General features: G+C 47.1%; 3 protein-coding genes across 4 annotated transcripts; all 3 read right to left on the bottom strand.

Annotated features, from left to right (window-relative positions):
* Positions 1-47,728: 47,728 nt before the first annotated feature.
* Positions 47,729-93,097, bottom strand: zw10 (zw10 kinetochore protein). Of its 2 annotated transcripts, none has more exons than XM_072486501.1 (16): positions 92,922-93,097; positions 82,716-82,850; positions 80,328-80,429; positions 79,157-79,234; positions 78,166-78,337; positions 71,187-71,336; positions 69,219-69,410; positions 66,359-66,522; positions 65,049-65,231; positions 62,320-62,558; positions 60,281-60,352; positions 57,632-57,801; positions 55,279-55,409; positions 51,096-51,227; positions 49,252-49,454; positions 47,729-47,920 (listed from the first exon to the last, which is right to left on the bottom strand). In XM_072486501.1, the coding sequence occupies exons 1-16, from the start codon at positions 93,024-93,026 to the stop codon at positions 47,800-47,802; spliced, it is 2,349 nt and encodes a 782-aa protein (XP_072342602.1). In that variant the 5' UTR covers positions 93,027-93,097; the 3' UTR covers positions 47,729-47,799. The 2 variants fall into 2 exon arrangements, with proteins under 2 accessions (XP_072342602.1, XP_072342603.1); XM_072486502.1 differs by having other exon boundaries at positions 92,928-93,084.
* Positions 93,098-100,111: 7,014 nt separating this feature from the next.
* LOC140398165 (G protein-activated inward rectifier potassium channel 4-like) lies at positions 100,112-113,548 on the bottom strand. Its single transcript, XM_072486503.1, has 4 exons — positions 112,901-113,548; positions 109,615-109,843; positions 105,399-106,662; positions 100,112-102,222 (listed from the first exon to the last, which is right to left on the bottom strand). The coding sequence occupies exons 2-4, from the start codon at positions 109,828-109,830 to the stop codon at positions 101,903-101,905; spliced, it is 1,800 nt and encodes a 599-aa protein (XP_072342604.1). The 5' UTR covers positions 109,831-109,843; positions 112,901-113,548; the 3' UTR covers positions 100,112-101,902.
* Positions 113,549-116,754: 3,206 nt separating this feature from the next.
* Positions 116,755-183,061, bottom strand: gig2o (grass carp reovirus (GCRV)-induced gene 2o). Its single transcript, XM_072487747.1, has 7 exons — positions 182,846-183,061; positions 177,602-178,282; positions 160,573-160,646; positions 158,541-159,196; positions 135,849-136,314; positions 118,577-118,579; positions 116,755-117,877 (listed from the first exon to the last, which is right to left on the bottom strand). Exons 2-7 carry the CDS (start codon positions 178,240-178,242, stop codon positions 117,438-117,440), a joined length of 2,280 nt encoding a protein of 759 aa, XP_072343848.1. The 5' UTR covers positions 178,243-178,282; positions 182,846-183,061; the 3' UTR covers positions 116,755-117,437.
* Between the last annotated feature and the right edge of the window lie 23,130 nt (positions 183,062-206,191).

Below are 206,191 nucleotides of genomic sequence, written 5' to 3' on the forward strand. Positions count from 1 at the left end.
AGAATATAAAGAACACCAAAGAATAACAAAGAGTAATAAGAAGGGATAAAATTAGAGTATGAGGGAAAGCTAGCTGGAAATATAAAGACAGATAGAAAGAGTTTCTGGAGATACTTAAAAAAGAAAAGAGTTAACAAAGCTTTGTTCCTACAGAAAGTGAGTCTGGGAAGTTAATAATGGAAATTAAAGAGATAGCAGGAGTTGAACAGAGGTTTTGCATCGGTCTTCACTATTGAGTAGACAAGTAACATCCCAGAAATAGCTATAAATCAGGAATAGAAGGGAGGGAGGAACTCATGAAAATCACCAGGGAAGTGGTCCTTTGCAAACTGTTGGAGCTACGGGCTAACAAATCCTCAGGTCCTGCTGAACTTCGTTCGAAGGACGCGGCTAGTGAAATAGTTGATGCGTCGGTTTTAATTTCCCAAAGTTCCCTGGATTGGAGGAAAGTGTCATTAGATTGCAAAAATAGCAAATGTAACAATTCTATTCAAAAAAGGAAGGAGACAGAAACAGGAAACTACTGGTCAGTTAGCTTAACATCTGTCATTCGGAAAATTGTCCTATTGAAGGTCCCCCTGTTTCTGGCTGTGGCGGACCTCATAAGTGTTCACCAATCTTATTCTCTTTGTATTCCGATAGTGGCTTTACAGTCACTGAGAAAACTTCAAGGCAATCAGACAGATTCAACATGGTTTTGTGAAGGGCGAATCATGTTTAACCAATTTACTGGAGTTCTTTGAGGGAATCACATGTGCTATGGACAAAGGGGAACCGGTGGATGTATTGTAGAAACTAAAAGGTTATGGTGCAGGGGTAATATATTGGCATGGATAGATGATTGGCTAGCAAACAGGAAATGGAGGGTAGGCATAATTGGTCTTTTTCCAGTTAGCAAGGTGTAATGTGTATTGTGCCACCAGGATCAGTGTTGGGGCCTCAACATTTTACAGTTTATATAAATGGCTTGGACAAAGGGACTGAAGGTATGGTTGCTAAATTTGTGATGGTACAAGGAAAGTAAGTTGTGAAGAGGACATAAGGAAGCTACAAAGGGACCAAAATATATCCTAAGTGAGTTGGCAAAGATCAGTCAAATGGAGTATAATGTGAGCAAATGTGAAATTATCCATTTTGGCACGAAGAATAAAAAAGAAGCATATTTTCTAAATGGTGAGAGATTGCAGAGCTCTGAGATGCAGAGGGATCAGGGTGTCTTAGGGCATGAATCAAAAAGGGCTAGTATTCAGGTACAGCAAGTGATGAGGAAAGCTACTAGGATGTTATCATTTATTGCGAGGGGGAATGGAAATGAAAAAGTAGGGAGATTGTGCTTCAGTTGTACAGGAGACTGGTAAAACCACATCTAGATTACTGTGTTCAGTATTAGGCTCCTTAATTAAGGAAGCACGTAGATGCATTAAAAAGAGTTCAGAGGAGGTTGACTAAACCAGTATCTGAAATGGGTGGGTTATCTTATGAGGAAAGGTTGGGCAGGCTAGGCTTGTACTCACTGGAGTTTAGAAGAGTAAGAGACGACTTGATTGAAACATATAAGATTCTGAGGGGACTTAATAATGTCAATATGAAGAGGATGTTTCCCCTTGTGGGAGAATCTAGCACGAGAGGCCACTTTTTAAAAATAAGGGGACTCCCATTTAAGACCGAGATGAGAGGGAATTTATTCCTCTCAGAGGGTGGTGAATCTCTGCACCTCTCTTCTTCAAAAGGCAGAGGAAGCAGAGTCTTTGAATGTTTTTAAGGCAGAAGTATATAGATTCTTGATGAACAAAGGGAGTGAAAGGTTACCAGGGTAGGTGCAAGGTTACAGTCAGATCAACCATGATCGTATTGAATGGCGGAGCAGGTTTGAAGGGCCAAGCGGCCTATACCTGCTCCTAAGTCGTATGTTCATAATTGAAATCCATTAAAAGTGGCTGCGGCAGATGTGGACTTTGGGGTCTCGAAGGTAGAAAAATAACCAGTATGGCAGGAAGGACATGAGCAGACTTTGCCTTATCAAAATATTTCTATTTCTCAGGGCAGCACGGTGATGCAGTGGTTAGCACAGCTGCCTCATGGCACCGAGGTCCCAGGGGCTGCTTTAGCACACTGGGCTAAATAGCTGGCTTTTAAAGCAGACCAAGGCAGGCCAGCAGCACGGTTTAATTCCCGTACCGGCCTCCCCGAACAGGCGCCGGAATGTGGCGACTCGGGGCTTTTCACAGTAACCTCATTGAAGCCTACTTGCGACAATAATCCATTTTAATTTCATTTCAGGTTCGATCCCGGCCTTGGGTCACTGTCCGTGTGGAGCTTGCACATTCTCCCCGTGTTTGCGTGGGTTTCGCCCCCACAACCCAAAGATGTGCAGCGTAGGTGGATTGGCCACGCTAATTTGCCACTTAATTGGAAAAAGAAATTGGGTAGTCTGAATTTATTTTTTAAAAATAAAACAAAATCACAGCTAATCTTCTACCTCAAGCCCACTTTGCTGCCCTATCCCCTTATCGGTTGACTCGCTTCGTGTCCAAGAATCTATCACTCTCAGCCTTGATTGTACATAACTGCTGAGCACCCACAGCTCTCTGGAGCAGAGAATTTCAAAGAGTGAAGGAATGTCTCCTCGTCTCAATCCTAAATGACCAATTCAAGCCCTGACTCATCCCATAGAGTGAAAAATTACACTTTTCATTTCTCCTGCCTTGCCAATTCTACAGAACAACTCTGACATGGTTTGAGTCCTGTGGGACCCAGTTGTAAGTGCCTATTTTGGAATTCCTTTTGAGTTTTACCTGTCAATGATAGTCCTTTTCCGAACTAAGAAACCCTTTTTACTAGCTCAATGAATCATCCCAACAGGTTCAATTGCTATTCTAAGTGAAATCAGCTCGGGGAGCATTTGAGGCATTTCAATTCACGTTAAAATTCCCAGACGAAGGAGACAAAAAGCCCACAAATTGTTAGCCAGTGGTGAAGGAGCAGGTGCAGCCTCATTTCTTACACACTTATAAGTTTTTATTTACAGAGATATACATTGCAAACGTACACCTCCAAACACAACAACCACTGTTTCAGACAACATTGAACCCTCAGTTAATGCCCTTCACCTGAATTTATTTAAACACCCAATTAGTATTAGTATCCAATTGAGATGCCCAGTGGGAAATTCATGTGTGTTGACGTGGGATCATACTTGGATGGCACATGGCGGTGATGTTTAACAGCCTGCCAATCCGCACTGTTCAGGCTTGCTTGTGAGGAATAGCCATTATCCAGCAGAGGATGGACACTCGTGCCGGACTGCAAGAGCGGGAAAAGGAAAAAGAGGCAACTAAATTGTTGAAATTACCATGTGAACCTTTGGGCAAGTAAATAGAACCAGGAATCCTAGGGATTAAATAACAGGCGGCAGCTATTTAACTCATCTCCTCCTTTCCAGCCACTCAGCCCATCTAGCCTGTGCTGACCATTCAGCACTACTTGTCTGTGCTAGCTCTTCAGCAAGAACTATTTATTACAGTTTCACACAGTGTCTCCTGTCAATGCAAGATGGCTGTGCAGGATGGTTGCAAATGCTTTTGGGGGAGGGGGGGGGGGGGGGGTGGGGGGGGGAGATTCTGGTGGTTGAGATGCAGAGGAAATAGAAGACTCCTGATCCACCCAGTGACGGCCGCAATTTCATTCGCAGCTCCAGGTTTTGTTGCCCCACAGCAGCAAGCGCATTTAGGCATCAACAGTGCAGGCAGATGATGGGAGTACATAGAACATACAGTGCAGAAGGAGGCCATTAAGCCCATCTCACCTGCACCGACCCACTTAAACCCTCACTTACACCCTATCCCCGCAACCCGATAACTCCTCTGAACAAGTACAGGGTTAATTACCTTCCCTTCCACACCACTGATATATGCTGCTACAACGAGGTGGTTTACTGGAGGAAAGGTGCCTTCTCCAAAAGAATGGGGAAAATGGCAAGAAAACATGTCAAGGAAATCAAAGGCGATAAAGAAAACTGTGGGACCGCTGAGAGATTCAGCTGCCAGTGCTGCGCTATTTGTAATTCCAGGGCCAGTGATCGCTGGCCAGCTGCCCTCTATAAATATGGTGGCTGTGTATACAGCTGCCCATTGCACAGCATTGGCAGAAAATGGTCAGAATTTTAATTCCCTGGACTCCCCCAGCATCCCCATATGCTTTGTGACTATCGTCTCAAAAGCACTCGGGGATTAGATAGCCTCTCAGGTTTCTCCATTCCAGTGAATAGGCCCAGTTTTCAACTTTATTGTAACCAATTATCAGTTTGGCTCATTTGATTGCACTCTGAGGAGGAACTGGATTCAAGGATGCTATTTGTGCGACATTGTCGGAAGCGGCATCTGTCAAATGAACTATTATGCCAAGGTCTGAAAGCTGGCAAAATATCCCATCATGACAGAGGTATAGAATATAAAAGTAAGGATATAATGTTGGAATTGTATAAAACACTGGTGAGGCCGCAACTGGAGTATTGTGTGCAGTTCTGGTCACATTACAGGAAGAACGCTATTGCTCTGGAGAGAGTGCAGAGGAGGTTTACAAGAATGTTACCAGGGCTGGAAAAGTGTGGCTATGGGGAGAGATTGAAGAGGTTGGGGTTATTTTCCTTGGAACAAAGAAGGCTGAGGGGTGAGGTAATTGAGGTGTACAAACATATGAGGGGAAGTGGTAGAGTGGACAGGTTTAAAATTGTTTCCCTGGCGGAGAATTCTAGAACCAGGGGAGATAAATTCAAGATGGGTGGCAGAAAGTTTAGAGGGGGCATAAGGAAGAACCTTTTTTACACAGAGGGTGGTGGGAGCCTGGAATTCGCTGCCCGAGTTGGTGGTGGAGGCAGAGACCCTAAACTCTTTTTAAAACTACCTGGATCTGCACCTTACGTGCTGTAAGAAACAGGGCGATGCAGAAAAGTGGGATTTGAAAGGGCACCTGGCTGTCATCGGGCTGGCATGGGCAAGTTGGGCCAAATGGCCTCTTCGTGCGCTGTTCAAATTACTCCATTGTCAATACAGGTTAACTAATTACTGTAGCTATGGTTTGCTGTATTTCGCTGTATGTAAATTGACTGTTATGTTTGCCGAGGCTACAATAATTGTACCACCGAGTAATTCGTTGGATGTGAAGCATTTTGTGACACCCTGAAGATACAATATCTAATTGAAAATTCGCTCTTTAATGTTTAACAACCTCGTGATGGGCAATATGGTTACATTCAAAAATTTTGTCACTGTCGTTCGGAGACAATGGGCGGGATACTCCAGTTGCCGGCAGCGAAATCGTGTTCGGCGATCAGCCGGACAATCCCCGTCTGCGCGGATATCGGGGGGCGGCGCCACTTTTGCGATTCTCCGCACCCTCAAAAACAGCTTACTCGAAGAGTACGCCCAACGCCGACAGGACGGCCTCAGGGCGTCTCACCTGAGGCCCTCCCGAAGCTCCGCCCCGATGGGCCGAGTTCCCGATTCATGGACCACATATCGTCTTTTTTTTTTCGTGAACCCGGCGTGACGGTTTCAGACTGAGTCCAGAGCAGCCACGGTTGGGGAGGAACTGTTCCGCGGGCAGGGGGCCTTCGTTGGGGACTGGGGAACTGGTGGGGTGGGGGGGGGGGGGGTGATCCGCGGGTGGCGAGGCTCGTTACAGGGGCGTTTTTTGGCAGGCCAGGCCCGCATGCGGCCGCCGTCATGTTGTACGCCGCAGTCGCTGCAGGCTGCCGCGGTGCGCATGCACAGCCACGGACGCGGCAACTCTCTGGCCGTATCCGCAGCTAAAGCCAGGAGCTTTACACCATGCGGCTGCTAGCTCCCCACCGGGCGGAGGATCAGTGCAGCTTGTGCGCCGTTATTTCTGGCGTAAAACGCCACTGTTCCCACACCGGCATCAGCACTTAATCTGCAAATTGCAGAATCCAGCCCAAGGTTCTTTTGATCAAAACTGAATGCAACGCCATTGCCTCCTCTTTCATCGCGACTAATATTTATGAGATGGTGTGGAGACTAGAGATGCAAATTCAAAGGCAACAGGAGGTAACACAGACAGGGTGATTTGTTACATAGGCATTGCTAACTAGGAAAAGGCACAGGTGGAAACATAAGATTACAGCCCAGCCCTCATTGTTAGTCGTCAGTAGCCTTAACTTGTATCGTGGATTATTCAAAATCAGAGTTTAAAGGCTGATGCCAGATTTTCAAGCGGTAGTCGCTGATACCTCAGGGGAAAAAAAACTCTGGCTGTGTGAAATTCAATTATAAAGTACCCTGTGGTGCAAATAGAAGTTAGCAGAGTCACTTAGCATCTGACCATCCATGGTTGTGAAAAGGGTCAAAATGTAACTCTGAGGCACATATATCATCATCGATTAAATTTCCTCCCTAAGCAGAAAAGGCCCAGTAAAGACTGCTTGAAAACATTGCCATGACGAGTCAGGATACAGGAGGGAGATAGAGAACCTAGTGGAGTGGTGCAGCGTCAACAATCTATCCCTCAATAAAGAGCTGGTCATTGACTTCAGGAAGCAAAGTACTGTACACACCCCTGTCAGCATCAACGGGGCCGAGGTGGAGATGGTTAGCAGTTTCATATTCCTAGGGGTGCACATCTCCAAAAATCTGTCCTGGTCCACCCACGTCGATGCTACCGCCAAGAAATCACAACAGCGCCTATACTTCCTCAGGAAACTAAGGAAATTCGGCATGTCCACATTAACTCTTGCCAACTTTTACAGATTCACCATAGAAAGCATCCTATCTGGCTGCATCACAGCCTGGTATGGCAACTGCTCGGCCCAAGATCGCAAGAAACTTCAGAGAGTCGTGAACACTGCCCAGTCCATCACACGAACCTGCCTCCCATCCATTGACTCCATCTACACCTCTCGCTTCCTGAGGAAAGCGGGCAGCAGAATCAAAGACCCCTGCCACATGGCTTACTCACTCCTCCAACTTCTGCCATCGGGCAGGAGATACAAAAGTCTGCGAACATGCACAAACAGACTCAAAAACAGCTTTTTCCCCACTGCCAGACTCCTAAATGACCCTCTTATGGACTGACCTCATTAACACTACACCCTGTATGCTTCACCTGATGCCGGTGTTTATGTAGTTACATTGTGTACCTTGTGTTGCCCTATTATGTATTTTCATTCATTTCCTTTTCTTCTCATGTACTTAATGATCTGTTGAGCTGCTCGCAGAAAATACTTTTCACTGTACCTCGGTACACGTGACAATAAACAAAATCCAATCTATAACTGCAAAGCATTTAATTATTTGTAAATTAATTGGGTTCCACTATTAACCCTTAGGTGGTTGAAGGTAATCTCGGTTACGAAAGCACATACAGACAATGGCAAACAGAAAGAAATCCTTCCAGCCCATCCAACCCATCCCTCTCAATTCTGAGGCCTTGTGTATCACACTATATTATTTATATATGGTGGTCGAAACTTATCCAGGAGCTAACTATGATCTGAATAATACTCTGCAACACATACCTCTTGAAGGGGGTAGCTGTAATCTCCACTCCAGCTAGAAGCAGTCCAACATTCACTAGAGGGAATGCACCGAGTTGACCTTGGTGCTGCACTGGGCATATTGTTCAAGAATTCAACAAAGAGTTTGTACTCCAAAAATGTGAAACCCAAAGCATGAAATGCAGGTTATTATAATTATGGTTCTCTGGTTGTTGGTATAAATTACGCACAATAAACCATTTGGCATCAGAGCAAATTTGATATTTAAAATACAGAATATAATAATGAACCATGCCTAGAGTTATTAAAATGGAATCAATTTGCTGAATTTACATTTAGGACCCATAAATAATGTACTCTATAAAAGGTTTACACAGATTAGTGGTTTTAAGTTTCTGTAATAGTACTGTGTATTGGAGTATAACGTACAGAGCTTTAGAATGAGATCTGGGGCGGGATTCTTCCGTAATCGGCGGGGCAGGCAACTCCGGCGGGACGGAGTGGTGTGAGCCACTCCGGCGTCAGGCCGCCCCAAAGGTGCAGAATCCTCCGCACCTTCAGGGGCTAGGCCCGCCCTGGAGTGGTTTGCGCTGCGCCGGCCGGCGGGAAAGGGGCTTGGCGCCATGGCAACCGGCGCCGAAGGGCCTCCGCTGGCCGGCGTGTGTTGGCGCATGCGCGGGAGCGCCAGCGTGTGCTGGCGTCATCCCCGTGCATGCGCAGAGGGCTTCGCTTCCGCACCGGGAATGGCGGACCAGTACAGCCTCCGGTGCGGAAGGATAGAGTGCCCCCACGGCACAGGCCCGCCCGCGGATCGGTGGGCCCCGATCGTGGGCCAGGCCACCGTGGGGGCACCTCCTGGGGCTAGATATCTCCACGCCCCCCCCAAGAACCCCGGAGGCCGCCCACGCCGCCAGGTCCCACCAGTAAGGACCTACTCCAATTAACGCAGGCGGGACTGGCAAAAGACGGGCGGAACTTCGGCTCATCGCGGGCCGGTGAATTCTGGCAGCCCCGGGGCCCATTGAGTCGTGCCGGACCCCGCCATTCTCCAGGGCGGGCAGCGCAACTCATGCCTGGCCGAATTTTGGGGGGCCGGAGAATTTGCAGGACGGCGGGGCCGGGATTCATGTCGACCCCCGGCAATTCGCCGACCCGGCGGGGGATCGGAGAATCCTGCCCCTGGTATCAGTCTGGATTGGATTTGTTTATTGTCACTTGTACTGAGGTACAGTGAAAAGTATTTTTCTGCGAGCAGCTCAACAGATCATTAAGTACATGGGAAGAAAAGGGAAGAAAAGAAAATACATAATAGGGCAACACAAGGTATTCAATGTAACTACATAAGCACCGGCATCGGATGAAGCATACAGGGTGTAGTGTTAATGAGGTCAGTCCATAAGAGGGTCATTTAGGAGTCTGGTAACAGCGGGGAAGAAGCTGTCTTTGAGTCTGTTTGTGCGTGTTCGCAGACTTCTGTATCTCCTACCCAATGGCAGAAGTTGGAAGAGTGAGTAACCCGGGTGGGAGGGGTCTTTGATTGTGCTGCCCGCTTTCCCCAGGCAGCGGGAGGTGTAGATGGACTCAATGGATGGGAGGCAGGTTCGTGTGATGGACTGGGCGGTGTTCACGACTCTGACGTTTCTTGCGGTCCTGGGCCGAGAGGTTGCCATACCAGGCTGTGATGCAACCAGATAGGATGCCTTTGCTGCCATTGGAAGATACTCGTAGGGTAAAAACCCGAGAGGCTGGTAGTTCTCTTCTGTTAAGCAAGTTTTGTCAACGAAGAGCAGCACGGTGGTGCCTCACGGTCCCGAGGTCCCAGGTTCGATCCCGGCTCTGGGTCACTGTCCGTGTGGAGTTTGCACATTCTCCCCGTATTAGCATGGGTTTCGCCCCCACAACACAAAGATGTGCAGGGTAGGTGGATTGGCCACGCCAAATTGCCCCTTAATTGGAAAAATGAATTGGGTACTCTAAATGTATTAAAGAAGACAAAAAAAAAGTTTTGTCAACGAGTTTCAAAGTGAAGCACCAAAGGGCAGGGAGCAGGTCTCCCAACTGAAGTTGAGAGAGCAACAGACAGAGAGTAAAATATTCCTCCAAAGGAAGAAGATCCAGATGGAATAAAGGTTATAATGGTAAAACCATGCCTTTAGAAGTTGTAATGTTTTAGGGCATAAATTCCAATAAAGAATTTCAGTGATGGTTGGGTTCCTTTAGTACCCTGGTTTGATTATAGCACTGGCTAAACATGTCAGCGACAAAATCACAAATTAACAATATGAAATACCCCACAGAAAATACAACAGTTTCTGCAAAATAAAAGCCAATGAGCTGCCAGCAATATTGAGTGTTTGCAGTGCGAAATTAAAAGTGAAACACATTCACTTACTTTGGCTGACAAGAAGAAACTAATATGGTTTCAAGATTAATGAGCACTTAATTTGAACATTAACCCAAGGGCCCATCTGACTATTTTGCTGCACATTGCTATGTGCCAATAATTCCATAACGCCATTCAGAGAACACAGGGTTTTCCTTGTTTCCTGATAAGCTGTTATCTCTGGACCAACACCTCAACAGAACAAATTATTTGTTATTCAACTCAATGCTTTTGCAGGCTGGTGTGTTCCCTACACAATGGCAATTGTTCTAGCTCAAAGTAATTCAATGAAACCCCAGAAGTCAGACTGAAAGATGTGATTAATAGGAATATATAAATGCAAATCTTCATTTCTTTTATCATAGTTTCGTCATTTATTTTGTCACATAAATCACGTAGAAACATTGAAAATCGGAGCAGAAGAAGGCCACTCGGCCCTTCGAGCCTGTTCACCATTCATTATAATTCTGGCTGATCATCCAACTCAATAGAATCATAGAGACCCTACAGTGCAGAATGAGGCCATTCGGCCCATTTGGTTTGCACTGACCCTTTTGAATGAGCTACCCATTTACACTCCCCCATCCACCCCAGCCTATCCCCGTAACCCAATAGCCTAAACTGCACATCAAGGGGCAATTTAGCATGGCCAATCCACCTAAACCGCACATCTTTGGACTGTGGCAGGAAACCCGTGCAGACACAGGAGAATGTGCAAACTCCACGCAGACAGTGACCTAAGGCGGGAATTGAGCCTGGGTCCCTGGCACTGTGAGGCAGCAGTGCTAACCAGCATGTCACCATGCCGCCCTGAGTAGCCTGATCCCGCCTCCCCCCCCCCCTCTGCCCCCCCCCCCCCCCCCGACCCCCCCCCCCCAATATCCTTTGATTCTCTTTGCCCCAAGTGATATGTCTCCCTGCTTCTTAGAAACATACAGACCGGAATTCTCCAATGGTTGGGATTCTCTTTTCCCGCTGACAACGCAACTCCGCCCGTGGGTTTCGGGGTGCCGTGGGGTGGCTACAATGGCAAATCTCATTGACAAGCAGTGGGGGGATAGAATCCTGCCTCAGTGCCCTTCCCTCAACTGCTTTCCGTGGTCACAAATTCCACAGGCTCACCACTTTCTGGGTGAAGAAATTTCTCCTCATCTCCGTCCTAAATGGTCTACCCCGTATCCTCAGACTGTGACCCCTTGTCCAGGACACCCCTTTCATCCAGGTGGAAGCCAGTTTTAAATCCCACCATGTCAAAGTGGAAATCTAACGATGACTATGACACGATTTTCATTAAACCCACTTTTTCCCTTTAGGGACGCAAATCTGCCTTCTTGACATGTCTTACATGCGACTCCAGATCCACAGTAATGTGGTTGACTCTTAACTGCTCCCTGAAATGGTCTAGTACGAGACTCGGTTGTGTCAGACTGTTACAAACAAGAATGAAACTGGATGGACCACCCAGCATCAACCTGAGATATTTGCTACAATCTTCCGGTGGAAGTGCCGAGTAGATGGTCCATCTGCTCCAGAGACCCCAGCATCACAGGGGCTGTTCTTCAGCCAACTCACTCCACACGATATCAAGAAAATACTGGAGGCAACTGGATGCTGCAAAGGCTTTGGGCCCTGACAAAATACAGTGCTGAAGACTTGCGCAGAACATGCCACACCACAGGCCAAGCCGTTCCAGTACAAGATGGAGTTTTATTATAGGGAATCCGAGTGATTACTCCTCCATGTTTGCGTAGCAAAGTCCTTGACCAACTGCATGAGAGACATCCTGGTGTGCTGAGGATGAAGGAGCTGGCATGAAGTTATTTTTTGTGGCCAGGACACACCCACAAGTGAGGACACCATGTTATGGGTCTCTGAGGTTCCTCCTCTTCAGGATCTCCCACGTCCCCTGATAGGCCCCTCCTTCCAGGACCCCCACCTATCAACACCCCAACTTCTCAGAGGCCCCTACTTACCTGTCCTGCATCCCCCCCACTTTTCATACCCCCCCTCCTCCCTACATTCATAGGCATGGCTCTCTTTAAGCCCAACCCTTGGCAGTGCCACCCTGGCACCCAGGCACCCTTTCACTGCCACCCAATCACCCTGGAGGTGCTCCTGCCAGCTTGGCAGTGTCAGGGTGGCAGAGGCAAGGTGCCAGCTGGGCAGTACCAAGGTGCCTGTGTTCCAGGGAGGAGGGCCAGGGGGCCACGCTGCACTATCCCTGGCCACTGAGACCCCCCCGCCCCCGGGGTGCCATTCTGCCTGGTCCATGTGTGGACCAGTATTGAACGGCGCCTGGCTGCGGTCTCTTTGGGAGGCTGGAAGATCCCGAGAGGCTGATGGTTAGCATTGCTGTCTCATGGCGCCAAGGTCCCAGGTTCGATCCCGGCTCTGGGTCACTGTCCATGTGGAGTTTGCACATTCTCCCCGTGTTTGCGTGGGTTTCGCCCCCACAACCCAAAGATGTGCAGTGTAGGTGGATTGGCTACACTAAATTGCCCCTTAATTGGAAAAAATGAATTGGGTACTCTAAATTTATTTCTTTTTTAAAATAAAAAAAAAGAATACCATTAACACATCACAGGATAGGAAGGATGAAGGAAAAGGAGAGAAAATTTAGTTGTTACTGCTCAGCTGGTTGATAGTCACAGGAAATACAGTGCAGAAGAGCCCATCGAGTCTGCACCAACACATGAAAAACACTTGACCTACCTACCTACTCCCAGATGCCAGCTACAGAGCGCAAATGAAAATCTGATGAAGTACTCACCTAATCGCAACTTCAAATCATTAGGTTGTAAATTCATGCTGCACTCCAGCACATAAGCTTGGCAACAATTTGCGTGTTGCAATGTGCTCTGTTGGAGGTGCTGTTATTTGGACAGACGATAAACCAAGGTTCTGCAAACGTATTGGGGTGGATGAGAAAGATCCTGTGGTTCTAAGTGAAGAAGAACAAGAGAATTCAAGCCAGGAATTAATTTTTTCAGTAGGAAAATAAAGAGGTGGTGATTCAGTAATAGCAGTGGTTTTTTTTGGAGCAACTTCTGACAGAGCCTACTAGGGAACAGGCAATTCTGGATTTGGTGATGTGTAATGGGCTGACTTGATTAGAGAACTTAAGGTGAAGGAACCCTTAGGGGCAGTGACCACAATATGATAGAATTTACCCTGCAGTTTGAGAAGGAGAAGCTGGAATCAGAATAAAGGTTTTACAATTTAGTTTACAAGGGTAACTACAAAGACATGAGGGAGGAGCTGGCCAGAGTTGATTGGAAGGGGAGCTGAGCAGGGAAGACAGTGGAACAGCAATGGCAGGGGTTTTGGGGGGTTATTCAGGAGGCACAACAGAAATTCATCCCAAGGAGGAGGAAACATGCTAAGGGGAGGGCAAGGCATCCATGGCTGACAAGGGAAGTCAAGGACAGCATAAAAGCAAAGGAAAAATCAGACAATGTGGCGAGGATTAGTGGGAAACCAGAGGATTGGGAAGCCTTTAAAAGTGAGCAGAGAACAACTAAAAAAGCAATAAGGGGAGAAGATGAAATATGAGTTTAAGCTAGCTAGTCATACAAAAGAAGATTGCAAGAGTGTTTTTCAATATATAAAAGGTAAGAGAGAGGCAAAAATGGACATTAGACCACTGGAAAATGAGGCTGGAGAAGTAGTAATAGGGAACAAAGAAACGTCAGTGGAACTAAATAGGTACTTTGCATCAGTCTCCACAATGGAAGACATCAGTGGCATATCTGAACTTCACGAGAGGCAGGGGGCAGAGGTGAGTGTAGCGGCCATCACTAAAGAGAAGGTGCTGGTGAAATTGACAGGTCTGAGGGTGGATAAATCACCCGGACTGGATGGACTACACCCCAGGGTTCTAGATGAGGAGATTGTGAAGACATTGGTGATGATCTATCAGGAATCACTGGAGACAAAGAGGGTCCCAGAGGATTGGAAAATGGCTAATGTAACACCCCTGTTTAAGGAGGAGGCGACAGGAAATTATAGGCTGGTTAGCCTGAATTCGATTGTTGGTAAGATTTTACAGTCTATTATTAAGAATGAGATTGCGGAGTACTTAGAAGTGCATGGTAAAATAGGGCTGAGTCAGCACGGCTTCGTCAAGGGAAGGTCATGCCTGACAAATCTGATAGAATTCTTTGAGGAGGTAACGAGGAAGTTAGACAAAAGAGAACCAGTGGACGTGAACTTTTTAAACAACTTACAGAGAACCCCTCATGTCTCAGAATATTTTACACTGTTTTGAATAATTGGAGGTGTAGACTCAGAAAGAAGTCATTAATTTTGGATGTGGGAGGGTGGGGGGCAGATAAAAGATCCAATTGTAAAGGAAAACTTGAAAAGGCTTCGAAAAGGCAGGCAAAGAATTACCCAGGCAGAATGTTTGTTGTGGAGAACTCCAGTGAATGAATGTTCATCCATTAATGTGGCTCAGCAGTGATCCAGCCGAAGCGGAAGTATGTTGGACATATGACTGAACAAAATGACACAAATAACATGATGGGAAGATCATTGATGCAATTGGAATTAAGCTCACAAATCTTGGAAGTTAAGCCATGAGACTTCTGCCATAATAGAAACTTTCAAGTATTCACTAACAAGGTTACCACATTGTAAAATTGGGATCTATTTAAAAATTGCAACTTATTTCAATCTTAGCCTTTGTGGCTGACTATTCTGGTTATAACTGACTCCCATCCCTGTGTTACATGTAACATAAAAATAACTAGAATATATTACGTTAGCATAAAAATTTAGAGAATAAGAATAGGCCATCCAGCCCACCCATTCCTGATTTCAACTAGTGAATTCCCTCCCACGCCACCTATTTTAAGAGACATTAACGTCTGTGCATCGACTCCTCTGAAAAATTAAATTAGCATTATTTATATCTATAATATGCAATCCACCTTCTCAAGATCATCTCTGAAATATTCCAAAACTACACAAACTATTTCATAAAACAGCCACCACTCAGAAGACTGCATTTCGTCTTTTTCAGTGGACAGATAGATCTGTTGAGTCAGTCAAAATCATCTCCCAGCAATAAAAGCACACAAAGCAAATACTCTTGCAGTAAATTAGCCTCCTTGTCATTTACTGAAAACTTCATCACTTTGGCTTTGAAAAGCCCTTTTCTCTCAGTATTGAAGGAGTCCAAAAACTTTCTCAAATCAATCGGTGTTTATATGTAAATGACAATTCGCTAGGTCCTGCACCCACTCAACAATTAAGAGTGGGTATTTTTCACCTCGATAACCTATCATTTGAACTTTTGACTTTCTCCTTCTTTATGGGCAGGGTGATCAACTCTGGGCGGTAAATATAAGGGACAGTTTGGCAATTTATCATGGGGAGTTGTTGATGATGAGACCATGGGGAGCGGGGGTGCAGTAGGGGTGAGGAGTGGAGGGAACTAATGCGACCATAGCTGTAGGGCAGTGGAGTTCAACATTTGGCCGGGAGCCACATGCGCCCCATCTGGGTTTTGAGTACAGCCCACAAGACATTTTGTTGACCGGTGCCCATTAGCAGGGATGCCACATTCCGCTAATTTCGATCCACGTAGTTTTTCTCCTGCCGGTATGACTGAAGTGATTCACACGTAAAGCAAGGATAAGTGAAGTGAGGTGTGCACTGATTGCTCTACAGCACTGACTGTGAGAGCCATGCGCTCCCTCTGCGTCCAAATGTAAATATTTATTTTGTCTTTACCATTTGAATTTGCTGAGAGTTCTATGAATACATAAATGATTAGGTGTTTTCTGTAACTCGTTATGAAATATTTGGCACATAATAATCTCATTCATGGAGTCCTTTCAAACTTGCGGCCCAATGAGATGAAGGGGGGTTCCACCAATGTGACCCACTCACCCGCCTAGGTTGCCCCTCGTTGGAGGAGGGGGTTGTGGGCTCTGGGGTGGAAGAGGGAGGAGCTAAGAGAAAGGAAGGAAAGGCACCTGATGGACAGGCCCACACACAAACTGTCAACGTGCTGCATGAGCAGACACACGAGCAGACACACGAGCAGACACACAAGCAGACACACGAGCAGACACACGAGCAGACACACGAGTAGACACACGAGCAGACACAAGCAGACACATGAGCAGACACGAGCAGACACACGAGCAGACACACGAGCAGACACGGGTAGACACACGAGCAGACACACAAGCAGACACACGAGCAGACATGAGTAGACACACGGGCAGACACACGAGCAGACACACGAGCAGACACACGAGCAGACACACGGGCAGACACACGAGCAGACACACGAGCAGACACGAGCAGACACACGAGTAAACACACGAGCAGACACACGCGCAGACACGAGTAAACACACGGGCAGACACACGAGCAGACAAACGAGCAGACACACGAGCAGACACACGAGCAGACACACGAGCAGGCACACAAGCAGACACACGAGCAGACAAACGAGCAGACACACGAGCAGACACACGAGCAGACACACGAGCAGACACACGAGCAGACACACGAGCAGACACGAGCAGACACACGAGCAGGCACACAAGCAGACACACGAGCAGACACATGAGCAGACACGAGAAGACACACGAGCAGACACACAAGCAGACACACGAGCAGACACACGAGCAGACACATGAGCAGACACGAGCAAACACACGAGCAGACACACGAGCAGACACACGAGCAGACACAAGCAGACACACGAGCAGCCACAAGGGGCTGGATTCTCCGTTTCAGGGACTATGTTCTCACGCAGTCCTAAAAACTGTGGCCGTTCACGACAGAAAAACTGGCGTGAAAGGGACACATATTCATAGCTCTGCAGGGGGCTAGGAGTGACCTGTCGGGGAGCTCACCGTGCAAATGCATGGTGGCGGCCTCCAGCGGCCGCGCCAATGGCCACAGGTACGGGGGTACACGCGGTGCACCGTACTATCAGAGTACGGCACTTTTCGGGGCCCGGAGAATCGGGGAACCGCCGCTGGTCCCGATTTCATGCGCGGAAATGGATTCCCCTCCCCGGCGCCACCCGCCATTCCGCCGTCGGGCTGCGGAGAATCCGGCCCACGGTCTGCAAAAACAGAGGAAATCCAAGAGAAAATATACCCTGGGTAGGCCAGCCCCAAGTCATGGGATAAAAAGGCAAATGCAATAAGGTGCTTTCTGCTGAGAGAGAAGCACTTTACAGCTTTTGACGTGGCCATGAGCTGCCAATTGTAGCTAGATCTTTGTAAACATTGCGGTTAGTTTCACAGCAGGGTACTCAAAGCGTGAAGGGAAATGAAATTAAACAATCTGTTTGGAAGCTGTCAATCACAGCCTAGTACAGACAACTTCTCATTGGTATGAATAAAAGCCTTGCGGAGCAAAGACCTGAGAGGGTCTAAAAACTGGAGATGCGATTTTCACTTCCTAGGAATTCATAGTTGCTGCTTTCTCTGCCTGAGGCAACAGGTGTAGGGTGCAGGTGAGTTTTAATGCAGTGATTTTTTTTCACTGTCTCTATCTGGACGGCTCTCTGGCTTCCAGACAGGGGTATCTGTTATGGGGGGGGGGGGCAAATCTCTCTTATGGGGTCTCTGTTATTGGGGCATCTCTGTTATTAAGATCTCTTTTATGAGGATCTCTGGTCGGGGTCTCTGGTATGAGTGTCTTTGCTTGGGGTCTCTGGTGGGGGTTCTCTGGTTCAGATTTCTGGAATGGGTGTCTCCATTGGGGTCTCTGATATGGGGTCTCTGGTGGTGGTCTCTGGTGGGGCTCTCTGGAATGGGTGTCTCCATTGAGGTCTTTGATATGGGGTCTCTGGTGGGGGTCTCTGGTGGGGCTCTCTGGAATGGGTGTCTCCGGTGGGGCTCTCTGGAATGGGTGTCTCCATTGGGGTCTCTGATATGGGGTCTCTGGTGGGGGTCTCTGGTGGGGCTCTCTGGAATGGGTGTCTCCGGTGGGGCTCTCTGGAATGGGTGTCTCCATTGGGGTCTCTGATGTGGGGTCTCTGGTGGGGGTCGCTGTTGGGGGTCTCTAGAATGGGTGTCTCCATTGGGGTCTTTGATATGGGGTCTCTGGTGGGGTCTCTGGTGGAGGGTCTCTGGTGGGGGTCTCTGGAATGGGTGTCTCCATTGGGGTCTCTGATATGGGATCTCTGGTGGGGTCTCTGGTGGAAGGTCTCTGGTGGGGGTCTCTGGAATGGGTGTCTCCATTGGGGTCTCTGATATGGGGTTTTTGGTGGGGTCTCTGGTGGAGGGTCTCTGGTGGGGTCTCTGGAATGGGTGTCTCCATTGGGGTCTCTGATATGGGGTCTCTGGTGGGGTCTCTGGTGGAGGGTCTCTGGTGGGTGTCTCTGGAATGGGTGTCTCCATTGGGGTCTCTGATATGGAGTCTCTGGTGGGGTCTCTGGTGGAGGGTCTCTGGTGGGGGTCTCTGTAATGGGTGATTCCATTGGGGTCTCTGACATGGGGTCTCTGGTGGGGGGGGCTTTGATGAGATGTCTGTTGTGGGATGTAGTGGGAGGTCTGGTGGGTGAGGTGTGGTGGGGAGGTTTGATGTGGGTGGGGTGGGCAGGATTTGCATTGTGGAGGGAGGGAAGCCCTCCGATGGACTTTGTGGGCACCAACCTAAAAGAGTTACCCCTTGGCCCACTACACCTGGGCCATGCTGACAAATACCTGCACCAATCCACACCCACATGAATCCTAGCCCAGAGAACCAGAGAGTTACGGAGGCATGGAGAATCTGGTGTCCAGCTCGTTACTCGGATGCAACTGGGTGCATTCTCCCACTGGTGCAGGGTGTGAACCTCGATACTGCCACCAGCGGGGGAGCAAAGCATAAGAAATGATCACCGCCTGGCGCCTATTTTATTTTGACGACCCTGGATTCTCCGCCCAATCGCGGATCTCTCGGGCAGCGGTGAATCCAGCCCATCACCTCAAATCCTGTTTGTGGGAGATTACTGCACTTAATTTGAAATCTATGTTTGCTGTGCTTGCTTGTGAACTACTTTGTGATGACCTGCGGATGTGAAGGGCACTATGTCAATGCAAGTTCTTCCTTTCTAAGTGGCGCATTCAAATGCTCAAATGCTTTGGATTGCGTAGTGTTGAACAGAACATACGTTCAGTGATCCATTTTAATATGAGTGAATGCCAGCGTTTAACTAAAAAGTTCACCTGAGGAAGGAGCAGCGCTCCGAAAGCTAGTGACATCGAAACAAACCTGTTGGACTTTAACCTGGTGTTGTAAGACTTCTTACTGTGCTCACCCCAGTCCAACGCCGGCATCTCCACATCATAACTAAAAATGGTTTTAGAAAGCCTCATTCGAGGTTTCTTTTTGGAATCTAACAGCAACCCTTATTCAGCTTTTTGTGACAGAGGTGCATTAGAATGTCAAACCACTACACCATTAATGTTTAATTATAGAGTGCCATCCATCACACCCAAACAGTATCCATTATCCAGCATGACCTGTTTCCCTTCTCTATCACTATTGAAAAGTTTGCTGCAACAAACTCCTTAATGCACCCCATTAATCATTCGCGGCAGAGTAAACTCCTGGCAAGTTTAAAGATCGAACTGAACTACAAGGTGGAGAATCTCAAAGTACTTCATTAAAACTGAGTTACGTTCTGCTCCCACAATCACGCACAAGGTCACTCCTGCGTCAAACATTCCCTTAAAGCTCTTTTAATTCTCCTGACGATAACCTAAGAAAAGACTGGCTCTGAACAAATTTTGTCCTCGTTCCAACTGTTTCCAAATTGAAAGGAGCAATTTCAGCCACATAACTGGGAGAATAAAGAAATGCTCATATCAGCTCCCAGCTTTAATATCACAACCAAAGCCTGTCTCTTCCCATTTGTTTAAGCAACAGGTATGGCTCAGGGGCTGGACACTGACCTTTGACCTCTGACACCTGGGTTAAATCAAATCATGCAGAACAAACCTGCCACTAATTTAGCATTAAAATGTTCAAAATCACTTCAAAGTAGCAGCTCGTCTCCGATTGGTACATTGTTGGGGCAGAACAATGTGATCCACAATTGGCAATCACCTGGTTCCATTGTTATCCATCCAGTGGTAGCCAAACAATCGACTGCAGTGGCCTTTCTTCTTGCTCCCATACTGGTGTCCTCCCAATGATCTATTCTTGGTTTCCCCCTTCTATTTTTCACCAACGTGCTGCCCTCATCCAATGCCCAGTTTCACACGTACGCCGATGACATCTGTGTTGTTTTTATGATGCAGCATAACCAACGTCATTGCTTTGAACTCCTATTTTACGCATAGCAAATTTTTATAACGTGAACACACAACTGCAAGGCATCTGCAGCCTTGTTGCAAACTTCTCTAACATGTGCTACCTGACCTTCGACCTCCAGGTGACCCCATGTAGTACAGAGTGTACCGTATTGTATCTAATACTGGAGTCCACAACCACAATCAACTAGGATGATGAAATTAGCTCCAGCTCGCCCCTCCTGACTCCTCCAGAGTCTCAAAATCATCAGACTGCTTCGTACCAGCTGAGCAGAAATTTGCTTTAATTAAATATTGGGAGGAGCAGAACCATTGGGTGGGATTTTCCCGCCCCACCTTCCCCGCGACTAGAAATTCCTACTAAATAGCAACAGACCTTTCAATGGTCCATCACACTTTCTGACCCGCCTGTGACAGCTCCTTGACAGGCAGCACCGGACGTTTTACCCCATTGTCTTGGGCCCCATCGCAATAGACATGGGCGACACGTTAGCACAGTGGTTAGCACTGTTGCTTCAAAGCCCCAGGGTCCCAGGTTCGATTCCCGGCTTGGGTCACTGTCTGTGCGGAGTCTGCACGCTCTCCCCGTGTCTGCGTGGGTTTCCTCCGGGCGCTCCGGTTTCCTCCCACAAGTCCCAAAAGACGTGCTGTTAGATAATTTGGACATTCTGAATTCTCCCTCAGTGTACACGAACAGGCGCCGGAATGTGGCGACCAGGGGCTTTTTACAGTAACTTCATTGCAGTGTTGATGTCAGCCTACTTGTGACAATAAAGATTATTAAATTAATAGTGAACAACTCCTTCCTTAATATCCCTTTATGCAGCTTGAGGTCAAGGTGTGTTTCACTTCGTGTCAAGTTCCCTGGGATGTTTCTACTATGTTGAAACCACCACATAAAAGCAATTTGTTGTTATTGTCCAAATTCTTAAATTGTCATAGGCGCTGTTTGAGGTCACAATCTCTGGGTTATGAGGCCAGAAAATTAACCACCACTCTAATCGTTTCCACTCTCCACTTTACCCGAAAGTATGTGAGCCTGACACAAAGGTGCCTGAAAAGGAATTGGAAATTTCCCGCCACCATTATCCCTTACCCTCACGCAAAGAAATTATTCAGACTACAAAACAAACTCAACAAAAGAGCAATGAATGTTTGAGAAAAAGATTGCCTGTAAAATAGAAAACAGTCTTTTGAAACGTGAAGATGGCTTTCTCTTGTCTGAACTCACGCATCAAAAGGTCCCTTAAAGCTCTTTAAGCAGAAATTAATTTAAGCCTAATGAATTAATTCTACCCACAGGCATCTTCTTAGATGCTTGAAACTCTGATTAATACAAGAGACCAAACAGGAACAGTTATATAAAGTGTAAAGGAGGCTGAGAAGCAATAATGATAATCTTTATTATTGTCTCAAGTAGGCTACCATTAACACCGCAATGAAGTTACTGTGAAAAGCTCCGAGTTGCCACACTCCGGCACCTGTTCGGATACACGGAGGGAGAATTCAGAATGTCCGATTCACCTAACAGCACATCTTTTGGGACTTGTGGGAGGAAACCGGAGCACCCGGAGGAAACCCACGCAGACACGGGCAAAACATGCAGCCTCCACACAGACAGTGACCCAAGCCGGGAATCGAACCTGGTGCTGTGAAGCAACAGTGCTAACCACTGTGCTATTGTGCTCAATCCAGACATGTGTTGAAACAACTTGTATTTATATGGAAACATCAATGCTGTAAAATGGCCCAAGACACTTCAGACAATTGTGATCACAATTTGATACCAAGTGACATTGAGATATAAGGTGGCCATGAGCTTGCTCAAGGAGATTGGCAGCTAAACATTCCAGGATTTAGATGTTTCAGGCGGGATAGAGGGGGATGTAAAAGGGGTTGAGGAGTTGCGCTACTGGTTAGGGAGAATATCACAGCTGTACTGCGGGAGGACACCTCAGAGGGCAGCAAGGCTATATGGGTAGAGATCAGGAATAGGAAGGGTGCAGTCACAATGTTGGGGGTTTACTACAGGCCACCCAACAGCCAGCGGGAGATAGAGGAGCAGATAGGTAGACAGATTTTGGAAAGGAGTAAAAGCAACAGGGTTGTTGTGATGGGAGACTTTAACTTCCCCAATATTGACTGGGTCTCACTCAGTGCTAGGGGCTTGGACGGGGCAGAGTTTGTAAGGAGCATCCAGGAGGGATTCTTAAAACAATATGTAGATATTCCAACTAGGGAAGGGGCTGTACTGGACCTGGTATTGGGGAATGAGCCCCGCCAGGTGGTAGAAATTTCAGTCGGGGAGCATTTCGGGAACAGAGACCACAATTCAGTAAGTTTTAAAGTGCTGGTGGACAAGGATAAGAGTGGTCCTTGGGTGAATGTGCTAAATTGGGGGAAGGCTAATTACAACAATATTAGGTGGGAACTGAAGAACATAGATTGGAGGCGGATGTTTGAGGGTAAATCAACATCTGACATGTGGGAGGCTTTCAAATGTCAGTTGAAAGGAATTCAGAACCGGCATGTTCCTGTGAGGAAGAAGGATAAATATGGCAAATTTTGCGATCCTTGGCTAACGAGAGATATTGTAGGCCTTCGTCAAAAAGAAAAAGGAGGCATTTGTCAGGGCTAGAAGGCTGGGAACAGACGAAGCCTGTGCGGAATATAAGGAAAGTAGGAAGGAACTTAAGCAAGGAGTCAGGAGGGCTAAAAGGGGTCACGAAAAGTCATTGGCAAAGAGGGTTAAGGAAAATCCCAAGGCTTTTTACACGTACATAAAAAGCAAGAGGGTAGCCAGGGAAAGGGTTGGCCCACTGAAGGACAGGGGAAGGAATCTATGTGTGGAGCCAGAGGAAATGGGTGAAGTACTAAATGAATACTTTGCATCAATATTCACTAAAGAGAAGGAATTGGTGGATGTTGAGTCTGGTGAAGGGTGTGTAGATAGCTTGGGTCACATTGAGATGCAAAAAGACGAGGTGTTGGGCGTTTTGAAAATATTAAAGTGGATGAGTCCCCAGGGCCTGATGGGATCTACCCCAGAATACTGAAGGAGGCAAGAGGGGAAATTGCTGAGACCTTGACAGAAATCTTTGGATCCTCACTGTCTTCAAGTGATGTCCCGGAGGACTGGAGAATAGCCAATGTTGTTCCCTTGTTTAAGAAGGGTAGCAAGGATAATCCAGGGAACTACAGGCCGGTGAGCCTTACGTCAGTGGTAGGGAAATTACTGGAGAGAATTCTTCGAGACAGGATCAACTCCCATTTGGAAGCAAGTGGTCGTATTAGCGAGAGGCAGCACGGTTTTGTGAAGGGGAGATCGTGTCTCACTAACTTGATAGAGTTTTACGAAGAGGTCACAAAGATGATTGATGCATATATGGCAGTGGATGTTGTCTATATGGATTTCAGTAAGGCCTTTACAAGGTCCCTCATGGCAGACTGGTACAAAAGGTGAAGTCACACGGGATCAGAAGTGTGCTGGCAAGATGGATACAGAACTGGCTAGGTCATAGAAGGCAGAGAGTAGCAATGGAAGGGTGCTTTTCTGATTGGAGGGCTGTTACAAGTGGTGTTCCGCAGGGATCAGTGCTGGGACCTTTGCTGTTCGTAGTATATATAAATGATTTGGAGGAAAATGTAACTAGTCTGATTAGTAAGTTTGCGGACAACACAAAGGTTGGTGGAATTGCGGATAGCGATGAGGACTGTCAGAGGATACAGCAGGATTTAGATCGTTTGGAGACTTGGGCAGCGAGATGGCAGATGGAGTTTAATCCGGACAAATGTGAAGTAATGCATTTTGGAAAGTCTAATACAGGTAGGGAATATACAGTGAATGGTAGAACCCTCAAGAGTATTGACAGTCAGAGAGATCTTTGTATACAGGTCCACAGGTCACTGAAAGGGGCAACACAGGTGGGGAAGGTAGTCAAGAAGGCATACGGCATGCTTGCCTTCATTGGCCGGGGCATTGAGTATAAAAATTGGCAAGTCATGTTGCAGCTGTATAGAACCTTAGTTAGGCCACACTTGGAGTATAGTGTTCAATTCTGGTCGCCACACTGCCAGAAGAATGTGGAGGCTTTAGAGAGGGTGCAGAAGAGATTTACCAGGATGTTGCCTGGTATGGAGGGCATTAGCTATGAGGAGAGGTTGAATAAACTTGGTTTGTTGGTTTGTTCTCACTGAAAGGAAGGAGGTTGAGGGGCGACTTGATAGAGGTCTACAAAATTATGAGGGGCATAGACAGAGTGGATACTCAGAGGCTTTTCCCCAGGGTAGAGGGGTCAATTACCAGGGGCCATAGGTTTAAGGTGCAAGGGACAAGGTTCGGAGGAGATGTACGAGGCAAGTCTTTTACACAGAGGGTAGTGGGTGCCTGGAACCCGCTGCCGGAGGAGGTGGTGGAAGCAGGGACGATAGTGACGTTTAAGGGGCATCTTGACAAATACATGAATAGAATGGGAATAGAGGGATACAGACCCCGGAAGTGTAGAAGATTTTAGTTCAGATGGGCAGCATGGTCGGCGCAGGCTTGGAGGGCCGAAGGGCCTGTTCCTGTGCTGTACTTTTTGTTGTTCTTTGTCTTTGTTCTTTGTTTGTTCTTTGAGATAGATTTTAAGGAGCATGAAGAGAGACAGAGAGGCAGGAAGGTTCACGAAGGGGCACCCAGAGCTTAGGGCCTCAGCAGCTGAAGCATGGCCACCAAAAGTGCAGCAAATAAAGTGGGATCAATAAAAATTGGGGGCGGCACGGTGGCACAGTGGTTAGCATTGCTGCCTCTCAGCTCCAGGGTCCCAGGTTCAATTCCGGCCTTGGGTCACTGGCTGTGTGGAGTTTGGACTTTCTCCCCGGGTCCGCATGGGTTTCCTACGGGTGCTCCGGTTTCCTCCCACAGTCCAAAGATATGCAGATTAGGTGGATTGGCTATGCTAAATTGTCCCTTGGTGTCCAAAAGGTTAGGTGGGGTTACTGGGTTACGGGGATTGGGTGGGAGGCATGGGCTTAAGTAGGGTGCTCTTTCCAAGGGCTGGTGCAGACTCGATGGGCCGAATGGCCTTCTTCTGCACTATAAGTTCTATGATTCAAGAGAACACATTTGACTCATGCTAGGTCTTGCATCTTGCACCTTCTCAAGTTATACGGCTGCTTTCCTTGAACAAATTGATTCAAGTTGTGCATATTGGGAGTGTCAGACATTGCTCAGGAAGTAAGAGAAAGGTTAGAGGAGCGAATGCACAAAGGAGCAAGCCTTAAGCTTTTTGAAAGAAGGCAGAGAGGATTTCCGAAGTGTGTTTTGGGGAGCAGGGATCTGGCAGCTGAGAGCAGAGTTAAGAGAGTTTAGATTTGAGGTTTGGAAATGCTGTGTATGCATTAGACTGGAGTTGAAAGCAATTGGGTAAAAAAGGACTAGAGATAAAGTCGTAAGAAATAGGACCACTGTTGGGCCATTCAGCCCCTCAAGCCTGCTCCGCCATTCAATACAATCGCTGATTGCGGCCTCAACTCCACTGTGCTGCTCCCCCCATGAACCTTGTTGATCAGAAACCTGTCACATTCAGCCCAAATATATTAAAATTCCAATGAATATCGGCCTAGCCTGCTCAATCTTTCCTCACAAGAAAACCCCTTCATATCAGGAATCTGCCGGGTAGGTGATAGAAGTACAATAGCAGGGACGTGGTGGAGTTGACAAGAATTTGAAAATCCTTGGGCCAGATGGAGGGTGTATGCAGTTGGACAAGGACAGACGTGACGGAGGCTCTGTGCAAGGTAGGACACGTCCACAGAGTTCGAGATGAATTTGAATTTGTTGTGGAAAAACTGAACCATGAGGCGATCAAGCTGTAGCTCATGATTTCTGTAACGGAAAGAAGGATGGGGCACATGATTCTTCAGAGCTCCATACCAGTATATTAGAACATAGAACAAGAGCATTACAGCGCAGTACAGGCCCTTCGGCCCTCGATGTTGCGCCAACCTGTGAAACCACTCTAAAGCCCTATTCCGTTATCGTCCAATGATCATTTGAATGCCCTTAGTGTTGGCGAGTCTACTACTGTTGCAGGCAGGGCATTCCACGCCCTTACTACTCTCTGAGTAAAGAACCTACCTCTGACATCTGTCTTATTTCTATCGCCCCTCAATTTAAAGCTATGTCCCCTCGTGCTAGACACCACCATCCGAGGGAAAGGGCTCTCACTGTCCACCCGATACAATCCTCTGATCATCTTGTATGCCTCAATTAAGTCACCTCTTAATCTTCTTCTCTCTAATGAAAACAGCCTCAAGTCCCTCAGCCTTTCCTCATAAGATCTTCCCTCCATACCAGGCAACATTCTGGTAAATCTCCTCTGCACCCTTTCCAATGCTTCCACATCCTTCCTATAATGCGGCGACCAGAATTGCACGCAATACTCCAAATGCGGCCGCACCAGAGTTTTGTACAGCTGCAACATGACCTCATGGCTCCGAAACCCAATCTCTCTACCAATAAAAGCTAACACACCGTACGCCTTCTTAACAACCCTCTCAACCTGGGTGGCAACTTCAGGGATCTATGTACATGGACTCCGAGATCTCTCTGCTCATCCACACTGCCAAGAATCTTACCATTAGCCCAGTACTCTGTCTTCCTGTTATTCCTTCCAAAATGAATCACCTCACACTTTTCTGCATTAAACTCCATTTGCCACCTCTCAGCCCAGCGCTGCAGCTTATCTATGTCCCTCTGTAACTTGTAACATCCTTCCGTACTGTCCACAACTCCACCGACTTTAGTGTCATCTGCAAATTTACTCACCCATCCTTCTACGCCCTCCTTCAGGTCATTTATAAAAATGACAAACAGCAGTGGCCCCAAAACAGATTGCTGTGGTACACCACTAGTAACTGGACTCCAGGCTGAACATCTCCCATCAACCACCACCCTTTGTCTTCTTCCAGCTAGCCAATTTCTGATACAAACTGCTAAATCACCCTGAATCCCATGCCTCCGTATTTTCTGCAGTAGCCTACCGTGGGGAACCTTATCAAACGCTTTACTGAAATCCATATACACCACATCAACTGCTTTACCCTCATCCACCTGTTTGGTCACCTTCTCAAAGAACTCAATAGGGTTTGTGAGGCACGACCTACCCTTTACAAAACCATGTTGACTATCTCTAATCAAATTATTCCTTTCCAAATGATTATACATCCTATCTCTTATAAATCTTTCCAAGATTTTGCCCACAACAGAAGTAAAGCTCACTGGTCTATAGTTACCGGGGTTGTCTCTACTCCCCTTCTTGAACAAGGGGACAACATTTGCTAGCCTCCAGTCTTCTGGCACTATTCCTGTAGACAAAGATGACTTAAAGATCAAAGCCAAAGGCTCAGCAATCTCCTCCCTAGCTTCCCAGAGAATCCTAGGATAAATCCCATCCGGCCCAGGGGACTTATCTATTTTCACACTTTCCAGAATTGCTAACACCTCCTCCTTATGAACCTCAAGCCCTTCTAGTCTAGTAGCCTGAATCTCAGTATTCTCCTCGACTACATTGTCTTTTCCCTGTGTGAATACTGACGAAAAATATTCATTTAGCACCTCTCCTATCTCCTCGGACTCCACGCACAACTTCCCACTTCTGTCCTTGACTGGCCCTACTCTTACCCTAGTCATTCATTTATTCCTGACTTATCTATAGAAAGCTTTAGGGTTATCCTTGATCTTAACTGCCAAAGACTTCTCATGTCCCCTCCTGGCTATTCTTAGCTCTCTCTTTAGGTCCTTCCTAGCTAACTTGTAACTCTCGAGCGCCCTAACTGAACCTTCATGTCTCATCTTTACATAAGCCTCCTTCTTCCTCTTGACAAGTGTTTTGACTGCTTTAGTAAACCACGGTTCCCTTGCTCGACCACTTCCTCCCTGCCTGACAGGTACATACTTATCAAGGACACGCAGTAGCTGTTCCTTGAACAAGCTCCACATTTCCATTGTGCCCATCCCCTGCAGTTTTCCTCTCCATCCGATGTATCCTAAGTCTTGCCTCATCGCATCATAATTGCCTTTCCCCCAGATATAACTCTTGCCCTGCGCTATATACCTATCCCTTTCCATCACTAAAGTAAACGTAATCGAATTGTGGTCACTATCACCAAAGTGCTCACCTACCTCCAAATCTAACACCTGTCCTGATACATTACCCAGTACCAAATCCAATATGGCCTTGCCTCTCGTTGGCCTATCTACATACTGTGTCAGGAAACCCTCCTGCACACATTGGACAAAAACGGACCCATCTAAAGTACTCGAGCTATAGCGTTTCCAGTCAATATTTGGAAAGTTAAAGTCCCCCATAACAACGACCCTGTTGCTTTCGCTCCTATCCAGAATCATCTTTGCAATCCTTTCCTCTACATCTCTTGAACTTTTCGGAGGCCTATAGAAAACCCCTAACAGGGTGACTTCTCCTTTCCTGTTTCTAACCTCAGTTCATACCACCTCAGTAGACGAGTCCTCATCAAACGTCCTGTCTGCCACCGTAATACTGTCCTTGACTAACAATGCCACCCCTCCCCCTCTTTTACCACCTTCCCTGTGCTTACTGAAATATCTAAAGCCCGGCACCTGCAACAACCATTCCTGTCCCTGCTCTATCCACGTCTCCGAAATGGCCACAACATCGAAGTCCCAGGTACTAACCCATGCCGCAAGTTCACCTACCTTATTCCGGATGCTCCTGGCATTGAAGAAGACACACTTTATTATGGGTGATCGATCGGATCTGAGGTATGAAATTCAGTTCAGGATTGAGCTGGCCATGAGGTTTAATTGCCCTGATAGATCTCATGGGCCATTGCAACGGCTCCTGTAAGTTTATCATATGAATTGAACAAAGTCAGGGTTTCATTTCACATCGGGATACACAGCATGGTAGAACGCAAATGCACTGTGTGGCTGAAACATATTTAAACTTTCAAGGCCATCAAACTCGTTGAGTGCAAAGCTGGTCAATTTGCAAAATTAAAATGTGCGACAATCTTACATAGAATCTGTAGAATCTATGCCAGTGTTTATATACCACACAAGCCTCCTGCTACTCTTCAGCTTCATCAAACCCTATCAGTTTAACTGCCCATTCCTTTCTCCCTCCTGTGTTTATCTAACTTCCCCTTAAATCCATGTCCGTTACCAAGTTCTCCAAGGTCCACATTCTCCCCATTCTCTGAGGAAAGAGGTTTCTCACAAATTCCTTATTGGATTTATTAGTAACTATCTTATATTTATGGCCCTGGTGTTGGACTTCCCAAAAACTGGAAACATTTTCCCCATGTCTACCCTATCAAACCCTTTCATAATTTTAAGGACCTCTTAATTTTAAGGTCATCCCTCAGCAGTTTCCTTTCCCCAGCCTGTTCAGTCTTTCCTGAGAGGATGAACCTGTCAGTTCACTAATCACTATTCACTATTTTTATAGCTTCTTTGGTGCCTTACGAGGTGTGGAGTATGGAAGTATGCACAGTACTCAGGTTGGTGTTGAAACCTGACGCCAAAGCTCTTGTTTTGTCTAACAGTTGTGCTATTCCAAGCATTTTCACCTGGAATTGGAAATCCTTATTTCAGACATAATACCCATTAACTACTGCTAATCGCAACTGTTCTGAAAATATTGAAGGGCCAGTGCTACATTCAGAGTGGGAAATCCTGCTTAGAGGGGCATCTGGACTTATAATTGTAGCCCATAGTTCTTTCAAGCACTGCTTCCTCATTGGGGGAGGGTTGTCGAATTACTCAGGAGGATAGAAATGGCTGTGCCAGTAACGGTGGATGAACTCTTAGTGCATTTCCATAACATTTCTCTTTCAACCAAATTAATATCATTTAAAAACAAACTAGTCAGGGCTTGTGTGACTTTTCCATCTCATTGAACTCTAGCAAAACTCTCAAATTGCAAGACTCACATTTGTATAGCAGGTGTTTCACACAGAATTATAAGAAATAAAAGCAGTGGCAGCCGTGTGCACCATCTACAAGATGCACTGCAGCCACTCACCAAAACTCCTTTAGCAAGACCATCAAACCCACGACCTCCAGCACCTAGAACTCTGGGTTAGAGAATTTCGAAGATTCACAACTCTTAAGTGTGGGGAAGTTGCTGCTCATCTCAGTCCTAACCCTTTATCTTCAAACCTTTAGTTCTAGACTCTCCAGCCAGGTGACACAGCAGCAATGCTCAGTGAATCCTTTAAAGAAGTTTATGAAATTTAGTGTGGTCACTTCTTATCGCTCTAAACTCCAGAGAATATAGGCACATTCTACTCAATCCCTCCACACAGGACAGCCATTACGCCCCAGGAATTACCCCAGGAAACTCTTTTGTACCCCCTTTAAGGCAAGTATACTCTTCAATAGGGAAGGAGACCAAAGCTATACACATCTCTGCATGTAAGGTATCACCAAAGCTCTATGTAATTGTGACATATAGGGACTGATCTTGAATTTTGGTGTCTGTAGCTCAGCACGCTTTGGCTTTCCACCAGCTCCAATTCCAGCCTCCACTTACGTTAGCCTAGCACCGTCACCCCATTCTCTCAGCTAATACCTCCTGCCTTCCATTCCATCACAGACTCTTCCTTTGATTTACCATCCTGCCCTCTCCTGCCCTCCCGTTTTTCCCTGCCTTTACACTTGTTTAAAAAAGTTGATACGTTTATTATTGTCAAAAGCAGGCTTACATTAACACTGCAATGAAATTACTGTGAAAACCCCTCGTCGCCACACTCCGGCGCTTTTCGGGTACACACAGGGAGAATTCAGAATGTCCAAATCACCTAACAACACGTCTTTCAGGACTTCTGGGAGGAAACCGGAGCACCCGGAGGAAACCCACGCAGATACGGGAGAACGTGCAGACTCCGCACAGACAGTGACCCAAGCCGGGAATCAAACCCAGGAGCCCGGAGCTGTGAAGCAACAGTGTTAACCATTGTGCTACCGTGCCGCCCAGTTCTGATGATAGGTCCCTCCGCAGACCTGCTGAGTATTCATTTCAGGTTTCAGGCATCCCGAGTGTTTTGCTTTTGTTTTTGCTGATCCAGCGTTGCGTTTATTTCAGAAATGTTGTGGGGATGATCGTTCTCCTCAAATGAGTTAAATTGTACCAAAGGCTGTTTAGCTGAATATTTACCATTCTGCTCGTTTATATTATTTATTTTGCTGAATTGCACGATTAGCATTTGCTTTGTGCCCATTTGTCAGCAGAATTCATTTAATTTACGGAAATCTGCGGATCTATAAACTGCCAGTTTTCAGAAAATCAAATCACAACAAATTGTAAAATGCTTTCAACGACTTCAGCAAAAGACCTCAGTGTTCCGGTGAGGTTGGCAATGATCCTCACTATGGTATCAATGTCTGAGAAATCCTGCGTGATCACAGCCAGCACATGCCCTGGAGCACACTGATTACAGGCACAGACTGTCGAAGGAGCGACTGAACAGTCTAACTGGCCCAAGCAGTGCACAAGGAGAAAATATCTTATTGATGTAATATGGGGAGGGTTCCACCTTCAGGTTGAAGCTGTCGCTGCAGCCCGCAATGCTGCCTAACAGAATCCCTGATTGTAATTCTCCGGATATGGTGGATGGGGAAGCAGAGGTGCCTGGACCTTCGGAGCATCTTTCACAAGGTAGCACACGGGAGATCAATGGAGGTTAAGAGGTATAAAAAGAAGCATAGATTTAAAACAATTGTGCAAGGACTAAAGGGGAGATGAGGGGTGATCATTTCAGCCAGAGGGCGGTGAGGGTCCGGAGGTCACTGTCTGATAGAGCGGCAGAAGCAGAAAACCTCACCGCATTTAAGAAATTGATTTTCCCTTGAGGCAACATAAGCTACAGGACTAAGAGCTGGAAGGTGGCATTAGACGGGTAGCTCTTTCTCAGCTGGCGAGGATGTGATGGAACGTATCGCCTCCTCCTCTCCCATGTACCTTTCTGTATCTAGAATTTTTTTTAATATAAATTTAAAGTGCCCAATTCTTTTTCTTCCAATTAAGGGAAGAATTAGGTGGCCAATCCACCTCTCCTGCACATCTTTGGGTTCTGGGGGTGAGACCCATGTAGACACGGGAAGAACGTGCAACCTCCACATGGACAGTGACCCGGGGCATGATCGAACCCAGGTCCTCAGTGCCATGAGGCAGCAGGGCTAACCACTGCGCCACACTTCTGTATCCAGAATTATGGAAAATGTAGCAAATACGGGTTCGAAGGGAGGAAATTGTCAGTGGGAGTTAAGGGCAATTTCTTTTAGAGTGCCTAGAAGTGGGTGGTGGTAGTTCCTTGAAGGGTTTTACTTTAGGGTCCTTTCTGTTCACTACATCTTCTTCCTTCTTCAGGGACCATGCCCTAAGAGAGCATTGGTGACCACAGACTTCCATTTGCTTGTTCCATGATTATGCTTAGCAAGATACTGCAGTAATTTGGCATCACCATCTCCAGTCTCGCTGACCAGGAAACTCTCTCTTTCTTATTGCCTCCCCCTCAGACTTCGCCAACAGCGAGGGTTCAATTTCCGTACTGGCTGAAGTTATCCATTATGACCCTGCCTTCTCAACCTTGCCCCCCACCCACTGAGGTGTGGTGACCCTCGGGTTAAATCACCACCAGTCAGCTCTCTCTCAAAAAGGGGAGAACAGCTTATGGTCCTCCGGGATTGGCGACATTTACATTTATTGGAAGGATATATGGCTAATAATCAACCTAATGGACATGTTATGAATGCAGCTTCCAGGATCATTAGGTCCTGAAGTGTGACTTGAACCCCCAGCTCCTAGCCCAGCGGTAGAGACACTACCCACTGTGCCACAAGACCTCCCAATTGTTCACTATGTGTCTCAACTGATTTGCATATTCGGACAGAGGTAGAGGCATCCACACAGTAGGCAATTTGGCATTTTGGTAAGATTATGGCTGATCTGACGGTGACCTTAACTCAACTTTGACCATCTGAAAGACACAAAGATAAATCACATTTGAAATAGAATGACACCAACTTTCAAACACAAGAAGATACCGTTCTGCCCAGGTGCTCTGTTTCTGCTCACGTCCCTCCAGTTTTTTTTTTAAGTTAGAGATTTCAGAAGGATATTTGTGTAAAACAAAAAGCTGCTTTCTCTCCCTACCTTCACCAAGGACGTTAAGGCAAGAAGAGCATCCAGGGTGCTCTGGGTCGCTCCGCACCCTGCCCAGGCTGAAGCAAATTCAGAAAGACATCTTGATTAATGACTGGACGAGGAACAAAGTCAGATGTCATAAAATGTCTGTCATTACCTGGTGTCTATGCTGGTAAGTCAATAATGCATGAAAGGACAGAAGAGGAAGAGCGTATTTCCCCTGATCATAACAAGGACCTTTAATGTGAAAGATGATGGGTCAACGACAGAATCAGTCAGTATAACCTTGTATCTAATTACAAAGCAGCTCCTGTATCTTTCGCTGGTGCAATACTTAATTAAGTTAGGTATTATTGATCTGATTGTACTGCGTAACTCAAATATTCTCCCCCAGATATCCCTTCATCTGACTATGATTTGTTTTTTTTTCTGTCTGTTTTCTTCTGCTGCTTTTTATGAAATATTGAGGGAAGCAGAATAATGATGAGCTCCTATATTTCACTGCGTTGGGCCACCCACACACAAAGGATAATTGCTCATCAGACTGGCAGGGTTACCATTCTCCCGGGAGTGCAAACCACTAAAGCCATGTACTAATACTGTCAATAATTTTCAGATTGAGGAGAATATTTGTTCATTCAGATAACCTGAACCCAGCAAGACTTAGAGAGGAAGGCAAAACAGTCCAACTGAAATCGCTGATGTAATGTACATACATCCTGTCATGATATTCAGGTGAACATCACAGCACATACATACACACATAATGATGGACAGATCAACGGACCAATCAACACACACAACACGACAGCCAATCACGGACAAGAGCATACACAGTACAAAGCAGGGAACACGACACTTCCTGGGCACTCGAGCAGGAGAGAGCTCAGGGCACAGGCCTCATTGCCAGCCACTCAGAGGTTCACCATGTGCTGAATACCAGAGTTTACTATGTTTATAGTTCAATGAAATAAAACTGCGTTGTACCATACGCAACCGTGTTGGTTCGTCTGTGTGTCAGAGTACCCAACACTTCACATCCCTGGACCCAAGTTTCAGGAGGAACTGCGATTGTGCAGTTTGGATTGTTAAGTGGCTCTGGATAAACTGTAGATACTGCAAATATCTAAATGTTTTGCATTACAGAATGTAGGGCGGGATTCGCCGTCCCCTGATGTCAATTTCATTATCAACGATCGGCCGGAGAATCCCTTCTGATGCCGAAATCGGGCGCGGCGCCTGTTTGACGCCGGTTTTGTATCCTCCACCCCCTCCGAAATGGCGTCATCGCGTCGTGCGGCGAATGCCATTGGGACGGCGTTAGCGCGTCACCTGGAGGCCCTCCCCCGATGCTCCGCCCCCAATGGGCCGAGTTCCCGACTGCATGGTTGACATGTGGTCTCAGTGGTCAGGAAGCCGGCGTGGCGACTGCGGACTGTGTCCAGCGCCGTCACAGTCGGGCAGGAGCCGTGCTGCCAGCAGTTTTACTCAGCGCGGCTGCCAGCCCCATACCGGTCGCAGGATCGGCACCGATTTCTCTGGCGTAAAACACCACAGATCCTCCGCACTTAGTCTCAAAAACGGTGAACCAGCCCATAATATTTCTTCCATAATAGGTAGGGAGCAAGAGTAACTGGACACTGAGACAGTGGACACATCAATTGACTTCAGAAGATTGAGGTCATCCATCAAAGACTTGCTCAGGTCACACAGCATTCACTTCCACAATCTCAAACAATTTTCAATGTAGCATCGTCACGGTGGCAGGAAGCCTGAATTACAGCAGAGCCTCCAAACCCCCAACAAAAACTGCTGCAAAGTCACTTCTGTAAAGCAGGATTATTTCCAAACAAAATGCAGTGAGTGGAGGATAGTTGCATGACATAAATTATGTATGAAAACAATCCCAGTCACTTTCAACGGTATAATCAGTAAGTTGGCACAAAAATTGGTGGTGTGGTAAGTAGCGAGGAGGAAAGCCAGATCAAAGGACAATATAGATAGACCGGTCAGCTGGGCAGAATGATGGCAAATGGAATTTAACCCAGAAAATGTGAGGTGATATATTTTTGGAGGACTAGCCAGGCAAGGGAATACACAATGAATTGTAGGACACAAGGAAGTGCAGAGGACCAGAGGATACACTGAAGGAACTCACCAAAGCTCCTTAGGCAGCACCTTCAAATCCATGACCACTACCATCTAGAAGGACAAGGGCAACTGATATATGGAAACACTACCACCTGGAAGTTCCCCTCCAAGGCACTCACCATCCTGACTTGGAAGTAAATCACCGTTCCTTCATTGTCGCTGGGTCAAAATCTGGGAACTCCCTCCCTAATAGCACAGTGGGTGTACCTACACCATATGGACCACAGCGGTTCAAGAAGGCAGGTAGATAAGCTGGTTAAGAAGGCATACGGGAAGGCCAGTAGAAAGCTTGCGCAGCAACTAAGGAAGAGGGAAGCGGCTAGGGAAATAGGATGGGGAAGGTAATCTAGTGGGTGATCCAGCAGGGCTGAACAGGGTCTTTAGGGACTTTTATAGGAAGCTGCACACTTCGGAACCACCCGGGAGACCGGGGGGGATGAGGCGATTCCTGGACGGACTGACCTTCCCAAGAGTGGGGAGGGGGTTGGTGGACGGACTGGGGGCCCTGGTCAGGATTGAAGAGGAATTGGGGGGGCCTAAAGGTCATGCAGTCGGTTAAAGCCCCGGGACCGGACAGGTACCCGGTGGAGTTTTACAAAACCTTTGCCGAGATAGTGGGGCCGGTGCTGGTCAGGGTCTTTAACAAGGCAAGAGACAGAGGGAGTTTACCCCCGATGATGTCGCAGGCCACCAACTCGCTCATTCTGAAACGGGATAAGGACCCGGAGGCCTGTGGGTCATACCGGCCGATCTCTTTAATCAACGCAGACGCCAAGTTACTGGCCAAAATTTTGGCGACCAGAATTGAGGCCTGTGTACCAGATGTAATTGCGGAGGACCAAACCGGGTTTGTAAAGGGGAGGCAACTGGTGGCTAACCTAAGAAGGCTGCTCAGCGTGATTATGATGCCCCGGAGAGTAGGGAGGTAGAGATAGTGGTAGCCATGGATGCTGAAAAGGCTTTTGACCGGGTCAAGTGCGATTATCTGTGGGAGGTACTAGGACAGTTCAGGTTCGGGGCGGGGTTCATCGACTGGGTTAGGCTATTGTATCAGGCCCCGGAGGCGAGTGTAAGGATGAACAGGACGACATCAGACTACTTTAGACTGCACCGTGGGACAAGACAGGGCTGTCCTCTCTCCCCACTGCTGTTTGCGCTGGCCATAGAGCCGCTGGCAATTGCACTGAGAGCTTCTAGGGGCTGGTGCGGGGGGGGAGTGGAACATAGAGTCTCGTTATACGCAGACGATCTGCTGTTATATGTATCGGACCCAATGGTGGGGATGGACGGTATTATGGCAACCCTGAGGGAATTTGGCCGGTTCTCCGGATACAAACTGAACATGGCTAAGAGTGAGTTGTTTGTAATTCAGGCGAAGGGGCAGGAGAGTCGGCTGAAGGGGTTGCCGTTCAGGCTAATGGGGGAGTGTTTCCGATATTTGGGGATTCAGGTGGCACGGGACTGGGGCAGGTTGCATAAGTTCAACCTGTCCCGACTGGTGGAACGAGTGAGGGAGGAGGTCCGGAGGTGGGATGCGTTCCCGCTGTCATTGGCGGGGAGGGTGCAGACTGTTAAGATGACGATTCTCCCGCGGTTCTTGTTGTTTTTTCAGTGTCTCTCCACCTTTATCCCGCAGTCCTTCTTTAAGAGGCTGAATAAAATTATTCTGGGATTTGCAGGGAAGTCCCCATGGGTGAAGAGGGTGATGCTTGAAAGAAAGAGGGGAAGGGGGGCTGGCGTTGCCGAACTTCAGCAACTATTACTGGGCGGCCAACATAGCGATGATAAGAAAATGGATGGTGGGTGCAGAGTCAGTTTGGGAGCGGATGGAGGCTGCTTCGTGCAGGGGCACTAGCTTAGCAGCCCTGGTCACGGCGCCTCTGACGCTTTCGCCGGCACGGTACTCCACCAGCCCGATAGTGGTGGCGGCTCTTTGGATCTGGGGCCAGTGGAGGAGGCATGTAGGGGAGGTAAGAGCATCGGTGTGGACCCCAATCTGCGGCAACCACCGATTTGCCCCGGGGAACATGGACGGGGGGTATCGACTGTGGAGGAGGGCGGGGATTGTGAGGATGGGGGATCTGATCCTGGAAGGGGGCTTTCCGAGCATGAGGGCGCTGGAGGAGAAGTTTGGGCTGGCAAGAGGGAACGACTTTAGATACTTGCAGGTGCGGGATTTTGTACGCAGACTGGTGTCGTCCTTCCCACGTCTCCCGCCGAAGGGGAGGCAGGTCAGGGTAGTTTCTAGGGGAGAGGTGGCAGAGGGTAGAGTTTCAGACGTCTACAAGGAACTAATGGGAGCTGAGGATACACAGACCGAGGACCTGAAGCTTAAGTCGGAGGAGGAGCTCGGGGGGGGGGGAGATGGAGGATGGTATCTGGGCGGAAGCCCTGAGCAGAGTAAACACAACCGCAACATGCGCCAGGCTCAGCCTGATCCAGTTTAAGATCGTGCACCGGGCCCACAAGGCAGTGGCCCGGATGAGCAGATTCTTCGGGCTGGAGGACAAGTGTGCCAGATGTGCCGGGGGGCCGGCTAACCATGTACACACATTCTGGTTGTGCCCTAAACTCAGGGGGTATTGGTAGGGATTCGCGGATGTCATGTCCCGGGTATTGAAAACTGGGGTGGTAATGAATCCGGAGGTGGCAATCTTTGGAGTTTCGGAGGGCCCGGGAATCCAGGAAGAGAGGCTGGCCGACATTCTGGCCTTTGCTTCCCTAGTAGCCCGGCGACGAATACTGTTAGCATGGAGGGACTCAAAGCCCCCGAGGGCTGAGGTATGGCTATCAGACATGCCGAGCTTTCTTGTCCTAGAGAAAGTCAAGTTCGCCTTGAGAGGTTCGCTGCTAGGGTTTGCCTAAGCTGCTAATTGGATTAGAATAGACCAGTGCTTGAAGGCCAGCACAGACTCAATGGACCGAAGGGCCTCTTTTTGTGCTGTAAAACCCAATGACTCTATGACTAATTTCCTGAGGAATTCCCAATCATCTTATGGTCTTATCTTCATTCTGGCAATAATTTGTGGTCTCAATATATTATATATTGTTATGCTTTGTAAAATTATTTTCTGGGAGTTTAAATATGTGGAGCGGGATTCTCCAGTCGGCGACTCTGAAAGCGCATTCGGCGATCGGCCGGAGAATCCCCGTTTGCGCTGAATCCCCCTCAAAAACGGCATCCAGCACTGCCACAGTCGGGGGGCGGGGGGGGCGGGGGGGGGGGGGGGGGGGGGGGGGTGCATGGGAGGCTTTGGTGGGGGCTGGGTGCACTGGTGGTGGGGTCCGGGAATAGCATGCCTGGTCAAAGGGGGACAGTTTTTGGCAGGCCAGAACTGCGCGCAGCCAGCGTCATGTTGTACGGCGCGGCTGCTGCAGGCCGCCACCGTGCGCAGCCGCGGACCCTGACATTCTCCGGCCGTATCCGCCGGTAAAGCTGGGGCTTTATGCTGCTTGCCTGCTGGCCCCCCCCCCCCCCCCCCCCCCCAGAAGGAAGATCGGAGCAGCTTTTACGCCGTTTTCTGGGCGTAAAGCGGCGCTTTTCCCACGCCGGCGTCAGCACTTAGTCTCCAAATCGCAGAAAAAAGCCGGTGGTGACTGTAAACAATGTCAATGATTGTGGGTTGCCATTTAATTTGATTGTAACTTTTTCCCCTGTGTTTCCTTGAATTTTACTGATGTTTGAACTGAAGCTTTTGGGTTAAAAATCAAAACTGATTTTGCAGGTTTATAGCTACATAGACATGTCTGACATGAGAAAGAATGCCCGGGATGAATGGGGAATAAATCAATTTTGTAACACTAAGAGTATTCAGTCATTTCAAGGACAAATTTTAAAATGTTGACATGTTGTGAGTATTGTATTAAATGCGTACGGTTCACAATTTTAATGACTGATTACAGATGTTTAATTTAATATCAACCTTTGTGCTTTTCTCCTGAACTCCTACTTAGGCCTCAGGTCTAGTCATCAAACATATAGTGACAAGATTAGATGAGGCCTTTAATGGACATTTAATAATGTATTCATTGGGTGCTGCGAAAAAAGCACTTTGCCAAATGACCCTTAATGGAATTTCTTCAAGGTTCCTTTATCTGAAGCCCTGCCAAAAGTATCTTAAATATACTCTGATTTACATCAAAAACTGCAGCAGAAACTTTTGCACCGGACTTCAGAAATTTAAATTGTGATTGTTAACATATCCACTTCAGTCATGAGTCACCCCATAATTGTTCCACATTAAAAGAACCTAGATGATGACTCAATTGTATGTCATCTTACTTTTGGTTCAAATACTCCTCAACATACTTTTATTTCCTGGGTTAATTATGTGAAAAGAAATTCTCTCAGTGGAGAGTGATTGTCCTTGTAACTTCTCCCATCACCAGAAAGGAATATTCTTGAGAATGTTGCAGAAAGCTCCTGAGGGAAAGTAGATCCCATCATTTAATTTATTTTCTGCATCCGTGCCTTGGCAGGCGGAAGAAAATGGAGACTGCAAGAGCACTGTTATAGAAGTTTAACGTAAAACTATGTGACTTTTTCATTGTAACTACTAGAATGTTGGAAACTGTTGTTTTGGATTTAATTTGAAAGTCACGACCAAGGAAACATATATGGTTCTTTGAAATTTTTAAGGACTCAGTCTATGTCAGTCACACCAATAAATTGTGCTGATACGCGAACCTGCCCAGAATAATTAGTTTTTCATCAAAAATGCAATTGGCTATTTTTAATTTATGTCATTCAAACTATCTGATAATTCTCTCTTTTTTTTAAATGCAAAATCTAATCAAACTACCTGTTGGGGATGATTTATTTGACTTTTATGAAGACTTCCCAAGTTGTCAGAAAGTCTTAAAACGTTCAACGGTGAATTAATCTTTGCCTGCCGTATGGCAGCGGCTTAATACAAGCGCCATTCTGAAACTGCAGCACTCCATGAATCAAAATTAGATGAACCATCAGTTTATTTTCCCCTCAGGTTGTACATGATACGTTCATACAAGAAATAGGTTCAGGACGAGGCCATTTGGCCCTTCAAGCCTGTTCTGACATGCAATATGATCAGAGTGAGGAAGGACAGCTGGTCAGGCCTCCAAGGGTAATCCCGATTGTTATTCAAGGAATGTTATGGGAACCTGGGGCGGGACTCTCCACTCCCGCGCCGGTTGGGAGAATCGCCTGGGCCGCCAAAATTTCCCAGGACGCCGGTCCGACGCCCTCCCGCGATTCTCCCAAGCGGCGGGAACGGCCCCGTCGCGTTCCGCAGGCCGCAGCCCAGAGAATCGCCGGAGACACCCAAAATGGCGATTCTCCGGCACCCCCGCTATTCTCAGGCCCGGATGGGCCGAGCGGCGTCGGGCCGTCCTCTCTGAAGGAGGACCTCCTTCCTTCCGCGGCCCCGCAAGATCCGTCCGCCATCTTCTTGCGGGGTGGACTCAGAGAGGACGGCAACCGCGCATGCGCGGGTGACGCCAGTTATGCGGCACCAGCCGCGTCATCTATGCGGCGACGCCTTTACGCGGCGACAAGGCCTGGCGCGTGTAAATGACGCGGCCCCGCTCCTACCCATTGTCGGTGCCTGAATCGGTCGGGATAGGGGCCGTTTCGCGCCGTCGTGAACCTCGACGGCGTTCACGACGGCGTGGGCACTTCGGCGCTGGAGTGGAGAATCCCGCCCGGTCAGTTTGGCCAAGCAGCAAGATACTTTGTAAGTGTAACATCAGTTTAATGTCACATAAATAAGTTAGTTCCAGTCTTTGATAGAAGACATTGTCATAGCATTTAGCTACCTCCCAATTACTCCCAGAGTTTTTTCCACACCCACTACCAAATCTGGAAAACTTTTCCAGGCAACAATTGTCTCACTGGGCGCGATTCTCGTAAATGGATGGCGTGAAACGGGGGCGGGGACAACCGATTCAGGCCCCCACAGGGGGCCAGCACTGCGCTGGAGCGGGTCACGCATGTTGCATCGGGCAACAGAGAATTCAAGCCATACAAGGAGCGGCCTTGATAATAATAATATTATTAATAACCTTTTATTGTCACAAATATGAAGTTATTATTGGGTTTTATTATGATTTCTGGAGAGTAGATAATTAGAGACATGGGGCGGAATTCTCTGTTGCCCGATGCAGAATTTGGAACGGCGATCCTGGGAGAATGGTTCCCGATGCCAAAATTGTGGCGGACGCCGGTTTAGCGCCAAGTCGCGATACTCAGCCACCTCCAAATCAGCATCATCTAAAAGTGTGCCGCGCGCAACCGCAACCCCGTTTAAATATCGTTATCGGGCCCACCCACGATGCTCCGCCTCCGAGGGCATGGGCCACGTGTGGTCTCAGCAGTCATGAGCCTGGCATGGCGGCTGCAGAGAGCGGGTGAGGGCATGCAGACGGTGTCCAGCACCGCCATACTCCACCGAGAGCTGTGCCGCTGGCAGGGGGGCTTCTGTCAAGGCTGGGGGAGTAGTGGGGGGTGGCCAGGAGGTTGGCTGTGGGGTAGGGGTGGACAGGTATGCAGCCCAGCACAAAACAGCACCATCTTTTCTGGCGCGAGCGGTGCATGTGTGGGGGGTGCAGGCGTACGCGCGGCTGCAGCTTGTCATCCCTGCATATGTCCAGCACAGATTTGGCGATTCTCCCACCATTTTTCACGCATTCCATGGGTGTTTCACGTGCCGCCAGTTCTAGCCTCTCACCAGTAGCGGAATCGGTGCGGGTGTGGCACCAATTTGTCCATCGTGAAACACCACGGATTCTCCGTTGGCGCCAGCACTTAGACATAGGAATGGAGAATTCAGCACATTGTGTTTAAACGTAAGCAAGTAGGCCATGGGAGTTGAGTGGATTGGGGATGATGTAATTAATGGGAGGAGCCAGGGCTGTAGCAGGCAATTAGTTTTGAGTGAGTTTAGTTTTGGCAGTGAGCTGAACAGCAGCTTCTGCAAAAGGTTGTCAGGGTTAGCAGTAATCTGACATAGACAAAGGTCTGCAGGCTGTTTCCTGGAAGGATCTCTCCCTCTCTCTCTTCAAGCAGTCTTTTAAAAGAAACTTTATTCAAGTGTACAGCAGGTAACCCTGTGTTTGCTAACTGTATTTAAAAGTGATTTTTGACCCGAGATGGGTTTTGCTTGGTTGGAGATAAAGGAGGTATAAATTAGAAATTAAAGCGTTTCATTTTGTTGTTAAGCATTGCTTAACTGATAACTGTAAGCTATATATCTGTGATGTTAAGGTACTTTAATGCTGTGTTAATAATAAAGTTATTTTAATATATCATATCCCTATTTGCATGGAATCACTCCTGGAGCGAAGTATCCTTTCCTCACCGCTTTACAAATTTAAAAAAGTATTGAGATTACAGCAGAACAGTGACTACACTTCAAAAGTACTTCAACAATTGTAGTGTTTTGGGATGCTTTGAGGTCAAGAAACATGGCATATAAATGCAATTTATTCTTAAACATTGGCATATACATCCAAGAATCCTGAAAAGCGATGTTATTCTCTTAAAAAAGAACTGTGCCAGTTATATTATAGGGTAGCTGTATATTAACTGCAGCAAACTTGCAATTTGCAAGCTCAGCTGAGCTGGCAATCGATACGTGAACCCTACATTAAAGGTGAAGAAACCTGAAAGACAAGAGCAATAATTAAAAGAAAACTCCTACTTTTAACAAGGTCAAAAGCTTCCCCATATCACCCAGGAGAGACCATTTATTAAAGATCTTCCATCTGTAGTCAGCATTCTCCACTGACTGACTGCCAGTGGTTTGAAGTAGTCAAATAGACATTGATTGAGAGCCATCCCTCAAGGAGTAATTATTCCACATACAGATCAAAATCAGAACAGGTACAAAAATCATTTACGTCACAGAATTTATAGAATGTACAGTGCAGAAGGAGGCCATTTAGCCCACCTAGTCTGCACTGGCCCTTGGAAAGAGCACCTTACCTAAGCCCACACCCCCGTTACCCAGTAACTCCACCCAACCCAACCTTTTTGGACAAAGGGCAATTTATCATGGCCAATCCACCTAACCTGCACATTTTTGGGTTATGGGAGGGAACCGGAGCACCCGGAGAAACCCATGCAGAATGGGGGAGAAAGTGTAAACTCCGCCTACAGTGACCCAAGCCGGGAATCGAACCTGGGACATGGAGCAACTGTGCTAAACATTGTGCTACCGTGCCCCCCGGTTATTTCCTCATTCCGATTCTTCTCTCTCGTAATTCCTACTAGATCTCGCTCAATTTTTATTTTGATAGGACTTGCAAAATACTTTGGGAATCTCCAATCCAATCTGAGGCTGGACTGAGTCTCCAGTGTCCTTGTGCAAATGTAGCCGACAGTCCCTTGCATTTTTACTGTCGCACTGGAACCTTTCAGTTTGTGTCAACTCTAAAGCCAGGTGCACAAGCATACACCTCAAACAGCCACTTCTTCACTTTATAAACAGCAGCATGGCCAGGCTGGTTTAGCTCATCGGCTGGACAACTGGTTTGTGATGCAGAGTGAAACCAACAGTGTGGGTTCAATTCCTGTATCAGCTAAGTTTATTCTGAGGTTCTACCTTCTCAACCTTGCCCTCACCTGAGGTATGATGATCCACCACCAGTCAGCTCTCCCCCTCAAAGGGGAAAGCAGCCTATAGTCATCTGGGATTATGGTGACATTATTTTAGCAGCATGAGATTCCCACTGCTGACCCATCATTCATTCATTCACTTGTCCAAATCAGTCATGCATGTAATCCTAATTACTAATTTAGTTCTGAATCACCCAACAGCATTTGCTATCCTGTCTCTAGCTCTGAGGCTGAATTCAACTATGTCCTAAGGCAGATTTTGGTGCATAAAAATAATTTATTTTTCTTTATTCATTCATGGACTACCGGAGTCACTAGCAGTGTCAAGATTTGTTCCCCATTCCGAATTGCCATTGAACGGAGTGGCTTGTGAGACCATTTCAGGGGGCACTTAAGACCCCATTGCTGTGGGTCTGGAGTCACATGCAAGTCAGGCCAGGTGGGACATTAGTGAACCAGGTGGGTTTTTACAATGGCCAGCAATGCTTTTGTGGTCACCCCGAGATTAATTTACAATTCCAGATTACTACTTAAATCTAAATTCCACCCACTGTCATGGTGGGCTTTGAATCCTTGCCCCCAGAACATTTGGCAAGGTTTCTGGATTACTAGCCCAGTGACATTACCACGACACCACTCTCTTCCCACACGTGGAGACTGCGGTTAAGACAACCCAGTGCTAAGGAGATAGTTTTCATGCCTAGTCGCTCCTACCGTCATTCAGTCTTGGGTCAATAGGCTAAACTAAACCAAGACCGGCAAGGTAAAGTTGCGGTAGTCCCAGAGGACCATCAGCTTTAGGGGGAAGAGCTGACTGGTTGTGGTTTAACCTTAGGATCACACCTCAGGCGACGAGCAAGGGTGAGAGGGCAGGCCTTCATGAATAACAAAATATCTCATTAATAGATGCCCGTTCTTCTTAAAATTATTGGCACGTCCTCACAAGCTTCAGGCCACAACGGACATTAAAATCTGTCTGGATTGATGAAACTCAAATATCCTTATTACATTTTTTTTCATTAGGGTTTCAACAGCTTCCATGCTCATTAACTGTGTTCTCGTCAAACATATGTCTGATTAAAACATTGCTGCTATTTGAATAGTGTCTTCCGGTATTTACATTCTGCTGTGCCACCAAAGCCAATGAACAGACAGTTCTGGCATTTACCATGGCAACTCTTGGGAGAGAAGATGGCACATCTAACAAGCTGTCTAATGCAGAGCTTCACCATAGCTTTACCAAGTGAAGTTACATTTAGCATTTGAACTACCGCATACAAAAATATACTAGTAGAGCATCAGAGGCAAAATTAAGCGAATGGAACTGTGAGCTGACCATTGGAATTAGAGTAGTTTCCCAGTGCGTACGGGACGAGTAAACCAGAGACCCAGAGTAATGCTCTGGGGACCCAGGTTCGAATCCCACCACTACAGATGGTGAAATTTGAATTCAATTAAAGTCTAATGATGATCATGAATCGATTGCCGTAAAAATCTATTTGGTTCATTAATGTCCTTTCGGGAAGGGAATCTGTCATCCTTACCTGGTCTGGCCAAATGTGACTCCAGATCCACAGCAATGTGGTTGACTCTTAACTGCCCCAAGGGCAATAGGGACGGGCACATACAGCTGTCTTCAATCCACTCTCGACTTTCCATCAGCTTTCCACTCTCTGAATGTATCAACCTATTCCACTCAACACTTTTCAGCTTCAATGTTGTACCCAGCTGAGGCTCGAGCCTGGATAGGAAGTATTTGATCTCACAATTTGTGATGTCCATCTGTATTTATCAATGAAGAGGGAAAATAAAAATCCTGCATATGGGATTGACGTTTCTGCTACCTTGCAGAACACTTAAATAGTTCAGTGATGGAAGAATGTGGTGTCACAAATCTCATAAAAAGGCTTGGCTTATTTTACATCTCCACCACTTTCTCCCAGTGTCTGCGTGGGTTTTCTCCAGGCGCACCGGTTTCCTCCCACTGTCCAAAGATGTGCAGGTTAGGTGGATTGGCCGTGCTAAATTGCTCCTTAAGTGTCCAAAAGGTTAGGTGGTGTTACTGGCATAGGGTGGGGGAGTGGGCTTAAGTAGAGTGCTCTTTCCAAGGACCGGTGCAGACTCGATGGGCTGAATGACCTGTACAGTAAATTTTACGATTCTATCTTCTGCCCTCCTTCTGCACTGTAAATTCTATGATACTATGATTTTCAGAGGTCCTAGAATTCACTCCCATGCTCAATTAGAACACTTTAAAGCAAAGGTTCGGTCCTAAACAGATGGGATGAAAGCCATCCTCTCTGACGGACGTAACAAGGGGCTGGATTTAACGCTGTTGCTCGTGAACCATAACCGTCCAGAGCCTGTCCTTAATTGGCTGCATCCTCGCAACTAACATAGAAATGGGAATGTCACAGGCAGAGAAAGCAAACTGCCTTTGTCAGAAAACGCAAGAAGGGTTGGGTAGCAGTCAAGAACCAAATGTTAAGACCCACCAAAGCCCATGTTTTGATTGCTGCTCATTCCAAAGCAGTAATTTAACCAAGCCAAAAAAAAATGTCAAGCTCAGTTGTCTTTTCAATGGACAATATCCAGCAACACAATTCACAAATCTTAAATACAGAAATTAGTAGCCAGGGTTAAGCAGCAGCTATTTAAGTCATGACGGTTGATCCAAAATGTATCAGGATCAGTGATAAGAACAGAAAATGTTGGAAATACTGAGCAGGTCAGGCAGCAGAGTTGCTGGCCTGTGACTTTTCGTTGCAGTACATTGACCTGAAACATTAAGTGTGTTTTTCTCTCTCTCAAGAGTATTTCCAGCACGGTTCCTATTTCAGATTTCCAGCCTCTGAATGGGTTGCCTTTGTAACAGGAACATGACCTGCTTGAGTGGAAATAATTACCTTCTCCCTAACACACAGTATTTTCTCCAGAGCTCATAGGTGCAGTTTCCAGAGAAGGCATGATTTTTACAGTGATTTTAAACGCAATTAAATCCCTTAAAACAAATGCGGTTAGTCCTAATCAAATAAATAGATGAAAAATATTTCTTATTAAGCAACCTGATTCTCCCTTCAGAGATCATTATTGTTCAATAGCCCATCATTGACTGGTCACATTTTCCTGTCACAAGTCGCTGTATTTTGACAGCCAACATAGGTTCGAAGAGGGCAAAAGACAGAATCATAGAATTTACAGTGGAGGCCATTCAGCCCATCGAGTCTGCACCGGCCCTTGGAAAAAGCACACCACTTAAGCCCACGCCTCCACCCTATCCCCATAACCCCACCTAACCTTTCGGTCACTAAGGGGCAATTTAGCACGGCCATTCCACCTAACCTGCACATCTCTGGACTGGGAGGAAACCGGAACACCCAGAGGAAACCCATGCAGACACGGGGAGAACGTGCAGACTCCGCACAGCCAGTGACCCAAGCCGAAAATCTGGGACCTTGGCGCTGTGAAGCAACAGTGCTAACCACTGTGCTACCGTGCCACCCATAGCTCCATCTGTCACATCTACATGGGGTAGAATTTGAAAAGCAACTAAGCAGGCAACAGCTGACGGAACAAGCTGGTTTCTTGAACATATTGCTGCAATATTCTACAGGTGAAGAAACATTGAGAAAACAAAAAAGATAGTGTTTACAAGGTAAATATACATTTATTAACATTTAATTCATTGAATACATAGAAAACCAGAACCATATTTATTTAATTTTAGACAGGGCTGCCGCTCTTCGCTCTGTGTTCTGGAATAAAGCTCGGATTAGGCTCTTTGCCTCAATTGGTGAGAATTCTTCTGCGAGGGGTCCCTTTCCATCAGTCCATCTAAACAGATGTAAAAACAGAGTGAAATCAAAAACAGGTCTAAGGTTCTAAACATCCTATTCATTTACAGTGACACGGGCATTTAAGGATACACTCATCAATTTGGGTTTCGGCAAAAATTCCAAATCAATATTTTGTGCATTTGGCAGCGGAGGGCGAAAATCAGATTTTTGGTGGGGTGTTGATGGTGTGGGGGGGTGCGATGGGCTTATAGGATTCGTTGTCTCGCAACATAGTTGTCTGCCGAAACAAGAGCCCAGTCTTTAATCCTTGGAACATGATGCTAAACCAAGGTCTCATCTAGATGTTCAGGTGTGGATGCCAATTCCCCTGGCTTCAAGGGGGAACCATTGCTCATGACCATAGATTGGCCTGGTCATTTATTTCATTGCCGCTTGCTGATTCGGAACGGGATCTGTGTTTTGCACATCAATCATCACAGCTCCAACTACTGTGGGGTGCTTTGGGAAGTTTTGGCGACTTGATAAATACAGTACATAAATGCCAGCATTGCCCATTATTCTCTTATCCAGCATCTGCAAATACGTTTGGGGTGACAAGAACTTTGTTTAACATGGAACACAATAATTACCCATTGACATTGATCCTTGACACACAGGCCAACACTGGCATCCAAGACATAGTTGATCCAAAGACACATTGCTCATGGTACCTCAGCTGACAGATGATGAGATCAAATATTCCAAAATTTAGAGATCTCCGGGAATAATAAAGAACTTGCCCAACAGATTTTTAATATATGTTCAATTCATACCCTTTCCCCAGCCTGCATTCTTCTCCAAAAACAACTCACACCGAAGTTGGCAGTTGTTTCCATAAATCAGTTCTATTGTTTTATGCTTGCCTAGGTGGGCTGAATATTTAAATTTGTGCACCATGGCATGGCAGTGTGCGAAGGAAGCATCAAGTCCCGCTAAATGCCAGGGCATGGGAAAACTAGTTCCATTTTCCATTTAACTCAGTGGGCTCCACCAAGCCAACAAGATGATGTGCAGAGGCTGCCATATTCCAGGAAAAGGAGAGCCTGAAAGAGTGAGGGGAAGGTGGGGAGGCAGAGAGCCAGACACACTGGTACAGGGCATGCCCAACCTCCACACCAGATATTCGAACCAAGTTGACTTTAAGAAATAACAATGTGGTAAAAACAACAAATAATTGCTTACGCGCAACCTACTGCTACAGTAGACAATTCCAACAGAATATTATTTTGAAGAAAAAACCTTGACGCAGCTATTTAAGTACTGTAATACACAGTATTGCAAAAAGCAGAAATGATCTATTTATGAGTCATTTATAATCCAGGAATGTACCTGTCCACCAGTTCCTGCAGACTCGCCTGAAGCACTATCATTAGCTCCTTGAATTTCAACCATTTTGGCACATACACTGGAATTTCTTCTTGATACTTTTTGTTTCTGCTTTCTTCAGGTAGTGGTTGAAAGATCTGCGGCCCTTCCTCGAGTACAGTTTTACACAATGAATAGAGGCAATCTGCACTTTCCGAGGAGATATCCTGCAAAATGCAGAGTTGAATGATTCTTAAAACTAATACAATTCAACACAAACTTGATACAGCATCCATAAGCAGAGCCCTCAATAAGACATAGACGACTCTACTGTACAAGCTGAGTAATAGTCTCACTGCCACAGGAGGGGAGTCACTGGGCTCTTGGTTCTGTGGTGAATAAAACTTTAACAAGCCACAATTATTACTCTGACTTTCCTCTATTCCCACTTCCCAGCTCCTGTTAAATATAATATTTAACATATAGAAAGATTGAAAAAAATCAAAGGTGGACACCACACTTCATTAAAGTTTTAATTTTTCAAATGCCCCAATACAACGAATAATGTGATTGGAAGTTGGTGGATTTTGATTCCACTCTAGCACATACGGTGACATTTCAGCATAATACACGGGTTTACCAAGCTTCTAACTAGTCATCTTGCTCTGGTTAATGTTGAAGATTGCATCGTAACTGTTTAAAATCAAACAGGAAGATGTCCTGGTGCCGTGGCCGACTTACAATCTGTGGTATTATGAACATTTAACATCTGCATGGGATTTTCAGCATAAAAACAGGCCACTTAACCTATCTGGTCTATGCCAGTGCTCCACCAGCTTTCTCCCACACTTTATCTCGATTAAACCAGCATCTGCTTTCCTCCCTCACGTGATTATCTAGCTTTTTCTTCAAAGCAGCTATACTCTTTGTCTCAACTACTCGACGTGGTAGCACATTCCACATTCTAACCACTTTTTGGGTAAAGAAGTTTCTTCCTATTATGAATTAATATTTAAATATTAATTCAAGGATTTATGAATTAGTATTTAAATTAACAGCACGCAATTTGCGACCCTGCATGCGGACTTTGTTTCTACTTTTCCACGGTACCAACCCTTTTCATAATTTTAGACATCACTATTAAGTTTCCCCCCCCCCCCCCCTCTCAGCTTTTTCAAGGAGAGAACTCCAGCCTGTTCAGTCTTTTCCAATAGTTAGACCCGCACAGTGCTGGTATCATTCTTGTCCATCCTTTTTACACCTTCCCCAGTGCTTCTGTATCTTAAGACCAGAACCGTGCATGATACTCAGAAGTCTCGTGTTGCATGCACAACTTAAAAAAGACAGGAGGGCAAGGACCTTAATTTCAATACAGGAGGAAATAAGAAAGGGGAGTACAGGATATCAGTTCATGAAAAAAATTGACGAATGGAATGTCACTTTTATATAACAGCAGGGTATTGTACACAAGTCTCATTTAAAAAGATTTTCGAAAACCTACAAAATTATGAACAGCCAAAATAAAATTAAACACTTCTTTTGACGCCTCGTTCATTACTCCAGGAAGCCGCATTACTCATCAATAATAACATTTGAATTCTCCATTTTGCACCCTCCGTACAAAACATACTGTTACACAAAACTTCACTGAAGCCAAACATAATGAAAATAAAAACTTAATTTCCATCCAACTTCACCATCCATCTCCCCCCCTGGCATATTCATGTCTAGTACTGAACTTCAAATACAGCTGATCTGTGCGAATGAACAAGAACCTTTCATCGTCCTGATGATGAAACAACAGAATTCCACTCCTGGGGACGTTATAGCCCTTGTTCAAAAGATTATTTAATTTTATTCCAAATTACCTCTAGTGCTGTGACTTTGTTCACAATCTCTGTGACTGCTGTGTTAAGCAAAGTGCCCATGGCTTTGCAATATATATGAACTGGAAGCACATCTTGCCAAACTTTGCCCAACCTCTTTAACTGATGAATCACCTGCAAAAGAGAAACCAGGGAAAAAAAAGCAACCTTTTAGATAAACTCAGCTGATGACTAGAATAGGGCAATTTTAATACATCACTGGGTGAGATCGATACCACAAGCTTCCCAATACTGCAACAGGATCTCCCATCAAACCTGTATGGAAGATTGCAGAACTGAGAGTGGAAAACAGTCAGGCAACGGGGTACTCGAACTCCGCAACCTGCTCCCTCAAATACCAGACAATACCATGGCCAAGTTATCAACGGGATCCATTTTTCAATTAGATTTGTAACGATTTTAATGGGAATCAGTGAGGCTTCAACAGCAAAGGGTTTGCATGAAACTGATCTGAAGATAAAAGTCATGATTAAATTGTGAGCTGGCTACTAATAAACTATCAAGTTGCTAATTAGAATACATGTATAGCACAGTTGAGGGAGGCAGGTTGGCACAGTGGTTAGCACGGCTGCCTCATAGCGCCAGGGACCCAGGTTCAATTCCGACCTTGGGCGACTGTCTGTGTGGAGTTTGCATGTTCTCCCCGTGTCTGCATGGGTTTCCTCCGGGTGCTCCGGTTTCCTCCCACAGTTCAAAGATGTACGGGTTAGATGGATTGGCCATGTTAAATTCCCCCTTAGTGTCCAGGGATGCATAGGTTAGGTTGCAGGGATCGGGTGGGGGAATGGGACGAATAGCCTCCTTCTGCATTGTAGGGATTCTCGAATAGGATCCTGGTCTTGGGGTTTTGCTTGTCAATGGTGTTTGTTTAAACTAAAGACGCAATAACATCATCAATTGCACAGCAACAGATTAATATCAAAACATTAATGATCATACATGGAAGAGCAAAGGCTGCAACTATGGATAATAAATGTAACTTCTGGCTAACAATTAAAAATAGGACCGAGTCATACTAACTTATGTTTATGTCACAGGGTGCTGACGACAATGATCAGAATTAGACTGCTCAATTTGACAACGAGGTGCTCAAAATAAAGTTTAAATGTTACACAATGTTCCAAGTGATGTTTGCTGAAAAACTTGCCTGTAACTTCCACGGAGGGGCAATCAGCGGCGGACTGCCACTCCATAGCAACTGAAATCCACAGCACCTGTCTCGCCACTTTGCTGACTCAGGCCAGGGGAGGCTGAACAGCGAAGCAGCTCAGGGGCTTGAGCAGCGAAGTGTAAAAGGAGCAGAGTGAAGGAGGACACACTTCCTTTATATGGCACCAGCTGCTGTAAAACAGGTGAGTTTTAAGGGTCCAATGAAAGGGAGAAGGTTAAGTTTCAACGGAAAGCGAATGGAATGTTGGGGTGGGGATTCACATATATCGGCCGTGGGGGAGGTTGGGTTGGCCTGGCGTCGGGTCAGGTCTACACATGACTGGTGTGAGCTTATGTCCAGGCACTTTTGGGGGGGGGGGGAAGAGAGAGAAAGAGAGACAGAGTGGTTGTGGGAGCGGTACCCTGCGGACACGAGGCATGTGCCATGCGTGGCTTGGTCTTGGAGACAGTTACTCTGAAATTAGAAGTGCTTTTTTCCTTCCAACTCCCTCAGAGTAACTATGAGGGTAAAACTGGCAGAATCATCTGAAGTTAAGTGATTTAAATCACTGTGCCTGATGGTTCCCAGCCCAGTGTAATTGTTCAGATAAATAATAATAATAATCTCTTATTGTCACATTCCGGCACCTGTTCGGGTAAGCTGGTACGGGAATTGAACCCGCGCTGCTGGCCTTATTCTGCATTACAAACCAGCAGTCTAGCCCAATGAGCTAAAATGCACACTTCTGGATAATTGCCGGGTGCACCCTTATGTAGGAACTTCCAAGAGGGATTCCCCAGTACATCATTGGGGTATCCCCTCAAACCCTACGCTGGGAAGCCAAGACGTTATGGCCCAATATAAATTTTGTAGTCGGACAAGGATTGTGCCTAAAATCAGCAAAATCGTCTTCTGAAGACAGAGAAATATTAAGCTACTTTCAAGCACTCACTCCATTCATTAAAATGTAACATTCTACAACCTTTAAACAAGATATTGAAATATCTGAATCAGTAATCACCAAGAGTTGTCAATGGATAAATAGGAATATCTAAACAGATTCCTGCCCAACATCACACAAAGTACTGAGGTGCAATCTGAATCTCTTGTCTGGAAACATGTTTAATACAACACGAACAGGAAACACGGAAACCACACCGATCAGTGTGAAAGGACAGGTCACGTTTCAAGTTTCAGTTTAATATTTTATTTAGATTCTGATAAATGTGCCTCGTATTTTCTCGCAGTTCAACATTACTTTTCTCGTGAATGGCTACAGGCCATCACATGGCCTAGATACATTAACGGTGTTCAAAAGGCATCTTGCCAAATACACGGATAGGATGGGTATAGAGGGATATGGCACAAGGAAGTGCTGAGGGTTTTGGCCAAGGTTGGTATCATGACCGGTACAGGCTTGGAGGGCCGAAGGGCCTGTTCCTGTGCTGAATTGTTCTTTGTCCTTTGTTCAGATCAATAGTACAATTCAGTCAAATCATCAGTATAATGGGATATAACTAATAGTAGATGGTCTATCATACATGCATACTATGTCCTAAAACACAAGGCAACAAGTTTGAAAACAGCTAGCCTGTCTCTTCTTTCAGACACTGGCAAATCTCCTGCGTGTGTCGATAGCATTTCGAGCACACCAGCCTAACTTGCCAATGCTTTTCAATGTGCTTCATTCATGTCACCTCTCGCCCATCTTCACATAACCCAATTAGTATACCCCCCTATTCCTTCATTTTTATTATTTTATGATTTCTGGGGAGTACATTGTGTTAAACACAAGTAATCAAGTCATTGGATTTGAATGGGATAAGGATGATGCAATTAATGAGTTGAGCCAGGGGCTGAAGCAATCAGGTTTTGAGTCAGTCGGTTTAGATTTGGCTGTGAACAGAACAGCTTTTGGAAAAAAAGATGTCAATTTCAAGAGTGGTTTGACACAGACAAGAACCTGCAGGCTGTTTCCTGAAGGATCTCTCTCTCTCGCTCTCTCCCCATGCCATCTCTATAACAGCAAGTATTCCTGTGATTGCTAACTGCATTTAAAAACGTTTTTTGACCGTGATGGGTTTTGCTTGATTGGAGATAGAGAAGATAGCAGTTAGGTGTTAAGAAAGTGTTTCATTTTGTTGTTAAGCATTATTTAACTGGTAATAAGAACTAGTAGCAGGAGTAGGCCATCTGGTCCCTCGAGCCTGCTCCGCCATTCAATGAGATCATGGCTGATCTTTTTTGGACTCAGCTCCACTTTCCGGCCCGAACACCATTACCCTTAATCCCTTTATTCTTCAAAAAACTATCTTTATCTTAAAAACATTTAATGAAGGAGCCTCAACTGCTTCACTGGGCAAGGAATTCCATAGATTCACAACCCTTTGGATGCAGAAGTTCCTCCTAAGCTCAGTCCTAAATCTACTTCCCCTTATTTTGAGGCTATGCCCCCTAGTTCTGCTTTCACCTGCCAGTGGAAACAACCTGCTTGCATCTGTCCTATCTATTCTCTTCAGAATTTTATACGTTTCTATGAGATCGCCCGCATCCTTCTAAATTCCAACAAGTACAGTCCCAGTCTACTCAACCTCTCACTATATTTTCTGCGCTGTTAAAGTTAGTTTAATAGTGGTGTTAATAATGTTTGTTTTAATATGGCATATCGCTATTGATTGTGGAGTCACCTTTCCTCGCAGCTTTACAAATAAAAAATAAATTGGGGTTTCTGTCCGGTATTCCAGCAAAGGTTGGGGTTTGGTCCAGGATCGCAATACTCAATCATGCTCAGCCTCTCCCGATGGTCATTAACCTCTCAAATCTGATATGATTCTTGTAAAACTTTAATCGTACATTCTCCAGTCCTTGTATTCTTGAGATCATAACGATGCGCAACACCATACAAAACGGTTCATTTTTATTTCAGATCTTAGGCATTTACCATTATAATTTTTCTTGCCGTAGTAAATTCTCCAATGCCTCTGCAAACATGAAAGAACGTGAAAGTACACCAACCTGCCGGACAGCTTTGCTTGCTGCCGAGTAGTTATCCACATCATCCAGGCTTGAAAGATTTCTTGCAGTCGACAACCTTTCCAACAACTCATCCCTCTGGGCGCGCAATTGTGCTAAGAAACACTCCGTCCCTGGCAATGTGAAATGCAATGCCGTTTAAAAATAAGGATTTTTTACAAAGGCTCATTCGTTGCAATGATCGACTTCAAACTCCAAAGACACCCAATCCATCACAACCCCACCCCCCGCCCCCCCAACAACAAATTGATTTTGACTTCACTTCAGCCACATTTACTATTTAAGGTGACACCTGCTTTTGAAGAACGAGTAAATTAAAATCTATTCATCCAGTACACAATTTGTTTTGTAATTTTTAAAAGCAAGATTCACGTTTGGATCTTTGGACAAGAATAATGAAAGTACAATTACATATCAAAAGTGATGGAATACAGTGACCTACATGGAACAGTATTTAAAATATGATCATTTAAAATACAATATTCTTTCGCTATCGATTCCTCTCCCATTTCTCCAGTCAAATGCTTCCACTCCACCGCTACATAGACAGGGTGACTAATTTGTTCCAACGCCTTCAATGAAAAGTGAAATACATCCAGGTTTCTGGCCTCAATGCATTTGTTGGCTGATGCACCCAATTCCGCACCCAATTCCCAAATGCAAGGTAAGGACACTTTCCAGAGATGGATCAAAAATGTTCAAAAACTAGAGGTGCTTTTATCCACCTGTTATGTTTTTAAAAAGTTAATCATGGGATGTGGACATCGCTGGCAGGGCCAGCATTTATTGTCCATACCTAACTACCTTTTCAACTGAGTGGCTTGCTCAGCCACTTCAGAGGGCATTCCGGAGTCAATGACATTGCTATGGTTCTGGAGCCACATGGAGGCCAGACCAGGTAAGGACAGCAGAATCCCTTCCCGAAAGGACATGAGTGAACCTGATGCGTTTTTACGACAATTGACAAAGTTTTCATGGTCATCATCAGACATCTAATTTCAGATTTTCTTTTACGGAATTCAAATTTGCTTGCTGGGATTCGAACCCAGGTCCCCAGAGCATTACCTGGGGTCACTGGAATACTAGTTAGTCTTCGGCATTCAGAATAATGGAGTCCTGAGAGCCCCGGGCTCGAAAGAAAGAACTTGCACTTTTAACACTCTGTCAGGGGTTCATCAAACAAACAAAACATCTAGCTTCTGCGCAGAATGATCAATGACAAAGGGTCACCTGGGCTCGAAACGTTAGCTCTTTTCTCTCCCTACAGATGCTGCCAGACCTGCTGAGATTTTCCAGCATTTTCTCTTTGGTTTCAGATTCCAGAATCCGCAGTAATTTCAGATTCCAGCATCCGCAGTAATTTGCTTTGGAGCAATGAATTTGGTTTGGCGGTTTTCAAGGTAGAAACGTGAGCCAGAACTCAAAAGGCAAGAATATTGTCATTCCTACTCCTAACACTGCTGCTGGGTCAAGCTGACAGTCAAATTCAAATGTGAAACTTTGCAGTTTCACGTAATGGATAGGAGGGAAGGGGTGAATGAATGAATAAGAACAGATCATCCACAACTTAAATCAGCAATGTCTGAACTTCAACATCATAAGATGTTGACGATTCAAGTTACATTCAACATCAAACATTTGTACAACAGGCAATGAAATGTTTTCACAAGTTGTAAAAGTTAGAAAAGATACATCCAACTGGGAAACTGTCCAAATGTTGCTTAAAAGGCCTTCACCTCATATTTACCGGCATACTAACAAGGCTGCCAGCAATTTTACATTAACAGCTCGACGGACTTAGTTAAGATCCCGTGATCACACTAATCAAGCAGGTTAAGAAGATTAGATTGGTGCCACAGAATCACCTATTGCTAAGATGCAATCAGTTCTCACAGATGTCTTCAGTTTGAAATACTTACCAATCTTTCAAGCAGTTTAGATCCCAAAGTCCCTGCCACAGAGTGGCGGAATGAATGTTCACAACCACTAAGGGACTCTCAGAGTTAGTGTCAATTTTCACTTTGGAATATTCCCAGAAGCAAAACAAGAAATGTCACCATCAATAATGTCACAAGAACGGCCCTCAATATTAAGATTAGTAAAGTTCTTATTCTTTAGAGGAACAAGACAACTGTTCAATTTCATCCAAACATATCACAGCAACAAATCTGATTCACTGCTGTTGCAATTAAAGGACAGATGTCTGAAATCAGCTCCAACTCCACTTTTTAAGTAAGGAATAAATGGGTCATAACTGTTGTGTTAGAAAATGCTTCGGAAATCCCAGACCATTACAGGGACTCAATGATTAGTGTAGTAAAATCCAGTTACACACCTAAACGTCTAAAACTCGGCACAAAGTCCACAAAGGTGGCAGCTCCATTACACAAAGGACTTGGGAGACTACACTGGAACTGGTGTCCCAGGGTGATCAGATGGTGGGCAATGTACATGCAGTTGTTGTGGTGAATGGCAGCCAGCTGGGGCAACTTCTGCAGGGTGTCTCTGAATAAGGAAAAGAGAACAGATTTAGAATTGCTCTGTGGATGAATCGACCAAAAGTAACTAAATGACAACCGGAACAGTCTTGACGTTCAAGAACCAGTGACCAGAAAGCTATTTTCATGAAGAAACAGTCTGATGGACAAAAAGACCTCAGGTTTCGTTAGTGTTTGCACTGACACTTCCAACAGCAGCAATAAGCAGGATCCGATTCAGAGTAGCAATCTTTTCACAATAAAATTGTGCCATGCTGAATTGTTGGAGGGCAGTAACTTAGAAAATGGTTGTGGGTAGCACTGTTGCTTCACAGCTCCAGGGTCCCAGGTTCGATTCCTGGCTTGGGTCACTGTCTGTGCGGAGTCTGCACGTTCTCCCTATGTCTGCGTGGGTTTGCTCCGGTTTCCTCCCATAAGTCTCGAAAGACGCGCGGTTAAGTAATTTGGACATTCTGAATTCTCCCTCAGTGTACCCGAACAGGCGCCGGAACGCAGCGACTAGGGGCTTTTCACAGTAACTTCATTGCAGTGTTAATGTAAGTCTACTTGCGACAATAAAGATTATTCTTGTTATTAATCGTCCTGAGAAAGGAAGGATCTTCACTGCTACAGCAGTCAAATGAGGTAGGACCTTTTTTAAAATTCTTACGTGGGACTTGAACATCTCTGGCTGCATTGGCATTTATACTGCCCCATCCCTAATTACCCGTGAAGATGGTGGTGATGCAAATTTGCTGGGAACATTTCCCCACCACTTCTTGGATTTAACATTTCTCATGTTGAGATAGACAGCATAAGACTCACATATACAGAAGTGAGATAAACCACAAGGGACAAAGGAACAGAAAAATACACTGATAATTTTTCTTTTTCATCCATTACTTTATCATAGTTACAAAGCCAAAGCTCAGAATGTGGACAGGGGCGAACCCCTAATCCAGCTCCTTGCCTGCTCCAAAAAACAATTCAAACTGAATCCAATTCATGGTCTCCACAAGAGACATACCAGATCCAGGCATTACACCTGATCCCACGCTCATCTTAGCCAAAAGGCCGAGAAGCGATTCACTGATAAATTGAATGTATGTAGGGGTGAGAGGATTCTCGTGTGCAGCATAAACATTAGCATGCCTCTGTGCTGCAAGTTTTTCACATATCTAACAATAGCTATTTATAAACTTAATGAAGAGTCCCAAGATGTTTCCCAGTTGCATTATAAAACAAACTATGACACTGAGCCACATATGGAGTATTAGGTCAGATTACCAAAAGGCTTGGTCAAAAGAGGGGCGTCTTTCAGGAGGAAAGTGAGCTGGAGAGTTGTAGGAAAGGAATTCCAGACGTTGGGTCCCAGACTGTTGAAGGCATGACCCCCATCGTGCAGGAATTATAACTGGGAATGCACAAGGGATCAGAATTGGAGGAATGCAGATATCCCAGAGGGGGTTGGAGGAGATTTCAAAGATCAGAGAGGGGCAAGGGCCGGGAGGGATCTGAAAACAAGGGAGAGAATTTTAAAATCAAGATGCTGCTCGACTGGGAGTGGATGTAGTCACGTAATTCAGAATGGGCCACTCATCCTTCTATCTACAGATTCAAAAGACGACAAGATGATCTCAGTTAAGCTTTGAGCCCAAAGACCAACAGATGACCAAAAATTTCGAACATGGTTAGATCTGAATCCTGCATTTGTAAATCTAAATTACAAAAGTTGAATTACTAACCCATGCAGTCTGTGAAGGAATTATAAAACTGATCTGCACTCAGAACTGCAAGGAAAAACAATTAGCCTGCACAACAAAGTCAGGCAGTTGGCTCACGTGGGAAAATCTCTGGCAAACCTTTCAATTCGGAAAGTACATTGTTTGATATAATATCAACATTTAAGCTTGTATGAAATGATTGTGCAATTTAAACAATGGCCAACAGGTCATTTAAAATAAAATTGTTCAACGGACAAAGTGATTCATCTTAATGCAGTAGCTTTCATACGGCAATATCAGGCACAGAGCTGGTATTCCATCTCTGTGCCACCAGATATAATCACCCATTAGGTTGAGGTTAAATCAAACCTGTACAAATGATACTTTTCCATAAACTCAACAAACAACTTTCTTCATCAAGCTTTCCTATTAACTTATTATATACACCCAAAGGTGTGCACAGCGAGGAATGAAAATACAAACACATATTTAAGCTGTTAAAACAAAATAATGGGGATCAGAGGATTTTCATTCAAGCACATGTCAATTTATGCCTGTATTAGGGACTGGGCAGCTCACCACACCAAATTGACTAAATACAGGGCAGTATGGTCGGCACGGGCTTGGAGGGCCGAAGGGCCTGTTCCTGTGCTGTACATTTCTTTGTTCTTTGTTCTTACACCATTAATCAGCAATATAGTCACGACACTTTTTGCAGCAAATATAGTAACTTAGTTATAAACTCAATTTTGCAAAGGAATTTAAAAGTTATGAAATGCTCACCTGTGATAAGTAGGTACCACATCATAGAACAAGTGGAACATGTTTCTAACTGTATAGAACAGCTGAACAGCGCTGAAAAACAAAACGTACACGGTTAACCACAAACCAGGGATAGTGGAGAGAGAAACCATGTAAACCATTGGATCAATGCCCTCACGAGAACTGGGAAAGATTAGAGATTAAGTGAAGGATGAGGGGGGGCGTGGGTGAGGAGGTGGGGAACAGGTTGGGCAACAAGAACATTTGGGAGGGAGAGGCTAAATTACAAAAAGGTCATCGGTGCAGGGCCGAAGTGAGTGATAACCGGGACAATGACAGAAGCATGCACCCGAAGCAAGAGAGGCGGAAAGAGAAGAGAGGAAAAACCTAAACCAGGAAAGGCAAAGAGAACAAAATGGTGGCAGAGGTTACAATCTAAAATTGTTGTTCAGTGTCCAGTTGAGAAAGTTGTAAAGTACCCAGTCAAATGATGACGTTTTAAGCTTGCGTGAACTTCATTGGAACGCTGCAGGTGGTCAAGGAGAGAGAGGTCAGTGAATGAGAGCAAGGTGAAGAATTAACATGGCATGCGGCTAGAAGCTTGGGGGTCACGTTTGCAGATTGAACAGAGATGCTGATCAAAGTGGTCACCTGATCTGCGTTAAGCCCCCCCCCCCCCAAACGAGATGACATCACGAGCAGGAAACACAGTATACCTCAGTAATTCCCCTGAAAGGAACGTTTGGCGCTTTGGATGGTGAGAATGGAAGAGTTAAAAAGGACAGGTGTTGTATCACCAGTATTGTTTGCATGGGAAGGTGTCATTGAAAGGGGGAGATATGTTCGGTGGTAACATAACACTGGAGGCCTCAATGAACAGGTCAGCTTTATCAGAAAAGCTGCTGAAATGCAGATTCAAACTAAACAGCTCCCGTTTGGTTAAACCTGCAACTTTGTCCAAGAGGCGATCTTTCACTGCAAATCACTGTACCTAAAGAACTGAAACTTAGCACCACCTAGTGGCCACAATATGCAGTACCGAGGACACCAGTTCTCAAACAATCTCAGAAAACCTCTCAATAGGTCTTTCTGTACCGACAACTCAAAAACAGTTTCCCTCTTTGAAAAAAAACAAGATATTATTATCAGCAATATTAGCAATGAGTGTATTCCATACAGCAGGTTCTGTCTATGATTTGAAGCAGACATTAAACCTAATTTGTATTAATGTCACCACTAAACTAGCAGAGTTCAATATTCAAGCATGCGCACATTACCATCAACAGGAATCTCCAGGGAAAACCCTTCAATAAACAAATCTAGATTAATTTATAATGCACAAATATTTACAGGCTTCTTCTGCATGTCTTTACGAGGTGTCGTTCTTATTTGAAAGTCTGGCAATCATTCTGGAATGTAAAGATCACTCACAGGCAACCCAAGCATACAAATCCTCGCTATATGCAAGATATTGGGTCACTGTCTGCGCGGAGTCTGCACGTTCTCCGTATCTGCGTGGGTTTCCTCCGGTTTCCTCCCACAAGTCCCAAAAGACGTGCTTGTTAGGTGAATTGGACATTCTGAATTCTCCCTCTGTGTACCCGACCAGGCGTCGGAGTGTGGCGACTAGGGGATTTTCACAGTAACTTCATTGCAGTGTTAATGTAAGCCTCCTTGTGACAATGAAGATTATTATTATTAAATGCACTAACGACTATTGCCCCACGTGGAATGCGAGGCATGAACAACCATCTGTAAAACAGCTTTCAGGTTAAGGTTAAAGCTCAATACTTAGGTAGAGAAAAACAATTCTACTCTACATTAAACACTGCCCATAAAGATCCACGATTGTGCAATGTGTTAGTCTAATTTTCTGGATGCTGATGAGGCAGTTGTGCAGTTCCAGCATTTTCTGTTTTATTTTGGATTTACAGAACTTATATTTTTATCTACACTGGCCCTGGGAATGGGCAATATTGCCAAAGAAGCAGAGACCTCTGTTCATCCCCAAGAGCAAACACCTCTTACAGTTTAGTAACTGAATGCACAGAATTACTTGCCATTCGGGCGTGGCGCTGGTGGCTTCAGAGAGCGTCTGGTAGGCTAGTTCCACCAGTTTCTGGACGGATTCGCTGATACGGCAGGTGGGAACACAGAGAGTCCGATGACCGAGTTGTCTCCCATTCCCCAGGCTTACCATGCTGCTCGGAGCAATGGCAGACGTCTTTGCCGTTTTTGCTCTGCTGACCAGCCCCAGACTGGGTAACTTTGGTATGGCCACCTTAGAATCTGGTGTAATCTGAAGATTAAAAAACAGCTAGTGTACTTTGATCTAGAGCAAACAACTCATGCTGAAGTATTTGCACTGAATTTAAAGTTAGGATTACATATAAAATGAAAATGCTAACAATCAAAAATTTGATTTTTAAATCCACATATTCCTCTATTCCTGGCCCCAACCTCCCTTTGAATCTATTTCTGCTATTTTCTTCAGGGACAGTCTTCTGAATGTTAGGTTAGAGCACCCCCTAATGTATTGAAGGGTGCTCTGCATGAATGAAAATCCAAAAATTACTGATTGAGACGGCATAGTGAATCTTCCAGGCTCGCATTACCGTCAAGGCTGGCATGTTAAATTTGGCACTAATGATATTTAACATTATCCATTTAAAATAATGACTGATATTTCAGTGAAGTGTTACCGGTGGGAAGGCCTGCGCAATGTTCCGCAATGCCGACTCGAATTGTCAAAAAATGTCAAACCGTGCAAATATAAAGTGTGCAGTGAAAAAAAAAGAAGCAAAATGGGTTCTAGAGTCTGAAACGAGAACAGGTGATGCTGGAAAAACTCTGGCACCCCTGGCAGCACCCGTTAAGAGGCGAAAGCACAGGTAACGTTTCGAGCCCTTTTGGATTTTCGTCAGAACTGTGAGATATTAAAGAATGGTTGTGAGAGATTGCAACAAAACGTAGCAACTTTAAGAACAAAAGGGAGAGGTGGCTCGGCGTGGGAGGGGGGCAGGTTGCACCGAAGCAATACACGTATGGGACATTTTTTTTTAAAGGGGGTTTTAAGATGGAGGAGAAAGGTCATAATCTAAAGCTTCCAAACTCAACTTTGAGTCCCGAGGGCTGCAAAGTGCCCGAATATAAAGTGTCCCCTTCAAGCTTAGGCTGTGGAGAGTTATGAGAAATTAGACAAAGTAGTTGCGGGAAGAATGAAATAAATGAAGAGTTTCACAATTGAAATGCAGTGGTGGTTTTCCCGCAATAGCAGTGTTATCAAAACTAAATAAATTTAGGGACCATATGGAAGAAAATATAGTGCCCACTGAAGAGATTTAAGCAAGAGTTTTTCGAGGAGGTCACTAAGATGATTGATGCAGGTAGGGCAGTAGATGTTGTCTATATGGACTTCAGTAAGGCCTTTGACAAGGTCCCTCATGGTAGACTAGTACAAAAGGTGAAGTCACACGGGATCAGGGGTGAACTGGCAAGGTGGATACAGAACTGGCTAGGGCATAGAAGGCAGAGGGTAGCAATGGAGGGATGCTTTTCTCATTGGAGGGCTGTGACCAGTGGTGTTCCACAGGGATCAGTGCTGGGACCTTTGCTCTTTGTAGTATCTATAAATGATTTGGAGGAAAATGTAACTGGTCTGATTAGTAAGTTTGCAGACGACACAAAGGTTGGTGGAATTGCGGATAGCGATGAGGACTGTCTGAGGATACAGCAGGATTTAGATTGTCTGGAGACTTGGGCGGAGAGATGGCAGATGGAGTTTAATCCGGACAAATGTGAGGTAATGCATTTTGGAAGGGCTAATGCAGGTAGGGAATATACAGTGAATGGTAGAACCCTCAAGAGTATTGAAAGTCAAAGAGATCTAGGAGTACAGGTCCACAGGTCATTGAAAGGGGCAACACAGGTGGAGAAGGTAGTCAAGAAGGCATACGGCATGCTTGCCTTCATTGGCCGGGGCATTGAGTATAAGAATTGGCAAGTCATGTTGCAGCTGTATAGAACCTTAGTTAGGCCACACTTGGAGTATAGTGTTCAATTCTGGTCGCCACACTACCAGAAGGATGTGGAGGCTTTAGAGAGGGTGCAGAAGAGATTTACCAGAATGTTGCCTGGTATGGAGGGCATAAGCTATGAGGAGCGATTGAATAAACTCGGTTTGTTCTCACTGGAACGAAGGAGGTTGAGGGGCGACCTGATAGAGGTATACAAAATTATGAGGGGCATAGACAGAGTGGATAGTCAGAGGCTTTTCCCCAGGGTAGAGGGGTCAATTACTAGGGGGCATAGGTTTAAGGTGAGAGGGGCAAAGTTTAGAGTAGATGTACGAGGCAAGTTTTTTACGCAGAGGGTAGTGGGTACCTGGAACTCACTACCGGAGGAGGTAGTGGAAGCAGGGACGATAGGGACATTTAAGGGGCATCTTGACAAATATATGAATAGGATGGGAATAGAAGGATACGGACCCAGGAAGTGTAGAAGATTGTAGTTTAGTCGGGCAGTATGGTCGGCACGGGCTTGGAGGGCCGAAGGGCCTGTTCCTGTGCTGTACATTTCTTTGTTCTTTTGTTCTAAGACCAGTATTTCTTGCAGGTCGGGATATTAGCTGCATTCTGTTGATAATGCTCCAACACTCTACTGTTATTTATAATTATGTTAAAACAAAACTGCAAAGGACTCAAGATATGGTCAAACCGTTCCCCAATTCACCTCCCCTGCAAATCAGTATAATATGACTGCTCGGGGCTATGCACACTACTTAATTCACCTTCACAGTGTTGTGGATCTCAGATGTCATCAGGTTTCTGGCATTGACTATCACATCTTGACACTTCTTACTGGCAAAGTGAACATTTACATTCCTCGCATATTTTAACAAGTCTGTGGAATGATCCTGCAAAAATTGCATCTCTTTAAGCTTCTTCTCAAACTTGTCGGTTTCTTTTATCACCTGGAGGGGGCAGAAAAACAAGTCAATGCCCAGAAAAAGCAACAAACCAGGATGTCTGAACTGGATAGCAATATTCTGCTCTCATTTATGTCCCTCAAAACTCAACTCCAGAGGCTTCTCGGGTGTCTATAACCACTGAAGCTGCAATAAGGTTTTTTTTTTCAAATGACAGCAAAGCCCATCGGGTCAGGTGTTCGGTGTAAACTAATCCTCCATGGAATAGCCTGGCTGGTTCCACAGTATGTCCGTCTGGAAATGAAGGCACTAGATTTGACTTCTCCCCAAAGCCCGTCTCAACGTACTTTAGTAGCGATCTGCGGTCACAGGAACGGGGGCTCCTGCTCATTGGAAAAATGAACTCAAATTAATTTGAGAAAGGATCTGCTAGTGCTCAACAGTCCAAGGCTAAGATGAGGGCCCTCTCCTTTGGGGAAAGTGAGGGAATATAAAATCTTCCATCTGCAATGTTGGGAGAAGGGCATTGTTTCCATTCAGACACAGGGAAGCACCTTTAATAATTTGCTTTGGTGTGAAGAAAGAGATGCAGAATACACCCTGAATTGTATGAAGTATTTGCACTTTTGATATTAGCTCGGAGCATCAGTATTTACATGCCGGACTGACCATTTTCAACGTTCATGATTTTTATAGTTAAGAATTCAATCAATGAGCCTATATTTTAGTTAATTGCCCATGGTCAAGTTTGTAGGCAAACTTTCTTCCAAATATACAAGATGGTGGCAAACAGGACACAGGAACTCGCTCCAGTAATCCACTTCGGGACCAGAGTCTTCAACTAGTGCGAGGTTGGCAAGCAAAATTGATTGGAAATTCTTGCATCGGCATTTCTCAATAATAGCTGAAAAACGTGGCCAAACCTCGAGACAACTGGATGTGAGGCTTGTGGCTAGAAAGCGAACATTCTATGAAACACTTTACATAATATGCATACAAAAATAATTTCTTCAACGAGCATGTTAGCTCCCCCAAAATTCATCAACTTTTTGTAGACCAGCAAATCCTTACAGTACAAGGTTTTCAAAACTGTTATGCAAACGTTTTCACGAAGCAGGCCCCCAAGAGTGGCCTGCTTCCCCAAGATCAAATTAGCTTTGTGCTTTTCTTACCTCTTCATACTGATCCAACTGGCTGCTGTTTGCTGGTATAGAATATACTAAACAGTTCTTGATGATAACTTCTGATAAATCCTCCCAGATCATATCTCCCAGCATCTCTGCCAGGATTACATCCTGCTTCATATTACAAATCACAGAATCCCACTGAGACACGCCTAGTACAAACATGAAAGGAAAGACAGTCAATATTCTACACATCCAATTGTACGTTCTATATTTGAATTATGCTATCGGACTAATTTCACAGAATGACATATCATGCGTTGCAGTGCTGGAGAAAGAGGGTGTCCCAGAGGCTTCAGGGGCAGAATCTAATTGGTTGGAGCCAAGATTTAGATCTACTGTACTGTATGCAGAACAATACTTTTCACTGTACCGCGTACACGTGACAATAATTCTAAAGCTGAAGGATCACAAAGGGTGCAATTACATTGCCCAGTGTAGTCTAATAAATATCACCCACCAGTGGGAAAGATGGAGAGGAACAAATCTGCAGGGAAATTACAGAGGCGCAAATATTATAGAGCAGTTATAATGGGGGATAGGCTGGAATAGTGCAACGGGCAGAGAGGGGTAAGAATTCTTACAGCGTGTTTTGGAGAATTTTCTACAGCACTGTCCAGTCCAACAAGAAAGCAAGCACTGCTAGATCTCATTCTTGGAAATGAGGTGGGCCAAGTAGACCAAGTGCCGGTGGGGGAAACAGTTAGGAGACAGTGATCGTTGTATCGTAAGGTTTCGGATGAGGGTTGAAAAGAACAATAGGCAATCCAGCGTAAGAATGAAATTGGCTCTCCCCCAACTAATCAATGGGGTAAGGACGGAGCGGGGCCAGATAGACTGGAACCAAAGGCTGCGGAGAAAAACTGTTGCAGAACAATGGGCTACCTTTAAAGAAGAAATAGTTCAGACACAATCAAGGTATATTCTCTCAAAAGGGAAAGATAGAGCAACACATCCAAAGTTCCCTCGATGAACAAGGAGATCGAAATTAAAACATAGAAGTATGCTTATGGCAGATGTCAGGTAGAGAATACAATGGAGAACCAAGAGGGATACAAAAGGTCCAGAAGAGAGGTGAGGAAGCAAATAAGAGAAGCGAAAAGGGATGAGAAAAGGCTGACAGCCAATATAAAGATGAATCCCAAAGCGTTTTCTAGGCACATAAATAGCAAAAGGGTGGTAAGAGGGTAATTCGGGCTGATTAGAGGGCAAAAGGCAGATGGAGGCAGGGGGCCTGGCTGAGGTGTTAAATGAATACTTGCATCTGTCTTTACCAAAGAAGCAGATGCTACCCAGCACATGGTGACAGAAGAAGAAACTCGGTTATAAAAAGGTTCAAAATTGATACGGTGGTGGTATTGGATAAAAGGTCGGTACTTAAAGTGACATGTCACCAGGACCAGATGAGGTGAATCCAAGGATATTGAAGAGAGTGAAGTGTGGAAATTGCAGCTGCACGGTCTTCACCAGGCTCAGGGGAAGGGTTAGAGGCTGGGAGAATTGCAAACACCACATCTTTTGATCAAAAAAGGTTATAAATCCAGCAATTAGGGAAACTTCTAGTAATAATTATTTGGGGGAAGAATTAATAGACAAATGCAAAAGTGTGGGTTGATTAGGAAGAGCCAGTGCAGATTTCATAAGGGAAGATTATGTTTAACAAACTTGCATGAGTTTTTTGAAGAGGTAAGAGAAAGGGTCGAGTAAGGATAACACTGTTGATGTGGCACACATGGACTTCCAAACGGTATTCCAAACAGTGCCACACAACAGACTTGTGAGAAAAGTTATAGTTCATGGAATACAAGGGAAAGTATCAACATGGATAAAAAATTAGCTGAGTAATAGGAAACAGAGAGTAATGTTTAGTGGAAAATTTTCGGGCTGGAGGAAGGTTTGCAGTGGTGTTCCCCAGGGGTTGTTATTGGGATTCTTGTTTTTCCTGATATATCTTAATGATCTAGATCATGGTGTGCAGGGCACAATTTCAAAGTTTGCGAGTGATACTAAACATGGAAGCTAAATTGTGATGAGAAAATGTGGAACTTCAAAGGACAGACAAGTTGGTGGAGTGAGGAGTGGGCAGATAAATTTTGATATGGAGAAGTGTGAGGTGATTCATTTTGGCAGGAAGAACATGGAGAGACAATATAAAATAAGGGGTATAACACTGAAGGGTGTGCAGGACAGGTGGAAAGAGCAGTTATATAGTATCCAGCTTTATTAATAGGGGCACAGAATGCAATAGCAAGGAGGTTATGCTGAACTTGTGTACGATGCTAGTTAGACCTAAGCTGGAATACTGTGTACAGTTCTAGGTGCCACACTTTAAGAAGGACGTGAAGGTGTTGGGGAGAAGAAAACTGGGGAGGTTTTCAAAAGCAGTTTCGGGGGCAAGAAACTTCAGTTAAGAAGATGGATTGGAGAAGTTGGGACTGTTCGCCTTTGAGAGGCCAAGGCTAAGGAGACTTGATAGAGGAGTTCAAAATCACGAGGGGCTGAACAAGAGTAGATGGGGAGAAACTGCCGCTTGTAAGGGGATCAAGAATGAAACAGCACAGATTTAAAGTGATTTGCGGAAAAAGCAAATAAAGTAAGAGATAAAAACATTTTCCCGCAGTGAGCGGCTGGGGTCTGGAATGCGCTGCCTAGCAGTGCGGCAGAGGCAAGTTCCATTGAGGCATTCAAGAGGCCATTAGATGATTTGAATAGCAACAATGTGCTGAATGGCTTTCTTCTGCACTGTCACGATTCTGTGATCTCCTTAATAAGGCAACAAAATTCCTTAGGTTCTTATGCAAACAAAATTTCTCTTGCAGAGGGGACAAAGTAAAGTAAGTGTACGTACAAAGAAGATGTTGGTGTAGGAAGTCCAACACAGTGAGCACCTTCTGGTAAACCTCTGTTGGCGAGGCATGATCAGATTGCTTTTCAGTTGGACGGAAACGTAATACCGCATCGTGCGTCTGAAGTTCAATCTCAACATCAAGGGAAGGGTCATGTACCAATGGTTTCAAAATATATTTCATCAGGATCTGACCTGCACATTTCAGAGACATGAATTCACATTAAAGTCATGAAAGGTCCAGAGCAAAACCATGAATGACATTTTACTTCTATGCAACTGTAAAGTGCATCATTTTTTCCAAACTTGGCACTCAAAAACAGACACATATATATGACAATTACAATATGACCGCAACCATTGCTCACAGTCTCTTCCTTCACAACTGCAGGAGATCAAATAATAATAATCATTATTAGTATCACAAGTAGGCAATGAAGTTACTGTGAAAATCCCCTAGTTGCCACACTCCGGCGCCTGTTCGGGTACACTGAGGGAGAATTTAGAATGTCCAATTCACCTAACAAGCACATCTTTCGGGACTTTGGGAGGAAACCGGAGCACTCGGAGGAAACGCACACAGACACAGGGAGAAGATGCAGACTCCACACAGTGACCCAAGCCGGGAATCAAACCCAGGTCCCTGGCGCTGTGAAACAACAGTGCTAACCTCTGTGCTACTGTGCCACCCAATTTGCCAGTTAATTGATCTTAACAAATAATAATTAATAATAATAAATCTTATTATAGGAATTTAAAAACCCCATGAATTTATACACTTTAACCTGAAACCATGCTGCAAAGTGAAACTTTGCAAAGAAAAACAACTCAAACTCTTCTAACATCACTGTCTGCTATCATGTTTTAAGGCATTAGGAGCAAAATTAGTGGAAAACTTTTGCTCAAGTTTATTGGACTGTGGGCGGTCTGTTGAAGTAATTTGTTTACACGGGAGCCACACTGTTATCAAGAGAAGAGAATGAAAAGATACTTAAAAGGTAGATCTTGAAAATTCGGAAAACCAGATCTGTGTTATTCAGTGTCCCGACAAACTGATAAGCACAGCTAATTACTTGCCAACGAACACACACTCGGTTTTACATCTGGAAAACTGCCAACTTAGTTAACCTGAATGGAGTTCAGACAAAGAACATCCGAAGGTAAAGATCTGCCCCACCCCCACATCAGAGCACACGCTGATGGAACTTTAATTATACAAGACAGCAGCTTTTGAATTTTAATAGTGCAATCAATAAAGGTAGAGCGAGAGAGCGAATCTGGTCACTGGAGACCACAATCAATATGGAAATGACTATTTGTGGATGATTTGTAGATACAAGTTCCTTGTAACTCCACATTTGTGTGTGTTCCGTTATTTGAATAACAGTGCACTGAATGCATTACATTGCACAACAGTAAAGATTTTGAATGGTTAACTGAAGCTCGAGTGTCTTTATTTCAGTAATTCTCCAGTCTGACTTCTGAAACCGGTTGAGAGAGAAAAGTCTTACAGCTTTGTGATGGATATAAAAGCTTTGATCTGCGGACAGAAATTATTTTATGATTGGATAAGCTAATTTCTGCAGCACATTCCAGTGCTCTTTTGTAGACTTACTGCGGGACATCTGTTTCTCAGACTTGAATTCTACGTAGTTGGAGTGGTTCAGGTTTGTCATAGGGAATGTGAATAGACAAATTTTACATTTAGAGTTCTAAGAATTAATTTAAAGGTTAATATTCTTTCTTCCCAACACTCAAAGGGCAAACGTCAAATTTCCTACCAATCCATGCCACAGTACATCTGTATATCCGTCATGTCTTCTGTCTGCAAGGACTTTATCCAACTCAGAAAGTCATGATTGTACAACTAACATTTGCGATTTATTGTGCCCATACCTTACAACGTTCAGCATGTCCTGGCCGCGAAGGAAAAAATTAATCTGGAGATATTTTACTGCGAAAATTGCTTACTGAAGAATTTCAGCTTCCTGCTCAGTTCACCGAGGATAGCAAAGCCTTGAAGTATCGACACCAGCAGAGGTTCAAGCTCGCTCTTCTTCTTCGACTGCATGTTGCACAAGCGAAGCTCAGTCTTCAAAGTCCATGCGAATAAATCTTCAGCTGGAGGAAAACAGAAACCAGTGATCAGTTCCGCCCTCATGTCAACAGTTTTAATCATCCCTCCACATCAAAAACCCGCTCTGTGCACTGGACAATGGTGCACAAGTTTCTTTTGTACTGCAATGCTTGTGAAAAATTAGTTGAGAACTAAAATCAAGCTATTTTGATACAAGAGTTCACAATTCACAGAAAGGAAAAGTAAAGGACAAAGATAACATTATTCCAATTCCGATAAAACTACAGAAAAGCCAAGATTAAGTTGGGAGAATAGATAAAAGGTAAAAAAGACTATTTACTATTTTAATTATAGATAATTGCATTTATATTACAACTCTCAAGGTGTTTCTCATCAGAGAATTATGCTGCTTTACAATAGGCTTGGCAATAAAGTGAGAGGAAGAATGTATTGCATGAAGCTATGATATTAGCATGGTTTACACAGCGTAGTAGTCAATCTCCCAATACCATGCACTTGAAATGAAATGAAAATGAAAATCGCTTATTGTCACAAGTAGGCTTCAATGAAGTTACTGTGAAAAGCCCCTAGTCGCCACATTCCGGCGCCTGTTCGGGGAGGCTGTTACGGGAATTGAACCGTGCTGCTGGCCTGCCTTGGTCTGCTTTCAAAGCCAGCGATTTAGCCTAGTGTGCTAAACAGCCCCTAAATGAATGAAATGAAAATCGCTTATTGTCACAAGTAGGCTTCAATGAAGTTACTGTGAAAAGCCCCTGGTCGCCACATTCCGGCACCTGTTCGGGGAGGCTGTTACGGGGATTGAACCGTGCTGCTGGCCTGCCTTGGTCTGCTTTCAAAGCCAGCAATTTAGCCCTGTGCTAAACAGCCCCTGAGGAGTTACATCCAATTTATCACTCAGGTGAAGGTCAGAGGGTTACAGCTATTTGGACCAAGGTACATGGGTGTAATTCAGTCCCTATTTTTACGTGACATTCTGTCCTTATTTTTACATTTCGATCATAAACTCTTACTTCACTTATTATGCAGTCTATGTAAACCGTCACACTAATTACATCCCATTCCAAATCGTGACACTGCAGCAATTCTACTCATGAGCAATTGTAATTCCATCGGCAGTTTTCATTGTAAATAAGGACACGAGAATTGTCAGTCGAAAATACCCGCAGGCAATGTGTCTTGCATAGAATATTTGTAAGACTGATATAACCAGATTTCTTTTAAATTCGTTCTTGTGATGTGAGGGTCGCAGGCTGGACCAGCATTTGTTGCCCATCCCGAATTGTCCTTGAACTGAGTGACTTGCTAGGCCCTTTGATTGGGGGGCAGTTAAGTGTCAACCGCATTGCTGTGGATCTGAAGCCACATGTAGTCCAGACCGGGTAAGGACAGCAGATTTCCTTGCCACAGTGAAACAGATGGGATTTTACGACAATCGGCATCGGTTTCATGCTCAACTTAGACTTTTGATTCCAGATTTTTTAATTAATTTAAACTTCACCTTCTGCCATGGCAAGATTCGAACCCAGCACTCCAGAGTTTTACCCTTGGTCTCTGGATTACTAGTCCACTGACAATACCACCATGCCACCGCCTCCCCATAAAATTTGGCTAGCTATTCACAGTTCATACCTTAGTCCCTCTTCCTGTTTCAAATTCCATTCCCCAAGAGGGCATTGGCAACGACAGACTTCCATTGGATTGGGTTTAAACTAGTTCAGCAGGGGATTGGGAACCTGAATTGTAGCTCCAGTAAACAGGAGGTTGAGAGTAGTGAGGTTATGAGTAAAGTTTCAAAGTAACAGGAGTGTACCGGCAGGCAGGAAGGTGGTTTAAAGTGTGTCTTCTTCAATGCCAGGAGCATCCGGAATAAGGTGGGTGAACTTGCGGCATGGGTTGGTTGGTACCTGGGACTTCGATGTTGTGGCCATTTCGGAGACATGGGGCATCATTCTCCGATCCCCCGCCGGGTCGGAGAATGGCCGTTGGCCGCCGTGAATCCCGCCCCCGCCAAAGTCTCCGGTACCGGAGATTGGGCGGGGGCGGGAATCGGGCCGCGCCGGTTGGCGGGACCCCCCGCTGGATTCTCCGGCCCGAAGTCCAGCCCAGAAATTGCCTGTCCCGCCGGCGTAAATCAAACCTGGTATTTACCGGCGGGACCAGGCGGCGTGGGCGGGCTCCGGGGTCCTGGGGGGGGGGGGGGGGGCGATCTGACCCCCGGGGGGTGCCCCCACAGTGGCCTGGCCCGCGATCAGGGCCCACCGATCCGCGGGCGGGCCTGTGCCGTGGGGGCACTCTTTCCCTTCCGCCTCCGCCACGGCCACCACCATGGCGGGGGCGGAAGAGACTCTCCCCACTGAGCATGCGCGGGAAACTGACAGCGGCCGCTGACGCTCCCGCGCATGCGCCGGGAAACTGACAGCGGCCGCTGACGCTCCCGCGCATGCGCCGCATTTCCGCGTCAGCTGGCGGGGCAACAAACGCCATTTCCGCCAGCTGGCGGGGCGGAAATCCCTCCGGCGTCGGCCTAGCCCCTCAATGTTGGGGCTCGGCCCCCAAAGATGCGGAGCATTCCGCACCTTTGGGCCGGCGCGATGCCCATCTGATTGGCGCCGCTTTTGGCGCCAGTCGGCGGACATCGCGCCGTTGGGGGAGAATTTCGCCCATGGATAGAGCAGGGTCAGGAATGGTTGTTGCAGGTGCCGGGGATTAGATATTTCAGTAAGCTCAGGGAAGGTGGTAAAAGCTGGGGTGGCATTGTTAGTTAAGGACAGTATTACGGTGGCAGAAAGGACGTTTGATGAGGACTCGTCTACTGAGGTAGTATGGGCTGAGGTTAGAAACAGGAAAGGAGAGGGCACCCTGTTAGGGGTTTTCTATAGGCCTCCAAAAAGTTACAGAGATGTAGAGGAAAGGATTGCAAAGATGATTCTGGATCGGAGCGAAAGCAACAGGGTCGTTGTTATGGGGGACTTTAACTTTCCAAATATTGACTGGAAACGCTATAGCTCGAGTACTTTAGATGGGTCCGTTTTTGTCCAATGTGTGCAGGAGCGTTTCCTGACACAGTATGTAGATAGGCCAACGAGAGGCGAGGCCATATTGGATTTGGTACTGGGTAATGTATCAGGACAGGTGTTAGATTTGGAGGTAGATGAGCACTTTGGTGATAGTGACCACAATTCGATTACATTTACTTTAGTGATGGAAATGGATAGGTATATACCGCAGGGCAGGAGTTATATCTGGGGGAAAGGCAATTATGATGCGATGAGGCAAGACTTAGGATGCATCGGATGGAGAGGAAAACTGCAGGGGATGGGCACAATGGAAATGTGGAGCTTGTTCAAGGAACAGCTACTGTGTGTCCTTGATAAGTATGTACCTGTCAGGCAGGGAGGAAGTGGTCGAGCGAGGGAACCGTGGTTTACTAAAGCAGTCAAAACACTTGTCAAGAGGAAGAAGGAGGCTTATGTAAAGATGAGACATGAAGGTTAAGTTAGGGCGCTCGAGAGTTACAAGTTAGCTAGGAAGGACCTAAAGAGAGAGCTAAGAAGAGCCAGGAGGGGACATGAGAAGTCTTTGGCAGGTAGGATCAAGGATAACCCTAAAGCTTTCTATAGATATGTCAGGAATAAAAGAATGACTAGGGTAAGATAAGGGCCAGTCAAGGAGAGTAGTGAGAAGGTGCGTGGAGTCCGAGGAGATAGGAGAGCTGCTAAATGAATATTTTTCGTCAGTATTCACACAGGAAAAGACAATGTTGTCGAAGAGAATACTGAGATTCAGGCTACTAGACTAGAAGGGCTTGAGGTTCATAAGGAGGAAGTGTTAGCAATTCTGGAAAGTGTGAAAATAGATAAATGCCGTGGGCCAAATGGGATTTATCCTAGGATTCTGTGGGAAGCTAGGGAGGAGATTGCTGAGCCTTTGGCTTTGATCTTTAACTCATCTTTGTCTACAGGAATAGTGCCAGAAGACTGGAGGATAGCAAATGTTGTCCCCTTGTTCAAGAAGGGGAGTAGAGACAACCCTGGTAACTATAGAACAGTGAGCCTTACTTCAATTGTGGGAAAAGTCTTGGAAAGGTTTATAAGAGATAGGATGTATAATCATCTGGAAAGGAATAATTTGATTCGAGATAGTCAACACGGTTTTGTGAAGGGTAGCTTGTGCCTCACAAACCTTATTAAGTTCTTTGAGAAGGTGACCAAACAGGTGGATGAGGGTAAAGCAGTTGATGTAGGCTACTGCAGAAAATACGGAGGCATGGGATTCAGGGTGATTTAGCAGTTTGGATCAGAAATTGGCTAGCTGGAAGAAGACAAAGGGTGGTGGTTGATGGGAAATATTCAGACTGGAGTCCAGTTACGAGTGGTGTACCACAAGGATCTGTTTTGGGGCCACTGCTGTTTGTCATTTTTATAAATGACCTGGAGGAGGGCGTAGAAGGATGGGTGAGTAAATTTTCAGATGACACTAAAGTCGGTGGAGTTGTGGACAGTGCGGAAGGATGTTGCAAGTTACAGAGATAGATATGCTGCAGCGCTGGGCTGAGAGGTGGCAAATGGAGTTTAATGCAGAAAAGTGTGAGGTGATTCATTTTGGAAGGAATAACAGGAAGACAGAGTACTGGGCTAATGGTAAGATTCTTGGCAGTGTGGATGAGCAGAGCGATCTCGGTGTCCATGTACTGTAATTGATAATATGGAAAGATGTGTCATTTGAAACATGGAAGTCTGGCAATATCTGGTCTGAGTGAAACATGAGAGGATACAGGGAAAGATCCCACAAAGGGTTAACAGCAGCTGTCAGGCAAGGATTGTAAAATGCAGATATCCTTGGTCAAGCAGGCTGAGCAAACAAGACAAACAGGATTTTGAATGAAGCCAAAAACAATGGCTCACACCTTAATTGAAAGTAACTAATTTAGTAAGGATCTGGAAAAGAATGGATGAGGCTCTAGGTGTGAAAATTTGCTAATACCAGGTTTATCAGTCTATGAGAAACATAATTCAAAGCCAAAATCAAAGTCAAAATTGAGCTAAGGACACAATTGGAAAATAAAACTATAGAAATGACAGGAATTAAAAGTAACACCTATTGAAACCAAAGCATTTTGAACATCACAAAGGAAACAAGGTAATCAGATCTATGAGGTGAAGTCATGTCAAAATGTATACTTAGTTGGATTAAAAGGTTTAGATCAAAAGGTACTTTTTACAATCAAAGAAAATAAGAGTTACTTTACAGTAACATCAAAAAACTTAATTGTTAGAAAGCAAATATAAACCTCGAGACCAGGGCAGGAACTATCAGATTCAGATTCAGATCCACAACCAGAGCTCAGAGGGAGAGAGAGAGAAGCAGAGAAGAAACAAGCAGCTAGACTCAGATTACAACCAGCTCGGCCATGGGAAATGGACAGGGCAGAGCAGCCGAGCTAAAATAGCTGATACATCTTAAGAAGACCAGACTTTAAAGAAGATTGTCAAGTTGGGCCTGAAGGTCCCTTCAACCAACCAGAAGGATCCAGAAGCAAGATCTTTTTACTTTTCCGTGAAGACAATGATTGCATCTTTTAAAAAGAGAAAAAAATATATAATAAAATAACTTAAAGGTTTTAACCTGAAACAGTGGTTATTAGTCTACTTTACTTACTTAGCAATGCGGGACCCAGGATCGATGCTACTAAGTGGTAAGTAGATGAAATCTTCGGTGAAGGTATGGGTTATACCGGGGGATAACTTGAAAACACAGTTTGACCTGAATAGCACCCACTGAAGCTTGCATCGGAGTCGGGGAGTGAGAATCCCTGATCACCATTTAGAATGTCGACCCTTTTTGGTATAGGGGGAATTCTAAGAATAGTGGTGATTTTTCAAAAACAGTACATAGATCCCTGAAAGTTGCCACCCAGGTTGAGAGGGTTATTAAGAAGGTGGACGGTGTGTTAGCTTTTATTGGTAGAGGGATTGAGTTTCGGAGCCATGAGGTCATGTTGCAGCTGTACAAAACTCTGGTGCGGCCGCATTTGGAGTATTGCGTGCAATTCTGGTTGCCGCATTATAGGAAGGATGTGGAAGCATTGGAAAGGATGCAGAGGAGATTTACCAGAATGTTGCCTGGTATGGAGGGAAGATCTTATGAGGGAAGGCTGAGGCACTTGAGGCTGTTTTCGTTAGAGAGAAGAAGGTTAAGAGGTGACTTAATTGAGGCATACAAGGTGATCAGAGGATTAGATAGGGTGGACAGTGGGAGCCTTTTTCCTCAGATGGTGATGTCTAGCACGAGGGGACATAGCTTTAAATTGAGGGGAGATAGATATAGGCCAGATGTCAGAGGTAGGTTCTTTACACTGAGAGTAGTAAGGGCGTAGAATGCCCTGCCTGCAACAGTAGTGGACTCGCCAACACTAAGGGCATTCAAATGGTCATTGGATAGACACATGGACGATAAGGGAACAGTGTAGATGCACTTTAGAGTGGTTTCACAGGTCGGCGCAACATCGAGGGCCGAAGGGCCTGTACTGCGCTGTAATGTTCTATGGTCCATGTTTATACTCGGCAAAGTACTGCAGTCCTTTGCCATTGCAGTCTGCAATGCCGCTAACCGGGAAATTTTGCCGCGCTTACTGCCTTCCATCACGTGCATTTGGAAGGATTTACAAGCTGATAATCAATCTGTTTGGCCACATTATGAGCACACCTTCCATGGCGATCAGGTCCTCATGTAGGACTTGAACCCGGAGCTTCTTGCCCAGAAGTAAGGACATTACCCACTGTGCCATAAGACCTGCTACCAACCTCAGTTATATTATTTACTTCCTCAAAAAAAATTGCATAGTTGATTCACCTTTTGTGGGAGCTGGTGAAGGGGGCAGGCTCCAAACTGCTAGCTGCTTCCACTCCTCACCCAGATGGTACAGTAGGTTCTCTTTCTGTATAATGAGCTCCGTGTGAAGCACTTGCAACATCTTCAGCTCAACTCCCTTCCTCGATTTTAGCAGGGTCAGAGTGGACTGTGCCTGATACACACAAGCAGAAACAAGGGGCTGTTGGACTTAGTTGTAGCCATAACACGGACATTAAACTGTGCATGTTTTCGTCTGGTCACAAATGTATGCTGCACTTCAGGAACATAAGGCAAAAAAAACATCCGCTCATGGACAAATTAAAAATGTTAAACTGAGAGAGGCCTGTCTGTCTATTTGATGGATGGGATGGATTTTAAAATTCACAAGCCTACACCGGAAGAGCAGAGAATCTTCCTGGTGCCCTAATCAACACAGTCCCTCAACCAACAATAACTCACCAGAAGAATTAATAGTTTAATCTGAGATCTTGCTATGTCCAATCATTCCCATAATTGCCTACGTAGCATTTGCTGCACAAACTAATTTGCTGTACGCAACGCATCTCAAAATGTTTGGGAAATGTGATAGGGTTGTATATAAATGCAAATTTTTCTTTGATTGCAGTAGGTAAAACTGAATTCCATTAAGGTGCTTGAAATTATAATGATAGCAACATGCCTAGAACACCAGAGCTTACAATTAAGCTTTGGAGACATTGAGTGAAATAATGAAAAATCAAGTTGCATGGAGCAATTATAGCAAATTTCAAACTTGATCCAGATAGCAAGACTCAGAGAATCTAAATTATAAATCAATTCCCCCATACTATGACAATGGTAACAATTTATTTTTATATTCCGTTTCGATCAACCTTTAAACAACACAAGGACCAACTTAAAGTTTCATTTACAATATGCATGATCCTGTTAAATCTCAAACAATTAGCAACATAATGGTTCAAAAACAGTTGTGTGGGACGATTGCACTTACTTTATTGAGATGAGTAGCAGATTTGATGTAGTTTTTTTCGAACAAAGCTTGATGATGCGTTTCAAGGGCAGTGTCAAACTGGAAAAGATAACAAGCAAAAAAAAATTAGTTCCACTAACTTTCCCAGGCAATTGAGTGTCAAAAAAGGAACAGACTTTGGAACTCACTCTGTAGCTTCAACACCTATTTTTTGACTTTTCAGTGACAAACCAGTTTTTGTGTTTGATTTGTTCCAGTTATTTTCATCCTCCCAAAGATAACAATTCTTTTCCAGTTTCGAATTCTCTCTTGGTTTTCAAATGAAAATCTATTCGTAAATTTGACTCAATAGCTCTCCTTTTTTATTTCATTCCATTCTACTAAAAGTACACCAAGTTTCCACTTCTGGTGAGGTTCCCACCCTCAATATTAACTCTTTTTTTACAACTTTCGGAAATATTGCCTGGTCGGCTTTACGTTTACAGCATTTCCTGCTCCCGTACAGGAAAAAGGCATGCCGTTTAGTAAAGGCAAGTCATTAGTTGAGCAAAGTATTTGCATAAAGCTTCAACATTGAATATTGCCAATGTCGCTGAAAACACAAACATAGTGCAATATAGAAACAAACGTCAAAATTGCCAATGGGGCGGGGAAGAATGAGAGTCAGGACCATATAATGATGAGGAGATGCCGGCGCTGGACTGGGGTAGGCACCAGTAAGGAGTCTCACAACACCAGGTTTCAGTCCAACAGGTTTATTTGAAATCTCAAGCTTTCGGAACCTTGCAATTTCAAACAAACCTGTTGGACTTTAACCTGGTGTTGTGAGACTTCTTACTGTGGACCATATAATGAAAGCGATTCAAGAAAATCCTTATGTTATTTCAATTTTTAAAATTTGATCGGTGACTCTATACACCATTTGTGATTCTTCCACAATGTTCCTGCCATCCTCTTCGTTTGGAGCAAATGCCAGAGATACTGAATCTCCTCCCTCCACCAATCATTACTTTCTCCTCTTTGCAGCAAATAAAAATGGCTGCCAGATTTTTTTTTGTCAGGTGATGTGTGAAGGAATTATATTGAGACAACTGGACAGTTTTCACACGCCAAACTCAGAAATTCGCCAAAGCAGTTTACAAGAAAACTGACAGGAGGGAACTAAATGGCAGAGTTCAAAGCAGCTACTCGCCTCATGTAGTTGTGTCAACACACTCAGTAAAACTGTGCTTTTCTCCAGTTGTTGTTTCAGCTCACTGAACTCAGTCACAGCAACACGGAGATCTCTCTGAACCTGTTAAAACACACAAAGCACCACCGTATTGAGAACTTAGTTCCATGCATTGGTAAATTCAGTGCAAGTTACAACTTTAATATGATGTGACATTACGTCTATCTGAAGGAATCTGGACGTTTTCCTTCTAGATCCATAGGGAACAATAAATTAGTTCACGAACTATGATTTGGGGCTGAAGATAACATTTTGGGTAAGCAGTTAGCAAGCTTTCTGGAAAGGAGCCATAAAAGGTAGCAGTTTTCTGTGTTATGTGGAGCACTACACGGAACAAACCAAAAGTATCCCGAGAAATGAATAATCCTAAAACGCATCAGTTTTCTTCTCTATAGAATGGGTTGTCTGCATCCGTTTGGCCAGGCCTTACCGCAGGTCCGGCGCTGTAGAACTGATGTAAAGCAGTCTCCACAACACATCAAACACTAAATCAGCAACAATACTCAGGATTCAAGGCCTCCTTCAGGTTGATTCACTGGAGGCAGGAGCATTAATTTAATAGGGCACTGAGTAGTTCAATGGGCCTTCTGGGTATTTTAAAACTCTGCAATGCTGGTAATGATTCTGTTGTAGTCATTTACAGCTCTCCAGCTTTGTCCTTTGTTTCTTCACGTGCCCGATGACAGCTCCCTTTTCTTTTGCACTATCATCCCCCGTGGCAGCATGGTGGTGCAGTGGCTAGCATTGCTGCCTCACAGCACCGAGGTCCCAGGTTCGATCCCTGCTCTGGGTCACTGTCTGTGTGGAGTTTGCACATTCCACCCGTATTTGCGTGGGTTTTGCCTCCACAACCCAAAGATGTGCAGGCTAGGTGGATTGGCCATGTTAAATTGCCTCTTAATTGGGAAAAAATAATTGGGTACTCTAAATTTTTTTTAAAAGTTCAAAACCAACCCTGCCTTTCATACCAGCACAGGCTTTCCCTTTTGTTCTTTCTTCTAATCACCCCTGTTCTCTGTACGTATTTGAAACTCATTACACCTTCCAATTCCGCCCACAGGTCACACACCTGGAATTCTAACTCCTTTTCTCTCTCCACAGATGCTTCTTGGCCTGCTGAGCATCAACAATATTTTCTGTTAATATTCCCACTTTCCAGCATCCAAAGCATTTTCCATTTTGTATTCACACAATGTTGCTATTCACATAACATGAGTGGAGTATTAATGCTGGCATGGATTGTAGAAGTAAATATTTTTCCTGCTTCTTGACTGTGGTAGAAAGACGCAACAAAGTTCGTTCCGACAAAATAACTAGTCTTTATTTACAAAAGGTCCGCATGCAGTATTGGCTGCAACTCAAGTTTAGAACTGCTAATTCCTCCTCAAGTCCGCGCTTACACAAAGAATCAGTTCAGTATTTGTGCATTATCATTATCAGTATTGCGTGACTAGAGCTTATTCAGGAATTTGATCAGTAGTAGAAACATAAGCAATGTCATAAATCATGGCACAACCTGCTGACCTCCTAGAACTCTTTGTCTCATCACTTTATCTTGTCCTTTGATAGAACATTAAAAGGTCGGTGACTCCTTCATCCCTGACCTTATCTTGTCTTACCCATACAGCCCTGGGTCATGAGGAGTTAATCTTACCAGAATTTACAGAGGTCAGGCATTTTGGAATAGCTTGACCTTCTCTGGTCTTATTCATGCTTTACGTTATGCGGAGTCAGCCTTATCAGGTCTTACAGAGGTCCGACATATTGGAAGAGCTTGGTCAGCTTTTTTTACATCGTACCAAGTAGTCGACCAATTTTCCCATCATGGCATTACTTAATTCGTACAACTTCACAGGACTGATTTGGTCGAATGGCCCGTTTCTGTCCTGTGGAATTTTATGAATACTCCTGCTCACATCCAGCACCGAAAATTAGCAAATGGGAGCAGAGTTCTGTGCATGCAATCAAGCTCAATTTTGCTGACCTCCATTGAGGCCAAGCTCCACGTGACTTGAATGAAATGAATGAAAATCACTTATTGTCACAAGTAGACTTTCAAATGAAGTTACTGTGAAAAGCCCCAGTCGCCACATTCCGGCGCCTGTTCGGGGAGGCTGGTACGGGAATTGAACCGTGCTGCTGGCCTGCCTTGGTCTGCTTTCAAAGCCAGCGATTTAGCCCTGTGCTAAACGAGCAGCAAGATACAGCTGCCCGCATAACTCGGCCAAGTGTTCAATGCATTGTGAGCACCAGTCCAGGACCCAAACACACCCCGTGCAATGCTTTAGCTGAGGCAACGAGGCCTTGCTGTCATTTACTCCGGTGGGATTCTTGCTTCCTTTCAGTTACCTCATTTTCAATCTGTGATTTAAGAACGTCTATCTCCATCGATATCCCGTCCACTTGAGTTACCAAATTCTCTCCATTTTTTAAACTTGGGATGAACTCCTCATACTTCTTGTTGATCATGTCACATACTTCACCCTGGAAGAAAATACCTTTAGGCCACAAGTTTTACAAAATTCCCCTTAGCAGCACTATAGCATTACCATAATCCTCAAGTTACCATGCTGCTAAAACAAGCTCATCATCTCTGAATAAAACAAGCTGGTGATTTAATGCCAAAGTTATTTTTGTATTTTGAACTGTCATCTCGAGGTAAGTCAGTGCTAGTGTATAATATATATAAATATTCAGTCACCCATCTGCCGAAGATAGGAGCTTGGCTCATTTTCTGCTAATGCTTCATCCTGAGCTGTTTCCTTGGAGGCTTTTGTTAGTGATGGTTTTCCATTGCCAGGTTGCAGTGGAATATGATGGCAGCTAGATGAAATGTTTATGTAGCTCTAAATTTGTGGCTGTTATCTCTGCCACCCAAACGGATTTCAGCAAATGCAGCTGGGGATATGTGAAAGGTTTGTATTGAGTCCACTTTATCCGACATTGCTGTCTCACAGCGCCAGGGACCCAGGTTAGATTCCAGCCTTGGGTGACTGTGTGCGGAGTTTGCCCTTTCACCCCGTATATGCGTGGGTTTCCTCCGGGTGCTCGAGTTTCCTCCCTCGGTCCAACGATGTGCAGGTTAGGTGGATTGGCCACGCTAAATTGCCCCATAAGTGTCCAGGAATGCGCAGGTTAGGTGGAGTTACAGGGATGGGCCGAAGGGGGGGGGGGGGGGGGGGGGCCTAGATAGGGTACTCTTTCAGAGAGTTGGTGCAAACCCGATGGGCCGGATGGTTTCCTTTTGCACTGTATGGATACTATGGTTACAATCCATGAGAAAACAACGGGTGGCACAATTAAAGATTTTGGCTTTCTGAACTCGGGCAGTTTAAGCCATTTGTAGCTACATGCCATCAAGGTTAGGGTTAGGTCTGTCACTGATGGCAATAGACGGGAGCAACTTAAGATAATGTATTGCAGGCATCTCAAATGCATCGGTCTAAATGCATTGCACTGCTCATCAGTGTCAATCTATTAAACATGACAAAACTGGGAAAATATGCACAAACTACACTTTCACTATAATATAGATTCTGAAGATTTACAATGAAGTTATAACTCCCGTTTTGAAATCTGTCCATCATTCTACTTTCAACGTACATCAACCGTAATTGGAAAGACCATTTTGATACATGTTGGGAATAAAATACATTAAAAAAATAAGTAATTGGGAAGTCCAAACACTTCGGATTCTTCTGGAAGCAACAACAGACTTTCTGCCTTTAAAACAACAGAACTGCATCACTTCCAATCCGTTATTTCCAGTCAGACAGTCAAGACAGACGGGGAGCTCAGACAGACAGACGGGGGGAGCTCAGACAGACAGACGGGGAGCTCGGACAGACAGACGGGGGGAGCTCAGACAGAGAGACGGGGGGAGCTCAGACAGACAGACGGGGGGAGCTCAGACAGACAGACGGGGCGCGCAGACAGACAGACGGGGGGAGCTCAGACAGACAGACAGACGGGGCGCTCAGACAGACAGACAGACGGGGCGCTCAGACAGACAGACAGACGGGGCGCTCAGACAGACAGACGGGGGGGGGAGCTCAGACAGACAGACGGGGCGCGCAGACAGACAGACGGGGAGCTCAGACAGACAGACGGGGAGCTCAGACAGACAGACAGACGGGGAGCTCAGACAGACAGACGGGGGGAGCTCAGACAGACAGACGGGGGGAGCTCAGACAGACAGACGGGGGGAGCTCAGACAGACAGACGGGGGGAGCTCAGACAGACAGACGGGGGAGCTCAGACAGACAGACGGGGGAGCTCAGACAGACAGACGGGGGGCTCAGACAGACAGACGGGGAGCTCAGACAGACAGACGGGGAGCTCAGACAGACAGACGGGGGGAGCTCAGACAGACAGACGGGGGGCTCAGACAGACAGACGGGGAGCTCAGACAGACAGACGGGGGGCTCAGACAGACAGACAGACGGGGAGCTCAGACAGACAGACGGGGAGCTCAGACAGACAGACGGGGAGCTCAGACAGACAGACGGGGGGAGCTCAGACAGACGGGGGGAGCTCAGACAGACAGACGGGGCGCTCAGACAGACAGACGGGGAGCTCAGACAGACAGACGGGGCGCTCAGACAGACAGACAGACGGGGGGAGCTCAGACAGACAGACAGACGGGGAGCTCAGACAGACAGACGGGGAGCTCAGACAGACAGACGGGGAGCTCAGACAGACAGACGGGGGGAGCTCAGACAGACAGACGGGACGCTCAGACAGACAGACAGACGGGGAGCTCAGACAGACAGACGGGGAGCTCAGACAGACAGACGGGGGGAGCTCAGACAGACAGACGGGGAGCTCAGACAGACAGACGGGGGGAGCTCAGACAGACAGACAGACGGGGGGAGCTCAGACAGACAGACAGACGGGGGGAGCTCAGACAGACAGACAGACGGGGGGAGCTCAGACAGACAGACAGACGGGGGGGAGCTCAGACAGACAGACGGGGAGCTCAGACAGACAGACGGGGGGAGCTCAGACAGACAGACGGGGGGAGCTCAGACAGACAGACAGACGGGGGAGCTCAGACAGACAGACAGACGGGGCGCTCAGACAGACAGACGGGGGGGAGCTCAGACAGACAGACGGGGGAGCTCAGACAGACAGACGGGGGGAGCTCAGACAGACAGACGGGGAGCTCAGACAGACAGACGGGGAGCTCAGACAGACAGACGGGGTGAGCTCAGACAGACAGACGGGGGGAGCTCAGACAGACAGACGGGGGGAGCTCAGACAGACAGACGGGGGGAGCTCAGACAGACAGACGGGGAGCTCAGACAGACAGACGGGGAGCTCAGACAGACAGACGGGGGGAGCTCAGACAGACAGACGGGGGGAGCTCAGACAGACAGACGGGGGGAGCTCAGACAGACAGACGGGGAGCTCAGACAGACAGACGGGGGGAGCTCAGACAGACAGACGGGGGGAGCTCAGACAGACAGACGGGGGGCGCGCAGACAGACAGACGGGGGAGCTCAGACAGACAGACGGGGGAGCTCAGACAGACAGACGGGGGGAGCTCAGACAGACAGACGGGGGGAGCCCAGACAGACAGACGGGGGGCGCGCAGACAGACAGACGGGGGGAGCTCAGACAGACAGACGGGGCGCTCAGACAGACAGAAGGGGGGAGCTCAGACAGACAGACGGGGGGCGCTCAGACAGACAGACGGGGAGCTCAGACAGACAGACGGGGGGAGCTCAGAAAGACAGACGGGGGGAGCTCAGACAGACAGACGGGGAGCTCAGACAGACAGACGGGGGGGAGCTCAGACAGACAGAAGGGGGGAGCTCAGACAGACAGAAGGGGGGAGCTCAGACAGACAGAAGGGGGGAGCTCAGACAGACAGACGGGGGGAGCTCAGACAGACAGACGGGGGGAGCTCAGACAGACAGACGGGGGGAGCTCAGACAGACAGACGGGGGGAGCTCAGACAGACAGACGGGGGGAGCTCAGACAGACAGACGGGGGGAGCTCAGACAGACAGACGGGGGGAGCTCAGACAGACAGACGGGGAGCTCAGACAGACAGACGGGGGGAGCTCAGACAGACAGACGGGGCGCTCAGACAGACAGACGGGGAGCTCAGACAGACAGACGGGGAGCTCAGACAGACAGACGGGGCGCTCAGACAGACAGACAGACGGAGCGCTCAGACAGACAGACGGGGGGGAGCTCAGACAGACAGACGGGGGGAGCTCAGACAGACAGACGGGGAGCTCAGACAGACAGACGGGGGAGCTCAGACAGACAGACAGACGGGGGGAGCTCAGACAGACAGACGGGGGGAGCTCAGACAGACAGACGGGGAGCTCAGACAGACAGACGGGGGGAGCTCAGACAGACAGACAGACGGGGGGAGCTCAGACAGACAGACAGACGGGGCGCTCAGACAGACAGACGGGGGGGAGCTCAGACAGACAGACGGGGAGCTCAGACAGACAGACGGGGGGAGCTCAGACAGACAGACGGGGGGAGCTCAGACAGACAGACAGACGGGGGGAGCTCAGACAGACAGACAGACGGGGCGCTCAGACAGACAGACAGACGGGGCGCTCAGACAGACAGACGGGGGGGAGCTCAGACAGACAGACGGGGGGAGCTCAGACAGACAGACGGGGAGCTCAGACAGACAGACGGGGAGCTCAGACAGACAGACGGGGGGAGCTCAGACAGACAGACGGGGAGCTCAGACAGACAGACGGGGAGCTCAGACAGACAGACGGGGAGCTCAGACAGACAGACGGGGAGCTCAGACAGACAGACGGGGAGCTCAGACAGACAGACGGGGGGAGCTCAGACAGACAGACGGGACGCTCAGACAGACAGACGGACGGGGCGCTCAGACAGACAGACGGGGGGAGCTCAGACAGACAGACGGGGGGAGCTCAGACAGACAGACAGACGGGGGGAGCTCAGACAGACAGACGGGGGGAGCTCAGACAGACAGACGGGGGGAGCTCAGACAGACAGATGGGGGGAGCTCAGACAGACAGACGGGGAGCTCAGACAGACAGACGGGGAGCTCAGACAGACAGACGGGGTGAGCTCAGACAGACAGACGGGGGGAGCTCAGACAGACAGACGGGGGGAGCTCAGACAGACAGACGGGGGGAGCTCAGACAGACAGACGGGGAGCTCAGACAGACAGACGGGGAGCTCAGACAGACAGACGGGGGGAGCTCAGACAGACAGACGGGGGGAGCTCAGACAGACAGACGGGGGGAGCTCAGACAGACAGACGGGGCGCTCAGACAGACAGACGGGGGAGCGCAGACAGACAGACGGGGAGCTCAGACAGACAGACGGGGAGCTCAGACAGACAGACGGGGAGCTCAGACAGACAGACGGGGGGAGCTCAGACAGACAGACGGGGGGAGCTCAGACAGACAGACGGGGGCGCGCAGACAGACAGACGGGGGAGCTCAGACAGACAGACGGGGGAGCTCAGACAGACAGACGGGGGAGCTCAGACAGACAGACGGGGGAGCTCAGACAGACAGACGGGGGGAGCTCAGACAGACAGACGGGGGGAGCCCAGACAGACAGACGGGGGGCGCGCAGACAGACAGACGGGGGGAGCTCAGACAGACAGACGGGGCGCTCAGACAGACAGAAGGGGGGAGCTCAGACAGACAGACGGGGGGCGCTCAGACAGACAGACGGGGAGCTCAGACAGACAGACGGGGGAGCTCAGACAGACAGACGGGGGAGCTCAGACAGACAGACGGGGAGCTCAGACAGACAGACGGGGAGCTCAGACAGACAGACGGGGGGGAGCTCAGACAGACAGAAGGGGGGAGCTCAGACAGACAGAAGGGGGGAGCTCAGACAGACAGAAGGGGGGAGCTCAGACAGACAGACGGGGGGCGCTCAGACAGACAGACGGGGGGCGCTCAGACAGACAGACGGGGGGCGCTCAGACAGACAGACGGGGGGAGCTCAGACAGACAGACGGGGGGAGCTCAGACAGACAGACGGGGGGAGCTCAGACAGACAGACGGGGGGAGCTCAGACAGACAGACGGGGGGAGCTCAGACAGACAGACGGGGGGAGCTCAGACAGACAGACGGGGAGCTCAGACAGACAGACGGGGGGAGCTCAGACAGACAGAAGGGGAGCTCAGACAGACAGAAGGGGAGCTCAGACAGACAGACGGGGGAGCTCAGACAGACAGTCGGGGGGAGCTCAGACAGACAGACGGGGGGAGCTCAGACAGACAGAAGGGGAGCTCAGACAGACAGACGGGGAGCTCAGACAGACAGACGGGGGGAGCTCAGACAGACAGACGGGGAGCTCAGACAGACAGACGGGGGGAGCTCAGACAGTCGGGGGGGAGCTCAGACAGACAGACGGGGGGAGCTCAGACAGACAGTCGGGAGGAGCTCAGACAGACAGACAGACGGGGGGAGCTCAGACAGACAGACGGGGGGAGCTCAGACAGACAGACGGGGAGCTCAGACAGACAGACGGGGAGCTCAGACAGACAGAAGGGGGGAGCTCAGACAGACAGACGGGGAGCTCAGACAGACAGACGGGGGGAGCTCAGACAGACAGACGGGGGGAGCTCAGACAGACAGACGGGGAGCTCAGACAGACAGACAGACGGGGAGCTCAGACAGACAGACGGGGGGCTCAGACAGACAGACGGGGAGCTCAGACAGACAGACGGGGGGAGCTCAGACAGACAGACGGGGGGGAGCTCAGACAGACAGACGGGGAGCTCAGACAGACAGACGGGGGGCTCAGACAGACAGACGGGGGGAGCTCAGACAGACAGACAGAAGGGGAGCTCAGACAGACAGACGGGGGAGCTCAGACAGACAGTCGGGGGGAGCTCAGACAGACAGACGGGGGGAGCTCAGACAGACAGAAGGGGAGCTCAGACAGACAGACGGGGAGCTCAGACAGACAGACGGGGGGAGCTCAGACAGACAGACGGGGAGCTCAGACAGACAGACGGGGGGAGCTCAGACAGACAGTCGGGGGGGAGCTCAGACAGACAGACGGGGGGAGCTCAGACAGACAGTCGGGAGGAGCTCAGACAGACAGACAGACGGGGGGAGCTCAGACAGACAGACGGGGGGAGCTCAGACAGACAGACGGGGAGCTCAGACAGACAGACGGGGAGCTCAGACAGACAGAAGGGGGGAGCTCAGACAGACAGACGGGGAGCTCAGACAGACAGACGGGGGGAGCTCAGACAGACAGACGGGGGAGCTCAGACAGACAGACGGGGAGCTCAGACAGACAGACAGACGGGGAGCTCAGACAGACAGACGGGGGGCTCAGACAGACAGACGAGGAGCTCAGACAGACAGACGGGGGGAGCTCAGACAGACAGACGGGGGGGAGCTCAGACAGACAGACGGGGAGCTCAGACAGACAGACGGGGGGCTCAGACAGACAGACGGGGGGAGCTCAGACAGACAGACGGGGGGGAGCTTAGACAGACAGACGGGGAGCTCAGACAGACAGACAGACGGGGGGAGCTCAGACAGACAGACGGGGGGAGCTCAGACAGACAGACGGGGGGAGCTCAGACAGACAGACGGGGCGCTCAGACAGACAGACGGGGGGAGCTCAGACAGACAGACGGGGAGCTCAGACAGACAGACGGGGCGCTCAGACAGACAGACGGGGGGAGCTCAGACAGACAGACAGACGGGGAGCTCAGACAGACAGAAGGGGGGAGCTCAGACAGACAGACGGGGGGCGCTCAGACAGACAGACGGGGGGAGCTCAGACAGACAGACAGACGGGGAGCTCAGACAGACAGACGGGGGGAGCTCAGACAGACAGACAGACGGGGAGCTCAGACAGACAGACAGACAGGGGGAGCTCAGACAGACAGACGGGGGGGCTCAGACAGACAGACGGGGGGAGCTCAGACAGACAGACGGGGAGCTCAGACAGACAGACGGGGGAGCTCAGACAGACAGACGGGGGGAGCTCAGACAGACAGACGGGGAGCTCAGACAGACAGACGGGGAGCTCAGACAGACAGTCGGGGGAGCTCAGACAGACAGTCGGGGGGAGCTCAGACAGACAGACAGACGGGGGGGGAGCTCAGACAGACAGACGGGGGGAGCTCAGACAGACAGACGGGGGGGGAGCTCAGACAGACAGACAGACGGGGGGAGCTCAGACAGACAGACAGACAGACGGGGAGCTCAGACAGACAGACGGGGGGCGCTCAGACAGACAGACGGGGGGAGCTCAGACAGACAGACAGACGGGGGGCGCTCAGACAGACAGACGGGGGGAGCTCAGACAGACAGACGGGGGGCGCTCAGACAGACAGACGGGGGGGCTCAGACAGACAGACGGGGGGCGCTCAGACAGACAGACGGGGGGAGCTCAGACAGACAGTCGGGGGGAGCTCAGACAGACAGACGGGGGGGAGCTTAGACAGACAGACGGGGAGCTCAGACAGACAGACGGGGGGAGCTCAGACAGACAGACAGACGGGGAGCTCAGACAGACAGACGGGGGGAGCTCAGACAGACAGACAGACGGGGAGCTCAGACAGACAGACGGGGGGAGCTCAGACAGACAGACGGGGGGAGCTCAGACAGACAGACGGGGAGCTCAGACAGACAGACGGGGAGAGCTCAGACAGACAGACGGGGGGAGCTCAGACAGACAGACGGGGAGCTCAGACAGACAGATGGGGAGCTCAGACAGACAGACGGGGGGAGCTCAGACAGACAGACAGACGGGGAGCTCAGGCAGACAGACGGGGGGAGCTCAGACAGACAGACGGGGGGAGCTCAGACAGACAGACGGGGGGAGCTCAGACAGACAGACAGACGGGGAGCTCAGACAGACAGACGGGGGGAGCTCAGACAGACAGACGGGGGGAGCTCAGACAGACAGACGGGGGGAGCTCAGACAGACAGAAGGGGGGCGCTCAGACAGACAGACGGGGCGCTCAGACAGACAGACGGGGGGCGCTCAGACAGACAGACAGACGGGGGGCGCTCAGACAGACAGAAGGGGGGAGCTCAGACAGACAGACAGACGGGGAGCTCAGACAGACAGACGGGGGGAGCTCAGACAGACAGACGGGGGGGGAGCTCAGACAGACAGACGGGGGGGGGAGCTCAGACAGACAGACGGGGGGAGCTCAGACAGACAGACAGACGGGGGGAGCTCAGACAGACAGACAGACGGGGGGAGCTCAGACAGACAGACGGGGGGGGAGCTCAGACAGACAGACGGGGGGAGCTCAGACAGACAGACAGACGGGGGGAGCTCAGACAGACAGACAGACGGGGGGAGCTCAGACAGACAGACGGGGGGAGCTCAGACAGACAGACAGACGGGGAGCTCAGACAGACAGACAGACGGGGGGAGCTCAGACAGACAGACAGACGGGGAGCTCAGACAGACAGACAGACGGGGGGCGCTCAGACAGACAGACGGGGGGGCTCAGACAGACAGACGGGGGGCGCTCAGACAGACAGACGGGGGGAGCTCAGACAGACAGTCGGGGGGAGCTCAGACAGACAGACGGGGGGGAGCTTAGACAGACAGACGGGGAGCTCAGACAGACAGACGGGGGGAGCTCAGACAGACAGACAGACGGGGAGCTCAGACAGACAGACGGGGGGAGCTCAGACAGACAGACAGACGGGGAGCTCAGACAGACAGACGGGGGGAGCTCAGACAGACAGACGGGGGGAGCTCAGACAGACAGACGGGGAGCTCAGACAGACAGACGGGGAGAGCTCAGACAGACAGACGGGGGGAGCTCAGACAGACAGACGGGGAGCTCAGACAGACAGATGGGGAGCTCAGACAGACAGACGGGGGGAGCTCAGACAGACAGACAGACGGGGAGCTCAGGCAGACAGACGGGGGGAGCTCAGACAGACAGACGGGGGGAGCTCAGACAGACAGACGGGGGGAGCTCAGACAGACAGACAGACGGGGAGCTCAGACAGACAGACGGGGGGAGCTCAGACAGACAGACGGGGGGAGCTCAGACAGACAGACGGGGGGAGCTCAGACAGACAGAAGGGGGGCGCTCAGACAGACAGACGGGGCGCTCAGACAGACAGACGGGGGGCGCTCAGACAGACAGACAGACGGGGGGCGCTCAGACAGACAGAAGGGGGGAGCTCAGACAGACAGACAGACGGGGAGCTCAGACAGACAGACGGGGGGAGCTCAGACAGACAGACGGGGGGGGAGCTCAGACAGACAGACAGACGGGGAGCTCAGACAGACAGACAGACGGGGAGCTCAGACAGACAGACGGGGGGGGAGCTCAGACAGACAGACGGGGCGCTCAGACAGACAGACGGACGGGGGGAGCTCAGACAGACAGACAGACGGGGGGAGCTCAGACAGACAGACGGGGGGAGCTCAGACAGACAGACAGACGGGGAGCTCAGACAGACAGACAGACGGGGGGAGCTCAGACAGACAGACAGACGGGGGGAGCTCAGACAGACAGACAGACGGGGAGCTCAGACAGACAGTCGGGGCCCGGATCTGTCGGCCCGGGCGGGCCCTCCGGTACCTTCACCTCCTCCACGCGGCGGGCCAGTTTGCTGATCTTGGTGCCGATGTCCTCCTTCTCCAGCTTCCCGGACGAGGCCAGCACCTCGGCCACGAAAGACGACATTTCTGCCCTGGCGCCAACCCCGCTCCCCGCGCATGCGCGGCGATCGCCCCGCCGCAAAGCAGGACGGGAGCTGCAGCGCCTCCCGTTCAAACCCAGGCGCGAGAAGCCAGTGCGCAGGCTCCAACACACTGCGACCTACAGGCCACTGCCGGGATTGCAGCTGACACCAGCATTATTATTGATATGTTTTCCCCTTGTCAACAGCAAGTCGTCCCAGCCAGGGGTCAGTTGTTGACCCGCCTGTCTCTGAGTCAGTTATTGCTTCAAACCCCAAACCAGAGTCTTCAGCACAAGATGCAGACTGACATTAAGTGTGTGCAGTACTGCAGAGCATTGTGCTGCCTGTCATGTGAAACGTTAAACAAGTGTTCTGTCTCTCATCCCAAGATGATATAAAATATGAAACTATTTCAAAGAAGAGTAAGGGAGTTCCCCTGATCAATGTCCTCTATAAGAACAATTGATGTTTTTTGACCATTATCACACTGCTGTTTGCAGGAACTTACTGTGTCCAAGTTGCCTAAAGTTTCCTTGAATTAAAACTGATGTTCTAAAAGTCCTTAATTGGCTGTGAAACACTTTGGGATTCCTGTAATTGTTGAAGACGCAAGTAGGGGCTGGTTTAGCACACTAGGCTAAATAGCTGGCTTTTAAAGCAGACCAAGGCAGGCCAGCAGCACGGTTCCATTCCTGTACCAGCCTCCCCGAACAGGTGCCGGAATGTGGCGACTAGGGGCTTTTCACAGTAACGTCATTTGAAGCCTACTTGTGACAATAAGTGATTTTCATTTCATTTCTTTTGGTGATTTGGATTTCATAGGTTATTCCTTTTTTAAAATATATATATATACTTTGATTGGATGCAACTAGTTAGCAACTCGCCAAGATCCACTTTAAAATATACAAGACCAGTATTCTTATTTCTCAGTTTTACTGTTTTTTTTCTTCTGGTTCATTCGGCAGGCAAGTTACGGCACAGTAGCACTGTGGTTAGCACTGTTGCATCACAAAACCAAGGACCTGGGTTCAATTCCGAACGAGGGTGACTGTCTGTGTGGAGTCTGCACGTTCTTCCCATCTGCGCGTGGGTTTCCTCCGGGCGCTCCGGTTTCCTCCCACAGTCCAAAGATGTGCAGCTTAGGTGGATTTGCCATGCTAAATTGATCCTTAGTGTCCGAAGGTTAGATGGGGTTATGGGGTAATGGGGATAGGGTGGAGGAGTGGGCCTGGGTTGGGGTGCTCTTTCGGAAGGTCGGTGCAGATCCGATGGGCCAAATAGCCTTCTGCACTGGAGGGATTCTATGATTCTATGACAGCACCTTCCAAACTTGTGACCTCCGCCACTAAGGAGGACAAGGGCAGCAGACACATGGGAACATTACCTCCTGCAGGTTCCCCTCCAAGCCACAGCCCATCCTGGCTTGGAACTATATTGTCGTTCTCTGGTAGTTGTCCCTTTAAGGCAACACATCCCTCCCCCTTTAACTTCTTTATGCAATCTTTAATAATAATTCACTCAGTCCTAAATACTAACTAAACATTATATACCTGAGTTGAAAAGTATTGACATGTACAGCAGCACAGTGGTTAGCACTGTTGCTTCACGGCGCCAGGGATCCGGGTTCGATTCCTAGCTTGTGTCACTGTCTGTGCGGAGTCTCCACGTTCTCCGTGTATCTATGTGCATGTCCTCCGAGTGCTCCAGTTTCCTCCCACAAAGTCCCTAAAGACGTGTTTGATAGGTGAATTGGACATTCTGAATTCTCCCTCTGTGTACTCGAACAGGCGCCGGAATGTGGCGACTAGGGGATTTTCACAATAATCTCATTGCAGTGTTAATGTAAGCCTACTTGTGACACTAATAAAGATTATTATTATAGATAACCATCTTTATTTTAAAACTCATAAGAAAGCTTGTTGCTGGAATTATTTAACTAGAAGATTTTTAAAATTCAGACAACCACTGTGGGGGTAAGAAAATACACGCGCCTCACCTCACATACAGGAAACATGAAATTCTGCCCATGACAAAATCCTTTTGCCATTTCCACCTTTACAAAATCTTTTCATAATTCCGTGATTATGATTCGTATAGCAGTGCTGACTCAGAAAAACCTCTCACTTAATGTTTTTTTTTAAAAGATTGTAGTGGATTGATGATGAGCACATTTACTCAATGGAAGCATCAACCATAGGTATTTGCTCTCAGTCTGTACGGCTTGACGATAGGATTATAGTTTGTGTGAATTAAATCAAGAATGAATATGGCCTGTTTGGGGCACATTTCTCAGGTCCGTGCAATAACGCTATCAGACTCTTTTATTTGCTTTTTTTTAAACATTTGAGCTTTTTCTTTATCTTTTTGCGCATATTTAAAGAGATACACTGGAGTGTAGTTACCATTTGACAGCTTCGGGATGCAAGTATGTGAGCTGCCCAACGATGCAACAACACTCTATTCTGCCAACGTGACAATTTTAAATTAATGAATTGTATGTAGCAATTTAGGACATTGTTGAGAGTAGGCATAAACTGTTGTATAAGTCTTCCTTTTAAACTCAGAACAACTCTGAAATTAATTTTTTTTAAAGGCATAAACAGTCCAAGAATCTCTCGTTGTGGGTGAGAACCAAGTCAAAAACCTGCTGAAGATGCATTGTTAGCTTCCTGAAGACACCATGGCAGTAATTTTGACTTTGTGCACAAGTGTAAGATGGAGATGGCAATTTGACAGCCCATGTCACATCCCTCCTTGTAATTATTTCCACATAAAGAAGGTGGAAACACGATTTATAAGGTTGACACGAGGTCAGAGAGGCTATAGATATCAGTGAAGACTTATTGAGCTGGAGGAAAGAGAAGACTCAGTGATAACCTCGTGAAGGTCCTTGAAGAATATTGAAGGATTTGATAAGATAGACAAAGGGAAGGCGTTTCCATTTTTGGTGGAGACCAAAACTAGGGAGTGAGAAACATAAGATATTCACTAATAAATCCATAGGAAATTCAGGAGAAGCCTCTTTAGCTAGGGAATTGTTGGAGCATGAAGCATTTGTGTGGACCAGTTGGACTGAAGAGCCTATTTCTGTGCTGTAGATTATCCCGAAGGGAAAACGGGTTGAAATGGTTCCATTGCCGAGGGTAAAAACCTCAACTCTATCACACCACAGGAATCACTAACTGGCACACTCACTCTCACAGCGGCACACGGGAGTTTGCGAAAGTAATGACAGTTTCGCAGTAAACAGTTGTGCCTCCAATATAGCAGCAACTTGGGGAAACCCTGATACCTTCATTAAGAATTTTCCCTGAAAGTATCATGCAACGAAGAATAAAAACTCATAATTCATTGTTTTAAAAACTACATTTCTGGTTTATAGGTTTTTGCCGTTTTTAAAATTTAATTTAGATTTGTGATTTTCCAATGCCCAATTAAGTGGAAACTATAATTTTACTGTCTGCATTTCAAGAACCACTGTAAATTATTGGAATTGAAATCTAACAATTCAAGTTCAAAAACAAACTTAATGTTCTTGTCTTGTCACAGCTAACTGAACATAAACCAGTAAGTTCAAGTAGTTTCAATGCCAGTTTTGTGTTGGTTTTCTCAATAATGTTTCTGTATTTTAATGTAACCAATGAATCCAGGTACATTTTATAGAAAGTTTCTGGAGAGTCATCTGCAAACGATTTGGTCATGGATGTCCCTTCCTTTATTTAAATCTCTGCTAAATACCAGTTGTGTGCCATCACTTTTAGCAGCATTTCACTGAGGAAAGCTAGATCTGATTTTAATCGTCCTTTGCAGAGACAGATCGGAGATTGCTCAGTGCTAATCCTCTTTAACGTACAGCTGAAAATAGCTGAGCTGTTTAATGTTTCCATGCTCGCTTTGCTGCCTCGTGTCATCCTCTACAATGCAGTCAGTTAAAAGGATTTGTAAATGACCTTTTACTGATACAGTCCCAACCATTCGCATTGCTTGCACTTATTATGGAGCAGTGACCATGTTGGGCAAATGGCGCCAATCATTTTACCTCATCATAGGTGCCAAAACCACAACATCAACTTCCTGGGATTTGACATTGGCCAAAAACTTAATCAGACCAGCCACCTTTGCTGATGGAAAGTGTTCAGCATCAAAGAACAAAGAATAATACAGCACAGGAACAGGCCCTTCGGCCCTCCAAGCCTGCACCGACCATGGTACCTGCATAAAACTGAGACCCTATGCGCTTACGGAGTCCATATCCTTCCATTCCCACCCTATTCATATATTTGTCCAGATATCCCTTAAATGCCGCTATCGTACCTTCTCCCACCACCTCTCCAGGCAGCGCGTTCCATATATTTACCACCCTCTGTGTAAAAAGCTTGCCTCACACATCTGTTCGAAGCTTTTCCCCACGCACTTTAAACCAATGTCCCCGGGTACTTGACTCTCCTACCCTAGGAAAGAGCATCTGACTATCCACTCTGTCAAATGCCACTAATAATCTTGTAGACCTCAATCAGGTCACCTCTCCACCTCTGTCGTTCCAGTGAGAACAGACTGAGTTTATCTAACCTCTCCTCATAGCTAATGCCCTCCATACCAGGCAACATCCTAGTAAACCGCTTCTGTACCCTCTCCAAAGCATCCACATCCTTCTGGTAGTGTGGCGACCAGAATTGTACACAATATTCAAAATGAGGCCTAACTAAGGTCCTATACAGCTGCAATATGATTGCCAATTTTTATATTCAATGCCCCGACCGATGAAGGCCAGAATGCCGTATGCCTTCTTGACCACCTTATCCACATGCGTTGCCACTTTCAGTGATCGGTGGACATGCATGCCCAGATCTCTCTGCCTGTGAGTACTCGCAAGAGTTCTACCATTTATTGTGTAATTCCTATATGCATTGGACCTTCCAAAGTGCATTACCTCGCACTTGTCCGGATTAAACTCCATCTGCTATTTCTCCGCCCAAGACTCCAACCAGTTTATATCCTGCTGTATCCTCTGCCAACTCTCTTCACTATCTGCAACTCCACCAATTTTTGTGGCATCTGCAAACTTACTAATCAGACCAGCTACATTTCCTTCCAAATCATCTATAAACACCATGAACAACAAAGGCCCCAGAACTGATCCCTGTGGAACACCGCTAGTCACAGCCTTCCATTCAGAAAAGCACCCTTCTACTGCTACCCTCTGTCTTCTGTGCCCAAGCCAGTTCTGTATCCAACTTGCCAGATCTCCCCATGTGACTTCACCTTTTGTACCAGTCTACCATGAGGTACCTTGTTAAAGGCTTTACTGAAGTCCATATATACAACATCTACTGCCTTTCCCTCATCTATCATCTTTGTCATTTCCTCGGAAAACTCGATTAAATTAGTGAAGCACAACCTCCCCTTCACAAAACCATGCTGCCCATCGCTAATAAGTCCATTTGTTTTCAAATGTGAGTAAATCCTATCTCTAAGAAAATTTTCTAATAATTCCCCTACCACTGACATAAGAGTTCACTGGCCTATAATTTTCTTCAAAAGCAGTTTGCACCTGCATACAGCAAGGCCTGGTCAACATTCAGGCTTAAGCTGATATGTGTCAAGTAACATTCATGCCAGGCAATGGCCATCTCCAACAAGAAAGAATCTAACGATCTTCGTTTGACATTCACTGCCCTTGCCATCACTGAATTCCCCCACCCACACCCTGGGGGTTACCATTGACCAGAAGCGGAGTTGGACCAACCACATAATTACTGTGGCAACAAAAGCAGATCAGAGGCTGAGAAATGTGTGATGAGTTACTCATTTCCTGTCTCCCCAGTGTCTGTCCACCATCTGCAAGGTGCAAGGCAGGAATGTGATGGAACGCTCCCCACTTGTTCCAACAACGCTCAAGAAGTTTGACACCATTCAGGACGTTATCCCACATTGTAACCCGATCCACCACCACATCCACTCTCTCCACCTCCGGTGGGCAGTGCCAGCGGTGTGCACCACCTACAATGCACCTGGCACCCCCCAGGTGCCACTACACCTGGCCCATGTTTGTGTAGACCAGTACTAAATTGTGCCCTGGTGAGGTCTCCCAGGTTTGGCCGTTGACCCGGCATCCTGGTATTTAAATGAGCTGTTAGGCTCATTTAAATATTCAGATCTGGATCTCGCCCAGTGTGGGCAAGATATAGATTGCATTGTGCAGAGCGAGTTAGGTGACTTGCAATCGGCCCGGCGCAGATCTCGATTGATTCACCCATTGCACCCGGATCTGTACCAGGGGAAACGACGTTGTTGAATCGCACCCACAGAAACATAAAAGCTAGGAGCAGGAGAAGGCCATTCGGCCCATTGAGCCTGCTCCGCCATTCAATATGGTCATGGCTGATCCTCAATCTCAGTGCCATATTCTCTTTCACCCCTTGTTGCCATTAAAAAAAATTAATTCTCTCTTCCTTGAATACACTGAGTGATTTGGCTTCCACAGCCTCTGTGGTAGAGAATTCCACAGATTCACTAACCTTTGAGGGAAGAAATGACTGTGTCCCCAGGCTCTAGGTTCCCAACCAGGGAAAACATCCTCCCTGCATTAGTCTGTCCAGCCCAGTTAGAATTTTACACGTTTCAATAGATCTCTTCTCATCCTTCTAAACTCTAATGAATACAGGCCCAATCAAACCAATCTCTCCCCATAGGAGAGTCTCCGATATCATCCTAGTGAACGTCTGCTGCATTCCCTTCATGATAAGTATATCCTTTCTTAGGTAGGGAGACCAAAGCTGCACACAATACTCCAGGTGTGGTCTCACCAAGGCCCTGAATGTTGAGGACTCCTGGAGAGCAAATCCGAGATGTGGAGATCTTTCATTGTATAATAGAGATGGTCCTGTGACTGAGGGACGGGTGTATTTAAATGTTCTAATCATATGCAACCAATCTTCCCAATGCGCCATCATAATTTTTTGTGGCACGAGTATTTCAGAAGAAACATGAAGTAAATAGATTTAGATTAATTCACTGATGTCCGCTTCCTTCGTCACTGAATGAAATAGAATGGGTTCACCAATAAATATTTAATACTGATGTTATCTTGGAATACAGTTAATGACTTTTCATAATCTGATTCGGAATAAGTAAAATACAAACATACCAAACTAAAGATTCAACAGAAGAGAATTTTCGGGCAAATATGTAGTTATTGGTACAGCCATAGAGAGGGTACAGTTATGGTCCAATACGAAACAACAATATTGTAAAGAGGAATACCAACGTCACAGAAATTCCTGGGAGCTTCCTCCCCTGGTGTCTCCCCATTTTCCCAAGTCACGATAGCCTCAAACCTCATCCCAAAATTGCATGAAAGGGATTATTCACTTCCCCAACGCGGAAGGATGGCAAAAGCAGTTCATCAGGACCTATGCTGAACCATCAGTTGAAAGGTGGGAGTGGGACTCAACCCCATTAATGGCAGGGTGCACCAGGGACCAAACAAAATGACCTTCTCCCAACAGTACGTGAACCTCTCAAAGTAGGCAACTGTTCCGGGATCAATCACCTTTTCCCTGGTAAAGATTTGACGACTCTTAGGGGGACTGATCTCACCTCTCAACTGCTAGGGTTCTGCTGAGACCTTCTCAAGTTATAAGGGGCAGGTATTGTGAGGTAACTAACCAGACAACCCTTAAAATGAGATGGGAAGTAAACCCATCCACAACCCGTCCCACCCTAATAGAAGATATAGTCATTGCCAAGGAGTGGAATCCTAGATCTGTCTTAAATGTATTTCCTCCCCACTCACATTGTTCTCAAACCTGCCCTCCATCCAGCTGGATAACAACCACTCTGCCCTTCAGGAGTTCAGGAATTTCACAGAATCATAGGACTGTTACGGTGTAGAAGGAGGCCATGTGCCCCATAGTGTGTGTACCAGCTCTCCAAACGAGCATCATGGTTTAGTGCCATTTCCCTGCCTTTTCCCTATACCCCTGCACATTATTTTGCCCTTTTGAATGCCTTGATGAACCTGCCTCCACCACATTTCCAGACATTGCATTCCAGACCCAAGCCACTCATTGTGTGAAAAGGTTTTTCCCCACATCACATTCCAAGGAGAACAGTTCCAACCTCTCCAATCTATCCCCATAACTGAACTTTCTCATTTCTGGACCCATTCTTGTAAATCTCTTCTGCATTCTCTCTAATGCATTCACATCCTTCCGATAGCATGGAGCCCAGAAGTGCACACACTATTCCAACTGAAATCTAACTAATGTCTTCTGTATGCTCAGCATAACCTCTTTGCTCTTGTACTCTACGCCCCTGTGAATAAAGCCCAGAACACTATGTGCTCTCCACCTGTCTTGCCACCTTTAATGATCTCTGCACACATATACACCCTGGTCCCCGTGCTCCTGCACCACATTGTAGGTTATGCATTATATTGCAACAGCATTTGAACTGGGATAACTTTGAAATGAGCGAGGCTTTGTTACTTAAATCAAGTTCGCTCTTGTACAGCTTAAATAAACAATAATATCACATCCCAATATGGAGGAACAAAGAGAAGATTTATTGTGGGAAGAGAAACTTAGATGTTTGCAAATGCAGAATGAGGAAAGGCTAATCGGTCCAACAAGCCAAATGTTGCCATCCTATCGTTGTCTCTACCACATCCGTTTTCGATCTTGGATCATTCGAATGCCAGTTTTTCAGTTGTTGCAATGATCGTGCTTTCATTTCCCATCTAGTTCTTGCTGAAGATCTTAGTCAAGGTCAGTTGACTATTTTTGTTCTGATCCTCAGTTGATTTTAAGAGTTTTTATTCCTTATTATCCTGCTGATTTCAGAATGCATCCTTTTCATTGCGAGAAGGTTACTTCCTTCAGTCACTCTCTGCGTCTTCCATGTTACTCTCTTCTGTAATATTGCAGTTCCCAGTCAAACAATGGCCCAGCTCTTTGGCACAGGAGTGATTCAGATTATCCCAGTACAGACTGAGTGAGGACAGATAACTTTTCTCCTTTTCTTTTGCCTCTTGCATGTCCTTTGCACTGCCCAATGACATCTGCACCTCAAACAACTTCTCAAATTTGGTGTAATCAACTCGGAAAGCCCCTTTCTCCAAGGTGATGCAGGACTCAAACCGGTGGCCCCAGAGAATCTCATCTTCTTTATAGGAGGTCCTAGCTTGGCAGGGCATCCCTGTAAAGGAACACAAAATAAAGAGCAACTCATCCATCATTGTCTTAGTTCTGTTGTTTGTTCAGTTCGCAGAGCAGTGTAACATGATTAGGTACATAGATTGAAGGCCATAAGAACCTGTGAAACAGGAGCAGGTCAGATCGACTGATCAGTGGCAAATGGAATTCAATCCAGTTAAGTGTGAGCTGATGCATTGGGAAGGACAAACAAGACAAGAGAATACATGATAAACGGCAGGACTCTGAGAAGCACTGAGGATCAGAGGGACCTTGGTGTGCATGTACAACCGTCCCTTAAGGTAGCAGAACAGGTGGATACAGTGGTCAAGAAGGAATATGGTATTCTTGCCTTTATTAGCTGAGGTAGAGAGTTTAAGAGCAGGAAGGTTATGCTGGAATTGTGCAAAACGGTGGTTAGGCCACAGCTAGAGTATTGTGTGCAATTCTGGAATCCACATTATCAGAGTGATGTGATAGCACTGGAAAGGGTGCAGAGGAGATTTACCAGGATGTTGCCTGGGCTGGAGAGTTGGTTATGAAGAGAGATTGGATAAACTGGGATTGTTTTCCTTGGAGCAGAGGAGACTGAGGGGGTGACATCATAGATTATCATAGAATTTACAGTGCAGATGGAGGCCATTCGGCCCATTGAGTCTGCACCGGCTCTTGGAAAGAGCACCCTACCCAAAGTCAACACCTCCACCCTATCCCCATAACCCAGTAACGTCACCCAACACTAAGGGCAATTTTGGACACTAAGGGCAATTTATCACGACCAATCCACCTAACCTGCACATCTTTGGACTGTGGGAGGAAACCGGAGTACCCGGAGGAAACCCACGCACACACGGGGAGGATGTGCAGACTCCGCACAGACAGTGACCCAAACCGGAATCGAACCTGGGACCCTGGAGCTGTGAAGCAATTGTGCTATCCACAATGCTACCGTGCTGCCCCTACATGATCGAGATGTATAAAATTATGAGGGGCACAGATACGGTAGACAGGAAGAAACTTTTCCTCTTGGTGGAGGGACCAATGACCAGGGGGAACAGATATAAGGAGCTGGATTGTCCGTCGTTGGGATCCTCCTTTTCGCCATCAGCGCACACACGCCCACGGATTTCCCGATGGCGTGGGGGTGCCCACAATAGGAAACCTCAATGGCCGGCTGCCAGGATGGAGAACCCTGCTGCCTGCGGGGAGGGGGGGGGGGGGGCGCCACACCAGAAAACGGGTACGGCGGGACGAAGAATCCCGTCCAAGGTAAGAGGCAGAAGGTTTAGAGGGGATGTGAGGAAAACCTTTTTTCCCCAGGGGGTGGAGGGAGTTTGGAACTCGCTGCCTGAAAAGGTGGTGGCGGCAGAGACCCTCATAACATGTAAGAAGTATTTAGATGTGCACTTGCAATTCCAAGGCTATGGGCCAAGTGCTGGGATTAGAATAGTTAGGTGGTTGTTTTTGACTAGCACAGACTTGATGGGCCGAAGGGCTTTGACTGTGCTGTATGACTCTCTGAAGTAGGCCATCTGATGCCTTAACCTGCTTTGTCATACATTATAGGAAGATGGTTACTTTTCACATCAACGCCACTTTCTTTCCCGATATCCATATGCGTTCACACCTTTTGTGTCGAATAATCTATATTCTCAATCTCAAATATATTCAACAATTGAACATCCAGAGATGCCTGGGATAGAAAATTCCAAAGATGGGCGGCACGGTGGCACAGTGGTTAGCACGGCTGCCTCATAGCTCTAGGGTCCCGGGTTCAATTCTCCGGTGACTGTTTGTGTGGAGTTTGCACTTTCTCCCTGTGTCTGTGTGGGTTTCCTCCGGATGCTACAGTTTTAGCGCGGCCAATCCACCTAACCTGCTCATTGTTTTGGACTGCGGGCGGAAACCGGAGCACCCGGAGGAAACCCGCGCGGACACGGGGAGAAAGTGCAAACGCCGCACGGGCAGTCACCCGAGGTCGGAATTGAACCCGGGTGCCTGGAGTTGTGAGGCAGCAGTGCTAACCACTGTGCCGCCCTCCGGGATTTACCGAGTACCCTGCTGTGTGTTTTGCGGTGGCGGAGGCGGTCTGACAGCGGGATCCTCCAATCCGTGACCGTAACGTTCCGCCGGGGTGGAACAGCCGGTAAATCCCGCCCGATGTTTCAGTTATACAGAGCATTAGTGCGATCGTGAGCAGCTTCGGCCTGCCTATTTAATGAAGCATATAAATGCATCGGAGGCAGTTCAGAGGCGATTTACTAGATTGGTACCTGGAATAACCAGCCTGTCTTATGAGGATAGGTTGGAAAGACTATACTTGTTTCCACTTGAGGGGAGACTTCATTGAAGTAAATGAAATCCTGAATGGTCTTGACAAGGTGGATATGGAAAGGATGTTTCTTCTTGTGGGTGAATCCAGATATAGGGGGCGTTGTTTAAAAATTAGGGGTCGCCCTTTTAGGACAGGGACGAGGAGAATTTTTCTTCTCAGCGAGTTGTACAACTTTGGAACTCTGCCTCAGAGGGCGATGGAAGCAGGGCCATTGAATATTTTTAAGTCGGAAGTAGCTAGATTCTTGTTCAGCGAGGGAATCAACGTTTACCGGGGTGGATGGAAATGTAGAACTGGGAACACAATCATGACTTTTTTCCCTGGAGCGTAGGAGGCTTAAGGGTAATCTTATCGAGGTCTATAAAATAGTGAGGTGCACAGAAAAGGTAGATAGTCAGCATCTTTTCCCAAAGGTAGAGGAGTCTAAAACTAGAAGGCATAGGTTTAATGTGAGGGGGGGGGGGGGGGGATACAAAAGAGTCCAGAGTGGCAGTTTTCAGACTGAGGGTGGTGAGTTTCTGGAACGAGTAGTAGAGACGGGTACAATTTTGTCCTTTTAAAAAGCATTTAGACAGATTTATGGGAAAGATGGGTCCAGAGGGATATGGACCAAATGTGGGCAATTGGGACAAACTTAGTGGTAAAAACTGGGCAGCATTGACAAGTTGGGCCGAAGGGCCTGTTTTCATGCTCTAAACCTCTATGACCTCTATAATCTTAACGGATGGCAGAGCAGGCCCGAATGATCGAATGGCCTCCTTCTGCTCCTATTTTGTACCCTTGTATGCACACATGCCCCACATGTATTCCACAGGGAACATTTAAGAGGTTAGGCTACAACTAACCTGTAGATTCCACTATGCCTTCCAGGATCACAATAATTTCAAACTGTTCCCTCTTCATTGACTCAGCACACATTTCCCAGAAAGGGCTGCTGTCATTAATGGTGTGGCTAATGGTTTGGGGTTTCACCAGGAAGAGACGGTCTTTCCCCGTGTCGTAGCCAAGGTTAATTTCTGTTTGATCCAGAGGTATGAATTCACCTTCTTTTGTTTGTCGAGATTTGATGAGTTTGGCTCTTAGTTTTGCATCAACCATGTGACTTTCTCTCAAGTCACCAATTCGGAACATCAGGCAAAGCCTGTCACCCCTGTGCGATATCACTGCATGTTGACTAAACTTCAGGGTCTCGGCCCACTTTTTGGGCCGTGAGATCTTCACAAACACACAGCCCACCATCATGGCGTCAATCATTGAACCCACGATGCACTGGGCAATGAGTAAGATGACACCCTCTGGACAATTAGACGTTACCATACGAGTCCCATAACCAATTGTCCTTTGGCTTTCGATAGACAACAGTAAGGCAGAAATAAAGCCATCCACATTATCTAGGCAAGGTTTCCAATCAGATTCACCGACATGATTAATGTCATCTCTAAGGTATGCATCCAAGAAGTACAAAATTCCAAAAGTCATCCAAGTTATAATGTAGCACATCATGAAGATAACGAGAAACCACCGAAACTTCAAATCCACAATTGTAGTGAAAATATCAAACAGGAACTTGTGCTTCTCTTCAATGTGTCCAAGATTCACTTGGCATTTCCCATCTTTCAGTACATAACGCTGTCGCTTCTGCTGATATGCAATATTGAAGAGTTGCCGATTGTCATTCGTCAATTTGCACCGCTGTTTAGGGGAACCTGGAACAGATAAGGCACTCCTTGCTGAAGCTCGTAGATTTTGTGTATGATTAGGAAGATTGGATAAGCTGCCAGCATGCCTTGGGTACCACTTTGTTTGACTATTTTGGGAAGCTGTACCGCTGGTCAATACGCGACGATGCCTGGGGTGCTCGTCCACATCAATGGACACACTTAACCTCTGCTTGGTGTTTGAGTTGGGCGCAAGTAGTGGGCAATTTATGGTTGGGCTAGAAGCAAACCGCAGAGCTGAAACATCATTCGTTGTTTGTGTCTCACAATTCTTCCAGCCTACCAGTGGCTTTATATTTGAAATAATGCTAGTTCTTCCAGAAGTTGAGGGATTGCTATGCGATGGAGATTTTGGAATATCTTCTAATGTGGCGATCAGCTTGGTTTCTGGCTGCAACAGAGAAGTTGTTGAAATATTTTACATTTTTCTCAACAATTATCTTTTGTTATCTAACCCACCACCCCGCCCCCCCCCCCACCCCAACCCGACCATTAAAAAAAAGCTGAAGGCAATTTAATATATATATGTTGCAGTAATATCAATAAAGAATGTAGGTTAAGATATCCAGACTCTGTGGCTGAAAAAGGTGCAATTAGGAATTCATAGAAGTGAGATCATCATTCGTCCCAACCATGTATGTGAGAGGGCTAATGGACTTTTGTTTATAGAAAGAAGATTCCCAGGAAAGTAGATAATTTGAGACATTTTGTTTAGACTTAAATAAGCAGGGCATCTAAGTTGGATAAAGATGACGTAACAATGGGAGGAGCCAGGTATGTAACAGGCAGTTTAGCTTTTGGTTTTGCTAGGAGCTTGAAGATGAGTGTGAGCTCTTGCCAAAGACTGTCAGGTTAAGCAATAATCTCTCAAAGGCAGCAATACTTGCAGCTGTGACTGAAATGGTCTATCTCTCTCTCCAAGCAATCTTTCCAATAAACCTCTATCCTGAGGAGAGCAAGTATCCGTGTGTTTGCTAACTTTATTTATAAGTGCCTATTGACCCGTGATGGGCTTTGCTTAATTGGAGATGGAGAAGGTATCAGTTAGAAGTTAAAGTGTTTCCTTTTATTATTAAGAGTTGTTTAACTGTTAATTGGAAGCTATTTTCTGTGATCTTAATGTATTTAGACCTGTGTTAAGAATAAAGTTTGTTTTAACATGCCAGACACCTATTTGTCAATGGAACCATTCCTGGAGCAAGGTATCCTTTCCTCAGTTTTAAAAATTTTAAAGGAGTGTCTGGGGTTCTTGTCCGGTTTCCGAACAAATGTCGGAGTCTAATCCAAGATCTTAACAACACCACTTAACTCAGCATGGACAGATACCTCAATGTAGAGCTTTCCTAATATCAGGTATTGGCTAGATAAACTCATTTAGGCAACAGATGGAAGTAGATGTAACCTCAATAACACCGTGGAGTCCACTAAATGAATTGCCTGTCGATGTTCAATGTCTGCAAGGTGAGTTCCTTTATCCTGGCCATGTTACAATCAAGGCTCATTGGCTACTTTCCCAACCACACAATGCTGTAGGACTGGCCTCAGCTGTATCCTACAATTAGGAGCATTGTAAAACCCACGCAAACTATCACTTAACTGTTACATCAGTACTGATCTTCTCTCCTCACCGCACTTCATTTCCTTTCCCATTATGTGCATTCTCACATTGGTTATAAATACCAGAAGCATCCAGACCAATTCCCGTTTTGTTTTCAATTTCACAATCCAAATATTAGGAAAACGGAAATCAGTGTGGAAGCAGCAATGGATATCTAGGCTCCTGAAAAATTTCAGGAAACCATTCGCTCTTCTTCTTTCACCTCCTGCACCCAATGGTACACTAGGCAGACTTTTGTCCATTTCCATAGATGGCTCTTCCTGTGGAAGGTGGCTATAGGCACCACTCTGCATCAAACTGGCTGACCAGGAGTCTCTCCCGCTCTTACCATCAGCCATTGGTGTGTTTGGAAAGATTTTGCAGGTTTACACTCAACCCGTTTGGCTGTGTTATGAACACACCTTCCTTGGCCATCAATTCCTGGGGTGGGAGTTGAACGCGGAGCTATTGGCTCAGGCAAGAGCGCTACCCATTGCACCACAAGACCGCTTCAAACCATGTATTGCTGTCTTGATTAAGCAGTCAGTGCAGTGTGAATTCACAATATTCTACACTGTGGTATGTACTCTTGGGTCGAAGTCTTATCATGTTCTGAGCATTAATTTTACTCTGTTGAAGAAATCATGGGGGCGATTCTCCGAGCCCCGTGCCGGACCAGAGAATCGCTGCAACCGCGCCACGACGCCCTGACGCCAGCGCGCGATTCTCCGAGGTGTGGGGAATCGGCGCCATTTGCGCCGGCGCGTTTGACGCGCCGCGGGCCGCTGGAATCAGCGGGGCCGCTGATTCTCCGGCCCGGATTGGCCGAGCGGCCGCGCAGATACGACAGAGTCCCGCAGGCGCCGTTCACTGCCGGCGGGAACTCTGCGCGAATGGTCGGGGGAGGCGGCCCGTTTGGGGGGGGGAGGGAGCTCCTTCACCGGGGGGGGGGGGGGGCGGGGGGCTCCGATGGGGTCTGGCCCGCGATCGGGGCCCACCGATCGGCGGGCCGGCCTCCCACCCTGAGCCTATTTTATGGCGCAGCCGGGCCCTGAACACTGACACCATGTTGGTCGGGGCTGGAGCTAAAGAAGTTCCCCACGCATGCGCAGGTTGGCGCGGCCCAACTGCGCATGCGTGGGTTGGCACGGCGTCCATTTGGCACCGCGTAAGGAGGCTGGAGCGGCGTGAACTGCTCCAGCGCCAGGCTGGCCCCCTATGGGGGCCAGAATCGCTCGTGCCCGGGCCCTGTTCACGCCATCGTGAAACGAGACGCCGTTCACGACGGCGCGAACACTTGGGCCCAATATTGGAGAATCGGCCCCCAAAGGGCGGAAATCGATCTAGGGCAATTGCAGCAAAATGGATGGTAGAGAATCAGAAACACTCTTTATATCACCTTGACATTCTTTTCGATTAACTTTGAAAGAGAATCAAGATGGATTAATCTACCAATTCATTAACATCCATTTTGAAGTGAATACCAAAAATAAATTTGAGAAGCCAATTTCTAGGATTGGAGGTTGAGCCTCGAATTTTCTCATTGGCTTGACACCGTACCACCCCACCAGACTGTCACAGAAGGTTTTATTCAAAAGTGCCGAACCTTTATGATTTGGTCTGTTTGCGAAAGACTCAACAATTAGAGTCAAAATTCAGAATGGTTTTTGCATTAAAAATGAGACACTGTCAGTCCATTTACATACCTTCCCCTTTAATTCAAGCAATTCTAGTATATTTACCCACCTTTACTGAGAACGTTCCATATTGGCCTCTGTCCATCGAAATCCTCGGGAGATATGCCAACATGTGACTACCTCTCAGAGTTTGGGCAGGAGGTATGGAGTTCCGATGCCTTTTGCGCTCCTTGTAGTTTGTTGGTAAAGAACTGATGCGATGATAGGCACAGACTTCATTGGCCCTGTACAGGTCCATGCTACAACTCATTGTGGTGGTTTTCATGATATCTCTTACTCTGAAAAGCACCGTACAAAAGAAGAACCTTTATTTGTTATTCCAAAATTAACCAGATAAAATGCTCTTCGGTAATGTTCCCTTAAACTGAAAGATCTTTAGTTTTTTTTTACTTCTTAAAAATGTCTTCAGGGTCACTGAAAAATATGACCAATGGTATTCCTCGTACTGTTAGAGTCACCTGTGGACATCTCTTTCATTACTGCCCTCCACATACTCACTGCTGCTCTATCTCTCAGAACCTTACGCATGCCTTTCCTTAATATGAACTATCTTGTTGTACATTGCTGTTCCCCATTCTACACCAAGTAAAATTACACCAAGGGACTGGGTTATGTCAGCATCCGTTCAGCACGTGAGAGAGCCCTCTTGGAATAGAGTCATTTAATAATCACTGTGCATCCAATCACATTTATTTCTGCTGTGGGAAGGTTCAGGTTTCTGCTTGGTGACGCTCCCCAGGGGTGATAATTGAGACATTGAGCTGTGTCGTGAATATCAGGCCTGGACCCATGTGTTGCTGTAACCTGAAGTACCACTTGAGGAAGGTACCTTTGAATTTATATCGGCCCACAAATCATTCGCGGACAACACTGATCTGGACCATTGCTAGGTTCTTGGCACTTTATTCTGTCATTCTGTAGATCCACAAAGGCCAAGATTTCAAACTCCCAGACAGATAAACAACAGCGGTACTTTGTGAATTATATGCAGCAATTAGTCTCAAAGGCTTACAATGCAAAGCAACACTTAGATAGCAACTGCTTAATGATGGTCTTTATTAATTGCTAGCTAATTATTGATATTTGGCATGTGCTAGAATCTATGTTTATGCTGAATCCACGTAAGTGGGCATTCAACCTGTCTAGATTGCTTTGTCTTGGTTTCTATTGGTATGCAGCTGCACTGTGTACTTGTATTATCTTTGATATATTATGCAGAGTCAATGTGTGGTTTAGTGTCCAATTAGAAGGGAAAGATATCCTCTAAGCTGCCATGTTCCTGAAGTTAGTGAGCTCAGGAAAGTATGAGCCCAATGTATCAGTTTCTAATTGCTGTCTAATGACTCCCAGTGGAAAATGTACATGCGTGGCGAGGACTGCATGGGGCTTGTATGTGATGCCCCAATACAGTTGTGGGTACATGTGTTTAACCTGGAGTAGGTGCTGAGAAGTAGCTGACCAGCAGTCATGAAATGTTTTCTCAGCAAGTGAAAGAGCCTTCGGGGGAGAACCGAAGGGATTTGTGGGGGAATAAATCATTATTATTTCCTCTGCATGGCAGTTGCGTGTGCCTGCCTCTAAGCTAGACATTACTTTTACTTCTGCTGTCTGTGACTTAGCTGGGCTGGTTTAGCACAGTGGGCTTAACAGCTGGCTTGTAATGCAGAACAAGGCCAGCAGCGTGGGTTCGTAGTCCCGTACCAGCCTCCCCAAACAGGCGCCGGAACGTGGCGACTAGGGGCTTTTCACAGTAACTTAATTGAAGCCTACTTGTGACAATAAGTGATTATTATTATTAGTTTGTTCCAGGTCCTGTTCATTTATCAACCCTGCGCTTACTGACCTAGATTGGCGCCCGGACAATCACCATCTTGATTCTAACAGGCTCTTTCTTGTTTTCAGATCCCTCCATTGTTGTGACTCTCCCGCTCCCTATAATCTCCACAAACCTCACATCACCTTATGTGACTCAGTGTCACAATTTGGCTCATGATGCTCCTGCAAAGTACCTTACCACATTATTACATTAAAGATGCCGCATAAATGTAAGTTCTTATTGTTAGTTCAGCAAACATTGAACACGGTTGCATCAAATTTCTCCAAGATTTAGTTTAACCCGGGGGCAAGCCTATTTAAACGGAATAGGTAAATGCGACCATTTAAATTCTGGACATAACAATGCGGTTTGAACATGTAATGTACTTTTCCATTAAACAATTCCTAAATTGAAATGCTTGTTTCTTGGCATTAAATATTTCTCATCCAGTCTCAAGTTATCTAAGCAATTTATTCATGGTCAGCATATGTAAGGTAAAATTATCCAGTCAGAAGACTGGGCAGCACGGCACACATGGCTAGGACTGTGGTGTCACAGTGCCAGGGTCCCAGGTTTGATTCCCTGCTGGGTGACTAGTCTGTGTGGAGTCTGCAGATTCTCACGTGTCTGCATGGGTTTCCTCTGGGTGCTCCGGTTTCCTCCCACAGTCCAAAGACATGCAGGTTAGGTGGATTGGCCATGCTAAAAAGATTGCCCTTAGTGTAGTGTCCAAAAAAGGTTAAGGAGGGGTTATTGGATTATGGGGATAGGATGGAAGTGAGGGCTTAAGTGGGTCAGTGCAGACTTGATGGGCCGAATGGCACTGTATGTTCTATGTTCTTAACCTATGCACGCATGTTAAAATGTTGATGGAAATGTTCAAATCTTGAATAAAAAGGCTTATAGAGAGAGAGCACCGTTCTTATTCAGGAAGAGTGGCTTGTTTTTTGGCTAATAGATTTTCAAACTGAGGATTTCCAGCGCTGATGAATGTTACATTTCAGACACTTACACCAAGCATCCCAGGTCGGGTGGAGGGTAGAGCTTCCTCTACCCTGCCCCAACAATACCCCTCAGCGCAAACCTCAGAATAACTTGGACTATTGTTTTCCCGTTCTCACACCCCATTGTCATGCACTCAAGGTAGGTACTTTAGTCCAGTCGGATTGGAATCCGCCTATAAGGGAACCAGGTGAGAGATTTCACTCCTAATCATTATTATTATTTTGAGCATAAACCACACAGGTGTTCTATATCACTATACTAATGTATCCTGCTTCACATGGACAACATACATTGTCCACTACGCAAGCTTCTCATGAAAGAATACATTTTAAAGAATCAATCTCCATAAATACCAGATTCTGCTCCTATTGAAACATTTTAAGAGGTTTGATTTTGCTGGTTTGCCAATCATACAATATGCAAATTGAAGGATATGGGATTATCTATACCTTTATTTATATTTTATACATGAGACGTGTACTCTTACTCAACAAAGTGAGGCATAAAGTGTTACCTTTTACAAGAAGATACATACAAGGTAGGGCTCGTTCTTGAAACAAGGTACCTGTTGCAATTCAGTTCAACTTAAAATCCAGTCCCGTACTTAAGCTGTTTTCAGTGCTCCAAGATGGAAAGAAGATTCTTGCAATTTACTTCCTTCAGAAAGAACCAAGCTGATCTAAGACAAAAAAATGAAATCTCAATCACAGTGTTTAGTCTGATACGTCATCCATTGTCCAATGACAAAATGTAGTTATTTTCTCTCGATGGAGTGTTGTTTTTCCAAATGGAGGTGTTGAGATCTGGAAGCGAGGCTAATTGCTTCCAATCCCTCAGGCAGAGGCTCCTTACTAATCTGCCTCAAGGTCACCCAGCATTAATTCGAGATTAGATAATCAGAAAGGTCGGGCCCTGAGCAGAATACTACACAGAATTCATTTCCGGTGACAACCAGAGACTGACAGAGAGCGTTTACCCACCACTCTTTCCTCTCAAAGCCTTCCTGACCATCAATTGCACCATTCTCATGTTGTCACCTTTAATGTACCTAATGGTAAACGTTCAGTTAAGTTGCTCAGAGCATGAGGCATGTTAGTTTTTGTGAATCAAATTAAATAATAACGATGACAATCTTTATTATTGTCACAAGTAGGCTTACATTAACACTGCAATGAAGTTACTGTGAAAAGTCCCTAGTCGCCACATTCCGGCGCCTGTTCGGGTACACGGAGGGAGAATTGAGAATGTCGAATTCACCTAACAAGCACGTCTTTCGGGACTTGTGGAAGGAAACCGGAGCACCTGGAAGAAACTCACGCAGACACAGGGAGAACGTGCGGACTCCGCACAGACAGTGACCCAAGCAGGAATTGAACCCGGGACCCTGACGCTGTGAAGCAACAGTGCTAACTGTGGTGATATACATCACTGTAAATACACAAGGGGTCAATGTAGATACACTTAGACTAAATAAACACTAGAGAGAGCACCAGAGACACCATGACACACAGACAGGTCAGTAAGATAGGACACGACCAATGGGAATTCAAGACACACACAGAGGTGACACTACCACAGGAGGGCATTACACCAACCCATATAAAAGGACACAGCACACATGCTCTTCCTCTTTCCAGTGGAGACACTTAGTGAGTACACAGGGTTGATTCAACACATCACATCCACCTCGTGGGTTGTAGCAGACTGGTTAGTTAGTCTGAGTAGCTGTAGCAGGATTAACAGGAAAGTCGAATCCAAGTAGAAGTATCGTTAACAGTTTAATAAACGTGTTAAAGCTGTCTCCAAGTCTGAACCTTACTTTGTCAGAGTGCACATCAAGGAAGTAGCTTATGCTACGTCAAGAGCATAACAAAACATGGTACCAGTGAGTGAACTGTTTAAATCCATATAGTTACAACTCAGCAAACAGTGACAACCAGCAACAGCAGCCAGGCAAGATGATGTTCGAGATTCCGGTTCCACAGCAGCTCAGGTACCAATGCAATTTCAGTGAAAACTGGCGTGCGTATATAGGGTTGATTCAACACATCACACCCACCACGTGGATTGTAGCAGACTGGTTAGTTAGCCTGAGTAGCTATAGCAGGATTAACAGGAGAGTCAAATCCAAGTAGGAGAGTTGTTAATAGTTTAATAAACGTATTAAAGCTATCTCCAAGTCTGAACCTTCCTTTGTCAGAGTGCACATCAAGGAAGCAGCTTATGCTACGTCAAGAGCATAACAAAACACTAACCACTGTGCTACTGTGCCGCCCATAGCACAGTTACAGCACAGCAACAAGATATTGACCCAGCGTCAGTGTTTATGCTGTATGTGAGCCTCCTCCCATCCTTCAGCTAACCCCATCAACCCCAGGTTCTTGGGATCCGTTCCATGGTGCGTACTTTTACCTGAAAAGCATTCCTGTCCTGGTTAGCAGATAGATCATTTGAACAGGACACAATAAAAGCAGAGCAAAACATGATGGGCACGATTCTCCGCTCCCACGACTAAGTGCCCATGCCGTCGTGAACGCCGTCGAGGTTCATGTCGGCGCGAAACGGCCCCGATTTCGACCAACTCAGGGCCCGAAAATGGGCTAGGTTCGGGGCCGCGAGAAACTCGGGCGGCGTGTCGCGAAAACAGCGTCGTCAGCACGTGCCGGGCATTGGCGCCGCATAAATGCGGCGCCGCGTCATCCGCCGCGTAACTGGCGTCACCCGCGGCGCCAGCCGGCGCCAACCCGTGCATACGTGGTCGCCATCCTCCCCGAGGCCGTCCCGCAGGAAGATGTCGGATGGATCTTGCGGGGTGCGGAGGAAAGGAGGTCCTTTTTCAAAGAGGCCGGCCCGCTGATCGGTGGGCACCTTTCGCGGGCCAGATCCCTTTTGAGTCCTACCCCGGTGAAAGAACACCCCTCGCCCCCCACAGGCCGCCCGCCCCCCCCCCCCCCCCCCCCCAGCATTCCCGCGATGTTCCCACCGGCAGCGACAAGGTATGGATGGTGGGAAGCCCTCGTTTTGTGCAGGCCGCTCGGCCCATCCGGGCCGGAGAATAGCGGGTGTAGCAGAGAATCGCCATTTTGGGTGTCCCGGGCGATTCTCTGGCCTGCGCTGCGCAGAGCTCGACGGGGCCGTTCTCGCCCCTTGGGTGAATCGCGGGAGGGCGTCGGACCTGCGTCGCGGGGAAAAATGGCGCACCAGCCGATTCTCCCAACCCCCATCTCCAGCCCCCCTCCCCCGCCGGTCTCCAGCCCCCCCCCCCCCCCCCCGTCTCCAGCCCCCCCGGTCTCCAGCCCCCCTGGACTCCAGCACCCCCCCGTCCCCGTCTCCACCCACCCCCGTCTCCAGCCCCCCCCCCTCCCCCAACTCCAGCCCCCCCCCCGGTCCCCAGCCCCCCCCGGGTCTCCAGCCGCCCCCCCCCCCCCGTCTCCAGTCTCCAGCCCCCCCCGGTCCCCAGCCCCACTCCCCCGCCGGTCTCGAGCCCCCCCCCCCCAGTCTCCAGCCACCCCCGTCTCCATCCCCCTCGTCTCCAGCTCCCCCCCACCCCCCTGTCTCCGCCCCCCCCCCCCGGTCTCCAGCTCCCCCCCCCGTCTCCAGCCCCCCCGGTCTCCAGCCACCCCCGTCTCCAACCCCCCCTCCCGCCTCCAGCCCCCTCCCCCGCCAGTCGATCCATCGGAACTTTCCTCCCAGTGAGACAAGTACAATCCCAATTTGCTTACATTCTCCTCAGTGGCGGCAATACTGTGACAATGTGAAAACAAAGCATTAAGGTCATTGCTTGGCCATTAACCCGATTAGTTTCCACCAAGCATGAGGGAGAAAAAGTGCACCCTCACCCCACATTTGTTCACGGGATGTTGGCATCACTGGCCAGGCCAGCATTTATTGCCCATCCCTTCATTGCCCTTGAGAAGGTGGTGGTGAGCTGCCTTCGTAAGCCACTGCAGCCCATGTGGCCTACGTACACCCACAGTGCTGTTAGAAAGGGAGTTCCAGGATTTTGACCCAGTGACAGTGAATGAATGATGATGCATTTTCAAGTCAGGATGGTGATTGACTTGGAGGAGAATTTGTACCTGCTGCCCCTGTCCTTCTAGGTGGTAAAGGTTGCAGGCTCGGAAGGGGCTGTTGAAGAAACCAAGTTGAGTTGCAGCAGTGCATCTTATAGAAGGTACACACAGTTGCCACTGTGTGTCGGTGATGGAGGGAGTGAATGTTAAAGGTGATGGATGAGGTGAGAACCAAGCGGGTTGCTTTGTCCTGGATGCTGTCCAACTTCTTGAGTGTTATTGGAGCCACACTCATCCAGGCAAGCCCTTTTACGTTAAACGGAATAATTTTTTTTCCCAGATTGGACAAGCACAAATCTTTTAATATCCATTTCATTCCATTACTATTGGTTTACTACAGAAAAAGACAGTCAATGATTTTATTTGGTACAAATCAATGGTTTGTATAAAAGTATAAATCAATGGTTTTTCACATCATAAAGTGAATGATACAAACTGATTGCTTTGACAAATTGTCCTTCAAAGAAGGTTAGATTTACCTTCACCTCTGATTTTCCTGCAATGTCTTTAGTGACATCAACTATCTTTTTTTTCCCCAAAATGCCCTGTTCCTCTACTGAAGGCAGTGACTCACACTGAGACTCTGCTCCATCTGTATTGGTATAACCATTTCTCTTGTGTGAATCTATATAATGAGGTATGAGCTCAGAGACTCTGATCCGGGAGCTGAGGGGCACTGAGAATGGGATATGATGGCGTCAGTGACCAATATTCTCATTCGTGCCCCTTGGCGCGTAGGTTTCATTGCCAGGAGCTGAGTCTGCAAACAATTACTCTTATGAGTGTTGTCAGGCTCTGTGTTTGTGGAGCACCACATTTAACTCAATCCCATTGTCCCCTGTTGTTCACACAAGGCCACCCTCAAGAGCAAGAACATGGCAGAACCTTCCCTTCCCAGCCCAAGGCAGAGTATAATTGTAGATATCCCCTGCCCATCCCACCACCCCACACCTCTGTTTTCGCTGACCACTATTTAATTCAGTACTCATCAGGGTAGGCCCAGGGGTCCACCCCAGCTTTTGGGCGAAGGACATCAACAACTTTTATCCTGGTAGGATTTGAGACACAATCTTCCTCCAGACCACTTTCTACCATCCCACAATTTGGAGGACACCAGGCAGTGTCATAGCCATGACTACGCCATGTCTTCTGTAATGGGTGTCCTTGATAATCTATCCTTATGACTTGTCCCACATTAACCCTTAATTTAAGTACAGCCTTCTGACTGTCACGCAGACCCAGTGGATATCTGCTGGCTTTCCTAATGTCTCGACTGACATAGACTCCAGGGCCCAGCATGCCATCCTTGGATCGTTGGAGACCATTTTTGAGAATGGAATTGACATCACTGGCACGGGTTCCATGGTACATCACATAGATCTTGCCATTCGCTGGTGGTACATAGCTTTGAAGTTTTGCTGGAACAAAACCAGGTCTATCCGCTTCAGCCCAAATATCTCCGTAATCAGCCATGGTAATCCGGTGAACTTGTCAACTTAACCTTGAACAAAGGAAAGAAAACTTAAATGCAGAAAATACATTTTAATTCTTTATTGAATTTTCAGCAGTTTCTCATTGCTGTACATTTCCCTGATGCCACATTCTGACACCTGTTTGGGGAGGTCGGTACAGGAATTGAACTCGCTCTGCTGGCCTTGTTCTGTATTACAAGCCAGCTGTTTAGCTCACTGTGCTAAATTAGCCCCTGGTTTTGATCCCCAAATTGTGCTGAATTAAGAAACTTAACTACATCGGTGGGACGCTACTCTTATTTTTGCTCATCTCAAACAATAAGGGTGAAACAGTAAGACCATAAGACATAGGAGCAGAATTAGGCCACTCGGCCCATCGAGTCTGCTCCGCCATTCAATCATGGCTGATATGTTTCTCATCCCCATTGTCCTGCCTTCTCCCCATAACCCCTGATCTCCTGCAGTCTCTGCTTTCGATCACTTGCTGAAAAGCACTTCCTGCCATGAATATCGACTAAAGACAGGATTCGGTTTAATTGTGAGGTCCCAGTAACAGAATATCCTACCTGGCACTCACCGCTAAAGCTCACATATAAAGAATGAGCACACAGGGTGTCGCGAAAAGGGTTTCCTTTACTCCACAACGGGCTGGTATTGGGTGTCACAGATAACTGTGGGTGTCTCTCTCCCGCAGGTGTTAAAACCACGACCCGGAAGTGTCGCACTGGGACAGCTTCGCAAGAGAGAGGGGACAAGTCTCACTGTTTATACCTAACCAGTGAGGTTGTCCTTATGCCAGTTACCTTGACTGCCACCTACGCCTGTGTGAGTCTCTCTCCTGTGATGGTGAAATGTCACCTGGAAGCGCCCCACTAGTGCAACTTCACAAGAGAGAGAGAAAGAGGGACCACTGTTTATTCCTGACCAGTAGCCTCTCTTGAGTGAGTGTGTTCGAAGCGCGCAGATTCCCTTTTCCAGTCCTTGGCTATGGATTATATCCTGGCAATTACTGTGACTTGACCAGAGCGGACAGTGAAAGGAAGGTGAGAATGGTAGTTTTAAAATAATTGATTTATTCAAGAGAAATTAAGTCTTCTGCAACTCAGATTAACCCACACACACAAATACCGATTATGAACTACTATGTGTAAAACGGCACATCGAAAATTCTTACAGCTTACACAGATTTACTTTAGCGACGCAAGCACAGATACATTCACTCACCCACCCCAAACCTCAACAAGCTATACTAATTGGGAGTTTTCTGTGAACTGGAGGAATATACTCACCGCTCCAGGGACAGGATAGTTAAAAAAACATTGACACAGATTTCTTTAGATCTTCTTCCAAGCTGGCCGGTCCTTGCGGCTGTTGTTCCTCCGGTTCTCGTGGTCTGTTCGCAGCAAGGCGAAGCGTGGGTCAGGCAAGAGAGTAGAGCTCCTCACAGTTCCTCAGACTTGACTTTTTAAGGGCAAAACCCTGAATGGGTCAAACACTGACCCTCCCACAGGTGAGCTCCAGGACAAAGGAAGCCCTTTTTGATTGTTGACAGGATGGAAGTGATCAAGTTCCCCAATCAAAAGGTGTCATAATGTAATTTGATTTTAATCAGTGCTCTTACAAAAAGCTTGCAATGTCTCTGCTTTCTGCTGGTCTCTTGCCAATGGTTGCTTTAGACAACTTTAATCGTTATCCCATTAAGGTATTGTGCTTCCGCCTGGCCAGGGCAATAAGTGATTTGCATTTCAACTGCCCCTGGTCTCTGAATGAGATTGGGCTGCTTCATGACTCACGGCCTGTTTGTCTTGATTCAGTTGTCTGCCTGGTCTGCCCATTTAAGATGGAATGTCCTGTTCCAACATGTCCAGTTCATTTTGGTCCCTTGATGAGTTTGCTGCAACTTACACAGGGGCTTAGGGTGAGGGCTGCCAACACCCATGGATAAAACACAATAGGAGGGAAATGAAGGAAATAATCTTCAGCATTAAGAAGCTGTTCAAGGCATCGTGATACATTCCTGACCATCAGCAGCAATATTTATCACTCGGCCAACATCCCAGAAACAGGTTACCAGGTTGTTGTTACCTTGCTGGAGTTTGCTTCACGCAATTTGGCAGCCCCATTTTGTATATTTTAACAGTGCCTACATTTCAAAAGTACTTAATTAACTGGAAAGTACTTTGACAGGTCCAGCTGTTTTGAAAGGCCGACATAAATAAATATCTTTCATTTAATTATGACGAGCAATTTCAGTCTTTCCTCTGCAGAAGAATATGTTTAAGAGCGCCCGGAGGAAGCCCACGCAGACACGGGGAGAACGTGCGGACTCCGCATAGACAGTGACCCAAGCCGGGAATTGAACCTGGGTCCCTGGCGCTGTGGAGCATCATAGATTATCATAGAATTTACAGTGCAGAAGGAGGCCATTCGGCCCATCGAGTCTGCACCGGCTCTTGGAAAGAGCACCCTACCCAAGGTCAACATCTCCACCCCATCCCCACGACCCAGTAACCCCACCAACACTAAGGGCAATTTTGGACACTAAGGGCAATTTGGCATGGCCAATCCACCCAACCTGCACATCTTTGGACTGTGGGAGGAAACCGGAGCACCCGGAGGAAACCCACGCACACACGGGGAGGATGTGCAGACTCCGCACAGACAGTGATCCAAGCCGGAATCAAACCTGGGACCCTGGAGCTGTGAGGCAATTGTGCTATCCACAATGCTACCGTGCTGCATAACACGACATAACTTCAAAATGTACAAGTATAAAGTTTAACCTCCATAATATTTCGAGAAGGAATAAGAGTTCAATACTGTGAACAATGTTCCCTCGAAATCATGTGTGTGCACAGCAATCCGAAATGTACTTTGCAGTGGAAGCAACAGGTTATGCAACATCCCAGAGTGGCAGAAATGTTCAGCCCACCACCTGATGCAATAAATAGACCATACACAAAAACAATTGAAAGGACATTGGCTGTATTTGAACTGTGATCTGGAAGAGAGAAATAAAGACACCACCCTCAATAAATAAATGTTTTCTCAGGGATTAAACCCAACTATCAACCTTTTAACCATATCTCTCAGTCACCTCTCCCTCTTACATTCAGTGCCTTCCCTGGTAACTAATCTCACAATGACCATCGTTAGTCTGAAAACTGATATCATAGAATCTCTATAGATCAGACGGAGGTTATTCTGCCCATCAGTTCTCCACCGACCCATGTCCACACGCCCATCCACCCCTCCTTATCTCCGTAACTCCATAAGCTAACGTGCACATCCCTGGACACTAAGGGGCATTTTATCATGGCCAATGCACCTCACCTGCGCACCTTTGGACAGTGAAAGGAAACCGGAGCGCCCGGAGGAAACCCATGCAGACACGGGGAGAACGTGCAAACTCCACACAGACAGTCACCCGACAGTCACCCGAGGCCGCAATCAAACCCGGGTCCTTGCGCTGTGAGGCAACAGTGCTAACCATTGCACCACCGTGATATCTCATACCTTCCTCTGAGCTTTCTAAATTTAAATTTATGATCCTTCACCATGCGGAACAATTGTGGTACAGAAACTCCTCAAACCTTTCATGAACTTGAATAATTCTCTCAGCATAAAGACCCTTAACATTTCTTTGCTGTTTAAATCCTAGGTGACATAATTCCCTTTGTTGCTCTTCTCTCGTTATTATCAAGTTAACAAAACACCACACACTATTCCAGATGGGGTCGATGGCATTATACAACAACATTATCAGTAAATCTTAACAGCACAGAAACAGACTTTGAACGAACGATCCAATTAATACCACTCCCTTCTTTTTCCTCACAGTCCTGCATTCTTTTGCATTTCAAATATTTAATAATTTCCTTTTGAAAGTTATTAAATCTGCTTTCACCGTTCTTTCTGGCAGTGCACTCACTGCAGGAAAAACTGTTTTCAATATCTCCCTTTTAGTTCTTTCACAGTTTATCAGGAACTGAAATGTAGGGAATTTCAGTCACTCACCTCGCCCCTCGGTCAGTGACCCTGCAGTGAGATATGCGCACATATGGACTTGAAACCAAATGTTCAAAGTTTCAGTTTCAATTCCTCCAAAAGACCGTTACGTAGTCGATAACATCCTTGAGGGACGGTCGAATGGGGGTGCTGCAAATTAAGTTCCGCACCCTTCATATGTTTCAACAAGTTTAATAAATTTTACAGAAACCACCCACTTCCTGTCAGCAATCATTCAGATGAGGGCGATGTGCCAGTATTCTCTGTCCTTCACATTGTCAGCATTCTTTTTTTCCCCAATGACTGACATTTTTTTTATTTGTATTTGACCAAAATTATTTGCAGTTCTTAAATAATCAAAAATTGGTATTAAAGAGCCAATGATGGCAACACTGATCACTGATCCTTTGGCCAGACATTGCCCATAACAGACTGGTGTAGTTGTAATAAACAACTCCAATATAATGGGCGCGATTCTCCAGCCTCATAGCACTTTCGCTCAAACGAAACAAGGCTGCTGAATGGCGGGAGGCCAAAATCTAGACCCGCACCAGGCGCCAAACAGATTGCGATGCAACCGGCCCGCTCCCGTAGGTGAAATCTGGATCTTGCCGTAGCAAGGCGAGAAAGCAATTATCACCACTTAAGCCCTATTTCCCTACATTTTAAAACAGCCACCCCATACCAAAAGCCTCCCATCATTGAGCGGCCTCCCCAGAAAGTGGTCACGCCGGCTCTGATTAGTACTCCTTTTGAAAAACGTGAACCTGGCGGAAGGGCTTCTGTGGGGAGCCGAGGAGGTGAGTAGCCACCTTTGCTCACAGGCAAAGAGCATGGGGGGCGCTGAGCTTGCCACCCCAGTGCTCGGTGGGGCATGGTGGACCATCGACTTGGGGTGGGGGATACATGGCTGGGGGTGGGCCACAATGGGAGGATGGGGGGAGGGGAAGCGCTATGGGGTCTACCAGGAGGTTACTGCTTGCGGCACCACCATGCCAACCCTTGGATCATGTGTACACGTTCTGGCAGCAACCCTTGTCTCTGCCCGTCTGCCCCACCGACCACCCATAACCCATGCCAGCTGCTGAGGCCTCTGGCCGTACAGCTGAAGGCAATTGCTTATAGGGAATTGGCAATTGTGGTTAAGTGAACACTTCACACATACCAAGTGGATTCCCGTGGGTAGGCGGGCCATGTAGCATGTGGGAGTCATTGCCCAGTATCCTGAACACTATGGGAGGCAACACCACATACACAGCAGCCAACATCATAACACCCAGGGGATGGGACACAACTCCAGGGACATGTCCACGGGTGGAGGGTGTGTGAGTGCCACGGGAAAGGGGTCAGCGCCTGGTCTGGGTGATGATGTGAGCGGGTGTCCGGAGTACAGGGTCTGGGGTTGGGTGAGGGGAACCCGCTGCGGCTGGAGTGTGCGGTCAGGGCATTCTGGGCGGAGGAGAGGAGGGTGTGGGGGTGGGGGGTGGGGGTGGGGGGGGGTGGATGTTCCCGGGGTGGGAGCCACCGCTGTTTGTCAGTCTAACACCCTCTCCCAATGCCTTACAGATATTGAATGCTATGGCAGTGATGTTGGACATAATGGTAGCTGTAGTTTTTACCTCACCACTATTCTTGGAATTCCCCCTTGACCAAAAAGGGTCAATTTATTCCAGATGGTGAGCAGGGATTCTCACTCCCTGACTCCTACGCAGATTTTGGTGAGTGCTATTCGGGTCAAACTAGTGTTTAAAGTTATCCCCCGGCATAACCCGTATCTTCATAGAAGAATTTTATTTACTTACCACTTAGTAACTTAAACACGGGTCCGGCTTGCTAAGTGAAGTAAAGTAAACTTTCTGAAGAAAATAATAATAACCACTCATTCAGGTTACCAACTTGAACTTAACTTTATTTTCAAGTTAAAAGAGAATAACTACTTTTTACAGACAGGTAAAAAGATCTTTTCTTGTTCGGACCAGTTGTAGACTTTCAAGTCTCTCTTGACAATCAGTTTTCTTTAACTTTTGGTCTTCTGCTCACTTCTCTGGGCTGCTCGGTCTGTCGATGTTGCTTGTCCAATCACCGAGGAAGATTCTGATTATCTGCTCATTTCCCCCAGTTTTTATAGCAATTTGGGTCTCCTTAACCCCTGCACCTGGCACCCTTCAGACTGCCTGCTTGACAGTTTGAAAGCTAAGTTTTATCGGTTTAGAAGCGTGGCGCTACTTTAACAGCGACAGCGCAGCTCCATCCTCACTCGCTCTCCATTCCTTACTGGAATTTTCTCGCTCTGCTTGACATGTAATTAATTTATCTGTGTCTTAGTTAGCACCCTTTTGGATTTATGTCTTTTTTAATGAGTTTTCTCAGATTCGACCCGGGTCATCTTTGGGTTAAGCTAATGTCATGTTCGGGTTCTCCCCTCTGACTCTAACTTTATCTGCTTTGGCCATCTCCTAAAAGGTTTTAACTTCAAAAATGATATACGTTATAGTGCAACTTTGTCACCTTCTAGATTTCCTAATTAGTAAATCAGTTGTTTCACTTTATTACCAGTGTCAGCAACTTTTCAAACTTGACAGTTGTTCCTTCTCTCATACTTTAGATTCTGGTTGCATTTTTTAATTGTTCAAAAATAATTCATTGCTTAAAGATTTGTGAAATACTGTTCCCTTTCATATAATTTTAAGAGTTTAAGTCAATCCAATGACTTTTCTAAATTGTGAATTAAAATGAAGCTCCTATCTGTTTTCTTCCCTGTCTGTGAAGTTGACTGCTTTCAAAACAGGCTGCTGCTGTTAACCCCTTGTGGGACTTCTCCCTTTCATTTAAAAAGCCTCAGGCATTCTCAGTGTTACTTTCATGTTTCGAATGTCATGTTCTTCCGAGTTTTCACAACACTCCCTCTTGATATTTAAACATGACATATCCCATCCAATATTTGTCCCCCTAATCATTTTGTGAATATCCAATTCCCTATTTTAAATCTTGTGTAAATATCCATTTCTCACACCAGTGTTGGTAGACCGGTTATACCGTAATTGTAATTACTTTGAATCATAGTGGCCGCCGTCCAGTAAGGTAACACAATAGCTATTTGCCGCGTGTCCCACTACCTCCAAAGCATTTTACCTCCTTGGGATAGCAGCACCGGATAAGCCTCCTCGTGTCCCTTTGGATCAGTCTCTCAGTGATTCTCCTGAGTTATTTTGGAATATCCCATCTCCTAACAATGTCATGTCCACATCTTTCCCTATGCTATCTCGTAGGATACCTTCCATGTTTGCTTGATTTATTACTGATGTCTCTACGGTAGTATGCGCTTGTCCGGAATTTTCCAATGATACCACTTGTATAATTTTTGCCACGCGGCTCAGAACCATGGCTCTCGCGATCCCTTCTCTAAACTCCCCTCTTTCTGTTATTTCTTCATCCATTCCCTGCTGTAGCTCCTGATTAAACCTGTGGGCTAATACTCCCGATATTCCAGCTCCTAATTTCCCCTCCTTATTGGAAGGATTCACCTGCACAATCTCTTTGGCATTCACAAAATCCTCTGCCACTAATTGAATTTGCTTTCCTCCTTGGTGCAGGATTTTTAACATTTCCATCTGTTCCTTTTCAGTTCTCTTTTCACGTAGTGCACTCGTTTGCAGCCCGACTGTCTTTTCAGTGCTATCTGATTCTAACACTGATTCCTCACCTTCCTCCATTTCTAACGTCTCATTGTTTTGCAACTGCTTTCTATACTCTTTTGCCAGTTTTGACTTAATTTTTTATTCACCAGGAATTTGAGTTATTTCTTTCATATTGTCCTGATCAAAAATTTTAACCAATCTAGAGTATATCTTGCCCACTTGAGCAGCTGCTTGCTTCTGCTTGGGTCCCAACAAAATTAGTGATTCAGCTTTTCTTTCAAATGCACATTTACACAATGCTGTCAGGACCCCGATCGGATCTCTATTCTGCAGGGCTCTAGGCACCCTTACAAAGAATGATACGTCACCCTCCTGACAAATCACTTCCTCCCAAGATTTCCTCTGCTTCTTTAATTCTCTCCACTTCTGTTCCATTGCTCCATCTCTCTCGCCCGTATTCCAGAGCAAGAGGATTACCCTAATTGCCATTTTTTGGATTTTTAAACTATTTTAGTTATAACTGTGACTGGCCGTTCCTTTCAGTCGCGATCTGAAATTAATGGATTGTGGGCAGTTACCGCAAAGGTACCTAAGGCGCTATCCTCCTGTGTTCGTTAAGGGTCAATTGATTGGTCCCCAAAGTTTTCTAGGCGTCCCTATTGCTCCAGGTTCTATCCTCACAATCTGCCTGACTCCAAGGAGGATTTATTTCTGGCCTACTTCTACCAGTTGGATGCAGGACACTCGGTACTAGTTACTAAGCCGTCCTGCAGACTTTTACTCAGGGTTAGTATCTTCTAGTCTACTAACACTCGCACCCAACTGAGTTTTATGTACCCCCGATCCTACAGAATCCTTCTAAGTCAATCACCCATGACTTATCAAACTAAACTTGGCCGGTATAGTTTGCTTGCCTAGGAACTACTAATATGAAAAATGAAAAATGAAATGAAAATCACTTATTGTCACAAGTAGACTTCAAATGCAGTTACTGTGAAAAGACCCTAGTCGCCACATTCCGGCGCCTGTTCGGGGAGGCTGTTACGGGAATCAACCCGTGCTGCTGGCCTGCCTTGGTCTGCTTTCAAAGCCAGCGATTTAGCCCTGTGCTAAACAGCTCCTTTATTCCAGGCGGCCCCGCTCAACTAGAAACTTCTAATATTCTAGCCCCACCTCGCCTAGAAATTTCTAATATTCTAGACGGCCAACCTAGAACCTTCTAATATTCTAGGCCTCCTCGCTGGGTGCCATGGAGTAATTTAGAATGACCTGCTGGGTCCTGAAGCCCCACAAACTTTCAAAATGAACCACGTTGGGGCGCCATGTAGTTTTTACCCCACCACTATTCTTAGAATTTCCCCTACACCAAAAAGGGTCAATTTATTCCAGATGGTGAGCAGGGATTCTCACTCCCTGACTCCTACGCAGATTTTGGTGAGTGCTATTCGGGTCAAACTAGTGTTTAAAGTTATCCCCCGGCATAACCCGTATCTTCATAGAAGAATTTTATTTACTTACCACTTAGTAACTTAAACACGGGTCCGGCTTGCTAAGTGAAGTAAAGTAAACTCTCTCAAGAAAATAATAATAACCACTCATTCAGGTTACCAACTTGAACTTAACTTTATTTTCAAGTTAAAAGAGAATAACTACTTTTTACAGACAGGTAAAAAGATCTTTTCTTGTTCGGACCAGTTGTAGACTTTCAAGTCTCTCTTGACAATCAGTTTTCTTTAACTTTTGGTCTTCTGCTCACTTCTCTGGGCTGCTCGGTCTGTCGATGTTGCTTGTCCCATCACCGAGGAAGATTCTGATTATCTGCTCATTTCCCCCAGTTTTTATAGCAATTTGGGGCCCCTTAACCCCTGCACCTGGCACCCTTCAGACTGCCTGCTTGACAGTTTGAAAGCTAAGTTTTATCGGTTTAGAAGCGTGGCGCTACTTTAACAGCGACAGCGCAGCTCCATCCTCACCCGCTCTCCATTCCTTACTGGAATTTTCTCGCTCTGCTTGACATGTAATTAATTTATCTGTGTCTTAGTTAGCACCCTTTTGGATTTATGTCTTTTTTAATGAGTTTTCTCAGATTCGACCCGGGTCATCTTTGGGTTAAGCTAATGTCATGTTCGGGTTCTCCCCTCTGACTCTAACTTTATCTGCTTTGGCCATCTCCTAAAAGGTTTTAACTTCAAAAATGATATACGTTATAGTGCAACTTTGTCACCTTCTAGATTTCCTAATTAGTAAATCTGTTGTTTCACTTTATTACCAGTGTCAGCAACTTTTCAAACTTGACAGTTGTTCCTTATCTCATACTTTAGATTCTGGTTGCATTTTTTAATTGTTCAAAAATAATTCATTGCTTAAAGATTTGTGAAATACTGTTCCCTTTCATATAATTTTAAGAGATTAAGTCAATCAAATGTCTTTTCTAACTTGTGAATTAAAATGAAGCTCCTGTCTGTTTTCTTCCCTGTCTGTTAACCCTTCGTGGGACTTCTCCCTTTCATTTAAAAAGCCTCAGGCATTCTCTTTAAAAAAAATATATATTTATTAAAGTTTTTTAACACAATTTTTCTCCCTTACAAACAAACCCCACCCCCCTCGTAACAAAAAAAAACGAGAAATCGCGCAGAGCAAGATATATACATGGCAAAATTATATATTTACACGGCTTTGTACACTGGCCCTCACCCGTACGTGCCAGTTTCCCCAACCCTTCATGTTATCTCTTGCTCATCCACCCTCCCAGGCAGCCCCCCCCCCTCCCAGGACGTCCCAGGACGTGTGTGTCCCCGTTTCCACCCCCCCCCCCCGCCCAAGGTTGCTGCTGCTGACCGACCTTCCTCTAACGCTCCGCGAGATAGTCTAGGAACGGTTGCCACCGCCTGTAGAACCCCTGCGCAGACCCTCTCAAGGCGAACTTAATCCTCTCCAACTTTATGAACCCAGCCATGTCATTTATCCAGGCCTCCAGGCTGGGGGGCTTCGCCTCCTTCCACATTAGCAAGATCCTTCGCCGGGCTACTAGGGACGCAAAGGCCAGAATGCCGGCCTCGTTCGCCTCCTGCACTCCCGGTTCGTCCACTACTCCAAATATTGCTAGCCCCCAGCTTGGCTTGACCCGGACTTTCACCACCTGAGATATTGCCCCCGCCACTCCTCTCCAGAATCCCTCCAGTGCCGGGCATGACCAAAACATATGGACAAGGTTCGCCAGGCTCCCTGAGCACCTTCCACATCTGTCCTCTACCCCAAAGAACCTATTCAACCTCGCCCCCGTCAAGTACGCTCTGTGGACCACCTTAAATTGTATCAGGCTGAGCCTGGCACACGAGGAGGAGGAATTAACCCTACCTAGGGCATCAGCCCACAGACCTTCCTCGATCTCCTCCCCCAACTCCTCCTCCCATTTACCCTTCAACTCTTCTACCAGCGCTTCCCCCTCTTCTTTCAAATCCTGGTGTATTTCCGACACCTTGCCCTCCCCGACCCATACACCCGAGATCACCCTGTCTTGAACTTCTTGTGCCGGGAGCAACGGGAATTCCCTCACCTGTCGCCTCACAAAAGCCCTCACCTGCATATATCTAAAGGCATTTCCCGGGGGTAACTCGAACTTCTCCTCCAGTGCCCCTCGGCTCGCAAACGTCCCGTCGATGAACAGGTCCCCCATTCTTCCAATCCCCGCCCGATGCCAGCTCTGGAACCCCCCCCGTCCATCTTCCCCGGGACAAACCGGTGGTTACCCCTGATCGGGGACCACACCGATGCTCCCATTGCACCCCGGTGCCGTCTCCACTGGCCCCAGATCCTTAGCGTTGCCGCCACCACCGGACTCGTCGTATACTTTGTTGGCGAGAGCGGTAGCGGTGCCGTCACCAACTCCCCCAGGCTCGTTCCTTTACAGGACGCCATCTCCATCCTCTTCCATGCCGCCCCCTCTCCCTCCATAACCCACTTGCGGATCATTGCCACATTTGCTGCCCAGTAGTAGCTCCCCAGGTTTGGCAGCGCCAACCCTCCTCTGTCTCTACTGCGTTCCAGGAACCCTCTCCTTACTCTCGGGATCTTATTCGCCCACACAAACCCCATAATACTCCTGCCTACTCTCTTAAAAAAGGCCATGGTGATCACAATGGGAAAGCACTGAAACACAAACAGAAACCTCGGAAGGACCACCATTTTGACCGACTGCACTCTACCCGCCAGCAAGAGCGGTAACATGTCCCATCTTTTGAAATCCTCCTCCATTTGCTCCACCAACCTCGTCAGATTCAGTTTATGTAGGGCCCCCCAACTCCTGGCTATCTGGATCCACAGATATCGAAAGCTCCCCTCCGCCCTCCTCAGCGGTAGGGCCCCGATCCCTCTTTCTTGGTCCCCCGCCTGTAATACAAAGAACTCACTCTTCCCTACATTGAGCTTATAGCCCGAAAACGCCCCAAACTCCCTAGAGTCTGCATGACCTCCACCATCCCCTCCATTGGATCCGCCATGTACAGCAACAGGTCATCCGCATATAGCGACACCCGATGCTCTTCTCCCCCTCGGACCACCCCCCTCCATTTATTAGACTCCCTCAATGACAATGCCAATGGTTCGATCACCAATGCGAACAACAGCGGGGACAGGGGCACCCCTGCTTCGTCCCTCGGTACGGTCGAAAGTACTCCGGCCTCCGCCGGTTCGTCACTACACTCGCCATCGGGGCTCTGTAAAGGAGTTTAACCCAATTGATAAACCCTACCCCGAACCCAAACCTACGCAGCACCGCCCAGAGGTACTCCCACTCTACTCGGTCAAAGGCCTTCTCCGCGTCCATAGCTGCCACTATCTCCGCCTCTCCCTCCTCCGATGGCATCATTATCACGTTTAAGAGCCGCCGCACATTGGTGTTTAGTTGCCTGCCCTTTACAAATCCCGTCTGGTCCTCGTGGATTACCCCCGGGACACAGCACTTTTGCCAGCAACTTTGCATCCACATTGAGGAGCGAGATCGGCCTGTACGATCCACATTGCAGTGGGTCCTTGTCCCGCTTTAGGATTAAAGAAATTGTCGCTTCCGACATTGTCGGGGGCAGGGTCCCCTCCTCTCTTGCCTCATTAAAGGTCCTCACCAGTAGCGGGGCCAACAGGTCTGCATACTTCCTGTAGAACTCCACCGGGAATCCGTCCGGTCCCGGGGCCTTCCCCGCCTGCATGCTCCCCAAACCCTTGCTCAGCTCCTCCAACCCAATTGGTGCCCCCAAACCAGCCACCTCTTGCTCCTCCACCCTCGGGAATCTCAGCTGATCTAGGAATCGTCTCATCCCCTCTTCCCCCGCTGGGGGCTGGGATCTGAACAGCTCTTCATAAAAGGCCTTTAATACCTTGTTTATTTTTGTCGCACTCCGAACCGTGGCTCCCCTTCCATCTTTGACTCCCCCTATTTCCCTCGCTGTCATCCTCTTACGGAGCTGGTGTGCCAGCATCCGACTAGCCTTTTCCCCATACTCGTAGGTCGCCCCCTGCGCTTTCCTCCACTGTGCCTCCGCCTTCCCTGTGGTCAACAGGTCAAATGCCGTCTGGAGCCGTCGTCTTTCCCCAAGTAATCTTTCCTCCGGGGCCTCTGCGTATCTCCTGTCCACTCTCAAAATCTCCCCCACTAACCTCTCTCTTTCCACACCCTCTGTCTTCTCCCAACCTCAGGCATTCTCAGTGTTACTTTCATGTTTCAAATGTCATATTCTTCTGGGTTTTTACAACATAGCCCTAGTGGTGTTGGGGCTACGCGATGCAGACAGATGACGGAGACGGTGGCTGCATGTGCTCAAGGCAGCGGCCCGTGTGCCGCACCCTGCCCCACACCCTGAGGACCCGGATGCCCATCAGGTCAGGAAGGGGCCCAGAAGGGGGAGTCCCATGATGGCCAAGGGTGTTCAGGGGCTGCTGGTCATTCAAACAGATGACGGACAGCGCGTGCCGCTGGAGGCTCCACCTCCATAACGAAACGGTGTCCTTGCGGACTTGGCACCACGTGGAGGAGGTGGACACCCACGCCCTCTGGCCGCCAAGGTTACCGCAGCCCTGAACGTTTGTGCCACGGGATTATTCCAAGGCTTAAGCGGGGACCTGTGTGATATCTCACAGGCCACAACCCACTGAAAGGTCATGGATGCTCTGTATGCCTGGGCGGAAGACAACATCATCTTTGACATGAACTAAGCTCAGCAAGATGCCCGGGCAGTAGGTTCCTCCATCATCGCCGGGATGCCCCAGGTCCAGGGGGTAATAGATTCCACGCATGTTGCCCTCTGCTCACCAGGTCATGTGGAGGTGCCCCATGTTAACTGAAAGTGGTTCCACTCCCTCAACTTACAGCTCGTGTGCGACCACCAGGTGAAGATAATGCAGGTGTGTGCATGCTTCCCGGGGAGTGTGCACGATAGCTAAATCCTGGGGAGGTCAGACATCCCTGCCCTCTTTGAGGGGCACATCAGGATAGGCGGCTGGCTCTTGGGGATAAGGGGTATCCGCTGAGGACCTGGCTAATGAGGCCAAGACGGAGGCCGGAGACCGAAGTGGAGACCCGCTACAACGTGACCCAATCAGCCACCCGGACTGTCATTGAGCGGTGCATCGGACTCCTCGAGGTGCGGTTCCGATGCCTCGACCGCTCCGGTGGTGCCCTGCAGTACACCATTTGGAAGGTCGTCCGCTTTGTTGTGGTCTGCTGTGCCCTCTACAACCTGGCACAATAGCGGGGCGACGTGCCGGAGGTTGGTAAGGCGGAACATGTGGCCACCTCCGAAGAGGATAAGGACGAGCACGAGGAGGTCGAGGATGGTGAGGCGGCGTCTGGTCCATCATCGCTACATGACCCATCCCCCCACCCCTATTTCCCACTCCCCCCGGGTATGTGTCACCTCACTCCAGGGGGCTGGGACAGTGTCGGCCGCATTAGAAGGTCACTGTCGAGGGCAGGAGGGTGATGGTAACCTGCAGAGAGCTGAGCGCTGGTGCTCCTCAATCTATGCCACAGTCTGACCCCTGCCTGTCTGCTGAGTGCTCGCTCACACCCATCACCTGCATGTGCATTGCGGAAGAAAGTGACAGAGGCTTCCTACTGGTCGTGCCCAGGGTTGTTTCATGTTTTATACAGGACCCCACTCTCCCGATGGTGTCGCCCACCCTCACCCTCCCAACCGCGACCCTCCACACCCCTCTCACCACCTACCTATCCCTCCAGCCCATCCCCTCTCCCCCAGGCGCTAAGTGGTCTGCGCTGCGCTCCGTCCTCCCAGCTCTGCCACTATGTCTAAGTGTTTCCCCAGGACGCACATCAGCGGTTGAGGCTGCCAGCTGCTTTACTTGTCCTGACTCCGAGGCGCGGCCTCATTAGAGGGGTGGAACCCGGGAGAGCTGTTAGCCACTGTCAAAACGCCTTGGGACCTTTCCGGGTTGGCGCCCAGCGCCACCTCTCTTCCCGGTCGGTGTCTATAGACGCCCTGGAGATGGAGGGGCAGCTGATTCGAGCTCCAGCTGCCCCTGTTTCGTCTGGATTTGCCAGCCCTGGCGGATCCCCACGGTCCTCACCATGGTGTCGACGCCCTTGGCAATGTTCCTCTGTGACTGAGACATGCTCTGCAGCGCCTCAGCAATGCCCATCTGAGAGCGGGACGTGACCCGCAGAAACTCACCAAGGTCGGCCTGGTGCTGGGTGACATCCCCCAGCGAGGCGGACATTCTGCCGAGACCCTCAGCTATGGCCATCACCAACTGTGCCATGCCTTGGACACCTTCACTAATGGTGCTGACGTTGTGCACCAAGCTCTCCACCACAGTCGCCACCCGAGCAGTGTTGGCCTCAGTGCCACGCATTGCCAGCGCCATCTCCTGTGCCCGTAGCCTCTGGGACTCTTCCAATTGGCTATGGACCTGGAGTGACACTGCCTTCTCTCTCTGAATGTCCCGGTCGCTGCCTATCGTCTCCATCAGCTCCGGATAACCCAATGCCACAGGCTAAGCATCAGGCTGGGACCCAGCTGGCTCCTGGGATCCAGCAGGCCTCCGACTGCTGTACTAAATATAAAAATTGTGCCTGTACTTAATGGACCTGTGGAAAGGTGGAGGTGCGATTTAATGAGGATATGGAATCATTCGGTCTGTGGGATATTGTAGCTGCAGACTATAGGATGTTGAGCTGTGGGATTCAAGGGACTGTGCAGGTGTGAATGGATGGAGGATGCCATGGTTGAGGGATGGGTTGACCACCAGATTTGTATGCTGTACAATCGGGGGGGTTATACCTTGTCCCCTGCCAATTTCCAAATATTTAGATGGCAACCAATGTGGCATTGTCCACAGCCTCGATATTCCACCCCCATTTTCAGCCTCATTATTAATAATAATAAGAATAATCTTTATTGTCACCAGTAGGCTGATATTAACACGGCAATGAAGTTACTGTGAAAAGCTCCTAGTTGCCACATTCCGGTGCCTGTTCGGGTACACCGAGGGAGAATTCAAAATGTCCAAATTACCTAACAGCACGTCTTTCGGGACTTGTGGTAGGAAACCGGAGCACCCGGAGGAAACCCACGCAGACACAGGGAGAACGTGCAGACTCCACACAGACAGTGACCCAGGCCGGGAATCGAACCTGGGACCCTGGCGGTGTGAAGCAACAGTGCCAACCACTGTGCTATATGCCGCCAAACCGTTTGCAGCTGTCCGGCTCGGTCTATTGATCCTCTGATTCCCAGCTTGCCCTCCTTCCTGTCAAGTTGGCTAAATCTCAAGTTGGACGTCTGCCCCATCCCCACTCAACAGGTTGACAAACCTTAGCTTGGTCACCGAGTGAAGGATCCATCGGACCTTTCCTCCCAGTGAGACAAGTACAATCCCAATTTGCTTACATTCTCCTCAGTGGCGGCAATACTGTGACAATGTGAAAACAAAGCATTAAGGTCATTGCTTGGCCATTAACCAGATTAGTTTCCACCAAGCATGAGGGAGAAAAAGTGCACCCTCACCCCACATTTGTTCACGGGATGTTGGCATCACTGGCCAGGCCAGCATTTATTGCCCATCCCTTCATTGCCCTTGAGAAGGTGGTGGTGAACTGCCTTCGTAAGCCACTGCAGCCCATGTGGTCTACGTACACCCACAGTGCTGTTAGAAAGGGAGTTCCAGGATTTTGACCCAGTGACAGTGAATGAACGATGATGCATTTTCAAGTCAGGATGGTGATTGACTTGGAGGAGAATTTGTACCTGCTGCCCCTGTCCTTCTAGGTGGTAGAGGTTGCAGGCTCGGAAGGTGCTGTTGAAGAAACCTTGTTGCGTTGCAGCAGTGCATCTTATAGAAGGTACACACGGTTGCCACTGTGTGTCGGTGGTGGAGGGAGTGAATGTTAAAGGTGATGGATGAGGTGAGAACCATGCGGGCTGCTTTGGCCTGGAGGCTGTCCAACTTCTTGAGTGTTATTGGAGCCACACTCATCCAGGCAAGACCTTTTACGTTAAACGGAATAATTTTTTCCCCCAGATTGGACAAGCACAAATCTTTTAGTATCCATTTCATTCCATTACTATTGGTTTACTACAGAAAAAGACAGTCAATGATTTTATTTGTTTTGTATGAAACATTAAGCACAACAATCGATGGTTTTTAACATCACAAAGTGTATGATACAAACTGATTGCTTTGAGAAACTGTCCTTCAAAGAAGGTTAGATTTACCTTCACCTCTGATTTTCCTGCAATGCCTTTAGTGACATCAACTGTCTTTTTTCTCCCCAAAATGCCCTGTTCCTCTACTGAAGGCAGTGACTCACACTGAGACTCTGCTCCATCTGTGTTGGTATAACCATTTCTCTTGTGTGAATCTATATAATGAGGTATGAGCTCAGAGACTCTGATCCAGGAGCTGAGGGGCACTGAGAATGGGATATGATGGCGTCAGTGACCAATATTCTCATTCGTGCCCCTTGGCACGTAGGTTTCATTGCCAGGAGCTGAGTCTGCAAACAATTACTCTTATGAGTGTTGTCAGGCTCTGTGTTTGTGGAGCACCACATTTAACTCAATCCCATTGTCCCCTGTTGTTCACACAAGGCCACCCTCAAGAGCAAGAACATGGCAGAACTTTCCCTTCCCAGCCCAAGGCAGACTATAATTGTAGAAATCCCCTGCCCATCCCACCACCCCACACCTCTGTTTTCGCTGACCACTATTTAATTCAGTCCTCATCAGGGTAGGCCCAAGGGTCCCCGCAAGCTTTTGGGCGAAGGACATCAACAACTTTTATTCTGTTAGGATTTGAGACACAATCTTCCTCCAGACCACTTGGTACCATCCCACAATTTGGAGGACACCAGGCAGTGTCAATACCATGACTACGCCATGTCTTCTGTAATGGGTGTCCTTGATAATTTATCTTTATGACTTTTCCCACATTCACCCTTAACTTAAGTACAGCCTTCTGACTGTCACGCAGACCCAGTGGATATCTGCTGGCTTTCCTAATGTCTCTACTGATATAGACTCCAGGTCCCAGCATGCCATCCTTGGATCGTTGGAAACCATTTTTGAGAATGGAATTGACATCACTGGCACGGGTTCCATGGTACATCACATAGATTGTGCCATTCTCTGGTGGTGCATAGCTTTGAAGTTTTGCTGGAACAAAACCAGGTCCATCCTCTTCAGCCCAAATATCTCCGTAATCAGCCATGGTAATCCGGTGAACTTGTCAACTTGAATTGAACAAAGGAAAGAAAATTTAAAGCAGAAAATACATTTTTAATTCAGTCGCAAACCTTCAGCAATTTCACATTAGGGCCTCTGATAACTCTTATACTTGAAAATGCACTGACATAGAATGTGGATTTGACCCCAAAATTGTGCTGAATTAAGAAACTTAATTACATCGGTGGGACGCTACTCTTATTTTTGCTAATCTCAAACAACATGGATGAAACCGTAAAACCATAAGACATAGGAGCAGAATTAGGCCACTCGGCCCATCGAGTCTACTCCACCATTCAATCATGGCTGATATGTTTCTCATCCCCATTCTCCTTCCTTCTCCCCATAACCCCTGATCCCCTGCAATCTCTGCTTTCGATCACTTGCTGAAAAGCACTTCCTGTTTGTTTATTGTTGATTGTCACGTGTATCGAGATACAGTGAAAAGTATTTTTCTGCGAGCAGCTCAACAGATCATTAAGTACATGGGAAGAAAAGGGAATAAAAGAAAATACATAATAGGGCAACACAAGATATACAATGTTACTACATAGACACCGGCATCGGATGAAGAATACAGGGTGTAGTGTTAATGAGGTCAGTCCATAAGAGGGTCACTTAGGAGTCTGGTGACTGTGGCGAAGAAGCTGTTTTCGAGTCTGTTCTTGCGTGTTCTCAGACTTCTGTATCTCATGCCCGATGGAAGAAGTTGGAAGAGTGAGTAAGCCGGGTGGGAGGGATCTTTGATTATGCTGCCCACTTTCCCCAGGCAGCGGGAGGTGTAGATGTCTGCCATGAATATCGAGTAAAGACAGGATTCGGTTTAATGGTTATGCCCCAGTAGCAGAATAGCCTACCTGGCACTCGCCGCTAAAGCTCACATAAAAAGAACGGTCACGCAGGGGCTTAGGGTGAGGGCTGCCAGCACCCCTGGATTAAACACAATTGGAGGGAAATAAAGGAAATAATCTTCAGCATTAAGAAGCTGTTCAGGGCATTGTGATACATTCCTGATCATCAGCAGCAATATTTATCACTCGGCCAACATCCCAGAAACAGGTTACCAGCTCGTTGTTACGTTGCTGGAGTTTTCTACATGCAAATTGGCTGCCCCATTTTGTATATTTTAACAGTGCCTACATTTCAAAAGTACTTAATTAACTCTAACTGTTATGAAAGGCCGATATAAACGATATAAACAAATATCCTTCATTTAATTATGACAAGCAATTTCAGTCATTCCTCAGCTGAACAAGATGTTTAAGTTGTCTTTGTAACAATGAGGTGAAATTTCTCAGAATACACAGTTTTGAAACTTGACATTCCAATTGTCAATCACTAATTATAAGTGAAAAGTAGATATTTTTCATTCAAATTCTTCCTTGTCCCTTGGTAAAATTTATTAAAAATGCTCCAGATTTCACACAACAGTCTAGATGTAGTTTCCCCAACCTGTTGTACACCAATCTCCAGCCTCCTGACACTCAGCAGAAAACAGCAGGAAGAAAACATTGCTCAGGTTGAGTGGACATTCCTTTGAACTAACTGAGAAAATGCTTACCTTTTTTTTACAAGCTGCACAAAACTTGAAAACAACCCTCAACCCTCAATGAATGAAATTAGCAATGATCATTTGGGGTAGGGGAGGAGCAGCTAAAAATGGATTAGAAAGTGACAAATGAACCGTCAAAGGTAACATGATTGGTATTCGGGGCTGAATTTTATGGCCCCATCATGGAGGGGGATTGGATTGGAAAATGCGGCGAGCCATTCAAAAATCCAGATTCTCCGGTCGCCCAGTCACGTGTTTCTCGGAGGTCCACCGTTCAGTAACGGCGGGATTCTCTCTTCCTGCCGCTTGTCAATGAGATTTCCCATTGAAGCCGCGGGAACAGAGAATCCCAACGTCTGGAGAATTTCGGCCACCATTGACTTCAGCGGGAGCGTAAAATCCCACCGGTGGAAAATTCCGACATTATTTGCAAGTGGTGACTCACTGTAATTTACAGTTTATCTGTCTTTGAAGCCTAGCTTGCCTCACAACACCTGTCCTTAATAATGATTACACCAAGCTTGTAAGATGTTGCACTCATTGCTCAGCCAACTTCATACTCGTCCCTATTCTAGCTGGAATGTAACATTAGGAAATGCAAAAATTATATCAAGTAAAGTTTCATAGAAACTGCCATAATAATAATAATCTTTATTATTGTCACAAGTAGGCCTACATTAACACTGCAATGAAGTTACTGTGAAAATCCTCCAGTCGTCACGTTTGGCTGCACAGAGGGAGAATTCAGAATGTCCAATTCACCTAACAAGCATGTCTTTCGGGACTTGTGGGAGGAAACCGGAGCACCAGGAGGAAACCCACGCAGACACGGGGAGAACGTGCGGACTCCGCACAGACAGTGACCCAAGTGGGAATTGAAGCATAACACAACATAACTTCAAAGTGTACAAGTATAAAGTATAATCTCAACAATATTTCGAACAGGAAACTGAGTTCAATACTATGAATAATGTTCCCTCTAAACCATGTGTGTGCACAGCAATCAGAAATGTACTTTGCAGTGGAACTAACAGGTTATGCAACATCCTTTAAGATGCATAAATGCTCAGTCAACTAACGCCCACCACCTGATGCAATAAATAGACAATACGCCAAAACAATTGAAGGAACATTGGCTGCATTTGAACTGTGATCTGGAGGACACCACCCCCGATAAAAAAAATTTTCTCTGGGATTGAACCCAACTGCCAAGCTTTTAACCATATCTCTCAGTCACTTCTCTCTCTTAAATTCAGTGCCTTCCCTGGTAACAAATTTCACAATGTCTACCATCGTCAGTCTGAAACGTGCACATCCCTGGACACTAAGGGGCAATTTAGCATGGCCAATCCAGCTCACCTGCACATCTTTGGACTGTAGGAGGAAACCGGAGCACCCGGAGGAAACTCTCGCAGAGACGCGGAGAGCGTGCAAACTCCACACAGACAGACACCCAGGTCCGGAATTGAACCCGGGTCCATGGAGCTGTGAGGCAGCAGTGCTAACCATTGCACCACCGTGATATCTCATATCTTCCTCTGAACTTCCTTATTTTAAATTTATGATCCTTCACCATGCGGAACAATTGACCTACAGAAACTCCTCAAACCGTTTCATGAATCTGAGGACTTCAATTCTCTCAGCACAAAGGTGGTTAAATTTCTTAGCTGTTTAAATCCCAGGGGACATAATTACTTTTGTTGCTCTTCCCTTGTTATTACCAAGTTAACAAAACACCACCAACTATTCCAGATGGGGTCGATTGCATCATACAACAACACTATCCGTAAATCTTAGAATTAACAGCACAGAAACAGGCTTTGAGCGAACGATCCAATTAATACCACTCCCTTCTTTTTCCTCACAGGCCTGGATTCTTTTTCAATTCAAATGTTTAATCATTTCTTTTTAAAAGTTATTGAACCTGCTTTCACCGTTCCCTCTGGCAGTGCACTCGCTGCAGGAAGAAATATTTTCTACAAGTCCCTTCCAGTTCTTTCACAATTTATCAGGAACTGAAATGTAGGGAGTTCACACACTCACCTCACCCCTCGGTTAGTAACTCTGCAGTGAGATGTGCGCACAGCTGGACTTTATAATGTTTTCATTATAAACTTTTCAAAGTTTCAGTTTCAATTCCCCCAAAACAGCATTACGTTGTCGAAAGCATCCTTGAATCAAAACAATTGAGGGACGATCAAATGAAGGTGCTGCTAATCAAGTACCACACCCTTAACATTGTTTAACAGTTTAATAAATTTTACGGAAACCCTATCATGAGGGGGCTGGGTTAGCACAGGGCTAAAGAGTTGACTTTTAAAGCAGACCAAAGCAGGCCAGCAGCACGGTTCAATTCCCGAACCAGCCTCCCCGAACAGGCGCCGGAATGTGGCTACTAGGGGCTTTTCACAGTAACTTAATTTCAAGCCTACTTGTGACAATAAGCGGTTTTCATTTCATTTGGTTCCCCACGGTAGGCTATTGCAGAAAATACGGAGGCTGGGGATTGAGGGTGATTTAGAGATGTGGATCAGAAATTAGCTAGCTGAAAGAAGACAGAGGGTGATGGTTGATGGGAAATGTTCAGAATGGAGTTCAGTTACAAGTGGCGTACCACAAGGATCTGTTCTGGGGCCGTTGCTGTTTGTCATTTTTATCAATGACCTAGAGGAAGGCGCAGAAGGGTGGGTGAGTAAATTTGCAGACGACACTAAAGTCGGTGGTGTTGTCGATAGTGTGGAAGGATGTAGCAGGTTACAGAGGGATATAGATAAGCTCCAGAGCTGGGCTGAGAGGTGGCAAATGGAGTTTAATGTAGAGAAGGGTGAGGTGATTCACTTTGGAAGGAATAACAGGAATGCGGAATATTTGGCTAATGGTAAAGTTCTTGGAAGTGTGGATGAGCAGAGGGATCTAGGTGTCCATGTATATAGATCCCTGAAAGTTGCCACCCAGGTTGATAGGGTTGTGAAGAAGGCCTATGGAGTGTTGGCCTTTATTGGTAGAGGGATTGAGTTCCGGAGTCAGGAGGTCATGTTGCAGCTGTACAAAACTCTGGTACGGCCGCATTTGGAGTATTGCGTACAGTTCTGGTCACCGCATTATAGGAAGGACGTGGAGGCTTTGGAGCGGGTGCAGAGGAGATTTACCAGGATGTTGCCTGGTATGGAGGGAAAATCTTATGAGGAAAGGCTGATGGACTTGAGGTTGTTTTCTTTGGAGAGAAGAAGGTTAAGAGGAGACTTAATAGAGGCATACAAAATGATCAGGGGGGTTAGATAGGGGGAACAGTGAGAGCCTTCTCCCGCGGATGGAAATGGCTGGCACGAGGGGACATAGCTTTAAACTGAGGAGTAATAGATATTCATAGAATTTACAGTGCAGAAGGAGGCCATTTGGCCCATCGAGTCTGCACCGGCTCTTGGAAAGAGCACCCTACCCAAGGTCAACACCTCCACCCTATCCCCATAACCCAGTAACCACACCCAACACGAAGGGCAATTTTGGACACTAAGGGCAATTTATCATGGCCAATCCACCTAACCTGCACATCTTTGGACTGTGGGAGGAAACCGGAGCACCCGGAGGAAACCCACGCACACACGGGGAGGATGTGCAGACTCCGCACAGACAGTGACCCCAGCCAGAATCGAACCTGGGACCCTGGAGCTGTGAAGCAATTGTGCTATCCACAATGCTACCGTGCTGCCCTATAGGACAGAGGTCAGAGGTAGGTTCTTTACGCAAAGAGTGGTGAGGCCGTGGAATGCCCTACCGGCAACAGTAGTGAACTCGCCAACATTGAGGGCATTTAAAAGTTTATTGGATAAGCATATGGATGATAATGGCATAGTGTAGGTTAGATGGCTTTTGTTTCGGTGCAACATCGTGGGCCGAAGGGCCTGTACTGCGCTGTATCGTTCTATGTTCTATGACCCCTCACTTCCTGCCAACAATCCATCAGAAGAGGGAGATATGCCTACAAGTGACAATATTCAATATAAATATTCTCTGTCCTTCACGTTTTCAACATTCTTTTTTTTCCCGTTGACCGATAATGTTTTTTTAATTGCATTTGACCAAATTAATCGCAGTCCTTAAACAAGCAGAAATTGGGATTAAAGAGCCAATAATGGCACCACTTATCTTTTGGCTAGCCATTGTCCATAACAGACTGGTAAAGTTGTCATGAAGAGCTGCAACATAATATGTAACCCATGAGTGGAGTTGACGGTGTGTCAGTCAACTCAGAACTTGTATTTGTATCGCAACTTCTCGACCTTTGCTGTTAATGACATGCGTTTAAAAGTGTAATGATTGATCTCCAATAGCGACAATTTGGAGACAATTTGTGCACGGCAAGATCTCACAAGCAGTTATGGAAAAAAGTGGGAATGAAATTGGTCTTGGGCATGAGTGCAAGAAGGGGCTATGACAAATCTTCAGCTAATTTTATGGTTTTACCATTTTTCTTGCTCAATTTGATCACTGTAAATTATAATAAGTTGCCGGACAAGAGTGGCTGCCGATTCGCAATCATTGGGCTGGATTCTTCGGTCCCCCGGCCGCGTGTTTCTCGGCGGTGAGGCGTTCGCTGGCGGCGGGATTCTCTATTCCCGTCGCTTGTCGATGGGATTTCCCATTGAAGCCACCCCATGCCGCTGGGAACGCTACGGGCAGAGGTGCACTGCCGGCGGGAACAGGGAATCCCAACAGCCGGAGAATTCCGGTCATTGTTTTTGCGTTGCCGCTCAAGATCAGTTTCACCTCCTCTCTGTGTTTAGTGTTTAGTTAGTTGATCAGATCATCAGGAAATCTCAAGGCGAGAGTAAACTGCTGCAGACACTGGAAATCTAAAATAAACATAGAAAATGCTGGACAAACTGAGATGATCAGGCAGCAGCTGTGGAGAGAGGAACAGAGTTAACGTTTCATGTTGATGGCGTTCCATCAGAACTGCCATATCGAGCCTAACAATTTATTTTAAGATTTTAAACACCTCGATCAGATCATTGATCAAACTTCAAGTGGAGCTATCAAGACTGAAATAGATTTTTGTTGGGTAAGTGTGTCAATGGATATGGAAGAAAGTCAGGTTAGTGGAAAAAAGGTAAAAATCTGCCCCATCTAATTGGACGCTGGAAAATCTTGAGCGGCTGAAAAGTCTACACGGCCCTATCTCATCAAAATGGTGACACTCACTCAGGCCTGCTCTGTGTCAGCCAGGAGACTTGTGCGTGGGCCTTGAACTTCCTTCCTCAGACGCAAGAAAATTGCCGCCGTATTAAAATAAAACTTGTGCCTGTACTTAATGGACCTGTGGAAAAGTGGAGCTGCAATTTAGTGAGGACATGGATTCATTCGGGCTGAAGGTATTGTAGCTGCAGACTATAGGATGTTGAGCTGTGGGATTCAAGGGACTGTGCAGGTGTGAATGGATGGAGGATGCCATGGTTGAGGGATGGGTTGACCATCAGCTTTGTGGACTGTACAATCAGAGGAGGTTATACCTTTGCAAACATTTAGATGTCATCCAATGTGGCTACGTCTGGAGCCTCGATATTCCACCCCCATTTTCAGCCTCCATTTTCTCCATTTTATGTCAGCATGTTTATAATAATAATAATCTTTATTATAACAAGTAGGCTGACATTAACACTGCAATGAAGTTACTGTGAAAAGCCCCTGGTCGCCACATTCCGGTGCCTGCTCGGGTACACCGAGGGAGAATTCAGAATGTCCAATTCACCAAACAAGCACGTCTTTCAGGACTTGTGGGAGGAAACTGGAACACCCGGAGGAAACCCACGTACACACGGGGAGAACGTGCAGACTTCGCACAGACAGTGACCCAAGCCGGGAATCGAACCTGGGATCCTGGAGCTATGAAGCAACAGTGCTAACCATTGTGCTACCGAGCCGCCGAACCATTTGCAGCTGCCCGGCGCGGTCTATTGATCCTCTGATTCCCAGCTTGCCCTCCTTCCTGTCAAGTTGGCTAAATCTCAAGTTGGACATCTGCCCCATCCCCACTCAACAGGTTGACAAACCCTAGCTTGGTCACCGAGTGAAGGATCCATCGGAACTTTCCTCTCAGTGAGACAAGTACAATCCCAATTTACTTACATTCTCCTCAGTACTGTGCGTACTTGCGTACATTCTCGGCAATACTGTGACAATGTGAAAACAAAGCATTAGGGTCATCGCTTAGTGATTAATCTCCATTAGTTTCCACCAAGCAGAGGGACTAAAAGTGCACCCTCGCCCCACATTTGTTCACGGGATGCTGGCATCACTGGCCAGGCCAGCATTTATTGCCCATCCCTTCATTGCCCTTGAGAAGGTGGTGGTGAACTGCCTTCGTAATCCACTGCAGCCCATGTGGTCTACGTACACCCACAGTGCTGTTGGGAAGGGAGTTCCAGGACATTGACCCAGTGACTGTGAATGAACGGTGAAGATTTTCCAGGTCAGGATGGTGAGTGACTTGGAGGGGAAGTTGTAGCTGCTGCCCTTGTCCTAGGTACGAAGTCTTACAACACCAGGTTAAAGGACAACAGGTTTGTTTCGATGTCACTAGCTTTCGGAGCGCTGCTCCTTCCTCAGGTGAATGAAGAGGTATGTTCCAGAAACAATGATATAGACAAATTCAAAGCTGCCAGACAATGCTTGGAATGCGAGCATTAGCAGGTGATTAAATCTTTACAGATCCAGAGATGGGGTAACCTCAGATTAAAGAGGTGTGAATTGTGCCAAGCCAGGACAGTTGGTAGGATTTCACAGGCCAGATGGTGGGGATTGAATGTAATGCGACATAAATCCCAGGTCCCGGTTGAGGCCGCACTCATGTGTGTGGAACTTGGCTATAAGTTTCTCCTCGGCGATTCTGTGACAACGCAGAATATTGAGATATTGGCGGCCCAGTAATAATCGCTTAGGCTCGGTAGTGCCAGCCCCCCCCTATCCCTACTACGCTGCAAGAACCCCCTCCTCACTCTCGGGGTCTTCCCGGCCCACACAAAACTCATAGAAAATACATTTTCAATTCTGTATTGAATTTTCTGCAATTTCACATTGCTGTATATTTCCCTGATGCTATTAGTGCTCACTGGTTAACTCCTCCAATGACCCTTACACTTAAAAATGCACTGATATAGAACGTGGATTTGACCCCCAAATTGTGCTGAATTAAGAAACTTAACTACATCGGTGGGGACGCTCGTCTTATTTTTGCTCATCTCAAACAATGAGGGTGAAACAATTAGACAAGAAGACCTCGGAGCCGAAAGAGGCCATTTGGCCCATCGAGTCCATTCTGCCATTCAATTGTGGCTGATACGTTTCTCATCCCCATTCTCCTGGCTGTTTAGCACAGGGCAAAATCGCTGGCTTTGAAAGCAGCCCAAGGCATGCCAGCAGCACGGTTCAATTCCCGTACCAGCCTCCCCGAACAGGCGGTGGAATGTGGCGACTAGGGGCTTTTCACAGTAACTTCATTTGAAGCCTACTTGTGACAATAAGCGATTTTCATTTCATTTCATAACCCCTGATCTCTTGCAATCTCTGCTTTCAATCACTTGCTGAAAAGCACTTCCTGCCATTAATATCAAGTAGACAGGATTTGGTTTAACTGTGATGCCCCAGTAGCAGAATATCCTACCTGGCACTCGTCGCTAAAGCTCACATATAAAGAATGGTCACGCAGGGGATCAGGGTGAGGGCTGCCAGCACCTCTGGATTAAACATAATTGGAGGGAAATCAAGGAAATTATCTTGAGCATTAAGAAGCTGTTCAAGGCATCGTGATACATCTCTGGCCATCAACAGCAGAGCACAACACGTCATTTAAAGAAGGTTTTTAATTGTACTTTGTGGTGTATTATTTTTAAAAGAAAATTGGATGAATTGTGGGCTTCATGTCAATTCCTTTGGTAGAACCCTTCTCTCTCAGTGACAATGTTCCCACTTCAATTTCCACTTCAGCTTCAGCACTGAGGGAGTGTCACATTGTTGGAGGCATCGTCTTTTGGGTGAAATGGTAAAGTGACACCGCATCTGCCTGCTTGAGTTGATGCAAAATATCCCATGGCACAATTTCAAAGAAGAACAGGGGAGTTATCCAATATTTATCACTCAACAACATCACAAAAACAGGTTACCAGCTCGTTGTTACGTTGCTGGAGTTTGCCACACGCAAATTGGTTTCTCCATTTTGTATATTTTATCAGTGATTACATTTCAAAAGTACCTAATTGACTGGAAAGTTCTTTGACAGGTCCAGCTGTTGTGAAAGGCCGACATAAACAAATTTCTTTCCTTTAATTATGACTCGCGATTTCAGTCATTCCTCTGCAGAAGAATATGTTTAAATTGTCTTTGTAACAATGAGGTGACATTTCTCAGAAAACTCAGTTTTGAAACTTGACATTCCAATTGTTAAGTCACTAATTATAAGAGAAAAGTAGGTATTTTTCATTCAAATTCTTCCTTGACCCTTGGTACAATTTACTAAAAATGCTCCAGATTTCACGCAACAATCTAAATGTAGTTTCCCCAACCTCCAGCCTCCTGACACTCACCAGAAAACAGCAGGGAGAAAACATTGCTCAGATTGAGTGGACATTCCTTTGAACTAACTGAGAAAATGCTGGCCTTTTTTTTACAAGCGGCACAAAACTTGAAAATAACCCTCAAAGAATGAAATTAGCCATGATCATTTGGAGTAGGGGGAGGGGGACCTAAAAATGGATTAGAAAGAGACAAATAAACCGTCAAAGGTGACCTGATTGGTATTCGGGAATTTTACAGTCCCGTCATGGAAGGGGGTTGGATTGGAAAACGCGGCGAGTCATTGAAAAATCCAGATTCTCCAGTCGCCCAGCCGCGTGTATCTTGGAGGCGGGCCGTTCGCTGACAGCGGACTCTCCACTCCAGCCGCTTGTCAATGAGATTTTCCATTGATGCCACCCCCACGGTCGCCTGGAAACCCGTGTATGAGTGGGCGCTGCTGGCGGGAACAGCGAATCCCAACAGCTGGAGAATTCCGGCCACCATTGACTTCATCGGGAGCGTAAAATCCCACCGGTGGAAAATTCTGACATTATTTGAAAGTGGTGACTCACTGTGATTTATAGTTTAGCTGCCTTTGAAGTCTAGCTTGCCTCACAACACCTGTCCTGAATAATGATTGCACCATGTTTGTAAGATGTTGCACTCATTGCTCAGCCAACTTCATACTCGTCCCCATTTTAGCAGAAAGGTAAAATTAGAAAATGCAAAAACTGTATCAAGTAAAGTTTAATAGAAACTGCCATAATTATGGCCGTATCAGCCTCCCCGAACAGGAGCCGGAATGTGGCGACTAGGGGCTTTTCACAGTAACTTCATTTGAAGCCTACTTGTGACAATAAGCGATTTTCATTTCATTTCATTTCAATAATAATAATCTTTATCATTGTCACAAGTAGGCTTACATTAACACTGCAATGAAGTGACTGTGAAAATCCCCTAGTCGCCACATTCGAGTGTACAGAGGGAGAATTCAGAATGTCCAATTCACCTAACAAGCACGTCTTTCGGGACTTTGTGGGAGGAAACCGGAGCACCCGGAGGAAACTCATGCAGACTCCACACAGATAGTGACCCAAGTGGGAATCGAACCCTGGGCCCTGGTAAAGACAACACACCCGATAAATAAATGCATTCTCAGGGATTAAGCCCAACTACCGACCTTTCAACCATATCTCTCAGTCACTTCTCTGTCTTACATTCCGTGTCTTCCCTGGAAAAAAAATCTCACAATGTCTACCTTCGTCAGTCTGAAAAATCGAACCTGGGTCCCTGGCGCTGTGAGGCAGCAGTGCTAACCACTGCACCACCGTGATATCTTATATCGTTGTCTGAACTTTCTTATTTTAAATTTATGATCCTTCACCATGCGGAACAATTGAACTACAGAAACTCCTTAAACTATTTCATGAACTTGAAGACTTCTTCAATACTCTCAGCACAAAGACCCTTAACATTTCTTAGACATAATTACTTTTGTTGCTCTTTTCTCGTTATTACCAAGTTTATTTTTATAAATTTAGAGTACCCAAAACTGTTTTCTATATCTCCCTTTTAGTTCTTCAGTTTATCAGGAAATTAAATGTAAGGAATTTCAGGCACTCACCTCGCCCCTCGGTCAGTGACTCTGCAGTGAGATATGCGCACATCTGGACTTTATAACCAAATGTTCAAAGTTTCAGTTTCAATTCCTCTAAAAGAGCATTACGTTGTCGTTAACATCCTTGAGGGACGGTCGAATGGGGGTGCTGCAAATCATGTTCTGCACCCTTCACATGTTTTAACAGTTTAATAAACTTTACGGAAACCCTAACACAACCCCCACTTCCTGCCAGCAATCTGTCAGATGAGGGAGATATGCTAGTATTCTCTGTCCTTCACGTTGTCAGCATTCTTTTTTTTTTCCATTGATCGAAAATATTTTTAAAATTTGTATTTGACCAAATTAATTGCAGTTCTTAAATAATCAGAAATTGGGATTAAAGAGCCAATGATGGCAACACTGATCGCTGATCCTTTGGCCAGACATTGCCCATAACAGACTGGTGTAGTTGTAATAAACAGCTCCAACAAAATGTGCGCGCTTCTCCGGCATCGTTACGCTCTCGCTCAAGCGAGCTATTTGCACAGACCGGGAAGTATCTGGAAAATCTTGAGCGAATGAAAAGTCTACACTTGGACCTATCTCATCAAAATGATGACACTCACACACTCCTGCTCTATGTCAGCCTGGAGACTCATGTGTGGGCCTTGAACCCCCAACTTCGTTCCTCAGACACAAGAAAATTGCCGCCGTACTAAAATAAAACTTGTGCCTGTACTTAATGGACCTGTGGAAAAGTGGAGCTGCAATTTAGTGAGGACATGGATTCATTTGGGTTGTGGGATATTGTAGCTGCAGACTATAGGATGTTGACTGTGGGATTCAAGGGACTGTGCAGGTGTGAATGGATGGAGGATGCCATGGTTGAGGGACGGTTGACCACCAGATTTGTATGCTGTACAATCTTTTGGATGTTGAATGATGAGGCTTTGAATTAGCAGGTATGTTGAAAAGTACTTTATTTTAATATGCAAATACATATGCAAATAGGCACAACATCCCAACCACTTTCCTATCCAGTGTCGGAACTGCCCCCTCCAATACTGCTATATTGACAATGCATTCCTGTGTTTCTTTAGTAACATATAGTAGCTTCATATTGCAGGCCAGGTGGTCTAATGTCGATGGCAAGTCATTATTTAGAGAATGGCCTTCTTTGGTGTATCACTCTCTGGTTCTATGATGCCAATGGTATTAACTGGTTCACTGATGTCTTTCAGGAAATGAAACCTAATATATGTCACAGAACCAATAATACAGGCCAGAAGAGGCTCTTCGGCCCATTGAGTCTGCTCCGAGGCATGAAAGACACCTGACCTACCTACCTCATCCCATTTGCCAGCACCTGGCCCACAGCCTTCAACACTATGATGTGCCAAGTGCTCATCCACGTGGTTTCAAAGGATGTGAGGTAACCCAGCTCTACCACCCTCCCAGGCAGTGCATTCCAGACCACCACCACCACCCTCTGGGTAAAGAAATTTTTCCTCAAATCCCCCCTGAATCTCATGCCCCTCACCTTGAACTTCTGTCCCCTCATAACTGACCCTTCAACGTGGCATGGTGGCACAGTTGTTAGCGCTGCTGTCTACGGCACTGAGGTCCCAGGTTCGATCAGGGCTGCCAGTCACTCTCCGTGTGGAGTTTGCACATTCTCCCCGTGTTTGTGTGGGTTTCACCCCCACAAACCATAGATGTGCAGGGTAGGTGGATTGGTCACGCTAAATTGCCCCTTAATTGGAAGAAAAATAATTGGGTACTCTAAATTTTAAAAAAAAGAACTAAGGGGAACAGCTGCTCCCTAGTCTACCTAGTTTATACCTAGTCTACTTTACATGTCACTCAATCCTACACCGTACAGGTGCTGGACAACTGAACATGCGCAATAAATGCCACTTTTTCCAACATCCCCCAATTCCCAAGAATCAACTGTAAAAATGGGTTTATTCACAGACTGTCCAAGTTAGACATAGTGAAGTCAAAAGAATCTAACTTTTACTTTTTTGATATTGAAACTAAAGCAGAAAATTTAGCCTGAATGCAATAGGCCAATCAATTGGCAAGGAAAAAGCAGTGAATGGCAAAGAGCCCGGACTTGGAAGGGGCAGAATCCAGTCGGATTCCAGCAGGAATCCAGTAGGATTCTCAAAGCTGACCATACTTTATGCCAGAATGTGTGCAGCTGAGCATGTACGGCCAGGATTGGATTTAGGGGGAGGGCTACATCATATACCCGTGTCAGCTAGCACACAAATGAAGAGTGTCCTCTTGGAGAAAATGTGTCAAGGTTACCATTGCCTGGGCAAATATAACCAGCTGTAGCTCCTGGAGAGGACAATGAACTCAAACTCTGGAGGCAAAAATTGTACTCAGCAGTGAGCGTTCCCTGTTTTTAATTAATCGAGAACCAAAATATGTCACTCCTTGAAACTAATTTCATTCCGAAATAGACACTGTCATTTAGCTGAATTGAAAGTGAAATGTTGCTGTTTCAGAGAAAAGAAACCTCACCCAGTGGGTGAAAAAACAGCAGATGTTTTCTGTTGCTAACAGCTTACTTCTTATCATAAGCACTCACATTATAGAATTAAGACCTTATTTGATTCTGATCTTATTTATTCTACAAAACCGTGAATATTTAAGTTTTTTATTTTGCCGTGTTGAATTAACCCGTTGCTGCATAATGGCTGTAACGTTGATTCACCAGATAGCTTACCTCTCTGCGCCATTGCTGCAGTAAACAGGCACTTTCGCAGCCTGCAAGCAACAACCGAGCATTACCCTTGCATCTCCGACAAATTCATGGGCGGGATTCTCCGACCCTTCGCCGGGTCGGAGAATTGCCGGGGCCTGGCGTGAATCCCGCCCCCGCTGGTTGCCGAATTCTCCGGCACCGGAGATTCGGCGGGGGCGGAAATCGCGACGCGCCGGTTGGCGGGACCCCCACCCCCCCCCCCGCGATTCTCCGGCCCGGATGGGCCGAAGTCCCGCTGCTGGAATGCCTATCCCGCCGGCGTAGATTAAACCACCTCTCTTACCGGCGTGACAAGGCGGCGCGGGCGGGCTCCGGGGTCCTGGGGGGGGCGCAGGGTGATCTGGCCCTGGGGGGTGCCCCCACGGTGGCCTGGCCCGCGATCGGGACCCACCGATCCGCGGGCGGGCCTGTGCCGTAGGGGCACTCTTTTCCTTCCGCCTTCGCCATGGTCTCCACCATGGCGGAGGCGGAAGAGCCCCCCTCCACTGCGCTGACGCTCCCGTGCATGCACCACCCGGCAATGTAATTTCCGCGCCAGCTGGCGGGACACCAAAGGCCTTTCCTGCCAGCTGGCGGGGCACCAAAGGCCTTTCCCGCCATCTGGCGGGGCGGAAATGAACCCGGCGTGGGCCTAGCCCCTCAGGGTTAGGGCTCGGCCGCTCAAGATGCGGAGGATTCTGCACCTTTGGGGCGGCGCGATGCCGGACTGATTTGCGCCGTTTTTGGCGCCGTGCGGCGGACATCGCGCTGATTACGGAGAATTTCGCCCATGTGAAAATGAAATGAAAATCGCATATTGTCACAAGTAGGCTTCAAATGAAGTTACTGTGAAAAGCCCCTAGTCGCCACATTCCGACGCCTGTTCGGGGAGGCTGGTACGGGAATTGAACCGTGCTGCTGGCCTGCCTTGGTCTGCTTTAAATGCCAGCGATTTAGCCCAGTGTGCTAAACCAGCCCCTTTGCCTCTGTGCCTCCTTTGCCTCCCTATCACACGTCATCTTTTATCACCGGTCATTTCTTTCGCGTCGCATCCAAAAATGGGGAACCTCGCACAAAGCAGCAATCCCTCGGTGGTGCACTGGGCTGTCAGGCTACATTATGGTCTACTATACATTATGGGGCGGCACGGTAGCACAGTGGTTAGCACTGTTGCTTCACAGCACCAGGGTCCCAGGTTCAATTCCCGGCTTGGGTCACTGTCTGTGCGGAGTCTGCACTTTTTCCCCATGTCTGCGTGGGTTTCCTCCGGGTGCTCCGGTTTCCTCCCACAAGTCCCGAAAGACGTGCTGTTCAGTAATTTTGACATTCTGAATTCTCCCTCTGCGTACCCGAACAGGCGCCGGAATGTGGCGACTGGGGGATTTTCACAGTGATTTCATTGCAGTGTTAATGTAAGCCCACTTGTGACAATAAAGATTATTATTATTAATAATGGGTTATGTGGTGGAGGTCAGAGGATTATTAGTTTGAGGCCTCAATCGTGAAGAAAAACTGAACTCGAACTTGTGCAACACCGTGTTGAAAGAAGCAGTCTGAGAGGTGACGGTATACAGGTACTCAAGATAGTAAACCATGTGGAAGAGGTCAACCTGGGGAGTTACTCTTCACTAAATTATGAGAGAGAGACAACAGGGACACTGGGTTAAACTGGTAGAAGGTAAATTTCGGACCGGCATAAGGACATCAGGTGTAGACCTGATTCCCCATTGAACCTGCTCTATGGTTTAATAAAATCATGATTGATTTTCTGCATCAAACTCACCTCACCTCCTGATCCCTGTATTCCTTGATTCCCTTTGAGCCCAATCATCTTGGCTCTCAGTCTTGAATATACTCAATGAATGAGCACCCACAACCCTCTGGAGAATTCCAAAGATTCACAACCTTCTGAATGAGGGAAATTACTTCTCATCTAAGTCTTAAATGGTCAGTCCCCTCATCCCGAGAAGGTGGCCCATGTTTCGAGGCTGTTTCTTCTCAGGAGCTACCATGTCAAACCCTCTAGGTATTTTATACAGTTCCATTACCTCTTATGGCATACCTTCCATTATGGCAGCACGGTAACACAATTTGATGGCAGCACGGTAGCACAAGTGGATAGCACTGTGGCTTCACAGCGCCAGGGTTCCGGGTTCGATTCCCTGCTGGGTCACTGTCTGTGTGGAGTCTGCACATCCTCCCCGTGTGTGCGTGGGTTTCCTCCGGGTGCTCCGGTTTCCTCCCACAGTCCAAAGACGTGCAGGTTAGGTGGATCGGCCATGATAAATTGCCCTTCGTGACCAAAAAGGTTAGGAGGGGTTAGTGGGTTACGGGGATAGGGTGGAAGTGAGGGTTTAAGTGGGTCGGTGCAGACTCGATGCGCCGAATGGTCTCCTTCTGCACTGTATGATCGATGGTCTCTCATTCTCCTAAATTCCAGTGGATATAGATGTATTTGACCCAATCTCTCCTCAATGGCCAACCCTCTTAACCTAGGAATCAATAAAATGAAGCTTTATTGCAGCCACTTCTCCCACCCACTCCCTCAAAGGCAAATATATTCTTCCATATAGGACACCAAAACTGTACACAGCAGTCCAGGCCTGTCCTCAACAAAACAACATAAATTGCAGCAAGTCATCCTTACTCTTACTTTCTAACTGCTTTGAAATAAAGGCTTCTCCAGATTAAGTTCCTCTTCACTCACAACACCACCATTTACTTAGATTTAGTCCCCACTTTGCATGGATTTTATTGTGCAAAACTTGGCGACATTAAGAGTAACCCACTGAACTGTACTAGTTTAAATTTGCCCCAGAATACTCCTCGAAAAACAGCACCGGCCGTCCCGGCATATTTCATAGAATTTACAGTGCAGAAGGAAGCAATTCGGCCCATCGAGTCTGCACCGGCTCTTGGAAAGAGCACCCTACCCAAGGTCCACACCTCCACCCTATCCCCATAACCCAGTAACCCCACCCAACACTAAGGGCAATTTTGGACACTATGGGCAATTTAGCATGGCCAATCCACCTAACCCGCACATCTTTGGACTGTGGGAGGAAACCGGAGCACCCGGAGGAAACCCACGCACACACGGGGAGAACGTGCAGACTCCGCACAGACAGTGACCCAAGCCAGGAATCGAACCTGGGACCCTAGAGCTGTGAAGCAATTGTGATAACCACTATGCTACCGTGCTGCCCTGCATTTATCTGCACATCATCACACACGTGTCTTCATTAGCAATCATTGTGCCCTTAGCGAAATTAGTCTTTGTGTAAAATTGAACTGTGGGGAAAGGGTTAAATAGATGTTCCAATTTAGGAATGCCCTTGGAAGGGAAGACTGTGGCTTGTACAGAGTCTGTTCCTGTTGCGTCAGGAGATACCATTTTGCTTTCTGTCCTGATTTGTATTACTTTAAAATAATTGTCGGCATTTAAAATAAAGTGTAATGCTTAATGCTAGGAGTGAACTGTCAGATAAAGTACATGAATTATCTGTACAGTCATTGTACTGAGATTGCTTTCTGATATGCTGCAATATATATGAACAGTATCTTTTTCCTGTCGGGTGAAAATCCGCTTTTGATCCGAGTAAGTTTTTAGAAGCAACCTTGAGAAAGGAATTTAATGGTCACAGGCAAAGAAATTAGAGGAATCTAGAGGACCAGTAAGGAGGACTGATGAATCACTCCCTCAGGTCTTGGAAACACCATGTCCTTTGTTGGAACTTTGAGAACGAGATTGTGAAGGAAAATAACTGATTAAAAGTAAAACAACCTTGAGGCTGGTTTACAAAATGAAGACACCCACCCATACATGGACAAGCACCTCTGAGCGTAACCACTGGGAAATGCAGAGAGGAGGGGTGTGCAGAGGTAGGGTTGTGGCCAGGTGCAAAAAGTGCACAATATTCTGGCCCTCCCCACCCAAGATGGAGTGAAAAATTGTCAGGGTCACGGAAACGCACTCTTAAATGCATTTATATAGAATACATTTAATAATTCACTATGCCCAAAGCAGAAAGAACAATTTTCTTTTTTCATAGCTTCTTAGAATGATATGGCACAGAAGGCAGCACGGTAGCACAGTGGTTAGCACAATTGCTTCACAGCTTCAGAGTCCCAGGTTTGATTCCGGCTTGGATCACTGTCTGTGCGGAGTCTGCACATTCTCCCCGTGTGTGCGTGGGTTTCCTCCGGGTGCTCCGGTTTCCTCCCACAGTCCAAAGATGTGCAGGTTAGGTGGATTGGCCATGATAAATTGCCCTTATTGACCCAAATTGCCCTTACTGTTGAGTGGGGTTACTGGGTTATGGGGATGGGGGTGGAGGTGTGGGCTTGAGTAGGATGCTCTTTCCAAGAGCTGGTGCAGACTCGATGGGCCGAATGGCCTCCTTCTGCACTGTAAATTCTATGAAGAAGGAGGCCATTCTGCCCATCTTGCCTGAGGCAGTTCCTCAAAAGAACGATTCAATTTATGTCACAGCCCTGCACTTTCCTCATTGCTCTGTAATTTCAAAGGGATGTGCGAAGTTCTCACTTAACTACGATTGCCAATTCCCTATTAGCAATAGCCATCAGCCGCATGTCCAGAGCTATCACGATCAGTAGGGGTTATGGGTGGTCAGTGGGGCAGACAGGCAGGGACAAGGGTTGCCCCTGGAACGGGTACACACAATCTAGGGGTTGGCATGGTATTGGTCCCCGCCCAATGCGGAGCACCCACTCTCCCCCCCCCCCCCCAGCTCTGAACTCCCCCCATAGCAGAGCACCCCAGCCAAGGGTGGACCCCCCCCCCCCACCCAGTTGCCCCTCCACCACTCTCCGAGCGCAGGGGCACCAAGGCCAATGCCCCCAGGCTCATTGTCTGTGAGCAATGATGGCTAGTCACCTCCTCGGGCCTCCGCAACAACCCTTCTACCATACTCATGTTCTAAAAACGAATACTAATTGGTGCCAGCGTGACCACTTGCTGGGGAGGCCGGTGAATGACGGGAGGCCGTTGGATATGGGGTGACTCCCGTCAATTGCATGGAAATGGAGTTTAAGTGGTGATAATTGGTTTCTCATCATGCTACGGCGGGATTCCAATTTTGCCTATGGGAGCGGACTGGTTGCATTGAAAACAGTTTGCCGCCCAGAGCGAATCTTGTTTTTGGCCTCTTTCGCACGAGCACAGTGAACCCACTGAATCGCGGCCCTTATTTCAGAATTTTATTTTCCAGCCTTGTATTCATCATAATAATAAATCTAACCACAATATCAAAATGGCTTGCATATTTATTAAAGATTTTAAGTTACACATACTCACGTTTACACGCAAAGTTACATAACATGTGTCATAGAAAATAATCTCTTACGGCAGCTCATTTCAGTTTACTCATTGTCATCTTTTCCCCTCAAGTTATGATCTAATTTTATTTTTTACTAACCCTAAGTGATGCCACTTTAATTCCCAGGGGTTACCATTGACCAGAAACTGAACTGGACTAGCTTTATTAATACTGTGGCTACCACGGCAGGTCAAAGGCTAGGGATCCTACAGCGAGTAACTCATCTCCTGACCCCCCCACCCCATAGCCTGTCCACCATCTATGTGGCACAAGTCAGGAGTGTAATGGAATAATCTCCACTTTCCTGGATGAGTACAGCTCCAACAACACTCAAGAAGCTCAACACCATCCAAGACAAAGCAGCCCGCTTGATTGCTCCCCCTTCCACAAACATTCACTCCCTCCACACCGACACACAGTAGCAGCCGTGTGTACCATCTACAAGCTGCACTGCAGGAACTCACCAAGGGGTTCCTTAGGCAGCACCTTCCAAACCCACAACCACTACCACCTAGAAGGACAAGAGCAGCAGATACCTGGGAATCCCACCACCTGGTGGTTCCCTCCAAGTCACTCACGATCCTGATTTGGAAATATAGCACCGTTTCTTCACTGTCCCTGGGGCAAAATCCTGAATCTCTCTCCCTAACAGCACTGCTGTTGTACCTACACCCCAGGGACTGCAGCGGTTCAAGAAAGCAACTCCCCACCACCTTCTCAAAGGCAACTAGGGATGGACAATAAATATTGGCCAGCCAGTGGTGGCCACATCCCAGTAACAAATTGTTTAAAAAACTTTTATATTTGGATGAAGTCAGTGTTCGGCCCAACCCCATATCCAAATATCCGACACCTATTCCCAAAGTTCCACAGAAAGATTGGCTTAGAAAGGCCTTACAATAGAATCAAGTCTCTAGTTGGCAGTGATAAAGTGAATCTAAATGTGCCATCTGGGCTTGGAGAAGGTTATAATATTGTCCTTGGCACAGATTTATCTTTCAATGTTGTCTTCCTAGTTTAGGATTCTTTAACTACAGAAGTAGTCTAAAAATACAATGGATTATAGTGCAGTCTCACTATTTCATGTAATACCTCTGGCCGGCGGGATTCTCTGTTCCCCGGCGCTATGGGGTGTCTTCAATGGGAAATTCCATTGACAAGCGGCGGGAATAGAGAATGCCACCGGCAGCGAATGCGCGCCACCGAGAAATACGCGGCTTGGGGGGGGGGGGGGGGGCGGGACGGAGAATCCAGCCCGTTGTTTCCACTGCCAGATTTCAAACTTGATCTTCAACATTTCCCTCCGTTGTGAGAACTCCCAAGATTTGCTCATATTGCTGGATAATAATAACTAATCTTCAGAACTTAAACCATGATCCTCCAGCACTGTTGCTATTATCCACATCAGGTGTGATTTGAATAAAATGATCCTTCTTCCTTGTCATAAATTGTGCCAATTGTGGGTCAGTGCCTCGGAAACCCTGGGGATGTAAACGCGATATCACATTCCAATAGCCACTGGCAGTAAGCGGCTTTGAATTACATCATAATTGACTCATTGATCCGAACACAGAAATTCAAATTCCTGATTGGACGCGTGCCATTAGCATGATTAAGCAGGTTTGATTCGGATTTGGTTATTGTCAGGTGTACCGAGGTACAGTGAAAAGTATTGTTCTGCGTACAGTCCAGACAGATCATTCTGTACATGAAAAGAAAATGCATAGGGCAAATATAAAATACACAAAGTCAAGAGAACATAAAGCAGAACTGTTAGTGATAGGGTTGGTGTTAGAATTAAGTTTTAAGAGATTAGTACGGTTATAGGAGGTGTAGGAAGAGGATTTGTGTGAGAGAGCTCGCAACGAGTCTCCATGCTCGAATTGTTTCTGCAATAAGCATCTTTGTCCTTTTCAACTGCTTTGGGATGTCCTGAATTTGTGGAAGGTACTGCTTAAAGGCAGTTTCTGTATTTCTCAAAGTTTTCAGCAATACCGTGCACATCATCAACAGGGATTTCCCGCTTTCCCTTATTGTGGGTATAATCTACCCCAGCAAAGTGCCTTTGATTAAACTTTGCCTGACTTATTTTGATCTGCAGGATATTAGATACACTGTATCGGAGAGTTCCAGTTTCCACCCCTCCAAGAGCCAAGCCAATCATAACTCTCTTTTCAAGGGCAGGGAACATAGAATATAGAACATAGAAAATACAGCACAGAACAGGCCCTTTGGCCCATGATGTTGTGCCGAACCTTTGTCCTAGATTAATCATAGATTATCATTGAACCAACAGACATGGCCAACAGGGGAGAAAGGTAAACGTGCCAAGCCAAGATTCCCAGCACTATTTCGTTAAGCAGGCAATGTCAAAGCAGTGAAGAAAAAGACTGAAAAATAGACGAAGGTGGCGGTCGCATCGGTTTCAATTCGCCGCGCAGAAGTGTCTTGACATAAAAGGGCAGATGGTCTGTCCACACCCCCAGCAGGTCTGCACCTGGTGAGGAGGTGCCATGGTGCTTTTACAGACACCACAGCGCTCAGCTGACTCTGACGCAGGCGCAGGGTCACTGTACGAGCTTGCTTGAAGCAAATCTTTCAACTGCTGTGTTGTTCCAGGATTGGGGGAATTTATTACATCGACCACCCGGATTCTTTGTGGATCCCAAACACAGTCTTCCTCCAATCCACTGGGAACATTTCTCATCCCACAGTTGGGAGGGACCCAAGCTGTATCATACCCCTGTTGATACCAAGTCTTTGCCATGGGATGATTTTCTTTATCTATTATCTTGACTTTTCCAACTTGTACTTTTAACAGCAAGATTACTCTATCGCTTGGACTATTAATTGGATACCTCTTAGCTTTCTCTTTGTCTCTGCTAATATAGACTCCAGGGCCTAGCATTCCCTTGCTTGATTGCTTGAAGCCTGTTTGTATGATAGACCTTGCATTACTGACTGTGGTGCCATGGTACATGACGTATTCTGTCCCATCCTTCGGTTCCTGATTTGACAGCAAATGATGATTATTGTCAGAAATAGTCTCCCATCCAAAAAATGTCAACGCCATCTCGCCACTTGTCCTGACTGCTCAATCACACAGAGGTGTAGTGACCTGTAAAGAAGAAAACAAAAATAAATTCAACTGTAAAATTGAACAGATATATCACCTTGAAGATTTCCTGGTCTTACAATTGTATAATTTGGATAAAATCTGCTCTAAAAAGGTTAAGATACTTGTGCATGGAAAATAATTTTTATATGTAATGCTGTGAACACTCTCATGTTGTGTGTGTAGCTGTTTTGAGTGTCTGTATGAATTACAATGCTACATGTGCATGTTAAAAACATTACTTGTAACAATAGATGTGTGTGTGTGTGTGATCAGGTACATGCATGAGGCTGCGTGACACAACTTTGCTCACGGGCAAAGAACCCGGGGGAGCTGGGCTTGCCGCCCGAGTGCTCGGTGGGGGGTGTTGGACCGTCAGCTGGGGGTGGGGGACTCTCGGCTGGGGGTAGACCGCCATGGGAGGTAAGGGGGGTTAGTGCTGGTGGGGGGGGCAACCAAGAGGCAGCCGCCCGCGGCACCACCAGCCAACCCCTGGATCGTGTGTACCTGTTCTGGGGGAAACGCTTGTTTCTGCCTGTCTGCCCCACCGACCACCCATAACCCCCACCAACTGCCGAAACCTCTGGCCGTACAGCTGAAGGCAATTGCTTATAGGGAATTGGTAATCGTGGTTAAGTGAGCACTTCGCACATCCCAAGTGGATTCCCGTGGGTTGACGGACCATGTAGCATGTCATTACCTAGCATCCCAATCAGACGACTGAGACCAAAAGTGAGCCGTGCTGTCAGGACCTCGGCCCATCAGAGGCCGTCCCAATGGCGTGCGGCGCGGGACGTGCTGATGCCGTTTCGGAGGGGGCAGAGCATACAAAACCTGCAATAAACAGGGGCCGTCCCCGATTTCGCCATCAAAAGGGATTCTTCGCCCGATCGCTGATTACGAAATCGGCGTCGGGGAACGGAAATCCCGCCAAGGTTTCCACTGTTGGAGAGCTGGGAACGATCAAAATAATCCGAGGGAAAATGAGGAGGTATTTGTATGTAGTGAACAGTCATTAATGTACTGCCTGGAAGAATGTTGGAAAGAGATTCAATAATACTAACTCTAAAAAAGCGTTTTGATATGTAGTTGAAAAGGAAACATTTGCAGGGCTGTTAGAATAGAACGGGGCATGAGACTGTCTGTAAAGCTCTTTCAAGATGCTGAAACAGGCACGATGGGTCAAGAAGCTGCCTTCTCTACTGAAAAACTCTGCAAGTCCTCTAGAATATTTATATTGCTGGGTTACAAGCTAATTAGCTGCATAAACTTCTCTCCAATTGCCCTAGTTGATTGAAGCCAGGGTACTATTTCCCGGCTGTCAAACCTGCTCACCCTCCACATTGATTACCAGTAAGATATTCAACTGTGCAGATCATCATTACAAAACCCTGTGTTGAATGGTAAAACATGTACATCAAGCAGCTGCAATGAAGGACATAGCAGGAAGTAATCATACATGTTTGCAGTGGCCACAGCTTTCAGACACCAATCAGTAAACAGTGTAAAATACTGATATTTAAAATATCAGTATACTCACCCACTTAATTTGAATTGTATCAGTGGATAAAAAACTTTGCTGTTAGAGTAGATTCCTTTTAAAGAGAAGCACTTAGATTTCTCTCACACTAGCAATATTTAACTTTCAATTTCAGTATCTTAAAATAGAAAAATATGTTAACTCTTTGCTGGAGTTCTGCTCTGTGGACACTGATAGCCTTGTCCATATGGATTTTATCCCACCCGAGGCTCGACTTAAGTGTTGATGAGTTTTCTGCTCATGGGAATGTTGGGCATGAGGATCATAATCCTGACCGCACCTACTGTCCGCATACAGAATGACAGAATTGTTGATCTTTCCAATGCAGAAGACCATTCGGCCCACTGCACAATGCCAGCTCTCAACAACATTCCAATGAGTGATGTTCCCCTGCCCTTTCTTTTATCTACTTTTCTTCTTCAAATATTGCTCATTTTGTTTTTAAGCACTTTTCCCAACTTCTCTCTTAATACTAAGATCTTAAGGTCAAGCCCTTCATTTGTTAACTCATCAACTATAAATCCTGACCAAAGTTCAGCACCTTGAAATCTTGCTGTCAGATCTTTCAACATTCTCTGCTCCAATGAAAATTTCTGGCCTTATTTCTGCTTTTGGGTTTACAGTAGTGATTGCTATATGGTGCTGGTTTAGCACGGTGGGCTAAACAGCTGGCTTGTAATGCAGAACGAGGCCAGCAGCGTGGGTTCAATTCCCGTACCGGCCTCCCCGAACAGGCGCCAGAATGTGGCGACTGGGGGCTTTTCACAGTAACCTCATTGAGGCCTACTTGTGACAATAAGCGATTATTATTATTATTATGGTGGTCTAGTCATATGCATGTGCAGTTGTCTCAGCCAGCTTACCCTCTTTTCAGCAACAGGTTCTGAGCCAATTAATAATAATATTAATCTTTATTGTCACAAGTAGGCTCACATTAACACTGCAATGAAGTTACTGTGAAAATCCCCTCGTCGCCACACTCCGGCGCCTGTTCGGGTACACAGGGAGAATTCAGAATGTCCAATTCACCTAACAGCACGTCTTTCGGGACTTGTGGGGGGAAACCGGAGCGCCCGGAGGAAACCCACGCAGACACGGGGAGAACATGCAGACTCCACACAGGCAGTGACCCAAGCCGGGAATCGAACCCGGGATCCTGGAGCTGTGAAGCAACAGTGCTAACCACTGTGCTACCGTGCCGCCCACGTAATTGTAAATGCCCTAATGCCACTCCTGTTAGGGAAATACAATTGGTCTGAACTTTTTGGGTCGAGGTTCAGTGGGTAGTTCTGTTGGCCCAGAGTCTAAAGGTTCTTGTTTGGAGTCCCACCAGAAGGCACCTGCTGGGCTTAGAATCTGAACGAGTGCTGTAATAAAGTACTGCACTGCCGTAGGTGCCATCATTGAGGTGAAACTTTATACTGAGGGTTTGTCTGCGCCTCTCAGCTAAATGGGAAAGTTCCAAAGACATTAGTCAAAGAAGAGATTTAGGGCCATGTGCTGGTTCATAGTTATACCTGAATGCATGTCACTAAACAGCAGATTGCTGTTTGTAGATTCCTGTGTGCAATCTTTGTTCCCTATTTCACAACACTGATTACACTTTAAAAAATAGCTGAAAAGATTGCTACCTACTTTTGGGCCTCATGAGATTGATAAAGGGCTGTACAAATTCCAGCCCTTCTATTATTTATCTTACTGACTCATCATAAAATAAAGTTTGATCCTTGGAGGCCTTATGCCTGTTCGATTCAGCTGGTCACTTGCAGGCCTCTGCGGAGCATTTTCTCATAATATCCATGTGCTTACGGACACTGTATGCAGAAGGTTGGCCAGAGAGGGAGAAAGAAAAATGACAAAGGGGCAGCGTGACATAGTGGTAATGCTGCAGCACTGGTAATCCAGAGGCTGGACTAACGCTTCACAGCGCTGATTTCAAATCTGAGCACACCTGGGAGCATTTAAGTTTCATTAATAAATGTGGAATAAAATGCTAGTGTCCTTAATAATGGTCATGAAACTACCAGAACGTTGTACAAACTCATCATGTTCACGAATGTCCTTTGGGGCGAAAATCAGCCGTCCTTGCGTAGTCTGGCCGACATGTGACTACTGAACCATTGTACTGTGTGTGACTCTTAACGTCCCTCTGAAATAGGTTAACAAGACGCCTGACTGCATCAAACTTCTACAGGAAAAGAAACACAGCATAACATCGACTGTAATGGTTGAAGAAGGTGCCTCACAACCATCTTCTCCGGGGCAATTGAGGATGGGTATTAAATGTTGGCCTTACAAGCAACACTCACATCCCAAAAATGAATTTAAAGGACCATCTCACAATTGTTTTCTCTTTGGCATAGACTCACTCTGCTGGAACCCGGGTTTGATTCCCGGCTTGGGTCACTGTCTGTGCGGAGTTTGCATGTTCTCCCCGTGTCTTCTTGGGTTTCCTCCAGGTGCTCCGGTTTCCTCCCACAAGTCCCGAAAGACGTACTTGTTAGGAGAATTGGACATTCTGAATTCTCTCTCAGTGACGGTTTGATTCCCGTCTTTTAATAATTTTAATAATCTTTATTGTCACAGGTAGGTTTACAATGCAATGAAGTTACTGTGAAAAGCCCCTAGTTGCCACATTCCGGTGCCTGTTCGGGTACACAGAGGGAGAATTCAGAATGTCCAAATTACCTAACAGCATGTCTTTCGGGACTAGTGGGAGGAAACCGGAGCACCCGGAGGAAACTCACGCAGACACGGGGAGAACGTGCAGACTCCACACAGACAGTGACCCAGCCGGGAATCGAACCTGGGACCCTGGCACTGTGAAGCCACAGTGCTAATACTGTGCTACCATGCTGCCCCATGCTTGGGTCACCATCTGTGCGGAATCTGCACATTCTCCCCGTTTCTGCGTGGGTTTCCTCCAGTTTCCTCCCACAAGTCCCGAAAGACGTGCTTGTTAGGTGAATTGGACATTCTGAATTCTCCCTCAGTGTACACGAACAGGCGCTGTAGTGTGGCGGCTGGATGATTTTCACAGTAACTTCATTGCAGTTGTTAGAGGTGAAAATATTCACACAAAGGTCTTTGGATGAGTAAAGAAGCAGTTTATTATATCAGAATACTGGGAGAAAGGCCTGAGGCTCCGCAGCCTTTAGACAGCACGCTTTCTCACTTGAGCTATGGTTCACACGGGTTAATATACAGATTCGAAAGCGAAATCAGTTTGTAATCCCATTTACATACAGCCAATCACCTTTATTCATGTGACAATTCATTACATGCAACTAATTAGTCCTCCATTATCTCAGTCCATGCCATAAATGGTTATTAGATTGTAATCTACAGCCTTTTCGTGTTGCTGCTAATTCTTCAGCTTGTGGCTAGCCGGGCAGAGCAGGGATATCTTAAGGCATTCAGACCTTGGGCAAAGTTTGTTAATAGTCCATTGTCTCTGAGTGTGGCTCATGTCCAGGGGAGTGCGGCTCATGTCCAGGGGAGTGCGGCACATGTCCAGGGGAGTGCGGCTCATGTCCAGGGGAGTGCGGCTCATGTCCAGGGGAGTGCGGCTCATGTCCAGGGGAGTGCGGCTCATGTCCAGGGGAGTGCGGCTCATGTCCAGGGGAGTGCGGCTCATGTCCAGGGGAGTGCGGCACATGTCCAGGGACAGACGCTGATTTGTCTCATCTTCAGGCGGGAAGGAGGCGGAGAAGCGGAGGCAGCGTTAGGGGCAGTGGGTAGGAGAGGCTTCACAAACACCCAGTGGAGGCCCCAACACCCCCAATAACAAACTAGCCGCACCGCCTCAACACCCAACACAACGGCAGCTGCCGCTTTCTCCCGGTGCCAGGCCCCAGTGGACAAATGTGGCTTCAGGAAGGAAATGCAGCAATGGATTTGTTCAGGAGAAATTATCTTTAACTCACTTTACTGAGGGACTTCCGGTGACGGTGGGCGGGAGGCACCCGCACATTGGAGGGCTCCTGTTCGGGAACGGCATTTACGGGGTTTAACGCCCGGTCCCAGGGGCAACGGAGGCGGCAGAAGCAGGGAGAAGGCACAGTGAAGGGAAATGGGGAAAATAAGTAAAGAAACTGCCGTGAAAAAAGCGGCTGAAAGTCCGTCGGGGAGTGGAAAGGTCACCGCGGGGGCGGCAAGAAAAGTGGAGGCTGGGGCACCAGGGGAGGCCGCATTGCCCACGGCTGAAGAAATGACTACGGTGATGGAACTCGAAAGGCAGTTCACAAAACACATGGAGGCGATGAGGAAGGAGATGGGGGTGGTATTAAAGTGCTGGTGGAGGAGGCGATTGCCCCGGTGAGGGTGGTGGAGGTGCGGGAGCAAGGTGAGGTGTTGAAGGAAGTGGAAGAGACATTATTGCAGCACGGTGATCAACTTACCTCGATGGGGAAGGGGATGCGGAAGGTGATAGAGATCAACAAGGGTCTGCGAGCCAAAATGGATGACTTAGAAAACAGATCCAGGCGACAGAATCTGAGGATTGTGGGTCTGCCCGAGGCCGACTGAGTATTTTGCCCCGATGTTGGCGAAGCTATTGGGGGAGGGGAATGATCCCTCCCGATATGAACTGGATCGGGCTGATCGGTCGTGGAGGCCTGTACCAAAGGAGAGTGAGCTGCCAAGAGTAGTGACTCCGTGTTTTCGTAGGTACAGTGTGAAGGAGAAGGTCCTGTGCTGGGCAAAGCAGAAGTGGGTGGTGCAGTGGGCTGGAGCTGGTATACGCATATACCAGGACTTTACGGTGGAGCTGGCGAGGAGGCGGGCTGCCTTCAGCCGGGTGAAGAAGGCGCTGTACATCAGTAAGGTGCAGTGCGGCATAGTATATCCAGCTAAGTTGAGGGTGACCTACAAATCCAAGGACTTTTATTTTGGGACAGCGGAAGCAGTGGAGGAGTTTGCGAAGGCAGAAGGACTGTGGCTGAATTGAGAAATGGTCATGTACCGATGTAGCCTTATGTAACTGTATTTTTTCACTGCGTGCTGGTGTATGTTCTAAATGAGCCAACGTTATATATGTTTGGACAAGGGAAGAGAGGGGACTTTCACTTGCAATGATGGTTCTTGGGGCTTGGGTGTGTATGCGGGGTTTGTGTGCTAAAGGGGATTTCTTGGTTTTCCTGGGACCGGGCAAGTGGGAAAGAGACCCGGGCGGGGGCCTCCACGCTGGCCGGTTTAAGCCGGCCAGTGAACGGGAGTGAGGTGGGGGGAGGGGCTGCGGCCATCGGAGCCTGGCAGAACAGATTCCGATGAGTCTAGCCGGGGTGGAAAGTTGGGGGAAAGAAACAGAGGCTGAGGGGAGGAGTTTTATAAGAGGAAGTGGAGGGGAGGAATCGGGAAGGGGGGGGGTTTACAATTCATGGGTGTCATTTACAGTACTCTTTCAGGGACTGGATGGCATTGAATGTTAGGTGGCGGGGGTCTATAGGTCAATGGTGCCCAGAGGCGATTCCTGATTCCTTTTTTTCCCATTGTTTTTCCCACCGTGGGAGGGTTTGTTTTATTTGATGCTTATATTGTCAGGTGGGGCGTTGTTTGGGGTGGTGGGAGGACGGGATCGTTGTTGTTGATAAGGGGATTGACATTGTATTTGTTACCATTTACTGCTTGTTGGTGGGGTGTAAATTCCGAAGTGAATGTGAAAATGGGGAATAAAAATATTTTACAAAAAAAAATAGTCCATTGTCTCTGAGTACGCGATGTATTGCACACAGGGTTGTTATTCCAGTAGCAGACACGGAAAGTACATCGAACTGCAGAGTTAGATGCAATTTGCAACATAGTTAAGAATTAGTTATATGTTGTAAAAAGCAGGATTTCCCACCAACATGTCCCACAATCAATGTTAATGTAATAAGCCTCCTTGTGACACTAATAAAGGTTATTATAGACACAATCAGTGGAACTGTATGCCCTGGTCACTATATATATTTTTTATTCATTCATGGGATGTTGGGGTCGCAGGCTGTGCCAGCATTTATTGCCCATCCCTAATTGCCCATGAAGAGCTGTTAAGAGTGACCCACATTGCTGTGGGTCTGGAGTCACAAGTAGGCCAGTCCAGGTAAGGACGACAGATTTCCTTCCCTAAAGGACATTAATAAACCAGATGGGTTTTTCCGACAACAGACAATGGTTTCACGGTCATGATTAGACTTTTAATTCCAGATTTTTTATTGAATTCAAATATCACCATCTGCAGTGGCGGGATTTGAACCTGGGCCCCCAGAGCATTACTCTGTGTATTGGGTCTACTAGTCCAGTGACAATACTGCCTCACCAAGGGAAGGGTCAGAAAATGCCGCGAGCTGTTCAAAACACCATTGACTCCGGGAGGAGCCAGAGAATTCGGGCCAATGCCTCACATGCAAGTGATGACATGATCCCAAAGTTACTTTTATGTCCTTCAGCTAAATAATGGGCCCAATTTAGCTTAGTTGGCTGGCCGGCTTAGGGCAGCACGGTAGCACAAGGGCAGCACGGTAGCACAAGTGGATAGCACTGTGGCTTCACAGCGCCAGGGTCCCAGGTTCGATTCCCCCATTTCAGCAGACAGTTGATCTTTTCTGAATTGACAAAGAAAAAATGTACGTCTCTAAGAATAGCTAATGCCTATAAAATCAATCATTGGAAATTGACTTAAATGTGTGCTATTTATAGCATCCTCCCAGGCGATGTTTTGCTGCTTCCAAAATACTCTTATGGTGCATCTTTGTCAGCTTTGAAGCTTTGAATTGCAGTCCCACCCGGCATAAATGGGGGATGGGTTCCCAATAATGATAATCATTTGAATGAAGGAAATGAGTCCCTCGAATACTGGTTAGCAAATAGAGGGAAAGAGGCTATCATGCAAGGGGCCAAGAAGCATTTAACCCCCAGGAAGGATGTACCGCAACTAGCGACACCTGATCCTATTAGGCAGGCAGGCAGACACTCTGCAAATTCGGCGTGGTAATACATCGCATTGATAATGGAATGTTTATAGAACTGTCTCAAATATGAGCTCATCAGCTGCAAAATCTAATAACTTCTATGCTGGCAGCTAAACGTTAACCCTTACAGTACCACTGTTAAAAAAAAATGTTTAAACTGCAGGAAGTCTTACAAAAGATTAATGATCCTTGGGCACAGCTATTAAAACACTTAATAGAGTCCAGATGAGAGAATATATTGCACGGCTTGGTAAGCTCGTGAGGATGAGCATGCATACAATTTATAAATGCAAAGTCACTTAGGACAGCAGACATCATTGCATGTCACTCCTTTTTATTTTTCGATGTTGTGGGATCAGGAATGTTAGTACAATTGACCTATCGTCAGAGGGACCTTTTTAGGATGGGTTTAACTTCAGAACCCTATTTAACATTGGCCGCAAGACATCCCGCTAAGGCAAAGCAAATAGGAAAAGTGACCAAAGAGGCCAAACGAAAAAAGTAATACATGGGATTTATATTGAAATGGATGGACGGAATTGCCTGATAGACTTTTATGGCAAACAGGAGGGCAAAGTGACCTGGAAAGAGGAGCAATGGCCCGCTACATTTGAAAGACAACAACCTCCCCGAGAGAGCCCTCATTTACTCCCTTCAATCCTGGCCCAGGTACTGCCACATCTATGGGCCCAACATCAAAATCATGTTGGAAAAGCACATTCTGCCCCAGTGCACAGATACAGTAGAACGTTGCCCTGCCCTGCCTAAAACTGTACAGGTTGGCACCGGAAACAGAAAAAGAGATAGAGGGAGTGATCAGTGCACTATTACAGCAAGGGGTGCTGAATAGAACATAAAGCCCCCATAACACCCCTATACTCCCCATTCCAAAGGTAGGAAGACCCAACGAGTGGTGGTTTGTGCAAGATCTTAGAGCCATCAATAAAATTGTTATAACTATTGCTCCATTGGTGCTGGACACAAATGTCATTTTGTCTTCTATACCATCAACAACGGATACTTTCTCAGCCTTTTTCTCCATACCATTGCACCCGGAAAGTCAATATCTATTTGCTTTACATATTGGAATTAACAGTATTAGAAGAGACTTGGACGAGTGCCAGTTGTCTGCAGACTCAACATTCCCTCAATATGATGACAATTTATTGATAGCCTCAGAGGGAGGGCTAGTTTATCAACAGAATACCCTTGTGTTATGATCACATCTGGCAGAAAGAGGGCATGGGATCTCAATGGACAAGCTGCAATTCTGTCAGGAGACAGCTGTATTTGGGATTTCAGCTGCAGTAAGGAAAGCGGAGGCTTGGGTCTGAAAGAATACAGGCTGTAGCAAGGGTACCAACTCCATGTACAAAAAAGGAGACCCTTACCTTCCTCGGAATGGTGGGCTATTGCAGGCAGTGGATCCCGGACTATAGAGAGATGGACGCAGTACTGCACAAGGCTACCCTACAGGCCGCCCTTCAGTTGTTACTGGATCCCAGAGAGGGAGCAAGCATTTTGTAATTTGAAACAAGCCATGATTAGCGCCCCTGCCTTGGGACTTCCTAATTTCAGCAAGCCCTTTACTCTTTATGTGAATGAAGCAGAGGAATTTGCAACAGGGGTCCTGGTGCAAGAGCATTGAGGAGGGAAAAGACCCCTTGCCTATTACCCGGTGTGGTAAAGGGTATGCCAAATTGCTTAAGAGCAGTAGCAGCCACAGCGGCCATAGTAGAAAAAAAAATCATCAGTTTTGCTGCTGCTTAATTCATCCGCAATGCTGCATTTTACTGCGGCTCGACGCACTGGGTATGAAGTAATTCTCTCTAAAACCAACTTTACCTACAAGCGAGCGCCAGCTGTCAACCCTGCAACACTCTTACCCGCGCCCTCGGAAGCAGAACATATGTATGATCATGACTGTTTACTATTGGTTGAAACCACCACATCCTCTTGACCTGATTCACCCAAGAGAAAATCCAGACATCATCTTTTTCACCAATGGGTCAGCAAACCGACCAAATGATGTGACCGTCCTGGCCGGTGATGCAATAGTAACTCCATTCAAGATAGTGGAAGCTTTTGCTCTGCCTTCGGGAACGTCTGCTCAAACGGCCAAATAGTTAGCCCTTACTAAAGCATGTATTTTAGCTAAAAATAAAACAGTCAATATTTATACTGATTCCCGATCCGCTTTTGGGGCTGTACATGATTTTGGCCAATTATGGAAAAACAGGGGATTCATAACTTCCTCCGGCCAACCGATTAAACATGCTAAATTGGTTTTAAAATTACGAGATGCTGTTCAGATGCCCAACAAGATAGCCGTTTTAAAGTGTGAAGCGCATACTACCACAGACGATGAAGTCACATGCGGCAATAGATTTGCTGATAAAATAGCAAAAAAGTGGCTCTCAAACAGCAGCCACAACTACAAGCTTCTGCAGTTGAACTTCCGTCCACCATAACAGAATCAAAGTTAAAACAGGCACAGAAGCAAGCCTCTCTACAGGAGCATCGCTCTTGGCTAAAAGCAGGTTGCTATCAAGACAATTTTGATAGGTGGATAAGGGCTTTGAAAATAAACCAAACATATGAAGCTCTCAGAGAAATTATACTTTTGGAGGAGTTTAAAAATTCAATTCCCGATGTAGTGAGAACTCATGTGGAAGAACAGAGGGTTAAAACTGCGAGACTAGCAGCAGAAATGATGATTATGAATTAGTTCATAAATCAAAGTTTGGTTTCGGACATCAGTTTCAGCCTGTGAGGGATAGAAACTAGGGACATGAGAAATACTCAAGTGGTAAAGGTAAAGGTGATCTGATGGGAGATAATAAGGAGAGTGTCAAAAGTTTCAAATGTTTTCACTGTAATAAACTAGGCCATGTAAAGTCACCGTGTTGGTGGTTGAAGAAAAGCACTGGGAAGGCTGATGTGGGGTTTGTTAAAGTGGTAAAGGAAAACCCAGGTGAAGCGAAGGAGGTGCAAAAGATTGTACAGCCTGATCAAGAGGTGATTGATAAGAAGGTGCCAGATCTTTTTAAAGAAGTTACTTGTGTGGGTAAAGTTTACTCATGTGTATCAGGAGGAGCAGGTAAAGAAGTCACAATTTTAAGAGATACGGGAGCTAGTCAATCTTTGATGGTAGGAGATGAGGAGTTATGTAGTCTGGGAAGAATGTTGCCAAAAAAGGTGGTAATATGTGTAATTCAGGGTGAGAGGAGTCGTGTTCCATTATATAAGGTAAGGTTGGAAAGTCCAGTGAAGAGTGGTGAAGTGGTAGTAGGAGTAATAGAGAAACTATCTTGTCCAGGAATACAGTTTATCTTGGATAAAGATAAAGCTGGATCGCAGGTGGGAGTGATGCCTACTGTGGTTGATAAGCTAGTGGAAAATCAGACAACTGAAGTGTTGAAGGACGAATATCCTGGGATCTTTCCGGATTGTATAGTAACAAGGTCGCAAAGTCACAGGTTAAGACAAGAGGAGAAATTAAAGAGTGAAGATGAAGTTGAAGTGCATGTATGATTTGTCACAGGAATAATCGGTGATAGTGGACATGTTTTCACGGTGGGTAGAGGCTTTTCCAACCAAACGAGATGATGCTAGAACAATGGTAAATATTCTGATAGCAGAGAATGGTTAAAGGAAATAATACCTAGGTTTGGGATACCAATGGGTTTTAACAGTGACAGGGGAACTAATTTCACTAGCAAATTGACCAAAGCCCCAACAGAAGCCATGGGATTTGATTAGAAATTGCATATACCATGTCAGCCACAATCCTCAGGAACGGTGGAAAGGGGGGGATGGAATAATTAAAACTGCAGTTACAAAAGTGTGTCAACAAAATGGGCTGCTATGGCCAGATGCCACACCCATAGTGATGTATGCCTGAGAAATCAGAGAAATCGTAATGCGGGTTTAACCCCGTATGAGATATTAATGGAACGTCCCGTGACAACTGAAACTAAACCCCCAATGACCCCAGCGGCAGTAGCCTTAATATGGGCAGATGAGGCATCACTAAAATATGCCCAGGCCATGTGTGAAACCGCTGGAAAAAAACCAAAGAAAATAAAACATGAAAAGGTTCAAAAGGCTCCGATGCATCCAAAAGAGGGAAATACGCACCCTTTAAACCTGGAGATCAAGTATATGTGAAAGCACTAAACAAAGATTATTTTTCTCCTAGGTGGAATGGACTCTACCAAGTGCCGCTAACAACCCGAACAGCCGTTAAAGTAAAAGAAAAGCCAGATGGGATCCATGCAACTCGTGTAAACTACATCATACGGAGCTTTGAGAGTACCAGCGAAACGCTGACCTGAAGAGAATGACGGTGTTAATGTTTTTATATTATCATATTAATCCAACATCATATAGAGGGTAAACTACACACTAACACCTTGATATACATGTCTCACTCATACGCAGAGGGTAAATAAATTCAGTTGTTGGGTTTGTACACAAATTCCCAGGTGCTTGGGGGAGGGCTTCCCTGTGCGACCTATCCCATTCGCCAGTAAAGAGATAGCAGAATGGGCTCTAAGACAAAATAATACAGGGCATGGGTAAGATACACAGGATATGTTAGATTGGAGATTAGCTGGATACGATATGAATAGGTTTAAAGGATGGATTGGATTGGATTGGATTTGTTTATTGTCACGTGTACCGAGGTACAGTGAAAAGTATTTTTCTGCGAGCAGCTCAACAGATCATTAAGTACATGAGAAGAAAAGGGAATGAAAGAAAATACATAATAGGGCAACACAACATATACAATGTGACTACAAAAGCACTGGCATCGGATGAAGCATACAGGGTGTAGTGTTAATGAAATCAGTCCATAAAAGGGTCATTTAGGAGTCTGGTGACAGTGGGGAAGAAGCTGTTTTTGAGTCTGTTTGTGCGTGTTCTCAGACTTCTGTGTCTCCTGCCCGATGGAAGAAGTTGGAAGAGTGAGTAAGCCGGGTGGGAGGGGTCTTTGATTATGCTGCCCGCTTTCCCCAGGCAGCGGGAGGTGTAGATGGAGTCAATGGATGGGAGGCAGGTTCGTGTGATGGACTGGGCGGTGTTCACGACTCTCTGAAGTTTCTTGCGGTCCTGGGCCGAGTAGTTGCCATACCAGGCTGTGATGCAGCCTGATAGGATGCTTTCTATGGCGCATCTGTAAATGTTGGTAAGAGTCAATGTGGACATGCCGAATTTCCTTAGTTTCCTGAGGAATTATAGGCGCTGTTGTGCTTTCTTGGTGGTAGCGTCGACGTGGGTGGACCAGGACAGATTTTTGGAGATGTGCACTCCTAGGAATTTGAAACTGCTAACCATCTCCACCTCGGCCCCGTTGATGCTGACAGGGGTGTGTACAGTACTTTGCTTCCTGAAGTCAATTACCAGCTCTTTAGTTTTGCTGGCATTGAGGGAGAGATTATTGTCGCTACACCACTCCACTAGGTTCTCTATCTCCCTCCTGTATTCGGACTCATCGTTATTCGAGATCCGGCCCACTATGGTCGTATCGTCAGCAAACTTGTAGATGGAGTTGGAACCAAGTTTTGCCACGCAGTTGTGTGTGTACTGGGAGTAGAGTAGGGGGCTAAGTACGCAGCCTTGCGGGGCGCCGGTGTTGAGGACTATTGTGGAGGCCTAGGTTTAATGTAACACGTCAAACGGCCTGTTTGATCCTTCCCAATTACACTGGAGTCCCAAAGGGTAGCTTATGCTTTAGGAAACATAAAACGTATGGGACCTACCCAGTCGGCATAAGTCAGTGTGATCAGACCTTGAATTGGCAACCCCCTATGTTCCACCTTACAGCTAAAGGACTATTCATCTTTGATTGGTCAGGAGCTGAAATCAAACTAGTGGAGGCTTCTGGGAAGGGGATCAATTAGACTAATGATGACTGATAGTAAAGGAAACCTGATTGCAGGACCATCCCCATCATAGGACGACACAAAGTACTATGACATGGGCACAAATGCTGGGAATAATAATACCACCATTAGGAATAGCCACTAATGCATACGAACTACGCGAACTACGAGACATCCTTGAGCAGGTAGCTAATGACACTGCAGAAGCTGTTAACCAGGTAGAAACTGAGATGGTCGCTATGAGAGCGGTTGCCCTGCAGAAAAGGATGGCTCTTGATGTCTTGTTAGCTGAAAAGGGCGGCACTTGTGCCCTGATTGGAAGTGACTGTTGCACGTACATCCCTGATAACTCAGAAAAATTGATAATCTGGTGGATCACATTCGTAGAGAGGTAACAAGATTACACGAAAATGAGTGACGGGACTTTGGCTTTGGATGGTAGGATCGTCAGGACAGAGGATTGTTCTGGATTATAATCGCCATTGTAATCTTGATTGTCGTATGGTTACTGTTTTAATGTTGCGCAAGATATTTTTATTGTACTAACACGGGTGAACAGCCCTAGCCACCTTGCCTCCTTGCTACCAGCTCATAACACGCAGGGAACTGTCATACATCCATTCCCCATATATTATAAACCACCCTTCTTTATCGAGGACACGATAATTTACTAAAAGGTGTTGATCAAAAGATTCACTTGAGGAAGGAGCAGCGCTCCGAAACCTAGTGACATCGAAACAAACCTGTTGGACTTTAACCTGGTGTTGTAAGACTTCCTACTGTGATCAAAAGATCAACAAGGAGGGAATTGTGGAAGGGAAATTAATGAGTTACCAATTTAGAAGCATGCTGGGAACATTAACTATATTTTAACACTGCTTTTGAGTGAATATAAGTTGGTTAAGTAATGTAAACTAAATACTGCTTAGTATGTTGTACTCTGCATTATTATAATAAGTTGTTCTTCCAAAGGACAACAAAATGCGTATTCAAATTGTTTTTAAACCAAGGGCAAAACATTCATATTTCCTCTTGCGTATGTTCCCAAGCTTTATCTCTTCAAAGTTGTTTATTTCAACCTATAAATATAATGGTTTTTGACTGCATAGCTCAGAGTGCAGTGCCTTGGCTTTGCAGCTGAAACACTCTCTCTCCACAAGTATATTTGTGTAAATTAATGTCCTTAAATCGAACCTCGAGGAATTTGTCTTTATTATGATTTCCACGACACACTGTCTGTGCGGAGTCTGCACGATCTCCCCGTGTCTGCGTGGGTTTTCTCCGGGTGCTCCGGTTTCCTCCCACAGTCCAAAGATGTGCAGGTTAGGTGGATTGGCCATGATAAATTGCCCTTAGTGAGCAAAAAGGTTAGATGGGGATATTGGGTTACGGGGATAGGGTGGAAGTGAGGGCTTAAGTGGGTCGATGCAGAGCCGATGGGCCAAATGGCCTCCTTCTGCACTGTATGTTCTATGTTCTCGTGATGAGCGAGGCCAGCAGCGAGGGTTCAATTCCTGTACCGGTTGAGGTTATTCAACCTTTCCCCTCGCCTGAGGTGTGGTGACCTTCAGGTTAAATCACCACCAGTCAGCTCTCCCCCTCGAAGGGGAAAGCAGCCTATGGTCACCTGGGACTATGGCGACTTTACTTCACAAATAAACAAATGGAAAATGCTCAGACAGAACTTTTTTACCAAAGCTGTGCTCCTTTCCCAGGATTGAGCTGTGACAATATTGAACACAAGATGACTCAAACCTGATTTCCTCTGACATTTTAATGCAGTTTTACAATAAAGGCAGTGGTAATTTGCAATTGAAAAGGCAAATCATTGCAGACAGTGGTGCATCTTTGAAAATATGCATGCAACATAACAGGATATTAAGAGTATATGAATTTAGTGTTGAGTTCATCTCCTCAGAACTCAGGGTTAAATTCCCCCTGATGGCAGTTATGTTAATTCATGTATGTCATGCATGTAAAATTATTTTGTTAACTGTTTACCTGTTATTTGTAACAGGTTAAGAAACTATTCCGCTGTTATAAAATTGCCCCTCAGTGTCCAAAAAAAAGATGTGTAAGTTAGGTTAAAGTGTTATTAGGATAGGGCGGGGGAGTGAGCTTGGGCGGAGTGCTCCTTCAGAGATCGCTGCAGACTCGATGGGCCAAATGGCCTCCTTCTGCATTGTAGGGATTCTATGATATACCCTGATGTTAATATTATATGCTTGGTGTAAAATGTAATTAACGTTGCTTCTCATTCTGACAACAATAGAAGGCGGTTTAGTTGAGGCTGTAAACTTGATATTGTATATGGCACAACACTATTGTAAGAGAAAGCACTTCCACGCCTTGTGTCTCGGAACTGTAACTGGCACTGAAACGCAATCCGTACAAAGCAGTTATCACAATAGCCCAGGCCTTTGTGTGTCTTGCTCTGCTACAATTTTCTCCCTCCTCCTCTTGTTGGGATACACCGCCACACTTGTGGCCAGGCATCCAGTGGCCATTCATTGTGTGTTCACTTAAACAATCAGAGCTGGCTGTTTAACCATGGCGGGGCGTCACAACTCGGTCCAACCCATTATTTTCCTGCCCACGCACGATCCCATGGATCAGGCTGGATGGTTATCATAGAAAAGTTACAGCACAGGAGGCCATTCGGCCCATCTTGTCCATGCCAGCCCGAGGACACCCAGGTGTTCTTTCTAATCCCACCTTCCTGCACCCGATCCATAGCCCTGTAGCTTACAGCACTTACGGTGCAGATCCAGATACTTTTTAAAGAGTTTCTGCCTCCACTACCTACTCAGGCAGCGAATTCCAAACTCTCACTACCCTCTGCGTGAAAAAGTTCTTCCCATGTCCCCTCTACACCCTCTGCCACTGATCTTGAATTCATGTTCCTGATTCTAAAATTCTCCGCCTAGGGAAACTATTTTAAACCTGTCCACTCTACCACTTCCCCTCATAATTTTGTCCAACTCAATTAAGTTGCCCCTCAGACTTCTTTGTTCCAAGGAAAATAACCCCAACCTCTCCAATCTCTCCCCATAGCCACACTTTTCCAGCCCTGGCAACATTCTTGTAAACCTCCGCTGCACTCTCTCCAGAGCAATTACATCCTTCCTGTAATGTGGTGACAGAACTGCACACAATACTCCAGTTGTGGCCTCACCAGTGTTTTATACAATTCCAACATTATATGAATAGAAAATGTATGTGTAAGACTGTGGGTATGTGTGTATACATGTACATATCTATTTATATATGTGTGTGTGCACAGATACACCACGTTGTATGTGCATATGTGTGTTTTTCTATTCATTCATGGATTGTGGGCATCACTGGCTGTGCCAGCATTTATTGCCCATCCCTGAGGGCATTTAAGAGTCAACCACATTGCTGTGGGTCTGGAGCCACATGTAGGCCAGGTAAGGACGGCAGATTTCCTTACCTAAAGGACATTAGTGAACCAGATAGGTTTTTACGACAATCGGCAATGGTTTCATGGTCATCATTAGACTTTTGATTCCAGATTTTTTGTTGAATTCAAGTTTTACCATCTAACATGGTGGGATTCGAACCCTGGTCCTCAGAGTATTATTACCCCTGGTGCCTGCATTACTAATCCAGTGACAACCATTGCACCACTGCCTCCCTGAGGCAGTGAAGGTGTCCATGAAACATTTAGAAGTTTGGGCTGAGAACGAAAGTCACATTTATTAGTCCAAAAGGGGTTACACTGTCTGCGACATAGGCAATTCCAATAGAGAAATGAGCCCATGCTGCAATCAAATATGCTTATGCAAAGGGACAGAATTGATGGAAATGGTGAGAAGTGGCGAAGTGGGGTTCAGCTCTGAAAAATACAGCTCGTTGGATGGAAAGACGTTTTTCTTGTTCTGAAATTCTTAATATTTATAGAGAAGGGAAAGCATAGGACTGAAGAGACAAATGATATTCAGAAATAATGATTGAAAGAGAGCTCCCACTAAATCTCTCTATCTTCCTTTATTACAAACATGTCTGCTCATAAAAGGGCAGACGACCGTCTCACAACCCCAGCATTTCTGAATTTCATGAGATGAATATTGTCGGTGGCCACAGACGTCGCAGGGATCCTTGACAGTCGCTTCCTTGGCCATCGTCTGTTCGCGTATCAGCTTCCTCAGATCTTTCTTGACCAGGTCATTTGCGTAGGCGACATCCACCACTGTTATCCGTTTGGGGTCCCAGACGCAGTCTTCTTCTTTTTGACTCGGAATGGACAGCATCCCGCATTTTGGTGGGACCCAGGCACAGTCGTAGCCTTGCTGATGCCAGGTTTTTTGCAGGGGATGGTTATCCCTGTCTATTTTCTTCACTTTTCCAACTCTAACTTCCAGCTTGAAGACCACTCTGTCAGTGTCCGCTGCTGTCTTTGGGTACGCCCTTGCTTTATTCCTATCTCTGCTAACGTATACCCCTGGACCCAGGAGTCCATCTTTGGATGGTACAAACCCTGAACGTATTATGTTTGCGGCATCATTTTTGTGGGTCCCATGGTACATGGTATAGCCTCTACCATCTTTAAGCATTTGCCCCGGTTTCAGATGCCCTTTATCCTCATTGATGGCCTCCCAGCCGTAAAATGTAATGGACATTTTTTGGTATTTATCACCTTCTCCTGCAGTCAAGTGAAACCTGTAATGGAAAACATTTACATGGTATTGCTAAGGTCTCGGCCACAGACAGAAGTACACTGATGCTGATGTTTAACTCCTGGCCTAGGTGATTGGTTTATCTATGCTTGACTGACAGATTAAGAGATACTTTTAGATTTCCTTAAAAATGGGGAGCATGCACCCTTGTTCTCGACTGTCGCCAGGTAAGGGAATTGTTTCCACCTATCTTTCCTCTCAAATCCTTCAATTGTCTTAAACAGCAGGATTAGAACACTCCATAATATTCCATACATGTCTAGACTGTATAATCTGCCCTCTTGATTTAACCCTTTTAGTCCCAATGCTTTACCAGGATGTTGCTTGGTCTGGACGGTATGAACTATGAGGAAAGATTGGGCAAACTCGGATTGTTTTCACTGGAATGAAGGAGGTTGAGGGGCGACCTGTTGGAGGTTTACAAAATTATGAAGGGCATGGACAGAGTGGATAGTCAGGACTTTTTTCCCAGGGTGGAAGTCAATTACTAGGCAACGTAGGTTTAAGGTGAAGGGGGAAAGTTTAAAGGAGATGTGCGAGGCAAGTTTTTTTACACAGAGGGTGGCGAGTGCCTGGAACGCGCTGCCGGAGAATATGGTGGAAGCAGATATGATGGCGATGTTTAAGAGGCGTCTTGACGAATACATGTGGAGGGTGGGAATAGAGGGATACAGACCCCGGAAATGCAGAAGGTTTGAATTTAGACAGGCATCATGATCAGCGCAGGCTTTGTGGGCTGAAGGGCCTGTTCGTTCCTGTGCTGTTCTTTGTTATTCTTTGTCATTTTGGTGAATATTTGAACTCCTGGGCTTACTCCACTGTCAGATATTGAGCATGCTCAATACTGTACTTCATACAGGGTGAAGACATGATCTTTGATGATGAACACAAGAGAAAGAGTTGATTAAAAGATCAGCCATGATCTCATTGAATGGCGGAGCAGGCTCGAGGGGCCAGATGGCCTACTCCTGCTCCTAGTTCTTCTGTTCTTAAAATCCCCCAAAAAGTGAAAAATAAAAAATGGTGATCACAGTGGGCCTGAAAACAACTTTAAATACCAATATTGTACCCTATATATAATATAGACGAATACTGCATCGCTACCTACCAAAGGGAATGGAAAACCATGTAGATATTATTGGCAGCAACAAATCTAGGCCAAATGATTATAAACTTGACAAAGACATGGGGCTGGATTCTCCGTTTCTGAGGCTAAGTGGTTAGCACTGTTGTTTCACAGCTCCAGGGTCCCAGGTTCGATTCCCGGCTTGGGTCACTGGCTGTGCGCAGTCTGCACGTTCTCCCCGTGTCTGCGTGGGTTTCCTCCGGGTGCTCCGGTTTCCTCCCACAAGTCCCGAAAGATGTGCTATTAGGTAATTTGGACATTTTGAATTCTCCCTCTGTGTACTCAAACAGGTGCCGGAGTGTGGTGACTAGGGGCTTTTCACAGTGACTTCATTGCAGTGTTAATGCAAGACGACTTGTTACAATAAAAGATTATTATTAAATGCTAGCGCCAACGGAGAATCCATGGTGCTCCATGATGGGAAAATCGGCGCGAATCCCTCACCCATTCCGGTACCGGTGAGAGGCTAGCACCGGCGCCGCGAGGAACACCCACGAATCGCACGGAGAACGGCGAATCATCGGGTTCCGGGACGCACATGCGCAGGGCTGACAAGCAGCAGCCATGCACGCCTACACCCCCACCGGTTGCACCGGGAAACATGGCGTCGGCCATGCTGGACCGCATACCCTCCCACCCCGAACCCACAGCCCACTCCCCAGCCACATCCCACCACTCCCCCAGCCCTAGTAGAAGACTCCCAGCCAGCGGCATGGATCCCGGCCAAGTGTGGTAGCGCTGAACACTGCCCGCAGCTGGCACACCATGTTCCCGACCACTGGGACCACACGTGGCCCTTGCCGTCGGGAACTGGGTCAATCGCGGGCGGAACATCGCGGGTGTGCCTGCTGATGACGAGCCAACGACGTTGCGACTGCGCATGGCCCAATGACGCTGGTTTGGAGGGGCACAGCATTGCAGGCTGGCGTCAATCCGCCACCTGCTCGATTCTGGCATCAAAAGCCATTCTCCGCCCGATCGCCGATCCCGATTTTGGTGTCGGGCTACGGAGAATCCCGCCAATGGAACTTTCAGGTGCAATCGGAAGATCAAAAACTGATGTGAAAAGAATCAACTCATGTCATCTCGGCAACATAAGACTGAAGGGTGACCTAAGAGAGATCATTAAAATTATGGAGAGATTTGATTGCGTAAGCATTGATATGATTTTTCTCAGATGCAAGGACGGCATTTTATAGCGCAGTAGGGCAACAGCTCCTCATACCTCCCCCCCCTTTGCAGAAGCAAAATCGACGTGAATCTGACTGGCTGGCTGCCAGCCTGGCAGTCAGAACGCACCGCGAACGAGCTGAATTGCCCGCCAGTGGGACTTGCAAATCTCAAGGTGGGTGGAGAGGGGCGGGATCCTGCCCTCAGGAGCTGCCAGCCAATCGGTATGGTTGGCAGCTCCAGCAATCCCGGCAACACTAAAAGTGCATTAGTGGCCCCTGCCTCCCGGACTACAAACAAGTCCAAGGTGAAGGCTCATGGATCTCGGAGCCTGATAAATCAAGGGTCTTGGTGGGAAGGGTTTGGGCAGTTTTGGGAGGGTGGTGGTGCGTTGTATGGAGCAGGTGGGTATGAAGGGGGTACGATCATAGGGGTCTGCCCCCTCGATGCACAAAGGGCACCACTGCCGCAGATAGAAAACCCCTCCCGCCCTTTTACACCTGCCCACTCCTGCCCATGCCAACTATTTTGATCAGCATAAATAACCACGTAAACTAAATCAAATAAATTGAGGGACAAATTAAAGGGACATGTCTTTTAAAGGGAAACTGCCTTAAACAAGAAGCGAATCACAAATGAGACTTAAAACAACAAACCAAAATGTGATTAGAGGGGGCAGCACAGTAGTTAGTGGTGCTGCCTCACAGCACCAGGGTCCCGGGTTTGATTCTGACCTTGGGTCACTGTCTGGATGGAGTTTGCTCGTTCTCCCCCTTGTCTGCGTGAGTTTCTTCCGGGTGCTCCGGTTTTCTTCCACAGTCCAAAGATGTGCCGTGGCAAATTGCCCCTTCGTGTCCAAAAGGTTAGGTGGGGTTACTGGGATAGTGGGCCTAAGTCGGGTACTCTTTCACAGGATCGGTGCAGACTCGATGGGCCGAATGGCCTCCTTCTGCACTGTAGGGATTCTATGATTTAAAAAAAAATTTAGAGTACCCAATTCATTTTTTCCAATTAAGGGGCAATTTAGCATGGCCAATCCACCTACCCTGCACATCTTTGGGTTGTGGGAGCGAAACTCACGCAAACATGGGGAGAATGTGCAAACTCCACACTGACAGTGATCCAGAGCTGGGACCGAACCTGAGAAATCGGCGCCATGAGACAGCAGTGCTAACCACTGCGCCACCATACTGCCCCATGGATTCTATGATAAGGCAGCCCAGCCCAGCCCCTATGGGGCCAAACGGGTTGTGTTGAGGGTAGCAGTGGATACAACATGCTCCCTCTCTCCGGGGGCACCCGGCTGTGAATGCAGCCGTGGTAGAGGGGTAGACAGCTGGGTATGGGCAGAGTATTATTGGGGCCTATTGGCTTGTTCACAAGCTTAATGACCCTTGATTATTTATTTGAATAGGGCAGGGGGGCTGTGGATTTCAGCTCCCGCTCATCCCAAACATCACGGGGACGAGTTTGGGGGTGGGTGAAGGGTGGTGGAGTTGGCACCCACCCTATTTTACGTGCCCTCCCCTGTCGAGGGGCACAAAACTCCAGCCTCAAGGTGATCACTGTTAATAAGGAATTCAGGAGAAACCCCCTTACTCAGAAGAGAGGTGAGGAAATTATTGCCCCAGGAGTGAATGAAGTAATGGAAACAGGTGAATTTCAGTGGGACCCAGGTAGGTACAAGAGGGGGAGCAGGTAGAGAAGGATTTGGTGATCGGGTGGATGATAGATCGAGAGGAGTGAAGCACACACATAGGCCTATTTCTGTGCTGTACAATTCAGTACAACCTATCCCCCATTCCCCCCCCCCCCCCCCCGTTAGTCAAGTTAAATATCCCAAATGCATCAACCAGCAAAATTTAAAATGAGAATAAAAACATGACAGGAACCCGGGCGGGTTGGATACAAGAAGTTGCAGAAAGTTGTTCAAAAGTTCTGAGGAGCGGGTCTGAAAAATAGCCCATGTCTGCCACGCACACAACTTTCTCAGCCTCAGTCAGTGAGACTTGTTGTTTGATGGGGTAACGAATGGTTTCTGCGGCATTTTCAACATCCCATTTTCCACTCTCTGCAATTCAGCACATCTACCGGGGAATTTAAATATCCTTACCGCTGCCAACCTTTCAACGGATCGATTTCCCGCTAAGTGTAAAATAGCGACAGTCACTGATCTCCAATAATAATCGATTCAATTATGTGGACCTGAAAGCTCTTTCCAAAATTCAGAATGCCCCCCCCCCGCCTTACCTCAGGCTTGGCTATTGCTGCTGACACTGATCAGAGACGGAAATCGAAACCAACTTTGTTCTCCAAGCCGATTTACTTTCGGTTCTGGAGCAGGACAGACCTTCAATTGGCCACGATTACAGCAGTGTTTGTTCATGCTACCGATTTCCAATTGATTTCCGAATCTCCAGAGTCCCTGTGATTTTTATTTCCAGTGCTCCGATTGTGCTCGACTTTGTCCTTGAATTGGGGCATGAGCTTATAAAGAGAACGGTGATCCTATTTTACAAACACCAACCCGCCCCTACATTCAGATGTGTGAAGGAGAGGTTTGCAACTTCATTGCAGTGTTAATGTAACATTACTTGTGACAATAAAGATTATTATTTTAGATTGGAGCGGTTCAATTCCAGCCTTGGGTGACTGCGGAGTTTGCACATTCTCCCCATGTCTGCGTGGGTTTCCTCCCACAGTCCAACGATGTGCGGGTTAGGTGGATTGGCCAGGCTAAAATTGCACCTTTGTGTCCAAAGATGTTCAAGTCAAGTAGATTGGCCATGATCAATGCACAGGGTTGCAGGGATAGGGCGGGGGAATGAGCCTGGGTAGAGTGCTTTTTCGGAGGGTTGGTGCAGACTTGATGTCCCAAAAGGCCTCATTCTGCACTGTAAAGAAACTATGGATCCAATTGTGTAATCAGTCTTTTTGCTTTACAATTGGCATAAGAAGGAGTGAGGCACAAGGGTGGATGAGTTGGCCGACTAATGGTTGGAGCCTGGAAATAGGGGGTGGCATTCTCTGATCCTGAGGCAATGTGTTGACGCCGTCGTAAAGAGAACAAGAACAGAACTGAACATACAGTGCAGAAGGAGGCCATTCGGCCCCTCGAGTCTGCACCGACCCACTTAAGCCCTCACTTCCACCCTATCCCCGTAACCCAATAACCCCCCCTAACCTTTTTTTCTGGTCACTAAGGGCAATTTATCATGGCCAATCCACCTAACCTGCACGTCTTTGGACTGTGGGAGGAAACCGGAGCACCCGGAGGAAACCCACGCAGACACGGGGAGAACGTGCAGACTCCGCACAGACAGTGACCCAACAGGGAATCGAACCCGGGACCCTGGCGCTGTGAGGCCAGAGTGCTAGCCACTCGTTTCCCGATAGCGTCAAAATAGCCTCAGGATCAGCAATTCTGGCCCCAACAGGGGGCTAGCACAGCACTGGAGCGGCCCACGCTGCTCCAGCTGCCATTCCCGGCGTCAACTGAGTGCCGCGGGGACCGCGCATGCACAGTGGCACTGGCGCCAACACGTGCATGCGCAGTGGCCCCGACGCAACATGGAGTAGGGCTAAAGGGGCCGGCGCGGAAGAAAGGAGGCCCCCAGCCCGAGAGGCCGGCCCGCCGATCGGTGGGCCCCGATCGCGGGCCAGGCCACTGTGGAGGCCCCCCCAGGGTCGAACCCCCCCCCCCCCCCACAGGCTGCCCCCGGACCTTTCCACACCGAGGTCCTGCCAGGTAATACCACACATGGATGGCGCCGGCGGGACGCGGGTTTTTTGTTACGGCTGCTCGGCCCATCCCAGGCCGAGAATTGGCGGGGGGGGGGGGGAGGGCGCGTAGAGCGGCCCCTGACCCGCGCCGTGCCAACCACGCCAGCGCCAATGCCGGCGATACTCCGCTCTGTGGAGAATCGTGTCCCGGCATCGGGGCGTGGTGGCGCGATTCGCACCGGTCGCGGCGATTCTCCGGCCCGACCCGGGCTGAGAGAATCCCGCCCCTGATACCTGAAAAGTTTTCCGTTTTCAAAACTTACCTGACAGGAGCTGTGAGAGGGAGGAGCTGAGTGGGAGCGGTCGAATTGTGCTCTGGGAAGGTGAGTGAACTGATATATTTGGGAAGCGGCTGAACCCGGGACACTACACGTGTAGTGTCTCCCACCCGCCCTCCTCCTCTAACCAAAAAATAAAGACTGTGGTGTGTTGATAAGGTAAGGTTTTTCTATTTCTATTTCTTTTTATCGTGTGATTGGTAACAATTTTTCTTTTTTTTTTACTTTTTAATTTATCTATTATTTGATATTATAGTTGGACAAAGTTGAACTGGACTTCCGGTTGCGGCGATGACCAGCTAAGCCGCACGTTTCGGCAGCTCCAGCATAGACGGACCTTCGGGCTCTTTTAAGAGCCCCAATGGGAAAAAAAATGTTTTCGACGAAACCCGGTGTGGGGTGAGGCAACAGGGAGTCGCCCCCAGTGGGAAAGAAAAATATCGACGGCGGCGGCCAGATCATCGGAGAATCCTCGAGGGCAGCGGCAGAAGGAAGAAAGGAGCAAGATGGCATCGGAGGGATCCCAGGCGACATGGGGACCGGACCAGGATGAATTTTTAAGACGGTGTGTGGAGCTGCTAAAAAAGGAGGTGCTGGCCCCGATGCTACAGGCAATCGAGGGGCTTAAAGAGACACAAAAGGCCCAGGAGATAGAGCGCCGTGTGGTGGAGCAGAAGGTAACGGACAACGAGGACGAGATCCTGGGCCTAGCGGTCAAAATGCAGACGCACGAGGCGCTCCATAAGAAGTGCATCAAAAGGATTGAAGTCCTGGAAAATAGATCAAGGAGAAAGAACTTCCGTATCCTGGGTCTCCCCAGGGAGTGGAAGGAGCTGACGGCGGGGCTTACGCGAGCACGATGCTACGCTCGTTAATGGGAGCTGAGGCCCCCTCGGGCCTCTTGGAAGTGGAAGGGGCCCACCGGGTCCCTGCGAGGAGACCAAAGGCTGGAGAACCACCTAGGGTGATGATCGTACAATTTCACCGCTTCAATGACAGAGAGGTGGTTCTGAGATGGGCCAAGAAGGTACGAAGTAGCAGATGGGAGAATGCGGTGATACGAGTGTATCAGGATTGGAGTGCAGAGGTGGCGAGAAGGAGAGCGAGTTTCAATCGAGCCAAGGAGGTGCTGCATAAGAAGAAAGTGAAGTTCGGGATGTTGCAGCCGGCGCGATTGTGGGTCACGCACCAGGATAGACATTACTATTTTGAAACGTCGGAAGAAGCATGGACCTTCATTCAAAAAGAGAAACTGACCAGAACTGAGGGACTGATGTTGGAGGGGAAACGACAATGCTGATGTATAGAGGTGTAAATTGGGGAGGGGCGGACACTGAGAAATGTGGGCGCCGGTGGGGGGGAAGAAGAGACACAGGCGGGGGATGGGGAATGGGAACGGGGCGGTAGGGGGAGGTGCGCCATGGGGGGGCGTGATGGTTCTAGAAAGCGCGGGGTTTCTTTTTCTTTTCCCGCACCAGAGAGATGATGGCGGGACGATAGGCGCAAGGAGGATGGGAGTTCCTCACACGGGGGGGTCAAGGAGAGAGCGGGAGAAGCCGGGGTCAGTTGAAGTCAGCTGACTTTCGGAAGCAATATGGGAGGAGTAACCATGCTAGATGGGGATCTAGCGGGGGGGAGTGGGGGACAACTGGGTTGCTGCTGCGGAGATCGAAAGGGAGCTGGTAAGAGAAAAGGTGGTCCAGGCGGGAATGCGCCGCCTGGGGGACGGGTGGGTGCGCGGTACCGGGACGTGGGACTGGCCCAGAGAGGGTGATGGCTAGTCGACAGGGGAGGGGAGCGGGCAGCCCCCCAGTCCGGCTGATCACGTGGAACGTGAGAGGCCTAAATGGGCCGATTAAGAGGGCCCGAGTGTTCGCGCACTTAAAGGGACTGAAGGCAGACGTGGCCATGCTTCAAGAGACGCATCTGAAGGTGGCGGACCAGGTTAGGTTAAGGAAAGGATGGGTGGGACAGGTGTTCCACTCAGGGCTAGACGCAAAGAATAGAGGGGTGGCCATATTGGTGGGGAAACGGGTGTCGTTCGAGGCTAGGAACATTGTAGCGGACAGCGGGGGCAGATATGTGATGGTGAGTGGCAGACTGCAGGGAATGGAGGTCGTGCTGGTCAACGTATATGCCCCGAACTGGGATGATGCGGGATTTGTGAAGCGGATGCTGGGACGCATCCCGGACCTGGAGGTAGGAAACCTGGTAATGGGGGGGGACTTCAACACCGTGCTAGACCCAGGGTTAGATAGATCTAGATCCAGGACCGGAAGAAGGCCGGCAGCGGCCAAGGTGCTATGGGGATTTATGGACCAAATGGGGGAGTGGATCCGTGGAGATTTGCTAGGCCGCCGGCCAAAGAGTTCTCCTGTTTCTCCCATGTCCATAAGGTATACTGCCGGATAGATTTCTTCGTTTTGGGAAGGTCACTGATTTCGAGGGTGGAAGGAACGGAATACTCGGCCATAGCTGTTTCAGACCATGCCCCACATTGGGTGGATTTGGAACTAGGAGAGGAGAGGGAGCAGCGTCCACTCTGGCGACTGGATGTGGGATTATTGGCGGATGAGGGAGTCTGCGGAAGAGTGCGGGGATGTACCGAAAGGTACCTGGAGGCCAACGATGATGGGGAGGTCCGAGTGGGGGTAGTATGGGAAGCGCTGAAGGCGGTAGTCAGGGGAGAGTTAATCTCCATCAGGGCTCACAAGGGGAAAACAGAGGCCAAAGAAAGGGAAAGATTACTGGGGGAGATTTTGAGTGTGGATAAAAAATATGCGGAGGCCCCGGACGTAGGACTATACAGGGAGAGGCGACGACTCCAGACGGAGTTCGACCTGCTGACCACAGGGAGGGCAGAGGCACAGTGGAGGAAGGCACAAGGGATGAGATATGAATATGGGGAAAAGGCGAGTCGCCTGTTGGCCCACCAGCTTCGAAAGAGGACAGCGGCGAGGGAAATAGGGGGAGTTAGGGATGAAACGGGAACCACGGTGCGGAGAGCAGGGAAGGTAAATGAGGTGTTCAAGACCTTTTATGAGAGGTTATATAGGTCCCAACCCCCGGAGGGAAAAGAGGGGATGCAGCAGTTTCTGGACCAACTAAGGTTCCCGAGGGTGGTGGAGCAGGAGGGGGCAGGCCTGGGGGCGCCAATTGGGGTGGACGAGGTGACCAAAGGGCTGGGGAACATGCAGGCAGGGAAGGCCCCGGGACCTGACGGGTTCCCGGTGGAATTTTATAGGAGGTATGTGGACTTGTTGACCCCACTGCTGGTAAGAACCTTTAACGAGGCCAGAGAAGGGGGGACCCCACCCCCGACAATGTCGGAGGCGACGATATCACTAATCCTGAAGCGAGATAAAGACCCGCGGCAATGCGGGTCTTACAGGCCTATCTCACTCCTAAATGTGGACGCCAAGTTGCTGGCAAAAGTGCTGACAATGAGGATAGAGGATTGTGTTCCGGGGGTGGTGCACGAAGACCAGACAGGGTTCGTAAAGGGGAGACAATTGAATGTCAACGTGCGACGGCTATTGGGGGTGATAATGATGCCCCCAGCAGAGGGGGAGGCAGAGATAGTGGCGGCAATGGATGCAGAGAAGGCATTTGATAGGGTAGAGTGGGAGTATCTATGGGAGGTGCTGAGGAGGTTCGGGTTCGGGGAGGGGTTTGTCAGCTGGGTTAAACTCCTCTATGGAGCCCCAATGGCAAGTGTAGTCACAAATCGGCAAAGGTCGGAATATTTTCGACTACATAGGGGAACAAGACAGGGATGCCCGCTGTCCCCATTACTGTTCGCGCTGGCAATTGAACCACTGGCCATAGCGCTGAGAGACTCCAGGAAATGGAGAGGGGTGGTTAGAGGGGGAGAGGAACACCGAGTGTCACTCTACGCAGATGACCTACTGCTGTATGTGGCGGATCCAGTGGGGGAGATGATAGAGGTTATGCAGATATTGAGGTAGTTTGGAGATTTCGCGGGATATAGGCTTAACATGGGGAAGAGTGAGCTTTTCGTGATACACCCTGGGGACCAGAGTAGAGGGATAGATGGCCTGCCGCTAAGGAGAGTGGAAAGAAACTTCCGATATCTGGGAATTCAGATAGCCAGGAGCTATCACAGACTCACTCTGACTCGGCTGGTGGAGCAGATGGAAGAGGATTTCAAAAGGTGGGATATGCAGCCGCTGTCACTGGCGGGCAGAGTGCAGGTGATTAAGATGATGGTCCTCCCGAGGTTCCTATTTGTGTTTCAATATCTCCCTATATTGATCACTAAGGCCTTTTTCAAAAATTAGATGGGAGCATTATGAGCTTCGTGTGGGCAGTGAAGGCCCCGAGGGTAAGGAGGGGGTTCCTGCAACGTAGCAGGGACAGAGGGGGACTGGCGTTGCCGAATTTGGGCGACTATTACTGGGCCACGAACGTGGCGATGATCCGCAAGTGGATGATAGAGGGAGAGGGGGCGGCGTAGAAAAGGCTGGAGATGGTGTCCTGTAAAGGAATGAGCTTAAAAGCGCTGGTGACGGCACCACTACCGCTCTCCCCGAAAAAGTTTACCACGAACCCAGTGGTGGCGGCAACATTTAAGTATCTGGGGGCAATGGAGGCGACAGAGGGGTGTGTTGGGAGCCTCGGTGTGGTCCCCGATCAGGAATAACCATAGGTTTGCCCCAGGGAGGTTGGACGGAGGGTTCCAGAGCTGGCACCGGGCAGGAATTAGGAGAGTGGGAGACTTATTTATAGATGGGACGTTTGCAAGCTTGGGAGCGCTAGAGGAAAAGTATGAGCTGCCCCCGGGGAATATCTTTCGGTATATGCAGGTGAGGGCGTTCACGAGACAACAGGTGCGGGAATTTCCGCTGCTCCCGACACAAAGGATCCAGGATAGAGTGCTTTCGGGGGGGGTGGGTCGGGGAGGGCAAAGTGTCCGAAATATACCGAGAGAAGAGGGGGAGGAGCTGGTAGAAGAACTGAAAGGAAAATGGGAAGAAGAGCTCGGGGAGGAGATTGAGGAGGGTTTGTGGGCTGATGCCCTATGTAGGGTAAATTCCTCTTCCTCGTGTGCTGGGCTTAGCCTGGTCCAATTTAAGGTACTACATAGAGCACACATAACGGGAGCGAGGTTGAGCAGGTTCTTCGGAGTAGAGGACAAGTGCGGGAGGTGCGGGGGAAGCCCGGCGAACCACACACATATGTTTTGGTCGTGTCCGGCACTGGAGGGGTATTGGAGGGGAGTGACGGGAGTGATCTCGAAGGTGGTGAAGGTCCGGGTCAAGCCAAGCTGGGGGTTAGCTATATTTGGGGTAGCGGATGAGCCGGGAGTGCAGGAGGCGAAAGAGGCCGATATTGTGGCCTTTGCGTCCCTAGTAGCCCGGCGTAGGATTTTACTCATGTGGAAGGAAGCAAAACCCCCCGGCATGGAGGCCTGGATAAACGATATGGCGGGGTTCATAAAACTGGAGCGGATTAAGTTTGCGCTGAGAGGATCGGCTCAGGGGTTCACCAGGCGGTGGCAACCGTTCCTCGACTATCTAGCGGAACGTTAGGGGGAAAATAGATGATCAGCAGCAGCCCAGAACGGGGGGGGAGGGAAGGGGAGGGGGGTAAATTGTTTGTGTTCTAGATGGGGTGAGGGGGCGGGGGGAGCACTTTTTCGTGTTATTTTGTTAGTCCACTATTTTATTTAAACAATGTTATCTATCAGTTATCATGTTACCGATTTTGTTGATTTGTAAGGGGGAAAAATTGTGTTTGAAAACTTTAATTAAATAAATATATATATTTTTTAAATAGTTGGACAAAGTTAAGCTTAAGATTAAAAACGGCAGGAGATCCCAGACCCGTGTTATGCTCCTCTTGTTCAATGTGGGAGCTCAGGGACGTGGCCGATGTCCCTGGCTCCTTCATGTGCGGGAAGTGTGTCCAGCTGCAGCTCCTGTTAGACCGCATGGCGGCTCTGGAGCTGCGGATGGACTCACTTTGGATCATCCGCGATGCTGAGGAGGTCGTGGATAGCACGTTTTGCGAATTGGTCACACCACAGATTAGGATTGCTGAGGGAGAAAGGGAATGGGTGACCAAAAGGCAGAGAAAAAGCAGGAAGGCAGTGCAGGTGTCCCCTGCGGTCATCTCCCTCCAAAACAGGTATACCGTTTTGGATACTGTTGGGGGAGATGACTCACCAGGGGAAGGTATCATTAGCCAGGTTCATGGCACCGTGGCTGGCTCTGCTGTACAGAAGGGCGGGAAAAAGAGTGGAAGGGCTATAGTCAGAGGGGATTCAATTGTAAGGGGAGTAGATAGGCAGTTCTGTGGTCGAAAACAAGACTCCCGAATGGTATGTTGCCTCCCGGGTCCACGGGTCAGGGATGTCTCAGATTGGCTGCAGAACATTCTGAAGGGGGAGGGTGAACAGCCAGTTGTCGTGGTGCATATAGGACTAATGACATAGGTAAAAAATGAGATGAGGTCCTACAAGCAGAATTTAGGGAGTCAGGACCCAAGTTAAAAAGTCGGACCTCAGAGGTAGCAATAACAGGATTGCTACCAGTGCCACGTGGTAGTCAGAGTAGAAATTATCATAGAATTTACAGTGCAGAAGGAGGCCATTCGGCCCATCGAGTCTGCACCGGCACTTGGAAAGAGCACCCTACCCAAAGTCAACACCTCCACCCTATCCCCATAACCCAGTAACCCCACCCAACACTAAGGGCAATTTTGGACACTAAGGGCAATTTATCATGGCCAATCCACCTAACCTGCACATCTTTGGACTGTGGGAGGAAACCGGAGCACCCGGAGGAAACCCACGCACACACGGGGAGGACGTGCAGACTCCGCACAGACAGTGACCCAAGCCGGAATCGAACCTGGGACCCTGGAGCTGTGAAGCAATTGTGCTATCCACAAGGCTACCGTGCTGCCCCAATGAAAGAATTGGCAGGATGAATGCGTGGCTTGAGAGATGGTGCAGGAGGGAGGTCTACACCTGGGCCGGACTGGAACCAATGTCCTTGGGGGTGCTTTTGCTAACGCTGTTGGGGAGGGTTTAAACTAATGTGGCAGGGGGATAGGAACCAAATGAGAAGGTTAGTGGACAGTAAGGAGGTAGTAACTAAAGCCTGTAAGGAACTAGATCATGAAGTCAGCGTGACTAAGGGGAAGAGTAGGCAGGGAGCAGGTGATGAACACAAAGGGACTGGTGGTCTGAGGTGCATTTGTTTTAATGCAAGAAGTGTAGTAGGTAAGGCAGATGAACTTAGGGTTTGGATTAGTACATTACTGAGACTTCGTTGAGGGACGGGCATGATTGGCAACTAAATATCCCAGGATATCGATGCTTCAGGTGGGATAGAGAGGGAGGTAAAAGGGGTGGAGGAGTTGCATTACTGGTCAGAGAGGATATCACAGCTGTGCTGAAGGAGGGCACTGTGGAGGACTCGAGCAGTGAGGTGATATGGGCAGAGCTCAGAAATAGGAAGGGTGCGGTAACAATGTTGGGGCTGTACTACAGACCTCCCAACAGCGAGCGTGATATAGAGGTACAAATATGTAAACAGATTATGGAAAGATGTAGGAGCAACAGGGTGGTGTTGATAGGAGATTTTAATTTTCCCAACATTGACTGGGATACACTTAGTGTTAGAGGTCTAGATGGAGCAGAATTTGTAAGGAGCATCCAGGAGGGTTTTCTAGAGCTGTATGTAAATAGCCCAACTCGGGAAGGGGCCATACTGGACCTGATGTTGGGTAATGATCCCGGCCAGGTGGTTGAAGTTTCAGTAGGGGATTACTTTGGGAATAATGATCACAATTCCGAAAGTTTTAGAATACTCATGGACAAAGACGAGAGTGGTCCTAAAGGAAGAGTGCTAAATTGGTGGAAGGCCAACTATACCGAAATTCGGCAGAAGCTGGGGAATGTGGATTGGGAGCAGCTGTTTGAAGGTAAATCCACATTTGATATGTGGGAGGCTTTTAAAGAGAGGTTGATTAAAGTGCAAGACAGACATGTCCCTGTGAAAATGAGGGATAGAAATGGCAAGATTAGGGAACCATGGATGACAGGTGAAATTGTGAGACTAGCTAAGAGGAAAAAGGAAGCATACATAAGGTCTAGGCGACTGAAGACAGACGAAGTTTTGGAAGAATATCGGGAATGTAGGACCAATCTGAAACGAGGAATCAAGGGGGCTAAAAGGGGTCATGAAATATCTTTAGCAAACAGGGTTAAGGAAAATCCCAAAGCCTTTTATTCATATATAAGGAGCAAGAGGATAACTAGAGAAAGGGTTGGCCCACTCAAGGACAAAGGAGGAAGGTTATGCGTGGAATCAGAGAAAATGGGTGAGATTCTTAACGAGTACTTTGCATCGGTATTCACCGAGGAGAGGGACATGACAGATGTTGAGGTTAGGGATAGTTGTTTGATTACTCTAGGTCAAGTCGGCATAAGGAGGGAGGATGTGTTGGATATTCTAAAAGGCATTAAGGTGGACAAGTCCCCAGGTCCGGATGGGATCTATCCCAGGTTACTGAGGGAAGTGAGAGAGGAAATAGCTGGGGCCTTAACAGATATCTTTGCAGTATCCTTGAACACGGGTGAGGTACCGGAGGACTGGAGAATTGCTAATGTTGTCCCCTTGTTTAAGAAGGGTAGCAGGGATAATCCAGGTAATTATACCGTCAGTGGTAGGTAAGCTGCTGGAGAAGATACTGAGGGATAGGATCTATTCCCATTTGGAAGAAAATGCGCTTATCAGTGATAGGCAACATGGTTTTGTGCAGGGAAGGTCATGTCTTACCAACTTAATAGAATTCTTTGAGGAAGTGACAAAGTTGATTGATGAGGGAAGGGTTGTAGATGTCATATACATAAACTTCAGTAAGGCGTTTGATAAGGTTCCCCATGGTAGGCTGATGGAGAAAGTGGAGTCTCATGGGGTCCAGGGTGTACGCGCTAGATGGATAAAGAACTGGCTGGGCAACAGGAGACAGAGAGTAGTAGTGGAAGGGAGTTTCTCAAAATGGAGAACTGTGACCAGTGGTGTTCCACAGGGATCCGTGCTGGGACCACTGTTGTTTGTGATATACATAAATGATCTGGAGGAAGGTATAGATGGTCTGATTAGCAAGTTTGCAGATGACACTAAGATTGGTGGAGTAGCAGATAGTGAAGGGGACTGACAGAGAATATAGCAGAATATAGATAGATTGGAGAGTTGGGCGGAGAAATGGCAAATGGAGTTCAATCCGGGCAAATGCGAGGTGATGCATTTTGGAAGATCCAATTCAAGAGCGAACTATACGGTAAATGAAAAAGCCCTGGGGAAAATTGATGCACAGAGAGATCTCGGTGTTCAGGTCCATTGTACCCTGATGGTGGGTGCGTAGGTCGATAGAGTGGTCAAGAAGGCATACGACATGCTTTCCTTCACCGGAAGGGGTATTGAGTACAAGAGTTGGCAGGTCATGTACAGTTGTATAAGACTTTGGTTAGGCCACATTTGGAATACTGCATAAAGTTCTGCACGCCACATTACCAGAAGGATGTGGATGCTTTGGAGAGGGTGCAGAGGAGGTTCACCAGGATGTTGCCTGGTATGGAGGGCGCTACCTATGAAGAGAGGTTGAGTAGATTAGGATTATTTTCATTAGAAAGACGGAGGTTGAGGGGGGACCTCATTGAGGTCTACAAAATCATGAGAGGTATAGACAGGGTGGATAGCAAGAAGCTTTTTCCCAGAGTGTGGGACTCAATTACTAGGGGTCACGAGTTCAAGGTGAGAGGGGAAAAGCTTCAGTGAGGTATACGTGGAAAGTTCTTTACGCAGAGGGTGGTGGGTGCCTGGAACGCATTGCCGGCGAAGGTGGTAGAGGCGGGCACGATAGCGTCATTTAAGATGTATCTAGACAGATACATGAATGGGCAGGGAGCAGAGGGATACAGATCCTTAGAAAATAGGCGACAGTTTTAGATGGAGGATCTGGGTGGATGCAGGCTTGGAGGGCTGAAGGGCCTGTTCTTGTGCTGTAATTTTTCTTTGTTCTTTGAAAACCCCAGGAATACATTTAATCACAGTTGGCAACACTATTCCAATGCCTTCACCTGGTGCCCATACCATAATTAGTTTGTGCCTTAGATAGCGACTTTGGCAAGTTATGAAATGCTTTAGAAAGAGAGACTTGAATTTATCTAGCACTGGATCAGGATCACAGACAAATCCCAAATACACTTTACAGCCAATGAAGTACTTTTGGAAGTATAGTCACTGTTTAATATGAAATTGTGGCAGCTGATTTGTGCACAGCAATGACTGGGTAACCTGTTTTACCGCTACTGGTGGTGGAATAGATATTAGCCAGGATGCCTGGGAGAACATATCTGCTCTTCCTTAAAATATTCTGCCTGAGAGAGCACACTGATCTTCAGATTAACTTCTCGCCTGAAAGGTAACATCACCTGCAAGCTAAATTCCAAGTCAAATGCCATCCTGGCTTGGATCATAAGAACATAAGAACATAAGAACTAGGAGCAGGAGTAGGCCATCTGGCCCCTCGAGCCTGCCCCGCCATTCAATGAGATCATGGCTGATCTTTTGTGGACTCAGCTCCACTTTCTGGCCCGAACACCTTAACCCTTAAACCCTTTATTTTTCAAAAAACTATCGATCTTTATCTTAAAAACATTTAATGAAGGAGCCTCTACTGCTTCACTGGGCAAAGAATTCCATAGATTCACAACCCTTTGGGTGAAGAAGTTCCTCCTAAACTCAGTCCTAAATCTACTTCCCCTTATTTTGAGGCTATGTCCCCTGGTTCTGCTTTCACCCGCCAGTGGAAACAACCTCCCCGCATCTATCCTATCTATTCCCTTCATAATTTTCTATGTTTCTATAAGATCCCCCCTCATCCTTCTAAATTCCAATGAGTACAGTCCCAGTCTACTCAATGCTGCTGTTTCTCAGCGGTGTGCCTTTCTCTGGCGACGGGATTCTCTACTCCTGCCACTTGTTAATGGGATTTCCCATTGAAGCCACCCCATGTCACCGGGAAACGATCCGGGAAGGGGGAGCGCTGCCAACGGGAACAGAGAATCTCAACAGCCAGCGAATTCCGGCCATTGTTTTTAACATTAAAACTAACCTTAAAATCTGTACTATTCTCCTTTGCCTCCTCCTGCTCATTTCGAAGATAAGGAGCAAGTTCCTAAGATACAGGCTTTATTTGGTCGATAATCTACATGTTAAGTTGCTTTGATCTGGGCAAGGCAACCTGACCACAATTGGATGCCTTTCCATGCACTGGATAGTTTCCCGCCTCTGTCGGCAGTTTCAAAGTATCAATAAGATATGAATTGATCCCTCTGGATCCAAATGATACTTTCAGTTTGTTTGCCTAGTCCTATGGATCACATTCCTGCAATCCTCTAACACCCTCCTCAAAAGCCACCCCCAAGCTAATGGCCACCTGCTTCTTGCATATATTGCACCAATTTTTAATTGCGTCTCGATGAACTGCTTTGTGTTTATTTCCCTGTGTTAAAGGTATTATACGACAAAAGTTGCTTTTGTTGCGATATGTTTGGGCCTTTCAGTTAATTGCACTTACGTGTCCTCCGTATTAGTTGCTTCCCCAATAAACAAAGATGCTGAAATAGTGCAAATTGCTGTTATTCCACTTTGTTTAATTAGGGGATAATGGAGCTGCTGAAAGCTTCATTGTGTTGAGAGGGGAAATTAATTGATTGCCTGTAAGAAGTTCAGGTTTGCTTGTCAATACTGACATCTTCAAATTGAATCAGCTCACACGCCTGCCGATTTATCAATGATTTTTCAAAATGTAAACACTCCAAATCTGAAATAAAATAGGACATACAGGAAATTAACTACAGGCCAATAGCAGAGTAATGGGCGGCAGGGTAGCACAGTGGTTAGCACTGTTGCTTCACAGCTCCAGGGTCCCAGATTCGATTTCCCGGCTTGGGTCACTGTCTGTGCGGAGTCTGCACGTTCTCCCCGTGTCTGCGTGGGTTTCCTACGGGCGCTCCGGTTTCCCCCCCCACAAGTCCCAAAAGACGTGCTGTTAGGTAATTTGGACATTCTGAATTCTCCCTCAGTGTACCCGAACAGGTGCTGGAGTGTGGCACTCGGGGATTTTCACAGTAACTTCACTGCAGTGTTAATATAAGCCTACTTGTGACAATAATATAGATTATTATTAGAAAGACAGCTTACTATTTTGGGTGGAATAATCATCAGTCTTGGGGCAGGATTTTCCGGCCCTTTCCACAAGCGGGATTTTCTGATCCGCCAAAGGTGATCTCCCCACCCCCCCCCAATCCCCTCTCGGTGGGTTCCCCAGTGGCAGGTTCCCCAGCGGCAGGATGGGCGAGCCACGCAAAACACCGAAGACATGGGCAGGACCAGAAGACCTCACCAATGGCAAGACACTTCTGCCGCTAAAACACACAGCCGCAAAGAAGGGGAAGGGGCATGGGAGGGGCTTGTGATGAATGTAGAAATTGTTATATGTTATATTTTATCTCTGTTGCAGTGAGATTTTTAAAAGCCTGGGTTAAGGAATATATTTGTTGCAATAATATTATTAAAGAACCCAGGTTAAGACATCCAGGTTGTGTGTCTGCTAAAGCTGTAATTAAGAAGTCATAAAAGGTGAGGTCACGATTGATTCTAACCATTTACTTGTTTACATATACGGGGCTAATATGATATTATTATGATTGCTGGAGATTAGATCATTTTTGAGGGGTTTTTATTTAGTCCTAGCTCTGCAGGTCATGTGACATCTTAATGGGATACAGATGATGTAATTAATGGGAGGGGCCAGGTCTGTCTATATGAAATGAAATGAAAATCGCTTATTGTCACAAGTAGGCTTCAAACAAAGTTACTGTGAAAAGCCCCTAGTCGCCACGTTCTGGCACCTGTTCGGGGAGGCTAGTAAGGGAATTGAACCGTGCTGCTGGCCTGCCTTGGTCTGCTTTCAAAGCCAGCAATTTAGCCCAGTGTGCTAAACCAGCCCATATAGTTTGGCAGTTTGTCAGAGGATTGGAGTCTGAAAAGATAGAAGAATTTTAAGTTGAACATCAGTTTTGCCAAATGCTGCTAGGTTGAGCAGAAGTGTACTGGTTCTGCTTCTGAAAGGGTCTTTGTCTCCAAAGGTCTCGACACAACTCAGCAAGTAATCAGTTTGTTAACTTTATTCAGAAGGGCACTTGAATTGTTTTGGATTGCTTAATTGGAGTTAGTGGCAGGTATTGATTGGAAGTGTAGGTTTTTCCTTGTGTTTAAGAACTGTTTATCTGATCATTGTAAAGCTATTTTCATTCATGTTAATGTGGTTGATTCCCTATTTAAATTAAAGTTTGTTTTAACAAAGGAGATACCTATTGGCCAGAGTCATCACTCCTGGGCGGAAGATCCTTTACTCAGAGTTTTGCAAATTCAAAACGATTGTTTGGTGCTCTTGTCCGGTATCCTGACAAATGTTTGGGTCTGGTCCAACATCTCAACAGATGGAAAATCCCATCTTTGGTCTTCGAAACCTGAGCTCACCTTTTCCCAATCCCAGATGTTGAAAGGCCCTCTGTGCATTCATTTTCCAACGTTTCCGAGTTTTATTCCCAGTTGCTATGCTAGGAACCAAGGCCTAAGAATAAAACTGGAGCCAGACCATTCACGGGTGATGTCAAGGGAAGTTTAACATAAAGGAACGTGGAAACCTGAAACACTCTTCATCAAAAGGGCAGCACGGTAGCACAGTGGTTAGCACATTTGCTTCACAGCTCCAGGGCCCCAGGTTCAATTCCCGGATTGGGTCACTGTCTGTGCGGAGTCTGCACGTTCTCCCCATGTGCACGTGGGTTTGGTCTGGGTGCTCCAGTTTCCTCCCACAGTCCAAACATGTGCAGGTTAGGTGGATTGGCCATGATAAATTGCCCTTGTGTCCAAAAAAAGGTTAGGTGGGCTTATGGGGATAGAGTGGAGGTGTAGGGATAGGGTGGAGGTGTAGGCTTAGGTAGGGTGCTCTTTCCAAGAGCCGGTGCAGACTCGATGGGCCGAATGGCCTCCTTCTGCACTGTAAATTCTATGATTCTATGAAAAACACTGTTGAGGATCAGGGGGATGTGGTGGGGAATCAAGTGAAAAAGTTCAGATCTGAGATTGATAGATCTTTGTTAACCGGGGTTACAAAACCAAGGTGGGTGAATGGAGTTAAGGTTTCATGTCAACTGAATGGTGGAACTGGCTGGAGAGATTGAATGGCCTATTTCTGCTCCATGTTTCTAAGTGTTGAGAAGACATTCCCATCATTGTTATGACCCACCTCTGGTGAAATATAACAGGCCTGAAGTATTAACTCAATTTTTCTCTCCACAGGCGCTGACTGACCTGCTGAATACTTCCAGCATTTTCTGTTCTATTTCGGATTTACAGCAGCTGCAGTATTTTGCTTTTGTTTCATAATTGTTACTGGGTCCCATCACCAAAAGGCAGAGACGTCGAGTGATTTACATAGAATCAATCCAATTGATATCATAATTGCACAGAAGATGGCGTGCATTTTGCAGGTGGTGTGGATTTTTCGGATAGAGGGGTCTCATTTCCCGCTGAATGAAGGGTCGGCGGGAGCACATCCCTACCGATTCCGAGTGCCCCAGAGGCATTTCATGCTCAAATGAGCATTAAGTGGCCTTAGGTGGTCTGCAGATTACCAATGAGATTGGCTGGCCACTGTCCATTCTTCACAGCGACAGCATTGCCGTGTTCGGAAGGAGAAACGCAAGAGGATGCCTGAGAGTAAGTCCGAGCACCACGGGCCCAGGTAAGTTTAAGGGGTTCCAGGTGGGTAGGAGAGGGAAGGCCCTGGGGGGTGCGAAGGAGGCGATTGGGATCTCTGGAGAAAGTCCGGGCAGTGGAGGAGTGGGAGAGGAGGGGTTGGGCCAGAGGCCACGGATCTTGACGGATAGGGGTACTCACCTTCAGAAGGGGGTTTCTGATGGGCGCAACTACCCCTTCCCTTCCCGTCCAAAGTCAAACTCTGTTGACTTCCGGCTTTCCCCCATACACTTTCAATCCTTCTGCCAGCTATAAAATTTGAGGCTGGGTGCAAAACGGCCCTTAAGTGGCCTCAACTGGGGCAAGAGAAAGCTTCCCGTCCAAGACCTTGTCCGCCCCAATATAAAATCACTGTGTGGTCAGGGCAGGCTAAAATCTGAAGGTAATCCCAACCTTTCAATTTTATGTCCCCCTGCCTAAAACCCTGCTGGTGGAGGAGTACATTTCTGACCACACCTGTAAGAATAAATAATAATCTTTATTATTGTCACAAGTAGGCTTACATTAACACACTGGGCTAAATCGCTAGCTTTTAAAGCAGACCAAGGCAGCAGCACGGTTCAATTCCCGTACCAGCCTCCCCAAATAGGCGCCGTAATGTGGCGACTCGGGGCTTTCCGCAGTAACTTCATTTGAAGCTTACTTGTGACAATAAGCGATTTTCATTTCATTTCATTCACTGCAGTGAAGTTACTGCGAAAATCCCCTCACCGCCACATTCCGGTGCCTGTTCCGGTGCATGAATCAATTGCTGCTTTTCAGGCCGCGGTGCAAGATATGCAAAGTGCAGCCAATGTGGCCGGGACTCCAAGTGCCACATGAATATGTGTTTGCCTTTGTGTAAAGCCCCAGAACCTGTGAAAAAAATACAATATATGTCAAAGGAAATAAAGTCTGCAACTCGAAGGTGCAACCAGATAAACGCCTCACAACATGGTACAACGATTTTTAAAAATGGCACCACGTGAATGGCTCATTCTGAGGGCCATGCACGCACGATGGGCTGAATGGCCTTATTCTGCACTGTGGTGATTCCTGTTTTAAATGTGGAATGAGAATTAGTCACAAAAGTGTGAAATGGAGAAGGGTGGTTGAAATAAATAAGATCCATGGCCGTGTTGTCTCAGAACACTATTTATTTAGCATATGTGGACTAATTCCAGTAATCTACAGCAGCGTCCTGTTTGATGATGAACAGAGGGTATATATGAGTCATCGAACAGAGTCATTGAGTCAAAGAGAGTCAATACAGCGCAGAAAGAGTCCTTTGGGCCCATCGGAGCCATGATGCCTTTTTGTAAAAAGGTATTCATTTCGAGACTTGCTTTTTCCTCATAACCCAGTTAAATAATTTTTTCACCTATATAGCCAATTCCCTTTTGAAAGTAATGACTGAATCTGTTTCTGCCACTCTCTCGAACAGTACATTCCAGATCGTAACAGTTCACCTCAACTGCCCTCTTATTCATTCACCAATTACCTTAAGTCTGTGTTGTTTGGCTACTGACATTTATGCCCTGTGGAAACAGTTTATCTCTATCTATGCTCCTCATAATTTTGAACACTTCTATTATGCCTCCCAATGGATATTGAGACAGCGCACAATTCAGCAAGCAGCATAAATTAGGAGGTAGACAAAGGTGAATGAAGGAAATGTAGTGTCGTTGCTGTTCCACTAGAGGTCCTCAGTATCATATGCCATCAGGTTGATTGAGTGCTGTGCGTTACTATTCACTCAGTGGCAACTTGCACATTTTACATGCATGTTGCCATCCAGAGCTATGGCTAAGTGATTGCAGAAATTCCAACTTTCTTGCCATCACACAGCTGACCAGGAACCTGTCCTGTTTTTACCACCTCCCACTGGCGTGTGTTGGAAGGATTTGCAGGTTGTTAATTAGCCTGGTGTGAACAGGGCGGCACAGCAATGGTTAGCACTGCTGCCTCAAGGGTAGCTGAGGATCCTGGTTCGATTCCGGCACTGGGTCATTGTGCGTGTGGAGTTTGCACATTCTGCCCGTGTCTCACCCACCCACAACCCAAAGATGTGCAGGGTAGGCGCATTGGCCACATTAAATTGCCCCTTAATTGGAAAACAAAATTGGGTACTCTAAATTTTTTTTAAAACCTGATGTGAACACACATTCCTTGGCCATCAGGTCCTGTGGTGGGACACAAACATAGAGCCTCTAGCTCAGGGGCAGAGACACTATCCACTGCGTCACAAGACCTCCGTAGTTCCATCGAAACGCCCAAATAATTTCTGAAGAAAAGTAAGTGAGAGTCAGAATATGCATCCATCGGGACTCAGAGACTTTCAATTCCTTGGACTGTCAAAACCATTTCTCTCTCACTTAGCAACCGGAGAGAGCAATTAAATTGAATTACAGCTTTCTTTGCGAATCCTCAGCACTTTTTGTTACATTTCAGAACTGGGTGAAATGCCTAAGCCTAAATAACAGGACACGCCATTAAGGGTGGAAAGAATATAAGAGAGGAGCTAAATCAATAAGCTGTGCTTTCTTGAGAACAAGCTTTGTGTTTTAAAAGCCTTTATATTGTAGGAGGGAGTGGAAACACAAAAACATAGGGACAGAGGAACAGGAGTAGGTCATTCAGCCCCTCGAGCCTGCTGTGCCATTCAATGAGATCATGGCTTTGGCCATATCCCTTAATATCTTTGCTCAACCAAAATTTATCTATGTCAGCTTTGAAACTAAAAACTGACTTAGCATCAATTGCCTTTTCTGGGAGAGAGTTCCAACCCTTTGAGTGAAGAAGTTCTTCCTAACATCTTCCTTGAACAGTCTGGCCCTAATTTTTAGACTATGTTTTAGAATCTCCAACCAGTGGAAAAAGTTTACCTTTATCACCACTGTCTTTTCTTGTTAATATCTTGAAGACTTCGATCAGATCACCCCTTAAACCTCTAAATTCTAGAGAAAGCAGGCATAATTTATATAATCTCTCCTCATAACTTAACTTCTGAGGTCCAGGAATCGTTCTTGTAAACCTACGTTGCACTCCCTCCAAGACCAAAATATCCTTCTTAAGGTGTGGTGACTCCGAGTGGGGTCGAACCAGGGTTTTGTAAAGCCGCAGCATAACCTCAATGTACTTATACTCCAGTCCTCCAGATGTAAAAGCCAACATTCCATTAGCCTTCTTGATTACTTTGTGTCCTTGTTTGTAGCATTTTAAACATCTATACGCCTGAACCCCCAGATCTCTTTGGACATCCACTGATACCATCTAGAAGGTTCCGTGATCTATTCGTTTTTGGTCCAAAATGGAGAACCTCACACTTTCTTACATTGAATTCCACCTGCCACAGTTTTGCCCATTCACCTAGTCTATCGATATCCCTTTGTAATTTGATGCTGCCATCTACACTGTCTACAATTCCACCCAACTTTGTGCCGTCAGCAAATTTGGATACATGACTTTCTACACCATTAGCCAAGTTGCTGATGAATATTGTGAACAATTGAAGCCCTAACACAGATCCCTGTGGGACACCACGGGCCACAATCTTTCCAATTTGAGTACCTACCCATTATCCCTACTTTCTGTCGCCTGCCACTCAACCAATATCCCGGCTAAGTCGCTAATTTGCCCGTAATTCCGTGGGCTTCTGAAGAATTGAAAAGTTCTATCATTTGTGATCCTAGGGATGAACGTGACAGTTGCAGACAGTCTTAATATCAACAGTGATAATGCAGAGAAGAGGCAGAGCATATCACACAGATATCTGGGTTACAGAAGAAATAAAAGAGGAATGATTCTTTTTGATAACCAATACTTGAAGGGATATGGGGCAAGGGATATGGAGTTCGATCCCAGGTCAGTCAAGATCTCATTGAATGGCAGAACTGGTCAAGGAGCTGAATTCCTATTCCCACCTTTCTATGTTCCTACCACTGAAAAATGGGAAATCTTAAAAAGGTTGCAGACGGGACGTTATTTAGTTTGAGTCTGCCCTCTACAGCTTGCAACTGCCATGGTATAAAGTTAGAATTGGCTCTGCAAAGCAGAGTGGAATTTGTTCCCGTTCTAATTCATTTTAAATGGAAACAGTTTAAAATTGACGAGGAAAGCAGCCCTGGCTCATTGTCCGTGCTCGAGCTATAACTTTCCTTATTATCTACTTAGCTCTACTTTCCTTATTATCACCTCCCCTTCCAAACTAGTGTTGTTTCTTTTGCAGCATTTCATGTGATTGTATCATTGGACTACATAATGCGTGGGAGAAGCGAACCAGGTAGATGATCCAAAAATGAATAAGAATTTTCCTAGTTGGGGGAATGTAAAAACTTTGAAACAACATCAAATTTGAAGCATTATTCTCAGCTCTTCAGACACGAGCAAGGGCAACATTTATTGCTCAGTCCTTAGTCCAACCATCTTCACCTGTTTAATCAATGACCTTCTCTCTACCATACGGTTAGAAGTGAGGATTTTTCGGGCTTGGGAGGGGAATAAGCTGCGGATTTACCAGAACCCAGGTGCGGAGCTGGCTAAGCAGAGGGCCGGATACAATCGGATAAAGGCTGCTTTTGTGAGGGCCATGAAGAATCCAGCACGAGTTTCAAGGATACAAAGAAATAACATTTATTTACAATAACATATATATACACAACAGCAGCAACCTCGCTTGCTACTTACTCCTTCCTCCTGGTTCCAAACTGGCCAGTTTTATTTATACAGGGAGTCTGCTAATGATTTCTCCGCCCCCCTCATTGGGGAAGCTCATACTACCACAGGATTGTGGGATTGTCATTAGTCCCTAGCCAATGGTAAGCAGGCAGGTTATAACATCCCTCCCCCCTAAAGTCCAAGGAATCCACCGAAGGCTTGGGCCTCCTTTTAGACAGAGGAGTGCCGAAATTTGGAGGCATGGAGGATGCGGGAAAAGAAGGCCACAGGTCTGCCCGCCTGTTTGAGGGTGGGGGTCAGAGCCACGACCGATGCATCGCTCTCCACCTGAAAGGGGAGGGACTCATCGACCTTGTGCATTGTAGCCTTGGCCATGTCCGCCTTGATGTGGTTGAAGGCCTGGTGGGTCTCAGCCATTAGGGGAAAAACTGTGGACTTGATGAGTGGGCGGGCCTTTTCCGCATAATTAGGGACCCACTGGGCGTAAAACGAGAAAAACCCCAGGCATCGTTTCAGAGCCTTGGGGCAGTGGGGGAGAAGGAATCAACCATTCGGTCCATCTCGCGCTGGAAGACCGAGACCCCATTGGTGACGCCGAAGGGAACTCTGATAGAGTTCTGATAGAGGCGGCCATCTGCTTTGAACGCAGTGTATTGGCGGTCCTACGGGCAGATGGGGAGCTGGTGGTAGGCGGATTTCAAGTCAACTGTAGAGAAGACTCGATACTGCGCAATCTGATTGACCATGTCAGATATGTGTGTGGGGGGGGGGGGGGGGTACGCGTTGAGCTGTGTGTACCGGTTGATGGTCTGACTGTAGTCAATGACCATCCTGTGCTTCTCCACAGTCTTCACCACCACCACCTGAGCTCTCCAGGGGCTGTTGCTGGCCTCAATAATCCCCTCCCGCAGAAGCCATTGGACCTCCGACCTGATGAAGGTCCTGTCCTGGGCACTGTACCGTCTGCTCCTACTGGCGACGGGTTTGCAGTCCGGGGTGAGGTTTGCAAACAGAGAAGGTGGATCGACCTTGAGGGTCGTGAGGCCGCAGACGGTGAGGGGGGGCAGGGGTCCGTCAAATTTCAAAGTAAGGCTTTGGAGATGGCATTGAAAATCCAGGCCGAGCAACAGGGCAGTGCAGAGGTGGGAGAGGACGTAAAGCCTGAAGTTGCTGAACTCTACGCCCTGGACGGTGAGGGTCGCGATACAGTACCCCAGGATTTCAACGGAATAGGATCCGAAGGCCAGGGAGATTTTCTGGGTGGCGGGGTGTACCAGGAGGGAGCAGCGCCTTACCGTAGTGGGTGGATGAAACTCTCTGTGCTCCCGGAGCAAAAGAGGCAGGTCGTCTCGTGCCCGTTCATCTTCACCGTCGTTGTAGCGGTCACGAGGTTGCGGGGCCGAGACTGATCCAGGGTGGTGGAGGCGAGCTGCGGAAGATGTTGGGAGGTCCTGTGCTGATCAGCGGTGGTGGAGGTAGCAGTAGGCGGCGAGCGGCCAGACGAGCCGGGGTCCTGAGGTGCAGTCCAAAATGGCGCCAAAGATGGCAGCGCTCATGGGGGCGTACATGGCGGCGGCATCAAAGATGGCAGTGCCCACGGGCCGAACGTGCTTGCAGTGGGGAAGATGGCGGAGCCCATGGGCCGCATGTGGCTTGTGGAGTAGAAGATGGCGGTGCCCCTGGGTCGCACGTGGAGGGTGTAGAAATGCCGGGCCTGGAAACAGCGGCGACCGACCTGGCCTGGCAAACAGAAACAAAGTGTTCTTTCTTCCCATACCCGTTGCAGGTCGTGCTCCGCGCCGGGCAGCACTGCCTTGGGTGTTTGCTTTGGCCACAAAAATAACACTTGGGCCCCCCAGAGTTGGCTGGCTGCCGCGCGGCGCAGGCTTGCGGTGAGCTGGAGTCGACAGCTGCTGGGGCCCATGATGCCCAAGAGGGTGTCGCGCAGTCAGGGGTGTAGGACTCCAGGTTACGGGAGGCCATTTCTAGTGAATTTGCAAGCTGCCTAGTCT

The sequence above is a fragment of the Scyliorhinus torazame genome, chromosome 21 (assembly GCF_047496885.1).
Source record: "Scyliorhinus torazame isolate Kashiwa2021f chromosome 21, sScyTor2.1, whole genome shotgun sequence".
NCBI classification, from domain to species: domain Eukaryota; kingdom Metazoa; phylum Chordata; class Chondrichthyes; order Carcharhiniformes; family Scyliorhinidae; genus Scyliorhinus; species Scyliorhinus torazame.

What these genes read in the sequence shown, in the direction of transcription:
- LOC140398165 (XM_072486503.1), bottom strand. Translation starts at nt 109,830, where the DNA reads ATGAAAACCACCACAATGAGTTGTAGCATGGACCTGTACAGGGCCAAT. An exon ending in ATGGAACGTTCTCAGTAAAG is followed by an intron (nt 106,663 to 109,614) that starts GTGGGTAAATAT and finishes TCTCTGTTGCAG; the next exon opens with CCAGAAACCAAGCTGATCGC. An exon ending in AGGCATAGTGGAATCTACAG is followed by an intron (nt 102,223 to 105,398) that starts GTTAGTTGTAGC and finishes GTTCCTTTACAG; the next exon opens with GGATGCCCTGCCAAGCTAGG.
- gig2o (XM_072487747.1), bottom strand. Translation starts at nt 178,242, where the DNA reads ATGTCCATTACATTTTACGGCTGGGAGGCCATCAATGAGGATAAAGGG. An exon ending in GTTTGTAATAAAGGAAGATA is followed by an intron (nt 160,647 to 177,601) that starts GAGAGATTTAGT and finishes CCTTCATTGCAG; the next exon opens with CTGCTTGATGTACATGTTTT. An exon ending in TGTCAAGACACTTCTGCGCG is followed by an intron (nt 136,315 to 158,540) that starts GCGAATTGAAAC and finishes AATTCAAGTTGA; the next exon opens with CAAGTTCACCGGATTACCAT.
- zw10 (XM_072486501.1), bottom strand. Translation starts at nt 93,026, where the DNA reads ATGTCGTCTTTCGTGGCCGAGGTGCTGGCCTCGTCCGGGAAGCTGGAG. An exon ending in AATCACAGATTGAAAATGAG is followed by an intron (nt 80,430 to 82,715) that starts GTAACTGAAAGG and finishes GTGTTTTAACAG; the next exon opens with GTTCAGAGAGATCTCCGTGT. An exon ending in AGATCCACAACACTGTGAAG is followed by an intron (nt 62,559 to 65,048) that starts GTGAATTAAGTA and finishes TTTAATCTTCAG; the next exon opens with ATTACACCAGATTCTAAGGT.